Source organism: Schistocerca americana, chromosome 5 (assembly GCF_021461395.2).
Source record: "Schistocerca americana isolate TAMUIC-IGC-003095 chromosome 5, iqSchAmer2.1, whole genome shotgun sequence".
NCBI classification, from domain to species: Eukaryota; Metazoa; Arthropoda; class Insecta; order Orthoptera; family Acrididae; genus Schistocerca; species Schistocerca americana.
This window is the reverse complement of record NC_060123.1, coordinates 666568848-666857205: the sequence shown is the minus strand read 5'-3', so window position 1 is coordinate 666857205 and position 288358 is coordinate 666568848. Positions and strand designations below refer to the sequence as shown.

The following is a 288358-nucleotide window of genomic DNA, read 5'->3' as shown; positions in this document are numbered from 1 at the left end:
GCAGTACTGCTGTCTCCCTGATGACGTCAGGGGCGCGCTAGCCAATGGCAGCTCACCTGTTAAATTTCTACTTAACTACAACAGCAGCATCGGTAAGCTGTATCTGACAACAGCAGTTCCAAGAAACTCAGATGAGAATTCATCACCCAGTAATTTTTCTGCGTGCTAATCGTTGATCCCCAGAAACAGTGGTCCGTTCCCAGAAACAGTACTAAAGGAGTTTCAAGAACATCGAATGCATGTGCCTTTACCGGCTATTTTTCAACATGCCAGTCAGGTGTTCCCCGGAAATGACAAAGTTCGCACAACTGTCAGCGGACTCTTGCTGCAGTGAAAAGTCGTTTACACCATTCACAAGAAACTTCCCTCTGTTAACACACATACGTATACAAGGACGAAAAAAGAAAGTTGCGCTCTACGAGTATTTCCACACATTGATAGCAACATTTCACGTGCCACTCTAAGCGCATTAACAACTCTTTTTTACTGGCGGGAGATATGCTTAAACCTGTTATTAATTTCAGTATAAATGCAGTGCAACAAGAAAATGGAATCAGGAACATATGTGAGTATGTTGACACAGTATTGACAGGATTCTGACGTAAAATAATCGTTAAGATTAAACGATAGGAATAAAGTGATAGAAAGTGGCTCAGGTGTCAATGCTGTTGATCTGTTGTTGAGACACTGTACGCCAGTGATATCAGTTCGCTTTTAGTACATTATCCTGGAGTGAGTTAACGCGGAGAGCAGTTTCTTATCAGCTTATGAGTACTCTCTGTAGTATGTATTGTTGTACAGATTAGATAATGTAAAAGTACTACTAAAATTTTGTCAATGAAATTACTGCCCTGTAGTCCAAGTATTAGAAAGAGAAACCCCAGCTTTCGTTGCAATCATTTTGTGCAACCCACGTACTGGTTGACAGATTTTCTTAAGTTTGAAGTTACCTGGTTTAATCGTTATCATTAAAAAAATTTTAAATACTCACGGATTATGGCAACCAAAAACTTCCAGCAGAAAAGGCAACCCTTTCTGTGTGAGCAGAATGGATCACGTATGTTGAGTTGAGAAGAAGAAGAGAAATTTGTTAACATCGAGTATAGATTTAAGTGTCAGGAAGTCGTTTCTGAAAGTATTTGTATGGAGTGTAGCCATGTATGGAAGTGAAACATGGACGATAAATAGTTTGGACAAGAAGAGAATAGAAGCTTTCGAAATGTGGTGCTTCAGAAGAATGCTCAAGATTAGGTGGGGAGATCACATAACTAATGAGGAAGTATTGAATAGGATTGGGGAGAAGAGAAGTTTGTGGCACAACTTGACCAGAGGACGGGATCCGTTGGTAGGACATGTTCTGAGGCATCAAGGGATCACCAATTTAGTATTGGAGGGCAGCGTGAAGGGTAAAAATCGTAGAGGGAGACCAAGAGATGAATACACTAAGCAGATTCAGAAGGATGTAGGTTGCAGTAGGTACAGGGAGATGAAGAAGCTTGCACAGGATAGAGTAGCATGGAGAGCTGCATCAAACCAGTCTCAGGACTGAAGACCACAACAACAACAATAGACTGGTACGAACTGAGGAGCTAGTGCATTTTCGTAATATAGAAATAAATTGTAATAATTTGCATATATCAGTTTCTCCTCCTTCTTCTTCCTCTTCCTAGAACTGTCAGATATTCACAGGGTTCGTTTCGTGCATCAACAAATGCCACTTTTGTCCACGAAACGCGACTCTTCGACTTAGTTCTGCAATTCGCTTAGTGTCCGTGTAACCGTTTCTTTGGTCTTCGTCCATTCGCATGCAGCTGGCATACAGGCTGTTTATTTATTAGTTCTGTATTATAGCGAGTTGCTTTTTGTTCTTCAACAGATCCTATTTTCGTCTACAACGCAATTTCTACTGTCTTTAGGTTAAATAATAATGACACTAAAGTTCAAAATACACTACAATATTACGACTACTAACACCATTCTTGTTATCAGTCCTCTGACTGGTTTGGTGCGACCCGCCACGAATTACTCTCCTGTGCCAACCAGTAAATCTCAAGAGTACAACTTGTGTAAGTAGGCTGTTTAGGTTTTTATGTTGGTAACGCCATATAGATGGTTTATACAAGGGCGATGTACTTGAGCACAATATCATGGAAATGGAAGAGGATGTAGATGAAGACGAAATGGGAGATAAGATACTGCGTGAAGAGTTTGACAGAGCACTGAAAGACCTGAGTCGAAACAAGGCCCCGGGAGTAGACAACATTCCATTAGAACTACTGATGGCCTCGGGAGAGCCAGTCATGACAAAACTCTACCATCTGGTGAGTACGATGTATGAGACAGGCGAAATACCTTCAGACTTCAAGAAGAATATAATAATTCCAATCCCAAAGAAAGCAGGTGTTGACAGATGTGAAAATTACCGAACTATCAGTTTAATAAGTCACAGCTGCAAAATACTAACGCGAATTCTTTACAGACGAATGGAAAAACTGGTAGAAGCGGACCTCGGGGAAGATCAGTTTGGATTCCGTAGAAATGTTGTAACACGTGAGGCAATACTAACCTTACGACTTATCTTAGAAGAAAGATTAAGAAAAGGCAAACCTACGTTTCTAGCATTTGTAGATTTAGAGAAAGCTTTCGACAATGTTACCTGGAATACTCTCTTTCAAATTCTGAGGGTGGCAGGGGTAAAATACAGGGAGCGAAAGGCTATTTACAATTTGTACAGAAACCAGATGGCAGTTATAAGAGTCGAGGGGCATGAAAGGGAAGCAGTGGTTGGGAAAGGAGTGAGACAGGGTTGTAGCCTCTCCCCGATGTTATTCAATCTGTATATTGAGCAAGCAGTAAAGGAAACAAAGGAAAAATTCGGAGTAGGTATTAACATCCATGGAGAAGAAATAAAAACTTTGAGGTTCGCCGATGACATTGTAATTCTGTCAGAGACAGCAAAGGGCTTGGAAGAGCAGTTGAGCGGAATGGACAGTGTCTTGAAAGGAGGATATAAGATGAACATCAACAAAAACAAAACGAGAATAATGGAATGTAGTCAAATTAAATCGGGTGATGCTGAGGGGGTTAGATTAGGAAATGAGACACTTAAAGTAGTAAAGGAGTTTTGCTATTTAGGGAGTAAAATAACTGATGATGGTCGAAGTAGAGAGGATATAAAATGTAGACTGGCAATGGCAAGGAAAGCGTTTCTCAAGAAGAGAAATTTGTTAACATCGAGTATAGATTTAAGTGTCAGGAAGTCGTTTCTGAAAGTATTTGTATGGAGTGTAGCCATGTATGGAAGTGAAACATGGATGATAACTAGTTTGGACAAGAAGAGAATAGAAGCTTTCGAAATGTGGTGCTACAGAAGAATGCTGAAGATAAGGTGGGTAGATCACGTAACTAATGAGGAGGTATTGAATAGGATTGTGGAGAAGGGAAGTTTGTGGCACAACTTGTCTAGAAGAAGGGATCGGTTGGTAGGACATGTTTTGAGGCATCAAGGGATCACAAATTTAGCATTGGAGGGCACCGTGGAGGGTAAAAATCGTAGAGGGAGACCAAGTGATGAATACACTAAGCAGATTCAGAAGTATGAAGGATGTAGGTTGCAGTAGGTACTGGGAGATGAAGAAGCTTGCACAGGATAGAGTAGCATGGAGAGCTTCATCAAACCAGTCTCAGGACTGAAGACCACAACAACAAACGCCACGTAGCGCTCTGTATGAAAATCACTGACTGTACTGTGTGCAGTCTGTGTCTGATTTGCATTGTTGGAATGTTTGCTATTGTAGTGTTGGGCAGTTGCATGTGAACAGCGCGTAGCGTTGGGCAGTTGGAGGTGAGCCGCCAGCAGTGGCGGATGTGGGGGCAGAGATGGCGGGGTTTTGAGAGCGGATGATCTGGACGTGTGTCCGTCAGAAAAAGGAAATTTGTAAGACAGGATGTCATGAACTTATATATATATGTTCCCGGGTTTGATTCCCGGCGGGGTCAGGGATTTTTTCTGCCTCGTGATGGCTGGATGTTGTGTGCTGTCATTAGGTTAGTTAGGTTTAAGTAGTTCTAAGTTCTAGGGGACTGATGACCATAGATGTTAAGTCCCATAGTGCTCAGAGCCATTTGAAACCTAGCGTTACCGCTGGATATATTTCGCAAACCACATCAAATACTGACGAATCGATTCCACAGACCGAACGTGAGGAGAGGGGCTAGTGTAATTGGTTAATACAAACCATAAAAAAATGCACGGAAGTATGTTTTTTAACACAAACCTACGTTTTTTTAAATGGAACTCCGTTAGGTTTGTTAGCACATCTGAACATATAAACAAGTACGTAATCAGTGCCGTTTGTTGCATTGCAAAATGTTAATTACATCCGGAGTTATTGTAACCTAAAGTTGACGCTTGAGTACCACTCCTCCACTGTTCGAACGTGTGTATCGGAGAGCACCGAACTACGTAGGGATCCAAAGGGAACGGTGATGGACCTTAGGTACAGAAGAGACTGGAACGGCTCATTACGTCCACATGCTATCACCTTTTTATTGGTCTTTTTCACTGACGCACATGTACATTACCATGAGGGGTGAGGTACACGTACACACGTGGTTTCCGTTTTCAATTACGGAGTGGAATAGAGTGTTTCCCGACATGTCAGGCCAATAGATGTTCAATGTGGTGGCCATCATTTGCTGCACACAATTGCAATCTCTGGCGTAATGAATGTCGTACACGCCGCAGTACATCTGGTGTAATGTCGCCGCAGGCTGCCACAATACGTTGTTTCATATCCTCTGGAGTTGTAGGCACATCACGGTACACATTCTCCTTTAACGTACCGCACAGAAAGAAGTCCAGAGGTGTGAGATCAGGAGAACGGGCTGGCCAATTTATGCGTCCTCCACGTCCTATGGAACGCCCGTCCAACGTGCCAGTATTTTATGTGGTTTACGAAATATATCCAGCGGTAACGTTAGGTGACTCACCCTGTATATATATATATATATATGTCAGATTAGTGATGATCAGAATAAGTAAAGAGAGAGATGTCTGCACTTTCAATTTTGCTCAGCTGTTTGAAAAACAAATAACGTAAGAGGTTTACCAGCACAGTAATTCATAATTTTTCTAAGGGGATGTTTCACTTGCAACCAATGTCCTCAATTATTTGCTGGACGTACTCAACTCTGTTTTTCTCTACAGGTTCTACCCTCTACAGCTCCCTCGGTACCGTACTATGCCTTCTTGCTGCCAGTGTTTTCCACATATTCCTTTCCTCTCCGATTCTGTGGGGAACCTCCTCATTCCTTACCTTAACAGTCCACCTAATTTTCAACAATCTTCCGTAGCACCATTCATATCAACTGCTTCGATTATCTTCTGTTCTGGTTTTCCCGCAATCCATATTTCACTACTCCAAGCGCACATTCTCAGAAATTTCATCTTCATATTAAGGCTTACGTTTCATACTAGTAGATTTCTCTTGGCCAGGTATGCCATTTTCGCCAGTGCTAGTGTGTCGTTTATGTCCTCCTTGCTCCTTGCTCCGCCCGTCAAAAAAATGGTTCAAATGGCTCTGAGCACTATGGGACTTAACATCTGAGGTCATCAGTCCCCTAGAACTTAGAACTACTTAAACCTAACTAACCTAAGCACATCACATACACCCATGCCCGAGGCAGGATTCGAACCTGCGACCGTAGCAGTCACGCGGTTCCGGACTGATGCGCCCGTCAAAGGTTATCTTTCTGTCTACGCAACAGAATTCTTTAACTTCTTCTACTTCGTCATCACCAATCCTGATGTCAAGTTTCTTGCTCTTCTGATTTCTACTACTTCTCATTACTTTCGTCTTTCTTTGATTTTCTCTCAAACCATATTCGGCACTCATTACATTGTTCATTCCATTCAGCAGATCCTGTAATTCTTCTTCACTTTCACTGAGAATAGCAACGTCACTAGCGAATCTTATGATGATATCATTTCACCTTGAATTTTAATTCCGCTCTTGAAACTTTCTTTTATTTTCGTAATTGCTACTTCGATGTATCGATTGAACAACGATAGGAGCGAAAGACAACATCCAGTGACTGTTAGCAGAATATGGAATCGGTGTGCTGGATCCCAACGGCCTCGTATCACTAGCCGTCATGACAGGCATCTTATCCTCATGGCTGTAACGGATCGTGCAGCCAAGTCTCAATCCCTGATGTCAACAGATGGGGACGTTTGCAAGACAACAACCTTCTGCACGAACAGTTCGACGACGTTTGCAGCAGCATGGACTATCAGCTCGGAAACTATGACTGCGGTTACCCTTGACGCGGCATCATAGACAGGAGCGCCTACGATGGTGTACTCAACGACGAACCTGGGTGCACGAATGGCAAAACGTCATTTTTTCAGATGAATCCAGGTTCTGTTTACAGCATCGCGATGGTCGCATCCGTGTTTGGCGGTATCGCGCTGAACGCACATTAGAAGCGTGTATTCGTCATCGCCATACTGGCGTATCACCCGGCGTGATGGTATGGGGTGCCATTGGTTTCACGTCTCGGTAACCTCTGGTTCTCATTGACGGCACTTTGAACAGTGGACGTTACATTTCAGATGTGTTACGACCCGTGGCTCTACCCTTCATTCGATCCCTGCGAAAACCTCCATTTCAGCAGGATAATGCACGACCGCATCTTGCAGGTTCTGTACGAGGGTTTCTTGATACAGAAAATATTCGACTTCTGCCCTGGCCAGCACATTCTCCAGATCGCTCACCAATTGAAAACGTCTGGCCAATGGTGGCCTAGCAACTGGCTCGTCACAATACGCCACACACTACTCTTGAAGAACTGTGGTATCGTGTTGAAGCTGTATGGGCAGCCGTACCTGTACGCGCCATCCAAGCTCTGTTTGACTCAATGCCCAGGCGTATCAAGGCCGTTATTACGGCCAGAGGTGGTTGTTCTGGGTAGTGATTTCTCAGGATCTATGCACCCAAATTGCGTGAAAATGTAATCAGATGTCAGTTCTAGTATAATATATTTGTCCAATGAATCGTCGTTTGTCATCTGCATTTCTTCTTGGTGTAGCAGTTTTAATGCCGGTAGTGTACTACTAATACTAGCACTGCCACCAACGCTGTTTCTTCTATGAGCACTGACGCCTGAACATTAGATTACAATAGCAGTTATAATAGCGCTAGTCAGACAGTCGTTGTCTTTGAACGAGCAAATTATATAGCACCGGCTAGAGGAGGGGGATCGGATATCTTTACTCCCTTTCGGTGTGTGGCGCTCACTGTCTCTCGATTTAGAGCTTGGTAATGATAAATCACCTCCTATCAATACACAGATGTATTATTTCGTATTTGCACCAACTGGCTATTAAACTTGTGTTTCCAGGAAGGACAGTAAATAAAAAAGAACTGTTTATTGTTCGGTAACATGTGGTTAAGTTTGTAGAGAATTTCATTGTATACAAGATCCGATATTTAGTACACATATCTGCCACATCTGGCACTTACAACGGCTCTAATCAGGCTGGGCATGATATTGGACTGAGCTTCGATAACGCACAGTTACTTTATTACGTACTGTTTCATCTGTATTCCAGCAGTCATCAAACAACAGTGGCTGGCGAGTGCTGAAACCCACTACCAAATCCTTTTAATGGGCGAGATATACGCAGACGCTAGTCATGACACCAATCTAACGGGCTCTGTATCGAGGTAGGTTAATGAAGAACAAGTAGCTTGCGGTCTTGCGTTATCTTGTTGAAAAATATTGATATGGAGACCTCGAAAATACGGCGTAACCACCGCCCGTAAGGGGACCTGGACGTGAACGGGTTGTATTTTTATACTTAGCGCTCAGTGAACATTACTCGTGATCTACAATGCGGAGGAAGTTGTGGTTTTTTACCAACAATGAATGACATTAACTCAAGCTGTGAAAGGAAATTTATTGAAATGTCTGTTACAGTTTAAGAATTACAGTATTTTGCCCAATACATGTTTTTATAATACACGTTCCCATTCTGGTCCATCATCAGTGTAATAGCATTCAAACTGTGGCAGACTGCTGTCAACATTCATAGGAACACATTATGCCTCTCGTTTTGTAGTTCGCAGTATATCTGAGGAAATAGAAAAACCCTTATCATACCACATTACTATTTTGTCTAAAAAATACCGCTAAAATTATATACAGAATGACAAACATAGATCATTTCTGCGATGTAATAGGCATAATACAAAAATACTGTCCCATTCTTCACTTGAGAGAAATTTGGTGAACATGGATAAAACCATTGTGAAGTTTATATGTACCTAATGTTCTGAAAATATAGTTTCGAGAAAATGAGAAAAGAATGTTCACAGTGTTTTTGACTCACCGTATGCCTCTTTCAGAACATTCCAGCAGCGTAATCTTGCTGGCCATCTGCTTCTTTATCCTCTGTAGACTTCTTACTCTGGACTCTTTAGTGGCGGCTTCTACAGCCCTTTCAGCTTCAACTAATCGCTGACGATCTATGGCAGTCAGAGCATCTATCATATTATTTGCTGGCTGGATGCCTAATTTGTCTATTAGTTTTGTCCTGCTGATTACACCATCACTGAAACAGATGACAGCACCCATCACACCCATTTTGAGTACTGTCCATCCAACAAACACTGTTTTTGGTACTCGTTGCCACACGCAGCTGTTGAAACTCTCATTAGGGTTTTGTGTACGGCCACGTAGACATTTGCTAAGTAATTTTGTATCTGCAAGGTCCCTGTATATTTGGCTTTATTGTTTCCATGACTGTGGCAGGCAAGAAATGTTTATGGTGATATTCCTTGCCTGTCGCAGGAGCGTGGCTGTTTTGTTCAAAGAGTGTTTAAGACCAAATCAACAACTTAAAAGTGGTTAAAAATACATTTTATGAAACGGGATAAAATTGTCTTCCAGATGGCGACAAAAAAATGTTTTCGAGAAACGCCAGCTGGTGTGGCCGAGCGATTCTAGGCGCTTCAGTATGGAACCGCGCAACTGCTAAGGTCGCAGGTTCGAATCCTGCCTCGGGCATGGATGTGTGTGATGTCCTTAGGTTAGTTAGGTTTAAGTAGTTCTAAGTTCTAGGGGACTGATGACCTCAGATGTTAAGTACCATAGTGCTCAGAGCCATTTGAACCATTTTTGTTTTCGAAAATTTCAGTACTTTCATGTCCAGGTCCTCTTAACTTGTCAGAAAGGCAACGCCAGCTGTTCATATTACCGGTTATACGAAACTGAGGTGATCGTGTCCTGTATACATCGGCACCACATGATGCCACCACACCTTGTGCTAGACCTACATGACGATCACGAACGCAGTCTCGATCATCATGTGATCCACCGCTGACCCACGTTAATACTGTGAAGCGCGACAATAGTATTCATACACATTTATTATGTCAAGACCAGTTTCATTCATGTTCCAGAATGTGCCTTCAACGTGAAGTAAGACAATTAGACTTCTTCAGTTATGATATCCGCACAGTTTTTCTACATCCACATAGATAATGCGCAAACGATCCTTCGGTGCACTGCGGAGGATAACTCGTATCACTACTAGTGATTACCTTTCTTGTTCCACTCGCGACAAGAGGGAGGGAAAATGGCTGTCTGAAAGCTTCCATACGAGCCCTAAATCCTCGCATATGACATTACGCGAAATGTACATTGGCGTCCGCAGAATAGTTCTGCAGTCGACCTCAAATGCCGGTTCTCTAAATTTTCGAAGCGTCTTTCACGAAGCATCTCTGTCATACTTGTGTCCTGATCGAACCTACCGGTAACAAATTACTAGCGCGGCGCTGAATTGCTTCGACGTCTTCCTTTAATCTGACCAGGTGTGGATCCCAAGCACTACAACAGTACTCAGAATGGGTCGCACTAGTGATCCATCGTGTCCTTTATGGATGAGCTACACTTTCCAAAACTTCTCCACATAGAACGAAGTCGAGCATTCACCTTCCCTACTATCAAGCTGAAGTGCACATTCCATTTCATATCGCTTTGCAACGTTACGCCTAGATATTTAATCGACCTAGCTGTGTCAAACAGCACCTTACTAATGCCGTATTCGAATGTTTCAGAATTGTTTTTCCTACTCAACTGCATTAACTTATATTTTTCCACATTTAGAGCAGGCCGAAATTCATCACACCAACTAGAAATTCTGTTTGAGTCGTCTAGAACACTCCTTCAGTCACTCAACGACGACACCTTCCCGTTGAACACAACATCAGCAAACAGTCGTAAATGGCTGTCCGTTACATCATTTATGTATACAGAGAATAAATCGACCCTATCACACTACCCGGGGCACTTATGGTGACACCCTTATGTCTGATGTACTCTAGCTGTAGAGGTCAACGTACCATTACGTAAAAATTCTTCGAGCCATTCACATACGTGGGAACCTAAGGCGCATGCCCGGATCTTCGACAACAGTCTGAAGTGGGACACCGTGCCAAATGCTCCGGAAATCTAGGAATATGGAATCTGCCTTTCGTACTTTGTAGGATACCATGTGAAAAAAGGGCAAGCTGTGATTAATTTTGTTGCGAAGACTGCTGGCAGAATGTCACTTGACGAAACCGGTGGTGACGTAATAAATGTACATAAATACAGCTGTAGTGGCCCTTAGTAATATTAAAATGATATTTTCTAGTAACTAAATATGACGATAAACACCAAAAATATTTCTCGGGGACCTAACTTCAACAGTGTGAATATTCCTGTTCTAGGAGTAGCAGGAACAGGAGTAGTAGGAAGCTGTAATCGAAAATAGGAGGTTGCGTTGAGGCTACAAACAGATTCTTTCGGAAAAATAACACACTCACAGATTTACATGGTCAGCAAGGCTATGTAAAAATCAATGATAAATAAGGAGGAACAATAAGACATCAGTGTTTCCAGATACGACGTGGGATCAGGTCATTTAATAGTAATTCCTAAACACACGTGTTCACAAAATGGAAGACGATAAGCAAGTTGCACAAAGCACGAAGAAATGAAGACGTTTATAAAATAAGTTTGCGTAGCGAAGATAGTGTCAGGGACTTGCGTCAAAGATGACGAAACAGGTACCTTCAAAACGCAGAAGCAACAGTAGGTGTTGAGCAGAAATGTTAGTAAGGAGGGTAGTAACGAGAGCTGCGATGAAGCACTGGGTAAGAAGAAAAAGACATGGTAGGAAGGAGACCTCCAAATCAGAACATCAGACCTTCAAGCGATCTTAAAAATCAAGGAAAAAAGCTTATCTCCATTGCCTTAAGAACTTAAAAGAATAAAATCATCAGATTTACAAACAGAATAGGAACATTGCTAAAATAGAGGTAAAAAATACTTACCGAGAATCTTGGGAATGATTTGTAGGTAGAGTTGAATATGAAATCCACGAAAGACAAGCACTACTAAATAAGACAGTGAAACCTCTCAGCAAATCGCAGAAACAATACAGAGTAATAACACAGAACAACAGCATTGGCTCGAACACTACATATGCCTTTGGTCTGCAGAGGGACAGACAGAACATACGAATCAGCAAAGTGTAGACGATATATGTGTACAAGAGGTGACGGGGGCTATAATGGCCGTGAAAAACAGAAAAGCTACAGACACGGACAGCATCAACAATGAACGCTTAATATACAGTGGACTCTCCGACAACCTGACAAGTGAGACTGTTGAATCTATTCAGTATGTATTGAAAAAGGTCTCACAGCACGAACATTGCAAATAGGTGAAAGTTATACAGCTTTTTAGAAAAGAATATAGAATTAATTGCCAGAATTATAGAGGGATTAGCTTGCTGGACGCAATAAACAAGTATTACGCTAGGATCCTGAACAGAAGAGTAAAGATAATGTCAGAGTGTGTGTTAAGTGGGTAACAAATGGCATTACGCAAAGGAAGATCGACAACCCACACGGCATCTTTAATAAAATAGATCACCGAAAAAACATACAGAATTTAATCGAGGGAATCACTTAGCATTTGTTCTTCAGGAAGATGTACTTGATAAAGGTAACAGAGAAAAACTGTGGAGCTCAAAGAAGAAAACTATACACAAGTACAACAAACATATAGATGTAAAGGAGGGCTAGCAGCACCTTTCGTCACCATGGTGATGCTCTGACAAGGGTATAGCACTTCGTCCACAATTTTTGTATATAGACGAATTATCGCGCGTATGGAAAACAAACTTTCATGTTGGTATTACAATAGACAAAGAAATTAAACTGTCTTTTATATGCAGATGGTGTCACAGTTTTAGCAGAGAAAGAGAATTTAGTTTTTAAGTGAAATAGCAGATTACTACAATATATAACGAAGAAAACTGAACGAATGACCTTCACAATACGGGACGCCATAGAAACGAAAATATTGGTGGACAATAGAGTACTACTGCGTTGGTGGACAAGTTCGTACCGTTTTTGAAATACGTTTGATAAATACAACAGATGCACGTAACAGGGACTTCAGTCATCAATAATATATTCTCCTTCACTATTTAGAACCGTCTGACAACGTTGGGATAGCTTTGCGATTCTGCGACTGTAGGAGAAGAATTCATCGCGCATTGTTGGGAGCGCATTTTAATCCGGGAGGGAAGTTCCTGGACGGTTGTTTGAAAGAGAGCGGAAAAAGTGAAAATCTAGGGAGCAAGATCAGGCGAATAAGATGTGTGCGGAATGACTTCCCAAACCAGCTCCTGTGCAGTGCTTTTTATCGATCTAACAAAATGTGACGGGAGGGAGGGGGGGGGGTGTTATCTTGGAGTGGCATCACTTCATGCAGTCTTCATGATCGTTGTTCTTGGATTGCGTTTGCAAGACGTCTCAGTTGTTGACAACAATTGTCAGCAATGACGGTTACAATTCGGGCAAGCAGTTCGTAGTGCATCACACCATCGCTGTACTACTAGATGCATCACATTAGCTTTTGTGGATGCGAGCATATCTTTGTAAGGGGAGTTGCGCTTTGCTTGCGCTCAACCACTCCTTTCTTTTCCTTATGTTAGCATAAAGACACCATTTCTCGTCGCCAGTAGCGATGCATGACAGGAATAGTCGGAGTTGTTGACGAGTCAGTTGATGACGGACAAACAGAATCATACGTATGGCCACCAGCTGATTTCTGTGATCTCTGCTTAGAGCATCCGATAACGATACATCCGATTTTTGAACCTTCGTCTTTGCATGCAAATGTCGCACGATGATGAAATCACCACAGTTCATCACAGCTGCCATTTCTCGAGTACAATGACGTGTACCATTGCGTTTAAACGAACTTCATCAAACCCCGAAGGTCTTCCTGAATATCAAAATGATCCTCCTTAAAATGAGGAAACCATTTTGTTGCCATGCTTGTGGCTGCCTCCGCTGCTGTCACCCCTCTACTGAACTCAAAAAGAAGAATATGTTGCAAATGTTCCGAATTCTCGATTTGGCACTGCCTTTTCTAGCGTCCATAGCTCCACTCACTATCTCCTAAGGACAAAATTACGTTATGTAAACTCAAACAGCAACAGTGAGCTACATTTAAAAAAATGGCAATGAATAAATAAACCCATATAAACCGGCATACCACCATGCAAATCAAAAACGCTACGAACTTACGCACGAACCTTACAGAACAGGTAAGCCATTTTATCTACCTGGGAAGTGACAAAGATGCAAAGAAGAAAGTGGAAAATTTTGGGAACATATTTGGAGCAACAAACAACTATTGTAAAAGACAAGAAAATAACAGTAGTGAAGTTTTGTAAAGTCGTGGCCGTCCACACTTTACTCCACGTGAGTGAGTCGTCGGTCATATGCAAACGACAAGAAAGTAAGATCCAGGCAGTTGAAATGAAATTTCTGAGGGCTCTACTAGAATTACCTGATGAAAAATAGCGACATTAGAATTAGTTGAACATATTTAATGTGAGATACAAAACTGAAGAGTACAGAAGAAACTGGAGTGATCATCTCGACAGAATGAACATCTCGGAGCCTTCGCACACGGATGTGTCCATCATGACGTTGTACGAAGAAACAAGAATCGTCCGAAAACAAGACGTGGCACCACTCCTGTGGCGTAGCCTGCACCGCTGTTGTGCGCCTCTTTCTGCTGCTGCACCAAGGGAGCCCGCAACATTCGTCATACTTTTTCATTTTATCCGTATTTCGCAGCTTTAAACGTGGCTGTATTCCATACGATGGAAGTATGAATTAAATAGCGCTTCGGTCAGAGATTTTCGTTCTTTATTAAATGTTGTTGTTGTGGTCTTCAGTCCTGAGAGTGGTTTGATGCAACTCTCCATGCTGTGCAAGCCTCTTCATCTCCCAGTACCTACCGCAACCTACAACCTTCTGAATCTGCTTAATGTATTCATCTCTTGGTCTCCCTCTACGATTTTACCCTCCACGCTGCCCTCCAATACTAAATTGGTGATCCCTTGATGCCTCAGAACATGTCCTCTCAACCGATCCCTTCTTCTGGTCAAGTTGTGCCACAAACTTCTCTTCTCCCCAATCTTATTCAATACTTCCTCATTAGTTATGTCATCTAATCTTCAACATTCTTCTGAAGCACCACATTTCGAAAGCTTCTATTCTCTTGCTCTCCAAACTATTTATCGTCCATGTTTCACTTCCATACATGGCTACACTCCATACAAATACTTTCAGAAATGACTTCCTGACACTTAAATCTATACTCGATGTTAACAAATTTCTCTTCTTCAGAAACCATTTCCTTGCCATTCCCAGTCTACATTTTATATCCTCTCTACTCCGACCATCATCAGTTATTTTGCTCCCCAAAGAGCAAAACTCCTTTACTACTTTAAGTGTCTCATTTCCTAATCTAATTCCTCAGCATCACCCGACTTAATTCGACTACATTCCATTATCCTCGTTTTGCTTTTGTTGATGTTCATCTTATATCCTCCTTTCAAGTCACTATCCATTCCGTTCAACTGCTCTTCCAAGTCCTTTGCCGTCTCTGACAGAATTACAATGTCATCGGCGAACCTCAAAGTTTTTATTTCTTCTCCATGGATTTTAATACCTACTCCGAACTTTTCTTTTGTTTCCTGCACTGCCTGCTCAGTATGCAGATTGAATAACATGGGGGATAGGCTACAGCCCTGTCTCACTCCCTTCCCAACCACTGCTTCCCTTTCATGCCCCTCGATTCTTATAACTGCCATCTGGTTTCTGTACAAATTGTAAATAGTTTTTCGCTCCCTGTATTTTACCCCTACCACCTTCAGAATTTGAAAGAGAGTATTCCAGTCAACATTGTCAAAAGCTTTCTCTAAGTCTACAAATGCTAGAAACCCAGGTTTACCCTTCCTTAATCTAGCTTCTAAGATGAGTTGTAGGGTCAGTATTGCCTCACGTGTTCCAACATTTCTACGGAATCCAAACTGATCTTCCCCGAGGTCGGCTTCCACTAGTTTTTCCATTCTTCTGTAAAGAAATCGCGTTAGTATTTTGCAGCTGTGGCTTATTAAACTGATTGTTCGGTAATTTTCACATCTGTCAACATCTGCTTTCTTTGGGATTGGAATTGTTATATTCTTCTTGAAGTGTGAGGGTATTTCGCCTGTTTCATACATCTTGCTCACCAGATGGTAGAGTTTTGTCAGGACTGGCTCTCCCAAGTCAGTAGTTCTAATGGAATGTTGTCAACTCCGGGGGCCTTCTTTCGACTCAGGTCTTCCAGTGCTCTGTCAGACTCTTCACGCAGTATCGTATCTCCCATTTCACCTTCATCTACATTCTCTTCCACTTCCATAATATTGTCCTCAAGTACATTGCCCTTGTATAGACCTTCTATATACTCCTTCCACCTTTCTGCTTTCCCTTCTTTGCTTAGAACTGGGTTTCCATCTGAGCTCTTGATATTCATTCAAGTGGTTCTCTTTTCTCCAAAGGTCTCTTTAATTTTCCTGTAGGCAGTATCTATCTTACCCCTCGTGAGATAAGCCTCTACATCCTTACATTTGTCCTCTAGCCATCCCTGCTTAGCCATTTTGCACTTCCTGTCGATCTCATTTTTGAGACGTTTGTATTCCTTTTTGCCTGCTTCATTTACTGCATTTCTGTATTTTCTCCTTTCATCAATTAAATTCAATATATCTTCTGTTACCCAAGGATTTCTACTAGCCCTCGTCTTTTTACCTACTTGATCCTCTTCTGCCTTCACTACTTCATCCATCAAAGCTACCAATTCTTCTTCTACTCTATTTCTTTCCCTCATTCCTGTCAATTGTTCTCTTATGCTCTCCCTTAAACTCTGTACAACCTCTGGTTCTTTCACTTTATCCAGGTCTCATCTCCTTAAATTCCCACCTTTTTGCAGTTTCTTCAGTTTTAATCTACAGGTCATAACCAATAGATTGTGGTCAGAGTCCACATCTGCCCCTGGAAATGTCTCACAATTTAAAACCTGGTTCCTAAATCTCTGTCTTACCATTAGATAATCTATCTGAAACCTGTCAGTATCTCCAGGCTTCTTCCATGTATACAGCCTAACTTTTATGATTCTTGAACCAAGTGTTAGCTATGATTAAGTTGTGCTCTGTGCACTTCTACCAGGCGGCTCCCTCTTTCATTTCTTAGCCCCAATCCATATTCACCTACTACGTTTCCTTCTCTCCCTTTTCCTACTGACTAATTCCAGTCACCCATGACTATTAAATTTTCGTCACCCTTCACTATCTGAATAATTTCTTTTATTTAATCATACATTTCTTCAATTTCTTCATCAACTGTAGAGCTAGTTGGCATATAAATTTGTACTACTGTAGTAGGCATGGGCTTCGTATCTATCTTGGCCACAATAATGCGTTCACTATGCTGTTTGTAGTGGCTTACCCGCATTCCTATTTTCCTATTCATTATTAAAGCTCCTCCTGCATTACCCCTATTTGATTTTGTGTTTATAACCCTGTAGTCACCGGACCAGAAGTCTTGTTCCTCCTGCCAACGAACTTCACTAATTCCCACTATATCTAAATTTAACCGATCCATTTCCCTTTTTAAATTTTCTAACCTACCTGCCCGATTAAGGGATCTGACATTCCACGCTCCGATCCGTAGAACGCCAGTTTTCTTTCTCCTGATAACGACATCCTCTTGAGTAGTCCCCGCCAGGAGATCCGGAATGTTTTACCCAAGAGGACGCCACCATCATTTAACCATACAGTAAAGCTGCATGCCCCCGGGAAAAATTACGGCCGTAGTTTGCCCTTGCTTTCAGCCGTTCGCAGTACCAGCACAGCAAGGCCGTTTTGGTTAGTGTTACAAGGCCAGATCAGTCAATCATCCTGAATGTTGCCCTTGCAACTACTGAAAAGACTGCTGCCCCTCTTCAGGAACCACACGTTTGTCTGGCCTCTCAACAGATACCCCTCCGTTGTGGTTGCACCATCGATATGGCTATCTGTGTCGCTGAGGCACGCAAGCCTCCCCACCAACGGCATTACTTCTTACTGGCAAGGTCCATGGTTCATGGGGGTGTATTATTAAATACACTATGCATTTCTTGGATTATGTGGAACATGCATCTCACACCATTCAAGAGCGAAAATAAATCATGTAGTGAGGCAGCTAACACCTGATAATGGACGCACAGGGTTCGAAGTGCATCGTCTATTTAATAAGACACGAAAATTTGTGACTGAAGGCGTTTTTATTTCATACTTCCAGTGAATCATCGCACTGCTGATAGTCTATGGTTTCCTATACCCAGTCCATGTGGATTCTTGTCTGGCTGCAAACAAGCCCGATTCCTGAATCAAGGAACATGACGTGGCTATGTGGTCATGCACGCCTGAACCTAGTGATGTGATATTCGCATGAAAGTCGTGGGTTCCCGACCAACGCGAGCAGCAGGATCATAGAACAGTGGTTCCCAACCTTTCTTAGGCCCCTGAGTTCAAACAGACATTAGCTAGTACCCCTGTCCCCACCCTGCCATCCGTTGTGTGCCCCCTCCCCCATATTATCACCAACTTTAGCACCTAACTAAACTATAGAATGAAAGACTTTTCTTGGAACACTTTTATTTTTAAACATGAAAGATGAGGGATATTTAGTTTGTGTGTGAGCGCGTGCGTGAGTGTGTGCGTGTGTGTTTGTGTTTTAGTATGAATATTGAAGAAATTCGTAGTGCATCGCAAGTGCTATCCACAACTACTTCACAGATAAGAAAGTTAACAATGCACAGTGAGGGTGGACACTTGTTACAAAACATACTTTCCCTGCATTACTCCTCTCCATTGCGACACTTGCTTGACCTGCACACTGCAACCCCATTTAAAATCAAACAAGCTAAAGTGTGAGCACTATACTTACTGTTTGTAAATCACATGATTGCTGCTCTCCTTTCTTATAAACTGGCAGAAATTGGACGACTTCAGGCTGTTAATACTTTGTGTCTGACCACAGGTACTAATAATAACACGAGGTGCATTCAAGTTCTAAGGCCTCCGGTTTTTTTTCTCTGGACTGGAAAGAGATAGAAACATGTGCATTGTTTTAAAATGAGGCCGCGTTCATTGTCAATACGTCCCACAGATGGCAGCACCGTACGGCAGATGGAATTTTACCGCCAGCGGCGAGAATGAGAACTGTTTTAAATACTTCAAATGGCGACGTTTTCCTTACTTGAACAGCATGCAATCATTCGTTTTCTGAATTTGCGTGGTGTGAAACCAATTGAAATTCATCGACAGTTGAAGGAGACATGTGGTGATGGAGTTATGGATGTGTCGAAAGTGCGTTCATGGGTGCAACAGTTTAATGAAGGCAGAACATCGTGTGACAACAAACCAAAACAACCTTGGGCTCGCACAAGCTGGTCTGACGACATGATCGAGAAAGTGGAGAGAATTGTATTGGGGGATCGCCGAATGACTGTTGAACAGAGCCGGCCGAAGTGGCCGTGCGGTTAAAGGCGCTGCAGTCTGGAACCGCAAGACCGCTACGGTCGCAGGTTCGAATCCTGCCTCGGGCATGGATGTTTGTGATGTCCTTAGGTTAGTTAGGTTTAACTAGTTCTAAGTTCTAGGAGACTAATGACCTCAGCAGTTGAGTCCCATAGTGCTCAGAGCCATTTGAACCATTTTGTTGAACAGATCGCCTCCAGAGTTGGCATTTCTGTGGGTTCTGTGCACACAATCCTGCATGAGACCTGAAAATGCGAAAAGTGTCATCCAGGTGGGTGCCACGAATGCTGACGGACGACCACATGGCTGCCCGTGTGGCATGTTGCCAAGCAATGTTGATGCGCAATGACAGCATGAATGGGACTTTCTTTTCGTCGGTTGTGACAATGGATGAGACGTGGATGCCATTTTTCAATCCAGAAACAAAGCGCCAGTCAGCTCAATGGAAGCACACAGATTCACTGCCACCAAAAAAATTTCGGGTAACCGCCAGTGTTGAAAAAATGATGGTGTCCATGTTGTGGGACAGCGAGGGCGTAATCCTTACCCATTCCGTTCCAAAGGGCACTACGGTAACAGGTGCATCCTACGAAAATGTTTTGAAAAACAAATTCATTCCTGCACTGCAACAAAAACGTCCGGGAAGGGCTGCGCGTGTGCTGTTTCACCAAGACAACGCACCCGCACATCGAGCTAACGTTACGCAACAGTTTCTTCGTGATAACAACTTTGAAATGATTCCTCATGCTCCCTACTCACCTGACCTGGCTCCTAGTGACTTTTGGCTTTTTCCAACAATGAAAGACACTCTCCGTGGCCGCACATTCACCAGCCGTGCTGCTATTGCCTCAGCGGTTTTCCAGTGGTCAAAACAGACTCCTAAAGAAGCCTTCGCTGCTGCCATGGAATCATGGAGTCAGCGTTGTGAAAAATGTGTACGTCTGCAGGGCGATTACGTCGAGAATTAACACCAGTTTCATCGATTTCGGGTGAGTAGTTAATTAGAAAAAAAATCGGAGGCCTTAGAACTTGAATGCACCTCGTAATAATAATAGTACTGTGTACAGAACTATAATAGCTCTTACGTAGTTACAGCTGTGTCGTGCTGTCAATTAAGTCATTTATCTGTTTCGAGACGAATAATGTAGCAGTTTATGAACTATTGCGGGTACTACCTACAACTTGGGGAGATTTTCTTGAGTTATTTTGCATTTCTTACGTATATGTCTCACTTTTATCATGAGCGATGTACGGGACAAAGCACGACATATGTGTGTAGTGGGTGGACTATGTGAGGAACCTGTAACCTCCATCGCATTAATGCTACTAATTGAGGAAAGGCAATTATTAATAACTTATATAATCATAATCATCATTAGTAACTTATATAATCAGTATTAGAGTCTTACAAAATTATGATAACAGTAATGATCTTTTGAAAATAATTTAGTTTTGTGACTGAAACAAAACGGAATTGTTCAGTTTTTAACCCTCAAAAAATTTCATTTTACTCGTCAGGAGCCGGCCGTGGTGGCCGAGCGGTTCTAGGCGCTACAGTCTGGAACCGCGCGACCGCTACAGTCGCAGGTTCGAATCCTGCCTCGGGCATAGATGTGTGTGATGTTCTAAGGTTAGTTCGGTTGAAGTAGTTCTAAGTTCTAAGGGACTGATGACCTCAGAAGTTAAGTCCCACAGTGCTCAGAGCCATTTGCCAACTCCTCAGGAGATAAATATCCCCAGTTCGGGAATCACTGTCGTACAAAGATAAATCGAAGTCTCTATAGGCAGCGGTCCGACCGCTGTCGAACGCGGAAACATGCCAGTAGACGTCTGTACTTCTCACACGATGTCCTCTCAAGCAACAACATTCGAATGCTATTTCTTTCTTTATACGCTACCGACAAAAGAAAGTGAAGCGCCCAGACGGGGAAGACGTCTATGCGGTGTTAGTTTGGTGATTACAAGAACGAGCCACGTTTATAAATAACTTGGAACAATGAGCCTACTTACCAGAGTGACGTTCAATCCCATCTGCCCTGGATGCATGCACCAATTCTCTTGGGAAATGTGTCATCAGACCGTTGTATCCTCTTCTGAGGCAAGCTGGCCTACACCTGTTGTAACTGGTCCTGATAACCTGGACACTGGCAGTGTGACGGAGTTGTCAAGGCTGGTCCCACGCACATTCTATCTGGGGAAGATCTCAGGATACTGCTGGCCACGGTAGTGTCTCAACATTAAGCACACAGTTCATAGACGTTTGTGCCGTGTGTGTACGGGCATTGGCCTTTCAAGAAAATGGCATGAGAGGTAACACATGAGGAAGCAGAATGTGTGTGACGTACCACTGTACTGAGTTCCACCAATCACTGCCAGCCGCGATCTGATGTCATATCCAATGGCTCACATCACAGAGACACCACGAAGAACACCGCTGTGCTTCACCAAAATGTTGGAAGACCGGATCGCCACCGTACTCCCCGAGGATGGTCATCTGGCGTAGGGCACAACACGACTCATCGCTGAACACAGTGCGACGCCGTTCATGGGTAGTCCGTACTCTCTGGCCGCGGAACCTCTCGAAACGTAACTGTTTGTGCTGTGGTGTCAACGGCAGTCTACGCATGGTGACGTGATTCCCTAATTCGGCTACTGCTAGTCTGTGACAAATGATGTGAAATAAAACAAAATGTTTCAGGGAGTCCAATATACTCGTTCTCGGATGGCAGGCGTAGTTGTGAAGGTTTTTGTATGTCCATTCTTTCGATTTGAGATTTGTGCGACTTCCACTGCTCACTTACGTAATAAAATGAAACACCTACGAGTACGGAGGGGCATGTGTTGTGCACACTGCTCTTTTCAGTTTTAGAGGCGGGTGTCACTGCTTCTCTGCCACAGAGCTCCTCAGCTGACCTCACAAGGGCTGAGTGCACCCCGCTGCCAACATCAGAAATTGGTTCAAATGGCTCTAAGCACTATGGGACTTAACATCTGTGGTCATCAGTGCCCTAGACTTAGAACTATGTAAACCCAACTAACCTAAGGACATCACACACATCCATGCCCGAGGCAGGATTAGAAATCTGCGACCGTAGCAGCCGCGTGGTTCCGAACTGAAGCGCCTAGAAACGCTCGGTCACAGCGGCTGGCCACTCGGGAGACCCGGATGGTGATCCATCCAAGAGTTATTCAAGCCCGACAGCACTTAACTTCAGTGATGTGACCGGATCGGTGTTACCACTGCGGCAAGACCATTGGCGTTACTTATTACATGGATACCAGTTTTAGTGTTTCAGTGCACCATCTTCAGGCCTTAACTGACGCTGAAAAGGTTTTAGTTGGTGGTTTGAGACACAACAATGGTATTACAGGCAGTCTGCGAAAACGAGTTCATACACGTTGGCCACTGATGGGTCGTGTATATGATTGGAGTTAGCCTACTTAGCGTCAGTTAAGACCCGGAAATTGGAAATTTTTGGTAAGTCCTATGGGATCAAACTGCTGAGGTCATCGGTCCCTAAGCTTACACACTACTTAATCTAACTTAAACTAACTTACGATAAGGACAGCAGACACACTCATGCCCGAGGGAGGACTCGAACCTCCGACGGGAGGCGCCGAGCGAACCGTGACAAGGTCCCCCAAACCACGCGACTAACCCCCGCGGCGTTAATTCCTGAATATGGTGCACTGAAGAACCGAAACTGGTAGCCATATAATAAATATCATCATATGGACGGCTGTAATTGTTCCATTCAGGCACTATACACAGAATGTACGTATATGGCATTACCCATACCCACTTTGTGGAGCACCGAAATACTCCTCATTTCCGCATCCAAGCATTCATTGCACGCCGTTTTTTTGCCGGTGCGATTTTAATGGCCAGCAATGTATATTTCATGTTAGTGTCTCTGAACATATATTCATTCTTATGCCAAATCAGTGCAGTACTGCAAATACACGGCTTGGGAAAGATGTTCCTGAATTACGTGTAGTGCCTGAAACAGGTGATTTTCTTTTGTTGAGAAAATATTTCACGATCAGGTAAAAATTTTTCTTGTTATCTCTTCCTTACATCAGCAAAGTTTTCAACATCAGATAAGACTGAGCCAAGCGAATAAGCATTCGTCGATAAAAACTACGCGTTATTTTACTCCCAAAGTACACAATGCAGCGTCCACGTGCGCTACAGGCTGATAACAGTTTTCCTACACAGACCTTCATATACCGATGAACAAACTTTGTGATTAAGTCCAATGAGTAGTGCATATAACATAGAGACACGCCCAGTTCACGTTCACAGCATGCGTGAGAACACATAATCGCTTTAAGTTCCGTTGCAACTACGTGCACATTCTACATTATTATGCACGAAAGATGGTGGTACCACGATTTAAGACCACTTTGCTGGCACAGCAACATGAAACGAGATGCAGGGAAAGCTAGCTGAAGTGTTTCATTTGTTGGGAGTATTCCAAGAACGTGAGGAGCACCTGCAAAGGTAACCATGTACAAGACCTAATGCGACAGATTTCAGAGAACAGCTGCGCGTTTGGAGTCGTTATCGAGTACTAATGACGCTGACATCGAGTAAGATCATAGATAAGGTCTCTCTCTCTCTCAGACTTACATACACACACACACACACACACATACCTAGAAAACAATGTGATCTTGGCAGACCGAATTCGCACCCTATCCCACAACAAAAACGGACGAGTCAATTCAGTGTCGGTTTCAAGAAATCCTTGATATGGAATGAATATACTGAACGACAGAATACTCCCGACTAATATAAGCAGAAATGAACGCTGCCTTCAGAATCACTACAGGTGGAGGAATACCTTCGATAATTTGTATTAATTGATTGCTAAAAATTTTTTTTGTTATTTCGTATCTAGATTCCTTTTCCTTCCGCTCCTTTTTAACTTACAGTAAAGAGTCTCAGTGTACTTCTATTCTTATGTATTAATTCACGTATGTTAGGTAATTTTGCACTGTCTTTTAAAATATGTGAACAAGAACGAAAATTTACGATGTACAGTGTGCCGTCAGTATGCTCATAACATTTTTTTATCTCTTATTGTGTAACGAATCATTCATGCTGAAATGTACTACAGCAATGTGTCCTTCAGTCAGAATTTTTATTACTTTTTTATTTATTTATATGCGGAGAATTGGTTTAGATTGTTTAAGTGTACACATCTATGTCTTACCGATACGTCATGCGACTACATAAAACGTTTTTCCCACCACATCTTTGTTTTTTACGTTAGTCTTACAAAACTGTTGACAAACTGGACGTTGCAGCGCCAGCTTTGTGGGAGTCCTTAATGTTTTGTTGTTATTTCTAAAACACATGAGACAAATGTTTACAATAACGCACCTCTACAAAATCAGTACTGCTACTGCTTTTTTGTTCCAATCCACACGCGAAGATGATTGCAACGCAGATTGTAACAGGTGGTCGGTATATAAAAGGCTGTGAACCAGATGGTGTTTGTTTATTTGTTAGAAAGAGCAAGACTGGGTTTAATGTCCCGCTGACGACGTGGTCGTTAGACGTATAGCGCAAGCTCGGAATGCTGGAGGGTAGGGGAGGAAATCAGGAGGGTCCTTTTGAAAGAAGCCATCCTGGCACATGCGTCAAGGAATTTAGACTAGAGAATCCAAATGTTGTTGCCGGACAGAGATTCGAACAGCTGCCCTTCCGAATGCCAATTCAGTGGCTTAGCACGCGCCAACTGTCTCGGTCTTCGCTCGAAGAGGGTAAACAGCGCTATTAATAACCTCTGAGAGTGAAGACTCAGGTCTACTTTGCAAGTTCCCGTACGTAATTTATAATTAAGTGGATGATGATGCCAAAAGTTTCTGACCGTTCTAGGATCTTACTTCTTCCTTATAACCAGTGAGAATCAAAATCCCAACTATAAAACAGTTTCCAACATCTTAGATACGTTCAGTGGTATATATGGCTACTATTGGTAACATGTGTTGCGAATATAATTAGTATTAAAGAAGTTGTAAGGTGGCAGAATAAATGAAGACGCGAGTGGTACGGTCGCAGGTTCGAATCCTGCCTCGGGCATGGATGTGCGTGATGTCCCTAGGTTAGTTAGGTTTAAGTAGTTCTACGTTATAGGGGACTCATGACCGCATATGTTGAGTCCCATAGTGCTCAGAGCTACTCTGAATAAATGAAGGTCAATCCCACACCTTACATAAGAGTTTTATATTAGTACATTCTAACGGAAAGGTGAATATGACACCTATCTTACTTCAAGGGTAATGAGCATATTTGTTTCTACTGGAAAAATCAACAAAAGCTTAATTAGTTCTTATAGGAGTTTCAGAGGATGAGAGCAGCCATGCAAACAACAGCTCATCGCAGCTAAGGTAAATACCGCGAGCAGAGACGTAAACTTGTTGGTTCACCAGCTTGCGTCCACTGTAAACCCGAGCAACCTTGGGTAGTCTTTTGCCCAACTTGTCACAAAACTAACCATCCTCCGTAGACTTGATTGTCATCCTAAATAATACCGGACTTTGAACTGGAACCGGATGATTTATCATAGTACTGAGCAACGTCATGACGTAGTCATAAGAATAATCTTGTAAGGAAACTTCTAATTAAAATTTACTACTGTTGTGTTTAGGATTATTTCGCTTTCTGTGGATGAGATGCGTTTGTTTGACAACTGTCCTAACATTGTTACATTGTAAACTGTGTAAAAGCGTGTATTTCTGTGGTAAGATTGCAACATTAAACCAAGATATTTACAGCTTACACAGTTGTTGTTCTGTCCTCAAAACCTTACAAAGTATAAATTAGTGGTAAAAAAGTAATAGAGTTTCGCTGCACGAGCAGCGAAAGTGTAGTAAGGGACAAATTTTTCTTCCTTTAATTTTTTGTATGTGTGAGTGGGGGGGGGGGGGGGGGGAGGGGACGCGGTAGGCAGCAGGAGAAACTATCGAAAAGGCTTGAAATTATGTGTAAACATTCTCGGAAGTCGCGAAGTGCTCTCGTTGCCAAATACTGCATGACCATGCACTGAGGTGACAGAACTCATGGGATCTCTCTTAATATCGCGTTGGACCTCCTTTTGCCCGGCGTACTGCAGCATCTCGACTTGGACACAGTAAGTCGTTGGAAGTCCCCTGCAGGAATATTGAGCCATGCTAGCTCTGTAGTCGTCCACAATTGCGAATACCTTGCCGGTGCAGGAAGTTGTGCACGGACTGACCTCTCGATTGTGTCCCATAAATGTTGGATGGGATTCATGTTGAGCGATTTGGGTGGCGAGATCATTCACTCGAATGGTCCACAATGTTTTTCAAATAAGTCGCGACCACTTGTGGCCCTTTGGCATGGGTCACTGTCAGCCTTAGAAATTCCATCGTTGTTTGGGAACATGAAGTTCATCATTGGCTGAAAATGATCTCCAAGTAGCCGAAAATAACCATTTCCAGTCAACTATCGGTTCGGTTGGACCAGAAGACTCAGTCCATTCCACGTAAACGCAGCCCACGTCATTATGGAGCCACCACCAGTTTGCCCAGTGCCTTGTTGACAAATTGGGTCCATAGTTTTGTGAGGTCTGCGCGGTACTCGAACCTTACCATCAGCTATTACCAACTGAAATTGGGACTCATCGGATCAATCGTCTAGGGTCCGACCGATATGGCCACGAGTCCAGGAGAGGCGCTGCAGGCGATGCCGTGCTGTTAGCGAAGGCGTCGGTCGTCTACTGCCATAGCCGATTAACGCCAGCTTACGCCGCACCGTCCTCAGGGACAGGTTTATCGTACGTCCCACATAGATTCTTGCGGTTATTTCATGTAGAGCTGCTGCCTCACTAGCACTGACAACTCTACGCGAACACCGCTGCTCTCGGTCGTTAAGTGAAGGCTGTTGGCCATGTCATGGTCTGTGGTGAGAGGCAATACTTGAAATCTGGTATTCTCGGCTCTCTTAACGTTGCGGATCTCGAAATATTGAATTCCCTAACGATTTCCGAAGTGGAATGTCCCATGCGTCTAGCTCCAACTACCATTACGCGTTCAAAGTCTGTTAATTCTCGTCGTGCGGCCACAAGTACGACGGAAACCTTTCCACATGAATCAGCAGAGTACAAATGACTGCTCTGCTAATGCACTGCCCTTTTCTTCCCTGTGTAGGCGATACTGTCCCCCATTTTTATATACGCTTATTGCTATCCCACGACTTTTGTCACCTCAGTATATTCCAGATAATTCTCACGCTGTGAGTTACTCTGCCACTTATTGTATGGATGTATTTTAAACCTTTACTGTAAGATTGTACTTCTTTCTGGACATATTAAGGCAGCATTTTAAATTTTTGTATTTGATCAATCATTGTGTGAAATACTGAAAATCTAATAACTGTTGCATCTGGACGCCGTTAGACTGGCAACCAGCATGTAACGTCCCCACAGAAGATACCCTCTACCACGCACCAATTAATCATTGTCAATCAAACCATCCACATTCATTCACTTTGGAAGAGTATCTGATCTGATTTTCTCGTAACATATGCGGCGACAGCTCGACGACGCCAAAGTATTTTCTAGCGCGTTTATTCTTTGAAATAACAGAGATGCATATATGCATTCTCCATGGTTGTTAGAGAGCTAACTAGGACAGCTACTGGAGTATGGATTGAGGGATTGACGTGTTTCTGAGAGATACATATTCTGATTTTCTTCTCGCTAAATCGACCCACTTAACATTTGTGCCACTAGCGGTTTGTTTGAAGAGAGAGAGACTGTAAAAGAAAAATAATTAAGACGTCGAATCACCGGAGATGTGGACATGTAATGGAGATGGATTTAATACACAATTTCCTTCATAAATAAGGTTTGTGACTTTTTGATCCGGAGTGAATGAATGAATGAACGAGTTTTTTCTGAACCATTTGATGATCACGTTGGTCCTGTAATTAGTGGGGAAGTTTCAGCTGTGTCGAAGAGAGCCTGCAATCACTGAGTCTGTGTTAAATCGTCCAAAAAGGCTTCGTACACATCTGGAATTCGCAATCTTTCGTAAAAGGAACAAATTGTTCACACGATTGATTCTCCCGACTGAATACAGTGTTTAACAGTAATAATAAATGCAAAGATCTCTTACAGCAAGCCAGCCGCTGATTACCAAGACGAAGGACTCCACCAAAGATCCTATTTGGCTGATTTCACGTAATGAAATATTATATTAAAAACTGTACATAGATAAAGGAGAGAAAGAGAGAGAGTGAATGAAAATAGAGATAATACTAATAATCCTCCATTAGTCTAACTTTTCGCCTGTCTTATCACGGATCAGCCAAGACATGGGAGGCCCTTACATTACTGTATAGATTTATGTGTGAAGGTGAAAGGGTCTTAAAGGCAACAGATACACGTCTATACAGACCAGACATTACACAAAGTTAGCGGCTAGCTGCATTCATCATCTATTCGCAGAGGAAGAGACGACAACTTATTATTCTTGTTAAAAGCACCTGACCGTTTTATCCGTTTAGGAATGCGGATATTCATCAGCAGGCGGATCCCACTCCTATAACTATTTCGGCAAAACACAGCTACTGGAGAGTGCTACGTATCACAGGATGTTTGAATACACTAAATTAATTCAGGATCTCACAGAATTTCTAAACTAAGAAAAGTTTTTTCAAGCGTAAGACCTCAGACGATATTGTGCTATTGTCAGAATCGTTAGAAGAGGCGGTCAACCAAACCACGCAGCTACAGAGACAAACGGCTAAATCAGGCCTCCAAATCTTTATCGAGAAGACGCAGTATGTGAGAAACACCAAGGCAGTTCCTAGGTGGATGACAACAGAAGGAGAGAAATTCAGAAGATGGAGAGATTTAAATACATAGGGGAATTGACAGAAACTGAGCTGACAGAAAACGAAGTAGTGGGAGCACGAATAAACGAAATGAATTTAACATACAGACTAACTATCAACATCCACAATAAGAATATTTCGATCAATGCAAAATTAAGAAATTATCAGACCGTGACCCGTCCTGAAACCTTTACACAGTAGAAACTCTTAGCCTAGAAGAACAGGAGTTCTTAGAAAGGTTGTAAATGGTGAAACGAAAGATTCGCATGAGGTTATGGGGACCTCGAAGAACAGAAGTCGGCCAATTTAGAAGACGAGTGAACCAAGAACGTTATACGAAGATAGTGACAATCTCGGACATCATCAGCAAAAAAGGGAGCGTGTTCTTCGGACACATCCTTATAATAGACCAGAGGAAGTTAACAAAGCAAATAATAGTCTCTGGTGAACAAGGAAACCAAAGTACGCTGGATCCGACAGATACAAAGGTATCTGGAATAAATGGGAATACAGAAATCAGAAATATACAACGAAGTGATTTTCAAATAAAAAATTCAGGCTTTTACTGGTTTCTAGGTCATAACTAGACCCAGAACAAAATCTTCATGGACAGGAGAACGAAGAATATCGTAAAATATGAGAATGAAAGGAGAAAGACCAGAAGAAAAGAAGCTGACGCGAATTAATATGGTCCTCAGATGGCCAAAATGAAAAGAAGAAGAAGAAGAAGAAGAAGGGAAAGAAGAAGACGAAGTCATTAAACTCGTTTCTCTCACATCTGTGAGTTTCTAGCAAAATGAACTTTCCTTGCAGTTTACCCATTATCACAGACGCACCACAAATCGTGTAAAGAAGCATACGATCTTATCAAGTACTGTGAAGCACCCTAGTCGATTGCCTGCCGCCGCTCAGTTCCTTAACCCCCATGCCCGCCCTAGGCCATCTTCCTTTGACTCCTCCATCTTCATCTATAAACACTGGTGCCTGCATTTATCTGTACAGGAATATGAATTACTTGTGAAACAACAATGGCATCTGTAAAAGGCTTCTTGTCGTTAACTTCTTTCCAAAAAATTGTACTGAATTTGACTCGTTCCTTAATATTTCCTCAAGGCTGTTCTTATTTCTGTCTGATAAAAACTGGAAATAAATTTCATCGGGGGCGTCCTAAATCAGGCTACATTTTATTTTTTTTCATATATCAATTGTAATTTGTAAAAAATTTCGTAGTGATTACTCCAAGCGTATCAGCCATTACCTTCCTCCTACATTTTACCTCCCTTCCACTCCACCACCAGTCTTACAAGTGCTAAAGTTTATCGTCTCCGCTGTATGCTTGTTTTTTCTTCACGTAAAAATTCATGCGTTTATGAGGTATTATTGGTTTCACTATCATGCACCTAAACCCTTGATTCTGGCATTGTAACACGCACAGTTATACTGCTAGAAGATGCCATCGCCGTAGAGGACGATACCAAGCACGAAGACTTGTCCCCAGCAATGTTCATGCGGTACACAGCTGTCGTAGTGCCTTCGAGTACTACCACCATGGAAGGCCAGGTGAATGTGCCCCACAGTATAATGGAGCTTTCACCTGCCGGTGTCCTGGTAGGAGCCGTCCCCCTGGACGACCAACCAGTTGGTGTCACAAGAAACGTGTTTCTTTCGACCAGGCTGTTTATTTCCATTGATCCCCGGTCCAATCTTGCGCCCACTGCAGTCGTAATTGTCTATGTCGTTGAGTCAACGTGGGAACACGTAGGGGTCGTACGCTGAGGAGCTCATGTTCAAGAATGTGCGCCGAACAATGTCCCCCGAACAGTGGCACTTGCACCAACAATGGAGTCTACGGTCAGGTCTGCGACACACAGCCGCTTATTCTGATTTACAGAGCGGGCGAGTCTCCGACTTCCTTGTTCTGTGCCGCGCAGTCTTTAGCGTCTTTCCTCCCTCTGGCATGAGTGTGTGTGTCGTCCTTAGCGTAACTTAGTTTAATTTAAATAGTGCGTAAGCTTAGGGACCGATGACCACAGCAGTTTGGTTCCGTAAGATCTCACCACAAATTTCCAAATTTTCTTGTTCTGTGATGAGTCGTGAACGTCCAACGCCTTGTCGCCTACTAGCGTGGTTTCTTCTTTCTTTGACAACTTTTCATTGCCGCTCAAGACAATAGCTTCGCTTTTTCCGTGATGTTCGTTCCCGAGGCATAACAATCTGCCCTTTGTCAAAGTCAGTGAGTTGCCGCATTTTCGGCCCATAATAATTTCTCATTGGTCTTTTATATGATTACCTAACTGCGTTACGTCCCTCCAATGCCACCAGGAGGCATTCGACCTCCCTGTGGGAACGTGTTTTGGCTTATCAGTATGGATATACAATCTCATACAAAAAAAAAAAAAAAAAAAAAGACGTATCAGGAAGGAATTATTCAAATGGAACGGATATCGGTGGATGTGATGTTCATGTACAGACACACAAATGAGTACAATTTCAGAAAAATTGAATGATTTATACGAGAGAAAGAGCTTTACAAATTGAGCGCTGGTCCATGTGTGGCTCTTACTCAAACAGTTATTCGGCTTGGCACTGACTGAGGTGTTGGATGTCATACTGAGGGATATCGTGCCAAACTGTCCAATTGGCGCATTAGATCGTCAAAATCCCGAGTGTGATGGTGGGCTATGCTCATAATGCTCCAAACGTTGTCGATTGGGGGGAGATCCGGCGATCTTGCTGGCCAAGGTACGGTTTGCCAAGCAGGGAGACAAGTAGTAGAAGCTCTCGCCGTGTGGGGGTGGACATTATCCTGCTGGTATGTAAGCTTAGTATGGCTGAAGGCAACAAAACTAGGCGTAGAATACCATCGATGTAGCGCTGTGCTGTAAAGGCGCCTCCGATGACAACCAAAATGGTCCCGCTATGAAATGAAATGGCATCCGCAAGCATGACCCCTGGTTGTCGGGTCGTTTGCCGGCGACAGTCAGGTTCGTACCCCACCGCTCTCTGAGGCGTCTCCAAACACGTCTTCCGCCTGGAGTCTCGTTAATTCGAGTATAATTGTCTTCAGTGATGAATTCCGCTTCGAATTGAGCCCCGATGACTGGTATAAGCCGACCTCGGGGAAGATCAGTTTGGATTCCGTAGAAATATTGAAACACGTGAGGCAATACTAACCTTACGACTTATCTTAGAAGATAGATTAATAAAAGGCAAACCTACGTTTCTAGCATTTGTAGACTTAGAAAAAGCTTTTGGCAATGTTGACTGGAATACTCTCTTTCAAATTCTGAAGGTGGCAGGGGTAAAATACAGGGAGCGAAAGGCTATTTACAATTTGTATAGAAACCAGATGGCAGTTATAAGAGTAGAGGGACATGAAAGGCAAGCAGTGGTTGGGAAGGGAGTGAGACAGGGTTGTAGCCTCTCCCCGATGTCATTCAATCCGTATACTGAGCAAGCAATAAAGGAAACAAAAGAAAAATTCGGAGTAGGAATTAAAATCCATGGAGAAGAAATAAAAACTTTAAGGTTCGCCGATGACATTGTAATTCTGTCAGAGACAGCAAAGGACTTGGAAGAGCAGCTGAACGGAATGGACAGTGTCTTGAGAGGAGGATATAAGATGAACATCAACAAAAGCAAAACGAGAATAATCGAATGTAGTCGAGTTAACTCGGGTGATGTTGAGGGAATTAGATTAGGAAATGAGACACTTAAAGTAATAAAGGAGTTTTGCTATTTGGGGAGCAAAATAACTGATGATGGTCGAAGTGGAGAGGATATAAAATGTAGACTGGCAATGGGAAGGAAAGCGTTTCTGAAGAAGAGAAATTTGTTAACATCGAGTATAGATTTAAGTGTCAGGAAGTCGTTTCTGAAAGTATTTGTATGGAGTGTAGCCATGTATGGAAGTGAAACATGGACGATAATAATTCGGACAAGAGGAGAATAGAAGCTTTCGAAATGTGGTGCTACAGAAGAATGCTGAAGATTAGATGGGTAGACCACATAACTAATGAGGAGGTACTGAACACAACTGGGGAGAAGAGGAGTTTGTGGCACAACTTGACTAGAAGAAGGGATCGATTGGTAGGACATGTCCTGAGGCATCAAGGGATCACCAATTTAGTATTGGCTGGCAGCGTGGAGGTTAAGACCAAGATATGAATACACCAAGCAGATTCAGAAAGATGTAGGCTGCAGTAGGTACTGGAAGATGAAGCAGCTTGCACAGGATAGAGTAGCATGCAGAGCTGCATCAAACCAGTCTCAGGACTGAAGACCACAACAACAACAACGAGCAGCGAAGACGAGTCTGGAGACGCCTCGGACAGCTATGGGACAATAAGCTGAGTGCCACCCGCTATAAGAACCGACGACCAGCACTGATGGTCCGGGCAGCCATTTCCTTTCATAGCAGGACTCCTTTGGTTGTGTCCGCCTGCTTAGCTGGGCTGCCGGCACGGTAGCTCAGCGTGTTCGGTCAGAGGGTTTAGCTCCCCTCTGTAATAAAAAAAAAACTGAGCGAACGGATTAACGAACGACCTGAACAGTTGTCATCGGACATCCGCCACGAACAAATTCAACGAACAATACAGAACAAAATGTGATAAAGAAACAAAGGTGGTAACGTGCTCGCCTCCCATGCAAGTGGGCCCGGGTTCGATTCCCGGCGGGGTTGGAGACTTTCTCCGCTCGGGCACTGCGTGTTGAGTGACCTCATCATTATTTGATCTTCATCACGGACCCGCAAGTAGCGTCGAATGAATAAAGACTTGCAGTTGGCGCGGCCCAACTTCCCCGAATAGGGTCCACCCGGCCAACAATTCCATATTCCCATTTCCACTTTTTTCCTTTGGTTGTTATCCGTGGCACCATTACAGCACAGCGGTACATTGAAGATATTCTACGCCCTATTTTATTGCCCTTCATGGCAAGCCATCCTGGACTTACATTTCACCTAAAGAAGGCCTGTCGGCACACGGTGAGAGTTTCTACTGCTTGTTTTTCTGCTTGCCAAACACGGTCATCCAACCATTTTGGGATTTTGACGATGTAACGCTCCAGTTTGTCAGAATTTTTGCGCGATATCCCTCGGGAGAACATGCAACAACTACCAATCAATGTCAAGCTGAATAACTGCTTGCATAAGAACCAGAGATGGACCAACGCGTTATTGGCTTGCTCAATTTGTGAAGGTCTTCATCATGAATAAAGCGTCCAATTTTTCTGAAATTGTAATCATTCGTTTGTACATGTGTATCACGTCCATCAATTTCCGTTCCATTCGGATAATTCATTCGTGGTGCGTCGTTTTCTTTGTCTTCGAGTGTACTCTCGGAATTGTTCATAAAGAGTTCGTCGCTCCTGATCGGACTCTCAGTACAGTGTTTTTTCGCTATGCCCTAAGACAATGGAGGGAGGACACGAGGAGGAAAAGTCCACAGAGGTGGCGTTCGGAAGACTGGACACTCCGCTGTAACAATGCACGACCGCATTATTCATGATTTTTTTTTTTTTTGCTGAAAACAAGATTCCAGTTTTTATCCATCTGCCGTATTCACCAGACTTACAAGGGAAACCCTCCCAGGGAAACTTACAGAGTGAAAGAAAGGATAGAATAAAGGGACGTCTATTTTGGCTTAGGCGCCAACACTCAGCACTTTCCGAGAAAATAACGGTTACAATTTCTGCGCGAACTTCTTCAGTCTCTTTGCAAATGTTGGCTTTAAATGCGTCGGCTGCGTAGTGAAAAAGAGCATAGATTCGAGTTTTTGTGACCCGTGTTCAAATCCAATCTTATGTTGTTTCTTTTCCTTTATCTTTTGTTATTGTCGATGTATGCGAGACCAACATTTTTTGTGACATCGTGAAATACAATATATTTATTGTCAACAAAATGGCTCTGAGCACTATGAGACTCAACTTCTGAGGTCATCAGTCGCCTAGAACGTAGAACTACTTAAGCCTAACTAACCTAAGGGCATCACACACATCCATGCCCGAGGCAGGATTCGAACCTGCGACCGTAGTGGTGGCACGGTTCCAGACTGTAGCGTCTAGAACCACTCTGCCACTCCGGCCGGCTATTGTCAACAGAAATAAGTGTTATAAGCCTTATTAAGAAATAGATTATATCATCACAAATCTTATATAAAAGATGTACTACTTTGCTTCCCCCGTTTTTTTTTCAGAAATTTGAGGCTTTAATGAAACAAATTGGTTACGCATGTATCATTCAAAATATTTTCCATCGCTGGTCACTACTTTCTCCCATCTTTCGAGCACTGTACGAATCCCATGCCGAAAAAATTGTTCATCTTTTGAAACGATTCACGAATCGATTCACTTTGTGACTTCTTCATGAGATCGGAAGTGTTGGTCAGCCAGGCCATGCGCCATTGACGCAAACAGGTGATAGTCAGAGGGAGCAATGTCTGGAGAATACAGCGGCTGGGGCAGGACTTCCCATTTCAACGTTTCCAAGTACGTTTTGACCTCTTTTGCAACGTGGGGTCGAGCGTTGTCGTGCTGCAAAATCACTTCATCGTGCCTCTAGCTCTATTGCGGCCGTTTGTCTTTTAATGCTCTGCTCAAATGCATTGATTGCGTTCGATAAATGAGCGCCTGTGATTGTTTCACTTGGTTTTAATACCCCATAGTACACGATGCGGAGTTGATCCCACCAAATGCAGAGCATTATCTAGGAGCCGTGAATATTCGGTTTGGCCGTCGACGTGGAAGCATGGCCCGAATATCCCCATGATTTTTTGCATTTAGGGTTATCGTAATGAACCCATTTTTCGTCCCCGGTCACGATGCGATGCAGAAATCCCTTCCGTTTTTGCTTCTGAAGCAACTGTTCACAAACACACAAACGCCGTTCAAAGTCTCTTGGTTTCAGCTCACACGGGACCCAAGTTTCTTCTTTCTGAATCATGCCCATAACCTTGAGACTTTTTGAAATGGCTTTCTGTGTCACTCCCACTAATCGTGCCGATTCTTCTTGAGTTTGACGCGAGTCTTCACTCAACAATGTCTCCAGTTCTGAATCTTCGAAAACATTCTCTCTTGCACCACTATGCCGGTCTACGACGTTAAAATCACCGTTCTTGAAATGTTGAAACCACTCACGACACGTTATTTCACTAATAGCGTCCTTACCATATGTACCTGAGAGCATTCGATGAGACTCAGCCGCTGTTTTCTTCATATTGAAACAAAACAGTAACACCTCCCGAAAATGACGAGAATTAGTCTCGTAAACTGACATTTTCAATCAAGAACAACTTTATGATGTAGACACAAATCGACTAATGTTGGAATGACGTTATGTTGACCGAGGTCCAAGCTAACTGCCTGACATCTGCGATATGTTGAAAGGTGGCTACACTGAGCCACAGCGCCAGAGAGTTTTGTTTCGCCGCCTCCACTGGCAGTGATTATTGAGAAGTAGCGGAGGGCAGTGCTTGTTGAGAACTCGTAGTAGTGAGTGCTTGCTGAGATGTCGTAGTGAAGAGTGCTTGTCGAGATGTGGCAGTAGTCAGTTCTTGTTGAGATGTGGTAGTAGCGAGTCGGTGTGGAGATATTGTAATGATCAGAGTGCTTTTCGTCAATATATGAAGGTAAAAGGAAAAAAAATTTTTCCTTTTCTTTTTATTATCTCAATGTCTTAAATAATGCGTCATTACAGGTTCAGTCAACAAAGCATCTGGCTTGTGTTCTTGTATTAGAGTCTAATTCTGGTTTTCTTGCGCAATTACAGTATTTCTATTTTTTTTTTTTTTATTATTTCAGTATAAATGGTATTTAAAATTTCTTGTCTTGTTGAAGAAGAACCGTGCCAGATGTGTACGTTGAATCACACTCCCACACGCAGAACAATTACACTTGTGTTTTGGTTTCGTAGGTTTTATAGTTGCTGGGGACTTAATTAATTAATTGTATTAACGGAAATTTTCATTTCATTCTTTGTTGTTGATCATTACAATATCTCCACACCGACTCGCTAGTACCACATCTCAACAAGAACTGACTACTGCCACATCTCGACAAGCACTCTTCACTACGACATCTCAGCAAGCACTCACTACTACGAGTTCTCAACAAGCACTGCCCTCCGCTACTTCTCAATAATCACTGCCAGTGGAGGCGGCGAAACAAAACTCTCTGGCGCTGTGGCTCAGTGTAGCCACCTTTCAATGTTTCTTTCGATCGCTACTTACCGTTGTCGCCACCTATCGGCAAACGGCGGAAGCAAAGTTGTACACCTTGTAACTGTAGAGTATTAATAGTAGCTGATGATGAAAAACATGTCATTTCTAGTTTTTCAACTTCGTTACATAATGGGTTGTTTGTCGATGAAATCGGAATACTAATGTGTTCACTAAAAGCAATTCTGCTAAAGTGCACGCCTTTGTGTCAACGCTGCCTCCTACACTTTTGTCGACAGATGAAGAATAACATTCGCTGATAACCGAAGTACCCCATTCTCTTCGCACAGCAAAGGTAAATCACGAATAGAAGTGATGCAATTAAGATACACGCCTCGATCCATCATCAGCTGCAGGCTGCAGCTTTCGAGAAATTGCTTCGATATGCATGGTGATTTGCCACGAAATTATCGCCGGATCGCGAAGTATTTAGCAACGCTAACGATGTTGCTTTTCCTAATGATATTCATACTAAAAAATGTGATTGTGGAATGCAGTACGTGCCTCCGCACATTTCTTGTGGTGCTCCGAATTTTTATGGTTAAATGTTGTCGTGATGGATGTCATCAGGGGGAATACGCTGGTTCTCTTGAAACATGTTAGTCAAAATGTAAGCAAAAGTTGAAATATTAGGATTTATATTTTTCATTTTCAATTGATTCCTTATTTCTATATTTCCAGAAGGCTTTTGACACTGTATCACACAAGCAACTTGTAGTGAAATTGCGTGATTATAGAATATCGCGTCAGTATGTGATTGGATTTCCTGTCAGAGAGGTCACAGTTCGTAGTAATTGATGGAAATTCATCGAGTAAAACGGAAGTGATCTCTGGTGTTCCCCAAGCTAGTGTTGTAGGACCTGTGTTGTTTCTTATCTATATAAACGTTTTAGGAGACAATCTGAGCAGCCGTCTTAGGTTGTTTGCAGATGCTGTCGTTTATCCTCTAGTAAAGCCATCAGAAGATCAAAACAAACTGCAACACGATTTAGAAAAGATACCTCTATGGTGCGAAAATTGGCAATTGACCCTAAATAATGAAAAGTGTGAGGTCATCCACACACGTGCTAAAGCGAATCCGTTAAACTTTGATTGCACGATAAATCAATCAAATCTAAAGGCCGTAAATTCAACTAGATGCCTAGGAATTACAATTACGAACAACTTAAATTGGAAAGAACACACAGAAAATGTTCTCAGGGAGGCAAACCAAACACTGCGTTTTGTTGGCAGATCACTTAGAAAATGTAACAGGTCTACTACAGATACTGCCTACACTGCGCTTGTCCGACCTCTTTTAGAGTACTGCTGCGTGGTTTGGGATCCTTACCAGATAGGATTAACGGAGTACATCGAGAAAGTTCAGAGAAGGGCAGCACGTTTTGTACTATCGCGAAGTAGGGGAGAGAGTGTCACGGACATGATACAAGATTTGGGGAGGACATCATTAAAACAAAGGCTTTTCTCGTTGCAGCGGAATCTTCTCACTAAATTTCAGTCACCAGCTTTTTCCTCCGAATGCGAAAATATTCTGTTGATGCCGATTTACGTAGGGAGAAATGATCTCCATAATAAAATAAAGGAAATCAGAGCTTGGACCGAAAGATATAGGTTTTCTTTTATTCCGTGCGCTGTTCGAGATGAACCCCCTGCCAGGCACTTAAGTGTGAGTTGCAGAGTATTAATGTAGATGTATACGTAGACTGTGAATGATGTAAGTTTTATAATGATAAAACAGATTTTAATTAGATTTTAAAAAGTTAGCTCTCTTGTCAATAACTCCATCGTATTTCATGATATCACAAGGCACACTGATGGGAAATACACGATTTGATCAAAAGTACCAGGACACCTGGCTGAAAATGACTCACAAGTTCGTGTCTGGAATTCAATATAGTGACTTTCATGACAGCTTCCACTCTCGCAGGCATACGTTCAACTAAGTGCTGGTATGTTTCTTGGGGAAAGGCAGTCCATTCTTCACGGATTGCTGCACTGAAGAGAGGTATCGATGTCGGTCGGTGAGGCCTTGCACGAAGTCGGCGTTCCAAAACATCCCAAAGGTGTTCTACAAGATTCAGGTCAGAGCTCTGTGCAGGCCAGTCCATTACAGGGATGTTACTGTCGTATAACCACAACAGGCTGTGCATTACGGACAGGTGCTCGAACGTGTTGAAAGATGCAATCACCGCAACAGTGGGAAGCAAGAAGGTGCCTAAAATATCAATGTAGGCTTGTGCTGTGATAGTGCCACGCAAAACAACAAGGAGTGCAACCCATCTCCATGAAAATTACGACCACGTCATAATACCACCGCCTCCGAATTTTACTGTTGGCACTACACACGCTGGCAGATGACGTTCACCGGGCATTCGCCATACCCACACTCTGCCATCGGGTCGCCACATTGTGTACCGTGATTCGTCACTCCACACAACATTTTTCCACTGTTCAATCGTCCAATGTTTACGTTCCTTACACCAAGCGAGGCGTCGTTTGGCATTTGCGGGCGTGTCGTGTTGCTTATCAGCAGTTATCCAAGTTTTCTCACCTTCCGCCTAACTGTCATAGTACTAGCAGTGGATCCTGATGCAGTGTGGAACTCCTGTTTGATGGTCTGGATAGATGTCTTCATATTACACATTACGACCCTCTTCAACTCTCGGCGGTCTCTGTCAGTCAACAGACGAGGTCGCCCTGTAGGCTTTTGTGCTGTACGTGTCGCATCAGGCTTCCACTTCACTATCACATCGGAAACAGTGGACCTAGTGGTATTTAGGAGTGTGGAAATCTCGCGTTACAGTCTGGAACCGAGCAACCGCTACGTCCGCAGGTTCGAATCCTGCCTCGGGCATGGATGTGTGTGATGTCCTTAGGTTAGTTAGTTTTAAATAGCTCTAAGTTCTAGGGGACTGATGAGCTCAGAAGTTAAGTCCCATAGTGCTCAGAGCCATTTTGAAATCTCGCATAGAGACGTGTGACACATGTGACACCCAGTCACCTGACCACGTTCGAAGTCCGTGAGTCCCGCGGAGCGCCCCATTCTGCTCTCTCACGATGTCTAATGACTAGTGAGAGCGCTGATATGGAGCACCTGGGAGTGGGTGGCAGCACAATGCACGTAATATGAAAAACGTGTTTTTGGCGGTGTCCGCGTTCCTTTGGTCACACAGTGTACATCCGCAACAACAAAAGGTAAAGAATAAAAGCTGCATAAGATTCGAATCGTACACGGAGCTTAAAAATTTGAAACTGTGGCCTTAGCTACTATGCTACTGGCGCACGTCCTCTTGCATTACCTAACAGACTGACAAATTAGCGCTGAAACTTTAATCGTCGTTTTCTCGGAAACTATTGCGTGTTGGCAAGCAAGCTAAAACAGTTGTTCATTTATTTCTACCCTTCTTTCCCCGTATGAAGTTTGGTCTGCGTCAGAGATTGACCTTTGGAGGGTTACCCTTGTTAGCTGCGTGTAACTTCATTGTTCTTCCGCACGTTGAATATACTTGAGGAGATTCAAATGGAATCACAGAGAGCCCAAATTAAGAATGACTTCCACGATGCATTTCAAAAGTGGCAAAGATGTTGGAATCTGTGTATTGGTTCCAAAGGGGACTATTTTGAAGGTGATTTTGCAGAATAAGATTTACGTGAAACCTAGAGGAAAGGGGGGGAAATTTGGTGCACCTAAGGCATTTTGAGTAAAACGTTTATTCTATAACTGTTGGAGAACCATATTTCGTAGAGCACTAGCACAACGTGTTTACTGTAACATATCTTAAAACAGTAAATATACAGCTACATGTTTCTTAAGAAAGAACAGTAATTATGATGTCATTGCATTAAAATAAGGGAAACCAGAGCTCGCACGGAAAGACTGGGGTGTCCGTTTTTTCCGCGTGCTGTTCGAGACTGAAATAATAGAAACTTTTTGTGAATGAGGTTGGATGAACCGTCTGCCAGGCATTTAGGTGTGATTTTCAGAGTATCCATGTAGATTGTGATGATGATAAAATAAATTTTAATTAGATTTTAAAAAGTTACTTCTTTTGTCAGTAACTCCATCACATTTCACGATATCACAAGAAATTCTTATGTGACATACATCCGCAACAGCAAAAGATATTTACCCGACTTACTGGGTAAAAAGACGCAGTAAGTGGGCTACATTGGCGCAAGGAATGGTATAAGATATTCAGTTCTACACATCTTATAATATGACATAGATATCTCGAATATCATGTTTATTAAGCAAAAAGTTTTACAAAAAGAAGAAAATAGTGAAAATATCAGTTTAATTAACTATTGAAGTGATTCAAAACAATAATTTTTTTTTGTTCCTTTATTGATTTTAAATTCTCCCCGAAGGGGGCGGGCTGGCAGCAGCTTAGTACGCTGTTCTAGAGCCTACAGACGTTTTTAAAAACGGAAGAAGAAAAGAAACAAGAAAAACAGGCGATAAAACGGTGACGTCAAGTGTAAAATGGCGGAAAGATGCGGAAAGTTAAAACAGAAAGCAAAAGGGGTTGGCAACGTTAATAAAAGACACAGGAATCAGACAAGTAACATAGCACACACACAATTAAAAAACACGGCGACAGTCTGGTTTCTGTTCGCAAGAGATAAAAGGCACACTCAGCGACAGTATGATGGCCGTTCGCAGCACTTCCCAAAAAACAACACAGAACACCCACTGTAAAACACTCACTGTAGAACACTCAATGTAGAACACTGCACGAAAGTGGTGGCACAAAAATGACACTCCCGAGCCAAAGGCAGATGGGCGGGGGGTGACCTGGAGGAGGGGGAAGAACAAGGAGGGAGAAAGGAAAAAAACGAAAAAGGCGGGGGGAACCAAGGAGGGAGAGGACTAATAAAGGGGGAGAAGGGCAGACACGAGAGGGAATGAGAGGAGGCAGAGGAGGGAAATGTAAAAGGATTTGGGGGAGAGAAGGGGGCAAAGAGAGGGGAGGTGGGGAAGAAAGAGGATGGAAAGGGGGAGAGGGAGCTCGGGAAAAGGACAGAGGAAAGGAGGGGGAGTGAGGATCAGAGTTGATAGGAGGGATAAATGGAGGGAGAGAGGGCATCATCCGGGAGGGGTAGTTGATGGAAGCCACCTTGGGAAAGGAGATGTAGAGTGTAGAGATGGAGGGTAGGGGGGACACAACAGTGAAGACATGGCAGGGGGCAGGGACGGGAGAGGAGGGGAGCAAACAGGGGGTGAGGGGGTTCATGGCAGTGGGAAGTGTAGAGGATGCGGATATGTTCGAGGAATAGGAGCAGATGGGAGAAAGGAATGAGATCATAGAGGATCCACGTGGGGGATGGGAGGCATATACGGAAGGCGAGGCGGATAGCATGACGCTCAAGGATCTGGAGAATTTGGGGGAGGGGCAGATATCCAGGCAGGACTGGCATAACAGAGGATGGGACGGATTAAGGATTTGTAGGTGTGGAGGATGGTAGAGGGGTGCAACCCCCATGTCCGGCCAGAGAGGAGTTTGAGGAGTCGGAGGCAGTTGTGGGCATTGGATTGGATGGAGCAGAGATGAGGGATCCAGGTGAGGTGACGGTCAATGGTGAGGCCAAGGTAGGTGAGGGTGGGGGTGAGGCGGACAGGACAGGCACAGACAATAAGGGAGAAATCCAGGAGCCGGAAGGAGCGAGTGGTACGACCTACAATAATTGCCTGGGTCTTGGAAGGATTGATTTTCAGGAGCCACTGGTTACACCATGCAGCAAAAAGGTCAAGGTGATTCTGGAGAAGGTGTTGGGACCGTTGGAGGGTAGGAGCGAGGGCGAGGAATGCGGTGTCATCAGCATATTGCAAGAGGTGTACTGGAGGGGGGGAGGGTTGGGGCATATCTGCCGTGTACAGGAGGTAGAGGAGAGGGGAGGGGATAGAGCCGTGGGGCACACCTGCAGAGGGATAGAAAGTGTGGGAATTAACATTATGGATGGTAACATAGGAGGGGTGGTGGGAGAGGAAGGAGGTTATCAGACGGATGTAGTTGATAGGAAGGGCATAGGTTTGGAGTTTAAACAGGAGACCAGGATGCCAGACACGGTCAAGGGAGACAAAAATGGCGGAGCAACGGGAGTTAAGCTGGAGGGAGAGGAGATGAGTGAGGCGGAGGTCATCAGCAGAGAAGGAAGGTCGAAAGCCACATTGGGTGTTGGGGAGGAGGTGGTTTTGGCGAAGGTGGTGACGGATGCCCCGGGAAAGGATGAATTCCAAGAGCTTGCTGAACACCGATGTGAGACAGATAGGACGATAGGAAGAAGCATCAGATGGAGGCTTGTTGGGTTTGGAGAACATCAGGATATGGGAGGTTTTCCACAGGTCGGGATAGAAGCCAGTGGCAAGGATGACATTGTAGAGGGTGGCAAGGATTGAAAGGAAGGAGGGAGGGCAGTGTTTGAGGTGGCGGTAGGTAATGGAGTTGTGGCCAGGAGCAGTGTTGTGTTTAGTGCAGAGTGTGAGGCTGATGTCCTGTGTAGTGATGGGAGTGTTAAGTTCAGATGGTGGTGTGTGGCCGAAGTACTGGAAGCTAGGAACAAGGGGAGGAACAGAGGTATTCGTACGGTCCATGATGTCAGGGAAGAGGGAATAATCAAAGTGGGGATCATCTGGGATGGAAAAAACATTGGAGAGGTGAGAGGCAAAGTGGTTGGCCTTACTGAGGTTGTCAGGAAAGGGACGGTCATTAAGGAGGAGAGGGTACTGGGGGGTGGGGCGGTTCCCAGTAAGGTGGTGGAAAGCAGACCAATACTTGGAAGAGTTTATGGGGAGCGTGGCGTTGAGTTGTGTACATGTCTGGCGCCAGGCACGGCGTTTCTTTGCAGTAAGCAGGTTGCGGATGTGTCGTTGTAATTGCCGGTGGCAGGTAAGTGTATCCCGGTCACGAGTGCGGAGAAAAAAGCGGTAGAGGCGGCGGGACTCTCGCAGGAGAAGGACGGCCTGTGGAGGCAGGGCGGGGCAGTGAGGATGGATGGCTTTGGTGGGGATATGGGTGGCAACGGCGTCAGACAAGGTCTGGTGCAGGAAGGCAGCAGTGCGAGAGATGTCATCAGGAGATTGGAATGTAAGGTCGTGGCCGTCAACCTGGGTGTGAATGGAGTCCTGGTAGGCATCCCAGTTGGCATGGGAGTAATCATGGACAAGTTTAGCAGGGATGTCAGGGCGAGGAGCGTTGCGGGATGGCGACCATTAGAGATAGTGAGGAGAACAGGAACATGGTCACTGCCAATGAGGTCAAGGACATCTGCAGTGATGCGCCCAAGGAGGTTGGGAGAGGCAAGGACCACATCAGGAGTGGTGTTGGATCAGGTCAGGTGTGCTGAGGCAGGGGAACCAGGTCTCCCTGGAGGGTGGTGAGAAACTGATGCCACCGCTGGAGGTCAGCAGGATCACGGCTGTGGATATTGAGGTTGGCGGCAATCACGTAGGTGGAGAAGGTGTGGTCAATGTGGGCCAGGATATCGTACGGGATGGGGGTGCAAGGGCAGACATAAATGGTGGCACAGGTGATGGTAAGGATGGGGAAGAAGAGGTTGAGTGTGAGATGCTCGGCAGGATTGTTAAGGAGAGGTTGGGGCCAGACAGGGAGGTGCTTGAGTTGGCCTATAGCAACTCCGCCACATGCCAGAGGGTACGGGTTATCGGTGCGGTGAAGGGTGTAAGGAGCCGTGGAGATGTAGATATGGGGTTGAAGGAAGGTTTCATTTAGGACGAAGGCATCCACACGGTGCTGACGGAGGGTGTGGAGGAAGAGGAGTTTGTGGGTGGGCAGGGAGCAAATGTTGTGGTACAGGATAAAGTAGGGTTGTTGTACCATGGGAGGGGAGAGTTAGACGAGAGTGGTGAGGGGGGTGAAGGTGAAGTCGGCCTGGTTGTGGGAGTATGTGGCATAGGAGGTAAGATGGAAGACGGAACGGGCAGCGAGGGCGATTTGGGAAAGGACGTGGGAGTGCTGGAAGGGGTGGATGTTTTGGAGCACAATGGTGATGAAACAGATGATGTCCTTGGCAGTAGGTGGAGGGCGGAGTGAGTTGTTGGGGTGGATGGGGTCATCAACAGGACGGACAGGGATGGTGAGCTCAGGGGTGACTGGGGGAGGTTTTGCTTTACACTTTGAGGAGTAGGTAGGATGTGGTTCGTTGCAAGTGTTGCAAGAGGGGGGAGAGGTGAGGTTGGGGCAATTCTTGAGGTAGTGTGAAGCTTTGCAGTGGGGATAAATAGGGGGGTTCTTGCAGGCAGAGGTAACGTGGTCGTTGTATGTGAGACAGCGTTGGCAGCGGTAGGATTGGACTGGGGAACGGGAGGGGTCCACCTTATGACGGCGATTGTAGATGAGGGCTCCCTCGGTGAGGAGGCGGTCAATGGAGGAGGAGGATTCGGTGAATATCCACATGAGAAAAGTCGGCCCGGCATCATTGAAGATGTGACGGGCCGAGCGGATTTCAATGTCAGGCCAGGAGTTGAGTTCCGCCAACACCTCAGCCTCCGTGATCACGGGGCTAAGCTTTGTGATCACAGCGGTGAAAGTTGGTGGACGTCGGGGAGGTTGAGGCTGACGGGGAGAGGACGGGGTGTGGTAGGGGGTGAGGGTTGCACGTTGGCCAAATTGGATACGGGGGATGCGGGAGGGGAGATCGGTGTGGAAGGAAGCATTGGGGGATTTAATGAGGACCGAGTCCTTGCGAGGAATCAGAAGGGAGATGGGGGCATTAGGGTAGTATTTCCGGATGGCGAGGGTGAGGGAGTGGGCATCAAGGAATTGAGGGTCAGGATTGGAGAGGACAAAGGTGTGGGTGGCAGGCGTGGCGGGGGTGGGGGTGGGGGTCGTGTCCACGGGGGTGGGTGGGTCACGGGGATTGGGGGTTTTTTTGGAGGAAATTTCGGGGGAAGGGTCAACATTCGGGCGCTTTGAAGGTTTCGTGGTCACGACCGGGTGGAGAGGGGGCTGGGAGACGGGTTGCAGGGGGAGATGGCGGGGGGCAGGACCACCCTGCGCAGTGGATGACGCAGACGGAGGGGGCGTGGGTGTCACAGAGACTGTGGAACGTCGAGCCGAAATCTGTGCTGGCTTGGAGCCCATCGGAGGCGGTGCAGGGAGCGGCGTAAAGTCAGTAGCTGTCGATGGGGCGACAGTGATAGGGGAGGGGGAGTTGGGGGTGGTTACAGCCGATAGTGGCGCATGGGTGGGGTGGACAGGGAGAGAAGGAAGGACGGGAAGGGGGGCAGAGGATGAGCTCCATGTGTTGGTGGTTGGAGCAGCGGAGGGGGAGGTGAAAATGATAGAGGTGGTGGGTTGGGACATGGTGGCGGCGCGCGAGAAGGGCGGCGGCGGCAGCGGCGGCGGCGACCAGGCGGCGGCGGCGGCGGCGGCGGCGGCGGCAGCGGCGGCGGCGCGGCGACTAGGCGGCGGCAGCAGGCAGCGACCGAACGGCGGCGGCGGCGGCGGCGGCGAGGAGGAGGAGGACCAGACGGCGAGCAGACGGCACGGGAAGGAAACGGTGGGGCCCTTCTACGTCGAAGATACACCCTGAGAGTAGCCCAGGCAGTGCGAGTCCTCGATGAAGAAGTTACGGAATCCAACCCTCGAATCAAAACAATAATAGTAGTTTTCATATTAAATAGTGAGTAAAATGAAGAAGACGACTCGAGTATAAGCGTATTTAGTAATTGGACTCCTTAATATCTGTAAAAAAAACTAACGCCTCTTCCGACAGGAGTCAACGTTACAGTTTCTAGGACTGTAGTAACCACTGCATTCATATTGATACTAAAAAGCACAAGAAATACATTGGTGTCACTCCCAGCCATCTTTGCCGAATTCACCACACGCTGCGCACAGGTCTTCGACGCTTGTAGTTTGTGCTGGATGGCGCACTAATACAAGTCCCATTAGGAACAGCACTGTCGCCATTTCTTAACTCACCCGCCGTCCAAGAAACTCTTTCTGTGTTGCAGATATACGTCCTCGGCATCTGAACAGAGAAACCCATTCTTATAAAAATGATGCGTCGCTCGGAGTGGCCGCGCGGTTTGAGGTGTCATGTCACGGATTGCGCGGCCCCTCCCACCGGAGGACGACGGTTCAATCCCGCTTCCAGCCATCCTGATTTAGGTTGTCTGTGATTTCCCTAAATCGCTCCAGGCAAATGCCAGGATGGTTCCTTTGAAAAGGCACGGCCGAATTCCTTCCCCGTCCTTCCCTAATCCGATGAGACCGATGACCTCGCTGTCTGGTCTCCATCTCCGAACAACCCAACCCAACCCCAACCCCAACCCCCCTCCCACCGGAGGTTCGAGTCCTCCCTCAGGCATGGGTGTGTATGTTACTCTTAGCATAAGTTAGTTTAAGTAGTGTGTAAGTCTAGGGACCAAAGACCTTGGCAGTTTGGTCCCTTAGGATTTAACATACATATGAATATTTGAAAAATGATGCAATATTTTATTTTGACTTTCATTAAATATACATTAACGCGTCTCAGCTAGCTACCTACTTTCATTAGTGTGGCAGTGAAGTTGGGTGAAATGATGCTCTCGGCCTCTGTTTGTCAAATTACCCAAACAAGCGTGGCTTACACAAAACTATAGTTCAACACCCGTGCTTTGTTTAAGACAAATAAACTTATATAATTATTCAAATGGTTTAAATGGCTCTGAGCACTATGGGACGTAACATCTGAAGTCATCAGTCCCATAGAATTTAGAACTACTTAAACCTAACTAACCTAAGGACATCACACACATCCTTGCCCGAGGCAGGATTCGAACCTGCGGCCGTAGCAGTCGCGCGGCTCCGGACTGAAGTATACAGGGTGTTACAAAAAGGTACGGCCAAACTTTCAGGAAACATTCCTCACACACAAATAAAGAAAAGATGTTATGTGGACATGTGTCCAGAAACGCTTAATTTCCGTGTTAGAGCTCATGTTAGCTTCGTCAGTATGTACTGTACTTCCTCGATTCACCGCCAGTTGGCCCAATTGAAGGAAGGTAATGTTTACTTCGGTGCTTGTGTTGACATGCGACTCATTGCTCTACAGTACTAGCATCAAGCACATCAGTACGTAGCATCAACAAGTTAGTGTTCATCACGAACGTGGTTTTGCAGTCAGTGCTATGTTTACACATGCGTAGTTGGCAGATGCCCATTTGATGTATGGATTAGCACGGGGCAATAGCCGTGGCGCGGTACGTTTGTATCGAGACAGATTTCCAGAACGAAGGTATCCCGACAGGAAGACGTTCGAAGCAATTGATCGGCGTCTTAGGGAGCAGGGAGCATTCCAGCCTATGACTCGCGACTGGGTAAGACCTAGAACGACGAATACACCTGCAATGGACGAGGCAATTCTTCGTGCAGTTGACGATAACCCTAATGTCAGCGTCAGAGAAGTTGCTGCTGTAAAAGGTAACGTTGACCACGTCACTGTATGGAGAGTGCTACGGGAGAACCAGTTGTTTCCGTGCCATGTACAGCGTGTGCAGGCACTATCAGCAGCTGATTGGCCTCCACGGGTACACTTCTGCGAATGGTTCATCCAACAATGTGTCAATCCTCATTCCAGTGCAAATGTTCTCTTTACGGATGAGGCTTCATTCCAACGTGATCAAATTGTAAATTTTCACAATCAACACGTGTGGGCTGACGAGAATCCGCACGCAATTGTGCAATCACGTCATCAACACAGATTTTCTGTCAACGTTTGGGCAGGCATTGTTGGTGATGTCTTGATTGGGCCCCATGTTCTTCCACCTACGCTCAATGGAGCACGTTATCACGATTTCATACGGGATACTCTACCTGTGCTGCTAGAACATGTGCCTTTACAAGTACGACACTACATGTGGTTCGTGCACGATGGAGCTCCTGCATATTTCTGTCGAAGTGTTCGTACGCTTCTCAACAACAGATTCGGTGACCGATGGATTGGTAGAGGCGGACCAATTCCATGGCCTCCACGTTCTCCTGACCTCAACCCTCTTGACTTTCATTTATGGGGGCATTTGAAAGCCCTTGTCTACGCAACCCCGGTACCAAATGTAGAGACTCTTCGTGCTCGTATTGTGGACGGCTGTGATACAATACGCCGTTCTCCAGGACTGCATCAGCACATCAGGGATTCCATGCGACGGAGGGTGGATGCATGTATCCTTGCTAGCGGAGGACATTTTGAACATTTCCTGTAACAAAGTGTTTGAAGTCACGCTGGCATGTTCTGTTGCTGTGTGTTTCCATTCCATGATTAATGTGATTTGAAGAGAAATAATAAAATGAGCTCTAACATGGAAAGTAAGCGTTTCCGGACACATGTCCGCATAACATATTTTCTTTCTTTGTGTGTGAGGAATGTTTCCTGAAAGTTTGGCCGTACCTTTTTGTAACACCCTGTATAATTGTGAGTGTTGATGTGCAAAGATAGGCACTACAACAAAAACTTGTATTTTAACATAACAGGAAATGGCTTACCTCTTAGGAACTAGAGATCAGATATTAGAAGAAACAAAGATAAAATACACTCAAGCTTCTTGCGCCAACTGGCAAGTAACGGTTCACGGGCTCTGTATGCTTATTTGTATAACTAAGCACCAGATGGCAGCACCGATCGTATAAGACTAGCTCTCACAGTTAAAGACGTATAGATGTGCATCATTTTACCCACTGACCAAATTCCGCCACTCTTCCCTAATAATATTTCGGGAACTTTCGGATACCACCTCAAAGTGAAAGTGAAAGTGAACGAACTACTGTTACGCCACATCTCTCTCTCTCTCTCTCTCTCTCTCTCTCTCTCTCTCCAAAACTCGGAAGTATTCTCGTCACCAAATACTCCACTGCATCACTTAACAAACGCTCTTGGAAGAAGTTTTATATACGTTCACGTGTGACAATTTTCGCCTATGTAAGTGTCGAAGTGTCTGAACAAATTTTATCTTGGACTCTACGCCCGTGAACGGCTCCATGTATTATAAGAAATGTTTGTCTCCGTTTATATGTCCACCGTATTTATTTCTCTAATTGTCTTCATTTGTATCTTTTGTGTTTCTCTGAGGCCCAAGAGCGGCGTAGTATGCTGCTGCTGGCCTGCCTGTACACAGGTTTCAAAATAACAATAAAGAAAAAAAGTAAGTTTTATAAAGAAAAATAAAGAGTATACTCTGCTCAGTACTGCTCTCAAAAGCTTTACACCCGAATGTCACACATTTGGCTTGCCTTGTGCGTGAACAGCATCACGTTGTAGCAACCCGTGCTAATTTTCGCATGCAGATTAGAGCAGGATGGCCGGCCGGAGTAGCCGTGCGGTTCTAGGCGCTGCAGTCTGGAGCCGAGCGCCCGTACGGTCGCAGGTTCGAATCCTGCCTCGGACATGGATGTGTGTGATGTCCTTAGGTTAGTTACGTTTAATTAGTTCTAAGTTCTAGGCGACTGATGACCTCAGAAGTTAAGTCGCATAGTCCTGAGAGCCATTAGAGCAGGATGAATACTTTCTACACTGAAAGTGGAATTTCGATTCATGTTGCCCAAGGTGTGCTGAAAGGAGCGTGAATAGACTCCATGCTTCTGTATAAATTTTATTGTTTTCATCTTTTATCAGTAAAATAATGATAAGGGAGACTTGCAGTCCTGCACTGACATTAGAACATTTATAAAATGTGGCAGTAGCGCGCCAGAAGGAAAAACGAGTATTTTCGTGCAGGTCAAGCAAAACTGAGATAGCGAGAAAGGATGTCGAAACTCTCAAAAGCAATCTCACAGACTTTGTCAGTGATTGTTTATCTGTAACTCAGTAGACTTAACCCGTGGCGCAGTGGTTCCGAGTAACAGCAACTCTTTATACATTTTCCTCTGGTTACTACGGTGAAATACTGGCGGACCAGTTTGTACCGCTACAGGGAAGTGGCATTCGCGTGCCATTACTGTAATCCGGCGAGTGTACTATTCCGTGATTTTCTAAGACTGTCAGAACGATAACAGCGATTGAGATTAGATAGTGGTACAGAAACTTTTAACCGTCTCTGGTCTATGAAATCAAGACTGGCAGTCATATTTAACTATAGAGAATACAGGTAGATCGGAAAGCCATTTATATTCGTTTGAGGTCGAGTTGTTGCGCAATTATCACAAGACACAGTGGCTGAGGAACGTACAAGTTGACAAAGTGTAGCGAGTGTGCACTCTCCAGGACAGGCGGGTCTACAAGGTAAAGTCATTTCGCGCCCCACTCTCAACAACAGATAACCATCAGATAATTTACTGTGAACCAATATATCGCCTTATCTCTTTCCGCCGTCAAGCACACATCGAATGAAATGAAATGGACTGACACTTTCAAGATGTGATAAAGAACGCTATCTTGGGATTCTGTACTCGGGCGTATTCCCACAATTGACAGGTGAATCACGACAGATCGATTCTGATTGGGTTTGGCTTCTCAAACAATGGAAGGGATAAACTGGTTTCACATTCGTCTCCAATCTAAAACTGTGTCCCTTGACCAATATCATTGGCACTGATTGAATGGTAACTCGAACCTTCGTTCTACGATAATTTCTGGTGCTCATGACAACAAGCAGTCTTTCCTGCCATCCCGTAGAAGAACACACCATTCTAGGACATATTTTTGTTTTGAATTTACCGGTGGCTTGTATTATTTCTAATCGCTTCTCTATATAAATCTAACAGACACGCATTCGAATAAAATTACTCTGGGTATACTGTGAAAGGTCTCGTATCACATGACTTTACCAACTTTATCAAAACTAGACTTATCAGACGTGACTTATCCGGTCATGAGGTGATTCCTCTTTTCTGTAATATAAATACATCCATTTTTTTATCGGTGACTTTAAGTCCGTCCTGAATTCAAAGGACCAGACTCCCACGTCAGATTTCTTTGAAGAGGTTTCCAACCTCGCAGATAAATCTAGAACTAGTTGACAAACGCAACAAACTGCATCTGAGGCTTAGCAACTAGCAGCCTAGATAGGGTGTATGTTCGGATCAGCCACGTTCTCAAAGTGATAAACAGAAAAATTTGGCCACTACCTTTTCCTGAACGTGCAGCTTCCTGTTTGTTTCAACCATCATTCGCAGAAGGTCCGCAGAGGTACGGCCCACCGGAAATTAAAGAGAAGTTTTTAGAAATAGTATTTTATGCGATGTGGCTAAGCCTATAAAAGAATACATATAAATTTTAGAGTATCAGTGACTGGTAGACACGAATGGCCGAAACGAAACTCACACAACTTTTTAAAAAATGGCGTAAGGGGTGGTGTCATGTGAGAGAAGTACCAAACGATTCTACGTTCGAGTGCTAAACTTAAGGACGAAAGTAAATTACTCATGCTGTGTCACTGCCAGATAGGATAACTCGATGGAATGTGAACCACACATAGAAAGAACGCTACAATATAGTACAGAAAGTGCTATCAGTCATCCTGGGTGCTTTCCATTGGACTTTTTTGTACGCTCATCGTGACCGTTTTCCATCGCCTGACACCTATGTGGCATGTTCAGAATAAGCTTATGTAGACAACCCTGTGGTACCCGTTCCCATTCTTCAATTAGTTCTTCGAGAGTGTGTGATGCAACAGGACGACTATGAACACGTCTGTCATGCATGCACGACACATGCTATATGGAGTTTACTTCGGGATTCACCACTGGCCATTCCATTACTCTACTGTCCAGGGTTCGCAAGACATCCTTTGTGCCGTGTGCCACTATGGAACTTGGCATTATCGCACGTGAGGATGAATTCAGGCCACTACCGTCTTGAGCAGTCATCACATGGTCCAACAGGATCCGTTCGATGTACTGCTTGGCGGTAAGGCGACCATGGACGACGAACGACGACGAATGTATCTGTCAGGACAGTGTCGCGAGATTTGGCGTTAATGAGCCATGGCAGGCGTCTCCCGGGCTTGTGACCATATCGACTGCACTCTATGCGACTGTAAAACCGTGGTCTGGTCAGGTAAGTCCCGATTTCATTTGGTAAGGGCTGATGGTAGGGTTCATGGATGGCGCAGACCCCACGAAGACGTGGTCCCGATTCCTGGTCAGATAAGTCCCGATTTCATTTGGTAAGGGCTGATGGTAGGGTTCATGGATGGTGCAGACCCCACGAAGGCGTGGTCCCGATTTCTGGTCAGATAAGTCCCGATTTCATTTGGTAAGGGCTGATGGTAGGGTTCATGGATGGCGCAGACCCTACGAAGGCGTGGACCCGATTTCTGGTCAGATAAGTCCCGATTTCATTTGGTAAGGGCTGATGGTAGGGTTCATGGATGGCGCAGACCCCACGAAGGCGTGGTCCCGATTTCTGGTCAGATAAGTCCCGATTTCATTTGGTAAGGGCTGATGGTAGGGTTCATGGATGGTGCAGACCCCACGAAGGCGTGGTCCCGATTTCTGGTCAGATAAGTCCCGATTTCATTTGGTAAGGGCTGATGGTAGGGTACATGGATGGCGCAGACCCCACGAAGGCGTGGTCCCGATTTCTGCTCAGATAAGTCCCGATTTCATTTGGTAAGGGCTGATGGTAGGGTTCATGGATGGCGCAGACCCCACGAAGGCGTGGTCCCGATTTCTGGTCAGATAAGTCCCGATTTCATTTGGTAAGGGCTGATGGTAGGGTTCATGGATGGCGCAGACCCCACGAAGGCGTGGTCCCGATTCCTGGTCAGATAAGTCCCGATTTCATTTGGTAAGGGCTGATGGTAGGGTTCATGGATGGCGCAGACCCCACGAAGGCGTGGTCCCGATTTCTGGTCAGATAAGTCCCGATTTCATTTGGTAAGGGCTGATGGTAGGGTTCATGGATGGCGCAGACCCCACGAAGGCGTGGTCCCGATTTCTGGTCAGATAAGTCCCGATTTCATTTGGTAAGGGCTGATGGTAGGGTTCATGGATGGCGCAGACCCTACGAAGGCGTGGACCCGATTTCTGGTCAGATAAGTCCCGATTTCATTTGGTAAGGGCTGATGGTAGGGTTCATGGATGGCGCAGACCCCACGAAGGCGTGGTCCCGATTTCTGGTCAGATAAGTCCCGATTTCATTTGGTAAGGGCTGATGGTAGGGTTCATGGATGGCGCAGACCCCACGAAGGCGTGGTCCCGATTTCTGGTCAGATAAGTCCAGATTTCATTTGGTAAGGGCTGATGGTAGGGTTCATGGATGGCGCAGACCCCACGAAGGCGTGGTCCCGATTCCTGGTCAGATAAGTCCCGATTTCATTTGGTAAGGGCTGATGGTAGGGTACATGGATGGCGCAGACCCCACGAAGGCGTGGTCCCGATTTCTGGTCAGATAAGTCCCGATTTCATTTGGTAAGGGCTGATGGTAGGGTTCATGGATGGCGCAGACCCCACGAAGGCGTGGTCCCGATTTCTGGTCAGATAAGTCCCGATTTCATTTGGTAAGGGCTGATGGTAGGGTTCATGGATGGCGCAGACCCCACGAAGGCGTGGTCCCGATTTCTGGTCAGATAAGTCCCGATTTCATTTGGTAAAGGCTGATGGTAGGGTTCATGGATGGCGCAGACCCCACGAAGGCGTGGTCCCGATTTGTCAACAAGGCACTGTGCAAGCTGGTGGTGGCTACACGATGTTGCCGGCTATATTTACATGGAAGATCCAACTGAACTGATACTTGACTGGACATGGTTATGTCCGGCTGCTTGGAGACTATTTGCAGCCATTCATGGCCCAGTCACATGGCTCACTATAACCCATAAAAACTCTACGTTTTGGGAACGAAGTTTCATCTCACAAATACTACGTAAAAAGTTAACTTATATCCCAGATAATTACTTTAGTATCTCCACCAGCGGACATCGAGATGGGTGCAGATGTACTGGCGTCGCCATCGCAGAACGCTTTCACGGACGGCGCGCGCGGAGTGTTGCATGGGGCAACCGGTGTGGGCTGACAGCTCTTACGCTGATGTCAACATACTCGATCCCGGCTCTCGCTTCGCGCCGTGCTTTGGGCTCCACGTCAGAGCTGTTCAGTCGTTCGCCATAGTCGTGTTATTTTTTCTCTCCGTGCCCGTTTCTACGGTATTCGAACTTCCTGCTTCGCCATAGCAGTCGAGTCACCATCGTCATGTGCGGGTACATTAGTGCCGACAGTGGCTGTTTCGCGACGTTCTAACGACTGTGCATATGCAAAAACTGCAAAACTTCCTCTTGTACCTTTGTCCCGCATCGCGGCAGGGTCGGCCTAGTTATTAAGGGATATGGCATGGTTAATTTAAGGGTTGTCTGGATGCCCTTTCTGTCGTCACCACGCCGGCCGGACTGGTCGAGCGGTTCTAGGCGCTGCAGTCTGGAACCGCGCGACCGCTACGGTCGCAGGTTCGAATCCTTCCTCGGGCATGGATGTGTGTGATGTCCTTAGGTTCGTTAGATTTAAGTAGTTCTAAGTTCTAGGGGACTGATGACCTCAGAAGTTAAGTCCCACAGTGCTCAGAGCCATTTGAACCATTTTTTGTCGTCACCACGCTATCCCCAGTCCCTCCCCCAAGGCGGAGCGTGTGTACCGAACTGCCTGCGTGTAGTGTTAGTCATGTGAAAGTGAGCGAATCGCGTAGCTGAGTCGGGACTTGGGTACCAGCCCGGTATTCACCAACTGCGATGTGAAAAACTCCCTACAACCCCCATCCAGGCAGGGCGGCACACCGAACCTCGTCGTTAACCCTACCAGGTAGACGGGGTCGACACACCTCCCCGGTCCCTAAGCGGCGCTTTAACACGCACGACTATCCGGATGGTCTTCAGCAAAGAGGATTTATGATCTCAAAGAGCAACTATACTTCGCAATGTACTTATGTTGAGACAACAAAAAATGTATCTTTAGCCAAATAAGGCACCTTCATATCAATTTATACCACAAACCGTTATCTCACTGGACACTTGTCCGAGTTGTTCTTATGGTGCTCTGCTACCACCCACTTTCCGACGTTAACGTTGGAACTGCTCCGCTGTCTCGACGTCTTCAGCAGCGCCCAGCATTCCGTAGCTTCCTTATCTTTTCTGTTCTGCAATACATTATACTAGATATTGCTTGGTTGGAATAAAAGGAATTACAGATAGGCTGCCAGATCGTCTCGCCTTAATGGTGGAATGTAGGTTACAGTAAAAAAACAGCCCCGAGGTACTCTCAGAATTCCAGGAAATATATTCAGCCATTAACGACTCTCATCATGGATCTGCAAATCATCATTACCTAACGATGGTTTACAAGTTTGCCATTCTGTTTATATTACCTGATTTCGCCTCTCAAAAGCGTTAACAATGTTCCATACTGCTGTTCTACCTCATCTTTCTCAATCAGCTTCTTCTCTTCTGTGTACAAAAGGCGTTCGTCTATATAAAGTGATAGTCAACTTCATCAAGAGTACTGGTTACAATCTGTAGGTTTTAATGGTGTATATAAATTATAAATATGTTTTGCTGACGAAGATATTTCAGAATTGGTGTGAATTGTAAGCCAAGATACTTTTAATTATTTTCCAATTCAATTCAATTTTTAAAACATTATGTACAAAACTGTAACAGTTAAGCTTTTTATTCTTGTAAATATGCATTTCTGTATTTGTTTATTCAATTATGTGTACATTGTCACTATGTGTTGCCGATGGCTAAATTGAGTACACTCAAAGGCCAAATAAAAAAAAAAATAAATGAAAAAATAAAATAAAAAAATGATGAATACGTCACTACAGTCGTTGTTGCTTATCCTCCCACCGAGTTTTTGCATCCATAAGCCGCTTTCAACATCCGACAAGGTATTAGTGCGATAAATAGTACCTGCTACTTGAATTTCCGCAGCACGACCTCGTTACCGCATCGCCTGCCTAGTTATATGCGCCGTCATCCTCACCAAAACTGTTTCACTTGTCTTTCTATTGCGAAACGACTCGTTTTATTCTTACCAATGTAACACGAACAGAAGTAAATTTACCAGGTACAGGGTGTTTCAAAAATGACCGGTATATTTGAAACGGCAATAAAAACTAAACGAGCAGCGATAGAAATACACCGTTTGTTGCAATATGCTTGGGACAACACTACATTTTCAGGCGGACAAACTTTCGAAATTACAGTAGTTACAATTTTCAACAACAGATGGCGCTGCAAGTGATGTGAAAGATATAGAAGACAACGCAGTCTGTGGGTGCGCCATTCTGTACGTCGTCTTTCTGCTGTAAGCGTGTGCTGTTCACAACGTGCAAGTGTGCTGTAGACAACATGGTTTATTCCTTAGAACAGAGGATTTTTCTGGTGTTGGAATTCCACCGCCTAGAACACAGTGTTGTTGCAACAAGACGAAGTTTTCAACGGAGGTTTTATGTAACCAAAGGACCGAAAAGCGATACAATAAAGGATCTGTTTGAAAAATTTCAACGGACTGGGAACGTGACGGATGAACGTGCTGGAAAGGTAGGGCGACCGCGTACGGCAACCACAGAGGGCAACACGCAGCTAGTGCAGCAGGTGATCCAACAGCGGCCTCGGGTTTCCGTTCGCCGTGTTGCAGCTGCGGTCCAAATGACGCCAACGTCCACGTATCGTCTCATGCGCCAGAGTTTACACCTCCATCCATACAAAATTCAAACGCGGCAACCCCTCAGCGCCGCTACCATTGCTGCACGAGAGACATTCGCTAACGATATAGTGCACAGGATTGATGACGGCGATATGCATGTGGGCAGCATTTGGTTTACTGGCGAAGCTTATGTTTACCTGGACGGCTTCGTCAATAAACAGAACTGGCGCATATGGGGAACCGAAAAGCCCCATGTTGCAGTCCCATCGTCCCTGCATCCTCAAAAAGTACTGGTCTGGGCCGCCATTTCTTCCAAAGGAATCATTGGCCCATTTTTCAGATCCGAAACGATTGCTACATCACGCTACCTGGACATTCTTCGTGAATTTGTGGCGGTACAAACTGCCTTAGACGACACTGCGAACACCTCGTGGTTTATGCAAGATGGTGCCCGGCCACATCGCACGGCCGACGTCTTTAATTTCCTGAATGAATATTTCCATGATCGTGTGATTGCTTTGGGCTATCCGAAACATACAGGAGGCGGCGTGGATTGGCCTCCCTATTCGCCAGAGATGAACCCCTGTGACTTCTTTCTGTGGGGACACTTGAAAGACCAGGTGTACCGCCAGAATCCAGAAACAATTGAACAGCTGAAGCAGTACATCTCATCTGCATGTGAAGCCATTCCGCCAGACACGTTGTCAAAGGTTCCGGGTAATTTCATTCAGAGACTACGCCATATTATTGCTACGCATGGTGGATATGTGGAAAATATCGTACTATAGAGTTTCCCAGACCGCAGCGCCATCTGTTGTTGAAAATTGTAACTACTGTAATTTCGAAAGTTTGTCTGCCTGAAAATGTACTGTTGTCCCAAGCATATTGCAACAAACGGTGTATTTCTATCGCTGCTCGTTTAGTTTTTATTGCCGTTTCAAATATACCGGTCCTTTTTGAAACACCCTGTAGTTGAAGTGTCAGTAATATTTATTCGCCCAAGAAGCTGCGCTGACACACGCGCATTACGACTACAGGCCACAGACGATGCGTCTGCCACACACCACCGACCTCTGCTTTGTTGCCCCTCGCGCTCAGAACATCCTGTACGAAGCTTTTGCGCAGGAGCGCCCCTCTGCTTGGCCGCTCGAAGTAGCTGGTTGTGTCGCTTGCGCCTTAAACCGGTCCTGCGTCCTGTGAAGAAGAAGCAGGAACGGAGCTAGTGAGAGCAACGCTGTGCAAAGTGCATACACTGGTGGACATCTGCACGTATAGTATACTCTTTCTGAAACTCAGAAAAAAAGAAAATTTCGTAACGACATTTTGTTTAGTGGTGTAAAGGTTCCATTTCTGTTTTCATAATAATGATAGACTAGTTACAGCTCTTCCCCTAAAACAGTCTAAAATGTAATTTGACATTAGTGCAGGAAACTCTCACTTTCCATACAAAGTGTGTCCCGTGTCTGTCCAACATCAGTACCTATTCTCCAAAACAATGAGTACAACAGATGTTAACGTTAACTGAGATCCACTGCGGTTCAAGTCTTTGAAGAAAGTAAATCGCAAAATTGGGGTGTACGTGCTGCTATTTCTGTTAGTGACTGAGTACAGTTTACTCAAGAAGAGTAGTATTTAGAAGTAGCAAGTAGTACATTAGTATTTAAATTATTTGCAGACCAATGATTATAGCTATTACTACATCCGGCAAGAGGAAGCCAATTATGCTTATTTTCTCCTGGGCAAAAGCTCAGGTGCTAAGATGTCGATGTGTGGCCGCAGAATGGGTAGTCTACACTGACTGTGTTAGTCGTCGCTGTGACCACGGAGAAAATACCAGGTAATAAATTATGTGACTTGTTTGCAGGGAAGACTGTATGACGCAGAGAAAAAACAACCATCACACTGATATGCGTACATATTAAGGCACACACATATAAAAACATCTACACTTATAACCGTTACACCCTGTGTACATATTTGTCGACTCAGCAGGAGTACCAAGCGGCTTGATTCTATAGGACTCACTGCAGCCCCTTTTCCTTATATTTGGAAGAAGAAATACAGGCCTTGTCGCATATGCAGGTAAGTTCAGTAATTTGGATACAAGGTTTTGAAAGATTTAAGAAAATTGTACAAATAGCTGTTCTCATGGAAACTGTAGAGAACATATTCTCAAATAACTCTTCCTCAAGTTATTCGCATCAGTGTACTCTGTGGTTACTGAAAAATATGCCAGACTGAGCAACGTTCTGATATAACTCAAAGGAAGATATAGTGTCTTCTGTGTACTCCAAGGGCAACGGCCTTACCGCAGTGGATACACCAGTTTCCGGCAGTCGGCTTTCAGCCGTGTTACCGTGCGGACGGGCTCGGCGCGCCGGGCAGTGCTCCGCAGGTGTTGTTGTTTACCCGCTAGCGCGCGGTCGCGTCGTTGTCTTGCCGTATAGTACCTGTACCGACCCGACATGGCGTTCTCATATCGAAAAGCTACAATCAAACTAACGTTCAACGCATCGTACACGAGACCGAAGGCCCATGAAATTGAACGGTTTCTACGAGACATCATGCACATCGAACCACAAGAACTGATAGGAATTCATCTGTCTATTGTAACCAGCACAGTGTACCTCAAACTGATTGACGAAGCGGCCTGCGACAGATTACTCCAACGATCTGCAAACGGCTTTCGCTTCTGTCACGCAGACGGTAACGTGAGCGTGGTAGGAGTTGACCATGCTGGTCTGGGGGTGCGTACCGTGCGCATCTTTGAACTACCGTTCGAAGTCCCTGCCAACCTAGTCGTTGATGCGCTGCGGCCATACGGCACAGTTCTGAGCCACACAGAGGAGAAATGGAACACATTCGAAACGTACCCTGTCCTTAACGGGGTACGACAAGTGCGCATAGAACTTAAGAAGCACGCTCCATCGTATGTTTTCGTTGGTGGCTGCCGCGCAATTGTTATATATGATGGACAACCGAGGACATGCTCGGGCTGCGGCCAGGAGGGCCATGTTAGAACTGAGTGTCTGCAGCGCCGCCTCGTTCAGATGCCCCGCAATGAACTTCCCCAACGATCCACTATGACCGCTCTCCCGCTAACATATGTGGAGGCGGCACGACATGATGTGACGGATGATCAAAACCTGCTACCTCCTCAAGCCGCTGCCAGCTCCGTTGGAGAGTCAGCGCCGTCGACGACGCCGCAGCCCGACGGTGCAGAGGTTCCTACAGCCTCCGCCCACCGCAGCGTCGTGGGCACCCAGCCACCGTCACTGTCGGGATCAGACACAGGGGTTCCTAGCGACCGAGACTGTGTCGAGCCCCGCCCTCCAGTGGATGTCGAATCTCGGACCCGAAAGCAAAACTCACCCAAGCGACACAAGAAGAGGCGATTGTCAGCTGACGAACAGGACAGGAATGTGAAGCCGGCGGAAGACATCGACTTCGTTGACCCGCCCACAATTGCAACGGACTCCAGTGGCATCATTCACCAGAAGGTGCCTGAAGACAAGGAACACTCTCCTAAATCTGGTGGCCCAGAAAACGAGGCGCCCTGCGTCGACTCCCAAAATGTGGGCTCCTGTGAAAGCGTCCAGCCCCCAATGACATCACAATCGTCTCTTGGTGATTGGGCAGACGATATGGAGGCAGATGATGCACAGCAAACATCGATATCTCCACCAGAGCCCATGGCTGACAATGAGCCCGGAGGGCTCTGCCAGTCAGGGACTTCTACGGCACAGTAATGCACAGCATGCAGGTGGATGGCTGTGTGGTGTGTGGTGTGTGAACTCACTGTGGGATTGCACCGGCACACTGCCTCCGCCACTTGATATATCTCAGTCATACCGTGTGGGAACAGTCAACGTAAATGGTGTCCACTCCACTGTCAAGACCCGCATGTTACACGACATGATCAGAGCGGCAGACTTGGACGTTGCCCTTCTCCAGGAGGTCCGTCCCGAGCTGTGTTTAGACCTATATGGCTACACCACGTACAGCCTACCCGTAGGTGATGGCGCAGGAGGAACGGCCATCCTTCTCCGAGATGGCATAGACGCGACGGACGCGACGTACTTGCCGAACGGGCGAGGCATCGCACTCACACTTGGCGCAGTGCGCCTCATTAACGTCTACGCTCCCTCCGGTAATTCGCACCGCGGTGTCAGGCATGTCTTCTATTCGGAGGAGTTGGCCCCACTTTTGCAAGGAAATATGGACCATTACATAGTGGGCGGCGATTTTAACAGTGTTCTGCGGCCCGAGGACCAGATACCGCATTACGTCCCATGCCCCGCTCTACAAGCATTGATACGTGACCTCGCGCTCCACGACACATGGCTCTTGCATCATGGGACCCAGAGTGGATATACGCACTTTACCAGCCATTCTGCCAGTCGTCTGGACCGGATATACGTCTCGCGTGCCCTCCGCACAGCCACCCGTGATGCAGAACTATGGCCGACGGCCTTCACGGACCATCTCGCGTACATCTGCACTGTCACCTTGCCCCGACAACTCACAAGACGCAGCAGGGGCCCGTGGACGCTGAACGTCTCCCTCCTTCGCGAGGAAGCGTGTCGGCGAGCAGTCACTGACACGTGGCGTCGATGTATCAGGCGCCTGCCTATGAATGCTTCCACGTTGCTGTGGTGGCTGGGATGTGTCAAACCTGCCCTCCGAAAGACCTTGATGGCCTACGGGCGTGACAGATCGAACTGGCAAAGGGCGACATCGGAATTTTACTATACAGCGTTACGTGAGCTGGCGACGCAACCGCCGTCTCCCGAACGTCAGATGTCCGTACAACGCATCAAAGCTCGTCTACTTCGCATCAGGACAGAGCAGCTAGACGGTGTCCGCATCCGTGCGCGAGTGCAAGACTGTATCCCCAACGAAACAGCGTCAGTGTATCACATTGCGCGCGAAAGGCGCCACCGCAAACGTCAGCTCATTACGGCGGTAAACACGGAGGACGGCGGGCGCGCAGTGACACAAATGGACATCGCGCACACGTTCGCCAGACACTATGGGACCTTGTACATGGAAGATCCGCGAAATGTACGTGATTATGACGGGCTGTTGCGCGATTTTCCCGCCCCTCGGGACGTGGCACCCGATGATAGTCTGCTGTTGCCCATTACATCCGACGAGCTGACATCGGCCTTGGCACGCGGAGCACCGAACAAGTCGCCTGGACCGGACGGTTTACCCCTGGAATTCTACCGCACTTTTTACCACCTTATGGGTGACAAGTGGCTCCAAATGTTTCAAGACCTGATCCGCTCTGATTTCACTGTCCCCACAGAATTCACAGAAGGCATCTTGCTCCCAGTTCCGAAACCGAATGGTGGTTGTAGGTGGCAGGATTTTCGCCCACTCACACTCCTCAACAACGACTACAAGATCTTCGCCCTTATCCTCCGCGCGCGTCTCCACACCGCTATCGGGAAAGCCATCCACACCGATCAGACATGTTTAGGTGGTGTCAGCAACATTCATACGGCGTTAGGAGCATACCGCGACGTAATTGCTTTGACGGCGGCCTGCAAAATACGAGGCGCCCTTGTCGCCGTAGATTTTGACCACGCATTCGACCGCGTCGATCACGGCTTCTTACGCGCAGTTTTGCATCGCATGGGTCTCTCTCCGGAGTCTGCACAGGTGGTCCTTCGACTGGTCCACGGAGCGCGCTCCCGCATGATGGTCAACGGTTATCAGTCTGGTCACATTGTTGTTGGACGGTCAGTGCGACAAGGGTGCCCCCTGTCGGGCATATTATTTGCTGCAGCACTTGAACCAGCTTTACATGGTCTACGGCAGCGATTAACTGGTATCTCCTTGCGGGACGTGACCTTTTGTTGTGGTGCATTCGCCGATGACGTGGTGTTCCTGGCCAGATCAGAGGATGAAATGCATATGGCACTACAGTGGCTACGCCAGTACGGGGCGGTCGCTGGGAGCGTCATCAACGTGAAGAAGACAAAATACATGGATGTCGGAGGGGGGATTTCCCACACAACGGCGGTGCCCTTTGACAAGGTGCCCGTACTCAAGTGTTTAGGAGTGCAATTCTATAGCAATGTCCGCCGCACGGCGGCGGCTACGTACCGCCGGCTCCTACACCAGACACGTGCTCTGCTGCAGGACAACAAACTGCGTCGCTTGGATATGCTCCTCAGAACACGTTATGTCAACACCTATCTTGTCTCAAAACTGAACTATTTTGCGCATATCCTTCCCTTGACAGCTACGATGGCCGACAGATTTCAAGCAGCATATGGACATTTCGTAAGCACCGGTCTGGTTTTTAAAGTCCGATACGCCACCCTGACACTGCCGCAGCGGGCGGGCGGTATCGGTTTAATTCACGTATATAACCGTGCGCGATCGCTTTATCTCAACACTATGCGTCGCACGTGGACCTCTGCCCACGCCACTCTGACGGGCACCCTGATTGCGGAAGTGGCACCACACTCTCTGCATCCCCCGGTTTCTGTAGGACACATTTCACCGGCACTCACCCACATCAGAGACTTCTTTATTGACTTCAGCTACTTACGTTCAGACCTTCCGACGACACGGAAGCCCAGCACAAAAGACTATTATCGCCTCTATCAGCAGCGGCAACCTGTAAATACGGTCACCCACAGACACCCTGAAGTTGCCTGGAACACGGTGTGGCGAGCGGTACACACGCCTTTTCTACCTACGACGGTGCGTTCATTGTGGTACGTAGTTGTGAATGGGAAGTTCGCTACTCGTCAGAGGTTACATTCCATACATCTGACGGACGACCCCTTGTGTCCGACATGCTCAGTCGCTGACTCGGATGCACACCGTCTGACGTGTGCCGCGACCAGCGAGTGCTGGCTACTGACGCAGCGCATGCTGGCATTACTCTTGCGGCGATTGCCGGAGTCTATCTCCCCTGATGACGTATTGCGCCCCGACGTTGTATACTTTCCATCAACCAGAACGAACGCCGTTAACTGGCTAAAAGGCATGGCCGTTTACTACATATTTTGCGATGCTCCCAAAGGCACACTCGACTTTTGGTCCCTATTGATGACGACACATGCAGCTTTCAGCCGCCACCCGAAGTACAGAACTCGTTTCGCAAATTATTTAGGTTCATTATTTGCGGATCCTCCTGCTCACTGGGGCGTTCCAGGTATGAGACGCTGAAAATGAAGAAGAATCCTGGAGCATATTGATCCTCTACGGACGGAATAGGGGGGAACCCCTCCCAACAGACGAGAAGACGACTCGGACGCTCGGCTACGGCAGTTGTAGGATCTTTCTTTGTAATGAAACAAAAATAAATCTATAATACAAAAAAAAATGTTATAAAAATTAAAGAAATAAATAAATAAAACGAACAACATCGACAAACCCACTCCATCCTCTTCCTGATCCTTCGATCCTCGAACTCGAACACGTTGCTTGGGCGTGGCGGCGGGATGGCCAGGCTTCGGGTGTCGACCCCTGCCCTACCCGTCGTCCTGCTCCGGCAGCGGTTCATTACGGAAGAAAAAAAAAAGTTCCCGACAGATCGCCGAAGTTAAGCGCTGTCGGGCGTGGCCGGCACTTGGATGGGTGACCATCCAGGCCACCATGCGCTGTTGCCATTTTTCGGGGCGCACTGAGCCTCGTGATGCCAACTGAGGAGTTACTAGACAGAGTAATAGCGGCTCCGCTCAAAGAAAACCATCATAACGACCGGGAGTGCGGTGTGCTGACAACACGCCCCTCCTATCCGCATCCTCAGTGAGGATGACACGGCGGTCGGATGGTCCTGATGAACCACTTGTGGCCTGAAGACGGACTGCTTTGTGTACTCCAGAGGATGGTTCCTTAAGCTTTTGAGAACAACAAGACAACAGATGCAACAAGACGCACAACTATCTGCATTAGGTGCACTTCATTGGATGATTTTGTTTTGACAATCACGTAAACACTTGCAATGTGCGGCAAGACCTGACAGCTTCTCGTAGGTTTCTTAGAAAAGTTTTGGGCATATACCGTATATGCCAGCATATTAAACTGCGTGATCCACCTTCGTGTTCACCCCTGATGAATGAAACTAAAGTATTGTTGGACCCACACTCTTTGTTGTCTTTGTTCATACAGGACGACCGTCATCACGTGGGATCCAGATACAGTGTGTATGGATAAGACTGTTATAACCGCATTTTGCTCCCATTTGCGATGTAAGATACCAGTTTGCCATTCTGGAATTAAACCAGTCAAGCATCTATCGGCCGTGTTCAGCTTTAACAGCAGGAGAAGCTTGTACCAGTCTGCTGGATACCAAAGCACATGGAAATTAATAGAAATGAGCATGGCAACATTGCAGCTAAGGTGGTCTGCAGCGATGACAGTGTAAGACACTCTGTCATTTTCTTTCTGGACGTTATTTTGTTATTGAGTAACAATGCAGTTTAGCTTTGTCAGTTGCCAGTGGAGAGGGACAGTCAGCTGCAGCCGGTGAAGTCGACTGTTCAACAGCAGCATACCTCTTGCTAGTCACTCAGCGGGCGTCCCAAATAGCCACTGCCATTTACACATGACGTACGTGTCAGTGTATGCCTAATTTAATCCGAACGCATTTTAATGTTAATGAGGGGGCAGAAGGTAACTTAAGTGGGGATCTCTCTTCCAGCTTTGGGACGATTGCAAAATGAGTATGGTAAAACTTTTAAAATTTTGTGTATAGTCCAGACTTCAGCCTATGTTTTAAGGATGAGCGTGAGTTTAGGCTGAAAATTTTACTGTTTTGCAGAATGGCTGTTGCAGCCTTCGTTTGTTCTGTGACCACCCAGAAACGTAATTCTGTCTTCCGCGTGCTCTCTCATTTGTGTATGAGATCGTGGAAACTTTAATCTTTTTTAATGTTAACCACACTCTCTAGATACACCAGTGAGCGCCGTCGCCGTCGCCGCCGCCGTCGTCGTCGTCTTCGTCTTCGTCTTCGTCGTCATCCAAATTCATAGTTTTTTCTTCATCTGGAAGGCGTTGTATCTACCGTTAAAAACTTTATATGGAGAGTATTGTGACATCTTAAGACCGGCAGAGATTCAGTTCCAAGAGTACAGTGGATGAGCTGACGTGGGCCGTGGATGTCCTCTGCAATCCCTCACTGGAAATTAAACCCATGCTTCTCGGTAATGGCTGTTGTTGAGTAACCAAACCAACTCCCATTTTAAAGAGAATTTGAAAATCATCAAGTTTAAATATGAAGTCTTACACATGGCAACCGAGACAACCGTACCGAATGTCTATAAGTTTGGTTCTTCTCTGTGTCTGCCTCAGTAGAGCCGTTACACTATAGTGGGTGTTCTGAAACTTCTGGGTGAAAAAATCGGAAGAGGATCCAAAATTGAGTTTTTTGTAACGAGAAACTGTCGTCGGATAACATTATTTCAAGCGTTACGAACTCGGGAGTAAGCAATGTGAGTCAGATTTTTGTTTGTGAATTGACTGTGTTTGTGAGTCGTTTGTGATGTGTCGACGGTGGATTTATTTTCCTATGGGATCAGAAGTCGTTGGTGTTCGAAAGCACAACGTAAACCTGAAGTGCAACTGGTTTGCAGGGCCCTAGCGGCGGTGTCTAATTGTGCAACAGGCAACAGCGATATTTGATAGAAATCGTGGCAAAATTTTGTGTGTCTTTGTTATGCGTGCATAAAAGACTGACGCTTATGACTTCCACCATTTGTTACGAGCTTAACTTGTGACTACAGGGTATAAGTCGTTTATGTCAATAACGCCAATGAGGTTACTAAGAAAACGATAGATTCCCTGGCGAATTATTCTCCACTCGAACGATTTCCGGTCTCTCAAGCCATCGTAACCAACGAGACAAAGTCTGCCCTACTTTCCTTCCTTCCTTATGGACTACAACGTATGTTAGTTCATACAATACACTGTAATTATACCACTATTTGATAGTCGGGTGTACAGTAGTGGATGTATTCATTTGTGGACAGGGTGTCCCAAGAGGATCAATCAATATTGAGGGATATGTTGGGAACGAGCACTTGAAGTAGAAAATTTCAAAACGGACCTATGTCTTATTCCAAATTGTTTCCGAGACAGAATACATTTAATGTACATTGAAATTTATTTTCTATATTATTTAGTACATCGTCATTGTCTACAACATATCACAGTAGTGTAGAGGAAGTTCAGACCACAACACTTGCGGTCCGTAAAGTCAGGAAACTACCTCAAACCTGCCAACAAAAACTACCCAAGCTTCGTGCGAGGTTTTCGGCTGTCGCTTGGTCTCTCTGTATAAACTATTAATCCTAGAGAAAAAGTAAATAGAACTTTTTTGCAGGAAATGTAGTTTTCGTTAGAGGCCGCAGTTTTCGAGTTGTTCGAGAAAACGCACAAAAGTGATATTAAATGTGTTCTATCTCGAAAAACATTAGGAATAGGCCATATCTCCATATGAGATTATTTGCTTCACATGCGCGTTCCTGTCATATTACTGAATATTGATCATTCCTCCTGGGACACTGTATATTGTAGGTTCAAATGGCTCTGAGCACTATGGGACTTAACATCTGAGGTCATCAGTCTCCTAAAACTTAGACCTACTTAAACGTAACTAACCTAAGGACATCACACACATCCACGCCCGAGGCAGGATTCGAACCTGCGACCGTAGCGGTCGCGCGGTTCCAGACTGAAGCGCCTAGAACCGCTCGGCGACACCGGCCGGCGCCTTGGACCATTAAAGGCACCACAGGACTTACCGATTTCCACTGTCTATAATTTTACAAATAAAATCATAAAACTTTTTCAGCATGCTGAACGATTTAGGAATCATACTCATAGCAGTGGAAGTTTATAAACATAACAAAATAAATGTTTCTTTTACAAGTGACATTTCATAAGTTTTTCACTTACTATTGGCTGCATTCGTTGCTATAGGTACACTTTTCTCCCTAGGTAACAGAGATGCTTCGATGAATTTTGGACAGCATACAAACGGTACTTACAGGTGTATGAAACTCTAGAATTTTCCAAATCTATTGAAAACTGTGGTAAAGATTGAGATAATTAACTTTAAAATTGGAGTTTTTCCTAAACATGACGTTTAAAATGTAAGACCTCTTTCTTTTTTCATAAATTAAATAAATTCTAGAGTTTCATACACCTGTCATTCCTTACGACGGAGGGCAGAGGGATGCATTCTCACGACATGGACGCCACGTAGTACACCTTCTGTAGTGTTTATCGCATAAAGTATGCATTTTCGGGTCCATGTTTATTTTACTTATTTTTCTTGTTTCGATGAGTACTACCATCTCTCAAAGTAGTCTACACTTGTTTTTGAACACCCTGTATAACATTAAACGAGCATTTGTCTGGCACTGTGTCTGGCGTATAAGCTTAAATGCGAAGTTGCATGTGTATCAATGGTTCTGAGCCTCTTATACTCAGTTTGATGGTAAGCAGGAACTTCCGAGGCAACTTCAAGCTATGCAAGCAATTCTCTTGCGGATATCATTATATTTCGTTGTGCAGTTAAGGCCGTATACCAGTATCGGTAATGTTGAGGAGTGGTTACTCTTCTCCACTTTGTACTGCCCTACGACGAACATCTTCTGTATCTTGGAACAATCGCCAAAGCCTTACAAGGACTATTTATCGTACGTTCAGTGCTGCTGAAGATGCGGTCTGGATCTGGCCAGCTTCAAGGCGTTCGAGGAATCAACGAAGCTGGACAGTGCGCAAGTGTAATACGTGTCCAGCACGTTTCTAGTTTCATTAAGCTCACAGCAAAATAATAAACACGACTGCGCTTTTGGGCTCTGGTGTTCAATACTTTGGAGGTCAATAAAAACACAGTGGACATCATAAATGTTGCATATTGCCGAAACTCCAATACTGAACGTTGTGATCCTGAAATACGTTACGATACCAATACATTAATAGAGTTGTGATGTAACTGTAGCGGAAGTAGTTCATGTTTGTACTGTGAGGGGACAATAAGTGCTGTCTATAGCAACATTGCAGCACCTGTGCTGTGCGTCATTACGAGAATTGTGTTGCTTCAGAATGGTTCGGACAGCAATAACGTACGATCAGAAGCCCCGTGTAGTTACTCGAATGGAGCAGGGAATGAGACGGCTGGACGTTAATGTCGCTGCGAGTCAAAGTGATGTCTTTACAATCTGGAATATTTTTCTTGCAACAGCATCACTTGAAGATCACTTCATAGCTGTGGCCACAGAAGAAGAAGTACAGCTGTGCAGGAACGATATCTGCGTATAACAGCAAGCAGGAACCATCATCGCAATGCTACCCGTCTGCCACGCGAGTTCCAAACAGTTGCAGGGGTGCAAGTGTCAGCACAAAACGATATGAAATAGCCTGCATCAACAGGGATTACGTACCAGAAGACCTCTCAGGGCTCTTCCCCTAAATTGGGTTCGGAGAGACGCTCGTGCCACATGGGCACGAAACCATTTTGTGGGTTGGGCAGCAGTGGGACACAACGTCGATTTCTGATGAGGCTCCACCCTGACAGTACTGACATTCGCACGTGGAGGTAAGAGGACAACGATTACACTCGAACTGTACCGTAGACTTCCATCCTTATCAAAGCAGTTCAGTTGACTTTCTGGGTGGAATCTTTCAGAGTACCCATTGTGCCAACACATGGGACAATAACTAGTGAGAAGTCTTTGGACGACATCGTTGCACGCATGGTGGCTCCATTTGGTGAACATACTGGAGCGGGATTCACGCTGTGGACAACAATGCACGCTCCCCTTCGTCAGAATCTTGTAAACACGTTCCTAGTGGAGCATAGAATCAGTCGGATGGAACAGCCTCCAGATTCCCCAGATCTCAACTGCACTGATAACTCATGAGCCACGCTAAAGTGAGCGGTTTGCAATCATAACAATGTGTTACGCAAGACGACAGTGAGAAGAAACTGTAGCATTTGAAGTGGAATCTTTTGTAAGATTTGTTCCTATTTCTTTGTTTATGTTTATCAAGTGAAAACGTAATATTGTTTATTGTTGTTTTCATATGACTGTACCAGGCAGAAAAAGATGCCTTTTGTTTCCCTTATGTCTGGTATTGACAATAAAGCAATACGCAACATTTTTTCTGACGACTGTAGTTTGTTCGTTTCGCCTAATGTTGTTGTAGTCTTCATTCCGAAGTTTGATTTGACGCAGGTCTCCACGCCAGTCTGTCCTGTGCAACCATTTTCAACTCTGCATGATTGTTGCATCCTACATCTATTTCAACCTGCTTACTATATTCAGCCGGCCGGGGTGACCGAGCGGTTCTAGGCCCTTCAGTCTGAACCGCGCGACTGCTACGGTCGCAGGTTCGAATCCTGCCTCGGGCATGGATGTGTGTGACGCCCGTAGGTTAGTTAGGTTTAAGTAGTTCTAAGTTCTAGGGACTAATGACCTCAGCTGTTAAGTCCCATAGTGCTCAGATCCATTTGAACCATTTTTTTTTTACTACATTCATGATCTAGATCTCGTCTTACAATTTTTGTTCCAAACACTTCTATCTATTACAAAATTGACGATTCTTTCATATTTCTGGGTGTGTCCCATTAAGTAAACCTTTCTTTCAATCAAATTCCGTCATAAAGCTCTTTTTCCCTGATTCTGTTCAATACCTCTTTCATAATTATCCGATCTATTCATCTAGTCTTAACATTCTTTTGCAGCATCAGGTTTTAAAAGTTTATATTCCTTTCTTGGCAGTACTGCTCATCGATAAGTGTTTCACTTTGGTGCAAGAATACACATGGACAAATACATTGAAAAAGGTTTCCTAACATTTAAATTTATATTCAGCTTTAAGAGATTTTCTCGTTGTAGAAAAGTTTTCCTTGCTAGTGCCAGTCCGTATTTTATATCCTCTGTACTTCAGCCGTCGACAGTTACAGCCGCAAATCTCATCTACTTTTAGTGTTCCATTTCCTAATTTAATTCCCTCGACTTTGCCTGATTTAATACCACCCTTGTCTCACTTTCGCTGATTTTTATATTAAAGCCTACTTTCAAGACACTGTTCATTCAACTCAGCTGCTCATCCAAATCCTTCGCGCCTCTAGGAGAATTAGAACATCATCTACAAAGCTTAAAAATTTTATTTCTTTCCCCTGACCTTTAGTTCATTTTCCAGATACCTTATTTGTATTTTTTTTTTACTGCTTTCATTTTTAGATTCAATAACATGAGCTATAGACTGCAAACCTTTCTGAAGCTCTTCTCAAGTAATGCCTCCGTTTCAGGTCCGTCCCATATAACTACAGGCTGCTCTCTATTCAGATTGTAGATGGTCGTTTTCTTCCTTTATTTTGTCTCTGATAACATCGAATTTCAGAAAGAGTATTCGATTTGTCGTCAAAAACTTCTCCCTAAACACGAAAATACTAATAAACTAACGTGATTTTTAGGTCCTTATTATAGAAATAGGTACTTACAACTGTACGTTTTAATTTCAAAGCAGAATGGTGGTTGAGCACCGTGGCCTTATTTGAAGAAATACAGCAATCTGTCACTTATGGCTGGTTGTTGTATTCCCTCCAGTAATTAGAGGTGTCTGACCATGCGGCTGGGTTCGCTTCTAACGAATTTTCTCCAATGAAGAGACTGACAGGAAGCTTCACTGTGGTTCAGACTCCTGCCGGCCGGTGTGGCCGTGCGGTTCTAGGCGCTTCAGTCTGGAACCGCGTGACTGTTACGGTCGCAGGTTCGAATCCTGCCTTGGGCATGGATGTGTGAGATGTCCTTAGGTTAGTTAGGTTTAAGTAGTTCTGAGTTCTAGGGGACTGATGACCACAGATGTTAAGTCCCATAGTGCTCAGAGCCATTTGAACCATTTTTTGTGGTTCAGATTCCACAGCAAATGGAGTCTGCGTATCGCCTGCTAGTAGAGCGAATACACAGTTCGGATGGAAACAAAGCAAAACGAAGTCACTTCCAATGGAACAGGACCAAATAAAACACTGTAGTTTGCGAAATAAGATTTGGTGATTGCACTGCGTACCTCGTCGCTGTTATGGCCGTAATGTTAGTTATTTAAGAATCTCTTGGGTGAATTTGTGCAAACGACTGTTCGCTAAGTTCTGGCTTTCAACTCAGTGCTATTGCACTGAGCACCTGCTTCGATAAAAACAAAACAAAAAAATGAAATCAGTTAGATGTAGACGCGATTGGCGGATGTTGGTTAAGTAGTTCCAAGAAAAATTCTTTCCTCAAGCTCGTTCCTTCCTTGAAAGATAACACTCAAAGCTTTTTTGAAAATTTGCCATCCTGTAGCAGCTAGAAGCGGAAAATGCAATTCACTTACTGGAGACAGCTGATGAAACATAACGCTATCACAGATAAAGCGGACAAACATGATACTGTTACGGTAAGCGAACGTATTGCAACAATAAATTTTTCAGAACGACTGTAGCCATGTTATAACGACAAATTAGAGCTTTGTACTCGATTGGAGTACTTTTTCTGCCAAGTACTAAGGAAAAGAACGCGACCAGAGTTCGGTTTTTCTAAGTTTGTATATTTAGTCAATGCCCTCCAGCAGCACTTACAGTAATATTTTAATAGTTTTGAATGTAAAGTCTGCTATAAAAATAACATTATACGAGGGTAATCCCAAAAGTAAGGTATCATATATTTTTTTAATAAAGTACAGAACTCTTTTGGTGTGGCAGTTGGTCACACTGTTACGAAGAGTGCTTCAAGCGCTGTGTGTAAACATATGCACGCCGCGCTGAGGCTCTGTCTTGGCTTGACAGCTGTTGAGAATGGATGTTACCGCCAAGTGCGAACTGCGCGCAGTTATTGGGTTTTTGAACGCAAAAGGGCACTGCGCCGATTGAAATCCATCGCCAATTGACGGAATTGTATGGCGAGACGTGCATGGATGTCAAAAATGTTCGTAAGTTCAAATGGCTCTGAGCACTATGGGACTTAAAACCTGAGGTTATCAGTCCCCTAGAACTTAGAACTACTTATACCTAACTAACCTAAGGACATCAAACACATCCATGCCCGAGGCAGGATTCGAACCGGCGACCGTAGCAGTCGCGCGGTTCCTGACTAAAGCGCCTAGGACCGCTCGGCCACACCGGTCGGCTGTTCGTAAGTGGTGTAGAGAGTTTGCAGCTGGTCGGACCGAAATTCACGACGAACAAAGGAGCGGGAAACCGTCAACTTCTGAGGAGACAGTGTTGAAGGTTGAGCAAAGCATGCGTGAAGATCGGCGGATCAGCCTGGATGATCTCTGCACGTTGGTTCCTGAGGTTTCCCGGAGCACCGCTCACAGAATTTTAACGGAAACACTGAACTACCGGAAAGTGTGCGCAAGATGGGTGCCACGCCTCAGGTGTTAAGTCCCATAGTGCTCAGAGCCTGACTGAGGACCACATGGGGCAACGAGTTGATGCTTCCGCGCATTTCTTCACCGCCCTGCAGCCGAACAGGACAACTTTCTGGACTCAATTGTCACGGGTGACGAAACCTGAGCATACTACTTTACACCGGAGACCAAGCAACAATCACGCCAGTGGCGACATCCTTCGCCAAAGCCGCGGAAATTCAAACAAACACAGTCTGCCGGTAAAGTAATGACAACCGTTTCTTGGGATCGGAAAGGGGTATTGTTGGTCGACTTTATGCCCACTGCGACCACAATTAACGCTGACAGGTAGTGTGAGACTCTGAAATACTCAAACGGGCATTTCAGAACCGGAGAAGAGGAATGTCGAGCAAGGACGTACGCATTCTCCATGACAACGCTCGCCCACACATCGCTCGGCAAACCGTTGCTCCCTACAACAGTTTCAGTGGACATAATCACCCACCCACCCTATAGTCCTGATTTGACGCCCAATGAGTATCGCTTGTTCCCCAACTTAAAAGAACATTCGACCGGAAAGCGATTTAGCTCAGACGACGAGGTGAAAGAAGACGTTCATAACTTTATGAAAAGCATGGCGGCGAACTGGTATGACATGGGTATACAAAAACTGCCACAGCGTCTACAAAACTGCGTAGACAGGAATGGCGATTATGTCGAAAAAAAGCTAAATGTCCAAGCTGTAAACTGGTGTAAACCATTTTAGAAATAAACAGGTGTATGTACTTATAAAAAAAGTAGGAGACCTTACTTTTGGGATTGCCCTCGTATTACGATTTCCTAGGATGTTTTGAGATGGACATACTATCTGAATTTAAGTCGTCGTTCGGGGTGAGATTGTCAACGTAACAGCTATTTTTGGAGTGCCCGAAGAGAGAGTTATATGGCCAGTATTGTTCAAGATATGTATATAAACGATCTGGTGGACATCATCTCACGCTTCCTCAGGCCGTTGACCGGTGTACGTAGGAAGGCTAAAACGTCAGAAAACTGTAGGGAAACTCCGGAAGACCTGCAGAGGATCGACGTTTTGTGCAAAGACTAGCAGTTGCCCTGTAGGATTGAAGGTCCGGTCACACACGCCCGGGCCGTGTCAGGACCGAGCGTCGGAAAAGTACACCAGGGCTCTGGCCCGTTGCTCTGAAACGTAACCGACGCTCGTCCACATTTCTGTTGTTCCTTGTAGTGACTCGGCAGGTGGTAGTCTGTGCTTGTGTTTGTGAATGTTGAAAATATGTTAGCTAATGTTCGCGATGGTGTATTAGGACTTATAGCACTTGCTTTAGAGGAAGAAGAAAAACAAGAAAAGGGAGAAATAGTGGATCCATAGTGAATGGGAAACAAGACGAATACAGTGAGAGTTTCGAACATTAGTTCCTGATCTCATGGCTGATGAGACAAAGTTTTATGAATATTTTAAGGTGAGGCAGTACATCTTCTGTCAACTTTTAAACAAACTAGAACCAATACTGAGAAAAACGACATTTTCTGAAGACAATCAATTTCACTCGAAGAACGCCTGGTTCTTTTTTTAAGGTGGGTTCAAAAACGAATGAACTGACGGTAAACAAAAGATTCCGAAAGACCATCAGATCTTCGAAACCTACTTCGACTTTTTGGGAGATCAGCAGACGGTCCATTTGCTGTGCAAGACCAATGAGAAACGTCACCCTGGCGATATAGTGATGTCAAAAAGCAAAAACTTCTACCTATTTGCAAAATGAAAAGTAAATAAATGTCTTTCTGGTATTTAAATTTGCATAATTTCTGTCTTACCTCTGGTTTGCAAATCAGTAGTAGTCTTCATCCAGACTCTGTACTCGGCATTCCGGTATTTTTCATGAGTGTGGCAGAAAAGTACAGGAAACTTGCGAACTTCTTCTATTAGTCTCTCCACGTCCATTTTTTGGACACTAAACAGTCCTGCACAGTCGCACAGCCTACAAAACAATTCTACCGTCGCGACGTCCGTCCATCCGTCCTTAACGTCTGTCATGTGAAAAATTTTGCAGTGCAAATTCCAACCGACACGCTCTCGGCTCACTGACGTTCCTCGAGCAGGGATCGGTCATCATGTCTGGACCGCTACATTTATTTTAATGGTGTATTTCATCCTCCGGGTCCTAGCGAGATGGCGCAGTGGTTAGCACAATTGACTCGCATTCGGGTGGACGACTGTTCAAACACGCGTCCGGCCATCCATTTTTAGATTTCCCGTGATTTGAAATGGTTCAAATGGCTCTGAGCACTGAGAGACATAACATCTGACGTCATCAGTCCCCTAGAACTTAGAACTACTTAAACGTAACTAACCTAAGGACATCACACACATCCATGCCCGGGGCAGGATTCCAACCTGCGACCGCAGTGGTCGCGCGGTTCCAGAATGAAGCGCCTAGAACCGCTCGGCCACAAGGCCGGCTTTCCGTGACTTCCCTAAATGGCTTTAGACAAATGCCGGAATGGTTCCTTGGCAAGGGCACGGCCGATTTCCTTCCCCAACCTTGACACAAACCGAGCTTCTGCTCTGAGTCTATGACCTCGATGTCGACAGGACATTAAACCCAATCTTCCCTCCTTCCTTCCTTCCTTCCTTCCTTCCTTCCTTCCCTCTCCGGGTTACCGCTAATAGTCGGACGTGTCTCTGCACTGACACGACCCGTATATGTGTGACCGGACCCTGACAGAGAGGACAGGGGGTATCCAAAGAAGAGCGGCACATTTCGTCACAGGTTCGATTAGTAAGAGTGAGAGCGTTACGGAAATCGTCACCAAAAACTCCGTGACAGACACTCAGAGCAGTACTCAGAGTTGTAATTTTCACTACGAAAAGATAAAGTTACGTAATTAATTTGTTTGTTCCCTGGTACATGTTTCAGTTCTAGTACACATTGCAACCCCCGCGGCACAATTCCACAGTACGCCAATAAAGAAGCCAAAACAAGATAATTAAAATCACTGATAAACTGGAGATCGTTTGCATCATCTTGTTTTGGCTTCTCTATTTACGTACTGCGGAACTGTGCCGCGGGGGTTTCTGTTTCTACTAGGGCTGCAATATGTAAAAAAAAAAATAATAATAATAATAATTACGTAACTTTAGTTTTGCACGTAAAAATTAAAACTTTATAACTATAGTCGTACAAGAAAGGCGTCATCCATCACAGAGAAATTTACTATCAAAATTCTTAGAGCGCTCGTTCCGAGACTAGTTATGGAACATCTTGCTTCCTCTAACACACGCCTAGCCGACGGGAAATCAGAGAAATTAGATCTCATACGTCAACTTATCTACTGTTCTTCCCACGCACTATCCCCGAATATAAGAGGAAATGGTAGAACCACCCTCATCTTTCTGGGTGAGGAACCACGTGTAGATGTTGTGTGAGGAAGAAATTTGTAATTCTTCCAATTACAATTGCAAGCGTCTGAATTACCAAATGCAAGTCTTTGAATTAGAGCCCACTTCGTCGACTTGCGTGATCCTAACTTATTCCAGTGTAATGACATATTAACGTTATTCTATTATCCGGCAACAGAAAAATTATTTTTTTCCCTAAAAACAAATGTAATGAACTGATTCTGAATTGTGCCACTGGTGACGAGGAGAAGAGTCTTTAAGTCGCGTTTACGATATCTTTTTAAAGTAATCTCTATCTTTAGTCTGACAGTTTTGTTTTGTTACTTCTTTCGTTACCTTTTCCTCCTGCTGGCCTTGATCTGATAAGATATATGTATTGATATAGGTTCCTATACATCAGAACAATTGCTTATTTTCGTCCAAACATTGGCTCATGTTCTGTTATTTGAAACCACTAATCCCATTACTACGTGATGGACAGGTTTCCAACGGGAACTATGGGCGAGTCTTGTTGTATGAATGGAGATAAGCCGCTTGGGTAGTATCTGTTGAGCCGTCACTGAGGCCATATCATCGAGGTGACTATGAAATGCAGTGATTACTTAAAGCCTGCTTGTCATTAAATTCTCGAAGTCTGATTGCTCAGTGCGAATAAAGTAGTTGCACTTAAGGTCGCGAAAATACGAAGCCAAGCCGATACTTATTCCGAGAGAGCAATACTTTGTGATTTGTAAAATTTCAGTCCGTAGATTTTTCAGTTTAACTCACCCGCTGCAAGGAGGCAGAGTAAAACCAGCTATCCAACTGGGGAAAGGGGTCTTAACCGTTTAACGTGAAATCCGAATCACATGACCTGCCTGGCGACTTCACAAGTCGTTGAGGGGTGAAGGTTAAATTAAAAGGCAGGCTGAAAATTTCCGGAGTCCGACCTAAGTTCAATCGCAAGAGCTTCCTGTTTCCAGCCAGGCTCTTTACCACTGCACCACCTGGTCCGACATTCCAGACAGCTACGAAGTAGGATATTTGTGGTCAACGTCACTTAAATTATTATGATGCATCCTTTGCAAATATTTACATTCAGAGGTTAAACACAACGTGTAAAATATTTCAGTTAATTTAAATGAAATAGGCACTGCAAATCATGTACTATAAGAGCTATATAATCGAATAAACTTAATGTATGAAGGTTATTTCAGAAGTAAACCATAATAATACATGTATCTTCTCCCTGTTTTGTATTGACTGAGCTAAAACGTCTGGAAAGATTTAGTTGCAGCACTCCTAACAAGGAAAGTATTTGGGTTCGAACGAAAACATTTACACCACAATCGCGTGAGAGATCATTTAACGGTCCCTTATTGCACCGGTGATATTCGTTTATCTGGAAAACCTCTGCAATCGTCCATCAGAGGCCACTGGGTATGCCATGCGGAATTCGACCTTTGCCTGCCGCTATACCAGTCGAGAGCAGTAGAGACGGTGCAGAGTGATGTGAAGCTACATTTTGTGGAATTAATTGTGTAGTGAAGCGTCAGACGGCTCGGCGATTGTTAATCAACCCTGCTAATGTACTGCGATTGGTTCAGATTACCACAAGCAACACATTTGGCAGCGCTGTGACAGGAAATTCGAGTGGACATTGAGACAGGTAGCAGCGCATTAGGATGGGAATGTACGGTCGGACCGTGATGACTTCATAGCCAGCTTTAATCTTTCAGCCGGCCAAAGTGGCCGAGCGGTTCTAGGCGCTACAGTCTGGAACCGCGTGACTGCTACGCTCGCAGGTTCGAATTCTGCCTCGGGCTTGGATGTGTGTGATGTCCTTAGGTTAGTTAGGTTTAAGTAGTTCTAAGTTCTAGGGGCCTGATGACCTCAGAAGTTAAGTCCCATAGTGCTCAGAGCCATTTGAACCATTTATTAAATCTTTGATTCAGGCACTACTCTATCAAACGTGAGAGAGACAATGTGGGTAGGCACTAAGATTGGATCAACCTTTTCCATTTTCCGATGGACTGCAGTATTTCTCCCTCGGACGGACCATCGACCAGTCTAGTGTAAATAACACCACGCGAAGAATTCAGCGTTCGATGGGCCCCAACACGAACAGGATAGCCGTAAAGTAGCGACGCTGCAAGCACAATTCGCCTCCAAAAGCAAAGTGACTTTACATAAACGAGTACAGGATTTCACACAGCCGGCAACAGCATAAACATATTTCTGAATTATAAGCGGATTAACCGCAGCAAAGGACTGATCTTCTTAAGTAAATTATACCACGAGGAACCGCTGTGTTGCCGGCCGCGGTGGTCTCGCGGTTAAGGCGCTCAGTCCGGAACCGCGCGACTGCTACGGTCGCAGGTTCGAATCCTGCCTCGGGCATGGATGTGTGTGATGTGCTTAGGTTAGTTAGGTTTAAGTAGTTCTAACTTAAAGGGGACTGATTACCACAGATGTTAAGTCCCATAGTGCTCAGAGCCATTTGAATCATTTTTGAACCGCTATGTAGCTGGGAGAATCTTGGAATCTTTAGCCTCATTCCGTTTACGTTTAGTAGACGTAGACTGAGACGATGATTGGCTAATTTCGAAAAAATCCCCCATGACTGCCAGCGTCTCCGATGGCGCGCTCCTTCCAGCTGTGGCCCCTCTCAGAACGGGGCTCACACACCTTCCGTGGTTGTACACACAACTCCCGAACACCTGACAGAGGGACCAATTGGCTATTTGTGAAGATAACAGCTCAGGCAGTCACTCCTACCTGGGTCTGGCCTGTACCAGGGGGTACGTGTCGACTAGGAGTTGGGAATTACGCGTTTCCCAGTCACTTGTTACACGTCAGACGCGTGGGCCAGCCTTCAGGAGCGCACAGCGAAAGAGAAGAGACAAAGAGGTACCTTAACTCCGAAGCGGAGGAAGGGTAGGAGATGGAGAACGAAGAAAGAAGGAAAGAAAGAAAGAGAAAACAGTGGAGGGACTGTTCTGATGTCAGGCTACTGAAAATTCAGAATACATTCCCAAAAATATCCCAGACATCTTCCGCAAGGGAAGGGACAAAAATAGAAAGAGGACAGACAGGCAGCAAGGAAGATAAAAGGTACTGGAAAGGCTGGGACCCCGGGACATCCAAACACGAACCCGCCAAAGAGTGGCGAGCTCTCTGGGGGAACATGGTGTTCGGCACCGATATTGCAGAATGTGCAGTTACGACGTGTAATCAACTTGCTTTTCTCCACTGTCCGTTTTGTAGTCATTCGTACTGCTTTGAGAATTTTGTTGAAAATCCTCATTTGCATTGGCACTTAAGATATCTGCACTCTGGCTGGCTTCTACAAAGACATCTTCAGTGATATCTAGAGCACATTTGCAGATTAATGCAAAAAAAACGACATAACCAGTACATTTAGAGGTACGTAATGGTCCTGCAACCAAAATTTCGTACAGGTATTTTCATTATAAGACGCCATCTTAAAAAAAAAGTTATCTTCTGATGGACACCTGTGCGGAATGTAGATTGCATCAGGAAAACTTCCAGCGTGTATTCGTGCAACTTTTAGGCTGCGACATTTCTAATGTGTGGGCGGGGGTTGTCTTTGAAAACAAATGCTCCAGTCTGTAATAAATGATATCGAGCTTTGTGCGTTTTCATGCGTTACTTCTTCAAAAATCGCGACAATACATGTCTGTGTCGCTTATTCCACATGGAACTGTTACATGATCACTGATAAGTGAACACCATCAGTGTTTGATCTTAGACTGTGCACTTCAAGATCAATAGCATGTACTCAAATTAGATCTTTAGCATGTTGAGCTATCACATCACAGAAATGAAGATTTCATTAATTAAATCATTGGTGCTGAATGAAAAATACTTCGCCAAATCACAGAAGTCAAAACACTTAGTTACACGTGCACAATTCTCTCGCCCAGATCTGCATTTGTACGCTGTTGATACATACTGTACACTGTTGATATTAGTACAGTAAAAGAAAAGCTTTTAGAATCTCATGTTGCTGCAAGCTCTGCACCGCGCCTCACTTCTGGAGACAAGGGGCACACGTCATTATACGAGGCGTGTTTTTTAAGTAAGTACCGTTTTGAAATTTTAAAAAAAAAAGACATGCTAAGATATCTCCATAATTTTATTTTTACATGAAAGCCTGTACCTTAATCTGCTTTTCCACAGAATTTCCGTCAATATTGAGGCACTTCTCATAACGTTGTACCAGTTCTTGACTACCCTCCTCATAGAAGTCTGCCGCCTGACTTGTTAACCACTGAATCACCACTGTTTTGACTTCGTCATGAAGACGCTGACCGCCCAGGTGTTCCTTCGAGTACAGGAACATATGGTAGTCACTGGGCGCAAGATAGGGGCTGTATGGAGGATGATCTAAGTTTCCCATCGAAAAGATGTGATGAGATCTTTGGTCTGATTCGCCACATGCGGACGGGCATTGTCTTGCAGCAAAACGATGCCCTTGCTCAACTTGCCACGTCTTTTGTTCTGAACTGAACGGCGCAGATTGTGCAATGTCCTACAGTAAGCTGCTGCATTGATTGTCTCATCACGAGGCAGAAATTCCACAAGCAGTATTCCTTTTCTGTCCGAAAAAACTGTACACATGATTTTCCGGGCAGAAATTGTTTGCTTAAACTTCACTTTTCTGGGTGAATCTGAATGCCGCCATTCCATGGACTGTTGCTTTGATTCTGGTGTGACGTAGACCACCCATGCTTAATCTTGAAGAAACAGCTGGGCGGTCAGCGTCTTCAGGATGATGACGAAGTTAAAACAGTGGTATTGCAGTGGTTAACAAGTTAGGCGGGAGACTTCTATGAGGAGGCTATACAAAAACTGGTACAACGTTAAGACAAGTGCCTCAGTATTGACGGAAATTATGTAGAAAAGCAGATTAAGTACAGGCCGTCATGTAAAAATAAAATTATTGAGATATCTTAGCACATCTTTTTTAATTTCAAACCGGTACTTACTTAAAAAACCACGCCTCGTACAACGGTATATGTGCTGAAATTGTAGCAAATATATGTTGTAAGTAAAAAATAATATTTGAAATCTGTCAGAACTATTTTTCTCGGTTGACATTGATAATTATCTGAAACTCTGAGACGGTGCGCAGAATGTGTGTGTTTACAAGGAGACCTGGAAAAGTAAGTTACACATGTCGTCGTCTCATGCTAACAAGAAACCCCCTGAGTGCGAGGTCGCAAATGGCCAATGACGTTCACGGTTTTCAGCGCCCCACATATTGCTTACGATGCAACCACAATGTTCACAACGTTGGCCGCTAATGGCAACAGGGAACGGGGTTGGAGTTATCCAGTACTGAGCACAGTATGAGGCTACGGAGCGTAGTTGAACTGCATAGTCAACGAGTACCTCAACAGTGCTACAATGCTAGTGGTGCTGATAAAAAGCAGAGCAGTGGGAACGATAAACAAAGCAAACATTGAATTATGTCTAAAACGGCTGTTTTAGCTGACATTTCGTCAGTAAGAGACCCAAGGAATTTCGCAGAGTGAGTAGCAAGGAGTAGATGACGTATCAGCGTTACTGCACGTTTGGTCAGTGCAATGTGTGGTGTCGTATACAGTCGAGTGTGCTAAAAGTGTATTTGTACATGAGGAGTGCAATGTTGACGATACGTGTTTAACAAGTGAAAGTGGTATTGTCGAGCCATTTAGTTCATCATCTTTGTCATCTGTCGGACAGGGAGTCGCAAATCCCGTCCCCAGTGAAACGTAATAAAGGGAAATCGTTGTCCAAGGAGTGGGTACCAAACATTATTACGTACATGGAAGATCATCCGCAGTACAGTAAAAAAAATTTATTAACAGATTTCAAATAATTTCGCACCAATATGGCCTCGTAAAGCAGAAGAAAAACCACGGATATTCAAGGGAGGACAAGGCGCAGTTGTTACAAAAACTAGTGTTGTCGCGTTTCAAGGATGCTTCGTAGAATTTACAGAACATGCGTGATAGTGACCTACTAAGTTATGAACAGCAAACTATGCGCGACAGATTGCAGTGATTTCAAAGGAAGTAGTGTATGGTTGCAAATCTTCAAACAGTGCTACAAAACTGGAAGACGTAAGGCAACGAAATTTCAAACGAAGTTCCAACAGCAAACTGCGGAATCGGCCCTGAAAACTACAGATAAGATAAGCAAACTTATGCCATCCTTCAGTAAAGAATTTTTTTTCAACTCTGACCAAACAGGATTTGAAGTTGGAATGCGTACAAAAGGAATGCAGGAAATTAGAGGTACCAAGAGAGTTGTATCAAGATCAACTAACATCAATGCCTTAATACATTCGCATGCAATTATGCCGGCTGTTAATATGGGTGGTAGAGTGGCTGAAAAGATATTTATTGTGCTGCGAGAAGTTGGAGGTCCCCTGCCCCCTATGATTTTTTGTCGTGTGCGTGATCTTCCAAGAGCAGTGGGGAATATTTTCGTCACAGTAAAGTGCCAGGCACTTTATTGTGAATAGCAGAGTAATCACGTAGATGTAGATGTAGACGAGTGGGAAAATGGGCTTTTGGCCAATATCTTGTCAAAATAATTTACTTCTGCTTGATTCCTGGTCTGCGTATAAAAATCATTCTCCTTTAGAGCAAACTGCCCCTCCCGAAAACTGTGTGAAATTGTTAGTCATGCCACTTGGAACCTCTGGACAAATTCGGCCTCTGAATTTTTTTTCCGTGCCTATAAAACATATTATCGGAGTATATGCAGCTATGCCAGTTTCATGGTAAACTCAACGCCAGATTATTTCGCATTCCGTTGCATGCCATCACATTCAATCAGTTTTCATCACCCCGTTACACCACCCATGAGTCTGTAGGCATTCTTTAAGAGTGGATACCTAGCTGAACGTCATTCAGTGTTATAACTCCCAAGGAGTTCGCCTTCGATCTTGATGGTGCGAACCTTTGTCATCGCTGTGACGCACCATTTTCCTTTCGGTGTTCATAGTGCAAGTTAATTGTTTGTTTTGAACATTTCTTGACTGTGACGATGTCCGTTTTGTGAAGTGTAATACACATACGTTCCATAGAAGGTTGATCTCTACACCTGCGAGACATTCGTTTTCTGTCGCCCTCCTGATGCACATAGTGAGTCATTAGCAGTTAGCCGGCCGTTGGTGGCCGAGCGGTTCTGGCGCCACAGTCTGGAACCGCGCGACCGCTACGGTCGCAGGTTCGAATCCTGCCTCGGGCATGGATGTGTGTGTTGTCCTTAGGTTAGTTAGGTTTAAGTAGTTCTAAGTTCTAGGGGACTTATGACCTCAGCAGTTGAGTCCCATAGCGCTCAGAGCCATTTGAACCATTAGCAGTTAATTTTTCCTGTCATAATGGCTAATACAACACTTTCAAATGACTCTTAATAACGATTGAACTTACGACCTCACACTCAAGTGGTTCCTTGTATAATGACGATGATGATTTTAGGCGAGGAGGCGCTCAGTATCATAGTCATCACCTCCATGACGAAAAGTCGGCATGCCCGTCACATTTATCGGGACGATGGCTGTCCCAAAATGCGGAGTAGTCTACACTTGATTAAAGTCTGCCTTCATTACCCACCAGTTTAGGGAAGAGGCCTGACAGATCACAAAATTTCATCACTCTTGTAACACTGGAATCAGTGTCGACGAGGATGGGGGCAGATTCTCCATCGAGACTGAGGGCTGCTCTAACATCATTAGATAAGACACATGCTGCCAAAATATGCTGAACTGAAAGTAGCATACCACAAACCTAACAGAGTGGTTGGTCCTCCCGCCATAGGAGGAAGCCATCCGCTGCCTGGTAAGCAGAACGTTCTTCCAGCGGTGCGGCTGACATGAAGTCCGCCATGCCTGTGTTGTCGATTTGAGCGACCGCAGTTTGTTTTCTGTCACCTTCAACCATTCAGTCTCCCATTGACACATATTGTGTGTGTCAGAAAATGCGATGACCGTGCGCAACGGGATGGGACATTGACGGACAAAACCGCCCCAACGTCTTTCCTTGGTCGTTTTGTCAGCCATATTGTTTCTCTGTATTCCGATGTGGCCAGGTACTCAGCAAAAGGTCACCTCCTTAGCACAGTGTTGGAGCCGCTGTGGGGAGTAATGGATGAGCTGAATCAGCTGGTCCGCTAGATACATTTGGTGAAGTGCTTGCAGTGCACTAAACTAGTCCGAACAGACAAGGATCCTTGTACGGTGATGTCTGTGAATGCTCTCCAGTGCCACATAATACCGTACAACTCCGCATCATAATTTGTAAATTGTTCCGGAAGATGCACTTTGAAAATCCTTTCAGGAGAAACAGCATACAACTGAGGACATACTCTTGCTTTGTTTCATCTGTATAAACAACGATAAAACTGTGGTACGTACTTATAATGGAAGAAAACAAAGTCCTAAAAATATAATCTGGAGTACAAGTTTTCTTGTACCGCGTCAAGCTTAAAATCCGACGCGTTCCATCCTTGGCTGTTTATTCGAAGGTTTGATAAATACAGATCCTTGATACAGTCAGTAGCACATTCCAGAATAGCTTGGTCGCATGGGGGCGATTCTTAAACAGCCACTCAAAGTTAGGTTGGACCACTGCACTAAGGGCTTCTTGTAAGACCATCGCTTAACAACAGTGGCACATTGACAAAAGAGAGTATCTTTTTCTGGGTTTACTGGAGACACTTCTACTGCGGTACAGGCAACAGATGCATCGCAGCGAGGGAACGAAATGCGGCAGCAACTGGAACCGCACTCCAAAGTACGCAGGACTGTATGATGCTTGTGGACAAAAGTTCTAAATTCTGGCGGTATAGGGACCAATTGCAATGTAGCGACCAACCTTAGTGAAACGGTGTCAACAATTTGACCAAGACCGTGTAGACGTGACTGATGCTGATCGGGAAGGATAGCCATCGGCATCGATCACAGACGACACAGTGCCCAGGCAGTTTTATATTTTCCGACGATGAGTCCGTACAAGGCAGTTCTCGAATGACGTTCAGACTGTTTGTTGTTTATACAATGATTTGATGACTATGTTAAAATGGTGTCGTTTATCCGAGTCACTTTGAAGTGTTGTGCAGCATTCAGTAAAAGTTAGTTGGCATGCCATGATAATCTGTGACTTACCTTCGGAAGTCCCTTCGTACGCTTGCCTCATTTCGTATTTCTTTTTATTCCCTTGTGTCGCTGTAATGCGTTGTCGGGGAAAAAAATGATGACTCTTCTTATAGCTTCAGTTTCATAGTTCCCCTACGATAGTTTCAAAGTAGTCAAGAAAAATGTTCTTCTGTTTTGGTCTTGCACCAATGAAGTGTAACTCACCATATAATACATCATCAGGCACTGTAACCTTTTTTTTCTGAAAGTCAGTGGGAATGAAATCTGGAAACTTTACACGCAGTTAGAAGTTATGAGGTAGACTCTTAACACAATTAAAAAAGAAGCTTAAAGGTATATTGAAGAAATTCGTTTCGACAGCCCTTTCCTAGTTCCAGTATTTACCTGTATTCAAGTAATACATCGATTACATGTGATTTGTTTACAAACGGGCTTCGAATGTTAATGATCTACATTATACACATACTGAGAGCAACACGGAATAATTCGTACCTGCTGGGAAATTTACATTGTTGTTAGTACCTGAGTACCTGCGACGAGATAAAACTGTGCGCGACATCAAGAGTCGAGCCCGTATAAAGACAATGCGTTACGAACTGCCATGGCCGAGCACGTGTCACGAAGCGCATCAGAAGTTTAATTTGCCACAGTCCTCCTCCCCTCTCATGGCTCAGCATGGTGTCTTAGCAAAGGAGAGTAATTCCTTACCACTTAACAGTTCTAAGGCTGCGTAGACACCAACCATTATTCTCAGTTGTCCAGATGGTTGAAGGTTCTAGTGCCACAGCAGGGTGTCAGGGCGGCTTGTCACGACGTTTTAAACACATTCAGACTGTCTCAAACAAAAGAAAACACTTGCTTCAGCACTATAAATAACATACTGTACGTTATTCGACACACTTTCGTTCGTAGGCCCCACCATCACCCCCCACAGTTTTTTTTTTTTTTTTTTTTTTTTTTGCTCGATATCATGAACTAGTTGTCATGAACTAGTTTAAAAATTACAAAGCACTTTTATCTGACCCATCTAAAGCAAATACAGGTGAAGAAGAGGTTGCGTTCTGGAGGATTCATTAGTGTATCACGAAAAAGTCACCACATGGGAGGTTGAATGTGTAAAGATTATCTGCAAAAAGCAAGCACATGTGCGTCAAAGTGATGAAAAGCTTCCACTTCTTGTTGCTTAGTAATTGGCCATAAAAGAAAAAGAACACGGGTTAAGTACTCATATTTATTTTCACAATTATAAATAAGCATTTCATAAATCGCTACTCTACACATAAGTATTTTTTCCATACTTGCATTGTTCTAAGCTACAAATTATAGATTATTCATAACGTCTGCTGAGGTAACTATAAACAATAAAACTAACATTCGTATTACAATGGTTCCGCTTAGAAATGTCTGCTGCTACATAAGTAAAGACTTCTGTAAGTCAAATATTTACACTCTTGGTATATCTGTAGACATCACTATGGCTTGAAAATAGTGAGTCTCCAAGGAACTCGAGGTGGCACTCCTTACAAAGTGTAGTCATTTACCTTTTTTCAGGCTTATGCCTTTGTAAATGCATAAGTACGAAAAAACATCTTTGAATGATTCTATAGATTTACGTACTCCCATTACTCACAGTTTTCAGAAGGTGGACAGTAATTTTGAAATGAAATGTTGATTTACGTCAGCTGCAAATCGACAACGTTCAAAAATCATCAAAAATCAGAAGCTATCATTCCATCACCTCAAAAATTTTGCTTAGTGCGTGTGATGCGACAAACGACAGTACCTTAAAACTTATTCCTCTCCGTCACTTTTTTTATGTTCACACGACGCAGCAACTTTCTCACAGTTAAAAAATATCTAAAGCAATTACCGACAAATTAATGTCTATTTTTTTACGTATTCTGTCTTACTTCTAATATCATAAAACGACTGATGCGAGAAAGTTTCACTGCGTTCTAAGGGTCGGTTTTATGCGTTGTGTACGAACTGCCACTTCTTAATTCCTACCAAAATCTTGTCCATGCTTTTTGATATTTATGTATTTTAAATATGACACCATAAATTATATGCACGTAAGACTTCGTCACTCTCTGCAAATTTTTGCCAGATACGGATGTTTTAAAGCCATATAATTGTGTATCACTACTTAATTGTAAATGTATGTTTATTCTCGACATCGAACGTACTCCATACTGTCTCGAATTGCTTTGATGATGAAAGATGTAGTAATTTGTTGAATTCTCAATTATTAAAGAAGTTTTAGTTTCACTGTTCACAACTGCAACGGGAAGATTAACCCCGCCATCCTGTAGGATATCTTCCACAGGTACAATAAACAATGGTGTAGGGGGTTAGCGCCTATTATATTGTAAATTCGTACATTTTTAAAATTCTGTTAACATTTTGAGTTTTACATGTTCGTATTTAGCTTTTAGTTTCGTGCTTACGCTATTACTACCAGAAACTGTAGAACATTATGTGAAATTTGCACGATGTAGAAAGTCGTACATACTATTTCCAAGCTACAAGACTTACTTCATATGCAGTTACTGTCATGACTTATTTTTACTGTTGAATTCGTTTCAACAGGACACTTGTGTACATTTCTATCGCACCTTCTGCAGTTTTGTACCCAACTATGGATAATTCAAAACGTTGGACGAATGTAAATGTGCAGATAAAGTTTCGAATGAAACGTCCTGACGGATTAAAATTGTGTCCCGTACTGATTCTCGAATCTGGAACCGCTTACCGACTGAGCCATACAGGTACAACTTACAAGTTGCCCTCACAGCTTTAACTTCCATTCTCCCAATACCACGACGAAGCCGTGAGAACGAGTCGTAAGCCGTACCCGGATAGCTCAGTCGGTAACAGCAACGCCCGCAGTGTACAAGGTTCCTTGTTGGGTACTTGGTCCGGCACACAGTTTTAATAATCCATAATGTTTCTGAATACCGCACATTCTTCTGCAGAGTGAAATATTCATACTGGAAAGCACTGAATGTCTGAAAAAGCTCACTTGTTATTGAAATAAGTACATTAAAGAAGCATTTCCCAGTAGATAAAACAAGTAAATTTACAAGCAATACGCAGAGTTAAATAAAAGGATACCGACAAACTTTCAAAGGTTGTAGAAACTCTCTTTAGGACCAAAAGTGAGTTTCGGAAGAACAGACATCTTATTTGATCCAGTGGCCACACAATAGATTGCGCTAATGGTTTAACGACATTAGCCGCATTGAAATGAATCATTGATAATAGGTGAAGATTTGTTTCGGACCGGGACTCGGACCCGTACCTCCCGCTCAACGCGAGCGGGCGCCTCAACCGCATCGGCCATCCGATCACACTTCCCATCCAGCCCAAGTTCCAAGCCTGTTACACGCCTACCCAAGAACCCGTTACTCACAGTTCCAGATTCCCGTAAGAGATCGGGTGTCGACGACCAGTGATCCTGTCTTCGGTGCGAATGCACGCCATGCCCAAGCTCTTCCGCGACACAGGGACTGCGAGTAAGTGGTTCATGGGTATGCGACGCTAAGTCAACAGTTTATAACAGGCTGGGAATTTGGGTTGCATGAGGAACATGCTCAGATGGCGGTGGCGGGAGATCCAGAGTAGAGTGCCGGGCCGACACGAACTTTTAAGTGTTACCATTCACTCATTTCAATGCCCAAATGCGGATAAACTAATTAGAAATTTGGAAAAATGAGTTTAGGAAGGTATGTCCGGAAAAATCATCCAGTGATCTACAGAGCGTCGAAACTACAGGGGACAAACCCTGCCGATAGTCCCTTCGACGGCAAACATCTGAAAGCACTGAGGACCTTAGATGGCGCCGAAGGTGTCCACGCCTATCACAACTGTGCTTGGAATTTGGTACCGAAAAATCTCATCTCATTTGTCGGAGAGTTAATCTCTGCAGACGCTCTGTACCTCTGTTGGATGAGTTTTCCAGACTTGGCTTTCTCTGCTCAAGATGCCCCCTATGATCCCTCTAACTCAGTATCGCATTTTTATTACTAGTGTGTATTTAAGAAGAGATCGACACTCTTTTGGACAGACGAATTTCACACCTGGAAAATATGGCCGTGACAACTTCACAGATGGTAACAAGTCCCATGGGGGTGTTTTACATAGTGTGGGCAGAAGTGAAATGGCTTGGAAAATATTTGATGCCCCTTAAGATAGGCAACCCAGCTTACTCGATTAGTACCTGGAGCACATGATGGAGGTTGGGTTGCCTACCTTAAGGCGTACGAAATATTTTCTGGGGCAGTTCAATTCTGACACCTGAGTGTATGCTCGCAAATTATCAATGATTTTTCATGGAGTGCCAGACACTGAACCACCGAGCAGGTGTCTCGTTAAGCAGAAGAAGTGAAGCGGGTGAGTGAGGCTGTTAGGTCCTGCGGGTTCCCTGAGACAGACGCTGTGGAGTGGCTCCACGGCAGAGCACGGTGGAGAGCCTACTCGTCGTAGTCGTCGTAGTCGGGGTCCCGGCAGGCCGGGATGGGCGGGCAGTCGGCGGTGGCGCACTGCACCTGGTGCAGGTAGCACTCGCGGCCCGGCGGGCACTCGTGCACCGAGCACGCGTTCGCCGCCGGCGAGCACCGGTCCGCGTCTGCAACAACAACAAAACAACCACTGTACAGTCTCTCCTCCCTAAGCAGTACACAAATGTTCCACAGGAACTACCTGCCTTCCGCATGGAACACGCCTATCTCACCAGTGACTACTAGTGTTAGACACATACGGTTACTGTCAACAAGTATGGGCCTGAAGATGACGATGTAACAACATCGAAACTAGTTGCCAATAAAACCAACACCTTAATGCAGCTGGAGGAATTACGTCATTTTTTAACATATATTATACCAGCTGACGTCCCAAGTCGTCTGGTTTAATTATGGATATACGAAAATGAATTGAGCGTGTAATTCGTAACTATTAAGAGGTTTGCGTCAAGCAGACGTCTAAAATAAGATGACCATAGAAAATATTAGTTACCCTAAGCCATACCCAAGTTTGATAGGGTGACTATGATAAGTAGGAAGAGAATGATGTCAAACTTGAACATCACGTTTTGACACAGGGGAAAACGTCGTGGAAGAAAAAAAATTAACGAAAATTTGACAAATAGATGGCGCTGTAAGCGTCATAATACGCATGCCTACAGACTAATGGCACACTGCTGTTCCTCAGTTTGCTACCGAGACGCCTCACATAACTGTCTCCGAGAAGGATCGCGTGCTGCTGATACATCTCCTTTACAAGAACCGTGACTATGCCCCAGTATCCCTGCTGAAGTTCTGGATACTGAAGGGTACGAAAAAAGGCTTGAGCCCGTGACCGCTAAGACTCTGGAATAAGTGATTACAAAATACGAAAAGAGGTCCTGATGTACAGTATAAGAAAGGGAGGAAGCAGTTCTGGCGTTTGTAGAAGACGTGGCCACTCAACTGCAGGACATGTCGACCAGTAGCGTGCAAGCATGCAGTGCACAGGGAATTGCTCGGACATGCCTGCGAGCACAGTGCACAAAATCCTACAAAACATCCAAAATTGCTATTCATACAAAATCATCCATGTTCAGGAGTTGTTTCCTACTGACCTGCTGGAAAGACAAACTTTCGCTCGGGAAGTGGACAGTGAATGGCCATGGAACATTCTGTAGACAGACGAAGCCCATTTCCATCCCCAAAGACACGTCAAGAAGCAGAACTGCAGATTATGGGCAACAGAAAAACAGTACGCACATCAACCGGTATCACTTCATTCTGCAAAGAAGACTATCCGGCGTGGGTTGACGGCATCGTTTACCGTACGGACGTATTTTTTCGAGGAGAGGCGTTCTGCGGGTCCTGTTACATCTACCATCGTTGGTAAACGACATGAGAGTCTTCTGTGCACCAACACCTTTCTAAACCTTCAACAGCGTGGATGTGTGACTAGGATCATTTTTGTGCAAGATCACGGTCCTCCTCACATTGCACAGCCAGTGAAACGACTACTGCACGGGCATTTCAGAAATGCTAGACTTACCAGCCCCCAGCTGTCATTTCTCTGCAGTGTGACCGTCCGGATCGCTTGATCTTACTCTGTATGAGTTGTGACTGTGAGGTTATCTGAAAGATGTTATGTTCAGTGCTCAAATTATGAACGTAGCTGAATTGAAGGCACGCATTGTGCAACGCACTCTGAACGTGACCCCTGAAGCTACCTGATCTGTTGTGGAATATGTGGTGTCACCGCCAGACACCACACTTGCTAGGTGGTAGCCTTTAAATCGGCCGCGGTCCATTAGTATACGTCGGACCCGCGTGTCGCCACTGTCAGTGATTGCAGACCGAGCGCCGCCACACGGCAGGTCTAGAGAGACTTCTTAGCACTCGCCCCAGTTGTACAGCCGACTTAGCCAGAGATGGATCACTGACAACTACGCTCTCATTTGCCGAGACGATAGTTAGCATAGCCTTCAGCTACGTCATTTGCTACGACCTAGCAAGGCGCCATAGCATTTGATATTATTTTATATTGTGGTTATAACATGTACCGTCAAGAGAGATGTTCTACAATTACATCAACTACGTACTTTATTTGCTACTATTAATTCCTTTAACTGTTCCAGACCTCACGCCAATCTGCGTGAGCTTAACGCGTGCCTTTCGGCTTCCTCTCATTGTGCCTTGGCTGTCTTGCCAAGTCACAACACAATATGCTGTTTCTCGATTTCAACTTTTAGCCGAAAAAGGTGGACAGCTATCGAACGTGTCTTGCGCCAGTCTCACGACAATTAAAAGCCAGTGTAATTTTGCTTTTTATGCGGTTTTTGCCGCAGCACAACTAAAAACCGATTTTTCCCGTCCAATGTGGCACAACCCTGTCGCGGGATGGTTAACAGTGCCATAACTGTTCACTGCAGAATCTGTGCAGTCATGCACATTCTGCAGTACGGGTGGTGTAATGTGCAGCTCAGATCACAGCGGTCGGATTGCCATTCATCTGTCATTTGTAACCGACCCCATTTACGTTAAGACGATTACAGTGCCTCCTATTGGTAAAATATTCGTTAATTTGTTGTTTTGTTCCATGATGTTTCCCCCATGCTTCAATAATATGCTGTTGAAATTTGATGTCATTCTGAGCAGTGGTTCTGTTTCTACAGCGTTTTAATACTGGAACTTTAATTATGGACAGTCTGTATATCTAAATCATTTTCCTTCCCAGCAGTCTTGCTTCCACCCTTCCAGTCCGTCTTTCCTCGACGAAGAGAAACGCTGTCTGGTCAAAAGCACCCGAAACCCCTTCAGAAGACATTAATACGTTGTGTGTTCCCCATATGCCGTTATGAAAATTTGAGCTCTGCCGGAAACACTTTCAATGAGGTGTCTGAATTTCTGTGGAGGAATAGCAGTTCATTCTGCTTCAACAGCCGAAAACACAGAATGCAGTGATGTTAGATGCTGGCATCTGGTGCGAAGTCGACTCTCTGATTCTTGCCATCACCTTCGGGTTGGGACTCTGGGCAGACCAGTCCATTTCAAGAAAGTTGTTCTCCACAAACCACTGCCTCGCAGTGCTGCTTTATGACAGCGTGCATGCAAACAATCATCGTGGTCGCCGGCCGCGGTGGTCTCGCGGTTCTAGGCGCGCAGTCCGGAACCGTGCGACTGCTATGGTCGCAGGTTCGAATCCTGCCTCGGGCATGGATGTGTGTGATGTCCTTAGGTTAGTTAGGTGTAAGTAGTTCTAAGTTCTAGGGGACTGATGACCACAGCAGTTGAGTCCCATAGTGCTCAGAGCCAATCATCGTGGTCGTGGTGATTAGTGTTTAACGTCCCGTCGACAACGAGGTCATTAGAGACGGAGCGCAAGCTCGGGTTAGGGAAGGATTGGGAAGGAAATCGGCCGTGTCCTTTCAAAGGAACCATCCCGGCATTTGCCTGAAACGATTTAGGGAAATCACGGAAAACCTAAATCAGGATGGCTGGAGACTGGATTGAACCGTCGTCCTCCCGAATGCGAGTCCAGTGTGCTAACCACTGCGCCACCTCGCTCGGTCAAACAATCATCATCTCCGAATTGTTCCTCTGCTGTGCACAGTACATAATGCTGTAAATTAAAACTGTTGTCATATCCTTCCGCACTTAGCGATTTCTTAAGCGCAATAAGGGGACCACACCCTAACCACGGAAAACACCTCCATACCATAGCACCCCCCCCCCCCCCTGACCTTCAGTGTTGGCACTACACATGATGGCATGTAAAAGTTCTCCAGGCATTCGACAAGCCCAAACCCATCCATCGGATTGGCACAGAGTACAGATGATTCATCGCTCCAAATCACTCATTTCCAGTCATCCAGTATCCAGTGGTAGCGGTGTTTATACCACCCCAAATGAGGCTTAGCATTGACTTGGAAGTCTGTGGCGGATGGGGACCTTCTCGACCATTCTACCCCGTTATTTGTGACGTCCTAAGCACGTGCCGGTGGCACTTTGCTTCTCACGAGTGATTCCTTCCGCTGATTCCATGAGACTTTTTACAACCATCTTCCGCAATGCTCGCTCGACAGTGCCTGTCCATCAGTACTCGGAGTCTGCCTGGCCTTTGTTTATCTGTGCTTGTTTCTTCGCGTTTCCTCTTTACAGTCACATCACCAACAGCCGCGCGGGATTAGCCGAGCGATCTTGGGCGCTGCAGTCAGGGACTGTGCGGCTGGTCCCGGCGGAGGTTCGAGTCCTGCCTCGGGCATGGGTGTGTGTGTTTGTCCTTAGGATAATTTAGGTTAAGTAGTGTGCAAGCTTAGGGACTGATGACCTTAGCAGTTAAGTCCCATAAGATTTCACACACATTTGAACATCACCAACAGTCGACTTGAGCCGCTTTAGATGAGCTGAAATGTCTCTCATGCATTTGTTACTCAGTTCGTTCGAAATCACTGAGCTCTCCCGTCCGAACAGTTATGCTGTCACTGCTTGTCACTGTCAACACAATACTCCCGCCTCTCGTTAACATCTAGTCGTCGATTCCGCATTACATAGGCGTTCAAATGTGTGTGAAATCTTATGGGCACTGCTAAGGTCATCAGTCCCTAAGCTTACACACTACTTAACCTAAATTATCCTAAGGACAAACACACACACCCATGCCCGAGGGAGGACTCGAACCTCCGCGGGGACCAGCCGCACAGTCCATGACAGCAGCGCCTGAGTCCGCTAAATACAGTATGAAAGTATCGAAATCAAAGGAAGCATACAATGCGCACAAACATTTCAATGATAACCACGACTTTTACTCTTCAGAGTGTAACACGACATAAAAATAAATTACCTTAATTTCAGTGATAGCCTTGTACTTGTATTCAGATTCCTTCCCTTTGGCCAAGTTAGAATAGAGATCTCTTTGGACTTCTTAAAGGACACCCGGGAAGGAAAAAGCAGGAGACATCCTAACTAACGTGACTCCGCTTACCGTCCTTTCATTCTTTTTCATTCACTGTCGCTCGTTATGCTACATCAAACAAGAAAAGCCGGCCCCTGTGACCGAGCGGTTCTAGGCGCTTCAGTCCAGAACCATGCTGCTGCTACGGTCGCAGGTTCGAATCCTGCATCGGGTATGATGTGTGTGATGTCCTTAGGTTAGTTAGGTTGAAGTAGTTCTAAGTCTAGTGGACTGATGACCTCAGATGTTAAGTCCCATAGTGCTTAGAGCCATTTGAATCAATTGAAAAAAGAAATTATCCATTTGTAATTGCTTCAACGAAAAATGGCTGCTGCCAAGGGTGCCCACACAATTTTTTTTTTGGAGGGGGGGGGGGGGGGGGGGGGGAAGGCGGGAGTGGGGCTCTAGACCTGGAGGTCTGGTATATTTTCAATATTTTGAATGACGAATGGCGACTTGTAAATAGCCACAAAAAATTTTCAGAAAAACCTGTGTAATACTGATTTTTAAATCGTTTTCTTGAAAGAAAAACACCTTACTACATCATATTTTTCCTCTCCCAGAGAGCTGGGGGGAGGGGGATGTGGCCCTACCTTCTCCATAGCTACAGGTGCCCTTGGCTGCTGTTGATAATGGACTTCAAAAATGGTTCAAATAGCTCTGAGCACTATGGGACTTAACATCTGAGGTCATCAGTCCCGTAGAACTTAGAACTACTTAAACCTAATTAACCTAAGCACATCACACACGTCCATGCCCGAGGCAGGATTCGAACCTGCGACCTGCGGTCTCCTTTACAGATGGACCACATCTTCCCAAAATTCTACCAGTGAACCGAAGACGACTATCCGCCTTCCCCACAACTGCCATTACATGCTTGTCCCACTTCATATCGCTCTGCAATGTTACGCCCAAATATTTAATCGACGTGACTGTGTCAAGCGCTACACTACTAATGGAGTATTCAAACATTACGGGATTCTTTTTCCTATTCATCTGCATTAATTTACATTTTTCTGGACTGAAGCGCCTAGAACCGCTCGGCCACCGCGGTCGTCAATGGACATCAGCTAGCAGCTGATTCTCGAACAATGGGAACCATTAAATCTCAAATGAAATTGAAACTACTATACGCATCTAGCTACCCAAGGCGCTAGAATCTGTTGCTACCACGGTGTGTCGCAAATGCCTTTATTTAGCGTTTTCTTCGTTCAGGTAAGATCTAGGTTTCAATCCTCAAAATGCTACTGACAAGCATGCAGCTTCTACTGCAGTGGTGTAAATCTAATTTGAACGCAGCAGGCAAGGAAACTAGGTACTGGTACTAATGGCAGTTTTGGATCCAGAATGATAAGAGTCTCAGTTTCTGATGTGATGTACGCCGCGGCTCACGAGTTTACCTCCCGTTCTCAGATAAGCTGGAGTATCAAAGATATACAACGACTGTGTATCGCAGAGCAGGTACTTCAAGTTTCAAAACGCCTACTTTTCTTCTAAGCTCAGCCTCCTAGTTTAGGATATTTAGCGTTTTTAATGCCATCATCATCTTCTTCATCTAAAATGTTCATTAATTTCCCCTTCTCCGTTCTATGCAGACTTTTAATATTTGTTACTACATCAGCTGCGGTATGAGTATCTCCAGTTTCCCTTTACTGTCCTTTATGTATTACGAGGTGATGTGGACCACAACATCCTTGGTGTTTTCTAAGGGTTTTCACTGCGCACCATACGACAAAAAATTTTCAATCAATCCTTTCTATGACACATACTAATACATCTACATACATACCCCGCAATCCACCATACTGTGCGTGGCGGAGGGTACCTCGTACTACAACTAGCATCATCTCTCCCTGTTCCACTCCCAAACAGAACGGCCTATATGCCTCTGTACGAGCCCTAATCTCTCTTATCTTATCTTTGTGGTGTTTCCGCGAAATGTAAGTCGGCGGCAGTAAGATTGTACTGCAGTCAGCCTCAAATGCTGGTTCTCTAAATTTCCTCAGCAGCGATTCACGAAAAGAACACCTCCTTTCCTCCAGAGACTCCCACCCCAGTTCCTGAAGCATTTCCGTAACACTCGCGTGATGATCAAACCTACCAGTAACAAATATAGCAGCCCGCCTCTGAATTGCTTCTATGTCCTCCCTCAATCCGACCTGATAGGGGTCCCAAATGCTCGAGCAGTACTCGAGAATAGGTCGTATTAGTGTTTTATAAGCGGTCTCCTTTACAGATGAACCACATCTTCCCAAAATTCTACCAATGAACCGAAGACGACTATCAGCCCTCCCCACAACTGCCATTACATGCTTGTCCCACTTCATATCGCTCTGCAATGTTATGCCCAAATATTTAATCGACGTGACCGTGTCAAGCGCTACGCTACTAATGAAGTATTCAAACATTACGGGATTCTTTTTCCTATTCATCTGCATTAATTTACATTTATTTATATTTAGAGTTTGCTGCTATTCTGTACACCAATCACAAATCCTGTCCAAGTCACCTTGTATCCTCCTAGAGTCACTCAAAGACCACACCTTCCTGTACACCACAGCATCATCAGCATACAGCCGCACATTGCTCTCCACCCTATCCAAAGGATCATTTATGTAGATAGAAAACAGCAGCGGACCTACCACACTTCCCTGGGGCACTCCAGATGATACCCTCAACTCCGATGAACACTCACCATCGAGGACAAAGTACTGGGTTCTATTACTTAAGAAGTCTTCGAGCCACTCACATATTTGGGAACCAATCCCGTACGCGCGTACCTTAGTTAGGAGTCTGCAGTGGGGCACCGAGGCAAACGCTTTCCGGAAGTCAAGGAATATGGCATCCGTCTGATACCCTTCATCCATGGTTCGCAAGATATCATGTGAAAAAAAAGGCGATTTGAGTTTCGCAGGAGCGATGCTTTCTAAAGCCGTGCTGATGCATAGACAGCAACTTCTCTGTCTCAAGGAAATTCATTATATTCGAACTGAGAATATGTTCGAGAATCCTGCAACAAACCGATGTTAAGGATGTTGGTCTATAATTTTGAGGATCCGTCCTTCTACCCTTCTTATATACAGGCGTCACCTGCGCATTTTTCCAGTCGCTCGGGACTTTACGTTGGGCATGAGATTCGCGATAAATGCAAGCTAAGTAAGGAGCCAATGCAGTAGAGTCCCATCAGGACCTGGCGATTTATTTATTTTCCACCCATTCAGCTGCTTCACAACCCCAGCGATGTCTATCACTATGTCCTCCATACGGGAATCTGTACGAGACTCAAACGGCGGTATGTTCGTACGATCCTCCCGCGTGAAAGATTTCTCAAATGCTAAATTTAAAATTTCAGCTTTCGTTTTGTTGTCTTCCGTTGCCAGGCCATACTGATCAGTGAGTGACTGGATGGAAGCCTTCGACCCGCTTACCGATTTTACGTAAGACCAGAATTTCCTTGGGTTTTCAGCAATATGTTTTGCTAAGGTATGCGGTGGTAGTGGTTGTATGCTTCGCGCATCGCTCTTTTTACACCAGCACGAATCTCTACTAACTTTTGCCTATCCTCATTCTCCAGATCTTTCTTATATCGCGAGTGCAACTGTCTTTGTTTCCTGAGCATTCTCCGAATTGCGCTAATAAGCCACGGTGGATCTTTTCCGTCCGTAACCCACTTTTTCGGCACATACTTCTCCAATGCGTGATTTACAATGTGTTTAAAATTTACCCATAATTCTTCCACGTCCATCGTACCGGAAGTAAATGAAGTCGATTCATTAACTAAGTGGGATGCTAACAACTGCTTATCTGCTCTTTCTAGTAAGAATACTCTTCTAGCCTTCTTGACCGACTTTTTAACTTTCGTAACCATAGTCGTAATGACAACATCATGATCATTAATCCCTGTCTCAACACAGAAACCGTCGATGAGGTCTGGTCTGTTCGTGGCTACCAGATCTAAAATAATTCCATTACGCGTTGGCTGTCGATTTAGCTGCTCAAGACACTTTTCGGATAATGTGTTCAAAAGTAATTCAGACGACGGCTTGTCTGTACCACCTGTAATGAATCCATAGACATCCCAGTCAATAGTAGGTGGGTTGAAGTCGCCTCCGACTAATATAGCATGATCCGGGTACTTCTGCGATACAGAGTGTAGACTCCCTTTGAATGATTCTAGAACTGTTACGGTGGAACCTGGTGGCCGGTAATAACACCCAACAATTAACTTTATTTCTCCTAGCCCTGTTAAATGTGTCCAGATGACTTCACAATCACACTCTACTTCGACCTCAGTAGACACAATATTTTTGTCAACTGCGATGAAGACACCACCTCCTACGGTGTCCAATCTGTCTTTCCGATGCACGTTCCAACCCTCACTAAATATTTCAGAACTTCCTATCTCACGGTTCAGCCAGGTCTCAGTCGCGAGAATAACTTGCGCGCAACACGCTTCCTGGAGGGCAGTAAATTCAGGAACTTTATTCCGAATACTCTGAAAATTTACTGCTAATATCTTGATAGCTGAAGTGTCTTTACACTGAGCGCGTCCTGATTTCCCAGCCTGCATATCGACTGGTGAGTGTTCATCAGGACGCCTCGCACTACTGCCTAGCATAAAAAAAAACATGTGCACGCCACAAGTACATTGTTGTTTTACCTGTATAACAGTTGGTTAGCATAAACATCTAAGTTATGGACAACATTTTAAATTACTGGTTACAATACAGTCAAAAAGTTTAACAAAATACAACATAGCGCCGGCCGAAGTGGCCGTGCGGTTAAAGGCGCTGCAGTCTGGAACCGCAAGACCCCTACGGTCGCAGGTTCGAATCCTGCCTCGGGCATGGATGTTTGTGATGTCCTTAGGTTAGTTAGGTTTAACTAGTTCTAAGTTCTAGGGGACTAATGACCTCAGAAGTTGAGTCCCATAGTGCTCAGAGCCATTTGAACCATTTGAACAACATGGCGAAATATTTTTTCGTATAAAAGGAATTTCGTGTCAAACGGTGCATGCACAGGAAAAACTATACAGAGTGATTCAATTTACAACTTTGGAGTGATAAAGAAATTTGTTGAGATAACTTGCAGAATCGGTGGATGTGTCATTTCGTAGAAAACAACCTCCAGTTTGATTCCCGTAACGCTTCAGCACGCCATTCCGCCACCAGGAGCGCCAGAGTAGTCTACAGTTAAAATTGTTAATTTCACTGGTGCGGAGCGTGCTCGCTGTTGTGTTTTCGTTTCATGAAACGAACTCTGCAAAAATTGTTCGGCGTAAATTTTGCACCGCATACGCTAAAGAACTTCCAAGGACGCCTACAATTTACTCTTGGCACAAGAACTTTGTTGAGAATTATGTCGAACAGGTTCGGGAGAGATTTGCCTGTAGTCCACAAGATCAACGCGACGCGCGTCTCGCGAGACAGGCATTCCACAAAGGACTGTCTGGCGAGTACTGCATGGACGTTTACACTTGAAACCATGCAGATTCACAACGCTACATGACATTAGTGATGCAGATAAGACTGCTAGTGGGCAAGTCTGTGCGGAAATGTTGCTCGGATATAGGACGACGAGGCACAATAATATCCAGCGATGAGTCAACACTTACAAGGGGAGGCCGCCAATTGTGAAATTCAGATTCGATTCATACTGCGCATAATAAAAGCTCATGGCCATAGGTGTAATGTGGCAAAGCACCAAGATGCACTTCTCAGCCGTTGTCGAGAAAATCGACAGTTAAAAGAAACCGTTGCGGTGAAATACTCTCTACGATTTACAATTTCCTACAGCGTCGTGGCGCAGCGGTAGCTCGGGTTCGTAATCCGAAGGTCGCTGGATCGAATCTCGCGCCATCTAACCTTTTTTTTTTAGTATTTGTTTATATATATATATCGTTGGGTCTCTACTCTAATTCGAACGTTTGACTTACACTATACGTATTCGTTTCGGAATATCGTTTCTACGTCTTCTGTTAACTACACGTGTAAACATTACGAAGACAATTAATAACATTTGTGAAATACAACTTTGTTTGCGGAAAACATAATCATGTTCGAAGTCGCCAGTTTTTCCACGACAAATGACTTTCAACAACTTATTGTATGCATAATTGTTGCAACTGATTGCCGGGAATTTTATATTTTTTTATATATATATATATACATAACTTTTTTTAGTATTTGTACTAAAAAAAATGTTCCATGGTGCAAGATTCGATCCGGCGACCTTCTGGTTACGAACCCGAGCGCTTACCGCTGCGCCACGACGCTGTAGGAAATTGTAAATCGTAGAGAGTATTTCACCGCAACGGTTTCTTTTAACTGTCGATTTTCTCGACAACGGCTGAGAAGTGCATCTTGGTGCTTTGCCACATTACACCTCTGGCCATGAGCTTTTATTATGCGCAGTATGAATCGAATCTGAGTTTCACAATTGGCGGCCTCCCCTTGTTAATATCAGAAGCATGATGAACACCCACAACTGCAGAATACGGGGCAGCGAAAATCCACATGCAATCCTGGAACATATTCGCGACAGCTCCATAGTTAATGCGTTTTGTACCCTTAGCAAACAGTGTACGGCCTTTTGTTCTTCATGGAGAAAACTGTCACTGATATTATGTATCTGGATATGCCCGAAAACTTTTTAGTTCCACAGAGCGCTGAAGATTAGCGAGATGAAATGGCCGCGCGGAGTGGCTGCGCGGTTAGAGGCGCCATGTCACGGATTGCGCGGCCCTTCCCGCCGGAAGTTCGAGTCCTCCCTCGGGCATGTGTGTGTGTGTGTGTCTTTTGTTCTTAGCATAAGTTAAATATAGTTTAAGTACTGTGTAAGTCTAGGGACCGGTGTTCTCAGCAGTTTGGTCCCTTAGGAATTCACACACATTTGAACATTCAAGAGGAAATGGTTTACTGCCAGCAAAATGATGCATCACCTCATTTCCTCAAGGAAGTTCGAGATTTCCTCGATAATCGCTTCCCAGGTCATTGAGGGCTTACTAGACTTGATACCACTAGATTTCTTTCTCTGGGATTTTTTAAATACCGTTTGCGTATTCCTCCTCTGCCAAACAATTTAGCAGACCTGAAAAAAGTTACGCTCGATTTACAGCAACGAGTGTGGGAACAAATTCATTACCAGTGGGATGTTTGCCGCATCACAAATGGTAGTCACATCTAACCAAAATGACACTTGACGCTTTTTTGTGAAACTTAAGGTTGTTCGCTACAAAATGACACACTGCATATTCTGTATGTCATCTCAATAAATTTCAGTATCATTCCAAAATTGTGAAGTCCTTTTTGACTCAACCTGTCCCGTATGTTTAATTTCGTTTAATTTTATTACAATACAGTAACTCGATTTCACTCCAAAATTTACTCTTAAGCTCCAATATCTGTATACCACAGAGTATTGCTTTTTGGGGAATATCCTCTTTTTTTACAGTATTTTTTTCAGCTTCAAATTTTCGACAAATTGTTCGATATTGTACTTCGTTTTATTCATTTCACCATTCGAATGCTCATCTTCACATGCTGTTCACTAAGTTCTTCATTTCTGATGTAACAGAAAGGAACTGTGATGTAGATTTTATTTTCAAATTCTGTGTCTTTTACATCCATGCGATCTTTAGAGCCTTAAACTAGCTCCAAAATACCCTTTGTCATAGTCGGCTCTGTACACACACCGTCATCATGATCAGATGGTCAGCAACAAATTCGTCCAGTGATATTGTATGACTGTTTAATAATGTGGAAACTTTCCCAAACATTCCATCAGCTTAGTTTCAATACCCATTCATTCTTGAGGCACCAAACAATTTTGTAACATGGAGAATTTCTCATGGTGAAAAAAAATTTTCAGTCGACTTTGGAATCATCCAGTTCCACGCATAATTCACATGCAAGGATGCCGCACACAGGAACGATGTGTCACGTTAATCCGTCACCATGTGGCACCACCTGCCCGCACTCAGCACGTGTGTGGGCAAATCGCAGGTCGCTCGTAATCCCACGCAATCTGATGCAGCGCTTGCGACATGTGACAAAATAGCAGCCTGGCCGCCATTCGGTGTCTAGATACGAAGCGTGATTGTGTAATTTTGTTTCGTTTTGGTATGGCCACTTTGAGTAATAACTTCACATTGGAATTTACAGTTATTCAGGGGGCACAAACCACTCTGAAAAATTAGGTTGAAACCAGACTTGTGTCTTATATTAAAAAGGAATACAAAAATGAAAACGTTAACGCCCTCATATTTTTCAGTGATTTGCATTTTGAAGCTTGTGGTGTAGAAGCAGAAATTCATGGACAGCTCTTGGCTATACTCATTTTATACAGGGCTCCATCAGGTGATTCTGAGTTACCCATGAAACCGCAAGATGAATTTTACTTGGAAACAGGATGCGGTAATACCACGTGAATATTTTGATTTAAAACTTTGGATCATATCTACTCTACAGCTGTACTTAAGCCCGTTTTTGTTTCATATAATCTAACTCTGCTTCATACTTAATATTCTTCTCATAATGTGGGGCCACACACACATTTCTTTAATGTCAGTAGCGCCATAAGACTGTTTTTTATTTGCAGTGTTACATTTACGCTGCAAATAAAAAAGTCTAATGACGGTACTGACTTTAAAGTCTGCTTCATACTGTTTACAAGAGATACGTACAACAGCAGTGCTGCATTTGGTAACATTCCTACAGACACATCAAGATTTCAAAAGCAACGTACAAATACACTCCTGGAAATTGAAATAAGAACACCGTGAATTCATTGTCCCAGGAAGGGGAAACTTTATTGACACATTCCTGGGGTCAGATACATCACATGATCACACTGACAGAACCACAGGCACATAGACACAGGCAACAGAGCATGCACAATGTCGGCACTATTACACTGTATATCCACCTTTCGCAGCAATGCAGGCTGCTATTCTCCCATGGAGACGATCGTAGAGATGCTGGATGTAGTCCTGTGGAACGGCTTGCCATGCCATTTCCACCTGGCGCCTCAGTTGGACCAGCGTTCGTGCTGGACGTGCAGACCGCGTGAGACGACGCTTCATCCAGTCCCAAACATTCTCAATGGGGGACAGATCCGGAGATCTTGCTGGCCAGGGTAGTTGACTTACACCTTCTAGAGCACGTTGGGTGGCACGGGATACATGCGGACGTGCATTATCCTGTTGGAACAGCAAGTTCCCTTGCCGGTCTAGGAATGGTAGAACGATGGGTTCGATGACGGTTTGGATGTACCGTGCACTATTCAGTGTCCCCTCGACGATCACCAGTGGTGTACGGCCAGTGTAGGAGATCGCTCCCCACACCATGATGCCGGGTGTTGGCCCTGTGTGCCTCGGTCGTATGCAGTCCTGATTGTGGCGCTCACCTGCACGGCGCCAAACACGCATACGACCATCATTGGCACCAAGGCAGAAACGACTCTCATCGCTGAAGACGACACGTCTCCATTCGTCCCTCCATTCACGCCTGTCGCGACACCACTGGAGGCGGGCTGCACGATGTTTTTGGGGCGTGAGCGGAAGACGGCCTAGCGGTGTGCGGGACCGTAGCCCAGCTTCATGGAGACGGTTGCGAATGGTCCTCGCCGATACCCCAGGAGCAACAGTGTCCCTAATTTGCTGGGAAGTGGCGGTGCGGTCCCCTACGGCACTGCGTAGGATCCTACGGTCTTGGCGTGCATCCGTGCGTCGCTGCGGTCTGGTCCTAGGTCGACGGGCACGTGCACCTTCCGCCGACCACTGGCGACAACATCGATGTACTGTGGACACCTCACGCCCCACGTGTTGAGCAATTCGGCGGTACGTCCACCCAGCCTCCCGCATGCCCACTATACGCCCTCGCTCAAAGTCCGTCAACTGCACATACGGTTCACGTCCACGCTGTCGCGGCATGCTACCAGTGTTAAAGACTGCGATGGAGCTCCGTATGCCACGGCAAACTGGCTGACACTGACAGCGGCGCTGCACAAATGCTGCGCAGCTAGCGCCATTCGACGGCCAACACCGCGGTTCCTGGTGTGTCCGCTGTGCCGTGCGTGTGATCATTGCTTGTACAGCCCTCTCGCAGTGTCCGGAGCAAGTATGGTGGGTCTGACACACCGGTGTCAATGTGTTCTTTTTTCCATTTCCAGGAGTGTACTTACAGTTAAACTAAAAGACTGATAAATGAAGAAAGAATTTACTTAATTAAGCACTTCCGAAATACATACAAGAAAAATGTACCATTATACACGCCGTCAACGACAAGTTTATTAGATAACATCACCTACACATCCCAAGAAAAGCGTTTCAAAACAATATTAACAAATTAAGATTCCCATTTTCTTCTTATTCCCGTTTGGGCCTACGTAGGACCACAGGACTTGTTCTGACTTTTCACGGGTTTCCTAATCCTTCTTACACCAAAAAGCTTTCGTTTTTGGCTGTGAGTAAGCGTCCCCTCCTCAGCCCACTTTAGTCTTCTGGTTCCTGTGGTTTCGTGCTGGTAAGGGACACTGGGAATACCGCTTGTACAGTGATCTTCCAGAATCTGGACCGATTCTGTATGGTTTCTTCAGGAATTCCAGGTTGTTTTGAATCTGATTTCACTATGGCGATCCATTTGTTCTTGGAGACTTTCCCTCTACATGTTGTGGCGAAGATCCTGTTCCTAAGTCTGTAGGATTTCATGCGGATCACATGTCCACAGAAGGCTAATCGCCTTTTCCTCATACATGCTCTTATGTCTTGCACACTGAAGAGCCATAGAAACTGGTACACCTGCCTATATCGTGTAGGGCCCCCGTGAGCACGCAGAAGTGCCACAAGACAACGTAGCATGAACTCGACTAATGTCTGAAATAGAGCTCGAGGAAATTGACACCATGAATCCTACAAGACTGTCCATAAATCCATAAGAGTACGAGATGGTGGAACAGCACGTTGCAAGGCATCAGAGATATGCTCAATAATGTTCATGTTTGGGGATTTTGGGGCCAGCGGAAGTATTTAAACTCAAAAGAGTGTTCTTGAAGCCACTAACAATTCTGGACTTGTGTGGTGTCGCATTGTCCTGCTGGAATTGCCTAAGTACGTCGGAATGCACAATGGACATGAATGGGTGCAGGTGATCAGACAGTATGCTTACGTACGTGTCACCTGTCAGAGTCGTGTCTAAACGTATCAGGGGTCCCATATCACTCCAACTGTACACGCTCCACACCATTACAGAGCCCCCTCCAGCTTGAACAGTTCCTGTTGACATGCAGGGTCCATGGATTTTTGAGGTTGTCTCCATACGCGTACACGTCCGTCCACTCGATACAATTTGAAACGAGACTCGTGCGACCAGGCAACATGTTTCCAGTCATAAACAGTCCAATTTCAGTGTTCACAGGCCCATGCAAGACGTAAATCTTTGTATCGTGAAGTCATCAAGAGTACACGAATGGGCCTTCTGCTCCGAAAGAGTCAGATTATATGAAATGACAGGGAATTTTGAGTTCATCTGTGTAACAGATATGCTCTATACATTTAAATTAAAATGACCACTTAATATTACGGTACATCATTCCGTTTGGAAGCCAAAAACCTTAGTAATGCGTGTAGTAGTTTATAAATAACTCCATGTCATCATATGGAGCTAATCTGAACTGAGCTGTAGTTGATATGAATGCAGCTTGTCATTATACTAAATGCGCAACTGAAGTAAAGCAATTATCTGGCCGTAATCAAATTTTCCACTAATTTCGCGTCTTGAGAATATCGTTGCAGATTTCTCGAAAGCATAACATCAGACAGCAAGCAGGCAGTGGCTAAGCTAGATTTCTATTTGTAAATAAATTTTGCAACTGTTGCGTACCACATGTGGTAATGCGTAATGATTAACAGTGGTGTGGGGAAAGTAACTATTCCTATGAAATGATATTCCAAGACAACGATTTTAGAATGTAGTATATATTAAAATAGACAGAGTCAATCTTCGTGTGGTCTTCACACTTAACATAGGTCTGAAAAATAGTATGCTTAACAGAGTGAACAATGGTTTAAGGAGGGTACAAAATTAAGAGAGAGTTTCAATAGAAATCAGACAGCTTAATGAGTTAATGTGTTGACGCATGATACGGAAGTGGGGTGGTCTTTCTCTCAGCACTGAGAAAGTGAACCAAGTTCACTAGCTCCCAATAATCATTTTTACAAATTAGGTGCGCAGTGCTGCAGTCTTACATCAAACTTCTCTTCAAAAAATAATAACATTATTCAAAATTTATATTCCTTTCGTTTGCCAATATATGCATCTTATTAATCTCTGCTGTCCTTTACAATATTTTTCACCTAACAGATACAATCACAAGTCAACATAGCACCACAGAATACGTCTATCACCAACCACACTTAAAACTAAGAACGTGTCAGACTGCGCAGAGGCAAGGACTGTGCCACGACAAGACCAAAGATTGTTTAACAGTAACGTAACTTGTTCTCTCTCTCTCTCTCTCTCTCTCTCTCTCTCTCTCTCTCTCTTTCTTTCTCTCTCTCTCTCTGAGGTGCACATCGACAACATACAAACATCAAAAATGACATGCCCACCTTACAACTTCCTATCAAAATTCTACAGCACGATCTTCAAAATGTTAATTACTGCAAAATCTAAGGTTGTCAGTGTTATTCAAAAAATGGTTCAAATGGCTCTAAGCACTATGGGACTTAACATCTGAGGTCATCAGTCCCTTAGAACTATTTAAACCTAACTAATCTAAGGACATCACACACATCCATGCACGAGACAGGATTCGAACCTGCGACCGCAGCAGCATCATGGTTCCGGCCTTAAGTGCCTAGAACCACTCGGCCACAGCGGACGGCGTCGGTGTTATTAAATTTATATTAAGTCTTAATATAAATGGTAGTTCCGGCCTCAGCTTCACTTCTCAAAGTCGTTCGTGGCACTTGAATAATACACACATCAAAAAAAGTTATGCACACCCCTGTTCTCCTAAAGATAGACGTTGACTGTGGATATTATAGCAGACGCAGTCCCTTTGACTGTTCAGGGATGTCACTAAACCCGCTCAAAGATGTAAACAACCTTGAATGTAGACGGAGAGGACCCAACAGCCGATCAGTTCCTTACATTCCACCAGGAAGGAGGTAAACGGCTCCTGTTGTCTGTAGTTCAACCATGCCTAGACGGTCAATACCGCGGTTCGATCGCGTCCGCATTGTTACTTCTCAACAAGGGAAGTGTCCAGGCGTCTCGGAGTGAACCAAGCGATGTTGTTCGGACATGAAGGAGATAGACAGGAACTGTCGATGACATGCCTCGTTCAGGCTGCCCAAGGATTACTACTGCAATGGATGGCCGCTACCTACGGATTATGGCTCAGAGGAACCCTGACAGCAACGCCACCATGTTGAATAACGCTTTTCGTGCAACCCCAGGACGTCGTGTTACGATTCAAACTGTGCGCAATAGGCTGCATGATGCGCAACTTCACTCCCGAAGTCCATGGCGAGGTCCATCTTTGCAACCACGCCACCATGCAGCCCGGTACAACAACATGCCGAATGAACCGCTCAGGATTGGCATCACGTTCTCTTCACCGATGAGTGTCGCATATGCCTTTAATTCGACAATCGTCGGAGGCGTGTTTTTACGCAACCCGGTCAGGCTGAACGCATTAGACACACTGTCCAGCGAGTGCAGCAAGGTGGAGGTTTCCTGCTGTTTTGGAGAGGCATTATGTGGGGCCGAAGTACGCCGCTGGTGGTCATGGAAGGCGCCGTAACGGCTGTACGATACGTGAATGCCATCCTCCGACCGATAGTGCAACCATATCGGCAGCATATTGGCGAGGCTTTTGTCTTCATGGACGACAATTCGCGCCCCGATCGTGGACATCTTGTAAATGACTTCCTTCTGGATAACGACGTCGCTCGACTAGAGTGGCCAGCATGTTCTCCAGACATGAACCCTATCGAACAATGCCTGAGATAGACTGAAAACGGCTGTTTATGGACGACGTGAGCCACGAATCACTCTGAGGGATCTACGCCGAATCGCCGTTGAGGAGTGGGACAATATGGACCAACAGTGCCTTGATGAACGTGTGGATAGTATGCCATGGTGAATACAGGCATGCAGCAGTGGAAGAAGACGTGGTACTGGGTATCAGAAGCAGCGGTGTGTACAGCAACCTGGACCAGCACCTCTGAAGGTCTCGCTGTATAGTGGTACAACATGCAATTTGTTGTTTTCATGAGCAATAAAATGGGAGGAAATTATGTTTATGTTGATCTCTATTCCAATTTTCTGTACAGGTTCCGGAACTCTCGGAACCGGGGTGATGTAAAACTTTTTTTGATGTGTGTAACAAATTCTAATGCGAAGTTCTTACTCAACGTGGGCAACACGACACGAAGCAAACTCCAGGGCCACGCTTAATAAATAGAACAACGAACCGCGGCCATATTGCCAGAAATCACGCGCGATGCATCAGATTGCCTGTGATCTCCAAGCGATCATCGACCGATCGTTGCGATTCGCTCACACATGGGCCATCTACGAAGCTATCCCTTGTATCCCATGTCCATTCGGCGGTCCGCTGCGACTCGTCGCTCCCCTGTGGGATCCTTTTCTTAATAATAATACAATCAAATAAAACCTGCGAAACGATTTTGAAACAAAACACAGACTTAGATAACAACTCACCAAAACAAAAGATAACCCGTAACGTAACAGCAACAGCTAGCGTTCACTTTGTACGGTTTAATGAGAAAAAGAAATGCAAAAAAACATGGATGAGATCAGAATTACCGAAAGCAGTTTCTTCTGTCCGATAAGCGAAACAGGTATAACTCATGAAACTACATAATACTCCTATTTTGTCGGGAGCACAATATTATATTACGTTGAATGAATCTTCGTGTTAAGCGTTTACCTGTTAAACGTTTTTCACTGTTTATGATTTTGGGTACTATATGTTTTTTCCAGACAGTCTTATTTTGTAACATATACTGCCTGATGAAGAACTCCGTTCGGAACTAGTAGCGAGATGATGCACAAAACAACCAAAAATCGGCTCTGATACAATAGTGTATAATCGTTTCCGATGGGTTTAGCTCACCAATTCAAAAAAATAAACATTTGTATAACGACAAAATCGGCTGCTTACTAATTCGGGTGGGGGGGGGGGGGGGGCGAGGAGGGGGGTTCACAGCAGTGTCAATACATAGAGGAACATGCCCTTTTTCGGCTGCATCTTAAGTCCGTCGTGGCATACCATCGATGGGATCAAATTGCGCCGCTCTTCAAATGGTTCAAATGGCTCTGAGCACTATGGGACTCAACTGCTGAGGTCATGAGTCCCCTAGAACTTAGAACTAGTTAAACCTAACTAACCTAAGGACATCACAAACATCCATGCCCGAGGCAGGATTCGAACCTGCGACCGTAGCGGTCTAGCGGTTCCAGGCTGCAGCGCCTTTAACCGCACGGCCACTTCGGCCGGCTGCGCCGCTCTTCAATGACGATGCTGCGTAAGACGCGCAGAACACGTGATTGCTGTCGACGCCCAAAAACGGCCCTTTTCAATAGATCCCACACATGTTCTATTGGGTTCATGTCCGGAGAACAGAGAGCCACTCCATTCTGGTGATGCTAGTAATATGAAGGAAGGAACGTGTTCACGATAACAGCACATGACTACACGAAATATCATCCATCAAAATGAAACTGTCGCCAAAATGTTGGCGATATGGTCGCACTATTACTGGTTCTAAAACCTCGTCCTTATAATGTAGAGCAGTGAGACTGCTCTCGACAACCACGAGAACATCACTTCACCACCTCCTTGTCGCACATGGACGACACAGCGGTGGAGGCATTCGCTATTACCAGCCACTCTCCCAACATGTTTCCTGCGATTTGCAGGATACAAACAGATTCGAGTTTCGTCAGTAAACAACGCCCGGCGTCAATCTTGTGGCGCCCACTGTGCTTGAGCTCTTGCCCATCTGTAACGGATTCCATGCTGTTGTGGTGCTCGCCATCGTCGTCAAGAAAGGAGATTCGCATCGTGCAATCGTCTCCAAACCGTTTGATGCGATGCACGATGTCCTGTAGCGTCTTCGATCGCGGTCTGGAGCACTCAGCCCACGGTTCCTTTGATCGAAAGTGGCAGACGTTGATCATTCCACGCACCTCTAGAACGTGGACGATCTACGCGCTGTAAGTCCTCAACGCTACACATCAACTGGAACCGAACCAATGTCCGCACAACATCACTTTGACGCCGCTGCAACACGTTCGGCAACGTCCCTTGTCGACAAGCCTTCTGCGAGTAACGTGCGGACCTGATCTTCAGTCGCGAATCCTTCGTAGCATGGCGGATGGTCCTCTACTGTTCCACAGACGTCTCGAATACGTCCCCACTAATGCCTAATTTTCAACTGAAATGCTTTAGCCTACTGAAGTTCAGCGCTCTGCCGATGTACAGTGCTAATAGTAGTAGTGTGTATGTTTGCAAACAAGGTCAGGGGTGACCTTTCGATCGGTACAGGGACAGTCACAATAGTAATACACCTGCACGACATATTTGGGTGATGCAAAGCTTTTGTTGGTGTGTGTAGATAACATAAATCGCCCCTCTTGTGGAATAAAAGGACGTCATTCTTGAACTTCATAAACGTTCTGGAACCAATGGTACAGAAATTATTCATGTTGCTGCGGAATCATGGCACTTAAATGAACGGGATGGGCTCAGAGACAGTTTATGCACGTGGCGCTCGTAACACATTCTATGTGTTACGAACTATCAACGGAGCCGCAGACGCCCTGCCAAATTTTTCGGTGTCGAATCTCCCATTAACAGTTTTGAATCGAAAATTATAACACTGTCTACAATTATATGCGTACGACTATGCAGCAGTTTTATAGCAACGGGAGTAATAGACCATTGGCGTAAAACTATGTGCATTTTCAAACTTTGCAGGAAATTTTCGACGTAATCCTGTTTAATACACATGTTATGTATTTCAAGTAGACACAAGAGATTTACATGTTCTGTTCAGCTGCGATCTGCTGTTTGGTGATATGTGATTTTCCTACATTGTTGACAGTGATTATTTGTTGTACATTGTTAACAACACTCGCCTAAAAATGTTTGCTAATAAACACAATCGCCAAAGGACTTAACAATAGGTTGTTCAGCGAAACAGTAGGAAAATCAAAATATCAAAAAAGTCTGACTGCCAGCCTGTTGAACTAAGGTTAGTAATAATCCAACTCAATGTGTACTTTTCTGCGGTCTTGTTTTACGTTTTTTACTAATTTTTAGTTAAAGAACGATATGTCTGTCTACCATGATTCACCCTATGTCTGTGAAGTCTTCATGTGTGTTCTCGTGTACATCCCATTCAGGTACGCCTCATTCTCTGCCACACTCGCAGTACTAAATTTCCAGCTTCTGGGTTCTATGCGCAATGTGTGTCGAGACGTTTTACCGTGGGACATAGATCTGTGCAGATTGTCGCGAAATTTTCTTGTCTTTAGAGTTTTAAACTTCGTAAGTTCACAATTGTGAAGTGCTTTTTAAATTGAGCTGTAATAATTTACGAGGGAGTACCTAAAGAACCGCCTGTGTGTGCAGATGCTTTGTCGTGGTGGAAGAACCAGTCCCCTGTCTGTCACAAATATGGCCTTTTTTTCACAAAAACTGTTGAGCAATCTTCTTAAAATTTCCAAATAAAAGGATTGATTGATGGTCTTACCTGGGGGAGAAAAAACTCTAAATGAACTATGCCCTTGGCATCGAAAAAGCGAATCAGTACTGTTGTGATGTTTTGATTTACCTTAACTACATTTTTTAGGATGGAACGACGATGATGTCTAGCATTGGCTTGACTGCTGGTTTGTTTCTGGGTCGTAACCATAGCAACATGTCTCATCACCAGTAATGAACTCTGACAAAATATCTAGATCAGTTTCAAGCTGTTGTTTCAAAGCACGTGTTTCAACTCCACGCCCCTTTTGATTGTCAGTCGGAACCCGAGGAACAAACTTGGCAGCAACCCTTTTCATTCCCAAATCTTCCATTAAAATTCACTAAACCGAGCTCCAAGACAATCCACTAATCTCTGACAGTTAATCAGTTGTCTGTGGACAGTCTGTGAGCACAAGCTCTCGAATTTCGATTCGGGCAGTTGCTGGACGTCCAGAACGGGATTGTCATCGGTCGACATGTCGCCATTTTTAAATCGGGCAAACCAGTCGTACACTTGAGTTTCTCCCATAGCGTCATCTTGGTAAGCTGTTTTCAATATTAAGCAGTTTCAGCAGCATTTTTTCTAAGTAAAAAATAAAATTTCACAGCTGCACATTGTTCTCTTAAACTAGCCATAATAAAAAAAAGGAAACAAGTTCGGAACAGCGCTGTCAAAAACAATCACTGCAGATAAACAGAAGAAGACAGATTGACAACACAGGCGACAATGAGTTGCGCTATAATGCATAGGGGGCAGGAATGCGTACTACACAAGCTCCGCACACGGCAATGTTTTTTTGTTTTTTGTTTTTTTTGTTGCTTCCTCGTATTATTATTTTGAGGCACTATGCTGCAACGGCGTGTAGTAATCAGCAGATCTACTTGCTGGTAGTCGAGAATCTTGGTTAGCTTACTCCTCCTAATTAGTAAAAACGGTAGAACAGGGCGTATACGCTCCGGGACAGTCGGGAAATCCGCGAAAAACACCGGAATTTTTTCATCCGGGAGAAATTCGTGAAAATCCAGCAAATTTTTTGGAATTTCGTAAATTTTCCGTTACTTTAATTTTCAGTTAAATTTTTATAATTTTGGCAAGTAAAAACTGACACTCTAAGAATTTAACATCCACCCGCTATTGCAGAATAATACTGTAGCAATAAAAAATAAACGGGAGAATAACACCGAAATTGAACTTAAGTTGCAAAAATATGGCCATTTACAACAAAACACAGTGCACATACACGCGTCTGCCGGCAGCGTAACGACTCAAAAGACTATGCAGTACCTCGTAATAACAAATTGCTTTCGATGTGTCTTTCTCGTGGACCTTGTTTCGAGGAACGTGACGTCACAACTGTTCACATTTGTACTACATAGGTCGCCGGAAAATATTGCGAATGATGATTTCAGAAGCGTTGATTTCAAATTAAATTTCATTTTAGGCAAGATGATTTTTGTTACGTGAGAGAATGTGTGGCGAATTTCTTAAATTACAGAGCGTTAGACTCATTCAAAACTTAAACACCGACGACCAGCCACTTAGAATATGGTTCAAATGGTTCAAATGGCTCTGAGCACTATGGGACTCAACTGCTGGAGGTCATTAGTCCCCTAGAACTTAGAACTAGTTAAACCTAACTAACCTAAGGACATCATAAACATCCATGCCCGAGGCAGGATTCGAACCTGCGACCGTAGCGGTCTTGCGGTTCCAGACTGCAGCGCCTTTAACCGCACGGCCACTTCGGCCGGCCACTGGGAATAATTTCGGGCCCACAACACCAGAGATTTATATCATTATTTAAAATTTTGCTGAAACATATGTGTTTGATATATCTTAAAATGTTAACACACGCTAAGAAGACCAAGTTTCAAGGCTGGTTTCTCATATTTATTTCAGTTCTTTCATAGATTACAAATTATGCAAAACGCTGACAGAAAACATAAACCACAAAGTGAGTTCTTGAGCAATTCCTCACGTAATTGGCTTTATTATGGAGAAGTCGAAGCGCTCGACAGAAGATTTCATTCAAGTAATCCACAATCCACGAAATGTTCGGTGCACAGCACTGAAATCTACAATCGTGCTTGTCAGAAACATTCAGCCGCTGCAATTTAAGCTGGTGCTCTTAGGATCCTGCCCAATCACATTCTCGGATAAAAAAAAAAAAACGCAGAAAAAAGTTGACGACTAATATTACATCTGAAAGCTTAGCTTTTCCTGTGGTTACACTGTTCGTATATCAGTTTAAACCGTTAACTTTTTCTATTTGTGTGTCCGCGCTGATTAACAGTGATGTTGCTAAGGGCTGACCACATTACGTGTCCTATGCTCCAAATATCTGCTGTCATTGGCTGGCGACATCACGTGATAATGAGGTGCGATTGGCTGACGGAAAAGCACATCACAATTTCGATTTCAGTGCTTCAGAAGCTACCGTGCTGTAACTGGTGAAATTCGTGTTTATACTTTCGTAATACGCGCATCCAAGATCTTTCCAAAACGCATTGTTTTTTGCTGGGTTCCGTTGCCCAAAATTGCCGGGAAGTTCGATTCCGGTGTACAAATCCTTCACCGTCTAAAGGATTTGTTAAGTTTTACAACTCCACAGAAAGTATATAGTCACTTAAGAAGGAAATAAATGTACTTTCACCCGGAAGAACAGTGTATTTTCACCAGAGAATAAGTGTATTTTTATCCACGAAAAGTATGTTTCTTTTTTTTATTGTCCGCATATACGCACTGTAGAGACACTGATCACTTGATCAGTTTCAGTCAATATACTAAGTAGATAGACGTCTAAATAATTTGTTTCAATTTTTTTTGATGACACACTTATTATTTCCTTTCGATGTGTCTGAAGCTAGCAAAAGTAATAAACTATGATGTGCAGTTTTAGTATTTTGGGTAATGTTGATTATATTGTCAGGGCTAAGGCTCAAATAGGACCGCACCTACCATCTGTTCGCGCTTAAATTAGTGAAATAAAGTTTTATTTCAACGTTACTTTCACATATGATATGGAAGTAAAGTAATACATTTAAAGAACTGTTGAGTACATTTCGGTGAAGAGGGACCCCAAAGTTCATCAGTGCTATGAGCGACCTTAAACCGGGCATGGATGAGGATCATTTGCGGTTTGAATACTTGCTCACGTCAAAGCTGTTCTTTATTTTTTGAGAAAAAGGAGAGAGAGAGAGAGAGAGAGAGAGAGAGAGAGAAAAGAAAGCGAGAGAGAGGAAGACATGGTGGGTTCCACGAGCGTGCAAAGTGGCGTTTCTGTTTAGCGTACTGGCGAACGCTTACGCAACCCTTTCAGCTATCGGCAGTTCCACGAGATATGTCCGCTGTTATTCCCCCGCGACATCTGTTGTCACTCGCCTGTCTCGGTGCTTTCCCCTGCATAGCGTATTTCTCTGTGGCGACGGAACCATCAGCGCAACGGATCCGCCGCGCTTTGATAAGATTATTACGCACGTAGCTACATCGTGTCAACACCAGTGGGCCTGTCAACTACTTAAAAATAAACTGATGTAAACAGCTCTCCTTCGCGCCAATTTAGGTTCACAGCTTTTCTCATCCTTTCGCCACTACAGGACTTCACGTTCGCACAGGCGCCGCCTTTGGGCTGCTGACGGAACGTTTGCGGGAAGGGCCCAACTAACAACGTATGCAGCGACGCGACAAATCTGTAGGCTGCGCCTGTCGCTGTAATACTTGCTCCCGCCAACGAAATCCCATTTCGTGCTATACTCAGACTTAACAACCTGTTTTTCATAAGATTCGAAGCTAATTTGGATCGCTTGATTGATTGCTAAGTTGTTAGGTAGGACCAATACATTTAATTTCGGCTTCTGAGCTCTGCAATGTAATTTGCAACAACTTCATGGCAAGGTATCGGCTAATACACTACTGACCATTAAAATTGCTACATCTAGAAGTAATCCAGATGATAAACGGGTATTCATTGGACAAATATATTATACTAGAACTGACATGTAATTACATTTTCACGCAATTTGGGTGCATAGATCCTGAGAAATCAGTATCCAGAACAACCATCTCTAGCCGTAATAACGGCCTTGATACGCCTGAGCATTGAGTCAAACAGAGCTTGGATGGCGTGTACAGGTACAACTGCCCATGCAGCTTCAACAAGACACCACAGTTCATCAAGAGTAGTGACTGGCGTACTGTGACGAGCCAGTTGCTCGGCCACCATTGACCAGACGTTTTCAATTGGTGAGAGATCTGGAGAATCTGCTGGCCAGGGCAGCAGTCGAACATTTTCTGTATCCAGAAAGTCCCGTACAGGACCCGCAGCATGCGGTCGTGCATTATCCTGCTGAAATGTAGAATTTCGCAGGGATAGAATGAAGGGTAGAGCCACGGGTCGTAGCTCATCTGAAATGTAACGTGCACTGTTCAAAGTACCGTCAATGCGAACATGTAACCAATGGCACCGCATACCATCACGGCAGGTGATACGCCAGAATGGCGATGACGAATACACGCTTCCAATGTGCGTTCACCGCAATGTCGCCAAACACGGTTGCGACCATTATATTGCTGTAAACAGAACCTGGATTCACCCGAAAAAATGCCGTTTTGCCATTCGTGCACGCAGGTTCGTCGTTGAGTACACCATCGCAGGCGCTGCTGTCTGTGATGCAGCGTCAAGGGTAACCGCAGTCATGGTCTCCGAGCTGATAGTCCATGATGCTGCAAACGTCGTCTAACTGTTCGTGCAGATGGTTGATGTTTTGCAAACTCTCCATCTGTTGACTCAGGGATCGAGACGTGGCTGCACGATCCGTTACAGCCATGCGGATAAGATGCCTGTCATCTCGATTGCTAGTGATACGAGGCCGTTGGGATCCAGCCGATTCCATATTCTGCTAACAGTCATCGGATCTCGACCAACGCGAGCAGCAATGTCGCAATACGATAAACCGCAATCGCGATAGGCTACAATCCGACCTTTATCAAAGTCGGAAACGTGATGGTAGGCATTTCTCCTCCTTACACGAGGCATCACAACAACGTTTCAGCAGGCAACGCTGGTCAACGGCTGTTTGTGTATGACAAATCGGTTGGAAACTTTCCTCACGTTGCAGGTGTCGCCACCGGCGCCAACCTTGTGTGAATGCTCTGAAAAGCTGATCATTTGCATATGATAGCATCTTCTTCCTGTCGATTAAATTTCGTGTCTGTAGCACGTCATCTTCGTGGTGCAGCAACACACACTTTATGTAGACGTCACTACAGATATTAGGATTTAGGTTATGACGTGTTCGATATGCCTGCCATCATTGGCGATGATATGGTGCAGACGAACAGTGAAATACTGCATGACCTGCTGAAGTGTTGGAACATGGATGCTGTCGATGACCTCCTGAATGGCTGTTTCCAGATCATTATTGCTGCACACCTTGTCTTTAATACAGCCCCACAAAAAGGAGTCGCATGTATTCAGACCCGGAGAATATGGCGGTATCGAGGCGCATGCTTGTGACCTCTGGGTACCCCAGAGCCAGAACGCGGTCCCCAAAGTGTTCCTGCAGGACATAAAACACACTCTTGCTTCGATGGGGTCGAGCTCGGTCTTGCATGAACCAAAGCTTGCCGAAATCATGGCCACTTTTGATAATAGGGATGAAATTATCTTCCAAAACCTCCACGTACTGTTCGGTAGTCACCGTGCCATCAAGGAATATCGCACCGATTATTCCGTGACTGGACACTGCTCACCACGCAGTCACCATTTGAGGGTGAAGAGACTTCTCGGTCGCGAAATGCGGGTTCTCAGTTCCCCAAATGCGCCAATCTTGCTTATTGACCAACCTATCCAAATTAATATACTTATATGGATACAGTATCCATTCTTTCGGACTTGGTAAGAATGTCTTCCACGAGTAATGAGTGTGTTGGGGCGGGACACTACGAATGTAGTGTGTGGACATACAAGGTGAGAATGTGGGTCTCGCGGGAGGCGTGCGTGAGATAGTCCCTGCAGTCGCGCTATCCTTTGTGCCCTCGGTGGCTCAGAAGGATAGAGCGTCTGCCATGTAAGCAGGAGATCCTGGGTTCGAGTCCCGGTCGGGGCACACATTTTCACCTGTCCCCGTTGATATATATCAACGCCCGTTAGCAGCTGAAGGTATTAATATAATTCTAATTTATCCAAATTAAAGTGGGCTCCGTCGCTAAACCAAAGCATACAGCGCATGCTAATTCCCATCATTCCCCGCGGCCAACCGTGATGTTTGAACGTCCTAACGAAAAGTGTTCAGAAGTTATGACGATTTTATTTCATGAAGTTCAATAATTGTCACCCTGTATGTAAATTATGCAAGCGGCAGGGCAAAGCAATGCCTTCTCTGCGCGATAGCAATGGATGTACTATCGACGATAGTGCTGCCAAAGCAGAATTAGAGCTTTCCGAAATAGAATGCAAAGTAAATGTTTCAGAATTCGTATCAAGAACAGCTGCCAACATGAGAAACTTAGAAATAGATACCCTCGGATTAGTGAAGCAACTTAAATCACTCAATAAAAGCAACTCTTCCGGTCCCGACTGTGTACCAATTAGGTTCCTTTCAGAGTATGCTGATGCAATGGCTTCATACTTCGTCATATACAACCGCTCGCTCGACGAAAGATACGTACCCAACGACTGGAAAGTTGCACAGGTCACACCTATATTCAAGAAAGATAGTAGAAGTAATCCACTAAACTACAGGCCTATTTCTTCAACTTCGATATGCAGTAGGATTTTGGAACATATATTGTGTTAGAGCATTATGAATTACCTTGAAGAGAACGGTATATTGACACACAGTTAACACGGATTTAAAAACATCTTTCTTGTGAAACGTAACTAGCTCTTTACTCACATGAAGTGTTGAGTGCTACTGACAAGGGATTTCAAATTGACGATGTTTTTCTCGATTCCCAGAAGGGTTTGTACACTGTACAACACAGGCTGCTTGGAATGAAATTGCGTACTTGTGGAATATCGCTTCGATTATGTGACTAGGCTCGTGATTTCCTGTCAGAGGGGTCACAGTTTGTAGTAATTGCCGGAAAGTCATCGGGTAAAACAGAAGTGATTTTTGGCGTTCCCCACGATAGGCCCCAAGGTTATAGGCCCTATCCTCTACCTTATGTATATAAACGATGCAGGAGACAATCTGAGCAGCTGTCTTAGGTTGTTTGCAGATCCTGCTGTCGTTTATCGCCTAATAAACTCATCAGAAGATCAAAACAAATTGGAAAACGATTTAGAAAAAGACATCTGAATGGTGCGTAAATTGGCAATTGACGCTAAATAATGAAAAGTGTGAGGTCACCCACATAAGTTACACGACATGTAAGTCAAATCTAAAGGCCGTAAGGTCAACTAAATACCTAGGAATTACAATTACGAACAACTTAAATTGGTAAAAATTCGCAGAAAATGTTGTGGAGAAAGAAAACCAAGGACTGCGTTTCATTGGCAGAATATTTAGAAAATGTAACAGATCTACTAAATAGACTGCCTGCACAACGCCTGTCCGTCCTTTCGGAGTACTACCACGCTGTCTGGGATCCTTACCAGATAGGATTAAAGGAGTACTTTGAGAAAGTTCAAGGAAGGGCAGCACGGTTTGTATTGTCGTGAAATAGGGGAGAGAGTGCCACTGACACGATACAGAATTTGGGGTGGAAATCATTAAGACAAAGCCGTCTATCTTAGCGGTGGAATTTTCTCACGAAATTTCAGTCACCAATTTTCTCCTCAGAATGCGAAAATATTTTGTTGACTGCGGCCTACATGGGAGGAAACCATCATCAAAGCTCACGAAAAGAAATAGGTGTACGTTTTTTCCGCGGGCTGTCGGATATTGGAATAATCAAGAATTGTTGTGAAGGTGGTTAGATGAGTCACCTAAGTGTGATTTGCAGAGTATCCATGCCGACGCAGATGTTGTCGATTCGGTTGGCTGCAAATAGGACTTTTCATTTACAATCAATTGGATAACAAAAGAGGCACCAAATATACTGTATCTGATACTGTGAGGAACCTGTAACAACTCCCGTTGTCATGCTGTCATCTTGTTGTACAACTGTTTGACATAACACCACCTAATTACTTCGTAATTACTATAATTCACATACGAAACTAATTGACAATGTAAACAAGCTGTGTATTTAGGCTACTGGATTATATATCCAAATTCTGTCTACACCAAAAAATAATGTACTCATATTTGAAGCAGGAAATATGGTATGAATACATAGGATAATGTAGGTTCATTGCAATTAACAAAAATGTAATCAGCATTATTGAATCATTTCACTTACATTTCCTTGAAAATAATAATATGTATTTAACCTGTATCCTATGTCATATATTTCTACATCTACATCCATACTCCGCAAGCCACCTGACGGTGTGTCGCGGAGGGTACCCTGAGTACCTCTATCGGTTCTCCCTTCTATTCCAGTCTCGTATTGTTCGTGGAAAGAACGATTGTCGGTATGCTTCTGTGTGGGCTCTAATCTCTCTGATTTTATCCTCATGGTCTCTTCACGAGATATACGTAGGAGGGAGCAATACACTGCTTGACTCTTCGGTGAAGTTATGTTCTCGAAACTTTAACAAAAGCCCGTACCGAGCTACTGAGCGTCTCTCCTGCAGAGTCTTCCACTGGAGTTTGTCTGTCATCTCCGTAGCGCTCTCGCGATTACTAAATGATCCTGTAGCGAAGCGCGCTGCTCTCCGTTGGATCTTCTCTATCTCTTCTATCAACCCTATCTGGTACGGATCCCACACTGCTGAGCAGTATTCAAGCAGTGGGCGAACAAGCGTACTGTAACCAACTTCCTTTGTTTTCGGATTGCATTTCCTTAGGATTCTTCCAATGAACCTCAGTCTGGCATCTGCTTTACCGACGATCAACTTTATATGATCATTCCATTTTAAATCACTCCTAATGCGTACTCCCAGACAATTAATGGAATTAACTGCTTCCAGTTGTTGAACTGCTATATTGTAGCTAAATGATAAGGGATCTCTCTTTCTATGTATTCGCAGCACATTACACTTGTCTACATTGAGATTGAATTGCCATTCCCTGCACCATGCGTCAATTCGCTGCAGATCCTCCTGCATTTCAATACAATTTTCCATTGTTACAACCTCTCGATACACCACAGCATCATCTGCAAAAAGCCTCAGTGAACTTCCGATGTTATCCACAAGGTCATTTATGTATACTGCGAATAGCAACGGTCCTTTGACACTCCCCTGCGGCACACCTGAAATCACTCTTACTTTGGAAGACTTCTCTCCATTGAGAATGACATGCTGCGTTCTGTTATCTAGGAACTCTTCAATTCAATCACACAATTGGTCTAATAGTCCATATGCTCTTACTTTGTTCATTAAACGACTGTGGGGAACTGAATCGAACACCTTGCGGAAGTCAAGAAACACGGCGTCTACCTGTGAACCCGAGTCTATGGCCCTGTGAGTCTCGTGGACGAATAGCGCGAGCTGGGTTTCACACGACCGTCTTTTTCGAAACCAATGCTGATTCCTACAGAGTAGATTTCTAGTTTTCAGAAAAGTCATTATACTCGAACATAATACGTGTTCCAAAATTCTACAACTGATCGACGTTAGAGATATAGGTCTATAGTTCTGCACATCTGTTCGACGTCCCTTCTTGAAAACGGGGATGACCTGTGCCCTTTTCCAATCCTTTGGAACGCTAGGCTCTTCTAGAAATCTACGGTACACCGCTGCAAGAAGGGGGGCAAGTTCCTTCGCGTACTCTGTGTAAAATCGAACTGGTATCCCATCAGGTCCAGCGGCCTTTCCTCTTTTGAGTGATTTTAATTGTTTCTCTATCCATCTGTCGTCTATTTCGATATCTACCATTTTGTCATCTGTACGACAATCTAGAGAAGGAACTACAGTGCAGTCTTCCTCTGTGAAACAGCTTTGGAAAAAGACATTTAGTATTTCGGGCTTTAGTCTGTCATCCTCTGTTTCAGTACCATTTTGGTCACAGAGTGTCTGGACATTTTGTTTTCATCTACCTACCGCTTTGACATAAGACCAAAATTTCTTAGGATTTTCTGCCAAGTCAGTACATAGAACTTTACTTTCGAATTCATTGAACGCCTCTCGCATAGCCCTCCTCACACTACATTTCGCTTCGCGTAATTTTTGTTTGTCTGCAAGGCTTTGGCTATGTTTATGTTTGCTGTGAAGTTCCCTTTGCTTCCGCAGCAGTTTTCTAACTCGGTTGTTGTACCACGGTGGCTCTTTTCCATCTCTTACGATCTTGCTTGGCACATACTCATTTAACACATATTGTACGATGGTTTTGAACTTTGTCCACTGATCCTCAACACTATCTGTACTTGAGACAAAACTTTTGTGTTGAGCCGTCAGGTACTCTGTAATCTGCTTTTTGTCACTTTTGCTAAACAGAAAAATCTTCCTACCTTTTTTAATATTTCTATTTACGGCTGAAATCATCGAAGCAGTAACCGCTTTATGATCGCTGATTCCCTGTTCTGCATTAACTGTTTCAAATAATTCGGGTCTGTTTGTCACCAGAAGGTCTAATATGTTATCGCCACGAGTCGGTTCTCTGTTTAACTGCTCAAGGTAGTTTTCAGATAAAGCACTTAAAAAAATTTCATTGGATTCTTTGTCCCTGCCACCCGTTATGAACGTTTGAGTCTCCCAGTCTATATCCGGCAAATTAAAATCTCAGCCACAACAGCTGCTGAGCCAGGGAGACTATATAGACATCCAATTACCATGTCTGAGCCTGCTTTAACCGTGACCTTCGCCCAAATTATTTCACATTTCGGATCTCCGTCAATTTCCTTCGATACTATTGCACTTCTTATCGCTATAAACACGTCTCCCCCTTCACTGTCCAGCCTGTCTCTGAGGTATACATTCCAATCTGAGTTTAGGATTTCATTACTGTTTACGTCTGGTTTCAGCCAAATTTCTGTCAGTACTATATGGGCGTTGTGACCGTTTATTAATGAGAGCAGTTCTGGGACCTTTCTATAGACGCTCCAGCAGTTTACTATTAGCACATTAATACTCTTATTCCCTGTTGCATTTTGCCTGCTCCTACCTTGCCGCGTCTCAGGAGGCGTCTTGTCGGGCCTAGGGAGGGAATTCTCTAACCTAAAAAACCCCTATGTGCACTCCACACGTACTCCGCTACCCTCGTAGCCGCTTCCGGCGTGTAGTGCACGCCTGACCTATTCAGGGGGACCCTACATTTCTTCACCCGATAGCGGAGGTCGAGAAATTTGCACCCCAGATCTCCGCAGAATCGTCTGAGCCTCTGGTTTAAGCCTTCCACTCGGCTCCAAACCAGAGGACCGCGATCGGTTCTGGGAACGATACTACAAATAGTTAGCTCTGATTCCACCCCGCGAGCGAGGCTTTCCGCCTTCACCAATTCCGCCAACCGCCTGTACTAACTGAGGATGACCTCTGAACCCAGACGGCAGGAGTCATTGGTGCCGACATGAGCAACAATTTGCAGTCGGGTGCACCCAGTGCTCTCTATCGCCGCCGGCAGGGCCTCCTTCACATCTCGGATGAGACCCCCCGGCAAGCAGACAGAGTGAACACTGGCCTTCTTCCCTGACCTTTCCGCTATTTCCCTAAGGGGCTCCATCACTCGCCTAACGTTGGAGCTCCCAATCACTAATAAACCCCTCTCCCCGTGTGCCTGCTCGGACCTTGCTGAAGGAGCGGCCACATGTCCACTCACAGGCAGAGCGGGCGATGCCACACGGCCACCCTCCACATTTACCCTCCGCCTCGTGCGCTGCGAACGCCGCTGAACCCGCCACTCCCGTTGGGGAGAGGGTGGCCCAACCGCGCCCGTTACCCGCGAAGATGTCGCGGCAGCAGGGACAGTGGGTGAAGCATGTAACACCTGGGGTGTACCATGCGACGCACCAGACTCCCCACTGCCGCTACACTCCGAGGCAGCAGCGTGAAGACGGCTGACCGCGGCCATCAACACACTCAGCTGTTCGCGAACAGTGGCCAGCTCCTCCTGCGTCCGTACACAGCAGTCACGCATCCTATCCATCCTAAGAAATCAATTTACTGCAGAGAGTTAGTCAACTTTTAACTAGACTGCTAATTCACTAAAGGCGACTGATTGTTGACTAAACTGTGACTGCTAGCCACTTCTTGTAGGAAACAATGAAAAAAGCACTGCCTCTCTCTGGACTGTATTGAAAACAAACACTAGCACTACTGGCACTATGGTTGACTAAAGGGACGCTCTCTGACTGTATTCAAAACAAACACGAAATCTATGGAACACTATTACTAGCACTCGACAATTAAAGCTTCCTAAAAGCAAAAACACACGGAAGAAGAACTTGTAATCTCCGAACGATAACATTATCTGTAATTTTGAACAATTTCTGTGATTGTAATGAACGAAATTACTACAAGCAACAACGTTCGAATTATTTACGAGAGTATATACACTGATCAGCCAGAACATTATGCCCAGCGACCTACTATCGGTATAAACCCGTCCAGGCGATAGTGGCGTCACCTGGGGAGGAATGACTGCCGGTCGGACACACGCACGGCGCATGTAGTATCAGTGAGCGTGCTGTCTGTGTGTAGAATGGGGAAGGCGCGTGACCTATCCGAGTTTGACCGAGGGCAAATTGTGATGGCCCAGAGGCCTGAGATGAGCATTTGGGAAACTACACAACTTGTCGGATGTTCGAGGAGTGCTGTGGCGAGTGTCTTCAACACGTGGCAAAACCAAGGTGGAACCACGTCCAGACGTCGTGGTGTTGGGAGGCCCTCTCATTACAGATGTCAGTTGTCACAGACTGAGCAGACTGGTAAAACAGAACAGACTGCAAACTGTGGCGGAACAAACATCAGACTTTATTGCTGGGCAGAGTACAAGTATGTCTGAACACACAGTGCACCTAACACTCTAAACGATGGGCCTCCACAGCCGACGATCCACGCGTGAGTAGCAGGGCTAAGTGGGTGTCGGGGCGTTTTGTTTGTGCAGGCTGCATACATTCAGCGAAAACTTGATTGATTTATGACCCCCTACCCCTCCCCCTAACCTATTGTTCTGTTAAGTGGTTTATGACCTCTTGGGGATAATCTGTCCTCCACCTCCACCTCGCCAATACAAGCACACCTTTGATATCAAATTGACTAATTGATTAAATCGATGAATTACTTAACCTATCCCCCTCCACTAAGCTCCAAAGCCCCACTTCCCATCCCCCAACAGAAAATTGGCAGGTCTGTGCTGGAGAGGAAGGAACTGGCAACACAAAATTCAATTACATAGCGAAAGATATACTGTTTTCTCATAAAATTTAATTCGCGGGGGCTGGATTTCACTTGCTCATCATTCTTTGCTGTATTAGAAGATGAAGCCCTTATGAAATACATCATGAATAAGTAATTAAATAGATCGATTTTTTTCCAGTCATGCAAGAAATACTGTCACGAAATAGACGTCAACATAACTCACCGCATGTAATTACACTGTTAAAAAAATTTCGCAGAAACCGCAGGGCACTGCGTGCCCGTATCTTAACCACTTCGCCATGCTGCACCATGAGCCAGTGTCCAAGAGAGTGCACTACGTCTGCTCGTGCCCCACGACCGCTGTCGAATACTGCACTGCCAGCCATCTCGTGTTGTGCACAGTCCGGAGGTCATGCTGATTACTGAACAAAGTGTTAGGTGGCGGCAACCCTTTGATGTTGATACCCCCCCCTCTCAAGTGCTCACTTCCTGTTGCATGCCACTGCTTGGGATAATTCCGATAAACTTGTCTAAACCAGGAGACTGTAGTCTCTCAGAATACTGTGCTCATATTTTTGTGACTGCCCAGCAGCCAGGTCACCACCACAACTGCCCAATGTTCGTGGTGGTTTACTTTGCCACCTCACTTCTGGCTGCAGCATCTGCATAATCTGCTCCCGGCAGAGGACACTGAGAGAAGCAACCACCCTACCGCACCTCCCTCCAAATTCCTCCTCTTGTCCCCCTCTCCCATCCGGTTACCTAGTAGGGCTAAGGGGGTTGAATACACAAGCCATTCTGTAGTTATATATTGTAGCCTCCAACCTGGTACTGTCATGCTGCTTACCCAAGGAAGACCTAAAAGTTTCTGTAATTGCATGTCTGGAACTTTATAAAATCTATAACGTGGTTACCAATATCTTCGTTCACTCCTGCAATTGTGAACTGACATACAAACTTTTTACATACGAGGGTTGGAACTACTAAAGTTCCAACCCTCATATATCTTTATTCTACTGTTGGAGCTTAACCACGTTAGACAGTCTATTCCACTATCACATTGCAGTTTTCCTGGTGATCTTCTTCCATGCTACTGGCGTTGGCAACATAAATTACAACGAAGCTAGTATACTACTCAGCAAGAAGAATGTGAAAGTGTTAACACCTATTACAGAACGTTTTGCGATAACGTTATGGTGGTTAAAATCTGTGATCAAGTTGACTGTCAAGAACAATAAGAAAAATGGCGGTCTGTAACATTAAAGAAGGAGTTTGTGGTTCAGTTAACTATTATGTACGTAGTAAATTCTCCAATTTCGTCACTGCGAGACAATGCGTCAAGGCGAAGCTGCGTGCACGGGAATGACAGTATGACAGCAAGACGTATATGGGAAAAAATCGACAAGCAAGCGCTGGAAACTATTTCGAGGAAATATAAAAATCCTGTGGTTATACCATATAAAGTGGAATTAGCTGATGTTAAAATGGATGTTCTAATGGAAGAGCTGCCTGACATATTGCAACACCTGCATGTAGACGACTATTACCTTTTGGATTTGGACATAACGCAAGACTTTGCCGGAAACTGTAATGAAATGGAGTGTGAGACTACTTATATCAACCCACGACTTCTGCATGGGAGACGAAAGCCAGGAAAACTGCAATGAGATAGTGGATAACGATAAGATAGTTGGAATAGACTGTCTAACGCGGTTAAGCTCCAACAGTAAAGATACATAAAACAAATCAAATTTATACGTCAAACACAAGTCCGGGAGTGAACAAAGATATTAGTAAACACATTACAGATTTTATAAAGTTTCAGGCATGTGACTGCAGTAACTTTTAGGACTTCCTTGGCTAAGCAGCATTACCAGGCTGGAGGCTACAATATACAACTACGTAATGAATCGTGCATTCGACCTTGGCCACCAGTGTTTACGTGTATTAGACACAAAAAAAAGTATTTACAATGTGCCCCACTTTACTCTGTGACACTTACTTACATGTGGCGTCAATTACCAGAATACGTACAGAAAAACTATTGTGTTGTGTTGTGTTTAGTAACGTTCTGCAGTTTGTGTACGGGGCTACTAAGAATAAGCCGGCCGAAGTGGCCGAGCGGTTAAAGGCGCTACAGTCTGGAACCGCACGACCGCGACGGTCGCAGGTTCGAATCCTGCCTCGGGCATGGATGTGTGTGATGTCCTTAGGTTAGTTAGGTTTAAGTAGTTCTAAGTTCTAGGGGACTTATGACCACAGCAGTTGAGTCCCATAGTGCTCAGAGCCATTTGAACCATTTGAACTGCTAAGAATACCCGAAAATTGAAAGGCGTGCAAGTAAGTTTTTCAGGTGTTCAAGACCGAGAAAAGCTTATCAGCTATGTCCTATCAGCATACGGCTTTAATTATCTACCCATAAACTACGTGGAGAGTCTTACCTCTGACTACAATAAAGCCGATATAAGTATCTCACAGAAGTGTTATGTTAAAGCAGGAGAAACTTGTTTTTCTAAGTGTAGAATACTGTTCTTCACAATACTGTCCGATATAAATATTGCAGAACTGGGATTGGTTGACACGAACTACGTTGTTCCGCAAGTCCTAAGAGAAAGAGTAAATGTAGCACACAGACTTAAATCATCCCCTATCAACACCTTTAAGCACAGTTAATGTGTTGTGCGCGCAGAAAATGAAACTGGAAATTGAGGACATCCAATTAAAGAAACAAAAGGAGGAGTATATGGAGGAAAAACACTGCCATAGAGGAAGAATATAAGCTGCGAATGAGCAAATGAGAAACGAAGAGGCTATTGCGGATGTGCAGGCAAGGTTTACATATGGCTTTAAACACAGTGACTGGAGAAATCTGACTACTACTGATGAATACAAGATATTAGCATTTACTGTAAACAGCAGAGGTAAGTGGCCATATGTTGAAGCCTTAGATGAAAATGGCAGATTGGAGCAAGTTTACAACGTTAAAGGACAGACGAAAAATGTGTTTATCAAAGTCAGTTCCTGTAATAGTTCCCCTTCCTGTAATGTACTAAGCACTTCACTTGCTCCCTTTGCTTCTGGTACTATGCAGTGATTTTTTTCAGTTTGTGTCATTAAACCTGGATCGTATCTTTGTCCGGTGTTTATATTCCTCTCACTATTGTCACACTGATATTTAAGATGGACAGTTTTACTTACATCTTTTTCCATGTTCTCTTTCTGCTTACTCGGTACCATAAAAAACCTCACTTAGTGTAGCAGGTCTCCTAGTTCTCAGGCATCTGTCTTGATTGGAAGCTGCTTCTGCTGTTGATCTCCCAGGCCTCAGGGAGATCAACAGCAGAAGCAGCTTCCAATCAAGACAGATGCCTGAGAACTAGGAGACCTGCTACACTAAGTGAGGATTTTTTATGGTACCGAGTAAGCAGAAAGAGAACATGGAAAAAGATGTAAGTAAAACTGTCCATCTTAAATACCAGTGTGACAATAGTGAGAGGAATATAAACACCGGACAAAGATACGATCCAGGTTTAATGACACAAACTGAAAAAAATCACTGCATAGTACCAGAAGCAAAGGGAGCAAGCGAAGTGCTTAGTATATTACAGGAAGGGGAACTATTACATTTAAAGCCAACTGTTAGAATACTTCACCAAAATGTTCAATACATAAACAATAAAACAGAGGAACTAGAGGTAATATTACAGGAGTATAGGCCAAACATTCTAGTAGTTACAGAACATGGGCTAAAAGAAAATCACATAGGAATTTACAACTTGAAGAATTATGTGAAAGTAGCCAGTTTTTGCAGAACTTCCTGTAAAGGTGGTGGGGTTGCCATTTTTTCTAACTATAAATCAACTAAAGCCATAAATATAACAAAATATGCTATAGAATTGAGCTTTGAAGCTACAGCACTGGAAACTAAAATTGCTGGGAATTTATGTTGTGTATTAGGTTTGTATCGATCACCAAATGGTATAATTAAAACCTTCTTTGAACAGCTGGAAGATATAATCCAACACCTCTCAAAAACATATGCTTATTTGATCATTATAGGAGATCTGAACATAGACACGAGTAAAAATACAGACAATACTAAGACCCTACTGGACTTATTGTGCATATACAATCTAAAAATAAAAATAGATTAACCAACCAGAGTAACAAAGCATAGTGAAACTATTATTGATCATGTAATAACAAATATTCCTACATGCTATTGTAACACACAGGTAATAAACTCCACATTAGCAGATCATTTTGCAATCATGATAGACATAAATATAAAGACTAGTGATTCAGTGCAGAAGATATGGGAGATGAGAAGACAGAACTACCCACATAACATAAATCTGCTAAAAAAGATGTTAGAGGCAGGAAACTGGGAAACAATATATGCAGCTAAAGATGCAAACACCAAATGGAACCAGTTTTATTCTTTATTCAATTATTATTATGATGTTACATGTCCTGTTAGTAAAAGGCTTGTCAAACAGCAACAAAAAAAGAAAAGCTGGGTGACTGGAGAAGTAATCCATGCCAGAAATAATCTGAGAGTGTATTATGACCTCTCCAAACAAAAAAATAATGAGGCCTACAACACACTGTATAAAATAAAAAAGAAAGAGTACTGTAGTTTTATCAGAGAAACTAAAGCATCATTCATCAGGATGTCTGTAGATAAGGGAAAGGACTACTCAAAAGGTTTATTGTCATTCATTAATGGAGAGAGAGGAAAAGTAACAAATCGGGCAGAGGACATCTGCCCACTGATGAGTGGGAAAAGCAACGCAAACCCTCTAGAAGTAGCCAATACTTTTAACAGATATTATATTACTGTAGCAGACGAATTAATAAGTCAAAATAAAACAAATGCAGTAAGTAAATTGTTAAACCCCCCACATACAAATCATACTATGGTTTTCATACCTACAACAGATGCAGAAGTGTCAAACCTAATAAAACAACTTAAAATTAAACACTCTTCTGGCTTGGATGGTGTTACATCACATCTCATAAAGGAATGCAGAGAATGTATATTAAAACCATTGACACACATGCTGAATGCTGCGATAGAAGAAGGTATATTTCCAGATTCACTGAAAGTAAGTAAAGTGAAGCCAATATTTAAGAAAGAGAACAGGGATGAATTAGGAAATTACAGGCCAATATCATTGATCTCAACATTTGCTAAAATCTATAAAATGATAATAAAGAATAGAATTGTAAGTTTTATAACAAAGTACAGTATACTGCATTCATCACAACATGGTTTCAGAGAAGGGAAGTCAACAAAAACAGCATCATCAGATATAATTGAGCACATTCTTAATTTACTTGACAGGCAGCAAAAGACTTGTGGGATTTTTATGGACCTATCTAAGGCATTTGATTGTGTGAACCACTCAAAATTAATGATGAAATTATATCAGTATGGAATTAGAGGAAAATGCTATGACATACTTAAATCATACATTACAAATAGGAAACAATGCACAGAAATCAGACATACTAGTGGGGGAAATATAACAAACTACATATCAGAATTACAAACAGTTAAACACGGTGTGCCGCAAGGATCTGTGCTTGGGCCAATACTATTTATACTCTACGTAAATGACTTCCCTAGCTATATAAATCAGAAACTTATAATGTATGCTGATGACACAACAATCATCTGCACAGCTGACACAAAGGAGGAGCTTGAGAAGGAAGCACTCCTGACTATTGAAAATGCAAATAAATATTTAACACAAAACAACCTGTTTATGAATCAGTCTAAAACAATGAATGTAGTATTTCACACCAAGCATAGTGAAAATTATAATATAAATGTTAATATAAATGGAAAGACTATTAAAGAAGTAACCAGCACAAATTTTCTAGGAACTATAATAGACAAACATTTGGCATGGGGGGAGCACATAGATGCACTGTGTAAAAAGATAAACAAACAGATCTTCATCATGCATAAAACAGCTAAGACTGTGGATGATAAAGTCCTCAGATCAATGTATTATGGACTTGTCTTCCCACATTTGTCTTATTCAGTTCATATATGGGGAAATGCACAAGCTGGCTACCTAAAAAGAATATTCACAATTCAGAAAAGGGCAGTGAGATGCATTGCAAAAATACCACCAAGACAGACCTGTAGGCAAGCTTTTGTACACTATAATATTATGACAGTATATTCATTGTATATATACCAAAGCATAATGGTGGTAAGGTCAAGTGATAAACACCTCCTAAATAAAGATGTACACAAACACGGTACAAGAGGAAATGAAAATTACTACATGATAAACAGAAATCTAAAACTATCTATGACTGCCCCAGAAGAAGCAGGCAAAAGGTTTTTTAATAAACTCCCCAAAATCATTAAAAAAGAAACAGATCTAAAATGTTTTAAAAATCATTTGAAACTATATCTCACAGAGAAATGTATATACAGCTTGAGTGAATGCTAAGATGGTGTTTAAATATATCATTACTGAAATGTACCTGTAAAAATTATCATTTCTGTATGTTTTTTTTTATTTGTGTGTACGTATAATGTGAAACATGTAAAACCTTTGTATGATTATGGACTATTTCTGTTTAATCATTTGTTTCATTTATATATGTAATGAAATCAAGTTTGATGTTAATAGGCTATTGTATGACACACACAATACTCTCAGCTGGATTTTCAGCTGGAGTCCATGGGCAAAGAATAAATAAATAAATAAACGTATACACCTACATCTGCATCTAAATAGATACTGTGCACGTAAGGTGCGTGGCGGAGGGTACCCTGTACCACTACTTGTCATTTCCCCCTGTTCCACTCACAAATAGTGCGAGGGAAAAACGACTGTCTGTAAGCCTCTGTATGAGCCCTAATTTCTCGTATCTTATCCCCGTGGTCCTCACGCGCGATGTATGTTGGCGGCAGTAGAATCGTTCGGCAGTCAGCTTCATATGCGGGTAGGCCTACTCTCTAAATTTTCTCATTAGTGTTTCTCGAAAAGAACGTCGCTTTCACTAAAAGGATTCCCATTTGAGCTCCCGAACGATCTCCGTAATACTTGTGTTGTTCGAACATATTGGTAATAAATCTAGCAGCCTGGCTCTGAATTGATTCGATTTCTTCCTTTAGACCTGGTACGGATCCCAAACACTCGCATCAGCGTCCTATATGCGGTCTCCTTTAAGGCGAACCACTTTTTCCTAAAGTTTTTCCAATAAACCGAAGTGGACCATTCGCCTTCCCTGCTACAGTTTTCACGCGCTTGTTCCATCTCATATCGCTTTGCAATATTACGCCCAGATATTTAAACGACTTGACTGTGTAAAGCAGCACACTAGTAATACTGTATCCGAACATTACAGGCTTGTCCATCCTACTCTACCGCATTAACTTACATTTTTCCACATTTAGGGCTACCTGCCATTCATCACACCAACTACAAATATTGTCTGAGTCGTCCTGTATCTTCCTACAGTCACTCAGCTGCGACGCCTTACCGTACACCACGGCATCATCAGCAAATAACCACAGACTGCTGCCCACCCTGTCCACCAAATCATTTACGTATATAAAGAACAACAGCAGTGTTATCACACTTCCTGGGGCACTCCTGCCGTTACCCTTGTCTCTGATGAACACTCGTGGTCGAGGACAACAAACTGGGTTCTATTATTTAAGAAGTCTTCGAGCCACTCACAATTCTGTGAACTTATTCCATATGCTCATACCTTCGTTAACAGCCTGCAATGGGGCACTGTGCCAAATGCTTTCCGGAAATCTAGAAGTATGGGATCTGCGTGTTGCCCTTCATCCATGGTTTGCAGCATATCATGTGAGAAAAACGCAAGCTGAGTTTTCCACGATCGATGCTTTCTAAATCCATGCCGATTCTTGGACATAAGCTATTTAGTCTCAAGAAAGTTTATTAAATTCGATTTGAGAATATGTTCAAGGATTCTGCAGCAAACAGAAGATTTGTTTGTTTTCAAACTTTCAGTTACTTCTCCACGCAAGGTATGCTTATTTCTATGTCCTCCATATAGGAGTCAGTCTGATGGTCAAATGACAGTATGTTTGTACAGTTCTCCTGTGTGAACGATTTCTTGAACGTGAAATTTAAAACTTCGGCTATCGTTTTGCTATCTTCAACTGTCACACCAGACTGGTCAACAAGGTACTGAATGGAAGTCTTAGACCAGCTTAGCTATTTTACATACGACCAGAATTTTCTCAGGTTCTCTGCCAAATCTTTTGCTAAGGTGTGATGATGGTAATTGTTGTATGGTTCGTGCATAGATCTTTTCACAGACGTACGAATCTCTACTAACCTTCGATTGTCTACTAACTGTTCATAACCTGTATGTGCTGAAGATAATCATTATAGCAGTAAATAGTAACAAAACACTTAATAAAGAAATACACGATCACAACTCTAAAGGCAGAGTGAGACCCCACATCATCTCTCATACAACAACACTTTATGAGAAAAGTCCTCACTATGCAGGCATAAAACTACTGAATTGCTTCCATCCTAATATCTCCAAATTGCCCATTACAAAACTAAAAATGAAATTAAAATTATGGCTCCTAAACAATCCTGTATATTCAATAGATGAGTTTCTAGATTTAGTACACTCGTATGATGGAAGACCATCTGTATAAAAATATATGTAATCTCAGATCTTAGACTGTGTCACAAACTGTAAATATTTGAATGTCAGATATGAATACTGTGTTACAAACTGTAGATTCCTTAATCTAAGTATGGCAATAACAATTTTGTTTATGTATAGTCCATATATGTAACTCTGTTCTCTCAACTAAATTTAGAAAAAGTTGTGTAGATAAAAGTGCCAGACAATAATATGTAACCCTAGTAAGTAAGGCTCTGACTTATCCAGAAGACTGGAACAAAAAAAAAAACCTTTTTTTTGTAATCAGTTGATGTTGGATCAAAATAAATAAATAAATAAATAGTCATTTTTGTGTCCCCTTTTGAACCTAGAGTGCAACAGTCTCTGCTTCCTCAGCATCTGTCGAATTCCATTATTAAACCATCGCGGGTCTTTTCCATCTTTTATCCTCTTACTAAGCATATAACTCTCCAGACCATGATTTACAACCTGCTTAAACTTTTCTCACAATTCCTCTACATCCATCTCACTGGAACAAAGTGATGCCAATTCACTGTCTAAGTGATGTTATCAACTGCTTATCTGCTCTATCTAGCAGAAACATTCTCCAAGCTTTCTTGACTGACTTATTAACGTTCGTAATCATAGTTGCCATAATGACATCACGATTGCTAATCCCCGTTTCTATACTGACATTGTCCATAAAGTCCGGCCTATTTGTAGCTACAATGTCTAAGGTATTTCAATTGCATGTGGGCTACCTAGCTAGCTGCTCAAGACAATTTTTAGAAAACGTTTTCAAAAGTATTTAGCATGACTGTGTCTGTCTGAACCCCCGAAATGAATCCACAGACATCCCAATCTATAGCCGGCAGGTTAAAGTCGCCTCCAACTAGTACTGCATGATCCTGTGTATTTACACGCTATTGACCGTAGACTTTCTTTGAATGACTTTGTAACGGTCACAGCGGAGTCGAGTGGGCAATCTAGTAATTAATTTAGTTTCACCTACACCTGTTATACGCGACAAGATGACTTCACTACCACACTCAACTTTGACCTCACTAGAGAGAATGTTTTTGTCTACTGAGATTCCTCCTTGGATCTGCTTAAAAAGGATGGTTACATTATATTGAAATGTGGTGGGCTTGATGTCATACACCTAACAACAGGGCAACCGTGGAATAATAACCTTTAATGGCAATTCATTTGCAAAAGCTGTAAACTTAAAGTTCTGTAGCGAAATTCCACAAGAATGTGCAGCAGAACAACTGGCACCCTAGACCCAGGAAGATGTGGAGTGTTGTTACAGCAGTGTTATGCAGGAAATAAGAGGAAAAGTTAAAATTCCCGAATGCTCTCATCTAGAAGAACTGCCAGAAGGAATAGAACTAATTGTTAAAGCCATAAATGAGGTAGTTTACAGGAAAAAAATTGATTTATACTGGAATTCGAGAAAATATCTTCTTTGCACCTGTCAAGTTACTGGCTGGAGGATGAAATAGCCGATTCAGATGTGGATTTAAATAATAAGATAAAAATTAAGCTGGATGAAATTAAAACTGCACCAAACAAACACAAGGAAAGAGTTGTTTTCTGTGAGTAAATGTGATTGCGAAAGTTAAGAAAGATTCTTACTACAGCATTTGGTTATCTTATTGGCATACCTATCAAAAATCTTACGCCATTTTCTATTTATAATGACCCATGTGCATGTATTTTGGATGGGGAACTTGGGTAGTCAGGTAATCTTGAAAAGTAGTCTAAAATAGGTAGCTGAAAGTATAGTGACCCCCTTTCATACCTATATGAGAAATTTGAGGTGTATGGTCAACAACATGTCTGTCTCAGATTGGTTAAAGCGAATTTTTTTTTAAACTGACGGTGAGGTGGGGGGGGGGGGGGGGGGGGTGGAATTGGTTAGAACTACTGTACACGTATACATGTATACATCCAAGCTGCAGCTGTTTGTCTCGCAGTGTACTGCACACCAGCTTTAGGGACCAGAAGTTGCGGATTAGCTGGTACTTTTATGTCCAGTTAGGTTCAAAGAATGCCCAACATGTCTGCTCTTGCTCGCAGCAGTGGGGGCTGGCAAAACGACCCATGTTCTGGGTGAGCAGCGACAGAAGCAGATGCATGTGTTGCGTGAGAAGATTCAATATGATGGGTGTTTGTGCTGGATGATTATTCACCCACCCCCTTCTTTCCCACATAAATTGAAGACGTGAGCTCTATCCAGGTGGGGGAGCCATGTCTCCCACAAACTGATTAAATAAATAACATGCATCACTATATTATTAACACTGATTTGAATTTTGTGTCATGAGATCCTACCCTCAAAGGAGGGGGAGAAGGGGGAGGGGAGGTTTCTCAGAAGTCCGGATTATCCCCAGAAATTCATAAAACAACCCTCAGGGGTCATAACCGTAGGTTACGGTCATGAATCAATCAAGTTTGCACATGTATGCAACACACACTAACAGAAAGCCCTGATACCTGCTTTGCCCTACTAGTGGAGGTAAGGGTGAAAATGAAGCATAGCTCACAATGCACAAAGAGCCAGACTATATTTATCCAGTATTTGAGAATGAGAACACATAATGACTTTCAACCAACCTTACACAGGGTTTCAAGCCTTTAGGAGACATTTTCTTGCTGATATCCCCCACAAAATGATGAAGGGAAAAATGTGAATCGCTTACTGCGTTTTCGCTGATCATGCAGTAAAACTTCCACATGTGGCATGACCTTTTAATTTATTACTTCTTCGCTACTAGCTCTGGATGTGCCTGAAAAATTATATTGTTGTACAACATGTCGTTCAAGAGGTATGATGCAACAGACATTGATCTGTGTGAAAACTAAACTGTAGAGTGAAATCCTCAAGCCATACATGTGAGACATGTGTGAAATATCTTAAATATATGTGAAATATATCTGACATGTGCATGTGTGCACATCCAAAGCCACAGGTAAAAAGCCCCTCTTAAACCTCCTGATAGATTTCCACCTAACTTGGTACTCATATTACTTTTTATCTGGAAAGAAATAATGTGAGGTGAGAACTAGTAACCTTCTATTGGGATGGGAGTGATAATGAGGAGGGAGAAGGGGGGGAGATGGACAGAGAAAGAAAAGAGAAGGAGATGGGCAAACTGCAGGGAGAGCTGGAGGCAGAGATGGTCAGAAGGCGAGAAGAGCAGACGATCGGAGAGAAGAGGGAAAAAGACATGCACAGAGAGGGAAGAGGAGGAGATAGACAGTGAGAGGGAGGAGGAGATGGAAAAGAGAGAGTAGGGAAGAGAAGATGGACTAACAGAAGAATGGAATAAATTCATATCTCTGCAATGCCAAGGCTCAACTTGTTAATCAATACAAGTTATCAGAGCTGCGAATACTCCATGTCATGAGTAGGTAAGGACCCACATCCCACCCTATATCCTAACTAAAATAATGTGTATAGAGATGAAATATCTGTGTGAAAACCTGAACATTGTACTAACTTCAAAGGACCACCAAACACGATTAACTATAATTTAAAAATAATTAATGCTACATAAAAACTAATACCACCACTGCAGGCAGTAGCAAAGGCACTATAAACTGACATGTCAGACCTATAAATATATAATTTAAAACCCTTAAGTATAATTCATGTTTTAAAGATACGTGCCTGATAGCACCTTTTTACATTTTTCCACCAAGTGGCTTACAAATTATCCCTCAAGTGATAAGGTATTTTCTCTTTAGTCATTTGAGGTGGTCATGAGCTATTCATGTCATCATAGTTCAAGAAGCATTTAGGGCAGCAGAAAGGGTACAGAACAGTAATATGATGGCCATGGGATTGACTCCCTACACAGAAACTTTATTTTCAGTTTTTATACTACTAACACTACTACTACTACTACTACTACTACTACTATCACTACTGCTGCAAATGAACCAAAATCCACAGTGTCAAGAGAGCATGACATTTTCCTTAATATCTCTTCCTGGGAATTTATTTACAGTCCCAAATTTTCCTTTGCACATCTTTTCCATGTATTTTATGAAAAAAATTAATAAATAAACTGCATTTCATGTTATTTCAGTTTATTTGCAGTGGGAGTAATGTAAACATTGAAAATAAAGAAGTTACCACATAGGGACTTGATCCCACTGCCTCAGATTACCGTTCTGTACTCTTGCTGCTGCACCAAATGCTGCCTGGTAACTATGCCAACATAAACAGCTCATGCCTCGCCTGAACCACATGAAAAAGGTAATTTTTTTTTGTGAACACTTGACCACCTGGAGCTCCCCTTGTTAATCTCCTGGCATCTGCCAGCCCCATGCCTTCAATACTTTTAACATTATGTGGGTAGTGGGTGACAGAATCTGGAGCCACGAGATTTTCACACTGCCTACAAGTATTAGAAGTATCTGTGGCAGACCAACAGTAATCTTGTGCAAGTGTTATTTCATTCTGATACACTCTGAGGAACTTAAACTAGTAGAAAGCTGGAAATTTAAAGTTGTTCTGTTTTAAGGGTATTTACTTATCTGGGATACTGCCAAAACTTTTTCACTGTAAACGCACTCTGACGTCTACTATACTATACCATACGGTGATTTCATTTATTAATTCTGCTATGAAAAACCATTCACTCTTCAATTTTTCTGTGAAGTCACCATAAGACTTATATTTTTCATTGAACAATACATTGAATTTTAAATTGCAAGCCTTCACTGTGTTGCCCACAGTTGTTTCATCATTTCCACTGATTTTCCTATCCTAATAAGTCCTTCTCATTAAAAAGCTGGTGCCATTAAAGGGCAGAAGTACAGCAGTGTTTCAGCCATTCCTACAACTTTGGAGCCATACGTGTCAGCAGTGTCACTCACTAGCTCAAACCTCAGGTACTTAAGGAGGAGTGAGCTCACAGTACTAATATTCAGATCATGGTGAAAGAGGTACTGCGGAGGTTAAAACAACATTCAGTGTGCAAAGTGTGTAAAGTTTGACCTCAGATACAAACAGACTGACAAGAAAAGTGAGGCACCAAGAGGGAGGGAGGAGGAATTGAACTGAAAATTCTGGGGTTGAGAGGGTACGTGGCACTATTTCAGTGATTACAGTATCAACTCTAATTTACAAGAACTTCGCATTATGAGCCCTCTTAACAGTGTGACTTTGCAACCCCTCTGGCCTGGATCCATATACTCATTCTGTTAAGAAGAATGTCTGAAAACTGAGGCAAACTGTCCCACAACTATTTTAATTGGTCCTTGATACTCCAGGTACTGGCAGTGGAATTTGTCAGCTGAGCTGGTCCCAGACATGTTCTACCTGGAATAGATCCAGGTATCTTTGTGGCCATGAGAGTACCTCTGCATCTCAGATACTTCACAGAGACATGTGCCATGTGTGGATGAGCATTGTCCTGTTGAAAAATGTTACTATCATACTGTCACATGAAAGGCAACACATGAGGACCCAGGATTTCTGTGATGTAGCGCTGATATATCTGAATGTCCCACAAATATGGATCTTGTGTGATACGACCGGCCAGTCAAATAAACCCCCACACCGAGGCTCCTTTCAAGCTCAGTAAGGTACTGACAATGTTGCCTCACACAAGTACGTAGCATCTCCATGTTCTTCACATTGTCTGATCAAAGTGTTACACTTGTCACCCCCGTATATACCTTACTAGGTTAGTACCAAAAATGAATGTGAACAACACTAGTCCACTCTAGTGGCCATTCCACCTGTCACAGAAAACAAACTGTAATCATTTACATACCCGTTGGTGGTGTGTACACATACAAAGTTACATTGACATCTGACTATGCCTTCTGGGTACTCCACTTTTTGCCGGGCAGTAGGTGTATTTTCAATGCAGAGGGAGCAGCAATTTTATAAGATCATCAAATGTATCTAAATCACTTAAAACAATTTTGAGGCACTGGCTTGGCTGAATGAGACATCTATAATTTATTTAATAAGTACTGAATAATACTATTTTTGGCAATTTAGTCAGAAACTGACTGATACAAAATACTTAGAGCAATGACAGCTGTAGTAACTGTGACCAGGACGGTCGCGGGGTAGCAATGACGGAAAGTGCGGCAGGACCTGCAGAGAGGCCCGTGAACAACAACACAGCGGAAGAGGATGGACACGACCAATCAATGACAGTACGAACACAACAAGACCGAACAACAGAGTCACAAGGAAACAAACACATCCATTCGTACATGAACCAGGAAGTAAGCAGTCTAGCGCAAAGCGAGGTGTAAACCGATGTAAGTGAGATTAGACTGACTGGCTGAGTGAGAGGCGGGCACTTAAGTACGCTATCGGGGGAGCCACTATTGGCCGCAGGGACCACATGTTCAACTGTGGCGCCCTCACACTAAAAGTGTGCCAGGAGGTGCAGAGACCTCTATGGGTCTTTGACGTCCATGATGTCTGGCGCGGATTCAAATTCCGCGGCGCGCGGTACCAGAACAGCAGAGAGAACTGAAGTCTGTACTACAATTTTCTTGGTCAGAAATCATCATCTATGTAGAATGTTGCACATCTGACTGGAAACAAAGAAGTCCATTTTTTCAAACCTTGATCTCACATCTCCATGTAAGACACTATGAGACTTTGCCTGGAGAAGCTCTAATAATGTTACTATGACTGATTATATTTCTGCCTCGGAAAAGTCTTTCGAACTTTATTCCAGTGGTAATCAGATCAGTTCTGAAAGTGTTCCTGTTTCAAGTGGAGCAGGTGTCAGTTATTTTCATTGTTTGCAAATAGCTACTGGAACATCTCAGTGCATGAGCACAGCTTTTAAGTTGATGATTTACAGCAAGATTCCAACTTCTTTCTTTTACATTTTCACAAAGAAATAAATACTTTTTTTAATCAGTCTGCCAATTCTGTTACATTCAGTGCTTTTGGTTAAATCCATTAAGACTTTGATATGCACCACCAGTAGCCATACTTTGTGGAGTGAAACCTTCACTTAAAATGACATCATCAGCTGCAGTGAATCTGAAAATTTTGTTGAACTGTACCATTAATGTGATTTTTTTTTTGTTAGTCTATAGACAGCTTTCAAATGGCAAAAGACATCATCTAATGTTACTTGGATATACTGTACCTACTTCAACACAATTTCTATTGGTCAATACATAATTACTAACAACATGCTGTTACAGAGAAAGACACTTTTCAACTGAACTAATTATACATAAGCCAAATTTAGTTGTAATATTCACATCATTACACACATAGTGTTAAGAATAATAAGGCCAGAAGCTATATGTTTACAGCTATCTTAAAAGGTCACTTTCATTATTATGTACAAATTCATCAACAATGTGGACAGCATTTTCTTTCAGTAAAGATTATATTTTGTTTCTGAGCTTATTAATTTATAACTGCTTGCCTTGGTAATTTACAAATAAAATATTTTCCTAGAAGCAGAGTGTTTTCTGTCTTTAGTTTTGCCCAGAGCATATTTAAATACTGGACATGTGATCTTGTTTTACTCTCTTCCAGACTGATCATAGTGTGCACAATAGTATGAAACATGTATAGACTCTTCACAGGTCAATGTTTTGCTTTCAATGAAATACATTTTGTGGGAAGTGGTGACACTCAGACCACAAATGCTTTCTTATGGCAAATGAAAACACTCTTGGCTCCAGCCGAGTTACCCCACATCATTAAAACATAGTTTGAATGTATACAGAAGGAAGAAAAGTATACAAGGAGTATGTTTTTCCACTAAAGCAGGTTTTTAATTTTCTGCAGAGACACAATGCAAGTGATAATTTGTTGCATTGCTGTTATCATGCTTTGTCCTACAAAAACAACATTCAGTTGGTCCTAAACTGCAGTAAAAGCAGCTGGTGATTTCATTGACTTGGGACTTTAGTATAGCTTCATCAAGTTGAAATTATTGTGCCTCCAGCCCCCATAAAGTTACTTGCACCTTCAGTTCTCAGATTTATTAAATGAAGAACATACAAGTGATTCAGCTACCCTTGCCTAGAGGTTTTATGCAATCTGCAATGCCTTCAAAAACTATGCACCAGATTTTCATAGTCTCTCATTCGATACACATAAACGATTAATGCTATAGTAAAAATAAACAGAACCTTTTTGCAGGAAATTTAATATAGTTAAACTTTGTACTGGGGCATGTTTTTGCTAGAGGCTGTAGTTTTCAAATCATTCAAGAAAAACACATGAAAATAATCTCCAAACATGTGTTTCTTAAATAACTCATAAGCTGTGGCCTCTGGTGAAAAATTATCCCAGTACAAAATTTAACTACATTAAATTTCCTACAAAAGGTCCTGTTCATTTGTTCTTTACGACTAATAGTTCACATGTAGCGAGCATGAGAATATGAAAATCTTGTGCATGGTTTTTAAGGTGTTGTATGTTGCATAAAATCCATAGGTAGGGGCAGATGAATCAACTTGATATGCTGTCAACACCAAAATCAGAATATACCGTCAGTACTGTAAGGCACATACCAGTGAACGCCAGGCTATTAATTTTCATGATTTACAAAATGAAGTGCTACTGAGTAACAACAAATAAGTCATAATGTAATCAGTAAACTTGGAAGTGAAATGGCAGTTCCTGTAGCCTATCTATCTGAAAACAATATCAAAGTGAAAAATAAGAAAGGAAGATTCAGATTTAATGTCAGGATGGGGAAATAAATCAGACAAAGAATCAATATTGGCATTCACATTGATCACTTTAGGGAAAACATCCATCCATCCATTTCAGTACCCTATAACTGGCCTATGTTGGATTGGGACTGTCATGGCATTTCTCCAACTTTGTAGAGAATCAGCTATACCTGTCCATAATTATTACAGTGGGATCACCACTCACAAGGGCATTTTAAAGTTGCTGCCAGCTTTCCAATCTGTGTGCCTCTTTTGTCTGTGTCTAAGTGTACATGGTCAAACATGACATTGTTTTTCAAAGTGTGTGCACATTGTGTAACTGAGATGACTTGGAAACCAGTTTGTATTTGCCTAAGTGGATGTAGAAAACCACCTAAAAACTGCACCAGCCTCCATCATTAATCTGTGATATCGATTCGAGATGGGGCTGGTGTGACTACTCATGCCTTGATAGTGGCCATTTTATCATGCTTGGCTATATGGAGAGAGTATAAGGAAGCCATGGGAAACATAAATTCAGATGCTGAGATGAGCATTTACGAATCTATTCGGCAAGTAAGTTAGGGCAGATTTGCCAGTTTCAAATGTAAATTAATGGCTTACGTTTTTGAATAACAGATGCTCTATCTTTACGTTTCACTGAGTCTCTGCTCATCATTATCAATACTGCTAATATTATCACCAATAACATGGGACATTAAACTCTAAATCTTCCTTCCTTCCTTCATTTTGACTACATAGATTCCTTTATTTTATTTTTTCTTTCCTTTACATTGCATTCATTTTATTTTTCTTTGAGTTTTCCTTCTCTGCCCAAGTGGAAATGTGATTATTTGCAACCTAGTCACTGCAAACTGGAAGAGGTGCAAAGGAGTTCCCCAATTCAGAACAGCATTTCCAATTCCAGGATATGAAAGATAAAACTAGAAAACTCCACAATAAACTTTTTCTGGTCTGCGATTCCTGATTAATAGTGTTCCACATGAAAATATGTAAAGCTGATTAATACTGTTCCACATGAAAATATGTAAACCTGATTTACATACGTCTTATTGCATGTAGAAGAGCTGAGTTGATTACTTGTTACCATCTACAGTAGCACATTTGTTTCTTCTGATAAGTTTTGATTTTGTGTTAGACTTATTAGCACATGAATTTAACACATGAATTTATTAGGTATTCTTATTCTTTGATACATAAAAGTAGGTTCACTTACATCACTTAAATGTAAGATGTCTGCCACAATTTAAGTGTCTTGAAGGCTGTAATCTGTGCACAGTAAAAAACCCAGTAAAGGAACAGTTCATCAACAAGGAGTCAACTTCTGACTTTCATTCTTAATACTGAAACACTGTTTTTTTCCCCTAATTGTTGTCTTTCACCATTGCTGCTCTTTTCAGAACAGTTAACCATTCCTTCATAGTTATCATATGTTTCATTACCATTTTCCTCCTTGTAAGGATCTTCTACAGTCTTTAATTCTTACCTGGTTTTTTCTAGAATCCCTCCATTTAATATGTTTCCTATTTTACTGCCAAGGTAGCAGAATTCCTTAACTTCATCCGTTTCATGACCATCAGTCCTGATGTTAAGTTTCTCACTGTTCTCATTTCTGCTACTTCCCATTACCTTCATATTTCTCTGACTTACTCTCAATCCATACCGTGTACTCATTAGACTGTTCATTCCATTCAACAGATCATGTAGTTCTTCTTCACTTTCACTCAGAATAGCAACGTCACCAACAAATTGTATCATTGATATCCTTTCACCTTGAAATTTAATTCCACTCCTTAACCTTTCTTTTATTTCCATCATTACTTCCTCAATGTACAGATTGAACAGTAGGAGTGAAAGACTACAACCCTGTCTTGCACCCTTTTCTAATACAAGCACTTTGTTCTTGGTCATCCACTCTTATTATTCCCTCTTGGTTGTTGTACATATTGTATATGACCCGTCTCTCTCTGTAGCTTACCCCTACTTTTTTCGGAATTTCAAACATCTTGCACTCATTTTACAATGTCAAACACTTTTTACACGTCAACAAATCCTATAAATGTGTCTTTATTTTTCTTTAGCCTTGCTTCCATTATTTGCCGCAACGTCATAATTGCCTCTCTCATGACTTTACTTTTCCTAAAGCCAAATTGATAGTCATCTAGTGCATCCTCAATTTTCTTTTCCATTCTTCTGTATATTATTCTTGTAAGTAACTTTTATGTATGAGCTGTTAAGCTGATTGTGTGATATTTCTCGCACTTGTCAGCTCTTGCTGTCTTCGGAATTGTGTGGATGATGCTTTTCCGAAAGTCAGATGGTATATCGCCAGACTCATATATTCTACACACCAACGTGAATAGTCGTTTTGTTGCCACTTCCCCCAATGATTTTAGAAATTTTGATGGAATGTTATCTATCCCTTCTGCCTTATTTGACCGTAAGTCCTCCAAAGCTCTTTTAAATTCTGATTCTAATACTGGATCCCCTATCTCTTCTAAGTTGATTCCTGTTTCTTCTTCTATCACATCAAATCTTCCCCTGATAGAGGCTTCACTCTCTCCTCTGCACTTAACAGTGGAATTCCCACTGCAGTCTTAATGTTACCACCCTTGCTTTTAATGTCACGGAAGATTTTTTTGACTTTCCTACAATCATTTCTTTTTTGATGTCTTCACATTTTTCCTGCAGCCATTTCATCTTAGCTTCAACTGAAGTATTTCTTCTGTTACCCATGGTTTCTTCACAGTTATCTTCTTTGTACCTATGTTTTCCTTCCCAACTCCTGTGATGGCCCTTTTCAGAGATGTCCATTCCTCTTCAACTGTACTGCCTACTGAGCTATTCCTTATTGCTCTATCTACAGCCTTAGAGAACTTCAACCGTATCTCGTCATTCCTTAGTACTTCCGTATCCCACTTCTTTGTGCATTGATTCTTCCTGACTAATGTAATAAACTTCAGCCTACTATTCAAACTACTGTATAGTGATCTGAGTCTATATCTGCTCCTGGGTATGCCTTACAATCATATATCTGATTTCAGAATCTCTGTCTGACCATGATGTAATCTAACTGAAATCTTCCCATATCACCCTTTCTTTTCCAAGTATACCTCCTCCTCTTGTGATTCTTGAACAGGGTATTTGCTGTTACTAGCTGAAACACGTTACAAAACTCAATTAGTCTTTCTCCTCTCTCATACCTTGTGCCAAGCCCATATTCTCCTGTAACCTTTTCTTCTACTCCTTCCCCTACAACTGCATTCCAGTCCCCAATGACAATTAGTTTCTCATCCCCCTTTACATACTGTATTACCCTTTCAATATCCTCATACACTTACTGTATCTCTTCATCTTCAGCTTGCGACATCAGCATGTATACCTGAACTATCGTTGCCGGTGTTGGTTTGCTGTCGATTTTGATATGAATGACCCTGTCACTGAACTGTTCACAGAAGCACACTCTCTGCCCTACCTTCCTATTCATAATTAATCCTACTCCTGTTATACCATTTTCTGCTGCTGTTGATATTACCCTACACTCAGTTGGCCATAAATTCTTGTCTTCTTTCCACATCACTTCACTGACCCCTACTATATTTAGATTGAGCCTTTGCATTTCCCTTTTCAGATTTTCTAGTTTCCCTACCATGTTCAAGTTTCTGACATTCCATGCCTTGACTTGTTGAACATTATCCTTCCTTTTCTTCATGGTAACCTCCCCCCTGGCAGTCCCCTCCCGGAGATCCGAATGGGAGACTATTCTGGATTATGTACAAACAGCAAAATATTTTGTAATAGCCATAACACCATAGGAATTTTTAGGCTACTAAAGAGGCATCTAGTCAAAAATTACACAAATGGTAAACTATTAGACATCATCAAGATAGTCAGAACTTCAAGTCTAACAAAAGTGTATGTATCATACAGGAAGATCAGTCTGATTATATGTGGATAAAATGTAAGTTTAGACATAAAAAAATACTTATTACAGCTAAGAAGGCCTTATTCTTATGCAACTAATCATGAGACGGGGATGTTAAAGCCAGTACAGAACTGTTACTTTTTTGGTCTCTCTCATTTTCTTGCTGTGATTGGCTAAGGGTGTATTTTCAGATGTTCGGATGAGTTGCTTCCACTTTATAAATAAACTGAAAACAACAATTAGGCTGAACACCTACAAGTATACCATTAAACTATATTTTTTATTTATGTAAATACATAAAACTGTAACCAGTCTCTTTTTTGAAACAGCCATTTATCCATTAACTGGCTGATCTTCATATAGTGCACAGGAAGTTACATAGCTAATTCAAAGCATAATGCTTGATGCTGCCTCTATGGCAAGAAGATGGAATATGCTTTAATGTTCTTGTCACAGAGCCAGCACCTAGCATTACGCTTTGAAATGCCTGTGTAACTTCCTGTACCATCTGAAGACGAGCCTGAAAAGATTCAAAAATCAGTTCATGAAATAAATAACTATTCCAAAGAAGTGACTGATTTCATTTTATGTATTTACATAAACATTCATATGTTCTGAAACAGTCATAGTGGATAAGTTTGATCATTTTTCTTTATATTTTGGTGACAATGTGCTGAAGGAATGTCATGAAGTCAAAGACATATTTCCAGTTGTCCAGAAAGGCTGATTATTCTAATGTTCTGCAAAATATCCTAATGGCTTGTCTAGTCATATTTCTTCTGTGCTTTGAGTGATGGTATCAGAGATTCTGAATGGAACACATTTGGCTGTTAAGAGAGTAATGCGAGAAGCCTTCAGTGACTACAGTTGCACAATATTGTCAAATGATCTTTCACAAAACCCAAAGAAATTCTGGTCATATGTAAAGGCTGCCAGTAGCACAAAAGTTAGTGCCCAGTCCCTAGTCAATGAGACAAACTGAAATTGATGGTGGCAGCAAAGGTAGGAAAGCAAAAGCTGAAATGCTTAACTCCATTTACAAATGTTCCTCTACAAAGGAAAATACGGGACAATTCCCACAGTTTAATCCTTGTACCACCGAAAAGAGGGTTGAAATCAGTATTTCTGTCAGTGGCATTGAGAAACAGGTGAAATAATTAAAACTGAACAAAGCTCCTGGTCCCAATGAAAGCAATAAAAGCCCTTATCAGATTCTATATTGAATTTCCAACTTAGACCCTTTCTAACTGTAATCCACTGTAGATCCCTCAAACAAAATACCATGACCAGTAGTTGGAAGAAAACACAGGGCACACCCATCAATAAGAAGGGTAGTAGAAGTGATCCACAAAACTACCATCCAGTATCTTTGAATTTTGTTTGTTGTACAATGTTAGAACATATTCTAAGCTCAAACATAATGAGGTATCTTGAACAGAATAACCTCCTCCATGCCAACCAGCATGGTACCGAAAACATTGATCATGTGAAGCCCAACTCGCACTTTTCTCACATGACATACTGAAAGTTTTAGATCAAAGCAGTCAGGTAGATGCAGCAATTCTTGATTTCTAAAAAACATTTTACTCAGTACCATACATATTTTTATTGTCAAAAGTTTGATCATATTAGATATCAAGTGAAATTTGCAACTGGATTGAGGAGTTTTTGGTCAGGAGGACACAGCATGTTATCTTGGATGGAGAGTCATCATCAGGTGTAGAAGTGACTTCCAGTGTGCCCCAAGGAAGTGTGTTGGAACCCAAACCCTTCCTGTTCATGTTGTATATTTATGAACTTGTTGACAATATTAGTAGGTTTTTTTTGTGGAGATGATACATTTATCTATAATGAAGTACTATCTGAAAGAAGCTGCATAAATATTCAGTTAGATCTTGATAACATTCAGAAGTGGTTCAGATAGTGGCAACTTCCATTAAATGTTCAGAAATGTAAAATTGTTCACTTCACAAAAGGAAAAAACTTAGTACTCTGTGACTGTGATATCTGGACTCAAGCAAGTGGAAGACCTCATTTTATTGGCAGAATACTGTGGAAGTGCAACCAGTCAACAAAGGAGACTGCTTACAAGTCACTTGTGCCACCCATTCTAGGATATTGCTAAAGTGTGTGGGACCCATACCAAATGGCACTGACAAGCGATAATGAACATACGAGTATATAGAGAGAAGAACAGCACAAATGGTCACAGGTTTGTTTGGCCCATGTGAGAGCTTTACAGTGATGCTGAAGAAACTGAACTGGCAGACTCTTGAACATAAATGCAAACTATCCCAAGAAAGTTTTCTAACAAAGTTTAAGGAAACACCTTTAAATGTTGACACTCAGGAATATGCTGAAAACCCCCATGTATCGCTCACGTAGGGATTGCCAGGACAAAATCAGAATAATTACAGCTTGTGCAGAGATATTCAAACAATTGTTCTTCCTATGCTTCATATACAAATGGAACAGGAAGAAACCTTCATAACTGGTAAAATGGGACATACCCTCTGCCATACACTTTGTGGTGAATTTGCAGGGTATAGATATAATAGGTACATAGATGTGCTCACTGCCTGGACTGTAGTGAAACTGATGGAATGTGTTGTGAAAATCAGCTAATGCCTTTTTTTAAGCACATAGTAGAGCTGATGGACATCAATTGCAGCTTAGGCTCTTTCAGGAAAGGTCTTGGTATAAAGATCATGTTGTCATAGTTGAGAATTCAGAATTAATCTCAGTTAGACCATAGAAGATGACAGGCATGTCCATGGGAAAGTATTTTATGCTAATGTCTAGTTCTCGGCACACTTTGATGAGTGTAACAAGACCTGGATGAGGCTCTTAATGTGGCTTTAGCAATATTATTCAGAAGACAAGAACACTCACACATATTTGATTGATGGATCTCTCCTTATTCATTCACATCATAGGTACAGCACAGTCTGCATATGAATTTTCTGATGAGACCCTAGTTCTGCAGAGAATCGCCAGGAGCATCCACAATAAACAAATCAGAATCTATCAATTCCAGCAATTTCCAGTTTTTATATTAGGCATAAATTATTGTCCTTCACTGATAAGATACAGCAGTAACTCGGTGCTCATTCTGATGTGCTTTTAAATAGTAGTATATACCATTCTAAAAGCATTTTCATAAATACAATTACATTAACATTGTAACTGTGACTGACTCGAGGACTGAGTGAAATAAATAAAGGATAAACCCATACTTCAACATATTTTCAGTGGCTGTGTAGGGATATTTTCTGAATATTTCGGTATAAGATGTCTGTGTCTTCTGACAGAGCAGCCTAACTGCAATAAGTCTGATTTCTTACTTGCATTTATCTTTGTATCTGTAACACACTGAAAGGCACAAATAGTGGAGCTATGGGCAGTGTTTCTTGTCTGGAAATGAATTAGTTCTATTCACTCACAGTACTTGCTGTAATGTCCACTTTACTCTTTGCCCTCAAGTTTGCATTCATCACTACTCAGTTCTAACTCAAGTTTGTCTTTCTGGCTCTGTTAGTTGTACACAAACAGTGATACACAGCTGTATGAATAGGTTTACTGATGAAGAATTGGCCAATTCTATGTGACTCATGTATTGGTAACTGAATGCAATGACAGGGCAAAATGACAACATTACATTAGCTGTTCCCACAGTGATGCCAATCACTCATAGTACTTGTGTTGTATGTTTTGATTGTTGTTTATTACATACTTTTTCACTGTTGTGAAGATGTTTTCACAGGAAAAAAAGGTAATTGAATAGCAAACTGAATACATCCATATTACATTATTACTCTGCAAAGAGCCACAGAAGATATCTGTGAGTAACCTCCAAACTTTTGTCACTAGAGTTTGGGTTCACCTTGTATATTAAATTGTCTTACCCACCCAGTACTTCAAGAATAATCTGTCAAACTCTCCAACTGTCTCTGCATGGTACCCGTAGCTGCTGTACAAACAGTTCATTAATAATTATATTAATGAATGTATCTCTTGTCATTAATTCACATTTTGTTTATTCAATCAAAACTTCACCAATGTTAGGTTTTTCTCACTGTATCTTGGTTACGGTGGGGATGTGACATCTCCATAAACATTTCATGAGAATTTTCCTCTTGGACATTGCTGCCGTTCATAAAAATAGAAAAAAGTCAGAGACCATAAACAGGAAACAATAAAACACAACAAGGCTTACAGTGAAGTCTACTGGCAAGGCAATATTTTTCAGATGACCAATAACACAGACCATGGACAGTCAAAAGGCAGAAGGGATGGGGGAAAGACTGTTTCTCCACTCTCAGCCTCATTGTTCACTGGCAGTCCTGTCAGATGCCTATTGTACTTAACTCATGAAAAATTTAGTGTAACATGTTAAAAGGCCTAAAAACAACAAAATAAGTGTTCTGCAAAACCAATGTCTGTATACCTGTTCAAACAACATTTTTGCTGTCTCTCTCTTTTCCTAGATGAAGCAACTTTCATTCTGTAAAGCTTTTGTATACATTTGACGCACTGCTGTCTAATGGTACATACTATTTCTTTGTCTCAAGTACTGTGGTTTTATTTTTGTACATAATGTAGTGGTCTCCACTTCACCTGTTCATTATGAACTAATAAAAAGTAACTCTCTTGATTAGCACAAAAGTCTTTATTCATATTTTGTCCTAGGAGAATCCAAAGACTAATTAATTAATTACTTAATTACTACATCAGGAAACTCTTTAAGTTAATAAAAGGTTTCATTCAGCTACTGTTTTTATTTACTACTTAGTATGAAATAGTAGGTCTGTTGATTTCAGAGGACACTATGAACAGTTTATATACTGCAGGACTTAAAAATCTCTGTGATACTGACATTCCCTGAATTCATATTAGTCTGATAAATCATATATGTAGCAGCTAATAGAAACACTTTTATTTTGTTTTTTTAGTGTCGAGAGATTTTCAATTAAGAACTTCTGCACACATAGTCTACATGGAAATTATTTTTACGTCTAATAATGTGGCTGTAAAATTTGTAGTTCATCCTCTCTTATTACTCACTACAGGGAGTAAATGTATTGGCACAGAAATGAAAGAATCCCCAAGTTCCTGAAGAGGTCTGTGCAAGACTTTTGGTTATCAACCTCACATAATATTCTCACTGCACCCTTCTCTAGAATAAATTCCATATGCAGGTCAACACAATGAGAGAGATTCTCAAGTGCAGAAAGAACGGGGCTTTTTATCTAACTCTCGTAACAACGTTGTTCATGCCAGTCAGCACAAATTAAAAAAAAAATTGAATGAGTTATACCTCTATCTTCTTCCACATGAAATGATAAAAATCATTCATATGAGTAACCAAGTCTTTATGGTGTCATTGACTTCCAAGTAATTTTGTATTCAATATTGCATTTAGGTTTGTTGAAGAAATACATTTACACTATGTTATTTTATCCATGGTGGATGCTTTTAATGCTGCTGCCATTAATCATAGTTGATGAATGATGCAGTCAGCCACAAAATTTGGCTCATTGTGTCATCCACCAACTACATTTACACTATCTGATCAAAAGTGTTTGGATATCCCTACATAATGTGAAATAGACCAGTAGGTGTCCTGATAGGTGGACCTACCAGTATAAAAGGAGGTAATGGTGTAGCAAGTAGAGAAGTAGTAATAGCAGAATGGGTAAGTCAGGACAGGTCAGTGACTTCAAATGTGGGCAAATCATTGGACATCACCTCATTAACAAATCCCTCAAGGACATTCCAACCATTCTAATGCTGCCAAGCAGACTGTTGGTGATGTGACTGTGAAGTGGAAACACAAAGGAACAACCACAGCTACATCAAGACCAGGCAGACTTCATACACTAACAGACTTGAACCACTGAGCATTGAAGAGGGTGGTTGCCAGAAATCCCATGAAATCAGCAGAAGGATTCGCTCATGAGTTACAAAGTGCTATACCAGTAATCACCTATCACAATGACTGTGAGCAGGGAATTACAAGAAATGGGGTACAATGATCAAGCAGTTTCTCATAAGCCACACATTTCTGTAATCAAGAGGTGGTGTGAAGCACAACACCACTGGACAGTAGATGGATGGAAATGCACAATTTGAAGTGATGAATCATGCTACACCCCACTGAAACTTTTATGGAAGAGTATGGATTGGGCAAATGCCTCATGAAATTTCACAACAGCACATCCCAACAAATGTGGAAATGTTTCATAAAATCTAATGTTAGCTTAATTTTCAACTTAACAACAATTTAAAACAGCAACTGAAACATGAACTGAAAAATGCATATGAGAAATTTGATGGCTCTGGGGTATACAGGATTGATTTTAATAACTGTGATAAATGTTGTATCAGCCAAATTGGCTGCACTTTTAACACAAGGTTCAGGGAGCATTCACAACTGCATAACAAAATTTCTTTGGGATTGCATTTATCAGAAATCGGTCATACTATAGGGGACACTGAGAATAGTATGCAGATTCTCCACAGGGCACAAAAAGGCTGTGTTCTCATATCATTAGAAGAGCTTGAAATTTGCAAAGTGAAAAAACAGGAGTCAGCTAAAGTGTTCAATGGGCAGAGCAATTTTGTACCAAATGCCTACATTGCTTTGTTTCACAATATTCTACTTTAACCACTGAACACCTCTCTCATATATATCTCCCTTTGGTTTTTACCAAGTATACAGTGCATTATACATTTGCTATATTTTTTGACATTGAGTTGTTTATTACTCTCATGCTTACTTGTCCCTTCTCTGTTTATATGATCTAATTCATTAACTAGATCAATTGACTGGTAGTCTTTTATCATTCTTTTCTTGTAAGATCTGTTGTAGTGTACAAGAGGCGGTTAAGTTCCTCTGATCATGCCTCGCCTACTCGACATTCTGGTGGCCACACCAACTGATTGCTTACTACAGCCTGTTGTTTCATCCATTTGGATTCTTTCCATATTTATTTTATCATTTTATATTATTCTATCAGCTCCATAAGCTTGTTCTTATGTATGTAATAACATTTTTATTTAAAATCGCCACAACAGCATATCAAAATTATTATCACTTAATCACTTCCTTTTTAACAATCTAAATTTAACTTCAGTCATATTTTTATTTATTATAGTTCATTACTGTAGTAACATATATACATGGGAAGCCCACAATAGACTTTACCTATTGTATTATTCTTTTTATTCAATATTGTACAGTTATATAACTGACAAATATGTGTTGGCCTACAGTAGTGACATCTAATGAACTTCCAGTACAAACATTTGTGGCTACTGTACAACAGTTTGTCAGGAACAGTACAGTAGCACTGTTAAGAAGATGACACTGCCAACACTGTGGCCTACTATATAACATATTAAGATACGTGCAGTGATGCTAAGCTGATTTTGTTTTTATCCGTTGATGATGCCACAATGGCTTCATTATATTAGGACATATTTTAAAGAGGTATACCTCATCATAAAAACTGCATGTTTTATCACATGTATGTCAGTAATACTTTTAATTATGGCCTATTTTATTGTTTTAAGATGTAGACAATCTGATAGTTATATTTGTATCTCTTTCTATGCGTGCTGCAGATTTGAAGACAATCACTGCTGAGTGAAACCAGTAGTCTAGGGACCTTAAAACTTCGTGATCATAGACAGAAATTAAAAAAAAAAATTGAAAAAACTATAATCTGAACCATTGTTCCATTAATGACCATGTTGCAATTTGTGATACATATTATGCAGTTTCAAACAAATAAAACAGATCCTACAGTGCAAGTTTCCACAACCAGTTTCTGCATCCTTAGCGACTTGTTTCATGGGCATTGTGCCAAAGTCCAAGGCGCATTTCTATGTGTATTATTTTGTTTCCCTGAGCTGGAGATATCATAAGAGGCTACAAAGGCTCATATAGTAGTTTCGAACTTAAACAAGCTCAGCAAGCTGAACTGTCGGTATCCACCCATGCAAAAGTCAGGTCACAGTGTCATCAGATTATTTCCTAGGTTTGCAGATTCATGCTGATGCATGTTATGGAGCTTATATTGGAGAAATGAGATTTATGTGCCTTAGTACTAAATAAAGCAAACAGCACCAATTCTTCCTCACTATAAGCTCAATAACAAACATCCGCCAGACTCTGCAAACTTAGGTAGTGGTCTGATGACATCACAACCTGACTGATGTGTGGACCATGGCCTAATGCCCATAAAACAAAAATCACCAATGAATCGAATAAAACACACATTCTTTTACCAAAAGTTGTCATTAATGGTTATACTAAATGAAACTCTATGTGCAAAATTCCTCTTAGTCAAGTCAAGCCAATTTCCAGTTACATAGATTACACAAATAAATAAACTGACAAAGCAGCTCAGTTCACCAGTTCTTCACTTAGAATTATCTCCCACTGTGCTAAATGTCAAGAACAGGATGTGAGTTTATTCTGAATATCTACTTACCCTTTACTCTTTAGAAATATCTCCTGCGGAGCATCATCTAAATTAAATAATGATGGAAGCAGTGAGAATACTGAGTAAAACAGGCATCGTAACTAAAAATTCAGCAGAAGCACTTACAAAGTTCGTAAAATTCTTACATTCATTTGTAGTGCACATTGAGGTGATGTGAAATGAAATATGATCATATGGTATTGTTGGCCGGGAGGTTCCAGTCATGTTCGGCTGCCAAGTGCAAGTCTTATTTCGGGTCGGTGCCACATTGGGCGACTTGCAGCCAATGATAAGGATGAAATGACAATGAGGACAATCCAGAGTGGAGAAAATCTCCAACCCGGCAGGGAATCAAAGCCGGGCCCAGTGCATGGGAGGCAAGCACGTTACCACCCAGCTAAGCAGGCATTGAAGTGACAAAAGACATGGGATACCTCCTAATATCATATTACACCTCCTTTTGTCCAATGTAGGTAGCAACGCAATGTAGCGTGGACTCAACAAGTTGTTGGAAGCCTCTGGAGAAATACTTAGCCATGCTGCTCTATAACCATCAATAATTGTGAAAGTGTTGCAGGTGCAGGAGGTTTTTGCACAATCTGTCCTCTCGATTATGTCCCATCAATCTTCGATGGAATTCATGTCGGGCAATCTTGATAGCCAAATCATTCACTCAAATTGCCCAGAATGTTTTTCAAACCAATTGTGAATGACTGTGGTCTGGTAAAAAGGCATGTCGTCATAAAAATGCCATTGTTGTTTGGAAACAAGTAGCCAAATGTAACCATTTCCGGTCAATGGTCAGTTCAGTTGGACCAGAAAGTCCAGTCCATTCCACGGAAACATAGTCCACAACATTATGGAGCTGCCGCCACCAGCTTGCACAGTGCCTTGTTGACAACTTGGGTCCGTAGCTTTGCAGATTCCATGCAACACTTGAACCCTACCATCACCACTTATCAACTGAAATCAGAATTTATCTGATGAGGTCATAGTTTCCCAGTCATCTAGGGCCCAACTGATAATGGTTGTGACCCCACGAGGGGTACTGCAGGCAATTCTGTGCTGTTAGCAAAGGCACTCGCATTGGTCATCTACCGCCATAGTCAATTAATAGAACATTTTTGCCACACTGTCCTAATGTACGTGTTCATCAAACAACCCACATTTATTTCTGAGGTTATCCCCCACAGCGTTGCTTATCTGTTAGCACTGACAACTCTATGCAAAAGCCACTGCTCTCAGTCATTAAGTGGAGGCCGTCAGCCACTGCACTGTCAGTAGTAAGTACTCTAAATTTGGTATTCTTGACATACACAAAACAATATAGATCTTGAAATAATGAAATCCCTAACAATTTCTGAACTGGAATGTTCCATGCATCTAGCTCCAATTACCATTTCTGTACCTTTGTGTACACAATACTACTGCCATCTGTATGTGTGCATATCGGTATCTCATGACTTTGTCACTTCAATGTATTTACCAATTTGCTTCATTTCACATACCTGAACACTCTTCTGCATGGGGTTTGTGAAACACAATATGTGAATTCATTAATTTTATTTGTTGCTAATTATAAAAATAATCAAAATAAAAAATAATTTCCATGTAGATTTTGCGTCCTTTTCTAGGACTCCTAGTGGGTTTTTGTATTTTGGTATTAAGATCTACCACAAGTTCCCACTTAGTGTTGACTAAGAAACAAACACTCACTATAAGTTCAAAAGAAAATTAAAAACATACTACATGGCTACACCTTCCACAACTTATCTGATCATCTAAGATTCAAGGATTGAAGATGCTCATTAGACACAGAGGTATACCCAACAAGGGGCAGGGAGGAAGGCAGCTGTACTGTGCCACATACGAATAAAACAGTCTACAGTTTTGTGAATTTAACTCATACCCTACTTCACCAAACAGATGCATCATTTCACTGTCACTTTCTACAAAGTCAGAACATGTAATAGATAGTAACAAGCACTCCCCCTGAGCCATTTGTTGTGAAGTGAAATATTTTGCTGTTCACCACCATTCACCTTGCACTGAAAATGCCAGAAAGCTCCAGGTTCTAAAACCTTCCAGCAGCAGCATTGCACCCTCGATACGATACTTTTCTTTTCTCTCTCTTTTTTCTTTTTTTTTTTTTTTTTTTTGGCATGTTGAGATAAAAGAAATTATCCACATAGTCAAGGGAGATTGAAATTTGATTGTGATGGGAGGAGGGCAGAATTTAACAATATTGAGAAAAAAAAGGGAAGAATATATATGAGAACATTGACTGGGGGAAAGGAATGAAAGGGAAGTCACCTGGTAAAATTTTACACAGAGCACAATTTAATCATAGCTAACGTATTATTCGAGAAGACACTTGAAGGTTTCAGACCAAATATATGATAGTAAGAGAGAGATTTCAAAACCACACTTTAAACTGCAAAACATTTCTGGAGGCAATCCATACACATACAATAGAAGGAAGAGCAGGATGAAGCAACAAAACAAGAAACAGGCTAAAAGGACACTAGCAATCTGACATGGACATAATTCTACTTAATTAAAAAAATAAATAAATAAATTGAAACTGCTGTTGTACCAGAACATATAGCAGCATCACAAGAAAAAGACAAAGAGATGAAGAAGATACACCATAAAATGTGTAAGTTCATGAAACAGGTTGAATGTGAGGAGAAGCTCATTATTGTATGAAGGATTTGTAATACTAACAAGGAGGAATTGGAAAATGAAGGGATAATTTAATCACTTTATTTCTAGACTAAAAATAAAAGGTTGAGCTTTGTTGAAAGAGCCGGCAATAGTAACACTGCTCAGACATTTGGCACAGTAACAGCAGTTAATGCAAGCCTGAGTAAGTTTTCAGGCCTGTAGTTTTATATCCACAAAAACACAATCTTCTCGTATATGCATACACAACATCTCTGGTTAATATAAATGAATAACCCATCATCTATATAATAAGGTTCTGAACTATAATACAGCTGTTCTGTCCAATTGTTTCATTCTGTTTCAGGAACCCAGAATACTGGGATGTGGTGATAGCAGGTGCCTAATCACACTGTTCACCTGAATATAAGAGCCATACACACACACACACACACACACACACACACACACACAGCTCTCTGAGACTTCAGACGTGTGTGCAAGTTGCGCTTGTGTGTGTGTGTGTGTGTGTGTGTGTGTGTGTGTGTGTGTGCGTGTGTGTGTGTATTTTGTTGGGACAAAGGTGTTAAGAAAACTCGTTAATGTATCTATTTTTGTGAAGGGAGTTTAAAATATTTTAACAGAAGAAACAAGTGGAAAAGTGGGGGAGCTTCTAAAGCAATAAAACCAAAAGATAAGATGCACTTTGGGAGAAATTGATAAGTTTTTTGACAATCCTTATTGACTGAAAAAGTGGGGTAACATGGAAAATTACAGATGATAAAAGAAACTAACAAGTAGATTATTTATTAATGAAACAAAGAGTCAGGAACAAAGTGTATTATAGGAGGAGCTACTTCGAACCTGACAATGACAGTGTCCTCGGCTTTGTTCTCAGAACCAAAAGTAAGAGAATTTTAAAATACACTGCGGACTTAAATTTATCCTACAAAATATTTGGAATGAAGGTAAGTGGTATTATCTTTACGTGAAAGGAAAACATGCCAAAAGAAATAATGCCTAATAATGACTGTGTAGTACGAAGTGACTGATACAGTAATGAAGTACCATAGAGCATACGAATTAGTTCTCACAGGCAAGCAGTACATAGCATGCAGCAGATGATGTGACAAAGAAAGGCCATTCTTAATTCCTCCATGTTCAAAGAGAGTGTTGATTCTGCAACTGTTTGTTTAATTAATGGAAACTGCTGCAATCGCTATTGAGAACTTTACTCAGTCCACTACCAGTTTCAGTATTTTCATGAACGTGTTTTTAAAATCTTTCTGAGGAACTTTGCTGTAGGAAAGGCACATCATTTGATCAAACAGATGTCCAATGATGTTGCTTCTTGACTGTACAGTTTCTCAGAACCACTTATAAAGAGCCTAATGTAAAACAAGGTGGTAGAGGATTCAGTAAAGTTCTCAACAGCAACTGGAGTAGTTTCCATTACTTAAATAAAGAGATTAAGCAATTACAAAATTTATGAAAAGATATGATGACAAAATCAGGCAAGCATCTAAGTAAGAACATGAACAGAAAATCAACAATTCTGAAGAGAATTACTGCGTATGGCTAATGAAAAGACAATAGATACAGCACAGAAGAATGATAAAAGGAAACACTTTAGAAGCTGCTCCAGAACTTTATTAGAAAGCAAAGGTTTACGTATAATGAAGTAAAATATGAGGGTGAAATAATAATATAAGAACACAAAAGGATGTCAAACATTTGAAAACAATATCTTGATAGGATTGGGGATGATATAATGCTTTTGAAAGCAGTAGGCAAAAATGAACCCAATGACTTGTATAAATGTTAAATTTATGGATTTGTTAAATTACCAAAGTACTTTAAGATATTATTATGGTATAGTGCAAACAACAAAGAAACAATTTATCAATGAATGAAAGCTGTACTGCATACTACTTTAGCATCTCGTGCATCTAAAGAATTGATAAAAAGGACATTAGTATAAACAATAGCCTATAAAGTGGAAGCCCAACTCTGAAGTGAGTTCAGAAGAGGCAGAAGAACGTGGGTAATAGTGCTTATAGGACAGTATCGCAGACAGACTGACCAATGAATATTCTAACAAATAAGAATATATCTTGAGGGACCATAAGAAGGAGTCAAAGAGAATCTATGGGGTGTTAATGAGGTTAAAAAATACCAGTCTCACTATGGGTTAGCCTAAAGGCAATAAGTAAGAATAAAAAATATATATGTACAATCTTTCATTTCAAAAGGTTAAATTCTCATTAAACTATCTATTTATTAACATAAAATTCATTAATAAACTTGTTATTCAAAATATTTCTTTGATACTGACTTTATCATATGCTACAGAAAGAACATAATCATGAGAGATATACAGATGTTAGCTGGCTCCAAGTTACGCAATAAAAGGAAAGAAAAAAAAAATCCTAGCCTAAACAAAATGACGCAATAGAATCATTGTTTGTGAACAATGGTAGAATGCGTACATTCTGAAGTAAAAGTTACACATATCTGGGAAAGAGGAAAAATGAAAGACAAAAGTGAAGAGCCACTGAAAATGACGAAAGTTCCCTTGCTAAACTAGTATCGTATTATCTGTATGGGAAATTAGTACTTCCAGTGCTCCCAGTTGGTGCACATTTTGAGGATAACAAATGTAGTGCATCAGGCCCATAAAGAATGCCCTTTCATTATTAGCAGTTTATAATCTCTTAGTGCAGTTTACAATGTAGTGCCTAGGGATTTCATTTCAATCCTGCTTTGCAGGGTAGAATGTCCGATACAGACCACAATCTCAGCAGTGTTGAATGTTTCACTGTCATTTCAAGGCTACACTGATGTCCTGAAAAACAGGCTACATTTGTTATTGGCAAGTACAAGGTCAAACAAGATTACCAATCATGTAACTGAAGCAATATATGTCATTAATTGCACAAAGAAATCCAGCAAAGTCAGCAAGCAATTGTGCGCAGGAAGTACAGCTGCCTTAAAAACTGTAGTTTTAGGTTCTAGTGCCCCACTTTTGCCTGTGCTGGATGGGCTCTTTTATTATGGAAGCAGCAATATTGAGATTGGTCATTGATATAAATAAACTACAGTTACCATTGTCAAGAGGCTGAGTTCAGCATGTTTTGCATCCCCCATAGTATTGACCTAAAAATGTTTGCGCATTTTCATTGCTTGTCATCTTACAGAATTATCTTATGGGGTAGTGCACGTACAGTAATTAAAGTCAGCAGAAGCAAGCAGTAAAAAGTAGATAAACATACTTCTTCCATATTCCTTTTTTAAGGATCTAGGAATTTTTACACTCACTTATGAATACATTTATGCCTTAATTTTTTTCTGACAATGAAAATTAGTTTCAACTTAACTGTGGTCTATATAATCACAATACAAGACTCTCTATCTAGGGTTCTGAGTGGAGTTACATACTCTGGTGCGTAGGTGTTCAGCAAATTCCCATCTACTATGAATCAAGAAATGGAGTATATCAACTGGTTCAAAAGAAGATTAAAAACATATCTCACTAGTCATACTTTTTAGAAATTATTTAACTACCTAGCTTCAGTGATTGAAAAGTTCTGTAAGCTACATGGCAATCAGAGCTGTTCATTTTAAAGCAGAAAAATTGGTAATGTACTGTCAACAGGACCCAGTTTTACAATTGTAGGTAACTATTTTCTTTAAAAAATATATATGTATTCAAGTAAATATTAATTATCAATAGATAAACATCTCCCATTTGGTTTAAGTGACAAGCAGTAGCTCGTTTCAGAGTAGCTGCTTGAAACGTAATAGCCCATTAGGACCCACTCAAAATGAATATTTTCCAGTCTAATTCAGGATCGCACACGTAAACAAAATAAACTCGTCTAGAAAAAATTATAACTGAGAAAATAACTGTTTAATCTCTTTCACTTCAAAGTGTAGAAGCTCTGTAAATGAAGGGAACAATTCCCATGAAGAGAGCCTCTAGTAATTAATAAAAAATGTATATGTATTATTGTTATTTCTTATTTGAGAACTTATTCTCGAATAAAATAAGACATGTACTAATATCGTAATGTACTAGCTGTTCTGGAGTAAATATACAATCAGGTATGTATTTTCAATTTTTTGTATCAATTTTAATTGTTAGTTAATCAAATATTCATTATAAACAATGCCGAGGATTGTTCAGGATTGTTAAGAAAGTATAAATAGTTACAGTCATGTTGGCAGTGTGGGTCAGTACTTTGAGTGTATTTAGACAGAAAGCATGTAGCTTGTTGACCTTGACTTATTTCATTATTGTAAGTATGTTATAACTTATTTCAGATTTGTCAAGATGCTTTTAATGAATTTGAGATTATAATAAATGTTCAGTGGAAACAAAAAACAGGATTAATTATTTAAAAAAATAACTTTATAGTTTTTTTTTTTTTTTTTTTTTGTTTTTTTTTTTTTTTTTTTACAGTAACTGTCTCAAAGACTTATGCTGCGACAGATTGCCAGATACAACGAGTGAAACAACCCCTAAGAATGTTATATGCTTTCCTTGTAATTTACTTCCTTAAGTTTACCTGGCACAAGCATGAATAGCATTAATCATTATAGTGATAGTTTATTGTTCGTACAGTATACAGATTACGCTTCTATGATTTCCATTGAATCTTGTTAATGTGTACCTTAACTCCTCCCACAAACCTGAAGGCTTTCCTTCACAAAGGACAAGATGAATGAATAAAAAAAATTTTGAGGGACATTCAATAAGCAGTGCAACACACATTTTTTCTGAAAGCATGTTGCTTTTATTCAGGATTCTAATACATCATATCATTCCCCACCCTTTTGGCTGAAAAACCTTATTTTTCAACATAATATCCATTCAATGCAACAACCTTACACCACCTTACTGAGAGGGCCTGTATACCCGCACGGTACCACTCCACTGGTCAATATCGGAGAAAACATCTTGTTGCATCAACAACCAATGTTCGACAAAAAAACTGTCATGATCAGCCTCATAATGTCCAAGGATATCCAAACAGATGGTCCTTCATTGTTCTTTATGATCTTCTGTTAGGTAGTGAGGGACCCAAAAGGCAAACACCTTTGAGTACTCCAACTGCTGGACATGTGTGTCAGCACTACCAGCAGAGATACCTACTTGGGCAGCAAGGTGTTTGACGGTGATACATCAATCACATCGAATAACAGTCTCTACCCATTCCAACATTGTAGCAGTCACCACTGTGTGCAGCCAAGCAGCATGTGGGAGATTGGACAGGTTTGAATTATCTTACTACGATGATGACAGACTTCACTCAGTGACTCATCATGCATCATGCATTTGTAGACATTCTGTGAGCACCTATGAATATCTATGATGATGTGGTTTTCTGCCAAAAGAAACTCAATGACAGCTTGCTGCCTGGAATGCACCACTATTAGACACAATTTTGAAGGCTATGTATAGTGCTGCCCACATATAGGGACTTCAAAAAACTATAGAAACTGAAGGGGGAGTGTGGTGTCACCGCCAGACACCACACTTGCTAGGTGGTAGCCTTTAAATCGGCCGCGGTCCATTAGTATACGTCGGACCCGCGTGTCGCCACTGTCAGGATTGCAGACCGAGCGCCACCACACAGCAGGTGTAGAGAGACGTCCTGGCACTCGCCCCAGTTGTACAGCCGACTTTGCTAGCGACGCTACACTGACCGATACGCTCTCATTTGCCGAGACGATAGTTAGCATAGCCTTCAGCTACATTTGCTACGACCTAGCAAGGCGCCGTATTCAATTGATAATTAATATTATGAAGCATGTACCGTAACGAGAGATGTTCTACAATTGTGGATTAAAGTTAAGTATTACATTATCTACGCACTTTATTTGCAATTCTCAAGATATTGTCCTGTTCCAGACCTCACGCCAGTCAGCGTGTAATTAAACGCGTGCATTTCGGCCTCCTCTAGAAACACTTCAGGGAGTATTCTACTATGACGCATGACAAATTCCATGGTTTTTCAGCTGAAAATGGCTGAGAAAAAAACATGTTGCTTTACTTATTGAACACAACTTGTAATTAATTAATTAAAAAATATAAGGCTCCCAATAAATGATAACACAATGTACGTGTTACAGTTTGCAGATGACCAAATGGTTTATCTGAACACTGTGGTGTTACAAAGTATATGACCAGACAACTGATACAAGAATATAAACAGGGGCATTGTCGAGTGCATAAACATTAATAAAATAAAATACACAGTAACTGGTAGCATAAATGAAGCTTTAGAATTGGAAAGAAAGATATAAACAATAGCATCTATTAGTAAATATAAACATATAGGAAAGGAAATTATGAATGACAGGAAACAAGATAACAAGACAATCATGTTTATTGAATTTATTTTTGATCTAATTTCTGTATTTCTTTGTTTTTGCAGTTGTGTTCTTCAGTCCAAAAGTTAATTTGATGCAACTCTCCACACTGATCTACCCTGTGCAAGCCTCTTCATCTCCGAATAACTGCTGCAACCTATACCCTTTTGAACCTGCTTATTATATTCAAGCCTTGGTCTCTCTTTGCAGTTTTGACACCCCACACTTCCCTGCAGTGCCAAATCAACAATTCCTTGATGCCTCAGAAAGTGTCCTGTTAACAAATCTCTTCTTTTAGGTAAGTTGTGCTATAAATCTCTCTTTGGCTCAGTTCAGTCCAGTACTCCTCATTAGTTTAGTGATCTACCCACCAAATCTTCAGCATTCTCCTATAACACCACATTTAAAAAGCTTCTGTTCTCTTTTGTTTATAAATGCTGAACATTATATGGGTAAACCGAGCGAGGTGGCGCAGTGGTTAGACACTGAACTCGCATTCGGGAGGACGACGGTTCAATCCCACATCCGGCCATCCTGATTTAGATTTTCCATGATTTCCCTAAACTGCTCCAGGCAAATGCCGGGATGGTTACATTCAAGGGGCACGGCCGAATTCCTTTCCCGTCCTTCCCTAATCTGATGAGACTGATGACCTCACTGTCTGGTCTCCTTCCCCTAACAACCCAACCCATTATATGGGTAGATCAGGTAGATCACTTACCTAATGAGGACATACTGAACTTGAAGAACTGCTTATCTTTCACATTTCACTTCTGTACAAGGCTGCACCAAGGCGAATATCTTCAGAAAGTTCTTCCTAACACTTATTTAGTTTGGATGGTAACAAAGTCTGCTTTTTTAGAAATGTTTTCTGTGCTGCAGGCAGTCTACATTTGAAATCCTCTCTACTTCAGCCATCAGTTATTTTGCCCCCCCCCCCCCCCCCCCCATATAACAAAATTCACCTACTATTCATCTTCCACTTTCAGTGTCTCATTTCCTGATCTAACTCTTTCACTATCACCTGATTTAATTTGACTACATTCCATTACCCTAGTTTTAACTTTGTTGATATTCGTCTTATAATCCCTTTAAAAGACAATATCCATTCCAGTCAACTGCTCTTCCAACTCCTTTGCACTCTCTGATGGAACTACAACACCATCAGCAAACTTCAAAGTTTTCCTTTCTTTCTTCCTGAACTTTATTAAATGGAATTCTTCAATACAAACACCTAAGAAATAACACCAAAACAAGAATATGTTAAACAATAAATAGGAGCATCATTAGACTATTTCAGAAATATGGGCAACATTTGAAGTTACTAACTGCAGAGGTAGCTTTCTGAAGAAGTTCAGCAAGAGGAAGAGCAATGGCTTTTTTTTCCAAAGTAGCTACTTTCCACATATCAGCAAGGTACTCTTAAAATATTTACCATAATTACCAATGAAAGGAGATTAAGCACTATCCATATTCATTATTAGTATGCTTTACAGAAGCAACAAAAACAATCAGTCCAGATCACAAATGCTGTTTATTTTTATGGTAACTTTTTAGAATATTTGAATTCAAGGATGTAAATTAGTATATAAATACCTGATAGCATTCTGTGTAAAGCTATATAAACACTTGCTACATGGTATTACATCAAAACAATGACTAACTGATTTCAGTCATACAGAGACCATTTTTCAGACTGGTAATGACTCCACTGGTGATGTATGGAGTCAATGTGCAGACCCGCTGTAAGTGCAATAAGTACTGCATTGACAATGGGTGCTTCTTGCATTTATAATAGCTCTGCACCTTGACTCCACACATCACCATTGGACCATTGGAGACATTACCGGTCAGAAGATGGTCTTTCTATGTTTGAAACTGGTTACCACACCCTAAACACAAACAGATTTGCTACCTGATTGTTTTTATTAGATTATGATACAAGTTCTTTGATGTTCCAATTATGAGTTCAAAAATTGACAGAAGTAGTTTGCAGTGGCTGTTTCTGCCATTGAAAGTATAGTGATGTCACTTATTACATGTCCATAAGGACTAATTCATTATAGGATTTATGAAACATGATGTGTGAATTAATGAACTTTTGTTCATGAAATATGCTCACATTTGTTGATTGTGCTCAGTTTTCTCATGTAGTATACATCTAATGACCTTTTTTGAGTTTTCTATTATCTGCAAGTAACAGCACATTAAAAAGTTGCTGACTCAGTTTCAGTAACAGCCATGTTTCCGTCTACACATGATTACTGGACTTCTACAAAATTTACATGTAACATTGCAATTTAGGAGAGTCTGGGATTAATAAATCAGACCATATCACCCTTTTTATCTGACAAATGTATGCACATTCTTATGGTAGTGGAAGGTATTGGTGGGTATAAAAATTGTAACAGAGCTGACAACTATATGAGAAGCAGTCTCATTGCTTAGGTATTAGAACTCTTGACTTTGAATTTTTTTAATATTAGCAAATTTAGGCATATTGATGAACATATATTTTTTCATTTCTGGCATGATCATATAAATGTAAAATATTAGAAAAAATCATAAGAAATCAAATTGCAAAATTAGCACATTATGTGCCTCTTACCCTACAAAACTTTGACTGGAACTTACTTCCACATATCAGTTTAAATAACCATTACTTAATATGTCAGTAAATCTTATTTTTAGTTTATTTGATTCTCTTGAGAGTTTCAAGTACACACAGAACCTGACCATAGACAGTTTTCCACCAGATAGTTTCGCTGTCTTATCTTTCATCTAATAATTACAAAAGTAAATCAACATCAAACCTACAATAAACAACTACAATCAGTCAATAGCAAAATTTAAATGAGATAACTGTGGTACACATAGTACAGGCCTTTCATTGGTTCCAGATCTGGCTTATAGTCACCAAGAAAAAAGAAGATAGGGTGTATACACTTTGAGATTGTAACTGAAAAAGTGAACTGTGAGGTCCACTGTTGACTACATATGTTAGATGAAATCAATTATATCACGAAGAGAAAGGATTAGAAGAAATGGTACTGGAATCAAGAGTAAAATGGCATTATGAGAAGGAATATTTAGAATAAGAAGGGGTGGTGGGGGGGGGGGGGGGGGGGAGGGGGGGAGGGGGGGAGAGAGAGAGAGAGAGAAGAGAGAGAGAGAGAGAGAGAGAGAGAGAGTTGAAATTATAATTCTACCTTTTGTATGTGTACTCTATTACCAGTTATAATTCTTCCAGTTATGTGAAATGACCAAGGTAAGATACAATCTGTGTAAATCTTTCACAATATAATTTTCTCTCTCACATGTTAACTAACTGTTTTACATTCACCGTAATATTTTTGACATATTCACATATGCCATATACCATATGCTGTCTCCTGACTTGGAAAAAAGATCAGAATAAATCAAGCTGACCTCAATGAACATGACCCTCAGGTAGCCAAAACAAACAGTGTAACACTAGCTGTGTCCTATTTTCACCTAATGTACCACCCTGTATATACATACGTCATTCAGAATTCCCTAACTATTCTGTGAATGTGTTGTTGATCAAACTAATAATTAAGTATTTCTTCTCTACCTTCCAACTTTCCTTTCTCTTCTACCAAATTAATTAACTGTATTTCTAAAAACTACTACTCATACCATTTTTTCTTCCAATACATTAATTTGTAATTGTTGGTAAAGAGAAGTTCTTTCATTATCAAAGTTCCAGTTTCTTTCTGAAATTACTATTATTATTATTATTATTATTATTATTATTTGTTTTCCAAGTTCAAAGTAACCAGGACAGACAAAGAATGCTATGTGCATAAATAACTACAACAGTTTCATCCAGTCATTTATTTTATCTATTTTTCAGAGTTTCTTTAAACTATATTTTTCCTTCTTGTTAGATGTGTTCTACAATCTGAATTTGTTATTGCAACAGTTAAGTGAACACAATTTTCAAGACATAGGAAATATTTATTCAAGATATTTATTTCCAGTAAGATTCTTTGGCATGATTATACAGTAGATGTTACTAGCAACAGGAGTAATTCTTCTTCCAACTGCCAACCTCAGTAGTTTTCAGTTTATTGGATAAGTGGTTTCAAACACCTGTAAGTAGTATCTGTGTTGTTGAGCAAACAATAAGTAAGAAAGACTGCGAGAAAAATTTCTAGTTCTTTCAAAGAAACCAATGAGCACAGAAGGTGTCATAACAACATGGAGAAGGTAAGTAACATGATTTTGAAAAGAAATATTGCCTTTTTTGGCCATGTGGAACAAATGAGACCAGAAAGATTATCTAAAAGGATATTAATGTACTTTCTGGATAAGAAAATGAAAGAAGCGTTGTTCACAGAAGTTGGGAGAGATGAATACAAACTATAAGTTTCTCCTACAGATATCCAGGAGCATGATCTGCTTAACCCTCGCATTACCAAGTGGGGTATTCTCACTACCCCAGGTTGATTTTTTCCCTATAATAATGTTATCTGAAGGGCTACATGCCAGTGGTTTCATGACTTTGTACTAAAATGATTGACGTTGAATTCACACTCAAAACTGTCTAATTGTTTTGGCTTTATCATTGTTATTCAAGTCATTTATTGGTGGAATTGAGAGACTACTCTGCTTGGTATGAAATGTCTTATTTGTAGAAAAAGAAGATTTTGGGAAATATATCCGTCATTCATCTTCTTTGTTGAGTTTTGCCATAGAACCAATGTTTGTTACTGTTGCTGGTTATTACTGTTGAGTTGAATTTGACGTTCACTGTTGAGCTAACATTACATGAGTCAGTATTTCATCTGTAAGTAAGGATGTCCAAAGGACTTTCTAGTGAAGAGATCATGGAAATTCTATACAATTCTGATGTCAGTGATGATGAAAATGAATGGGACATTGACAATGAACTGAATGAATATATGGAACCTCTTGACAAAGACCACATCATAGCATCAGATGAAGCTGATGATGAAACATCAGAAGACACTACACATTCACGTGAACAAGAAGAAGAAGAAGAAGAAGAAGAAGATAATGATGATGAAGAAGAAGAAGACGAAGACACTGGAGATTTGTGTGTTTCTAGAAGTGGGCTACAATTTTCTAGTGAACCACCAAAAGGTGGGCAGCGTCGACGTCTCATCATTTTGAATGTAATGCCTGGCCCAGTGAATGATGGAAAAACAATCAATAACAGAGTCATTTTTATTATTTATCTCACCAGAAATCGTGAGCATCATTGTAGAAGAAATGAACAGGGAAGCCAAACGATTAATTTCTTTGTGGAATGCAGCTCAGTCTTCGAACAAAATGACATGGAGAGATATAAATGCAACTGAAGTGCACGCTGTATTAGCAATTCTAATAGGAGGTGGTTGAACTCATGGACATCGCACAAGTGCTTCCGATCTGTGAGGAGGTAATGTTGCCTTTCGGCAACCATTCTTTTCTGCTGCCATGTAAGGAAACTGATTTTTGTCTGTACTGAAATTCTTGCGATTTGACAACAGAGACATGAGAGCACAGAGAATTGAAGAAACCAAGGACAGGCTACAAGCCATCAAGGTAGTGTTCGACAAATTTGAATCTAACTTCTGCAAGACCTTCTATCCTTATGAATACGTGACTATTGATGAACAATTAGCAACATACCGAGGAAACTGCCCTTTTAGGGTTTATATGAAGAGCAAGCCCGGCAAGTATGGCATTAAAATTTGGGTTTGTGCTGATGTGAAGGCATCTTACTTATTACAGATCCAAATTTACACAGGAATAGTGGACAATACTCTGGAAGTGAATCAAGGACAGAGAGTTGTTTTGGAGCTGATGGAACCATTTCTGAATAACAGTCATGGTGTAACAACTGATAATTTTTTCACCAGTTTTCCATTGGCTGCTGAACTACTAAAATTACACACAACATTGGTTGGTACCTTGTGTTCCAATAAGAAAGAGATCCCCAAGGAATTCTTGCCAAACAGAAAGAGAGAAGTTCACTCTTCAATGTTTGGTTTCACAAATGACTTGACCCTAGCTTCCTATGTTCCAAAGAAGGGAAAGGCAGTAATACTACTCTCTACTCAGCATAATGAGAGACAAGTGAGTGGTGAAGAAAGTCAACACAAACCCAAAATCGTACTGCACTACAACAAAACCAAAGGTGCTGTAGATAATGGGGACAAAATGACAAGAGAATACAGTTGTGTTAGAGGAACAAGGTGGTGGCCACTAAGAATCTTCATGTAAATGATAGATATTGCAGCACTAAATGCATATATTCTGTACACTCAAAGATTTCCTGAATGACAGAAGAATAACTGAAGCTGACGTAAACTCTTCACAACTGAACTGGCATTTGGACTCAGCAAAGGCAACATGGAAGAAAGAGCCAAAAATATCAACACACTTCATAAAGAAGTACAAGATGCACTGAAAGCTTGTGGTATTGCAATTCCTACATCAGTGATCCAGACCCATTGTTCCAAGTTACCAACGCCACAAAGATGTCAAGATTGCAAGAGAAACGAAGATTGGAAAACAAGATTCTGTTTTATAACATGCAAGAAACCTTTTTGTAATATACACAGAGAAGAAAGTGTTACTGTGAAGTGCATGCAGTGCAAAAATGTACTTGACTGAAAAGTTGAAAAAAGTCTTGTGTCATTTTACTGCAGTGACTGTTGAGGTACATAGATTATTAATTTTCTGTTCGTTGAGTACTGAATTTAGTCAAAGATATTTTTGTACTTTGTATCTGTGATTTGATTAAATACTTCTAATAACCTGAAAAGCTGTTTCTCAATACTAAATAAACCCATTCAATGGAAATAATGATATCTGAGAACAAATATTACAATAAAACACAAAACTCTTTTGGGGTAGTCCAAATACCCCGCTTGGTAAAATAGAGGTGTGAAAAAGCTTGGTAACGGGAGGGTTAAGCAGAAATTACGAACACACAAAAGTTTTCACAGCCAATGAATCATCCTGTCCTCACAAAGCACATTATGTATTCTGTGTGTTGTATACTTTAAGCTACTGATTTGCAATGCGTTACTAAGACTATTTCAATATCATTGTGAGATGATCCTTGGATGAATAATGATAGATAAATAGGAAAAGTCAAAGCTGAAGACACTAAAGGGAGGGATCTGAGAGAGAAAAGGATGACACCAGAAATGAATGCGAGAGCATTGTACAACAGTTGAAGCTCAGAAAAAGAGACAGCAGAATTAACACGGTTTCTGGTTGACCAAAACAAAGAAAGAAGATGATGAAGAAGAAGAAATAAAACCATTTCGGCTGTATGCTTACAAAATTATACACTTTCATGCGATCAGCATTTTCTGTAACTAAAGATACTCTTATGTGTCAACTTTGGAAAATGCTAATTACAGATCTGATTGCATATTTTTCTAATCATATGTTTATGATGCTGTTATACATTGTATATCGGACAACACTTTCGTTATTTATGTGTATTTGAAAATAAAATATAAAATTCTAAAACTGGTAAGGGAATCAAGTGAAAACAGTTGGAAAAGGATTTACTCCAATTCCTAATTCTGTTAGTTGTTGGTCAATGCCGATCCACAAATGTGGAAAATGTTCTAGAAATCTGTGTTGTTATTCACACTTTGCATATCTGCTCTATAAATCTGTTATTATTGACACTCTGCATACCTAATTCAAAACCAATAGCCCAATGAGGAATTACTCACATTTGACACATTTTCCTTCCAGGCAGCAACCATTGCAGCATTCAGCATCTCTGACACACTGCAAAGACAGACAATCTCAATTAAAACATAATCTCGTGTAGTGGTTCATATTGCTAATACATTATTAGAAGAAGAACATACATAAAACAAAACAACTTACCATATATCGTTAAAAATATTTAAGTCACTTCGGCTGCTGAAACTGAATTATGATTTAGTACATAGACAATCAGATAAATAAAAAGGTAGTAAGCCTAGTAATTCCAGTCAGATATATCTTCATCTAGGTATAAACCAAATACCAGTATGTTGGAGAGAATGGAAATTTTAAACACGGGGACGGAAAGTCATAACATCACACATCAATGAAGACAAAGCAGATCTAGGTAACTGAGAAATCAGCGAGAAATGACTGATGTAATTTGATGTGGAGCTTTCAGAACTGATTTCATCTCTGATAACACTGATTTAGAGCAGTTACAGTTACTGATGTCCAGTTTTGGTATAACACCCTAGTTGACCTCCCAGTGAGAATATAAAACAGTGATGGATAACTTAGTTCTGAAACAGACTATCATTCTTGAGAAAAATACATGTCCCACAATTGACGACTTATCTGAGCAAGATGGCCAAATAACAAAGTAAAGTATCCCTATAATCAGATTTAATGAAGAATTGAAATATAGAACTGCATAGAATCACAAACGCTGACTCAATCACACTATTAAGAGAGATTACCATATGAATAATGCAAAAAAGTATACAAATGGCACACATTTAAATGAGAAATTCAATTCTTTCCTACAAGAATTCTTACAACACATGTGGTTACAGATATTGTCATTTTTTTTAGTATCGATATCTGTACCTTATGCACAGTGGCCCAGTGCAACACCACTGCTGCCAGGGGAAACCCAGTCTTTGAGAAGCTCAGTTTGGGTCCAACCATTATTGATGGTGTGGAAGGCAATGAGTAGTGGGAAGTCACAGCTATGTGTGCCATGAGAAGTTTGATAATCTGTTAAATGCTGCAGTGTTTATGGATTGAGAACTATTGGTAATGAATCAGTAGCAAAGATCTCTAAAAGCAATGGTTACCTCAGAAAAGTAATAAGAAGCTGAAATAAGAGTGAACGTCAATATGTGTGCGTAGAGATGTTAGGACCCTGTACCGTGCCTTGTACTACAGGCAATAAACCTTTCAGTTCTATGAAGTCAGTGTCTCCTTTTGACTCCTTTTAATATCTATTAGAACTAACTGAGTATGAAGATTATGAATGGCAAGTGTAATGATTTTGATGGGGCGTGTACCTGTGGGCAGATGGTCCAGTTTTTAGTCTACAGGTGCATGTTCCTTGAGAGTATGAAGCCCATTCTAAGCTGTGCGACAAAACCATTGGTATAATTGCCATGGTTATACTAACACAGCTGGTTTTAGAGAGAAACTTTTCCATGACAGATACAAAAAGAAGGTTGGTTGGTTTTGGGGTTTGATGGGGGCTAAACATCGAGGTCATCAGCCCCTGTACCAGACAGACAGAATTGTAAAAGGCCTATACAGTAAAAGCATAACTTCTGCACCCAGAGGGAGGGAACACCAAGGGGTACAGAGCTAAAATAAACATCGCAGTAACACAAAATAGAGGACAATTAAAAGGAGCAGAGCAAATAGTTGACTAGAGTAAAACAGACTACAATAGGTGATGGATCAGGTAAAAGATCAACTACTCAACTACAAATGAAGAACCTCCAGCTGGAAAGCATTGAAGAGGTACCAACACAACTTGTTACCATAAAGGACACTATTTTGGTATCCATGTCACAATTAAAAGTCGCTGGAGTGGGTGTAGCCTGAGAAATCATGCAGGAGCACCCACACTAGAGCGAGTGATAAAACCCAGCTGCATGGATAAAACGTAAAACTGAGTCAGCTACAGAGGCATCGTCACCTAGAATTAAAGGAAGTGCAGCTGGTAAATTATAGGACTGCCGCAAGGGGGCTAAAAGGGGGCAGTCCATCAGAAGATGGACCACCGTCAGCCCTGCATCCAGCGACACTTGGGCGGGTTATCACGACGAAGGAGATAGCTGTGGGTCAACCGCATATGTCCAATTCGGAAATGACAGAGAACAACTGAGTCCGTACGCGTGCCCATCAAGGATGAGTTCCACGACTTGACCATGCGGAGCTTATTTGGTGTGTTCAAGACAGACCATTCGGAGCTCCAGACATCATGGACCTTGCAATGTAGGGCTGACTGGAGGTCTCTTTCCACTAGACCAAGCTCCAGAGGTGGCAAAGTGGTTGCCTGCTTGGCCAACCGATTGACACGTTCGTTTCCTGGAATGCCGATGTGGCCCAGGATCCACCAAGACAAAAACAGCATCTTGAATACCATGCACCAAAGGGTCCCGAGAAAAACAATGGTTGAGTGCTTGCAATCCACTCAGGGAGTTACTGCATATTACAAATGACTCCCCAGGTCAGGAGGAAAGGTGAGCGAGTGCACGATAAAGAGCAACCTGCTCTGCAATGAAAACACTGCTCCCACAAGGCAGGGAATGCTGCTCAACGTAGTTGCTGTGGATGAAAGCAAACCCAGTGCGACCATTGACCACAGAACCATCGGTGTAGACTACATCTGCATCGCAAAATGAGGCAAGAAGAGCCAGGAATTGTTGACGAAGACTGACAGGTGGAACGGAGGACTTGGAGTTACAGGACAAATCCAAGCAAAGCCACAAGCGAGGGAGGGACCAAGAAGGGGTAGAAGAAGAGTGCCGGAAGGATGGAGGAAGGGGTAAGGACTCGAGTGACGAGAGAAGGAAACAAACGCGGACCGCGATCGGGAGACCCAACCTAGGCCGCCGCAAAAAGAAGGAGTAGGCATCTTACAGTTGGTGGCATGCATGAAAGATCTTTTTGAATCCATCGTTATCTTCTGAGGAAAGAATGCTTAAAAAAAGAAAAGCAGCAGCACAGCAAGCAGCATTCAATGGCCAGAGAATAAACAGTAATCATCACAAATGCCTAGGCCACTAACAGTTTTTCAAAGGAAAGGAAAGGAACTAACCACAATTCAATGTACTTGGAAATAGGGCTAAAATAGGAAGGTTGTGAAGAAAAGTGTGTGTGATAAATGTAGTACATACTTTCAGTATTATCAGAAAGTGTGTCTTTTGTTGTTTAATGTTTTTGAAACAGAACTGTGCATTCCAGCATGACAATTTACAGGTTGAAGGAAGGCAACAACAAACCATCTCTACTAAGTTCTTCACTAGAATATTGGTGCAAAATTTCTGCATCTGCTGCCCAATACTCATTCCTCAAGTATGGGACTGCTTTTGAGGAATATAGAGGCTGATCATTACCACATTTTAACACAAGATCACTTGTGATACATTTCTTAATTTACAACTTTCTGTCATTATTACGGAAACTGATTTTCTTAAAATTTCTGTAGAGTATTTACTTAGTATTTGGAAGTCAAATAAAGTCAAGTTACAGTTGCTAACATGCTTGGATATTGCTAAACATTAATGATTTAGTTCATTTATCAAAAGTTCATTAATTGGTCACAATATTAAATTACTTCTCAATGCCAAAAGTGTTGCATTGTGAACTTTTAAATACATTTAAGAGAAACATTAAATTATTCACTGATTTTTTACTGAAACTCAGTTATGTTGAATGATATATGAAGACTCAGTTGTAAGCTACATTAAGGAACAGTTGATAAGAAACTGAGTTATTGTATGTAAAATAGAGAAGGTGATGTACCTTATTCATATTAGTTGACAGTTCTGTGATAAACAGAGAAATGTCAGCTGTACCTCTAATTTCAGATACTCACTAATGGGTACTTTGTCAGAACATGTGTGTTGTTCACTTTCTAATGCACATACACTCTACAAATCACTACATACATACATGATGGTACTTCCCATTTTACCAAGTCTTGTGGCATCTTTCAGTACTCACATAACTGACATACGAATACAAATTAAACAGGTATGACTCAGACTACAGGTGCAGGATATGCTTGTAACTGTGCAGATATTGAGGAAGAGTGCCATGTCACCATCTTTAGCACTTGCAAATGTTAACAATGCACCTAGTGTCTCCAGGAGACTGCACATTCAAATCTATATAGCGCAATTATATGGAGATGTTACAAGCTTTCAGGGTTGATGGAGAATGGTAAATGTATCAATTTGAGGTAAGGGACCCTGGTCAGGAAACAACCGAGTCGAAAGTTGTAACAAAAATCATTCTGATATCTCTTCCACCAGAATACTTGTACTGGTATGGTTGTTCCTAAGATTGTTAGGTAGTTGGCAGTATGAACCAAAACAAGGAGGTCATTAGAGATGGAGCACAAGCTCAGATTAGGGAGGAGTGGAACAGGAAAGCAGCAGTGCCCTTTTGAAGCACCAAAACAAGAAAAAAAATGTCCAATAATCCTCGGGCCCTAAAGTGTATACCTTAACAGCTATGAGCAACTGTTTATCTACACTACTGTGAAACAAATCTCTTCTACTGCACGAGTGCCCATATTTATTGAACATTTTTTTCTTGTTTTGGTCCATACCACATAATCCAGAAATATGGAAATCAGAGAGCTTGTAGTAGAACTGATGTGTTTTACAGTAATTAAGATGAACAAATGTCCATATCTCTTAAGGTATGCATGTTAGAGCTAATGTGTACTAGACATATTATTTATTTATTTATTTATTTATTTTGATCCACACTAACACCTCTGAAAGTTGTCGACAGTCAGCAAGAAAAGTACTGGTACAGGTATTCCACTGTCAGAGGTATCACAAAGATTTTTGCTTATAACAATCATTTTTGGACTAAGGCCCCTTATCTCAAATTGATGCAATTACCCTTCTCCACCATCGCTGAAAACTTGTAACACACAGAATCACCCTGTGTAATGGTACCCTGTCCCAAAGGGGTAATAATAATGCTTCAAACAACAACAACAACAACAATAATAATTGTTAGTACTGATTGCTTGTATTTCAAAAATAAAGAGAAAATCATCATTAATTTAAGTCCTAGTGGACATAGCTCAGATGAGATCTGAATAAGTCTACAAGCTGTTCACAGCTTAATCTCATGAAGATTCGTATAATGCAATTTCACAATGACAATACTGACCTCCTACCACCAGACACCCATGAATGGTCACACACTGAATGAAGCAGAGTGTGCAAAATTCCTTCAGGTGCAGCTGGACAGTAAGTTAAAATTGACTCAAAATATGGATAAACTAATCAGGAAGTTAAGTTCAGCATGTTAGACCCTTAGCAGCATTTCTCATTTTGTTAACTTAAAGGCAAGAGTAATGGCTTATTTTGCATATTCTCACTCCCTCTTAACTTGTGGAATCAACTTCCAGGATAGTGTACCTAAAGACCAAACGTCTTTGTTCAGCCAAAGGCCATAGTAAGAATATTGTGTAAAGTAGATAACTGAATATATCACAGAAGCCCATTTTAAGGACCATAAAATTCTTAGAATTCTTACACTCACTCTCAGATACATATACAACTTAATGGTTTTTCCTGCTAATAATAAAAAAACAGTTTCAGTTGAACTGTAATACATACTGTTACAATGCAAGGCTCAAAAATAATTTTCGTGTCGACTTTGGCTCCTTGTCTAGCGTTCAGACTGGAATTATGTATTCTAGTGGAAGATATTCAACAAACTCCTGTCTGACATAAAGCAAGAAATTCAAAATCCCTACCAATTCAAAATAAAATTAAAAACATACCATATTAGCCACTCTTTCTGCAAATTATTTGAGTGTCTATTTACAGGGATTGAAAAGGTCTGTTAGCTACGTGCCAGGTATTGATGTTTGTTATAAAGCTGTATGACAAGAAATAAAATACTGAGAACAGTATTTATAGATGTAAAAAATTATTTGAGAAATACCATTGTAGTAAGTAAATATGTAAATTACTGATTGATAAACAGCTTTATTCAAAGTAGCAGCTTTTTTACTAGTTTACTCACTTAACATTTGATGCAAAAGTATGACCATCATTAAGCAGTACAGTGATACTTTACAGTTAATATAGTATAAAGATTAAGTTTCTATGATGTCTCTGTCTCATGTTAATGTATATCTTGCCCTGTTCCATATTCCTGAAGTTTCTCCTTTTTGATAGGATAGATGAAACATGATGTCTGAATGAATGAATTAATTAATTAGTTAATTTGGATATCTGTTTCCACTAAGGTTTCCATGTTCAAAGTGAATATTATTGTGGATATCCATGGATATCTGTGCCTGCACAGACCTCTAGCTAAAGCTATACACTGTACAGAGTGAACTCAAATTTTAAGCACAAAGAAAAGCAAGTTTCAACATTATCAGGAATGAAACAAATGAACTTGGTAAGGCACATCATATTCAACTGTCTGAAAGCACACATACAAAAAATGGACCACTGGATGTAGATGCTATATGTCAGACTTATTTAAGGTGCATTTACACCTGTGTGCCTTGTAACTAGTTGCTGTGCGACTGTGCTTCCCCCACATGCAAGTAGAGGCATACATGTAGGTTGCACGTCTCTTCCTTAACATGTGCATGTGGAGTGATTCCAATCACAACTGTGCCTCTACTGCCATGTGAGACAAGCTACAGCTGCACAGTGACTAGCTGCAAGGCGCACAGGTGTAAAAGTACCTTTAGACAGTCTTTCCACTGCCAGACATTACTGTCACCAAAGAGATTACAAAATTCATGAACTTGCTGAAAATTAATTACTTTTCTGATTATGGCGTCACTTTAACCCAGTGCTAAAATATTGTGCCGACTAGGTAGTCCACTTTATAAAAGTGGAGATAACCAACTGAACTCTAGTTACAGGTTCATGTTGTTCCTTTTCATGGTCTCTAAAAAGTTTTTAGAAGGCTGCTTGCAACAGAATATTTGATCACCATTCTGAGAATAACATTTTCACAACAACAAAGTTTGGCTTTCATGAAGGCTTCCTCTAGCAATCATTGTGTTTGTAAGCTTTCCTGTCACACTAATTTTGTGCAAGGGTCAGAAATTAGTTTCAGACAACTTCGGCAGGGCAGCCTTCCCACTTTTTTTAATCAGAATATTTTCTATGACCAGCAATGTATTGTGTTGTACTCTAGCATTTTCCTTTCTTTTTGTGTCATTCAATTAATATAAAATGGACTGCATAAGTTATGTCCGCGTATAATAACTTTTCAGAAAGTTCGGTTGCATTGACTTTACCTACTTTATTAATACTGAGATTAATTAATTAATGTGTGTGCACACAACATTTTTATGTAGTTCTACTACATAAGTATTAAATAAAACTGTAATTTAGGTCATTGAGACTCATGAGAGCGCACAAACAAAGGCTTGTGGTTGCAATGAAGATTTATTGGCAAACATTATTCAATCTAATATTCTCAATAAATAGGCGGTATGAGCAACGAAAGCATGTGGCTTATATCAGGAGAGTCTGACTGTGATATTAATGTTATATTAACACCAAGGCTGTATACAGGGAGAATGAATAGTTGCAAAATGATGGAAAGATGTAAGATGATCTTCTGATGATAAAAACTTGGTAAAAAAACTGTCAGTTGATTGTCACCATAAGAAAATGTCATGCAAAGTGCGTAAAAATACAAAATGGCCCAATACAATTTGATCATCTCATCACTGAGAAGTTATTGGGATCATTCAAACCCATCAAATATCTATGGATACCCATCCAGAATGATTTAAGGTAGAATCACAACAGAAATATACCAGGTGGTTATGATTAAACTTTCCCTATTTAACACATTATAACATGGAAACTAATTACTGAATGATTTACCAAACTTGGTAGCATTAATGCCAAGGACATGGGGAAGAAAAATAATGGAGAATCAATTCAACTGAAACACTTTTAATGTGTTGCTATGGTACATCATACCATTACATACCAGTACCATTACTACTATGAAAGGGGCCCAATATGGCACCCATCAGTGTCTAGAAGAGTCTGAAAGTGTGGGATTGCATTCTGTACAACAGAACAAAGCATTTCCATTGGTATGCTGGCTACCTCTCTTGATATGCTGCATTTCGGATTAGCGTGTGAGTGAATGTTTCCCTGGTAAACCCTGTCCTCCAGGTAGCCCCACAACCAGAAATCACAGGGAGTGAGAGCAGGTGATCACGCCAGCCAAGCAGTTTCAAATGATCGGCTGATAACTTGATCATTTTCAAATGTGTTTCAGAGAACGGGGTCAATGTCACAAGCAATGTGTGGTGGGGACCCATCTTGCATGAAAACTGTTGAGTTCAATGCGCCTTTCTCCTGCAGAGTGGGTATGACATGCTGGAGAAGCATATCACAAAATCGTTGGTGAGTCACACTACACATCTGTAGTCCTTGAGTGCCAACCTGTTCAAAAAGAATGGGCCAATGATGAACATATCCATGAAGCCACACTATATGGTGACACGTTCAACATACAGAGGAACGTCATGCACAGTGACTGGAGGTGAACATCCCCATACTTGCCAATTCTGTGTGTTCACCTCACCAGTCAGGGGAAAATGAGCCTTGTCTGTCCATAGGATGGTCCACACAGTCAGACCTCATCAACTACAATCTTTGCAATAAAGTGGAGAGTGAAGTCAACACTTCCTTGTGCATCCTGAGGTGCAAGCTGCTATATGATTTGGATCTTGTATGGATACCATTTGAGAATGGTTAGAAGCACCTTCTGTACAGTGGACCATGGGATGTTCAACTGCCTTGACACAGCACATGCACTGCCTGATGATGGGGAATTGCATGCAGTACTGTCTGCCATAGCAACAGTAATCTCATCAACCACATGTGGTGCAACTGGTCATCACCCTCTTCCCGGAGTGATGCTCAGTTCTCCAATTGATTCAAACTACTTCATCATGCTCCGCACAGTAGGTGGAGAAAGAAGACCCTTCTGTAATCCTTTCAGCCAGTGATATTCTTGAAGTGCAGCTGCATCATTACTGTTGTTTTGATAGTAGAGCTTCACCAATAATGTCCTGCTGATTTTGTCCAAGCTCATGTTGACACATCAACAAGTGAGATGCGACTCGTCAGGTGTGTGAAACTATGAATCATGATGACTGATCATGGCACCTGGCCATAGTTGGAACTGGACAGTGGCAATGTGATGCATGGAAATCATGCACATCAGTGCTACCAAGTTTGGTACTCGTACAATAATTAATTCTGTGTTACAATGTGTTAAACAGGGAAAGTTTAATTATAACCACCCGGTAGTTTTGGAAAAAGCCAAACAAATTCAGTGGAAGAATTTTAATTATAATTACCTAATTTACTCACAATTATGGCCATTTACATAACATACACTGTTCCTTGACTACTGTTCATTAGTATTGAACTCTTATTAATGGAAGGGAAGAGATTACTTGGAATGGTCTAGCTGGAAGTGCTAAGGCCCTTGTCTTCCTCAAGCCTGTAAACAAAATCATCCTATAAGTTATGGAGGAGTGAAGGGGAGTCTGGGGTGTCTGAACAATTTAAAATTGATTCCAAACCATAGTATAAATGGCATTTTGTTAGCTACTCCAAATGGACATGTGTTTGTTGTAATCCACATTGCATGTTAGTTTTGTGAGATATATTGATATTGCAATGTTCATCTTTGGCAGACTAGTGTAAAAGGGGACACAAAATTAGCCGAGTGCAAAATCTACGCGTTTTGTACATTATTTACTTATCTTCATGTATACAAGCTGAGTCAACTTTCAATATTCCTCGTGCCTCCAATTAAAGTCACATGGGTCAAATAAAATCATTTTGAAAAGTTAGATCCAAAAATGTAACATAAATTTTAAGTGTGCTCATTTTATCAAACCTAATGTAGATGATCGCATGGATACTGTATCACCAATTTGTAGGCATAACCTGTGTTTTTCAGAAATGTGATACATTCAACTGTATAATGTCATCATTGTAAGCTTGTTTCATGAGTGTTTTGCATAACCTATTTCATAGTAAATCAGCATCTGTAATTTGCAGTTACTGCAAGTAAGTAATGTATATTGTCACATTATTTTTCTGTTGTAATTTGAGTGTGTATTCCCTGCATTTAATGTTACTGCAATTAATGTTACTGTCAAATTTGTTGCTGACAATAACCTGCAAAACATTTCAGAGAAACATTTACACTTGTTCCAAGTTTTTCTTCTCTCAATATATATCTCATTTTGGTTGTTAATCACTTTAGCTCTAAAAGGCTACTGGTAATACTTGTAGCATATCAGAATCATAAATTAGAAAAGAATCAGCAAGCTTAGTTTATAGCTGTCTGTTACTGTTGTGTAAAATATTGCATCAGACACAATACAGCCCCATTGTGTTTGCTGTTGTTAAGCAGCTAAAATCTTCCTGACTACTGTAAAGCGATCAAGAAGTGCTGCAAATGGATGTCTTGGGAGTGCTACCAAGAGTCATGTACCAGAGATATCAAAGGTACCTCAATTACTGAAGGATACTGTCTCTTCTGTGGGACATACAGGGTCCATCACTACTCTCATTCATTTCATTTCACTTTAAGTGACATGCCAATGGCAGAGCTAGGCACCCTGTATAGGTCAGACAAGGACTAGGGAGAACTTAAGATGTCACGTGTGTACACCTAACCAACAAGTCTGACTTGCTGTCTTTCACTAAAACCAAAACTGAGCCAGTGAGACTTTTGGGAAACCTGCTCCATCCTAAAGGAGTGCATAGTTTCATGGTGATATGTACTAATAAAGGCTTCTCGGGCTTCCAGCCATGTCACGTGGTTTAAAAATCGATGAGCTTTTGGCCGAGTACTCCTCAGCCATTGTCAAGTGGTGACTTGGATTTTAAACCATTTGGATTTTAAACCACTTGATGCGGCTGGAAGCCCAAGAAACCTTTATTACTGCTCTGTCCTGTGTCAAGAGGATGCAAACATTAATGGGTCTGTTAATTGTTGGGAGTTCAAATGTATGGTGTATAACGGTATCTGTTAGGGAAATGGCATCAAGGGATGGGATGGAGCACCAAGTGTACTGTGCGTATGCCTGGAGACCTCATTCAGCATGCTGAAGAGGCTATTATGACAGCCACTGATGGAACAATGTGCAACCATTAGCAGATTGTGGCACACTTTGGAACAAATGATGCCTGTAATCTGGGCTCCAAGATCATAACTGGACGACTCTAGTACCTTGTAGAGGAGATTGATAATGGCAGCCTGGTTCACGGAGTTTCAACGAAGCTCACGATCTGCAGCATTGTTCCCTAGTTCTGAGTCAGTGGAAGGCTTGGTCCAGGGACTGTAAAAGTTCTGTAATAAGCTACGCTGTGGTTTCCTAGACTTATGCTATATGTTGAGAACTGCAGGCTTCCACTAAATGTATTAAGTGTCCACTACATATGAAAGGCAGCTACCCAGATAGCTAATTTTTTGTGTGGGGCACACAAGTTTTTTTTAAGGTTAGGTGACTCTCCATCCAGTAGATAAAGAAACTTTGAAGTATAAGTGTAAGATCCAAAGAAACACCCCCCATAGGTGAGATGATCAAAATCCTAGTGGATAACTTTCAAAGAATTCACAACAAAGTGCCAGAGTTCAAAGCATTCCTAAAAATCAGTGAAACTCACATAATACTAGGTACAGAAATGTGGTTAAAACCTAAAGTGGACAGCAGTGAGATTTTTGGTGGAAATTTAAGTGTATACTGAAAAGATAGGGTAATAGGAAATGGAGGCAGTGTATTTGTTGCAGTAGACATCAAATCCACTGAGACAGAAATTGGAGCTGCATGTGAGATCCCTTGGGCAAGTCACAGTATCAAAGACAGGCATAAAATTACAATTGGCTCCTTCTATCAATGTCCAGACTCACCTCTCGATGTAACTGAAATCTTTAGACAAAACCTCAGCCTGCTTGTAAGTGCCCAGCTCCAACTGCAATTATTAGATGGGACTTTAATCATCCAACAATCAATTGGGATAATTATAGCTATGTTAGTGGTTAGCATGAAATGGTTGGTATGAAACATTACTAAATACCTTCTCTGAAAACTACCAACAGCAGACAGTTCAGAACACCAGCAGTGATGAAAGGGTATTAGATCTAATGTAAACAGATAGGCAAGGCATCTTTGAGGATGTCCATATCAAAACATAACTATGACCATGAGGTAGTTATAGCAAAGTTTAAAGTGCAACTGAAACAAATAGAAAGCTTTGGATGAGAAACACTGAACTTTTAGCTCAGAACAGGAGCATGTAGAGAAACTATGGCTCAAGTTGAAAAGAATAGCTTATCACACACAGGGTAGAAACATACTCAGTACAATTGTATATTGTAAGAGGTGCCCCCATGGTACACAGCTGCTATAAAGAAACTTCTAAAATAACAAACTATTGCATAACAAGTATAAAACAAAGCTATAGATAGAAAGATACTGAGTTAAACATGTTTGGTTCTCAAGAGTGCAATATGTAAATTCTTCAGTGACTACGATAGCAGAATATTGTTGAAATATCTTCCACAAAACCCAAAGAAGTTCCGATCATATGTAAAGGCTGCTAGTGGCACCAAAGTTTAGTGTCCAGTAACTCACAGATGGGACAGGAATTGAAATTAAGAGTAGGAACACAAAAACAGAAATGGTTAATAAATTTTTCAAATGTCCCTTTAAAAAAATTCAGTAATGTTGCCCCAAAATAATTCCCATAATACGGAGAAGGTAATTGAAACAGATACGTAGGTGACATTGAGAAGCAGCTGAAATCATTGAAACAGAACAAACAACAGGGCCTGATCGAATCACTAGCAGGTCCTATACCAAAATTGTGGCAGAGTTAGCCCCTCTGTTAGCCATAATCTATCACACACCCCATGAACAAAACATGGTGCCGAGTGATTGGAAGAAAGTATGGGCCTCTTCTGTCTATAAGATGAATAGAAGAAGTGATCCACAATTCTATCATCCTATATCTGTGACAGACATTTGTTGTAGAATCTTAGAACATATTCTGAGCCCAAATACAGTGAGGTGTCTAGAATAGAATGACCTCCTCCTTGCCACCTACCACAGATTTCAAAAACACTAATCATGTGAAACCCATCTCTCACATTTCTCACATGACGTACTGAAAGCCAAAGATCAAGACAGGCAGGCAGATGCAGTATTTCTCAATTTCTGAAAAGATTTGACTCTACCACACCTATAATTATTATGAAAAGTACAGTTATACAGGGTATCATTTGAAATTTGTGACTGGTTTGAGGGTATTTTGGTAGAGAAGATGCAGAAAATTATCTTGGATAGAGACCCACTGATTGATGAAGTAACTTCAGGTGTGCCCGGGGGAGGTGTGCTGAGTCCCTTGCTGTTCATGTCTTATTAATGACATTGCAGACAATATTAATTGTAATCTCAGACTTTTTGCAGGTGGTGCACATATCTACACTACTGGCCATTAAAATTGCTACATCACGAAGATGTGTGCTACAGACAGGAAATTTAACCGACAGGAAGAAGATGCTGTGATATGCAAATGATTAGCTTTTCAGAGCATTCACACAAGGTTGGTGACAGTGGCGACACCTACAACATGCTGACATGAGGAAAGTTTCCATCCGATTTCTCATACACAAACAGCAGTTCACCGGCGTTGCCTGGTGAAACGTTGTTGTGATGCCACATGTAAGGAGGAGAAATGCGTACCATCACGTTTCTGACTTTGATAAAGGTCGGACTGTAGCCTATCGCGATTGCAGTTTATCGTATTGTGACATTGCTGCTCTCATTGGTTGAGATCCAATGACTGTTAGCAGAATATGGAATTGGTGGGTTCAGGAGGGTAATACGGAATGCCATGTTGGATCCCAATGGCCTCGTATCACTAGCAGTTGAGATGACAGGCATCTTATCCGCGTGGCTGTAATGGATCGTTCAGCCACGTCTCGATCCCTGAGTCAACAGATGGGGACATTTGCAAGACAACAACCATCTGCACGAACAGTTCGACGACGTTTGCAGCAGCATGGACTATCAGCTCAGAGACCATGGTTGTGGTTACCCTTGAAGCTGCATCGCAGACAGGGGCGCCTGCGATGGTGTACTCAATGATGAACCTGGGTGCACAAATGGCAAAACGTCAGTTTTTTGGATGAATCCAGGTTCTGTTTACAGCATCATGATGGTCGCATCCGTGTTTGGTGAAATCGCGATGAATGCACATTGGAAGCGTGTATTCGTCATCGCCATACTGGCGTATCACCCGGCTTGATGGTATAGGGTACCATTGGTTACACGTCTCTGTAACTTCTTGTTCACATTGATCATTGATGGCACTTTGAACAGTGGATGTTACATTCCAGATGTGTTACAACCCGTGGCTCTACCTTTCATTCGATCCTTGTGAAACCCAACATTTCAGCAGGATAATGCACAACCTCATGTTGCAGGTCCTGTACAGGCCTTTCTGGATACAGAAAATGTTTGACTGGTGCCCTGGCCAGCACATTCTCCAGATCTCTCACCAATTTAAAACGTCTGGTCAATGGTGGCCGAGTAACTCACTCATCAAAATACACCAGTCACTACTCTTGAACTGTGGTATTGTGTTGAAGCTGCATGGGCAGCTGTACCTGTACACGCTATCCAAGCTCTGTTTGACTCAATGCCCAGGCGTATCAAGGCCGTTATTACAGCCAGAGGTGGTTGTTCTGGGTACTGATTTCTCAGTATCTATGCACCCAAATTGCATGAAAATGTAATCACATATCTCTTCTAGTATAATATATTTGTCCAATGGATACCCATTTATCATCTGCATTTCTTCTTGGTGTAGCAATTTTAATGGCCAGTAGTGTATAATGAGGTACAGTCTGAAAGAAGCTGCACAAATATTCAGTCAAATCTTGATAAGATACCAAAGTGGTGCAAAGACTGCCACCTTGCTTTAAAGGTTTCAAAATTTAAGAAACTTCACTTCATAAAATGTTTATGTGTATAATGTAAGTGACCCACAACTGGAATTGATCAAATCGTACAAATACCTGAGTGTAACACTTCGCAGGGACATGAAATGGAACAACCACACAGGCTCAGTTGTGGGTATAACAAGTAGTAGAATTCAGTTTGTTGGCAGAATACTAGGGAAATGGAATCACTCTACAAAGGAGATTGCTTACAAATCACTGAAGCAACCCATTCCAGAATATTGATCTTGTGTGTGGGACCACATATTCAGAGAAGGACAGCATAAATGGCCACAGGGTTAATTTGAACCACGGGAGAGTGTCACAGAGATTTTGAAAGAATTGAAATGGCAGACTTTCTAACAGATGGAAACTATCCTGAGAAAGTTTGGTTACAAGATTTCAAGAACCGGCTTTAGGTGGTGACTAAGAATCTGATACAAACCCCTAACTATCAGTCCTGACTGTGGGAAAAAGATTAGTTTAATTACAGCATGCACAGAGGAATTCTTCGCACACTCCATACATGAATGGGACATACCATCTTGTTTGCAGAGTATGGATGTAGATGTAGACAAAAGATACGGTTACATTAACAGCCAGAATAATATACAAAGATCAGCTGGCAGAAAACATACACCAAGCCACATTACATAATAATATACTATATTTATGTACATGCAAACAATTAAGTTATGTATTATGTGATGTTTAGTGCACCACTACTATCTAATTGTACTCTTTACAAATATAGAGGTAAAATAATAGTTTTACACTTGTCCAAATATTTCATCAGCAAAAGGTATTGTTCTTTATGTTTACCAATATCAGATCCTTGCCATCCTCTCTCAAAAACGCTAATGCTTATCTATAGTCTAAATACAAAGATCTATTTACAGTACACATATATTATAAAATATCATTTAGACACATTGGAGACTAGACTGCATTGGCAATGCATAACATGTATGACTCACCATATGGTCATCCTTGATGCATGGCCCTGGAACAGGATCTGCTACAGCATGCTGGACATCACAGATCAGCACAGCAATCAACACCACAGCCACAAGCAAATAGTATGGCAGAAAAACAGCTTTCCTTCTAGCAGTGGTCATTTTGTATTCTGAAACAAGATGCAATTTTAAATGACACACACATTTGTGGTTATGCAGAAACATAAAGGGCATCAAATTCTTTTCTTGTAACCTTCCAGTGCTATTAATGCACACCTGATTGTCTGTAAGTCACAATATAAATGAAAATTTTCAGGAACATGAAGTAGGTTAATGGAATATATTAGTATAGACATAATTTGAAACTCCCTGACAGATTGGAAGTGTGTTCAAGTCTTGAACTCAAAAACTGACCATTAATTTCCATAGACAATGCTCATAGCAACTCTCCTACAAGGGCACAACTCAAAACATTGCTCAGAGCTTCTGTTTACCAGTTGTAGGACTTTTCTAGGGCAGATTATTTGAAATGGCTTAGCTGCAGGGTAATAATAGCTATAGTTGTGAGTCAAAGGTAATGTAGATCTGAAAACACCCATGTCTTATCTTCCTTAGATATAAAACAAACAAACATGTAATACTGATAAAAAATTAAAAGGTGCATGGAATATCAGTAGATGTGGTATGCTTATGATCACTACTGGAATATGCACACGCTAGTAGTACTGTTAGACCATTTACAGACAAGCATTTAGAATGTTGGTAAGGTTATGCAGACTTAACAGTGTTGACTTCAATAATTTTGTGCTTTTGGTACTGACTGAGAACACTTAAACAGCTGTTGACATTCTGTTTTGAATAGCTTCACACAGCAAAATTCCAAATTATGGTTGAAGGTCACAGTACATCAGTACTGATGATTTGATCCTAGATGAAATATCTCTCAATTTTGAACATGGCCGATAATGTAGCAACCGTGCACCTGTGCAACCGAAGAGCTGTATTTTCAAGTAATATTATGAAATATCTTTTGTAATTTGGATGTAAATGTGACAGTAAATGATTTAGTGTATGAAAATGTAAGAATGGAAGAAATATCAATAGTCATGGGGTTAAAGAAAACCAAGATGATCTGTCTGTTGGCAAAATAAAATGATCATATGGCTTTATTAGCTGGCAGATTCCTGTCTGGACCAGGTGCAAGTCCTTTTATTAGCTGCTGCTTTGGTGTGTTGGGCGGGATCCAATGAAGATGAGATGAGATGGAGAGAGAGCGAGAGGGGGAGAGAGAGAGAGAGAGAGAGAGAGAGAGAGAGAGAGAGAGAGAGACCAGCTGCTGATGGGAAATCAATGTCTGAGCTAGTACAGAGCTCCCTTAGAAAATACCTGGTAAATAGTATCCTTTGAACCAAGTGGACTCAGTGATGCCATCTGTGATTTAGGCTTTCCAGAAAATGGTCATATGGTCATGGTAAAGATGATAATGTAGTAGTTCTTGGCTGCAGCTAACCTCAACTATGCAACTGAGTATGATATCAGGCATAACACTGGGAATGCTTGTTACACTAATGTGAAGACTGCTTCACTATTTGAGCGATATAAAAAGCCTTGGATGGAGAAATGTGTCAAATGTGTAAATGCAGAACTCCAAAAGTGTGCCAGGAGTTGTGGAGTGACCACATGGATGTGACAGTTCATTTTCCCTCACATGGTATGGTATGTATACATCTTAATGATTCCAGTAAGGGGTCATATGGTCATGGTAAAATTCTAGAAACATTCCAGTAAGGGGTCATATGGTCATGGTAAAATTACATGGCTAATTTCTAGAAACATTCAGTGTAACCAGAGCACTTTCTGTCAAATCTCCATGATTTCCAACATTTTCACTGGGACTTTTTAGGTTAAATGTTTCAGAAAGACAGGGCTATTGCTGTATAACTTATAACAAATAGAAATAAAAAGAAAATGACAACGTGAACTGTGCAAACAGTGACAATCAAACTGCATTCAGACTTCTCTGCGAAAACATAAGAAGCCTATTAAATAAGAAGAATAAGATCTCTTGTCACTAAATATGATTGAAAATTCAAATATATTTCTTCAGATGTGCTGTGCATAACAGAACGTCCTTTGGTAGTCACAGAAATCTAGCAGATGCACTTCGATGCAACTTGTTACCACATCATTGTATACACAATACAAGGGAAGAGAGAGTAGCTATATCTATAAAAGTGGAATAAATCCCCATGCTACAGACCAAATGAGTTCTGCATTTAAGTGTCATATGTCAGGAATAGACTTGGAACCACACAGGACAGTGTACAGGCACCATTATGAGAACTTTTTTTTGGTGGCAACCAATGCATCAAACAACAGCAATTGAAAAATGTTCCCATTTGACATCTGATACTTTGATGTTTTAAAGGTAATGCAGAATAAACCTCTAGATTTTGTTGAAAGTATTGAGGAAACACCTATGGAAATCAGTGATATGGTACAGAAAGGCTTAGAAAAAACACAATTTGGTTGTGAATTGCGTGTCTTCTTACTCTGCAGACAACACCAATGTGAACTTTGGAGAAACATAATTCTTATATCAGTTGCTGAGAAATAAAAACCCTAACTTGCTAAAAGTTAATTGTTCTAATCATGTCATACATAACAAAATTAGGTTTGCAACTTACAGATTAGATACTGATCTTGTAAATGTAGTGTTGAAGATATATAATCATTTCTCAGTCTCAGTCAAAGGAAGAGAAGAATCAAAATAAATTTCTGAATTTGTGAATTATGAGAGGACTGATATTTCGAGGAATTTTCCAACTAGGTCGGCTCTCATTAACACCAGCCATTTCTAGACTGCTTCAGAACTGTAAACAATCAAACGTTACAAGGGTGTGCTGACAAGTAATGCCCCCAGATTTTTCATTCTGTTCTCAATACTGGTTTCAGTATAATGTGTTATTGATATTACTCAATTTTCCCATTTTGCTGATACAAATTGCAGCCCTCAGCTTCTCAAGGGTTCAAGTTGCAGATTGTAGCATGCAATAAGGCAGTGTATAATATAAAAATGTTGGTGCATGCAAAACAGTGTTGTAATCAAGTTTCTAATGACAGAAAACCTGCTTCAATTGAAACCCACAGAAGAATGGAAGCTGCATACAGTGACAATGGCAGAACACACAGAAGCACTGCAACATCTGCACCAATCCAGTGCCTTTGGTTCATTGTCATCTATCATCTATCATCTATCATCATCATCATCATCATCATCATCATCATCATCCATACAGATCTGATTTTCATCTGTTTCAAAAACTTAAAGAACAGCTTTGAGGACTTCACTTTGACAATGCTGAAGTGGTAAAAGCAGAGGTGAGGTTGTGGCTTTGTCAACAAAATCAAACATTCTACAGTGACAGTATCAACGAACTGGTCTCTCATTGGGAGATGTGTTCATTGCCAGGGTGACTAAGTTGAGAAATAAATAATAAACATGAATAATAAAAATTTAGAGTGTTAGTAATGTTTGGTTTATTTAAAAAGCTGTAAGGGTTACTTCATAAAGTTCAGAGGCATTACCTTTCAACATGCCTTCATACTTCATTAGCATTCCTTACTGTCAGCCAATTACTAATATTTTCGAGAAAGATGACTCACAGGTGGTTTGTTATCTGAAATCTACTTTAATTTCTTAAGTAACATTGGGAGTCAGCTGGAAATAGTGGCTAAAACACTGGAAAGGTCCGACCTAAGTGTACTAGAGATGTACAAACAAATGATACTTCTTATTTTTAAAATCCAGAAGAGAAGAAAAGACAACAGAACACTTCCAAAATGTACCATCTATGAATTTGTAGAAAAAAGGTAACTCAAGACTTTAGCAGCTTTTATATAAATATGTTTCAGTATCTACAACAAAAGGTATGAAATGACAGATGACAGTCCCTATGCATCCCTTGCAGCTTTCTCTCTACAGGAAAGGACTGAGTTCAAAAATTCTGGAAAGGCTGTACAACTGTTTCACCTAACAAAGTATCTGCATAGATGACCTATACGAGGCGTTCAGTGGTCATTGAGATTATCTTAGCAACAGTGTGAACAAAGATAGTGACAACATTGCAGACTGGCTTAAATTCTTTTCTTCACTATCTGTACTAGAAGGTGTATCAAATATTTCCAAGGTGTTAGGGTTTTTGTTCAAAATCCCTGGCCCAGTGGCTTTATGGAGTGAATCTTTTCTTTCATGGAGAGTAAGTGGTGTGAGACAAGAAATAGATGTTCAACAGATTTAATGAAGGCAGAATTCCAGGAACACATGAACTATGAAGACATGCTCTGTTCAGAAATTTTTAAATTTGCGATGCACGATATTCAATTACTAAAAGGTGCCCAAAGTTTACAGAAATACAACTGATATATGAGCTCCTTGCCAGGCTTTGTAGGTCCAAGGGATGTCTACCAGCTGCCATGTCATCCTCTACCTTACAGCATGATATGGATGTGGTATGGACGGGGATACTGCCAGTGCACCGCTCTCCAAGCCATTTTACAGACTTTCCAGACTTTGGAGTCACTACTAGTTGGCAAGCTGGCATAACAAGACTGAGTGCACTCTGTTATAGTCCTCCCACTAAGGAAAAATCTGGAAGTCAAATCCAGGTCCCCTGCATGGCAGCTGTCTACACTGACCACTTTCCTGGAAAGATGGACATTTGACTGAGTAGTGCTGGAAAATAATCAGTAGGTACTTTTTGTGTTCTTTAAATGTGTACTTCTACATTATTAATATATTGTGGACTCTTGTTAAATATATGGAAGGGCTATGTAATTTTTTGTGTGGTACAACACATTTGTGTATTTTTGTTTAACATTGTTATAAACTAATTACAAATCATCACTCCCTTTTTTATTTTATGGAATATGGCAACCCTAACCGTGAGTGATCACTCCACAACAGACCTGCTGCCTAGCCTGAACACATGAGGGAATAAAAAGCATTAATATTATTGCCAGCAGAGCTTACAGCTTTCTTGATAGTTGCAGTACTCCAATAAGCCATGTATCTGAGGCTGAGAGAAAGGTGTCTGGCAGTGTAGAACCAAATCATAGCAGTGCAAAGATGTTCCATTTCCTGTAACGACAGCAGCATTGAAATTCAATTATCAACAAATGGTCAAGGTGCACTACACGTAAATACTCTGCTCCTGGTTGGAAAATGATTTTCCTCACACATTTTACTGGAGGGGAACTGATAGCCAGTATAGTCACATGGAAGTGATAAGAATGTTCTAAATGTAACATAGCACATGTAATAAAATACCAAAAAGTAGTGTCATATGACTACAATATGAATGATTAGATTAGATGTACTTTTTGTTCCAATGAACCCATCATGAGGAGATACTCCTGGATGTAGAACACGTCAGAAAAACAAGTAGCCCTAGACACTATAAACATTTATGAAGAAAAATAAATATGCTTATATTAATATGCTAATGGTCCTCATGGATGTGGAATATTTCAAAAAAATCTTTAACATACCGTATATTCATAGTGTTGTAGATTTAGAGAAAGGTTGTGATAATGTTGACTGGAATACACTGCCTGAAATCCAGAAAGTAGCAGGGGTAAAATACTAAGAGCAAAATGTTATCTACAACTTACCAGATATCAAACTGCAGTTATAAGAGTCGAAGAACGTGGAAGGAAAACAATAGAGAAGTGAGTGAGACAAGATTGTATCCTTTTATCCATGTTATTCAATCTGCACATTGAGAAGCAGTAAAGGAAATCAAACTGATATTTGGGAAGGAAATTAATGTTCAGAGAGAAGAATAAAGCTATGAGGTTGGCTGATGATACTGAAATTCTGTTGGAGGCCACAAATGGGTTTGAAGACTAGTTAAATGGAGCAGTTAGTGTTTTGACATGAGACTATAAGATAAATATCAACAAAAGTGCAACCAGGGTGATAATGTTCTGTCAAACGACATTATATGATACTGAGGGAATTAGATGAATAAATATGCACTAAAAATAATTGATGGTGTTTGCTATTTGACAACTGTCAGTGGCCTAAGTGGAGAGGATACAAAATGTAGACTAGCAATATCAAGAAGAGTATTCTGTAAAAAGAAGTCTATTTTAACAATTAATGCACCTTTAAATGATAGGATACCTCTGAGAAAATATTTTTGTAGATTGTAGCCATGTATGTAAGTGAAACATGGATGATAAGCAGTACTCACAAGAAGAGAATAGAAGCAGTTTACACGTGGTGACATAGCATAAAGCTGAAGACTAGACATATAGATGAGATAACTAATGAAGAATTACTGAACTGAACTGGGGAAAAAACGGCAATTCCTGATCGAAGCAATAATTCAGTTGATAGGGCATATCCTGCGATGTCTAGGAATAAGAGGTTCATCCATACATGAAACGGCTATTCACACCTGCACCAGTGCACACTACTGAAAGTACATTTTACATAAGCACAACACCAAACAGCTTCTTAAAGTAATATTTATTTAACTAATTAGACAAACTTCTTACAATGTCTCAAAAAGTGAAATAATATCTAATACTGTACTACAAGGCAAAATAAGAATGAATCGATAATTTCGAAGAAGTACCTGCACAAGTTTATGTATTCATAAGAACATGTAAGCTACTAATGAAAGATATTTGCTTAGTCATCTACATCCTTATCTTTCCTGAATGAGTTATTTTTTCGTTCTCGTTTGTGCAAAATGATCCATTACTTAAAATAAATCAATATTTTATGCTCTTTTATTTTCTACATAACTTATACATCTACATCCACACACACATATACTGTGCGAGTTATTAAAGCCTGTTCCTCTTGCTTCCATTCGCGGCTGGAGCGTGTGAATGATTGCTTCTGTGCCTTTGTGCATACGGCGTATTGTTTCGGGTTCCGTCTATGACCATTCGTGCATTATTTCGCCATTCCTGAAGCCTCGTAAAATGCCAGTACTTTAAAAAAATTAGTTTGGAAGAAGAAAGCTCAACTTCTGGAGCAGCCTTGTGTTCTGCTCCGTACATCAGCAATTTTTAAAATAAATTTCAAATCAGCATTGGCTGCACTGGAAACAGAACGGAAATGTGATGAGGAGATGCGGAAATAAGGTTATAATGGTACGTATACGCCAAAATGTGCTTACTCCCTTAGAACTAGGTGTTTAGTTGCGAATAATAATTGTCAGTCATTAGAAAGGAAGATGTTACATTAGGTCCAGTTACGGACTCTGTCAACCCATCGCCTTCACCAAAGCTAGTGGAAGTGCTTCTGTATTGTTTTAATTCTTTTGTCAGACGATTTACACTCAATATCTCTTCTTTCACAGATGTTGGAAGCTTAACGTAGTTTGTCGCGTGGTCCTTCGATGCTAGCTACTTCAATCAGTAACCGAGACATACGACGCATTGGTAAGATGATTGACCCGAATTCGGAGAGACTGCGATTCGAAGCCTCCGTTCGCCCATCGGGGTTTTCTATTATTTCCCTCCAAACTGCTTAAGGCAAACGCCGGGACAGTTCCTTTCAAAAGGATGCGGCCGATTTCTTTACCCATCTCTCCCTACCCAAGTTTGCGCTCTGTCTATAATGACCTCCTAGTGGACAAGAAGTTAAATACTAATCTTCAATCTTTTGTTTCACACGGTGCGGTTCCTACTAAGCTGCATTGTGTATATATTCAGACTGCAAAATATTAGGTGGTGTTAATTCTTTCTAGTGGTTTATATTGAATATGAAAAGGTTAAGATATCTTTGAAATAATCATGGAACAAGTTTTTAAATCCCGTTACCGTATCATACTCTGACCAAAAAATTTGTAGAGCTTCTCACCCGTTCCGAAATAAAGAATGTTCCTTGATTAGCTTCTATAGCACCTCTAAGGGCTACGTTTAAATTTTTAAGCTCTTTTGTTCACCATTGTATACGGCATTCATGACGGATGCTCCGTCGTAGCCTTACTGAAACATTTGCTCACATCTAGCACACTTACGTTCCACATATTCAATTAATTGATGGTCGTATTCTAATGCAGACGAATGTTTGACTTGCGAAAAGGAATAAACGATCCTCATATCCTTAGGACTCAATGATTTCCGGAACAATCTGTCATTATTTTAATTGACACACCGATAAGCTTCTCTTGACTGATACTAATTTTTCCAATTTTCTTTCGCAGTTTGTTTTTTCCTCAGTATTCCCCCACCCCCCCCCCCACCCCCCCACCCCTCTCTCTCCCTCTCACTCTCTCTCTCTTTTTTAATTTCAGAGGCACCGTATCTTCTGCGTCATTCCCCGCTGTTCCTAGCCTGTTTACATCAGTCTATTACCACTCGATGGTTTCATTAAGTGTGCGGTTACTATTTTCCGCATATCTTCTTATGTTAGAGGATACACACAACATATCGCTACGTTACGCACTTCCCAACAATACAAGGGCTCCCCGCGGCCCACGCCGTTGCGTAGCACCAGTTTCAGATGTGACGACTGACGAGCAACATGAATGTATCTTTCTACGGTCAGTAATATTGTAAGAATATCGTGAAATGCAGTAAATGAAAGTCTGGAGCAACGATAGGTGTCAAAAGGTAAGGCACCAACAAACATTTCGAATTCGTGGCACCCCGCCCCAGGCATCAATACGACTGCATTTTTCTGCGGACGCATAACTAATTCTCACAGGCAAGTGTATTTAATGAACTGCAGTTATATACAGAGTAATTTAATTCACCATGACTGTTTATGAAGGTTTGTCTATGGCAGTTTGTGCTACGAAGTATGAATTCTATAAATCGCGTAATTACACGAAAATCGGGATGCCGCAAATTAGACTTGCTCCTACGAAATTGTAAGTGATCTATGTGTCCACTCGTACAGGTTTGTTCGACAAGTCGAAAGCACCACTGTGATGTACTGAAGGGTATACTTGCCATGCACGTATCATAAGAAATAATACATTTTATAAGAATGTGTGATTATTGAAGATGAACTAGCGGACAAACAGGGCATTTCCCGGATATTCGTTCTGCCAGTTTTCTATTAAGAACGAGAACAAAAAAAAAAAAAAAAAAAAAAAATGAACTGTGTTTGTAGTGTAATGCACAGTTTCTGTACCCTGAGCGCAGCTGCTTCGCGAATCTACAACACGATTTTGTAAACGTCTCTATGACAACGCATCTTCGTAGTTTATATCGTCTCCTCCCACAGCTGTTTGCGCTTTGCAGTTGAAAGCTGTCAAAAGCGATGCCATGTGTCAGGTATTTCCTTAAGTTGACTCAACTGTGGGAGTGTAAAGAATAAATGTATTAAAATTTCATGCATGATGCGGGATTGTTTCACGCATCTCAATGTTTATGAAGTCAAATCTCTTGAACTATGTTTGAGCTGTGTGTTTTACAATGATTTATTTGTGTAGGAACATTCAGCGGCATATGTGAATACCATCTGCAAAATGTTGCTAGTAGAGTTAGTAGCAAAGAAGCACTAAATTTAACGACATCCACGTTGCGGCAATTTTACACGTGTCTCATTATTTATGACGTAATGTCGCCTTAACTATGATAGGCAGATGGTTTTTACCGCGACAGCGATTATTGGCTAACAGGAAGGGATATATATACCGAGTTTGGTTGAAATCTATTCAGTGATTTAGCAGGAGACGTGGAAACACACACACACACACACACACACACACACACATTAATAAACGTATTGATTTCGCATATTAAACTGCATTTCTGTCAGAAAATCTAATTTCCCTTTTAACTCATAGTCATCTTTTGAACGGAATGACACGCAATTTGAAACTGTTGTCTCAGTTTATGTGTAATTAGTTCATTTTTGTACCACTGCAGTTCGTATACTCAGTCCCATTACTGTGCGACCATGTTTTCTTGGCTTCTCATCTCCCTGGTACTGAATCGGTAGACGTCGCTGGAATTCATGTGCTAGTATGTTCATCCTTTTTGCCAACATTGCCGATCGAACGTTACCTGCGCAACGTGCAAGACACTTTAGTAGTCATTGTTTAATTCTGTTTCGTTTCAGTGATATGTAATTTGTAGCAGTATCGTTTGTACATGACCTCTTACGATGTTGTCTATCCTATGAGCAGACAAGTATTGATTGTACAGTCTAAGAAGATTCTCGGAGCGGTGGCTAACGGAAATACTTGTAACAAGAAAAGTCGAAACAGTATACATCATTTCGGACGGATATTCCTTTGTTTCTGGTCGCTACCAATTAGCTTCCAATATTGTGTGCGAAGAATATCTTGACTGAATGTATCAACAAACTAAAGCCATTTCAAATTCGGTTACATGCTGGGTGCTCGGAAATTCCCGTTACAAACTGCTAGGACTTGTAGAGCGGAATGAGTACATAATATTTTGATTAGGAAACGTCATCCAACGACGCTACAGAGCGTCAGAGTTATAGGGGCCAGCACCCGTAAATATACAGGGTGTTACAAAAAGGTACGACCAAACTTTCAGGAAACATTCCTCACACACAAATAAAGAAAAGATGTTACGTGGACATGTGTCCGGAAACGCTTAATTTCCATGTTAGGGCTCATTTTAGTTTCGTCAGTATGTACTGTACTTCCTCGATTCACCGCCAGTTGGCCCAATTGAAGGAAGATAATTTTGACTTCGGTGCTTGTGTTGACATGCGACTCATTGCTCTACAGTACTAGCATAAAGTACATCAGTACGTAGCATCAACAGGTTAGTGTTCATCACGAACGTGGTTTTGCCGTCAGTGCAATGTTTACAAATGCGGATTTGGCAGATGCCCATTTGATGTACGGGGCAATAGCCGTGGCGCGGTACGTTTGTATCGAGACAGATTTCCAGAACGAAGGTGTCCCGACAGGAAGACGTTCGAAGCAATTGATCGGCGTCTTAGGGAGCACGGAACATTCCAGCCTGTGACTCGCGACTGGGGAAGACCTAGGTCCTAGAACGACGAGGACACCTGCAATGGACGAGGCAATTCTTCGTGAAGTTGACGATAACCCTAATGTCAGCGTCAGAGAAGTTGCTGCTGTACAAGATAACGTTGACCACGTCACTGTATGTTACACTTCTGCGAATGGTTCATCCAACAATGTGTCAATCCTAATTTCAGTGCAAATGTTCTCTTTACGGATGAGGCTTTATTCCAACGTGATGAAATTGTAAATTTTCACAATCAACATGTGTAGGCTGACGAGAATCCGCACGCAATTGTGCAAACACGTCATCAACATAGATTTTCTGTGAACGTTTGGGCAGGCATTGTTGGTGATGTCTTGATTGGGCCACATGTTCTTCCACCTACGCTCAGTGGAGGACGTTATCATGATTTCATACGGGATACTCTACCTGTGCTGCTAGAACATGTGCCTTTACAAGTACGACACAACATGTGGTTCATGCACGATGGAGCTCCTGCACATTTCAGTCGAAGTGTTCGTACGCTTCTCAACAGCAGATTCAGTGACCGATGGATTAGTAGAGGCGGACCAATTCCATGGCCTCCACGCTCTCCTGACCTCAACCCTCTTGACTTTCATTCATGGGGGCATTTGAAAGCTCTTGTCTACGCAACCCCGGTACCAAATGTAGAGACTCTTCGTGCTCGGCCGGCCGGAGTGGCCGAGCGGTTCTAGGCGCTACAGTCTGGAACAGCGCGACCGCTTCGGTTGCAGGTTCGAATCCTGCCTCGGGCATGGATGTGTGTGATGTCCTTAGGTTAGTTAGGTTTAAGTAGTTCTAAGTTCTAGGGGACTAATGACCTCAGAAGTTAAGTCCCATAGTGCTCAGAGGCATTTGAACCATCTTCGTGCTCGTATCGTGGACGGCTGTGATACAATACGCCATTCTCCAGGGCTGCATCAGCGCAACAGGGATTCCATGCGACGGAGGGTGGATGCATGTACCCTCGCTAACGGAGGACATTTTGAACATTTCCTGTAACAAAGTGTTTGAAGTCACGCTGGTACATTCTGTTGCTGTGTGTTTCCATTCCATGATCAATGTGATTTGAAGAGAAGTAATAAAATGAGCTCTAACATGGAAAGTAAGCGTTTCCGGACACATGTCCACATAACATATTTTCTTTCTTTGTGTGTGAGGAATGTTTCCTGGAAGTTTGGCCGTACCTTTTTGTAACACCCTGTATGTAAATACAGAGTGATCCCATAATGTTGTTACAAACTTCTCAAGGATGACGGAGCAGGGCAAATAGATCAGTTTCACGGTAGGGTACCTGTACCGGGAACGAATGAGTCGAAAATTATAAGCGAAAACCATTCTGATGCCTCTCTCTTTGGAATACATTTACTGGCACTGTTGTTGCTAATATTGCAAGGTAGGCGACTTTCAGAGTCGATAGTATGAACCCAAAACAAGAAAAAATTGTCTAGCAGACATGGGCTCTAAAATGAATGCCTTAAGAGCTATGAGCAGTTATTCAATAGAAAAGATGTGTTCCACAGTAGCGAAGAAGAACAAATCTTCATAGCTCATCAGGTACGCATTTTAGCCCATGTTTACTGGACCTTTTTTTCCTCTTTTTGGTCCACAATAATACGCTGAAAGCTGGTTACTCTACAGTCTTCGCAACAACAGTACTGATACATGTACTCCATTGTCAGAGGTATCAGAAGGATTTGTCGCTTGACCTTTCGACTCGTTCGTTTCAGAACCAGGGACCCTCAGCTCAAATTGATACATTTATCTTTCTCCATCATCCTTGCAAGTTTGCAACATCATCAAGGAATTACCCTTTTTATATATACAGTGTTATTACAAATGATTGAAGCGCTGAAAGCTGGTTACTCTACAGTCTTCGCAACAACAGTACTGATACATGTACTCCATTGTCAGAGGTATCAGAAGGATTTTGACGCTTGACCTTTCGACTCGTTCGTTTCAGAACCAGGGACCCTCAGCTCAAATTGATACATTTATCATTCTCCATCATCCTTGGAAGTTTGTAACATCATCAAGGAATTACCCTTTTTATATATACAGTGTTATTACAAATGATTGAAGCGATTTCACAGCTCTACAATAACTTTATTATTTGAGATATTTTCACAATGCTTTGCACACACATACAAAAACTCAAAAAGTTTTTTTAGGCATTCACAAATGTTCGATATGTGCCCCTTTAGTGATTCGGCAGACATCAAGCCGATAATCAAGTTCCTCCCACACTCGGCGCAGCATGTCCCCATCAATGTGTTGGAAAGCATCGTTGATGCGAGCTCGCAGTTCTGGCACGTTTCTTGGTAGAGGAGGTTTAAACACAATCTTTCACATAACCCCACAGAAAGAAATCGCATGGGGTTAAGTCTGGAGAGCGTGGAGGCCATGACATGAATTGCTGATCATGATCTCCACCACGACCGATCCATCGGTTTTCCAATCTCCTGTTTAAGAAATGCCAAACATCATGATGGAAGTGCGGTGGAGCACCATCCTGTTGAAAGATGAAGTCGGCACTGTCGGTCTCCAGTTGTGGCATGAGCCAATTTTCCAGCATGTCCAGATACACGTGTCCTGTAACGTTTTTTTCGCAGAAGAAAAAGGGGCCGTAAACTTTAAACCGTGAGATTGCACAAAACACGTTAACTTTTGGTGAATTGCGAATTTGCTGCACGAATGCTTGAGGATTCTCTACCGCCCAGATTCGCACATTGTGTCTGTTCATTTCACCATTAAGAAAAAATGTTGCTTCATCACTGAAAACAAATTTCGCACTGAACGCATCCTCTTCCATGAGCTGTTGCAACCGCGCCGAAAATTCAAAGCGTTTGACTTTGTCATCGGGTGTCAGGGCTTGTAGCAATTGTAAACGGTTAGACTTCTGCTTTAGCCTTTTCCGTAAGATTTTCCAAACCGTCGGCTGTGGTACGTTTAGCTCCCTGCTTGCTTTATTCGTCGACTTCCGCGGGCTACGCGTGAAACTTGCCCGCACGCGTTCAACCGTTTCTTCCCTCACTGCAGGCCGACCCGTTGATTTCCCCTTACAGAGGCATCCAGAAGCTTTAAACTGCGCATACCATCGCCGAATGGAGTTAGCAGTTGGTGGATCTTTGTTGAACTTCGTCCTGAAGTGTCGTTGCACTGTTATGACTGACTGATGTGAGTGCATTTCAAGCACGACATACGCTTTCTCGGCTCCTGTCGCCATTTTGTCTCACTGCGCTCTCGAGCGCTCTGGCGGCAGAAACCTGAAGTGTGGCTTCAGCGGAACTAAACTTTATGAGTTTTTCTACGTATCTGTAGTGTGTCGTGACCATATGTCAATGAATGGAGCTACAGTGAATTTATGAAATCGCTTCAATCATTTGTAATAGCCCTGTATATATATATATATATATATATATATATATATATATATATATATATATATATATATAAAATCACTTGCAGGCACCGGTGCCGTGCCTATAGCTTTGAAGCTCTGTAGTGTAGTTCGATGGCATTCCCGGACTTGGGTTCCTATACAAAATGTTATGTAATCACTCCCCGCTACAAGCCCAAGGAGTTTGTAAAGGGGATTTCAGCATACCCTGTACAGCACTACTGTGATTTTAGCTCCGCACGTTGAGTCTGGCTAAGTTTTCGAGCACATACGCACACGGAGCGCAGACTCGTCTGCTAGCTGAAGCTCACTAGATAATTTGCATTAGGGAAAGAGTTCGACTTTTCTAATCAGTTTTACTATTTCTTTCATTTTTTGTTTCCATTTTAATTTTCGACACTTTTTTCATGTTTACTTCTTTCAACTGCGAGGACTTGACGACTGTGGTGTTTTTCTGACTCTCTTGTAGTGGCCGTACGTACCACTGGACTTACTACCTCGCAGTTTTTCACCGTGTGTTTTTAGTAATTACACCAACGAATGGGACGCTATGTCTTCTCAAGGATGGGCATTGTTACTGGGTGCACAGAAAATGTTACGGGTGTACGAAGAGTTTGTGCGTAAATTCTGAACGGAGAAAAATTTGCAAATGACAGAATTAGGAATGAACAGCAACATTCTTGCCCATCTGACAATTCAGACGTGCAGATTAAGAAATTAATGCATAACTGCAGTAAAAAAGTCCACGAATAAAAGGCAGTGCATGTTTTCCAGATCTGTAAAGAGAAATTTCAACATCTGAAATATACAGGTTCAGCAAATATGCTAAATTATGACAACTGCAAGACTACATTGTGTAAAGCAAGAAGGGAAGGTATTGGGACGACCCAGAACTCCGGCACTAGTTCCGAGATTCAGCTGAGGGAAGATGTTTTGAAATTAACAGAAATGAATAGTCTTTCGGAAACTGATGATGCCTCTGTTCCTGGCGAAAGCATCTTGACGTTCGGTTTTGAAGAAGCGGAGAAAATGCTGTGTGAAAATGGAAACGTTCTTGTGGGTGTGACATTTGATAGTTGTTCAAAACAATTAAAAAAACTGTATACCGTACATGCTGACTTTGAAAGCACAAAGGTATTTTCTGTTTTATTTGCTTTGCTCCCAGACAAAAGTCAAAATACACATGACAGACTTTTTTTCTGGACGAAATATTAGATGCTAGGTAGTCACCGAAAATTGCAGTGCTAGACTTTGAAATGGCTCCAATTAAAGCTATGAAAACTGTGTTCTCCGAAACATTCCTTTACGGTTGCTGTTTCACTTGAAACACTATGTGTGGAAGAAAATACAAGAACTGGGATTATCAGAGGATCACAGAATAGAAGATAATATCGATCGTTTCGCTACATACACGCTACAGTGCCACACCTTCCACCAAACAGCGTTGAAGAAGCGTGCATGGTAATACTGGGGGAAATGACAAGCGGTGAAAGGACCGTGAAATTCGCAGGCTATAGGGACAATCAATGGATGGATGGAAAATCCTTGTATGCCAATTACAATGGGGCATGTTAACCAGCGGGTCGGGACCACGAATGCTGTCGAAGGTTGGCAAAGGAAACTAAACTCCTCAATAATAATCAAAAACATCCGAATGTACACTTTCAGATAAATAAGCTAAAGAGGCAAGCGGTAAATGCTACATTTGAAATTAAAAAGGATTCCATTGGCGCGCCCTTTCAAACATACAAGAAAACGATACGTAGACGTTGACAAAAGGTTAAAAACACTTTATAAGAATAAATCAGAATGAAAAATGCTCATGTCGTTGCACAAAAAAAGTGAATATATCCTGTACAGAGTTGGGATGTAAAAGAAGGGAACTAGCTTTTCGAATTATCTCGCAGCTTCAAAGATTAAATCAAAACATCTTGACATATTCGCGTTTTCTTACTTGTTAGTATTTGTACCCATATTATGTAATGTAATGTAATACATTGTATCAAGTAGAATAACATGGTACCTGATGTCATCCCCCCAGGAACAAATCCACCCCCAAAATTTTATCCTCCCAGAAAAATTCTGTTTAGTTATTACATATATGCTCCTCAGCCACATGATGATACAATTTATTATGGCGGCGAATCTTCTGCATTTTGGGTACAGGATCTAGCCCATAAATTTCAAGATGCAGGTGTGGCAACACCTTGCAACTAAGAGGGCTCACTGCGCTGGGGAAGTACGGTTAACTCGTAAAAAAGCGCCAATATGTCAAGATAAAATTTTGATGTAAATGTGTTTTAAGCTGCCACATAATTGGAAAAGCTAATAGCCTTCCATTACATCCCTAACTCTGCCCAGGAATATTCACCTTTTTTGTGCTATGATGGAGCATTTTTCATTCTGGTTTGCAACTTTTACTCTACAATATTGTTGACGTTAGACCGCCATAGCTTGGCAACCGATTTTTGTTGACCCGGGCGCAGACTGATCGGTATAGTATTTCTTCATTCTCTTTCGAACCATGTTACCTGTATCGTGCCAACGGATTAAGCTTTCGCAAAAAAACCAAAAACAAAAAAACATTACTTACTTTTAGTCGTCTATCATTTTATAAAATTTGAAGTGCTACCCATAAGTTTGAAACATAAGAACTGTGCGTAAAAAACCTCACAAAAAATGTATAATCCGAATGAAGCTAGATTTCTGAAACCAAGTTTTTCATTTTATTATAGGAATGCATTTTTTATTTGTCTGAATCACCTTAAACCTCTCCGCGCATTCAGTTCACGTAAGAATGACTTTTACGTGCTACATTTACCTCGGCTTTAAACCATCGTACCCCGGCAACGGATAAAGATTATTCGATGAAAAAAAATCTTTTTGACTATCTTTTTGTCTCCGTTAGTGCAAAGTTTGAATCGATTCGTACAAATTAATTCGTACAAATTAAAAATATGGAAGCGGCGCGCTTCAAAAACTTCCTAGAAAGAAAGTGTTTTTTGCACGTTAAATCCGCAAGGTGCACAGAGATTAACTGAACATTAATTTCAGTCCAGTTAACATCTTTTGCAAAAGAAATTAATCGATTCGCACAATTTGGCTGGGCTCCAATTCCGATTCGTCGTCCAAGCGTTGCTTAACATACTGTAACTTAGCTACTGCAAGATGGATGGACGTTCGAGTGGCTATATAAATGGCCGCTGGCCCAGGCTACATCAAAAATTCTTTACCCCATGTTCCTTGCTCAAATAGGAACCGAGCACCAAGCCGCCGCCGCCCCCCCCCCCCTCCCCAAAAAAAAACTGCGATTCTGCGTACGGCCTTCTCAGACCTAATGACTCGGGGGTTTTAAGAATGTTTAAATTGTCCGGATTTATTACACAAAATTGTGTGAGAAAATAAATTCATAAATTAGTACAAGAATATAAACGTAAGCTTCCTCTGCCATTGTCACAGTCAATAAAATGTTTCTGGGTTTGTGACTGTATTGTCATTAAGTAAAGCTACCGACGTTTCAGTCACTGTTGCAAGTGACTTTTCAGGGTATTTTGTTCACTGTAAACAAAACAACCTGGAGAAGGTCACTTGCAACAGTAGCCGAAACGTCGGCAGTTTTACTTACTGACAATGCGGTCACAGACCCAGAAAAACTTTATTGACTAACACAAGAAATTTAACTTATCTGCTACAGTAACTTTGTAGAGGCAAGAGAAGGTAAAAAATGTTGTTGTTGTGGTCTTCAGTCCAGAGACTGGTTTGATGCAGCTCTCCATGCAACTCTATCCTGTGCAAGCTTCTTCATCTCCCAGTACCTACTGCAACCTACATCCTTCTGAATCTGTTTAGTGTATTCATCTCTTGGTCTCCCTCTACGATTTTTACCCTCCACGCTGCCCTCCAATACTAAACTGGTGATTCCTTGATGCCTCAGAACATGTCCCACCAACCGATCCCTTCTTCTGGTCAAGTTGTGCCACAAACTCCTCTTCTCCCCAATTCTATTCAGTACTTCCTCATTGGTTATGTGATCTACCCATCTAATCTTCAGCATTCTTCTGTAGCACCACATTTCTAAAGCTTTTATTCTCTTCTTGTCCAAACTATTTATCATCCATGTTTCACTTCCATACATGGCTACACTCCATACAAATACTTTCAGAAACGACTTCCTGACACTTAAATTTGTACTCGATGTTAACAAATTTCTCTTCTTCAAAAACGCTTCCCTTGCCATTGCCAGTCTACATTTTATATCCTCTCTACTTCGAGCATCATCAGTTACTTTGCTCCCCAAACAGCAATACTCATTTACTACTTTAAGCGCCTCATTTCCTAATCTAATTCCCGCAGCATCATCCGATTTAATTCGACTACATTCCATTATCCTCGTTTTACTTTTGTTGATGTTCATCTTATATCCTCCTTTCAAGACACTGTCCATTTTGTTCAACTGATCTTCCAGGTCTTTCGCTGCCTCTGACAGAATTACAATGTCATCGGCGAAACTCAAAGTTTTTATTTCTGGTAAAAAAAAGTAATTTAACATGCACGTGGACTATCTGCACATCCAGTCCTAAGCCTAGATAAAATGTGAAGGGATGTTCTTATTACAAAACAGTGGGCACAGCGTTCCCAAGTGTTGCGGCTTCCTTTGACGCTCGGGGACCCACGTAGACGTCACGGATCGCAAAGCCGAAGGTCGGAGAGCTGACGACACCGTTCTTTCGGGCAACCGCGTGACCTCAGGGCAATGCCCCTGCCGCTGCTGCCCGGTTCCGCCCTTGGGTTTGCCGCGTCGCTTCTTAAGGCCGGTTCCCACTAGAGCGCGGCAGCGCGTCGTGCGGCAGCGGCAGCGGCAAGCGTTTTCCGCTTTGACGCGGCGGCTCGCGGAATTGGCGTTCCCATCTGGAAGCGGCAGACGCTAGCGGTAGCCAATGACGGACAGCCACTGAGGTACGGGGCAGGACCCACTGAAACGCGCGGTGCGTTTGATTAGCTATATCTTACACCTACATGAAGGAAAGACGAAGTTGGGTGAAGACATACCAATTTTTCATTTTCTGTACAATGTACTCTTTCACATATTTCATTATTCATGTTTTCTCATTTCACCATAAACAGATTTCATGACTACCGTTCACGATTGTTCACTATCTCCTAACACATTGAAACAATGTACGACAAAAGAGATTATTCAGATAGTTAAGCGAGACAAAAATTTAAAATGTGATACGGTAGCAGGTACACGAAAACAGTAAGAACACAAAGGCTAGGTGGAAGGGATGAAAGTGGAAGCCACCTGATAGAATTTCCCACAGAGCATAATGTAATCATCGCCAGCACCTTGCTTAAGAATCACGAAAGAATAATATATATTTGGAACAGTTTTCGAAACCAGATTTTAAATTGTAAGGCATTTCCTGGTGCAGACGCAAACCTGACTGAAGACTCAATAGCAAGAAAAGCGTTCTGAAAAAGAAAATTTGTTCACACCGAATATAAATGCTAATGGTTGGATACTATTTTACAAAGGTATTTGTGTAAAGTGCAGCCTCGTATGTAAGTGAAACGTGGACGATGAACACTTCTGTCAAGAAGACAATGGACGCTTTCAAAACGTGGTGATTCATAAGAATGCTGAACTTTAGATACGAGGATCGTGTGACTAAAGAAGAGGTACGGAATTAAATAGAGGAGGAAGAGGAAATTACGGTACAACTTTGACGACAATAGGGGTTAGTTGACAGGGCGTATTGTGGGGCGTCAAAGAGTGAGGACAAAGGGGTTGGGTGATAGTATTCTGATAATAATCATCTGTTGAAATACTATTCTACTATTTTATCTATTAATGTAAGCAGTGAATTTACTCTTCCATGCACTCCTTAAAACATTTAAACCAAAACTGAAATCATCTGAACACCAAATCTTTCAACCACTGTCTGACAACTACTGGATTCACTTTCAACTTTCTATAACTATCACTGGCTAGCCACACACACATACAGATATAAGGAGAACAAAAATAAACTAACATTAGTTTTCAGCATATAATTCTGCAGGTTGGCAACATGTACATAAACAAACCAGACAGGAAGGGACATGAGGTGAACACACTGTAGTTACGACTTTAAATCAGAGTTTTCGGTAAAACGTCTACTGCTAGTGACAGAAGAAAAAAGAGCGAACATGAAAATGTGCTTATGTTCCATAATCTAAGTTTTAGTTCAACCTCCAGCATGTGAGCAGGTGAGGGGAAACGTATATGTCCGCCAAAAACTCAATTCACTGTAAGTAATCAGTCATTCACGTAAACAAAGATGTGAACTGTTTTATAATCTCCAAGTATCACAGATCAAATCAAAACTGAGTCATTCTAGATTCCACCGAAGATGCCTTAAAGTAAAAGGCGAAACGCGTCTTGAATCAGTAAAGTACACTGGATAAAGAAAAAAGAAAGGAAATAATCAATAGCTCTACATATTTAGTAAATTACATCTTATGACATACCAGCAAAATAGTTTCGGTTTAACTTCTCATTCGACATGCTATTAATGCCATTTAAAAAAATTCATCCATCCCTTCTGAAAAACTGTAGTTACTTTCATATCTTGGTAGATAAACAGATTTAGGATATTTATCATGCGACGAAATACATGACTTTTCACAAGTTATCGTTTGCAAAAAAAAAAAAAAACAAAAAAAAAATTCGATTTCTTGAACCGTTTACGAAATTTGCGGTTGATACAACCACATGGTTTACGACGAGCAGGACGAAGTACCGGTCGCGTCGCCGAGCAACCGGCGCGCGGTCACGGCATAGCCCGTCCGCCGACATATCAGACAATATCTCGAGAACGGTGATAGCTATCGATCTGCTCTCAGCTTTAAAAACAATTTCGATATGTTGACTAAATTTCATACGCAATAATGTATTACCTAAAATGAACTGTACGCAAAGTCCACGCAATGCGTTTTTACCTCTGCACACTCATTAAAATTTCGTGTAAAGGTTTACGTAAATGCGATACAGCAAGTAACCACGACGAATAACGAAAAGAAATTTGGTCCTTTATCGAGAGAAGATATCAGGCTGTAACATGCCCAAGAATCAAATTTTTCTACCGAATAGTTTCCTTGGAATCGGATGATAAGTATTTCATAGCTGCCGCCGCGTCCGCGCCAGCGGTTCGGCGAAAGTTCGTGTGGCCCGGGAGTCCGTACCTGACGTCACGCTCAGCGCGTTCTGTGATTGGCGGCGCGCACCTGGAGCGCGGCACGCGGCAGCGGAAGCGGTTCGACATGGTCAAACCGCGACGCAGAGCCCGCCGCGCCTTGCCGCTGACGCCATTTCCATGGCAACCACGCCGCTGACGCGCCGTTTTGACGCGCGGCAGCCCTAGTGGGAACCGGCCTTTAAGAAGTAACAGTTCGGCTCTCCCCGCTAGTGTTCAGCCTGCAGTCCCAGAACGGCATCCGACGCTAACGCCAAACCAAGATTCCTGCCTCGTGGCGTAAACTGCTCGAGCCGTCCGAGAGATGCTCAGCCATCACTGCGAAGAACAGTGTGAGGACAACGACGGGAGGTGTAGCTTGCGTGACTAGGAGCGGTTACGCAACTGTTAACGCGAGTTTCACAAACGGCCGCGCTGCACCGGCAACGAGGTCGCTTCCTGTCCGTTGTGTTGTCTGCTTCCTCCTCCTCACGCCCCTACCTCGTGCCCTAAAGAGAGGATTGTAACATCGCAGCCGGTAAACCGGTTAGGCTCCGCCTCCGTGATCACCTCCCAGGGACGTCGAGTTTGTAAACAAAGCAGAAGGTTGACGCTTCTCCCAACACATACATTACTTTCAGACAGCTGTGCATGTAACTGACTGCAACGCCGTTTATGTGAATCATAAACTAATGTACTAAAGAAATTACTTCAAAATAGTTGCAACTTTCACACGTGCCGCATCGGCGGCTAGCTCAGTCTAAGGCAAACAGAATATTTATTTAGCTTGAGTACGACTTGCCATAGAGAATCAGGAGTGCTCACAGGTATAAAAGGAGAAGCAGCAAAAGGTATCCTTTAATCGCTAGCTGAATTATTTTCAATACTCCCCTGCTTTGAGTGATATTCCCGTGTATTTTGTAAGCTGATAGATGTCACCGATAACTTGATGTCGCGGACTTCAGTGTTTTTAACATCCAAACCCCCTCTCTATTTTGAAAGCGCAATTTTATCCAGTACTGATCAGCCGCATCTTACTTACACAAGAGCCCCTTCGGACATCATTTTTCAGGGTTCCTGCAGTACCTTCAAGCTACGTTGTGAGCCCGGAAGGACACACAGTCGTCACCGAACTTTCCTCCTTAACCCTAGATTACAAAATGGTTCAAATGGCTCTGAGCACTATGCGACTTAACTTCTGAGGTAATCAGTCGCCTAGAACTTAGAACTAATTAAACCTAACTAACCTAAGGACATCACATACATACATCCCGAGGCAGGATTCGAACCTGCGACCGTAGCGGTCGCTCGGTTCCAGACTGTAGCGCCTAGAACCGCTCGGCCACTCTGGCCGGCCCTAGATTACTAAACCCAAGTGTAATTTACGATCTCAAAGTGTATAAAACATAATATTTTAGTACTTAATTTGATATGTAACATACTATTGGAGACCTAAAAACTGTATTCAGCTAATGCATAACCTATGAAAATGACTTAATTTGATAAAAATGTGGAGTACTGAACTTTACGATGGTTTAGTGGCAATGGAACATTTGCCCACCTTCAGTGTTCTAGGTTAAGGCAATCCCCCAGCCTCATCTTAAATGGCAGTTGTCCACGTTTCAAAATTTTGTCGATACTTTTACAGCCTTAATGGACAATAGCGTTTTCCAGACAACTAACTATCTGAGCTGCAACAGTGTCCTCCCGATAAAGTAACAAATTTTTCTCATTTGTCGAAATAAGATCATGTAATACCTTAAGCTGCTGTTTATTTTTTATTGTGCGGTCGATTTTGGTCAGACACAATTATCAAGCACAGACTTTTGTTAACAGGAGGAGTTACATGTATTCATAAAAAGGCAGTGTCAAAAATATAATATGTATAAATACTATATATATAATATTTACAAATATTTTTGACAGTGTTTTTATGATGTGTGTGTCTGTAACTTTTCATGTTAACAAAAATCTTTGACTATAACCGGTAGTACAATAAAAAAGTAAACTGAGGCTTAATTCTGTAGTGCATCAAAGCTGTGTCAGACAGCCAACAAAAATTATTTTTCAATTTTTTGTGATGAACAGCACAGACGAATACTCAGTAACGTCTACATTGTGTAGCATACTGCAAACTGGTTTGCTTCATTAAATAAAAAATTTAAAAAAAAAACAATCGCAACATGAAATATAGGCGTAACTATGTCAAAACGCTGTATTCTGAAAAAAAAAAGGTTTCCTTTATTTTGATAACAACTTATTATTGGGCCTATGATTGTTGTATCCCTCTTAGGGGCTCCAGTAAAACTGGAAAATAAGCTAATGAAACAGAACGCAATTGAACACCTTGCAAGTGCAAAGCTCAGCTCTGATACTTAACAATGTCCACTGCTGCAACAGTCGGTTGCACTGTTAAAGTGAAAATGTCTTCAACACAAAGGTTAATTGGAATACCACGGTGCATTACTACACTGGCGCGATCTTATTGGAGATGGTATGCCGTTGCCTTCTTCTGATCTGTGAAAGTGATTACTCAGTCAGTTGTATCGAGACCTACAGTTTGACGATCCAGTGTGCAACTCTATATTTTTCATATTAACAGTCACTGACAAGAGATGAAAGAAATTATTAGCGACAAAAAATCTGTTGGACTGACCAGGGATCGAACTCAAGACCTTTGGATATGTAGTCTGGCACTTACCCACTTTTCCGAGTAAGATTTTTTAAATAAAATATCAAATACCCATCGAACCAGATACGTATCAGAATATCAGAGAAGCTACTTCGTACGATCGTATCCAGGTTAGAAGTCGACGGTGTGAAAATATTATCAAACGCTTTCGGGATATCTACGACGACAAACTCTACCTCTTCATCTGCTTCTAGTATCTGCGAGGTGTCGAGTATGAATGAAACTGTGTTTCACACTAGTGGTTTCTTGTGAGCCCGTGCTGCCTGTTTGAGAGAAAGTTGCTTTCCTCCATACATATCTTACTGTTTGAGCTCAGTATATGCTTTAGTATCTTCAATTAGTTTTTGGCCGCAGAGTCAAACTGTAACACCAGAGAGGTGTCTTACGCCCGCGCCAGCGAAGATCAATGGCCTGAAACTGGTCCACTAAGAGGAGAAAGTGCGAGGCTGAGGGACGTCTGCGAGTTGCCGCTCGTGCTCTGCGTATTACCTGTTGTCAAAAACACAACTTCGTCGATGAAGGGTACTTTTCCTAACATTTTCAAAGAAAAGTATCATAGAAAACCATTCTGACGAGATCTGATCTTTTTACTTTTCGTTCAAATTAAACCTCAATCCGTTGGGAAAAAAAAAAGTTATTTAGGCTGAAGAAGCATCTATAAAGAGAGTAATCATGGTGAGGTGTGAAATAAAATTACTTACTTTTTTAGTAAAAATGTGATGGGAGTAATTCAGTTCCGTTCACCAGATTCTAGATCATTCCCTCCTCCAAAAACAGTGAGCGGATCGTTGTGAACTTGTGTTCTTTCGAGCAAAGTCTAGTGAGCACTGAGGAGTTCGGACGTTGCCGTTTCGGATCAGAGTGCACCGTGTGCTTCAGTCCCTCGGTGTGGAGTCTGTACAACCCCAAATCCTGGGTTTTAACCGCCTGCCACCCTGGTTACTGAAGAGGCCACGTGTGATTTTAGATTTATTGCAGTACAAGAGAGATTGCACTCCCGCCTCCGTTTTTAATGCAGCATTTTCTGCTATTTTATCTGAGCACCACGACTATGTAGCTGTTTTTACGGATGGGTCGAAACAAGGGGATTCCGTTGGTTGCTCAGTTGTTTTTCCGGATCGTGTCCTCAAGGTCCGCCTGCCTCAGACTTTTACTGTCTTTGATGCAGAATTGTCTGCGATCTTGCGGGCACTGGAGCCGATGAGACTTTCTTCCTCTCTTAAATTTCTTGTCTGTTCCGATTCACTCAGTGCCCTTCAATCCTTGCACCGTTTGTATCCGGCGGATAAAGTAGTCCAGACCATCCAGGATGCCCTCCTCCGACTACAGCGACTGGGGAAGGTTGTAGCTTTCTGCTGGGTTCCGGGGCATGTCGGCATTGCTGGGAATGAACGGGCAGATCTCGCAGCCAAGGAGGCGTGTCTTGATCCACACGTATCTCAGCGTGCTATCCCGTTGCATGCACTCACCTCGCTGTTGAGCTCCAGAGTCATGTGTCGGTGGGAGGATGAGTGGCTGGAAGTGACTGACAATAAGCTCCGTCTAGTCAAGCCCACAACGCGTGTGTGGTGTACTTCCTTTCAGCCCCATCGTCGACGGGATGAGGTTCTCCTCACTCGGCTTCGGATAGGCCACAGCCCTATGACGCACGGCTTCCTGCTCCGGCGAGAAGACCCTCCATTGTGTGGTGCTTGCGGCGTCCAGGTCACTGTGAGCCACATTTTACTGGATTGTGTTTTATTTTCTGACCAGCGGGCCTCGGCTGATTTGCCAGCGGACCTGCCAACTCTTTTAGGCAACACTCGGACGAATGTGGTTAAAGTTTTAAAGTTCTGTGCCTTGTCAAATGTTTTTACAAAGATTTTAGGGAGCGGATTTTAATTTGCTCACTGTGTGACAAGCTCGCCCAGCTTTTCTGTAAGTGGCCAGCCAATGACACATTCCTGTGTCATTCTTGTTGCTATGTTTTCCCTTCCCTTCGGTTATACTTTCTTATGTAGTAATTTCCCTCTTTTCCTGTTTTCTTTGAATGTGTTTTTCAGTTTTATTAGGTCTCTCCACATTCGTTCCTTTTAATGTGTGTCAGGGCGCTGATGACCTCGATGTTGAGCGCCCATAAACCCCAACACACACACACAAACACTGAGGAGTTCGGAACAACTTGTCTGCGGGCGCGCTATTTTTGAAGTTGCGGCCCTTACGTAGTCACAGCTACGGTTTTGCGGCCCTATCAAGTCTGTACACACCTGTTCCACATCATAGCTTTTGAGGTATTTCGAGCAAAAGTCACCAGCTATGCTAGCAAACATCGTCATACGACACCCAACTCAGGCTTTCCTCACATAATATTCTTGTAAGTCGTGGACCAAGGCGATCTGATGGATGCAATATTTCTTAACTTTGGAAAAGAATTTGAATCAGTACCACACCTATGCTTATTATCTAGTGAATGGTCGGATGAGGTATCAAGTTAAATTTATGCCTGGATTTTGAATTTCAATGTAGCGAGGTCGCAGTATGTTATCTTGGATGGAAAATCATCGATAGTTGTTGAAGTAAATTCAGATGTATCCCTTCCCATTCACGTTGTATATTTATCACCATGCAGACAGTATTGACAGGAGCCTCTGACTTCTCGCAGATTAAGTAGTTATCTATAGTAAAGTACAGTCTGGGGAAAAAAAGTACAAATACCCGATCAGATAGTGGTGAGATTTCAAAGTGATGCAGCGGCTGCAGTTTGCTTTAAGTGTACAAAATTCTAAGACTATGCGTTTCATAAAACGAAAACACATAGTACCCCATGACTACATTATCAATGAGTCATGGTTGGGGTCGGTGAATGGATACAAATATCTGGGTGTAACACAGTACAGGGGTATGAGAAGAACCACCGCATAGTCTCAGTCGTAAATAAAGCAGGTAACAGATTTCAGTTCATTGTTACGATACTACGAAAATGCAGACTATACAGGACAATGCTTACAAAACACTCGTATAGAACCCATCCTAGAATATTACTCAGTTCTATGGGTACCGTACCAAACAGCACTAGTAGGGGTTTTATAATTTGTTTTAGTTACTTATGAATTCAGTTTTCAGATGAATATCGCTTTCTGTCTTTAGTTTACAAACGATGAAGTGGGTCAAGGCAAGCATTAAATCAACCAAAGCGGCAACATGGCCAATAGTGAAACAATATAATTTGCATCAGATTAAAATTTAGTGTTGCGACTTACGCTTCATGGCGAATACGGAAATGTGTAAATCGAGCTCACGTTAACACGTGTCTTCAGTAGACAGTGGTCAGTTACGAGAAAATTGTTCTATCAAAGGTTTTATTGCATACATAATGCAATTTAATCTTTGGCAGGATAAACAAGCGAAGTTTCCAACTACAGGCGACCACACGTGTAACTGGAAGATTCACACTCATGATCAAGCGATTTGTTCAAGCATGCACATATCTCCTTAGCCTTCACACATTTCAAGGATGCTTTTACAAGAAACAGTTTGTGCTGCGACTACGTGGCGATCAAGAGAAGAGTATTTACTGTTTTTGGCCGACTTTGCCCTAGTGACGAAAAAATTAAAACGAAAGGGGAAGCGTGATATATTGGGTAAAAACTGGCTAATGAAACAAAAAAGGAATTCTAATAATGAGTTAGTCCAAATGTTTGGCGTAATTATTTCTGGATAAATAGAAAAACAAATTTAAATCTCCCGTTGCCAGTTGCAACATCTTCGTTCGAAAACCGGGATACAATCATGAAATAAGGTGAGACATCACAGCAGTATAGTGGGTTCTCCTGTCCTGAAGGGACAGTGAAATATTCAAACACGCATCTATATACACCTGTTATGCCCGCATCTCGTGGTCGTGCGGTAGCGTTCTCGCTTCCCACGCCCGGGTTCCCGGGTTCGATTCCCGGCGGGGTCAGGGATTTTCTCTGCCTCGTGATGGCTGGGTGTTGTGTGCTGTCCTTAGGTTAGTTAGGTTTAAGTAGTTCTAAGTTCTAGGGGACTGATGACCATAGACGTTAAGTCCCATAGTGCTCAGAGCCATTTGAACACCTGTTAAACGCGAATGTTGACTTTTGTAGTTAATCTCTTCTTGCTCCACGTTAAAAAATATCTTCTATTTTGTTTCATGTTGTATTTCGTTCGGGGAGAACTTATCTTTTTAAGTCTAGTCGCCTACCGAGCACCTCCCCAGATAGCGGATAGGAGGATGCTCACCAGACATGGTGGGTACTGCGGAAATAAAATATCTGGAGTGGACCAAAAATACTACCAAGGGCACGACGCTTCCATATGTCAGTGGGGATACCCCAACACCGTCTAGTTCACACGTTATTGGCGGCTGATTAATATCCTCTCTGCCTAACAACCAAACAAAAAATACAATTATTGAGGGAAAAAGTCCAGAATATTAGTCTTAAAATATCTTCTGAAAAAAAAGGTAATGCTGGCGGAACCGCCACTGGCAAACAAAATTAGAATTGAAGAACACGAAATAAAAATTGTTGAAAAGTTTAAATACTTGGGAGAAATAAAAAACATAACCTGTATGAGAAACCATCATGGCAGAGTAGAATAAACAAATTGATTAAAACATATCATGTTACCAAGACACATATCACAAAAAACGCCTCTCAATAGCCACAAAACTGAAACACTACAAAACAGTTCCATAACTTGCAAAGAACATATGCTAGCGCAGTTATATTTAAAACAGCCAATAAGCGTATAACAATAAACAGATTACTTAAAATAGAAAGAAGGATAGTCATAACATGTATAAATAAAAAATTCCAAAAAGATGGAGTTTGGAGAATAGCGTGAAATGAAACTGTTTATGAAGAAATATGACCAGTGAAAGTACAATGAAAAAGAAACGGATCTCTTTCCTAAGGTGTTTAATGAGTAAAACAGAATTAGTAGGAGAATAATTGAGAAATTATGGAACAATAAGAGCGCCATTAGATGGATCGCAAAGATCAAGGACAACATTATGAAATTACAGATCACGACGGAGGATTTGAAAGGCAAGACAGACGCGCTCAGGATACTCGAGGACAATCATATCATACTACCAATAAAAATTCACAAACAGAGAATGGGAAGCGTGATATTGGATGAGAAGAGAAGGGCGCAATCTGAAAGAATGAAAAAGTATTGAGCCAACAGAAAACAGGAGAATAATATTGACTAAAGTGGTCTAATGTATACCATAAAATAAAAAGAAATGTTTCCCTCTACATGGGTGAAATGACTGAATTTTATCAAAAAGTATAATAAAGCCAGATTCCTCTTTGTCTTAGTGTAACATGCTTTCGATTTAGTACTGTTGAAGCAAGGCTGACTTTCGTATACTAGATTTTACTTATTTTGTTGGAAGATAAATAACGCTGAAAGATATCAGAAGTTCGCGTCATCTTTGTTATCTGAAGCCTTATGACAGAATTATGAACGGTGTTCCATCAAGCAGTTAAGGTATTTGTTGGCGAATTCACAGTGCTATTATGGTCTAGGACGGGGGTCGCCAAACTGCGGCTTGCCGACGGCTCTTGAATATGCCTGATAAAACGTATGAAAGACGGCACTTTGTGATATAATGTAATATTAAATTTTATTTTTAGACTATCAGGCGATCTTAACACGTGTGAATTTACTATGGTCGATTTTAAATTATTGTGTCTAAATAGTGTGCAGAATGACGATGCCGTCCGCGTTCGTCATTTTGTAAATTATCCAGTCGGCTGTTTAAAAAATTTGGTGACCTCTGGTCTGTAACTCAGATATACTATCTGAATCGATTGTGAAACACGAGACTTGTGTGATCAGACAAGCTGAGAAAGTGTGATGGAGCAAGTTTGGTAGAAGTTAATGTCTCGATTATCTGGGCGTCGAGATTAAGGACGGTGCTCTACCACAACAAAAAATGTTAGAAGGTGAAAATAGTCTTATTTGTTTCCCACGAATTATCGTCTTTATTCACGCGAATTGCGAAAAGTTAAAATCTGATAGGTCGGACTTACATTTTAAGTTTTCCCATCTGTTATACTTGCGCATAGAAACTGCCACCCAAGGTCGTCACATAGACCGACAAAGTGTAAGCGTATAACTTCTTGGATTCAAACTTCATGTCCTATTAATCCTGCGAACTAAAATAGTGCCTGTAGGAGAAAAGTGCAGCGAAGGGAGAAAATCGAGCCTCCCGCTTGTAACTGAAATGAAAATGGTTTACGGCAGAAAGTCTGAGTCTGTCGTTATGTTTACATGGGCCAAAAAATTCAGTTTTCCTTGAACTGATTCCCCAGTACCGCTTATAGTTGTTCGCGCCACCGCCCCCCCCCCCCCACCCCCCGCACGACCCACCCTCAAACATCGAGTCTGGAAACGCGGTTCTCCGTGCCCGATTTCAGATTTCACAACCGATTTTTGATTCACATGAACGTTCTACCGCGTTTGAGTTGTGGTTAGTTGGCAGACTGCTGCTTCCTTTTTAAAATTTTGGATAATGCGTACTAAGTGATGGAAAGAACAGTTGGACCGACGGGAAACTGATTCATTTAATTAATTTAACTGACGAGAAACATTTTACAGTAATTAATTGGAAACAGAATACAAATACTGTTCTATTTAATGAACTAGCTCATTCTGAGTACTTGTCAGCAACCCCGTGTCCTGTGTAACTGTCTAGCTTGTAATTCGCTATACCGACTATCATTTTTAGCAGCAAAGGCTCTCGTACAAAGTTTATGACTGGTGACCAAATATTCATTACTTTTGTGCACAGGATTAAGAATATGTTTTTACTCATTAGGAAATTATCCAGCTATTCCAAGTTTGCAAAATGTTGGAGTGCAACTGTCCCACAAGTGGTCACTTTGCACGTATGCAATGCATCATCTAATTAGGCGTAATAAAATAGCTTTGCACTAATTAATTGACGTGGATCAAATTCTTAAACATTTTTAACACTGTTTGAAGAACTAAATATTTAGCATTAATTGTATATTGAGGTAGTATCTGTTCCCGAAAGAACAGATACCATTGATGACCGTGTAACTTCTCTAGAATGAAATAATTAAATCGACACACTAGCTGCAAACAGGCGTTGAACATACATCATTGGGGACATGTTTAAAATGTGTGCCCCGCCCGGGACTCGAACCCGGGATCTCCTGCTTACATGGCAGACGCTTTCATACACAAGACGCTTTCATACAGAAGGCCCTTTAGATTCCGCTACGGGAAAAAAAATGTATTGGAGACAAATCAGGTCATCATGATGGCGACGCGACTGCCCCACAACCACTAATCCAGCGCCCGGGAAAGTTTGTCTGCAAATGTGCCCTCACTGTGTTGAAATACGCGGAGGCTCCGTCGTGCTGAAACCGAATGCGGCGAGGAAGAGGCATGGGAAAATTATTCATGCATGCCCGGCAAGAACCTCTCGCAGGAATACTAGATACGTGTGACTATCCAGACGGTGCGGAAGAATGTACGGCCCAATTAAGCAATCTCCGACGACGGCAGACCCCATGTTAAGGGTAAATTTGTGTTGTGAGGCATGCGTACGTATAGCAAGTCGGTCCACATCCGCCCACGTATGCAGGTTGTGAACGTTCATCACACCGTCGAGTAAGAACGCAGCCTCATCGCTGAAGAGGACACTCGCTGTGAAACTTCGGTCCGCAGCGGATTCCTGCAGAAACGACCGCGCAAATCCCGTGCACTTGTTGTAGTCGCCCGGTTGCAATAGCTGGACGCGCTGGAAATGAAACGGTTGCCGTTCTTCGTCGCGTACAATGCGCCAGACGGAGGGTGGGGGGACATCAGTGGCGCGAGATACACCCCGTGTACTTATTGTCGGCGTACGCTAGACCTTTCCGAAAACGCTTTCATCCGCCACAACTGTCCTCGTTGTTCGTTGGCGACCAGCATCTGGCTTGTGCACATGGAACGAGCCGGATTCGCACAATCGGCGACGCAGGGTGGCGAATAATGTGTGGCGCGGCACCTTTCTGTCGGGATATTTCGCAAGGTACAATTGGACGGCTTTTCGTCCATTGCAGTCGGCCGCGCAGTAAACCAAACGCATCTCAGCCATTTCGCGGTACGTGTAGCTTGCCATGGCGTCATTGGCGACGGTCTCCGTGCTCTCCACTCGTGTTTTCTCATGACTGAGCACCCTCTCGTGATGTTTGCGACCCCCGGTTCCTAGGTGACAACTGATCAATCTGTAAACGTTTTTTTGAATCACCCTGTATATCTGCATTCCTCAAAGTCCAAATGGATAAACTCAAGCAACTGAAGAATTATTATGAGATGAAGTTATTAATTTTTGTTTACAATTTAATCATGCCAATCACGTTGAAGAACAGCGAATCTCCTGCAAATGTACTTAATTCAAAAGTGTCAACTTAAAAAAAAAAAAAAGGCTCTGAGCATTATGGGACTTAACTTCTGAGGTCATCAGTCCCCTAGACTTAGAACTACTTAAACCTCCTAACTATACTAAGGACATCACACACATCCATGCCCGAGGGAAGATTCGAACCTGCGACCGCAGCAGCAGCGCGGTTCCCGACTGAACCGCTAGGCCACAGTGGCCGGTTGCTCTGTCAATAGTTGTTTGCAGTAGGGGCGGAGGAAGTGACAAACGATGCGCGTGAAAGTTGTAAAGCTGTACTTTCAGAAGGTGACGGCTGCGTACTGTCAGGATTATGGCCCTAATTATCGCGCGGGGTCCATTGCCCTGGATAATATCTTGTTGTGTACATTTTTCTCCTTAAAATATGAGGTCAGGTTTCTGGTGTTTCCTTGTGAGACACTTCGCACGAAAGCTGTGATGGTTCATTTAAGAACGCCACGGAGGCGTTTTCTACTTTCACGTTTGTCCAGTTTCAGGCAGAACTCTGTCACTATATCGCCGATGTCGACGCGGTTTAAAACTCCTTCGTCCTTTTCGATTCATTTATATACACTATGTGATCAAAAGTATCCGGACACCTGGCTGAAAATAACTTAAAAGTCCGTGGCGCCCTCCATCGGTAATACTGGAATTCAGTATGGCGATGGCCCACCCTTAGGCGTGATGACAGCTTCCACTCTCGCAGGTATTCTTTCAGTCAGGTTCTGGAAAGTTTCTTCGGGAATGGCAGCCCATTCTTCACGAAGTGCTGCACGGAGGAGAGGTATCGATGTCTGTCGGTGAGGCCTGCCACGAAGTCGGCGTTCCAAAACATCCCAAAGGTGTCCGATAGGGTTCAGGTCAGCGCTTTCTGCAGGCCAGTCCATCACAGGGATGTTATTGTCGTGTAACCACTCCGCCACAGGCCGTGCATTATGAACAGGTGCTCGATCGTGTTGAAAGATGCAATCGCCATTCCCGAATTGCTGTTCAATAGTGGGAAACAAGAAGGTGCTTAAAACATCAATGTAGGCCTGTGCTGTGATAGTGCCACGCAAAATAACAAGGGGTGCAAGTCCCCTCCATGAAATACACGACCACACCATAACACCACCGCCTCCGAATTTTATTGTTGACACTACACACGCTGGCAGATGACGTTCACCGGGCATTCGCCATACCCACACCCTGCCATAGGATCGCCACGTGGTGTGCCGTGATTCGTCACTCCACACAACGTTTTCCCACTGTTCAATCGTCCAATGTTTACGCTCCTTACACCAAGCGAGGCGTCGTTTGGCATTTACCTGCGTGATGTGTGGCTTATGAGCAGACGTTCGACCATGAAATCCAAGTTTCCTCACCTCCCATCCAACTGTCACAGCAGTTGCAGTGAATCCTGATGCAGTTCGGAATTCCTGCGTAATGGTCTGGATACATGTCTGCCTATTACACATTACGACCCTCTTCAACTGAAGGGCGATCTCTGTCAGCCAACAGACGAGGTCGGCCTGTACACTTTTGTGCTGTACGTGTCCCTTCACGCTTCCACTCCACTATCACATCGGAAACAGTGGACCTAGGAATGTTTAGGAGTGTGTAAATCTCGCGTACAGACGTATGACACAAGTGACACCCAATCACCTGACCACGTTCAAAGTCCGTGAGTTCCGCTGAGAGCCCCATTCTGCTCTCTCACGATGCCTAATGACTACTGAGGTGGCTGATCTGGAGTACCTGGCAGTAGGTGGCAGCACAATGCACCTAATATGAAAAACGTATGTTTTTGGGGGTGTCAGGATACTTTTGGCCCCATAGTGTATCTTTTAGAGCAGTGACTCAGATTATTAACGAAACGTTTGTCTCTGGGGCCCCGCCGCTATTGTTAGCAAACAGCGCACCGAAGGCCGCGTGATGTCAGCCAGGAAGGACAGAACGTCTTTGTGCTGTCGCGTCCGCCGGCTACGTGCGAGTGAGTGAGTCAGAGGCCGTGCGACCGCAGGACGAACGAGCAAAACCCGGTGTGTGGCTGCCTTCAGCGCTCCGCCCTCTGATGTCGTAAAAATTTTAATGGTGCGGCGTGAAACCATTCCAATAAAACGTCGTTACTGCTGAACCATGAAATCAACAACGGCAGTCTTAAAATCCCAACTTGCGGCTGTTAAAGCACCACTTCCGTTACATAAACAGAGACGATCCAAAGTCAGCTTACTAGATTATGCATCCAAACTGCTAAGAAGAATAATATTCTGAGAAAAGTAGGGGCAAGATATACTGTAAGGCGGGTAATATAGGCTATCTACTACAGTCAAAAAGGACCACTAAGAGTGAAACATCAAGAACGAATTGCTCGGATTAATAAGGCGTAGGAAAGGGATACAGCATTTCGCCCCTACTGTTCAATCTACACATCGAAGAAGCAGTGACGGAAATAAAAGAAAGTTTCCAAGGAGGGATTAAAATTCAGGGTGAAAGGAGATCAAATGGTTCAAATGGCTCTGAGCACTATGCGACTTAACTTCTGAGGTCATCAGTCCCCTAGGACTTAGAACTAGTTAAACTTAACTAACCAAAGGACATCACACACATCCATGCCCGAGGCAGGATTCGAACCTGCGACCGTAGCAGTCGCGCGGTTCCAGCCTGTAGCGCCTAGAACCGGACGGCCACTCCGGAGATCAATGATAAGATTCGCAGATGAGTGAAAGTGAAGAAGATTTACAGTATCTGTTGAGTGGAATGAACAGCATAATGAGTACAGAGTATGGATTGAGCGTAAACCGCAAAAAGAGTAATGCGAAGTGGCAGAAATGAGGAAATCAAGAAACATAACATCAACATTGGTGGTCACGGAGTAGCGAAATGAAGGAATTCTCATACCTTGGAAGGAAAATAACCCATGGCAGACGAAGGAAGGAGGATATAAAAAGCAGACTAGTACAGGCAAAGAGGGTATTGCTGGCCACAAGAAGTTTACTGGTATCATACATAGGACGAAATTTCTGAGAAGGTACGTTTGGAGCACAGCATTGTATGATAGTGAACTGTACAGTGGGAAAACCGGAAGGGAGGAGAGTCGAAGAATTTGAGATGTGGTACTACAGACGAATGTTGTAAATCAGGTGGAGTAATAAGGTAAGGAATGAGAAGGTCCTCCTCAGAAACAGTGAGAAAAGGAACATATGGAAAACACTGAGAAGAAGAAGGTTGGGTCAAAAGGCTCTGAGCACTATGGGCTCAACTTCTGAGGTCATTAGTCCCCTAGGACTTAGAACTAGTTAAACTTAACTAACCAAAGGACATCACACACATCCATGCCCGAGGCAGGATTCGAACCTGCGACTGTAAGGGCCTCGCGGTTCCAGACTGCAGCGCCTAGAACCGCTCGGCCACTTCGGCCGGCCCAAGGAGAAGGGCCAGGACGACTGGACATGTGCTAAGATATCAGACAACAGCTTCCATGGTACCACAGTGAACTGTAGAGGGTGAAAACTGTACGGGAAGTAAGACACTTGAATAAATCCAGCAAATAATTGACGAAGTATGGTGCAAGTGCCACTCTGAGATGAATAGGTTCGTACAGGAGAGGTATTCATGACGGGCCGTATGAAACCAGCCAGAAGACTGATGACTCAAAAGAAAAAAAGAACGAGAAGTTATGGCCCTTGAATAGAAATACCCAGTATGGTCGGGAAGTGAGAAAACTGTGTACTTACCAAGTTCGGATCGCTTTTGCGACTGGAGTCCGGATCACCTTGCAGGTAGAACTCACACGCCGCTCTTAAATCGGCAATAGCTCGACAGATGTAAAGACAATTTCAGGAGTACTCCAAGGCAGAGTGTGAGGACTGTTGCTGTGGGAACGTAGGAAGCTCCAAGAGGCTGTTCACAGACGATGCAGCTGTCTATAAGGAGGTACCAACGACAGGCGACTGTGGAGAATTGCAGGACGATCTACAGATGATCGGTAATTGGTGCAGGGCTTCGCAGTTGACCCTGTACGTATACAGATGTATCGTTATACATTAAAAAAAATTGTAACTAGGCGCACGAAAGAAATTTTATTTTTTGATCAGTTTCAGGTACCTAGTGCCCTTCCTCAGAAGACTAGAGTTATATCATTGTCAGCGAGCGTCAAAAATAAACAGGTGAATGCAGCATATTACTGTAGTAGCAGCCGTGGTTGTCATAAAAGAAATATGGTATAAGGAAACCAAACAACAAGTTCACATAATGAGATTTTCACTCTGCTGCGGAGTGTGCGCTGATATGAAACTTCCTGGCAGATTAAAACTGTGTGCCGGACCGATACTCGAACTTAGACCTTTTGCCTTTCGCGGGCAAGTGCTCTACCAACTGAGCTACCCAAGAAAGACTCACGCCCCGTCTTCACAGCTATACTTCCGCCAGTACCTCGTCTCCTACTTTCCAAACTTCACACAAACTCTCCTGCGCAGGAGAGCTTTGCGAAGTTTGTTAGGTAGGAGACGAGGTACTGGCGGAAGTATAGCTGTGAAGACGAGTCCTGAGACGTGCTTGGTAGAGCACTTGCCCGCGAAAGGCAAAGGTCCCGAGTTCGAGTCTCGGTCTGGAACACAGTTTTAATCTGCCAGGAAGTTTTACAAGTGCACACATCATTCAGGGGATGCTGATGGATGACGCACTCGTTTGGTTTCCTTAATACAATATTTTGCTTTATGACAGCCACAGCTGCGACTACAGTAATATGCTCCATACACCCGTTTATTTTTCACGCTCGCTAATAATGCGATAATTCTAATCTTCTGAAGGGCACAAGGTGCCTGTATCGGTCAAGAAATAATGAACTCTAAGAAGAAAACCAAGACGAACCAACGCAAATGGTACGGAAATCGGTAGATGGGATGTACATTTACAGACAAATGTATGACTACAATTTCAGAAAAAAACGATGATTTATTTATGAGAAAGAGCTTCACAAATTGAGCAAGCCAGTAACACGTTGGTCCACCTTTGGCCCTTACGCAAGTAGTTATTCGGCTTCGCATTGGTTGATTGGATGTCTTCCTGAGGGATATCGTGCCAAATTCTGTCAGACTGGGACGTTAGTTCGTCAAAATCTCGAGATGTTTGGAGAGCTCTGACGATAATGCTCCAGATGTTCTCAATTGGGGAGAGGGCCGGCGACCTCGTTTGGCAAGGTGTGACTTGGCAAGCACTAAGACAAACAGTAAAAATTCCCACCGTACGCGGGCGGGCGTTTTCTTACTGAAATGTAGGCCCAGGGTGATTTCCACGAAGAGCAACAAAACGGGGCGTAGGATATCGTCGACGTACCGATGTGATGTGAGTGTAACGCAGATGACAATCAAAGGGGTCCTCCCATGAAATGTCACCCCAGACCGTCAATTCTGGTTGTTGGGCCGTATGACAGGCGACAAAAGGTTGGTAGGTACCAACCCTACCACTGTCTGGGGCGTCTAAAGACACGTGTCCGCTGGCCATCGGGAATCAGTTGGAGGGGGGACTCATTACTGAAGACAGCTCTACTCCAGTCGATGAGATTCCAGGCCGAAAACGTGTCTGGAGACGCCCCGGACAGCGGACTGCGGGGCCGTTCCATTTCATAGCAGGACGTCTCGGTTGTCCATCCGTGGCACCCTTACAGCGCAGCGGTACGTCGACGATATTCTACGCCTCGTTTTGTAGCCCTTCACGGAAGCCATGCTTGGGCGTACATTTCAGCAAAATGATGCCCGCCCCCAACCAGCGAGAGTTTCTACAGCTTGACTTCGTGCTTGCCAGACCCTGCCTTGGCCAACAAGGTCGCCGGCTCTTTGAACCACTTGTGAACATTAGGAGCATTATGAGCAGGGCCCTCCACCAATCTCGGGATTTTGACGATCTAATGCGCCAAATGTACATAATTTGGCACAATATCCCTCAGGAAGACATCCAACAACTCTATCAATCAATTCCAAGCTGAATAATGCTTACATAAGGGTCAGAGGCGGACCAACGCGTTGCTGACTCGCTCAATTTGAGAAGCGCTTTCTCCTGAATAAACCATCCAATTTTTCTGAGATCGTGATCATTTGTATGTCTGTGCATGCACATTACATCTACCGATATCCGTCCCATTCGGATAATTCCTTCGTGATACGTCATTTTTTTTTTTTTGTTCAAGTAGGTGCTGATTTTTTTCAACAGCTACTTTACAGTTACTGAGGATAAACAAAGAGTACTAAATAAATACATGTATCACATTGTGTACAAACAGGCGATGAAAGATGCTCAGCCAAACTCCCGACATGACGAGAGGCGTTCTGCATCACAGAGAGGTTTACTATTGAAATTACAAGAGTATGTTCCGTTAAGAGTCCGACAACATTATCTCCCACATACATCTTGCAGAATGATCACAACAAGAGAATCAGAGAAACTGGAGCAAATACAGAAGTTTATTCACAATCATTCTACTCTCATGCCATTTGCAAACGGAACAGGGAAGCTAGGAAAAAGATAGATGTAACACACAGCCCTGCGTCAAGCACTTTAATGTTTCCTGCGAAGCGTGTGTGTAGACGTAGAAAGTAATTAACAACGTAATAATTGTAAAGTTGTCTTTGTAAATATCTAGGCTCCGAGACAAATTATGATTACGGGAAAGGTGAAAAGCTGTACAAATTTCAAGTCTTATGGAGAGGAAATGAAGACAACACTTAACAATAAACGAGTGAGTGTGAGTATGGTGAATTTCACATCAGCACCTTCTGAATTGCATGTTAGTGCATATGCCCAGAGGGTGCACACAGGGCGACCTGTGAAACAGAATGAGACAGCATCAGTATACCGGTACACTTACCTGAGTTCTGTATGACCGAAATATGACACGCTTAAAGAGTACGTACGTATCTTATATATTTTAAATTCGATGATTTTCCCTACTCGACAGGTATGCTCTACATACGAGCATAAACACTTTTTGTTTAATATGTGTATTATATTAGGTTTCCCAACATGACATGTACGTAATAGATAATACACAAAAGTACACTTTTTATAGTGTGTGTCTATTTGGTGCTTTGCTATGTTTCAAGATGTAGTTAGTATACGTACATATGCGAGGGTGTCCTGAAGAGTAATCCCACCGAATGTTTTATTCTGTTCTCAATATCGGTTGAGGTATTACATGTCACATATATCACTCTGTCGACTTTCCCACTTCGCTGACGCAACTTGCAGTAGTGTGCCGCAAGAGGTCTCCGAATTGTAGCGTGTAACATGGCGATGTTTAACGTAACTACACTGAGGGGCCAAAGAGACTGGTAGACCTGCCTAATATCGTGTGGGGCCCCCGCAAGCACGCGGAAATGCCGCAACACGACGTGGCATGGACTCGACTAATGTCTGAAGTAGTACTGGAGGGAACTGACACCATGAATCCTGAAGGGCTGTCCATAAATCCCTAAGAGTACGAGTGTGTGAAGATCTCTTCTGAACAGCACGTTGCATAGATATGCTAAATAATGTTCATGTCTGGGGAGTTTGGTGGCCAGCAGAAGTGTTTAAACTCAGAAGAGTGCTGCTGGAGCCACTGTGCAACAATTCTGGACGTGTGGGATGTCGCACTGTCCTGCTGGAATTGCCCAAGTCCGTCGGAATGCACAATGGACATGAATGGATGCAGATGACCAGAGAGGATGCTTACGTACGTGTCACCTGTCAGCGTCGTATCTAGACGTATCAGGGGTCCCATATCACTCCAGCTGCTCACGTCCCACACCATTACTGAGCCTCCACCAGCTGACATTCAGGGTCCATGGGTTCATGAGGTCTGCATACCTGTACCCGTCCATCCGCTCGATACAATTTGAAACGAGACTCGTCCGACCAGACAACATGTTTCCAGTCATCAACAATCCAATGTCTGTGTTGACGGGCCCAGGCGACGCGTAAAGCTCTGTGTCGTGCAATCATCAAAGGACGCGAGTGGGTTCTCGGCTCCGAAAGCCCGTATCGACGATGTTTCGTTTGCATGGTTCACACTCCGAGACTTGTTGATGATGGCCCAGCATCGGAATCTGCAGCAGTTCGCGGAAGGGTTGCACGTCTGTCACATTGAAAGATTCCCTTCAGTCGTCGTTCTTCCCGTTGTTTCAGAAGCTTTTTCCGGCCGCAGCGATGTCGGAGATTTGATTTTTTAATGGATTACTGATATTCACGGTACGCTCGTGGAATGGTCTTACGGGAAAATCCCCACTTCATCGCTACCTCGGAGATGCTGTGTCCCATCGGTCGTGCGCCGACTGTAACACCACGTTCAAACTCGCTTAAATCTTGATAACCTGCCATTGTGGCAGCAGTCACCCATGTAATAGCTGCGTGAGACACGTGTTGTCTTATATAGGCGTTCCGACCGCAGCGCCGTATTCTGCCTGTTTACATACATCTAATCTCTGTATTTGAATACACTTGCCTATACCAGTTTCTTTGGCGCTTCAGTGTTAAGTCGGTATGTGAGAGAAAGCGTGCTGTAACAGGGTTTCTAACCGCAGAAGCGTTTATGCACAAACAGAGCACTCTCTCTTCCACCATGAGAATGCCAGACCACGCACGAGCAGGGCGACATCTGAAACAATACGACGCCTTCGGTTCACTGTCGTCGATCATCTTCCACATAGTTCCGACTTGGACTCATCCGAGTCTCATCTGTTTCCATAACTTAAAGAACTCCTTCGAGGACCTCGTTTTGATAATGGTGAAGCGGTGCAAGCAGATGTGACGCTGTGGCCACCTTGAACAAAGCCAAACATTCTACATTGACGGTATGAACGAATTGGTCTTTCGTTGGGAGATACGTGTTCGTCAGCCCGGTGACTATGTTGAGAAATAAATATGTAGACATGAATAAAGATGTACAATGTTAACAAGATGTTTTATTCAAAAGCTTAAGGAGGTTCACATAAAAAATTCGAAAGTGCAACTTTTCAGTACTATCACTTCTCGAAAGTATTAAAAAAAATGAATTTTTCAAAACTATGGCGACCGTTAATACATTTAGTGTTGGATGAAAGCGAGAGTCGGATAAACAAAAACAAAGATGACAACGAAGTACAAGCAGCAGATGTGAAATACAGGAGGAAAGTGACGCGTTGTACGAGACGATAGTTAATAAAGAAAGCAGATGTAGGAAGCGTGATAAGTGTACTTGCTATTAATGAGGGAACAATCAAATACAGAGAGAGGTGGAAACAATATAACAATAGAGTGGCAAATGAAAGACTATGCACGAAAATACCGAACTACATCCAGAAGATAGGAGAAAAACAGAAAGACCGAGAAAAAAATGAACAGAAACTGTGTACAGAGGTTGGGTTGGGTTGTTTGAGGGAGGAGACCAAACAGCGAGGTCATCGGTCTCATCGGATTAGGGAAGGACGGGGAAGGAAGTCGGCCATGCCCTTTAAAGGGAACCATCCCGGCATTTGTCTCAAGCGATTTAAGGAAATCACGGAAAACATAAATCAGGGTGGCCGGACGCGGGATTGAACCGTCGTCCTCCCGAATCCGAGTCCAGCGTGCTAGCCACTGCGCCACCTCGCTCGGTGTGTACAGACGGGACAGGAATGTACCTAATCACTGTATGTAAGACGACGGCGCAAAAATGTTATAATATAGAAAACAAATCATATGTGATGAAAGATATGAGGCCCATATTACAGGTTTTTCCAGGAAGAATGACAGAAGAAAATTTTTCACAAAAAGCTTTATTGTTACTCAAAATATTCATCTTTAAAATTTATACTCTCCGACAACATTGGAATCAATTTTGGAAACATTTTCTTTCCATTCTGACGTTGACACCTCAAAAATTCGATTTTGGAAGGATTCACATATAAAACGTAAAACTAAATTAGCCGGTGAGGCGTTGTCAGCTAAAATTAATGGCAATGAGTCCAATATCTGAAGAGTCCGTCGCAGGGCAGCTAAAAGACAGCTCACCAAGCAGGGCGCCGCACCGACACTGAGGTGGGTCATCACGAACAAGGAGTTAGCCGTGTGTCACCCAAGCATGGCCAATGCAAAGCCGGCAGAGAACCAAAGAGTCCCTGCTAGAGGCCCACATGGAGGACTGCCACACATTCGTAGTCTCCTTAATGGCACCGAGCGAGGTGGCGCAGTGGTTACACACTGGACTCGCATTCGGAAGGACGACGGTTCAATCCCGCGTCCGGCCATCCTGATTTAGGTTTTCCGTGATTTCCCTAAATCACTCCAGGCAAATGCCGGGATGGTTCCTCTGAAAGGGCACGGCCGACTTCCTTCCCCATCCTTCCCTAATCCGATGAGACCGATGACCACTCTGTCTGGTCTCCTTCCCCAAACCAACCAACCAACCAATCCTTAATGGCACGCAGTTTGTTGTGCGTGCTGAGGTTATGCCATTTCGTCTCCCCAAGCCGCAAAACCTTGAGGTGTAGTACTGAACGCAGGTCAGGTGCAGAGAAGCCGATCTCCATAAGCGGTTTCCACGTAGACTATTTGGTCAGCCTGTCGGTGAGTTCATTGCCTGGGATTCCGACGTGACCTGGGTTTCAGACAAATACCACTGAACGACTGGACCGTTCCAGGACACAGATGGACTCCTGGATGATCGATACCAAAGGATGACGAGGGTAGCACTGGATGATAGCTTGTAGGCTGCACAAGGAGTCAGTACACAGAAGAAACGACTGACCAGGGCATAAACTGATTTGCTCAAGAGGACGAGATATAGCCTCCAGCTCTGCAGTGAAAACACTGCAGCAATCAGGCAAGGAATGCTGTTCAATATGTCCTCCATGGACATACGCGAAGCAAACGTGAGCATCAGCCATCGAGTCATCTTGTGGCCTCGGTACTTAAGAATCGAGAGGAAGTGGCAGCAGAGAGCCGCAAGATTAACTCAGTCCTTAGGGCCATGTGAAAGGTCCAGGTGAAGCCGCAGCCTAGGCATACACCATGGAGGTGTACGTGAATGGACCTCAAGTATAGGTGGTAAAGGCAAGGATTCCAGTTCGAAAAGAAGGAATCGGACAAGCACTGCAATTGGAAACCCTGACCTGGGCCGCCGATGTGGGAGATGAACCGCCGCGGGTGGGAAAAGGAGATGGTGATTCGGATGCACAGGAGAACTACGAACGTGAGCAACGTAACTGGCCAGCAGTTGTGCACGCCTAACCTGCAATGGAGGGACTCAAGCCTCCACAAGGACGCTGGCATCAGCATAGAGCGATCTGCACCCCAGTTGGTGTTGCTCAGGCTGCGGAGGGCATTGAGGTGCTGCCAGCACTTCCGCTTAAGCTGGCTGACGAAGGTGAGGAAGCCAAGTCAATCAGGCGTCGATAACCAGTCCTAAGAATCGATATGTCTCCACTACAGTGAGTGAATCGTCATTAAGGTAAAGTTCTCGTTCTGGATGAACGGTATGACGCCGACAGACGTGCACAACAAACGACTTTGCGGCCGAAAACTGGAAACCGTGGGCTAGAGCCCATGACTGCGCCTTGTGGATGGCTTCCTGCAGGCGCCGCTCAGCAACACCAGTACTGGTGGAGCAGTACGAAATGCAGAATTCGTCTGCATACATAGAAGGTGGGAGGGATGGCTCTACAGCTGCTGCTAGACGATTAATGGCCACTAAATATAGTGATACACTCAATACAGAGCCCTGCAGGACCTCATTCTCCTGGATATGGAGGAAATTATAGTAGGCACCAACTTGGACACGGAAAGTACGAAGTGAAAGGAACTTTTGGATAAAAATCGGGCGTGGGCCTTAGTATAATGGTATAATCATATAATGTGGCAAGGATATGATGTCGCCAGGTGGTGTCATACGCTTTTCTTAGATCGAGAAAGACGGTACCCTGGAAAAGGCTGTTCGGATGGCAGACTCGAGGGACACAAGAGTATCAGCGGTAGAGTGACCCTGGTGGAAGCCGCCCTGACATGAAACCAGTAGGCCATGCCATGTGACTCCAGGACCCAAGACGACCGCCGACACACCATACATTCTGGCGGCTTACAAAGAATGTTGGTGAGGCTGATGGGCCAATAGCTATACACACCAAGCGGGTTTTTTTACCGGGTCTGAGCACCAGAATGATGGTGCTCTCCCACCGTTGCAATGGAAAGACGCTATCGCAGCATATCCGGTTGAGATGACGAGGAGATGTCGCTTGTAGTCAGATGAGAGATGTTTAATCAATGACTGTGGATCCGATCTGGCTCAGGAGCAGTGTCGGGGTAATGTGCAAGGGCACTGAGGAGCTCCCACTCTGTAAATGGGGCGTTATAGGATTCTCTGTGGCGTGTAGTGAATGAGAGGACCTTCCCTTTCAGCCACTATTTGAGAGTGCGAAAGGTTGGGGAGACAATTCTCTGAGGCAGGGGCTCGAGTGTAGTGCTCAGCAAAGTGATCCGCAATCGCGTTTGCGTCGGTAGATAACACACCATTTATGTTAACGCTGGGGACACCTGTTGGGGTCTGGTACCCGAAAACACGTTTGATCCTTGCCCAGACTTGGGAAGGTGATGTATGGCACCCAATGGTCGAGACATATCCCTCTCACCACTCCTGCTTCTGTCGTTTGATAAGTTGGCGAAAGCGAGCACAGAGCCATTTAAAGCATATGAGGTGCTCCAGGGAAGGGTGCCGCTTATGCAGCTGTAGAGGTCGCCGACGCTCCTTAATTACTTCAGCGACTTCCGGCGATCACCACGGGAGTGCCTTTCGCTGGGGGCACCCTAAAGAGCGAGTGATCGCGTTTACTGCTGCAGAAACGAATGTGGTAGTCACCTGCTCAACCACCACACTGATGTTACCGTGTGGGGGGGATTCAACGGTAACAGCAGAGGTGAAAGTTTCCCAGTTCACCTTGTTTAAAGCCCATCTGGGCAGGCGTCTATGGGCCTGACACCAGAGCAGTGACAGGAAGATGGGGAAGTGGTCACTACCACCCATGTTGTCATGTGATCTCCAGTGGATAGATGGGCTACAAATTGATAAATCAATTTCCGAGTAACTACCTCGAGCCACACTGAAATGTGTGGCGGCCCCAGAATTTAAGAGGCAGAGGGCGAACTGAGACAGTAAAGTTTCGACATCTCTGCCTCGGCCAGTAAGCTCGGTGCCACCTCACAAGGGGTTATGGGCGTTAAAATCTGCCAGAAGTAGGAAGGGTTTAGGGAGTTGATCAATCAGTGCAACTAATACACTGAGGAATACTGCACCATCGAGAGGGAGATATACATTGCAGACAGTTATTTCCTGCGTCATCCTTATTCTGACAGCCACAGCTTCAAGAGGGGTTTGAAGGAGCGCAGGTTCACCACAGACTGAGTTTAGGACATAAACGCAAACTCCACCTGACACTCGATTATAGTCACTACGGTTCCTGTAATGTCCCTTATAGTCACAGAGGGCAGTGGTCCACATTGCCAGTAATTAGGTTTTCTGGAGGGCAATGCAGAAAGCAGGTGTAAAGCTTAACAGTTGCCATAGCTCAGCCAGACGGTGGCGGTCCAATTACACTGGAGGATGACGTCATCGTGAGACTGGGAAGGCGTGGAGCATTCAATGAGGCAGTTTACGCCTCAGGGTCACCTGCTGCCACCGGCTTACTGCCTGAGCAGTCTATATCCATTGTGTCTGAGGGTCCAGCGTGATCTAGGTCCTCACCGGACGCCTGAATCACCACCTTATCCACAGACCAGAGCCTGTAAGTAGGGGTGGTGTGGGTGCCACCGCAAGTCCCTAGGCCTTTGGGATCTTCTTTTTGGATTTCTCTGGCCGTTCCTTGGGTTTCCCTCGCTAGGAGGACTTCACTGATTCAGTCTCTGGGACTGAGGATGAGTTTGAAGCCCTATGACCAGCTGCTTTTGGGCTCTTCAGCCACTCGTGGTTGTCATCTTTCCCATTAGTAGAAACCTGGGCAGAAAGGAGGCTAGGGAAAGGAGCCAAAGAAGTTGTACACTTTCCTGCCTTAGAAGTGGGGATGGATGTCCCCGATGGTTGGGGGGTGGGGTGTTTCTCCCGAAATAAGTGGTGCAGGAGCAACAGTGAGGGAAGTGCCCCCCACCATCAATGGTGAAGGTGTAGACTTCTGGCTCTGGGGGCTGATTGGGGTTGGCAGAGCTGATGGGCTAGAACTACTGTAGTGGCAGCATAAGACGATGTCATGCATACAGTATGTAGTAGCTTGTCACAAGTGAGTAACGCTCGTGACTGGGCAGAGGATGCTGTTTTGATCATGACTGACCCAGATCTCATTTTGGACAATCCCTCCAACTCCTCAATCTTGCCCTCTAAATGCAAAACAATTAATTGAGGCTTCATCTTCATGAAAGATTCGCCATCAGCTCTCAGACATACAAGGTACCAGGGCGAATAAGAGCCCCTGCCATCCTTAGCCTGATGTTACCCCCATGGTGGGGCCAATGAGGGGAATGATTTGGGGTCGCACTTCCGTGCGTTGAATTGAGCCTGTGGATGCTTAGAGACTGCTGGTGTTTCACCACCAGTAAGAGATGATGTGCTATACTTCATTACATGTCATCCTCCCTGATGCCACCCACTCCTACCAGGGGGCCTCCCCATGGGCGCCACCCAGCCACAGCAAAGGCCACCTGGCAGGATGGCCATTGCCAGGAGTCCTGATGCCCCAGGGGGATGGACGTCTACCTCTTGGCATACGTGGGGAGTTAACGGCACGAGCATCAGCAGAGCAATCCCTGTGTGGTCAGGGGTCTACAACCAACAGGGTACATGGCAGCCCCGCCACAACAGACTGGCTACCGTGGTGGGTATCAGGTGCAAACAAGTCCATTACCATCGTCAGCGCAAAAAACTATACTGCACAGTGGATGGAGGGTGACCTTGCCCAACAGCTGGAAAATGAGCAGAAGTGCAGAACCACGTCGACATAGGATGCGAAACGTCTCAGAGCACAATGGACTCGATGCACCATGTAAGGCGTCCTTCCACAATAGGCTCGCTCTCCGGGAAAATTTTGAAATATAGAGGTCAAACCTCACAGGGGACCATCACATAAAGGCCAAAACGTGTGTGACCCGTTTTAGTTGCCTCTCATAACAGGCAGGAATACCTCGGGCCTATCGTAACCACCAGACTCGAGGGGGGAGGGGGGGATGGTTATGTTCGGCTTCTTGGAAACGATTTGCTGCCATTTATTGACTTGATCTTCCCAAATAACGATGGAATTTTTAAGGTTGATAGTGCGCCATGTCATCGCGTCACAATTGTTCGTGATCGGTTTGTAGAACTTTCTGGACAGTTAGAGAGAATGATTTGGGCAGCCAGATCGCTCAACACGATTCTCATCTAACATTTATGGGACAAGATCGAGAGGTCAGTTCGTGTGCAAAATCCTGCACCGGCAACACTTTCGCAATTACGGACGGCTATAGGGGCAGCATGGGTCAGTATTCTTGCAAGGGACTTCCCGCGACTGGTGTCCACATCACGTCGAGAGCTGCTGCACTACACCGGGCAAAAGGATATTAGACCTGACATTATGAGGTATCCCACGGCTTTTGTCATCTCGATACATATTACATCATTAGAACTATTTTAACGTTACATTTAATGCGAGAACTCATCTTTCAAAAATAAGAACTGTCTCGTTATTATTTTTTGCTTAGCGGTGTGTTGTAAATCGAGAGAGATGCAAGCCGAAATTCTCATATAGAAAATTACCAAGACCGAAACAAGTGAGGTATGATGGAAACAACTGTATATGCTAAGTGGAGCGAAGTTGTTACTTTTTAGTAATTTAAGCTATGCTACATTGACACTATGCAAACAGATAAAGAAAATGTAACGGTTAATGTTCGTTGATCGGCACGTTTGCTACACCCGGAGGACTTTCACTGTTTCGCCAAATACTGCCGACTGCTGCTGATCGTTAAGACAAAGTGAAGAAACAACGATCCTTCTTGCGTTAAGTAGTACCTTTATTTCTCCTTCTATCAAAGGACGCAAACATTTCTGCATCGTTACCGCACGGGTGTTCTGCCGTTCGACAATCACTTAACAGTTTCTTGTCTGGGGCAATCTGTTGCGACGTTATTCGCGTAACAATTCCAAACTTTGTGGCATGACAAGTAACTTAACGATAGCAATTCCTGTTATCAGACGCCGTATTTAGAGAGTTGAAAGGAGGTTACTTGCTGTTTCGCGACGCATTAAAACTGAGTATCCTTGCAAAGAATCTGGAGTTACCACAGAAGCAGTCCTTATGTGAGCTCACCTTAAGATTCCTTCACATAAAAAACGGCGCACTTAATGCTCAATGCAGTGACTCTACAGTGATTTCGACACATTAACTAGTCTTTCTCATTCGACATTCATCAGCGTTTGAAAGACGGTAATTACATACAACAATAGCGTAAAATTTATGAGTAGCACCTACAGTTAAAGCGAAATCTCTTTTGAGAAACAAAGTAACAAAGGATTTCAGTGTGTGTTTCTGAGCCGATATGAACAGGCCAGAGACTATGCTACCCTATCTAAGGTGAGAAATGTGTTCTTGAGGTGGTATTCTCGAAACAATAATTTCTTGTTATCCTATGCTAAATATCAATTATACCAGATACCGGCGGTTATAAGTAAAGAGCAGCTAGTCACAGAGGTCCAGCGTTGGCTTTAATTATCATATGGCAGTGAAACTTGGTATATGCTCCGATGCGTTAATGTGGAAAGGATTTAGACTGGAAAAAAATTAGTTCCAATTTTGGCCACTGGTTACACATCTGGCGTTCGCAGACGTATCCAATGCTCATACTGAACAAATTGTTTAAGCGCGAGTTAATAACAACATGAACATTATGCCTTTCTTGCTTGGTTGACCTTTTCTCCCCACATCCATTCCTAATCCATTACACATGGAAACACTTTCTTGCATTCAAAGCGCCAGATTTGCACCAAGTGACGAAAATTGGAACTAATATTTTTCCAGCGGAAATGAGTTTCGCATTAACGCATTAGAATATCTACCACGTTTCGCTGCCATACAATAATTACATCTCGCAGTGGACCACTGAATAGCCGCACTTCAATTGTAACTGCCTCCTATCAATTTTTGCCAGAACGGCGCATAAAATCTTAGTAACCGCTAGGAGGCACCCCTGGCGCACCGCCGCTCTGTCCTAGATAACGCCCTCAAATCGGTGAGGAAAAGAATCCACAAATTTCTTCAGATATGGTATACCGTGTCCATCTGCTTCATGATTTCATTCTGTGGAGCTACCAAACTGCAAGAATTCTAACTGCTACGTCCCACCTGCAGTTCCAAATAGTCCCAGACATTTCTACAAGGTTAAGATTGGGTGGTTTAGCGGGTCAGTAGAGGCACACTACGGTGCTTGAGTGAGTGTGCATCAAACCAGGAAGGTACATGTGCAGCCTGGTGAATAGGGCTGTGGTGATCTTGAAAGATCTATAGTACGCTCATCATGAAGATGCAGAAAAAAGGAAAACACTTTAGTCACAAAGCATGCTGGTGTACATAACTAATGGACGAAAGTAACTTTCGCATGATGTGTTGGTGCCAAGTAACACAGCTCCATGAGACTTTGACTTTACGTAAGGAACTGCTACAGTCTACTACAAGAGGGAATTGAAAGAAATAAAGAAATACCCCATGAGACGAACAGAAATGACATTTATTCAGTGAAAATAACTACAATGAAGTCACAGCGATTTATGGTGGTCCACTGGACATTACAAAATGCAGGACATGGTTCTTCACAGGGTGTGAGATCATAGGCGATAGCAATGCATGCTCTGCATTTTCTCCCATTATGGCCGCCATGTTGTTAAGGAGTTCTTGTGGTGTGGCGTTCTGTTTCTCCACCAGAGCGGATGAAAGCTGCTGAATGGTCATTGGTGCATATGGACGTGCTGTTATATGTCTCCCTGACGCTTTTCACACGTGCTTCATCGGATTTCAGTCGGCATACTGGCGGGTCAGTCCAGTCGTTATATATCCTCTTGTTTCTTGAGCCCCTCCATCTACACTTTCGATGCAGCCGCAGAATGTTATCCATAAAAGTGAAATCAGGGCCGAATGTACCACTGAAAAGACGCACATGGAGAACGAATACAGCGGGCATGGATGTGTGTGATGTCCTTAGGTTAGTTAGGTTTAAGTAGTTCTAAGTTCTTGGGGACTGCTGACCACAGCAGTTAAGTCCCATAGTGCTCAGAGCCATTTGAACCATTTGAACGAATACAGCGTTGTAACATCGTGGTCTTGCGGTAGCGTTCTCGCTTCCCGCGCACGGGGGCCGGGGTTCGATTTCCGGCGAGGTCAGGGATTTTACCTGCCTCGAGATGACTGGATGTTGTGTGGTCATCATCATCATTCATCCCCATTATGGTCGGAGGAAAACAATGGCAAACCACCACCACTAGGACCTTTCCTCGTAGGGTGGTGCGGGTCTCCCGCGTCGTCCCCTACGCTCCTTGGAGTATGGGACCCCATCATCATCACCATCATCGTTTGACCAGAAAGAGTAACTTGTTCAAAGATTTGGAGGTCAGTACGCCCATGAAACATCGTACTTCGCACACACAACACCTGGGTCACCGAAACGATCATGTTCGAAAATGTTCCTGGGTGCATTACCTGTTCCCATCGCTAGTCACGTGAAGGAAAGTCCAGAATCACTACTCAGACATAACTTGCTCTCTTATGACAAGAGCGCGTGACCCCACTCCTCATTGGTCTGGTCCCTGTGCTCTTGGCACCACTGTAGGGTTGCCATATCTAGCTGGGACCTCGTCGGGACACTGAGATGGGGGTGTAGAAATGAAGTAAAACATTTATTTAATATAATTACTTTTTATTTAGAACACAATTACATGGGACTTGTTGCGGCACAAGTAGTTGGTACACCATATTTTTCGAAAGATTTCACCTTTTTCAACAAGTGTGTTTTCTCTTTTACATGTTTATAAAACTCCATGTTATTAAATCTGTATATTGAGCTAGCAGTAAAGGAAACGAAAGAAAAATTCGGAGTAGGAATTAAAATCCATGGAGAAGAAATGAAAACTTTGAGGTTCGCCGACGACATTGTAATTCTGTGAGAGACCGCAAAGGACCTGGATGAGCAGCTGAACGAAATGGACAGTGTCTTCAAAGGAGGATATAAGATGAACATCAACAAAAGCAAAATGAGGATAATGGAATGTAGTCGAACTAAATAGGGTGATGCTGACGGGATTGGATTAGGAAATGAGACACTTGAAGCAGTAAAGGAGTTTTGCTATTTGGGGAGCAAAATAACTGATGATGGTCGAAGTAGAGACGATACAAAATGTCGACTGGCAAAGGCAAGGAAAGCGTTTCTGAAGAAGAGAAATTTGTTAACATCGAGTATACATTTACGTGTCAGGAAGTCGTTTCGGAAAGTATTGGTATGGAATGTAGCCTTGTATGGAAGTGAAACATGGACGATAAATAGTTTGGACACGAAGAGAATAGAAGCTATCGAAATGTGGTGCTACAGAAGAATGCTGAAGATTAGATGGGTAAATCACATAACTAATGAGGAGGTATTGAATAGAATTTGGGAGGTGTTTGTGACACAACTTTGCGAGAAGAAGGGATCGATTGGTAGGGCATATTCTGAGGCATCAAGGGATCACCAGTTTAGTATTGGAGGGCAGAGCGGAGGGTAAAAACCGTAGAGGGTGACCAAGAGATGAATACACTAAACAGATTCAGAAGGATGTAGGTTGCAGTAGGTACTGGGAGATGAAGAAGCTTACACAGGACAGAGTAGCATGGAGAGCTACATCAAACCAGTCTCAGAACTGAAGACCACACCAACCCAAAACTCCGTGCAAGTCAACTTTTAGTTAAACTGGCGTTGTAAGATTGATTCCATAGTCCCTGGCAGCAGTCTATTTCTTTCATCAGTTCAACGCAAATACTCTTTCTACAGTGGCGTTGTGTGCAGGGATGGAAAACAAATACTAGCACAGTTTTAGCAGTTGGCATTTCCGTTTAGGATTTTCGGTTTCTTTAAGAAAGTAACTCCACCTTTCTTCCATTTAGTGTTTAGACTTCCATTCGTCCGACTCACGCTTGGTTTCTGAAAATCTCTTCGGACATATATTTCTGAAAACAATTATCCCTGAAATCTTCAGACCATTTTAGTCAGGATATATGAGTGTTTTCAATAATCACCCAAGGTGGGTTTTCAGATAGCGTCGTCCATTCAGATACTTTATGTTTATCAAAAGAAACAGTTCATTGCTCTAAGTAATCAAATACTATGGTATAGAAAGCCATTGTCTCTTCCTCAAATATCGAAATCAAATTAATGATTTCTTGGTTAGAGTTCTCATTCTTTAAGCTGTCCAAAATCATCTTCGTTTGCATGCCAATGAAATTGGCTCTCTTCCCTTCATTCAGGCATCTTTGAGTGTCGACTTATATATGTCTTATTTCAATTATCGAGACTTTATTCTTCTTCAGGTGGTTTATAAACAGAGCCATACTCGAAGTAAATTTCACTGATCGGGCTACTGAAAAAAAAAAAAATGAATTTATTTTAGATGGCCTGTCTTTGGCGTCGAAAAAATTGTTTTAATTGAATCCAAAGCTTCTGAATTCTCGTCAACTGTGGTCATTAACGACAGACATCTTGTTTTTGAATGAAATAGAAGAGTATGGCGATTGACATCAACATGTGAGCAGAATGCTTTCAGCTCGTATCTCATTACTGTGTATATCGAAAACGAAATATTTTCATGGCGAGTATTTCAATGTGGACAGTTGAGACTCCAGCAGCGCCTGACATAGTATTATGGAGAATATGGACAGGGTATCCAATTCCTTCTACTTTTTTCCTAGTTGTTCTTTAATTTGGTGAAACACATTTCGCTACCCACGCCAATGAAGCCCTCCGACGTCGGTATTGGTATTGTCTCCACAAAAAGCTATTGATTTATCTAATGTAATTTGCCGTTGTCTCAAACTGTTTAGGCAAAACTTTGCAATTGTCTCCCATGTTTCGTTTTTCATCGAATCAAACTTCAACAGCCTCTGTTGGATTCAGTCAGTTTCATTAAAATATTGAACGACTGAAGGAAACATCTTTTCGGCCTTGTGGTTCGACGCGTCGTTGTTTTATGCATTAGGACACGGAGTGAGGTCCGCGAATATTTTTAACAATCGCTGTAGTTTTGGCCGTGGCCCGTAGACTGGTTTGCGGCGACTTTGGAGTCAGGATACACTGCGGCATCAGTTTTACGGTACAGTCAAGATAATTGAAGGATTGATAATGCTCGACATCTTGTTAGTTCTGCAGCAGCAACTAGCAATTCTTCCTGGGTATCTTCTATAGTCATGAATGTAGAAATGGGCTTTGATCTCGATTCTACCGCAAATCTGTTTGTATGATTCTTCGTAGAAATGTGATGCCTCACATCTGTCTTACCTCCGTGAGTTACTGAGATGAAACAGCTACAAATCTCACACAACGTTTCCGAATCTGTACGTCCTTTGTTGACAAAACACCACTCTTTTCTGTAATCATCCGAAAAGTGACACTTTCTCTTTCCATCCTTAGGCATTTTCGTAAGCTATGAACGATAAACAGTCGACAATAACACTTTAGTCATCGAAGTACACGTCACTGTATGCGTCAATTCCTATATACCTACAGTAAATACTTCAAACATTACTAATTTGCACTTGGCCGTATTACGTTTAGAAAAAAAATCGTCTTTTCAGATCACTATTCGAATGGGGACTGCCCGATTCTTCGTCGTGGGGCTGCTTAAATAGCTCCAGCCCCGTACTACTTGAGAAGTCTGGTATTTTCTCAAATGATTGCGCTTGGTCTAGAAGATGCTTGCATCGTCGATACACGATACGCAACATGCAACGCCGCCTGTGAAACGACATTGTCAACAAAAACTTGTTGACGTAGATAAGAGTAACTGAGGCTGCATTTACATGTTGCGCTAACAGATGGCGTTACTTCAGTACTCGGGCCAAGCTTGTAACAGTATTTTGAAAAAACTGTACAAGCTTGGGGCTTGTAGGGACGTGGAGACAAGATGGTCCCGATATATTGTGACGGATGGTAGCCCCACGTCGTAAGCGATGCCTCCGGTGTGCGGGTGTCAGCGGAAGACAACGTACTGGTCGTCGGGTAAACTGTGCATTGTGTGACAGCTCGCCTTGCAGTCCTGTTACATGTAGTTGCAATTGGACCCGCTATTTGATGTGCTTCCGTTATTACCTGTTGCACAACATAGCCGTCATCTGCTGTTATAGTTGACATCGGACAGCAGTGCTTGTGGTTTGTAACTCACCATGCATGTGAAACAACACTGCGAGCAGTACCAAACTTACGGCTTACACTCGTTGCATTTTGTCCATGGCGCAGTCTCCCGATGGTTCTTCCCTGTGTCAAATCATCCCTCTGGGCCATGTTGTAATGAAAAACACCAGCACAGAGCTTCGTATGTGCTCACAAATTGACACAGTGTCTTTTTTCGTTCCTTCAGCTGCCTCGTTTTGGGGGTGGGGGGTGGGTGGGGGGTGGGTGGGGGGTGGGGGGGGGGGCCAAGCCTCCTTTGGCGCTACAGTCACGCTGACCTCACGCCATGTGACGTCGATCTCTTTGTGCCAGGTAGCAGGTAGGAGACCTCTGGCAATGTGCTCCAGGACTTTCGCCCATTTCTACCGAGTTGCTAATATGTTATACCTTGTACTTCAATTTTGCGGAGTATTATGTTCAAATGAACATCCTGGTTCATGTTCACGGTAACTTGAATGAGTGGATCGTCCGCCCCTGGTAGCTGAGTGGTCAGCGCGACGGAATGTCATACCTCATGGCCCTAGTTCGATTCCCGGCTGGGTCGGAGATTTTCTCCGATCAGGGACTGGGTGTTGTGTTGTCCTTATCATCATCATTTCATCCCCATCGATACGTAAGTCGCCGGAGTGGCGTCAACTCGAAAGACCTGCACCAGGCGAACGGTCTACCCGACGGGAGGCCCTAACCACACGGCATTTCCATTTTTCAATGAGTGGATCCAAGTCATGGTACGGAAAACACCTCAAGTACATCACATAACCATCTCCAGTTTGAACTACACCCTCCACATACTTCGGATTACACTCTTCATTGGGCTGTAGGTGCACTCTACACATTTCATCATTTGAAAAAAAGGAGAGAAAACAGCGATTCATCGGACCACACTACCCACTTCCAGTCATCTACTGTCCAGTTTCTGAGTTGGTTGCTCCGTTGAAGGCACGCACTGTTCTGTGCTGGTGTGGGTGTTGGCCTTTTGCGAGGTAACTGATTTCAAGTGACCACTGCTGTTAACTGTCCTTGCGATGTTCGCTCGGAGAATGGTTCAGACCACACTGCATTCACTGACAGCAGCGCTTCTGATCGGCTTCCAAACCATTTGTCATTGACAAGACGTGACTATCGTCTTCGGCCCCAACTGGTCAGAATCTTTTTCCGATCATTGCTTTTTACTCCGTGTTAGATGCCAGTGAGTAGTACAAAATTCCTGATAAACTCGTTTGGCAGCCCGCGCTGTTAAACCAATAATAGTTTTGTCATGGACCCGTCCAAATATATTTCAGTTTTTTTCATTTTGTCACGTCTCCACATCGATCCATCTTCTTGTGCCGATTACATACAGCAAACTGACTCACATACGCGCGAATTCACTGCATTTGCTTAAGTCAGGGGTGGAGGGTCAAATGACATCAGCATCTACAGATCTCCAAAGAGACTAGTGTGTCGAGGGAGTGAGTAATGCTTTCTCATGTGATCCCATAAGATGCTGTATGCATCGTTCCGCTCATCAACTCGTACTGGCAATAGTGTGCATTTTTTTTTTTTTTTTTTTTTTTTTTCGAGGACGCGTCCTTCCGTCTTTCATTGTGCCCGTGGTGGTCCAGGAAATGCCTCGTCAGCTAATTTGGCATCAATTAATACGGAATGTGTCCACTGTTCGCCTTCATGACAGCTCGGACTCTGCTGGGGACACATTCAATGAGACGTTTAAATGTCTGTTGAGGTATAGTAGCCCATTCTTCCTCAAGAGCCAAAACTAGAGAACGCAGGGATGTCGGACGCTGGAGTCTCGAGTGAAGTCGAGGTTCTAACTTATCCCAGAGATGTTCCGTTGGGATTCAAGTCGGAACTGTGAGTAGGCCAGTCAATTTCAAGAATCTTATTCTCCACATTTCATTGATTCGCAGATGTTATTATGTAACAGAGTGCATTGTTATGCTGATCATGCTGATATTACCATCATCCCCGAACTCTTCCTCTACTGAGCGCAGTAAAAGCGAGTGTGTGTGCGAGTGTGTGTGTGTGTGTGTGTGTGTGTGTGTGTGTGTGTGTGTGTGTGTGTGTGTGTTTCGAGTTTCGAGCTCACGGATGATCAGCGCCGACGATGCCGTAAATGTGTTCATACCCTACGCCTTTACCGTGTTCGTAGTCGCAATAAGGAGACCACTTGATCCACGAAAAACACTCCCATACCATAACAACACCTCTTTCGTACTTCACTGTTAGCACTATAGATGATGGTATGGCACTGTGACAGATTTCAAGACGTCTGTACTTATACTATCAAATGGTTCAGCGCATCTTCGTGAAGTATCACGATAAAACCTCGCGGTAAGCCGACGAAAACGTCATCATTCCCAGATGCAATAACATTGTGGTCGACTAATACGCGGGACTGGTTTAAGGCACAAGCGACCCAAGTCGCCGCTTGGGGGTGCCGAGCTGAGAGGACATCCAGAGGCGCCACAATTTTAAGTTTTCTGTACTGGACGTGCCGCAATTAGAAGCGTTCACTTGGGCGTCTAGTTGACAGGGGATCCAGGGTCAGCTAAGTATTAGATTTGTATCCAGTACGTCTCATACTGACACGGCTGAAAGTGTACGAGGGACAAGTATGGGCGGAAGGGGGGAGGGGGGGGGGGGCGCCAAATGATTAGCTGCTTGTGTGAGAAATGTTCTCGAACCGGCGCAGAGCGTACGCGCCTAGACGAATCAACCAAAATATTTCTTCCTCCTAAGTATGTCTCGAGAAAAGTCCATGAATGTATATAATTAGTGAGTCTTACCAAGAATCGTTCTTCCTGTGAACCATCAGCGACTGGCACAGGAAGCGGCAGAAGTGTCACCGGTACACAAAGTACCCTCCGCCGCGCACCCCAAGGTTGATTGCAGATGACAGACGTAGATACTTTTCTTAATGAGCGCGTTGTCATGTACTGTCAAATAATTTCGAAAGATAACTATGGTCCAGTGGCTGTGATCTGTGTTGTGTAAATTTAGTATGCGATTAAAAGTGTCAGCGTATATTTGGCTTCATGCAGCAATTTTGAAAGAATCGATGAGAATGAAATACACTAAGACAAAAATGTACATCTACATTTACACTCCGCAACGCACCGTATTGTGTGTAGCAGAGGGTTTCCTGAACCACTACTAATCATTTCCCTTCCTGTTCCACTCACAAACAGAGCGAGGGAAAAACCACTATCTACATACGTCCGTACGAGCCCTAATCTCTCAAATCTTATCACGTGGTCTTTACGCGAAATGTACACTGGCAACGGTAGACTCGTTCAGTAGTCAGTTTCAAATGCTGGTCCTCGAAATTTTCTCAACAGTGTTTCTCGAAAAGAACATCGCCTTCCCTCCAGGGATTCCCGTTTGTGTTCTCGAAACATCTCTATAATACTTGCGTGTTGTTCGGACCTATCGGTAAACAATCTAGCAGTCCGAATTGCTTCGGCGTCTTCCTTCACTCCGGCCTGGTGGGGATCCCAAACATCCCAGCAGTACTCGAGAATGGGTCGCACCAGTACTCAATATGCGGTCTCCTTTACAAATGAACCACATTTTCCTAAAATTCTCCCAATACACCGAAGGCGACTATTCGCCTGCTCGTTCCATTTCATATCGCTTTGCAGAGTTACGCCTAGATATTTAATAGACGTGACTGTGTCAAGCAGCACACTGCTAGTCTTGTATTCGAACATTGTGGGATTGTTTTTCCTACTCATCTGCATTAACTCACATTTTTCTACGTTTGGAACTGGCTGCCATTCATCATACCTGGCTGCCATTCATCATACCAACTAGGAATTTGATAATACAATATTGCAGAAGCAGAAGAAAGGGGAAAAAATGGATCTGTTAGGTGATCAGTTTGGCTTTTGAAAAGGTAAGAGCACCAGAGAGGCAATTCTGATGTTGCGATTGAAAATGGAAGGAAGAATTAAGAGAAATTAGACACGTTCATAGGATTTTTAGGCCTGTAAAAAGCATTTGACAGCCTGAAATGTTGCAAGAGGTTGAAATTCTGAGAAAAATAGGAGTAAGCTGTAGGGAAAGACTGATAACACTAGTCAACAGCCATTTTGCATCTGGGATGTGATACATCAACTAATGTGTATTTTAGTGTGTAGAATCCGAATATACCTTTCAAAATATTCTAGCACGTTTGAATTTTGAAGTTTTTTATTTTTCATATTCAGTATTTCGCTTTCTGTTTTGATGTTTAATTGCTTGTTTTTTGATTTGATCGTCAGTAAATGGTTGGTGTGGTAATCTAGTGGTGTGAAAGAGATCCTCAGTGAGTGTTTCCTGTGAAAGATAGTGCAAATTTTTTGTGTTTAAAACTTACACTAAGAAAAATGGCAACTAGTAAATCTCGTTGCTGCCTAAACCTCCCGACAACTTTTGCTATGCGTGTGGGAAATTCTCTCCAAAAGCCCAAGGAAAACCAGTCTCTGATTTGGTCAAGAAGGCATATAAATTATATTTTGATTGTCCTGTTGGTGATCAAAATAAAAGTTTTGCACCTCATATTGCCTGCATAACTTTTACTACAACCTTAACCCAGTGGTTGAAAGGAAAGCGCCGAACCATGCCATTCGCTGTTCTGATGGTGTGGTGTGAGCCTAAAGACCATTATTCAAACTATTACTACTGTCTTACAAATATTTCGGGACATTAAAGTAAAACTAGACATAAAATAAAGTATCCAAATGTATCTTCAGTTCATCTGCCTGTGCCCCATGATGAGGGGTTGCCTGTTCCTGTCTTTAACTTGAAAGCCACGGAACCAGATACCATGTCAAGTGAATCAGAAAGTATTGAACATGTAGAAGAGCACTGCCCTCAATATCATGTCACTTCGCCTCTGTAATCAAAAGGAATTGACGATTCCGTTCGCGATCTAAATCTTTCAAAACAGCAAGCTGAACTCTTGGGGTCGAGACTGCAGCAACGGAACCTTCTATGTCCAGGGACAAAAATTTCCTGTTGCAGCTCAAGAGGTGCTTCCTTCGCTCAGTATTTCGATATGCAGAATTAAATGTGTGTATGTAGATATGTCAATGGTGTGATGATGCAGCTAGGTGTACAACATAATCCACAGTAATGGCGACTATTTATTGACTCCAGTAAAACCAGCTTGGAAGCAGTACTATTGTATAAATGCAATGCATTGCCTTTGGTACCTTTGGCTTACGCAGTAGACATGAAAGAAACATATGAAACGATGGCTTTACTGCTAGAGCTAATCAAATATAAGTATTATGAATGGGAGCTTTGCTGTGATTTAAAAGTTGTTGCACTCCTTACAAGTTTACTGGCTGCATTCACGAAATACCGCTGCCTTCTGTGCCTTTGGGACAGCCGTGACACCAAGAACCACTATACAATCAAGGAATGGCCTACAAGGAAGTATATGTTCCTGGAAACGTAAATGTGAACAATAACCCACTGATTGAGACCGATAACATCATTTTACCTCGCCTTCATATCAAGTTGGGCCTTATCAAGAACTTTGTAAATGCCCTGGATAAAGAAGGTGAGGGCTTCAATCACTTAAAAGAAAAGTTTCCCAAATTAATTGAGGCGAAGCTGAGAGAGGGTACATTTGTTGGACCACAAATAAGAAAATTGCTGAAATGTCGAACCTTTGATACCAAACTCACAGATATCCAATTAGCTGCTTGGTCTTCTTTTAAGGCAATTGTGAAGGTCTTTTTGGGTAACAGAAAAGACCGAAACTATGTTACCAATGTGAATGATCTGTTGGACACCTATAAGAACATGTGGTGTAGAATGTCGTTTAAACTTCACTTTTTACATTCACTACCCCTGAGTACAATCAGATATGAGCTAGTACCTCTATCCCTCCCCCACCGTCAACAACATTTGCGCCTAACTAAACTTTAGAATGAAAAAGAATATTCTTTGAACATTTTTATTTTCAAAATTACGAAAGATAAATAACATTTAGTTCTTGCAGGTGTATTATTAAACCACGAACAAATGTGTCAAAGTGACAATTGGTACTGTTCTTTGCTAACAATCTTTTTTAACAGAATGATGGAGCGACTCTCAGTGCATAGCGAATGCTACTTGCAAATACTTCTCGGGAAAGAAAGCCAGCTTTCCACTTTGAGAGTAGGCACTTGTTATGACACGTGTTTCCCCTGCACCACTCTCCTTCATAGCGGAACTTGCTTTCCCCACACCCTCCTGCCCGATTTCACCTCAACCAAATTTAAATTTGTAGTATACTCAGGCCTTGTCTGTAAAGCACTTGACTGCTGGACTGGCAGGAACTGAAATACTCCAAGCTGCCAGTCTTTTGTGGCCGACTACACCTACTAATAACAACGGTGTGTAGGCCCTACAGCAGTTTAGTATCCAGAACACAGTTTGTTATGTTGTGCTGTCATTTATCTACGTGAATAATGAAGCAATTTCTGGACCATAGCGGGAACAGCCTGCAACTCTGAGACGGCATTTTTCATCACACACACACACACACACACACACACACACACACAATATATATATATATATATATATATATTGTGTGTGTGACGACAATGCCTTCTCGGAGTGGTCGGCAGTTCCCACAAAGTGTGTATGAACTTTACTCTCTTACGTGCATGGTACAAAGTAAGAACTATGTATCTAGTGAATGGATGGATTTGGGGAAGATGATGTTCATCCAGTTGTTTCAAAAGCGTAGCCACCACATTGTGTCACACGTCAATGCAAGTATTTGAGGAAAATGGCTCTGAGCACTATGGGGCTTAACATCTGAGGTCATCAGTCCCTATTTGAGGAAAAAATGTCATTGATATCCTATGTAATCAGTATCACAGTTTTGCGAGAACATTTTTAAAATAATTTAATTTCGTGAGTGAAATGCTATCGAACCCTTTTCTTTTTGCCCCTCAGAAAATTCCATTTCAGCGCTCGGACGGTGATTACTCAAAGGTTGGGAACCATTGGTGTAGAAGGGTGTTGAAAATTATGTGGGGTGATAAGAAATTAGGAGGTTGTCTGCTGCAAATATTGGCAAGCAGAGGGGATGTGATGATTGGACATGTGTTAAGACATAAGGGAATAACGTTCATGGTACTAGAGGGAGATTCAGAGGGTAAAAACTGCGGAGGAAGACAAGGAGTTGTACATATACAAGAAATAATTGAGGTCATAGGTTGCAAGTGCTTGTCCGAGATGAAGAGTTTGGCGCAGGAGAGGAATTCGTGGCGTGCCACTTCAAACCAGTTAAGAGACTGATAACTTAAAAACCTGATGACTTTTGTATTTACATAAGTCTAAGATAATGGGTACGCGGACAAGGAATGAAATAAACAGTAAAGCAAAGCTGGCCTGAAGTGCTTTTGGTAAACTATGCAATAGTTGAGGTTTGCATTTAGGTCAGCTTAAAATAACGTCTGTATGGACAGCTAAACAGAAGAGTAAAATTGTTCTGAAGAGCTTTTGATAATGTAAATAGAGTTTCTTAAACTAAGTTAGCGATCTGTGTGAAAAGTGAACCTTACAATCAATGTGTACTGCCAGTTTTCGCTAGTGGCAATGAACTGTGGATTTGTATTGTGAAAACAATTCAAAACACTTAGAATTGTACAGCGAACAATAGAGATACGTAACAGGAACTACCAGTAGAGACATATGAACAAAAAATATTAATCGGAGGGCAGATGAGAGTGGAAGTCATAATCAATAGGTCGTTATTTGCATGTTCTGTTTATCAAAATTGTGGCTCGCGATATTATGTGGAACGAGTCAGCTTTAAATTATAGTACACTTTTTCAGTAAAAGATATGCCGACATGCTGACAATTTACACGATTTTCTTTAGCTAAAGAGAACTATCAAAACTGTATATAAAGTATGTTGCTATTCAGTGATCTCAGTACATTCTGTAGTTTCCTCTACGTTAAGTGTTTCGTAACTCCACCACTTTGATATCTTCAGGCTGATGCTTTTGGTAATGCTCTACTCACATGCAGCAAAATCATTTCCTGCCAGGTGTCTTCATTTCTCTTCCTCAAACTCCTTCCTCCTACCGTAACAAGTATCTCAGCCGCATTCTTATCTCGACTGAACATCGCGTCGCATCTGTAAGCCGTTTGTGTACCAAGTTAACACAGCGTATGCTTCCTTAAGTTTTGACGGTTAATTCTACTACCTGGGCGTGGTCGTGTGTTGCAACGCGTTCTGATGACGAGTTAACATCTTAAAATGACACCCAAAACAGAAAATCCACTGGATTTTGTGCAGCTGGAAAACGTACAGTGAATTGTTATTAAATTATAACGCTTTTGTCACTGACTTAGCGAGTAAGTCCTCGATTTAATTCTGTATACACTTCTATCATGCTGGACTTTTGGGCTTAGTTCTCGTGCTTGCAGAAAATAATAAAAGACTTAGGGCTACGTCCGCTTGCAAGTAAACAATTATTATTTTGATTTGATACCCAAACATGTTTCACTACAACTGTGGAATTCTGAAATGGCTTTTTTCTTTGATTTTCTGAAATACGTACATACAGATCATATTTAGGTTAGGTTATAAATATAATCTTTATGCATGTATCCCAGAAAAATAATGGAAAAACGCCCACTGAAGATGCCACAACTGTGGTGAAACGTGTTTGGGTCTTGAAGCAAAATAATAATTGTGTACTTGCAAAACGGCGGACTCATCCCTAACTCATTATTCTACAAACACACTTACACATCCATAACGCTTTCATTTGTTTAACTATGGCATGTTTTCCGATCCACAATGCTTTCATTTTTTAACTGTGACATGTTTTCCGAGGATTAAATTCAAAATAATTACCATCCCCCTTTTCTAATCAAGGTTTTTGTGAGGTTTCTGTTAATTTTAAGGCACCTGTAGGAACTGGCAATCTCGTCTACAATATTCCCAGCAGGAAATCTCTCTGCTCCAAGTATAAAGCCCTCCTGGTATATGGTTGGAAAGTTCACGATTCCACAATGGGACGTTACTCGCACAGCCTGGTCAACCTAGACAAATGATAGTCAATCTGGTTCCTACTGCCCATTTGTGGACGTTCCGGCTTTTCATGGTGGGCTATAGGCGGTAAGGGTTTTAAAACATTTCAGTTAGGTTTCCATAAAAATTTGACATGAAGTACTTGCTAAGTAATTGTTAATATATGCTTTAACTTGTTTTAACTCTGTTTTGTATATTTTATAAAGTGAAGCTACTTCACTTCTTTATAGATTACCACTATTGTGGAACCAGTGGATGCTTGGAAAATATTACTTCTAACAGAGATGCAAGAGTGGGTTGTAGGTAAAAAGAAGGTTGACTACCTCTGATCTACTCGATGAAACGTATATAAAGAAACCATACTTCCTTTAGAACGATAAGTTGTCTTATTTGTCCTTGTGGACGTAACACCGTCAGTTCTGGCAGTAACGTGTCTTTCATGCATGCGTTGAGGTAACTTGGTATGGGATCATTTAAGTTACGCCCTACTGTGACCGCAGTGAATCTCTCTCTCTCTCTCTCTCTCTCTCTCTCTCTCTCTCTCACACACACACACACACACACACACACAAACACACACACAACTCGTAAACTGACATGTTCAGTTTACCATTCTACAATGCGTTTCGTGAGTACGTTACTTGTGTCATCATGCAAATGCAGAGTGCGACGTGTAGACAACATAGAGATGGTGTTCACTGGTCAACGTACTGCTAAGGCCAGGACGGCGAAAAGTCTACACCATCGGCAGCTATACTAGATCAAAAATTTCTCATGGTTGTTGAAGACAACAGCACAAGAAACCGAACTGCTACAAACGCTCTTCTCAGAACGAAACAAGGCTGACGAAGAATTTTGCACCTAGTATCTATATTTTACAGATAAATGTAGAAGGATTTTCAAAAGACAGATGTGAGTACCTGAGCAAACTGGCCATTGATCATAGCACGGATATCATAGATCTCTAAGAATCTCATCTAAATAAAAATAATATAACAAAGGGTAAGGTTGCAGAATACGAAGCGATAGGATACTTGGCATCACCAGTAGAGAGCTCTATCATATACCTAAGTAATAGCGTCCCTGATATTAAGGGAGTAAGTTGCCAAGCTATCAGTCGCATCGAAGTAACCACTCTGCAACTGAGTTGTTTAACTGTTGTTTCAGTCTATAAACCACCGAATATGCAGTGGCCCACTTGAGTCTTACCCTCTGCGCCTCAGCCGTGATTTCAAGAGCCACCACACAACCTGGGGTTATAAAAACAGTGATGATAATGGACAAACCTTTCGCTGTGTTAGATGGAACACCGGTGCCTATTCTGACCTGTGCTTTCTCTCCACTGTTCAAAACACACTTCCTTTGAGTCATACTAGAAAAGTCCTAAGAAGCTTCCCAAGATGCCAGGGCCACCCACAATAATCAACACAGGGTTCGATATACCTATCATAAACTCTACCACCAACCCAAGATGGAATTTCAGGAGAGCTAACTGGGATCGGTATACTTAGGAGGTTGACAGCAACTTACGTTGGCTAGCCCCAAAAGCAGAAAACTACAATGTATGTACTAGCAGTTCTCAAGTCTGGAAAGCCAGTAGCCGACCCCTCAAGTTACCGCCCAACTGTGCTGATGAGCGTGTGCTTCAAATATCTAGAATGACTTAGCCTTCACAGAATTCAATGAATAATAAATAGTATAACTCCAACATATCAGGCTGGGTCCAGAAGCCAGCGCAGCTGCTGTGAACAGGTTCTAGCCCCTGACATCCTACACTGAGGCTGGAGAAACTAAAGACATCAGTGGCCTTTGTTGATCTGTCAGCAGCATATGATACGGTGTGGCTAGATGGAATACTTCGGAAGCTAAGAAAGCATGTTCCGAGTAAGAAACGACGACACTTGTGGGAAATATTCTACCCAACCGTTACTTTAAGGTTAGCGTTGGACAGAAACAGAGTAAGCTACTTATCATAAAAAAATGGGCTCCTCAAGGATCCTCATTAGCACCCTTGCTCTTCAGCCTGTATACCAGTGATACGCCAAACACTGTTAGGAAAAAGTTTTGCTACGCCGACGAACTTTTCATAGCCATTCAAACCAGCACACTCGGGGAAGGAGAAAATATATTGTCTACAGGCTTAGACAGTATACACACATATTACAAAGCATAGAGACTCAACCAAATGCAGCCTAACAGAAGTCTGCGCGTTCCGCGTAAACAGAATCGCAAACCAACAGCGCAACGTGAACTTCTGTCAACAGAGGATCAGACACAATTTCCAGCCTAAATACCTAGATGTCACACTCGATCGGTCTTTAATGTAGAAAAGGCACCTGGAAAACACTAGCCAAAAGCTAAAGAAACAAAATAACATCACGAAGAAACTGGCTGCTGCAACCTGGGTTGCTGAAGAATCCATTCTGCTGCAGCTCTGACGTTAGTATACCTAATACATAAATCCTGTGCCCCAATATGGTAACACAGTGCTCGTAAAAGGAAAATAGACATCCATTTGAATGAATCAAGGAGAATTATTAAGGGCTACACATCATCAGTACCATTCCGCTACCTGAACTTCGACGCCACGAAGCAACCGATCGAGAATGGAGGAAGCTGCATCGCCCTGACCGTCCCCCAAGATCTTCCAATTCATACAGTCTTAAATGACCCTCCTCCAGACCGCTTGAACACGCACTCCACTGTGGCATAATGGAAGAAAGAACAAAAAGTTTGACCTCAAAGAAGGGTGGTGCAAGAGATAGAATGCTGCAACAATAAAACATCATGATGTTCAAGCTCCATATGTCAGTCTACCAGGATATGGTCTGAAGAGAAGTGAGAGGACACACCTGAAGATGGTAAAAACTGGGCACGCCAGCTGCGAAGCTATGATGCGCAAATGGGGACTCCAAGACTCTCCAGCCTGCAATTGTGGGGCCGTTCAGCATATTGTCAGAGACTGCCCTATGAGAAAGTGCGCAGGACCATTCAGTGATTTTTATTGATACTGCTACCTCTGCTATCAACTAGCTTCATTCAGTAGACGTTGAACTATGATTAAATGTATTTTGTAATTGACAGGCCTAATTTTATAGTTTAAATTTCCTCCATTTAGTAGTACTGAATTATTTACTTTAAGAATTTGAACATACTAGCTTTGTGCCTAAATCGTTAAAGGTGTAATTGTAAACCGTATGTATTTCTTAATATTTACTACTGTCGCCACACGAGAAATAAAAATAAAAAATTGGTAGTATGCGATTTTTTTTACGCCGTGTTATGAGTGGCTTGTAGCATTTAAGTGGTCACAGATGCTGCGTTTGAAAATCATTAAATACGAACTTCACTTAGTTTAAATGAATTAAACAAGATAAATCACATGTTTACTTCAGCGTTTGTAAAAGCAGTGCGATACAGACGGCGGTCCCTGGCACGAAAGAAACAGGAATAGGATATAGTACTGAACAGATCTGTTGGTAAAACACGCCCTAAGGCACCAAGGAATCGTCAGTTTGTTGGTCGAAGCACTTGTGGGGGGCAAAAATTGAAAAGGATGACAGAGGCTATAGCAGGGTCAAATGGATCTAAGCTACAGTCATTATGCAGGGATGAAGACGCTTGCACAGGACGGACTAGGGTGGAGAGCTGATAAGACCAGTGTTCTGACCGAAGACGACGACGACGTCGACAAAAACCAAAAATAACAGCCAACAACAACGACGACGACGACGACAACAACAACAACAGCCAACAACAACGACGACGACGACAACAACAACAACAACAACAACAAAAGCCAACAAGGACGACGACGACGACAACAACAAACAAAAACAACTACTACTATTACTATTACTACTACTACTACTATTACAACTACAATAATTAAATCATGTTGAAATACAAAAGGCTCTTGACGTACAGTCAAACCCGTCACTCGGCTACTGTAATAGGCGTTTCCTTCAGCTGGAGAAGTGGAACTCACCAGATGATGTTGGCGTCAACTTAGAACTGGATCCTGGTCAGCTGTTTGCAAGCGAGGTACCGAAAGACGCAGCACTTTCTCTCCTCGCCGGGCGCTCGCTACCGTCTGGGCACCACAGTGGCCGCTTCTGCAGATCTGCGCCGCCCGCACTGTTGGCACACAAACCGCCGCGCGCGAACTGGGCGAGGCGTGCCTGTGACGTCATCACGCGGCCACCTGCCGGCGGCGACGCGAACGCGCTCCAGCGTTCCAGCCGGCCTGCTGCGGGCGGCCCACGCTGCGTGACCTCCAGCGCTGACGCCACTGCTTGACATTACTTGTCCCCACGTACGCCGCCATATGACTCACCACAGACAACACGCTAAAAAAAGAAAGAAAAGCACGGTGTCCCTAGTTTCACCTCTCGACATTGAGCATTTAAATAATCTTCCGTGACGAATAGAACCGTAAGACCTGCGCTAGTTGCCATCGTAGGGGCAAATCTAGTTGTTTGTTTTCTCAGAGTTGTCAAACAAGCACATGGACGAAGAAACCATGTTTGTCAAACTTAACCTCAGTTTGGTGGCAGCTCTCGCCATTTACCACTGCGTGAAGTATTTTGAGACAAGTGAGAATGGCTACCAGCACAGGCAAGGTTGTTCTTGCATTGACTTAAGCACTGGATCGAGAGAATGGTTGAAACTGACATAAACATACGCGTGAAAATCTCCTAAATGAATAATTACGCACAGAAGTTGATGTATACGTCAACTCTCTCTGAATCCGTAATCTGTAAAAAACATGTCAGAATTATTTCGCCCTCGTATTGAAAAAGAAAACAAAGTTAAGCGATAATCCATTTCAGTGCTTAACCATTACCTGTAGCTACCTGATTTTAGATTTACTAATTCCGCCTCTCTCTTCTGCACTATGTGGTCAAAAGTATCCGGACACCTGGCTGAAAATGACTTACAAGTTCGTGGCGCCCTCCATTGGTAATGCTGCAATTCAATATGTTGTTGGCCGACACTTAGCCTTGATGACAGCTCCCACTCCCGTAGGGATACGCTCAATCACGTACTGGAAGGTTTCTTGCACTGAGGAGAGGTATCGATGCCGGTCGGTGACGCCTGGCACGAAGTCGACGTTCCAAGACATCCCAAAGGTGTTCTGTAGGATTCATCTCAGAACTCTATGCAGGCCAGTCCATTACAGGGATGTCATTGTCGTGTAACAACTACGCCACAGGCCGTGCATTATGAACAGGTGCTCGATCGTGTTGAAAGATGCAATCGCCATCCCCGAATTAATTATCAACAGTGTGAAGCAAGAAGATGTTTAGAACATCATTGTAGGCCTGTGCTGTGATAGTGCCACACAAAACAACAAGGGGTGCAAGCCCCCTCCATGGAAAATACGACCACACCACAACACCAGCGCCTCCGAATTTTACTGTTGGCACTAAACACGCTGGCAGATGACGTTCACAGGGCAGTCGCCATACCCACAACCTACCAGCGGATCGCCACATTGTGTACCGTGATTCATCACTCCACACAACGTTTTTCCACTATTCAATCGTCCAGTGTTTACGCTTCTTACACCAAGCGAGGCATCGTTTGGCATTTACCGGCGTGATGTGTGGCTTATGAGCAGCCACTGGACCATGTGATCCAAGTTTTCTTACCTCCCACCTAACTGTCATAGTACTTGCAGTGGATCATGATGCAGTTTGGAATTCCTATGCGATGGTCTGGATACATGTCTGCCTATTACACATTACGACCCTCTGTCAGTCAACAGACGAGGTCGGCCTGTACGCTTTTGTGCTGTAGGTGTCCCTTCATGTTTCCACTTCGCCATCACATCGGAAACAGTGGTGCTAGGGATGTTAAGGAGTGTGGAAATCTCGCGTACAGACCTATGACACAAGTGACACCTAATGACCTGACCACGTTCGAAGTCAGTGAGTTCCGCGGAGCGCCCCATTCTGCTCTCTCACAATGTCTAATGACTACTGTAGTCGCTGATATGGATTACCTACCAGTAGGTGGCAGCACAATGCACCTAATATGAAAAACGTTGGTTTTTGGGGGTGTCCGGATACTTTTGATGACATAGTGTACTTGGTGTTCTAAAAATGTCATTTCCTTATAATATCACAGTGACAGAACATACGCATCGTCTGTGGAAGACATTTTGTTTCACTCCCGCTTATACATACTGTTCAGAAATTTCCGTTACAAACTTCTAGGAGTGAGTATATAATATTTTGAATAGGAACCCATTCCGGAAACGTACCGTTTCCGTTCTACTACGGTTTCAATACAAATGTTTAACTCATGCTTTTCTGCTTGAGGAATTGCATTAGGCGTGACGCAGCACCATTATTAGATAACAATTCGGAAGGAAACATCCATTTATCACTTAAGCCATTTGCTTGTATTAACACTTAAACATTACGTGTTTACATAATTGTAAAACAAAAAAAGAACCCAGCATACAATACGTACAGAACAATACTGATGCCGCGCGGAGTAGCCGCTCGGTCTCGGGCGCCTTGCCACGGTTCGCGCGGCTCCCCCCCCTCGGAGGTCCGAGTTCTCCCTCGGGCATGTGTGTGTGTGCTGTCCTTTGCGTAAGTTAGTTGAAGTTAGATTAAGTAGTGTGTAAGGCTGGGGACCGATGACCTCAGCAGTTTGGTTACATAGGAACTTACTACCACCACCACAGTACTGATGCATTACAGCGGCTTGATGTGGCGATCACCAACTGTACCTGCGAAGCATATCCTGGTACAGACTCTCCATCTCGCCTGCTGTCTCTTCATTCAATTTCTAGCGCAGCGGCCATAACTCGTGCCAGCGGATATTCCTGTGTCTCTACAGCAGTGTCGTAAATTAAACTTCGCTTACGACCCCACAGGAATTAGTTCGTAGGCGTTAAATCCGGCGATTGCGACGGCCACGCGATTGGACCGCCTCGGCCTATTCGTCTTCCATCGTATCGTCTGTTGAGACGCTCCCGAAGCGCACGTGAGAAGTGAGATGGCGCACCATCATCCTTAAACCAAATTTCCTGACACACATTCAGTGGCAAGGCTTCCAAGGACGGGTCCTATGCGTTCTGTAGAGAGATGAAGTATGCAGGACCAGTTACACTACTGCCCATTAAAATTGCTGCACCACGAAGATGACGTGCTACAGACGCGAAATTTAACCAACAGGAAGAAGATGCTGTGATATGCAAGTGATTAGCTTTCCAGAGCATTCACACAAGGTGGGCGCCGGTGGCGACACCTACAACGTGCTGACATGAGGAAAGTTTCCAACCGATTTCTCATACACAAACAGCAGTTGACCGGCGTTGCTTGGTCAAACGTTGTTGTGATGCCTTGTGTAAGGAGGAGAAATGCGTACCATCACGTTTCCGACTTTGATAAAGGTCGGGTTGTAGCCTATCACGATTGCGGTTTATCGTACAGCGACATTGCTGCTCGCGTTGGTCGAGATCCAATGACTGTTAGCAGAATATGGAATCGGTGCGTTCAGGAGGGTAATACGGAACGCCGTGCTGGATCCCAACGGCCTCGTATCACAAGCAGTCGAGATGACAGGCATCTTATCCGCATGGCTGTAACGGATCGTGCAGCCACGTCTCGATCCCTGAGTCAACAGATGGGGACGTTTGCAAGACAACAACAATCTGCACGAACAGTTCGACGACGTTTGTAGCAGCATGGACTATCAGCTCGGGGACCAAGGCTGCGGTTACCCTTGACGCTGCATCACAGACAGGAGCGCCTGTGATGGTGTACTCAACGACGAACCTGGGTGCACGAATGGCAAAACGTCATTTTTTCGGATGAATCCAGGTTCTGTTTACAGCATCATGATGGTCACATCCGTGTTTGGAGACATCGCGGTGAACGCACATTGGAAGCGTGTATTCGTCATCGCCATACTGGCGTCGTGATGGTATGGGGTGCCATTGGTTACACGTCTCTGTCACCTCTTGTTCGCACTGACGACACTTTGAACAGTGGACGTTACATTTCAGATGTGTTACGACCCGTGGCTCTACCCTTCATTCGATCTCTGCGAAACCCTACATTTCAGCAGGATAATGCACGACCGCATGTTGTAGGTCCTGTATGGGCCTTTCTGGATACAGAAAATGTTCGACTGCTGCCCTGGCCAGCACATTCTCCAGATCTGTCACCAATTGAAAACGTCTGGTCAATGGTGGCCGTGCAACTGGCTCGTCACAATACGCCAGTCACTACTCTTGATGAACTATGGTATCGTGTTGAAGCCGCATGGGTGGCTGTACCTGTACACGCCATCCAAGCTCTGTTTGACTCAATGCCCAGGCGTATCAATGCCATTATTACGGCCAGAGGTGGTTGTTCGGGGTACTGATTCCTTAGGATCTATGCACCCAAATTGCGTGAAAATGTAATCACATGTCAGGTCTAGTATAATATATTTGTCCAATGAAATAAAAAAAAACTTATCATCTGCAATTCTTCTTGATGTAGCAGCTTGAATGGCCAGTAGTGTAGTTTGACTTTATGGAGGTATAGCCCGATCACATATCCGTCCATAATACCTGCCCACACGTTAATACCAAACAGGTGTTGAAATCCCTGAACACAGGTGGCACGAGAGTTTTCGTCTGCCCAGACATAGTGTTTCGCGAATTCAGAACACAGTCCCTAGAGTACTTACATTCATTCGTGAACAGAACTCGACACGGAAACAGGTGTGTGTCGATTCAGCGGTGTAGGAACCACGTGCAGTAGGCAACGCGTTGTCGAAAATCGGCTGGTTCCATAGCGTGTATCCTTTGCAGAAGGTACGGATGCAATCGTTCGCCCTGAACATCCCAGACGATATTATGACTAACATCGATTGCACGCGCACTTGTTCGAGTACTCGTTGGTAGGTTCTCTTCATTGCGAGTCTGTACATCTTCTCCAAATTCGGGCTTGCGGCGTTGCCGTGGATCAGCACAATCCTGGCTCCTCACGGTGAAGGTACTGATTGTCGGGGCCGTTGCGTAACTTGGGCAAAAGGTTTCTACGACGGTGTGCTACGTTGCGGAAAACGTTCGTGATACAGCCGACTAGAAGCTTTTCCGTTACCTCGATCTTCCCGCCATACACAAGGGGCATGTGTCTGTATTCCGAAAATGTGTATCTAACCATGTTAACTGTATCGGATACGCACAGGCACTGAATGGGTCTCGCATCAAGGCAGTCGTTAAGTGACATCAGGTGACCGTATGACGTAGTACACGTCATTATGTCTACCCTACTACATGCCAGGGAAAGTAACTCTGAAACTTTTTCCTTTTCCCTGATGTGGACGCGTGACACATCCGAACTGAAACCGTCGTAGAACGGAAACGGTACGTTTCTGGACAGAGGTTCTCATTCAAAATATTTTGACTTGTAAATAATAGATTTCAGCTATCAGTCGTCCTTTGGAATTTTTATTGGCAGATCTAGATTTCAGCTAGAAACTAGACATTCTCAATGCACTATCATGTTTGCTCAATGCCTGTAAAGCCTGTTGGTCGGTCTTCATCCACAGTTCATTCAATGAACTGTGGATAAAGCCCGACCAACAGGCATTACATGCATTGAGCAAAAATGATAGTTCATTGGGAATGGCTAGTTTCTAGCTGAAATCTAGATCTGCCAATAAAAATGCCAAAGGACGACTGATAGCTGAAATGGCTCTGAGCACTATGGGACTCAACATCTTAGGTCATAAGTCCCCTAGAACTTAGAACTACTTAAACCTAACTAACCTAAGGACAGCACACACACCATACCCGAGGCAGGATTCGAACCTGCGACCGTAGCAGTCCTGCGGTTCCGGACTGCAGCGCCAGATCCACTAGACCACCGCGGCCGGCACGGATAGCTGAAATCTATTATTTACAAGTCATTATAACAGTCGCTGCGTGCATCAGCCTCTGAATGGAGGATAACCTGATCAAAATATTTTGTACACCATCCCCTCTACAAGTGCTAAAGAAATTTCCAAACACCCTGTATATGCATCGTCTGTGGAGAACCGGAAAGGTTTGATTTCCGTGTTTTGGTGCACTCCGATCTATATGTCGTTCCTGGAACGTTAATTTTTTGTCTTTTCGTCTTCTTCTGTTATACTGAGGTGGGAAAATAGCTACATCTCTACCACTTACGTAATTATTCTTGTCCATATATTCCATTGAACTTTGTTTTCACAGTTGTGGGAACCAGAGCCCTGCAGGCTCACGGCCTATTCACGTGGCCCGCACGCGGCTGCGGTATGCCAGAGAGGGGCTGAATACGCTTCGCGAACGTTGGCGGAGGTTGCCGAAGATGACCGATGCTATCTGGCCTGATAACGCAGGCGCGTGAGCGCTTCTTGACAGCCACGCGTAAAGGGGCCCTCACACGTTCAATAATATTTTCAGACCTTCAATATATTGGTCGTCTGAGGGCGTGTATTGAGGTATTGTCGATACTAGAATTACTGACAAGCAGTATTGATGACACACAAAATATTCTTAATTTGTCAAGACTTGGAAGAAAGTCTAGATGATGTGTGAGGTCAAGTATTGATGCTCCGACAGTATTCTCCATTCAGATGTTGACATAGCTTCAGTGACCAACCACACAGTGTTAGTGTGTGTTGTTTACGTTTTGAATTCTCCTTTGTGCATATCATACCACAGACCCAGTTTTCCAGGTAGGCTTTTAACATAAAACAATTTTAATAGCCCTGTGCCAGGTAATCATTGTATATTCTACGTTAGAATAGTCAACTGAGGATTCTCCATGAAACAGCTTACGATATCACAGCATAAGTTGGCGAAGTACATAGCAGCTTGGAAAAACGCTTCCACTTCGCAAAATAGTCATATTCTTCAATGACTAGTAAAAGATCTGCGAATGCATATCACTTTCAGCAATTCATCATAAAATTTTTACGTTAATTGTCTGGACATATCCTTGCCACGCACATATATTTCTTCACGGGTTTCAATACAGTTTTACTAATTGTGTGTGCTGATATTACAGAACCGAACTTCAAGCATCGAATGAGATGCCTGTCACCAAAAATATTGAAGTAGCTCCCAATCTCTCGTCGAAAGGTACTGATCCCTTATAAGGCCCTTTCTTCTCTATTTTATTATGTATCGACATTAATAATTTGTCATACGATACAAGACTGACCCGAAAGTTGTTTACGAAATCTTTCGGGAACGTGATTCCGATTTCAGTCAGTCAAGCTGATTAGTCGCTCCTCTTTTTCAGCCATTTTCTAACGACATTTTTTCTTTTTCGTTGTTTTCTGCTGTTGCAGCTAGTATAACTGCGGCACACGCTTTATTTAGAATGTTCTGCGCCTTAACCTTGTAAAATCGCGTTGCAAACTGAAAATATTGCCACTGATAATGATGGTGTGTGGGTTGCTTCTGTATACTGAACGTTTGACGAACTAGTATTGTCAACCAATACTGAAGGTTTGCAGCCCCTTCAAGTCACGTGCTTATCTACAAGCACGCGGATGCCACGCGCTTGCACTCGCTTACATATTGTCTGCCAATCTGCAGAGTACGCACGCGCGATGCGCTACACTTACCATCTCAGATCACGTTTATGCTGCAGCCTGGCTGCTCGCACCTAGCACATCGTGTCTCGCGGCTCGCCGGGTGCCATGTTACATTTACGCTGCACGCTCGCTGCACTGCAGACCACGATGGCGAAAAGGGGGAAATCCTCCGATTTTCACGTTGTTCAAACTCTTGGCGGTATATAGACTATGCCGCGTCGTATTATGACCGTATTTTCCCCTGAAAACATCTACATCTACATTTATACTCCGCAAGCCACCCAACGGTGTGTGGCGGAGGGCACTTTACGTGCCACTGTCATTACCTCCCTTTCCTGTTCCAGTCGCGTATGGTTCGCGGGAAGAACCACTGCCGGAAAGCCTCCGTGCGCGCTCGAATCTCTCTAATTTTATATTCGTGATCACCTCGGAAGGTATAAGTAGGGGGAAGCAATATCCAGAAACGCACGAAACCTGGACAAGAAGCTAACCGCGATGCAGAGCGCCTCTCTTGCAGAGTCTGCCACTTGAGTTTTGATAAACATCTCCGTAATGCTATCACGCTTACCAAATAACCCTGTGAAGAAACGCGCCGCTCTTCTTTGGATCTTCCCTATCTCCTCCGTCAACCCGATCTGGTACGGATCCCACACTGATGAGCAATACTCAAGTATAGGTCGAACGAGTGTTTTGTAAGCCACTTCCTTTGTTGATGGACTACATTTTCTAAGGACTCTCCCAATGAATCTCAACCTGGCACACGCCTTACCAACAATTATTTTTATATGATCATTCCACTTCAAATCGTTTCGTACGCATACTCCCAGATATTTTACAGAAGTAACTGCTACCAGTGTTTGATCCGCTATCATATAATCATACAATAAAGGGTCCTTCTTTCTATGTATTCGCAATACCTTACATTTGTCTATGTTAAGGGTCAGTTGCCACTGCCTGCACCAAGTGGCTATCCGCTGCAGATATTCCTGCATTTCGCTACAATTTTCTAATGCTGCAACTTCTCTGTACACTACAGCATCATCCGCGAGAAGCCGCATGGAACTTCCGACACTATCTACTAGGTCATTTATATATATTGTGAAAAGCAATGGTCCCATAACACTCCCCTGTGGCACGCCAGAGGTTACTTTAACGTCTGTAGACGTCTCTCCATTGGTAACAACATGCTGTGTTCTGTTTGCTAAAAACTCTTCAATCCAGCCACACAGCTGGTCTGATATTCTGTAGGCTCTTACTTTGTTTATCAGGCGACAGTGCGGAACTGTATCGAACGCCTTCCGGAAGTCATGAAAAATAGCATCTACCTGGGAGCCTGTATCTAATATTTTCTGGGTCTCATGAACAAATAAAGCGAGTTGGGTCTCACACGATCGCTGTTTCCGGAATCCATGTTGATTCCTACATAGTAGATTCTGGGTTTCCAAAAACGACATGATACTCGAGCAAAAAACATGTTCTAAAATTCTACAACAGATCGACGTCAGAGATATAGGTCTATAGTTTTGCGCATCTGCTCGACGACCCTTCTTGAAGACTGGGACTACCTGTGCTCTTTTCCAATTATTTGGAACCTTCCGTTCGTCCAGAGACTTGCGGTACACGGCTGTTAGAAGAGGGGCAAGTACTGTCCCATAATGTTTCCATGTGGAGTTTGAAAAAAAGTATACATTTGAAATATTTGATTTTTGTACACATGGTACGTGGCATCTAAACTTCGTAAAAACATGGTAACAGTCATTATGCAATGGGATTATTTGCCAACCATGTGCATTCGATTTATAAATTTTCCAGTGGGAAAGTTTGTTAGCTGGTAGTTTATTGTTATATTCCTTTTAGACCATACTTTATTGCGAATGAAATATAGGTAAAAGCACAAAATGTTTTTGAAATGGTAGTGACACTGATATCTGTTTTCGTTCACAAGTAAATGAGAGTAATTGACAAGTGAAACTCCCGATTGCACACCCCTCAGATTTAGTGGTAAAATGGTCCTATGGACGTCCGTCAAAAACTGAACTCAGAGCAAGCATGAAAACAAGAAGGTGTAGTGAACTGTGAAAAAAGAAACAGTGAACGGTCCAGCTCAAGATATGCAACATCGAGCGAATTCGAAGAGCCACAGTGTCATTGTTATGTGGTCACGGTGTTCGACTGCAATTCTCCTTCATGTTGCTTTTTTTCACAAAATTATGACTTGTTCGTCCAGTCATTGACGTATTTGTTCTCTTTCTGTAGTCTTGGCAACTGTGATGATACAGATTGGCTATAGAATACGAGTCGCGTGGGATGAGTAATGTGATGAATAGTGAGAGTAGGAGAGATGGCGCATAGAATTTGGATTTTGGTTATGACATGAACGATATGCCTGCCATCATTGGCGTTGATTTGACGCAGACGAATAGCGAAATTCTGCATGACCCTCTGAAGTGTTGGAATATCGATGCTGTCGTTGATGTCCTGAATGGCTGTTTCCAGCTTAGCAGTGGTTTTGGGGTTAATGGTTCAAATGGCTCTGAGCACTATGGGACTTAACATCTATGGTCATCAGTCCCCTAGAACTTAGAACTACTTAAACCTAATTAACCTAAGGACAGCACACAACATCCAGCCATCACGAGGCAGAGAAAATCCCTGACCCCGCCGGGAATCGAACCCGGGAACCCGGGCGTGGGAAGCGAGAACGCTACCGCACGACCACGAGATGCGGGCAATTGGGGTTAATGCTGTACACCTTGTCTTTAATATAGCCGCACAGAAAGGAGTCGCATGTGTTCAGATCCAGAGAATATGGCGGCCAATCGAGGCCAATGCCAGTTGCCTCTGGGTACCCCAGAGCCAAAATGCGGTCCCCAAAGTGCTCCTCCAGGACATCAAATACTCTCTTGCTTCGATGGGATTGAGCTCCGCCTTGCATGAACCACATGAAATCAGGGTCATTCTGGATAATGGGGATGAAATCATCTTCCAAAACCTTCACGTACCGCTCGGTAGCCACCGTGCCATCAAGGAATATCACACCGATTATTCCGTGACTGGACACTGCAGACCACACTGTCACCCGTTGAGGGTGAAGAGACTTTTCGATCACGAAATGCGGATTCTCAGCCCACAAATGCCCCAATTTTGCTTATTGACGAACCCATCCAATAGAAAGTGGGCTTCGCCACTAAAGCAAACGATGCTCATCCGCATACTAATTTCCATCATGCCCCGCGGCCTACCATGCAGTTTGAACGTCCTAACGCAAACCGTTCAGAAGCTATGATGACTTTATTTCATATAGTTTAACAATTATCATCGTATACCTCCTCCCCCTAGCTAATCTATAGTTAAATATGTACCCTTCATCAGCTTCATCAGTTAACTGTCAATCAGTCTCTGCCCACATTATGCGTATTGTGAGAGGAAGAGGTCTTTACGCAGCAAAGTAACAAGGAAATTTGCAACCTTCTTTCGGCAAAGGCGTAGGATCCGGAAGCGGGTTCTCGCCTCATACTTTATCAACAGAACTTCATCAGTACTTAGAAAATGACAAACCAGTTTTCCTGATGTTTCGGAAAGACATGATTCTGTTACGATTATAGCAAGCCATAATACAGGGTTATTACAAATGATTGAAGCGATTTCACAGCTCTACAATAACTTTATTACTTGAGATATTTTCACAATGCTTTGCACACACATACAAAAACTCAAAAAGTTTTTTTAGGCATTCACAAATGTTCGATATGTGCCCCTTTAGTGGTTCGGCAGACATCAAGCTGATAATAAAGTTCCTCCCACTCTCGGCGCAGCATGTCCCCATCAATGATTCGAAAGCATCGTTGATGCGAGCTCGCAGTTCTGGCACGTTTCTTGGTAGAGGAGGTTTAAACACTGAATCTTCCACATAACCCCACAGAAGGAAATCGCATGGGATTAAGTCGGGAGAGCGTGGAGGCCATGACATGAATTGCTGATCATGATCTCCACCACGTCCGATCCATCAGTTTTCCAATCTCCTGTTTAAGAAATGCCGAACATCATGATGCAAGTGCGGTGGAGCACCATCCTGTTGAAAGATGAAGTCGGCGCTGTCGGTCTCCAGTTGTGGCACGAGCCAATTTTCCAGCATGTCCAGATACATGTGTCCTGTAACGTTTTTTTCGCAGAAGAAAAAGGGGCCGTAAACTTTAAACTGTGAGGGTGCACAAAACACGTTAACTTTTGGTGAATTGCGAATTTGCTGCACGAATGCTTGAGGATTCTCTACCGCCCAGATTCGCACATTGTGTCTGTTCATTTCACCATTATGAAAAAATGTTGCTTCATCACTGAAAACAAGTTTCGCACTGAACGCATCCTCTTCCATGAGCTGTTGCAACCGCGCCGAAAATTCAAAGCGTTTGACTTTGTCATCGGGTGTCAGGGCTTGTAGCAATTGTAAACGGTAAGGCTTCTGCTTTAGCCTTTTCCGTAAGATTTTCCAAACCGTCGGCTGTGGTACGTTTAGCTCCCTGCTTGCTTTATTCGTCGACTTCCGCGGGCTACGCGTGAAACTTGCCCGCACGCGTTCAACCGTTTCTTCCCTCACTGCAGGCCGACCCGTTGATTTCCCCTTACAGAGGCATCCAGAAGCTTTAAACTGCGCATACCATCGCCGAATGGAGTTAGCAGTTGGTGGATCTTTGTTGAACTTCGTCCTGAAGTGTCGTTGCACTGTTATGACTGACTGATGTGAGTGCATTTCAAGCACGACATATGCTTTCTCGGCTCCTGTCGCCATTTTGTCTCACTGCGCTCTCGAGCGCTCTGGCGGCAGAAACCTGAAGTGTGGCTTCAGCCGAACAAAACTTTATGAGTTTTTCTACGTATCTATAGTGTGTCGTGACCATATGTCAATGAATGGAGCTACAGTGAATTTATACAATCGCTTCAGTCATTTGTAATAGCCCTGAATTTTTTAGAATGACAAACCAGTTTTCCTCATGTTTCGGAAAGACGTGATTCCGTTACGATTATAGCAAGCCATAATATTTTTTAGAACTAGGTAATGGGATCATATCTTTTCAAAACATGAAGTTTTTTTAAATTAAGTAAAGCACACACAGGAACGTCATATTTTCGGAACCGAGGCCGTAACAACAGGTTTCTTTTAATACTCTCCACCACTGGTGCAGCCACACTCACCAACAATAACAACATGATGTACCTAGCAATGCGCCGGCCGGAGTGGCCGAGCGGTTCTAGGCGCTACAGTCATGAACCGCGCGACCGCTACGGTCGCAGGTTCGAATCCTGCCTCGGGCATGGATGTGTGTGATGTCCTTAGGTTAGTTAGGTTTAAGTAGTTCTAAGTTCTAGGGGACTGATGACCTTAGAAGTTAAGTCCCATAGTGCTCAGAGACATTTTTGAACCTAGCAATGCATTTTAGACATCTGTTGAGTAATGTTAATTAAACTGGCTAAAGCCAGGAACGCTTCATCATACTAAGAAGATGTCATGCCATATTAGTTATTCTCACTTGTATCAGCGTCGAGTCACACGCGTGACGCGCCGCTGCTACGTGACGCACCATGAGTCACATCGTCTGCTTGTCACCACGGGGGTAAAATCTGTATGGGAGAAGAGGCAACAAGCCATGCAGTTCCTTCCAGACCACTAGAGGCGCTAGTGACCAAACGAAGTTGGTATTTACCAGTTAGAGCTGTCCAATGGCGGTTGTTGGTATTCTATAGTCTTGCTCTGTACTGAAGTATACAGTTACAGTCGTCGTCTTCGTATTTGTTTCATATTTACATAATACTGATCTTTTTTTACTTTAAATTTCATAAAGTTCACCGCATAATTAAAGAAATCTCCTGCTGAAAAAATTTCCGCAGCTAATTCTAAGGTAAGACATTTAATTTTCAGTAAATAATCTCGAAAGCCTGTAAATGAAATGTATTCTCTTCTGTCATGAATTAAGCTATGTGGTTTCCATTTGTTTATTTAAATAACATTGATATGTCAGTAGCAGTTTCATTTAATGAAGAATTTTATGTTTTTTCAGAATATTAAACACAACAAATTGACGTTGAAATACTCCTGTAAATTCCCGTGCTGTACATCTGGATATTACATGGGTTCAATGGAGGAAGTTACCAACAAGCATTTCTACAGGTTTCCAGCCAAAATAATGACATAGTACGCCAGAAAATGGAGATAAAAGGAACATAGAACGTTCAGAAGCTAGGAGGGTCCTCCCCGAGAGCTGAGTGGTTTAGCCAGCACCGTAGCTCAGCGTGTTCGGTCAGAGGGCTGCATGCTCTCTGTAATAAAAAAACTGAGTCAAGAAATCGATGATCAACTTGAACGGATGTCTTTGTGACGTCCGCCCAGACCAAACGCAACGAACTACGAGGCCTGTTCAGAAAGTAAGCTCCGATTGATTGCCACATTGAAACCACAGTGAACATCAGAAATGTTTTACTTGTAACAATTAGCTACACCTTTCAGCTACTTCTCTACGTAGTCGCCGTTCTGACTTAGACTTTTGTCATAGCGTTGTACCAACTTTTCAATAGCTTCATCATAGAAGGCAGCCGCCAGTGCTTTCCGCCAATTCTCCACGCTGGCCTACACCTCGTTGTCTGTGTCAAAATGTTGTCTTCAAAGACAGCGGTTCATGTGACCAGAGATGAAACTCAGGGGGAGACAATTGCGGACTGTATTGTGGGTAATCTAACATTTCCATTTGAAAACGATGCAGGAGCATCTTCATTGCCCCTGCAGAATGCGGATGAGAATTGTCGTGAAAACGAAACAGCACGACAGTTATGTAATGTTAGCTGCATAGCTTCAGGCGAAATTTCTCACCAGGCCCTCGTACTTGGCGGCAGACACTATTTTCTAGACATCTTTACGCACTCACTGCGAGCTCAGAAATGAGAAGAGCGACGTGATGCTAACTGGGGTTATACTAGAGACACTACCCAACACATCTGTGCAAAGCTTTATCGGATTTTCATAGTCGTTTCCATTTCGCGACCGATCGGAGCTTACTTTCTGAACGCCCCTCGTATATCGAACAAAAAAATAAAAGCGTGTTTGGTCAGAGAGCTGGTTGGCCTCTGTAATAAAAAAAAATGAGTGAAAGGATCAACAACGAACTTGAATGGATGTCAAGTGACGTCCGCAACGACCAAACACAACGTTCAACAACGAACAAAATGCTAAAATTTTTTTTAAAAAGACGTGGTCAGCGTGACGGATTGCCGGGCCCGGGTTCGATTCCCGGCTGGGTAGGGGATTTTCTGGGCTTAGGGACTGGGTGTTGTGCTGCCTTCATCATCATTTCATCCCCATCCGGCGCGCAGGTGGCCCTATGTGGCGTCGAATGTAATAAGACCTGCACCAAGGCGGCCGGACCTGCCCCGCAAGGGGCCTCCCAGGCAATGACGCCAAACGCTCATTTCGTTTCCATAAGCTTGGAGGGATGCTACCCACAATGTTTATCCATTTTACTTCATCTCTATACCACTAGAGGCACTGCTATCGGTCTGTGTTTCCCTCTTTTAACACGGGAGTTGCGCTGCTCTTTTCTTCTTGTCCTGTGCTTGTCACTTCACGTGTGTTAGCTGCATGCCAAGAGTACGCACCGCTTGCCCCGCAACAGAAATTCTTTCTTGCTCAAAACACGCGGCGAAGCATCAACTTACGTACGGTCCACCGCCTCGGAAGCTTGGCAAGCAATCGTAAACCGTCAAACTTGTTTGTCATATTGGCTGTTAATCGAGATTTACCTGAAACACGTCAAACACAGTCTCTGATTGACAAATACGTCAAATCCAGCTGCATAATGCCGAAAAATTTCACAAACACGCTGAAGTTGGCAAGCATTTTCATCGTCTACAGGCGCCTTAATTACCGCAGTGTGTATTGGCAGTGTTTCTCGTGTCCATATTAAAGGCAAGACCGCACTAAGCGAAACTACGTTGCAGCAGTGCAGCGCCGCACGATGCGACCAAATATAGTTTACACGAAATCGTACGAGACAGATCACACGACGCAGCAGCAGAACTACACGGCATGACACTGCGAGGCAAAGTTGACCAGCTGTCCAACTATGACGCACCGCGCAGAGTCGCGTAGTTCCGTTGCAGCTAGCGCGGTGCAGCAAGAGTCGCGACACTTCACGTCATTAAAATGGTAGCTCTTTTGATGTGCGAAACGAAAACCTGTTTACCAGACTGGGATTAGTTCAGATTCAAGTGGGTCTGAGCACTATGGGACTTAACATCTGAGGTCAGCCGGCCGGAGTGGCCGTGAGGTTCTAGGCGCTACAGTCTGGAACCGAGCGCTTCTACGGTCACGGGTTCGAATCCTGCCTCGGGCATGGATGTGTGTGGTGTCCTTAGGTTAGTTAGGTTTAATTAGTTCTAAGTTCTAGGCGACTGATGACCTCAGAAGTTAAGTCGCATAGTGCTCAGAGCCATTTGAACCATCTGAGGTCATCAGTCCCCTAGAACTTAGAACTACTTAAACCTAACTAACCTAAGGACATCACACACATCCATGCCCGAGGCAGGATTCGAGTCTGCGACCGTAGCGGTCCAGACTGATTCGCCACTCCGGCCGGTCTGGGATTAGTCAAGGAAAAGTTAATTACATGTCTAAGTGGATATGCAGAGCTATATGACCTTCAAAATGAACATTATTTGAGTAGTACTAGAAAAAGCTGTATCTGGAAAGAAATTGCCAAGGAAATGGTGGTAAACATAACGTATGAACACGTACAAATTAGATTTTTTTTTTATTTTCTAATTTTTCAATTTGAACCTCTTCATTTCATCGATTCATAAACGATTTGTGATCGAGAATACACTCTCTATAGTAACATTAGTGGCGTTAGTGCAAGGCAGAGCTAGCACAAACGCAGTAATGAGCTGCAAATTTTTGCAACAGTTATCTTGAGATGTAAGGAAGTTGAAAATGATATTCGATTCCCGGCGGGGTCAGCGATTTTCTCTGCCTCGTGATGACTGGGTGTTGTGTGATGTCCTTAGGTTAGTTAGGTTTAAGTAGTTCTAAGTTCTAGGGGACTGATGACCATAGATGTTAAGTCCCATAGTGCTCAGAGCCATTTGAACCATTTGAAAATGATAGATCTCGTTCAGTTTATTTTAATAACAGAGTGTATGACCACATTTGTTCTCCATTTGTTTATACAACATTACTTAAAAGCAAATAATCTCAAAAAATAATGGACAGTTAATGAAAAATGGGACAATGTATGTCCCGTACAAATTTTATAGGGACAACAGGACACTTAAGACACTTAAGCTACATAACAACGGGACACTTAAGCTAAATAAAGGATGATCCCGTAGAATATGGGACGTCTGTCACCCTTCTGTTGACCTATATACGCGTTACAGTCTTCAGCTATATTCATTTATGTTGTTCCTACGAGAGATAGCCATGAAGCTTTAATTATCACATCGAAAAAATAAAGTTATGTTATTAGTATAGCAAGTACATGTGTGCATTCTCGCTAAACAATGAAATCCCCGTGCCACAGTTCTTTAGCACATCACTAAGTGGCATATCATGTTGTGTTTCCTTCTCTGCATGTCAAGGGGAGCAATGCTGAAAGGATACATGTTGCGATGGTGGAAGTGTAGGCCATCTGTGCACCGTCATACGGCGCAGTGGTTAGGCAGCACAGAGGCTACAGATGTGGGCAGCCAGTCTCACGAGGAGAACTAGGTGTAAGTAGGCTGTTTATGTTTTCTTTATGTAAGTAGGCTGTTTAGCTTTTTTATTGGTAACGCCACCTCTGTATGAAAATCACTGGCTGTGCTGTGTGCAGTCTGTGGCTAGTTTGCATTGTTGTCTGCCATAGTAGTGTTGGGCAGCGGCAGCTGGATGTTAACAGCGCGTAGCGTTACGCAGTTGGAGGTGAGCCGCCAGCAGTGGTGGATGTGGGGAGAGAGATGGCTGAGATTTGTAAATTGTCATGAACTGCTATATTTATATATGATGATATCAAGGTAAATACATTGTTTGTTCTCTACTAATATCTTTCATTTGCTAACTATCCCTATCAGTAGTTAGTGCCTTCCATAGTTTGAATCTTTTATTTAGCTGGCAGTAGTGGCGCTCGCTGTATTGCAGTAGCTTGAGCAGCGAAGATTTTTGTGAGGTAAGTGATTTGTGAAAGGTATAGTTTAATGTTAGTCAGGGCCATTCTTTTGTAGGGAATTTTGAAAGTCAGATTGCGTTGCGCTAACAAAATATTGTGTGTCAGGTTAAGCACAGTCTCGTGTAGAATTGTTCAAAGGGGACGTTTCATATGTCGACCCTTAGCCGAGGATACCTCACTGGAATCTTCTGATTTTTCTTGTAGTTTGTGTAATTAGTGTAGATTTTGTTTATTGCTAGCGCGTAATTATAGAGAGAATTTCCTTTGTAGTTGCAGTCTTTCATTGTTGTATAGTAAAACAGTTGTGGCATGCATGTAGATTTGCACTAAGTATTTCGCAGCTGCGCTTGCAATTAACTAGATATTATTTTCAGTGCTATGTTAATGTGTTCTCTTATTTTTGATCTTCAAATTGCGTTTTTCTGTGTTGTCGTGTGAAATACTGTGACAATAATGGCGTGTGAAAAACGTAACACTAGGCTCCAAAGTAAACTGAGAAATGACAGTGAAAATGAAAACAGTGTGTCAGCGCCACCGAGTAATGAATTAACTGATGTTCAAAGTAGTAATTTGGTAATCGTGCATAGGGAAATGGAGCGGGCGGCAAACAATGGCACGGACAGTGAAACAATTAGTGAAGAGGGAAGGATTATCGATCGATCGGTCGGCAACAGCTCGCCTCAGGAATCCGAAATGACCGGACACAATTTTGCAAATACTGTAGATTCAGGTTTTGCGTCCTCACCGTTTTCTCAAATGAGTCAAGACACATTTTCCGCTTGTAAAAATGTGAATGTTGCCGGTGCAAATTCACTGCCGAAAAGCACTGAGGAACATGTTTCAGACACCAGTGCATTGTTATTACAGTTAATGCAACAAATGGGACAAAAGCTTGAAAAGTTAGACACAATGGAACAAAATCTTCAAAAGTTAGACACAATGGAACAACACCAGAGACAAACACAGCAACAGTTAGACGCAATGGGACAAAATCTTCAAAAGTTAGACACTACACTTGAACAAACACGTGAAGATTTAACCACTGAGTTACATAACATCGAATCGAAATGTCAAAAGGTCTGTAATGACGTAAAAACTCAAATTTGTGAGCATTTTCAACCTATTTTTTCGCGGCATGAAAATGCATTACGGAATCACGAAGCAGCCATAAAAGAACTGCAAACTATTGTTCATGAAAATCATGAGACCTTGCAAGCTAAATTTGACTCAGTTGCATCTACCGATTCGGTTACGCAACTTGCAAAAACTCAGGAAAACTTAAAGGACACAGTAGATACTCTGAAACTTGGTTCAGAAAAACACACTGAGGAAATAAGTACACTATCGGATAAAGTAGCCGAACTTTCAGATCAGTTCACTAACTTATCTACAAAGGTAGATGATGATCTGAATGACACAACACCTGTAGCCTTCACTGACACAGAAGAGTATGAACAAATTAGGAAATTCAAACAAAATCAGAATCAAACTAATACGCAACACCAAAGAGAAATCCGGGAAGTACAAGATCAGCTGACACAGGTAATACAAGAATTACGTATTTCAGAGGACACTCGCGCCCCAACACGGGAAGAGGGACTTAGAAATACGGAAAAGACGCAAAATAATAACACAGGGCATTTCGGAAGTTATGAAAGAAACTGGCAATGTGCACCGAATTTCGAGATGGAACGGCCGGCGCGACCTAACAATGATCGATATGCGACTCGCCGACATGATGATTTTGACTATAAGCTGTTCATTACTACACGTAAATTCAAAACATTTAAGAATTCAGGCAACGACATTCATCCACAAGCATGGCTCCATCAATTCTCTCATTGTTTTCCTCCCAACTGGTCGTTAGAACACAGATTAGAATTTATGTGTGGCTACTTAGAGAATGAACCAGCTGTAAGAATGCGATCGGTCATTCACGATTGTCACAGTGAAGGAGAATTTTATCATGCCTTCCTCTCAGCATATTGGTCTCAAGCCACACAAGACCGCGTAAAACATGGCATCATAATGATGAAACATTTCGAACAATCTGAATTCTCCAGTCTTGTGAAATATTTTGAAGACATGTTGCACAAGAATCAATATCTTTCAAACCCATACAGCCCCTCAGAACTCATCCGCATTTGCTTACTCAAATTGCCTGAACATTTACGACATATTATTTTAGCAGGACGTTGCAAAGATGACATTGAAGCATTTCAGGGTCTGTTACAAGAATTGGAAATTGACACTGACAATCGGGGAACGCGGAAACAGGAGCACAACAATTACAGGTCACATCTGTCACAATTCCACGATGAAAGAAGTAATAACTGGACACGACAAGGCTATTCTCACAACACATATCGTGACCAAAACAGACACCACCCGTATGACAACCGTTGGCAGAGTAGTAATAACTACAGGGAAAGATCACCTCTCCGTGGTAATGACTATCACAGAGACAATCAGAGAAACAGACAATATGGGAACCAAAACAATCATTATCAAGGGAGACAGAATAACTTTAGACGCAACGGTCCAGCGCGCAGTTACGATTCAGGGAGAAATTCTCCACCACTTAACCGACAAGAAAGAAACTACAGGAACTATCGACATGACGACAGACGATGTGATCGTAACGACAGACCTGAATTGCATCAGAACTGGCGGGATTTAAACAGGGCAGGGCCCTCTCGTCACGGTGAATTTGTAGAAGTTAGGTCTCCAAATCCCAATAACGACGCTCGCCAACAAAGAGACAATAGGCAATGACTCACACCGCTGGGAGCCACAAAACGTTCTTATGACACTAACGACGCAGCTGCCGTAGCTAGTAATTACGTAAAAATGGAAGACATTAGGGACATCTTACTCCAGGAACACGACGTAAAACATAACAACATTGCATATCCTGTGATACACATTACAGTAAATGACGTAAAATTTACGGCAGTACTTGACTCTGGCAGTCCCATTTCAGTAATCAGTGAAACAGCCTTTAGCAAATGCAACAAATCGAACGATTGCCCCACACTTCCGTTACGTAAGATTAAATTGCAAGGTGCAATCTTTGGAAAAAGTGTAGATGTACGCCAACAAACCAACCTAGAATTCTTTTGTCAAAGCCACAGCTTCTCTATGAGCTTTCTCATTGTTCCATTATTGTCGACGGAAATTATATTGGGAGTAGACTTTTTAAATGAATACAAAGCAATCTTAAGCTTTCACGATGCTGAAATAAGCTTAGAAAAAGAAGGTAAGTCAGTAGCTTTGAAATTTGAAGATTGGCTTTCAAACCATGACGAGGAAATTAATCGGCTTTACCTTCTGTTAGACAACAGTTCGGAATTTTCGACGGAACTTGACACTAACAATCACTCTGCAAGTACTGACAGGGATGACATCGACGGCATATTTGAAATTAATGAGTTAATTCAGGATAAAATTCAAGCAATTGAGAATTGTAATGACACTGATAGGCAGGACCTTTTTGAAATTTTACAAGCACATTCCACAGTTTTTACTCACAAAACAGGAACAATCAAGGGATTTCAATACCAATTTCGTGTTCGTGAGCATACTAAGTTTTGTGTTAGACCATACGTAATTCCGGCGCATTATAGGGACCGTGTTAGAACAGAAATACAATCTATGCTTGACGAGGGCATTATTGAGCCTGCAGTAAGCTCATACAACAATCCGTTACATGTTGTTGAGAAGAAAAATGGATCGATCAGGCTTGTCTTAGATTCGAGACAAATCAATACGATCATTATTCCTGAAACAGACAGGCCGCAAACGTTGGAAGAACTTCTTCAAAATTTTAATGGTGTAAAAGTGTTGTCTTCCATTGATCTCAGATCCAGCTTTTATCAGATCGAACTTCATCCAGAATGTAGAAAATACACAGCTTTCCTTTGTTTCGGCGTTTGTTATCAGTTTCGGAAACTTCCCTTTGGTTTGAACATTTCTTCGGCAGCATTCATTCGTGGGTTAAATTCCATATTACCTGAGTTCTTAAAACGTCACATCACCTTATATGTGGACGATATTCTGATAGCAGAAGCTTCATGGGAACAACATAATCGCATTCGCAACAGTTTGTTACATATTTTTGCAGAATCTGGAATTACAGTTAACTTGGAAAAGTCTGAATTCGGTAGGTCAAAGGTGAGGTTTTTGGGACATATTATTTCTTCTGAAGGCATTCAGCCGGATCCTGAAAAGTTAGAAGCAATCAGAGCCATTCCAGTTCCATCCACAAAAAGACAAGTTCGCAGTTTTCTAGGTCTCGTAAATTTTTACCGTCGTTTTCTGAATATGCAAATTCTTGTTACACCAAAACTTTGTTCTCTCACTGGAAAAAACACTATTTGGAACTGGGACGAACAAGCACAGATGGAATTCAATTCTTTGAAAGAATCGCTACTTAACGCACCAATACTAGCTCATCCAGATCTGTCACAAGATTTCTGCCTTAGCACGGATTCTTCTAAAGTCGGACTTGGTGCCCATTTATTTCAAGAAGCCACAGAAAATGACACTACTGTTCAGAAAACCATTGCTTTTGCTAGCCGAGTGCTAACCAAATCTGAAAAAAATTATTCCGTTACTGAATTAGAAGCTTTAGCTATCGTTTGGGCATTTAACAAATTCCGTTTCTTTCTTTCTGGTAAGCACGTAAAAGTATACAGTGATCATCGTGCATTACAATTTCTTATGTCCTCAAAATTAAATCATGACAGGTTAAAACGTTGGGCATTGTTTCTGCAAGAATTCCGCTTCACAATAGTCTACATTCCCGGCAAGGAGAACATTGTTGCGGACGCACTGTCACGCGCACCGGCTGGGCTTGAGAAAAGTACCACAGAAGGCAACCTCGAGAAAAATTTCAGTATTCTTTACATTCAGAAAGTCGCCTTTGAAAACTTCATCACCACATCCTTAAAGGACATTGCTCATGAACAAGATAAAGATCCGATTTGGAAAGACATCAAGAGCAAATGGCATGAAAAGACACACACACAGATTCGGCATTATTACCTGGTTAGAAACAACATACTCTTCAAACGCTGCACTGTTGATGACAAGCTGTGGGTACTTTGCATTCCTGACGATTTTGTTAATAAGCTCATTTGGTACATTCATTTCAGCTATGCACATTTTGGCCCAAGAAAATGTTATCATATTCTTCGAACGACTTGTTATTTTAACAATATGGAAAAGAGAATTCGAAGAGTCTTGTCTATTTGTAAACTTTGTCAAAAGGCGAAACCATCTACTATCTCCCATAGTGCTCCGCTGTTTCCTATCATTCCTTCTAAATTAAAAGAATTTGCTGCTGTTGATCTCTTGGGACCACTTGTCAGAACATCTAATGGATTTTCGTACGTTCTAGTCGCTGTTGAACTTACTTCAAAATTTGTTTCTTTCACACCGTTACGTAAAGCCACTGGACGGTCTGTATCCAACGCCTTTGATAAAAATTTCTTACGTGAAGTTGGACACGTTAGTAAAGTCATTTCAGATAACGGACCGCAATTCAGATCTGCTGTTTGGTCACGCATGCTTCGCAACCATAAAATCAAACCTGTTTTTATTTCATTGTACTCACCACATTGTAACCCGTCTGAACGGATTATGAAAGAAATCAATAAGCTTTGCAGACTTTATTGTCACAGAAAGCATCAGCATTGGGACAGATATTTACACTTATTTCAAAACGTGCTGAATGAAATGCCTCATGATTCCACTGCTTTACCACCTACTCTTGTACTGAAGAATGAAGAACCACCGAACAGAATCAGAGAGCTTGTACCTTTCCCGAATACACGTAAACTTCGACACAAAGACATAATTGATTTGGCTCTTAAAAATATAAAATCTGCAGCAGACAAAAGGAGAAAACTACACGGTAAAGCAAATGCAAAGAAGTTGTATATTGGTCAGAAAGTTCTCATTAAAGCTCATTCATTGTCACATAAGAAGAAACACTTGAGTCACAAATTCTTTCTAGTTTACAATGGACCTTACAGAATCCGACGTATACCACATGATAATTGCGTTGAAGTTGAAACTCTGCGTACTAGGAAGAGTAAAGGTTTACACCACATTTCACATGTAAAACCGTTTATTGAAAGATAATCTGCTTTTTAACTTAGTCTTTGTCATAAAATTTTTCGCTTCACATTACTAATATGCTTTGTCAGATTTAGAATCTGTTAACATGTAACAATGTTTGAAGTGAAATATCCAACAAGAACCAAGAGAACTTATTTAAACAGAAATGACGAATGCATTGTTATAGTGAACAGACGTCACAGTGTTACTGTGTGTGTACATTCTTGCTTGTTTGTTGCACGATTACGTAACGACTATAAGGCTCACATACTTAGAACATTTACCAGTACTGCTAATGAGATTTTAATGCAACATTTTGGTTTATTTGAAAATACATTCTGAATTTAAAGTGCTTTCTGAGAGATACCAGATGACACAGAGGTTAGTTTATGTGACAGCTACACGATTTTTATCACGACGCTACTAATGAGTGACAATTTACAATGTTGCTTTTGCGGTGTATCTGTTTTATATCTGCACAGTTTTCTGAATTCTTCTGGAAAGAAAAACATGTTTTAGTAGTAACTTTTGTGGTATAGCAACAATGAGACAGCCTTTTTCGTGGCACAACATTACGTTACAGTACAGTACTTTCTTCATCACGGCAATAAGCGTAATAACTAAGACATTTATACGCAAAGCATTTCACTTTTGTGTATTATGAGGTAAGTACATTGACTTCTGCAGAACTTAGCTTTCGGAGGACGATAACTACGACACTTCCACAGAGATTATGTTGCAACGAGACGCACATTTAGGGCTACAGGACACGCATTTGAGTGATTAATTTTGTACTTTAAAAATTTATTTTTTAAGATATTTGAAGTACAATGATACGAATTTTTTCCATGATACATTTCATTCCATTGCTGTAATCTGTAACACCTGAGGGTACAATTACATTAATCCTCAGGGGGGTTCACGCTTGCTTTGTGTACCATGTGTTTGGCAAGCACAAGGAGCCCTAGCTAATATGGTATTTGCTTATACAACTTTACACATCGGTACCATATTTCTCTAACACACAATTACACAGCTATCTGATTATTTGACAGAGAAACAAACATTCTTTTTACTATGTCAGTGACACATGTTTACGCAATTACACAGTTGGATAACTTCACACTAATGAAATTGTATTTTGTCTGTACTTTGTGAAATGCTCATATTTTTTTGGAACCATTGTGATTCTATGAGAGCTTTGAATGATGTATTTGGTATGGATTCATGATTTTTAAAGTACGTTTGAGGCAGATGACACTTTTGACATGAGCAGAGAATTTTTTAATTCTTGGAGGAAGCTACGACGATTTTGAGATTTGACTGAGGTGTTATGATGTTATTTTTTTACGACGACGATGTGTATTATGCTGCTGAGGTATGTTTATGATTACTAAGCTGGTGCTATATAAGGAATTTGGTTATGCTATGTATTTATTATGATGAAATATTGAAGTGTCGTCGCAAGGTTGACGTGTCGACGAATATAAATATGTGTAATAAGGTAAGGAGTAATGAATAGTGATTAGGGACTCTGACTTATGGAAAAGGATGTTGGAAACCAAGAATCGTACTTTAGAATTATGAAATGTGTGTACATGTGTGAATCATGTGTGAATGTATCACAATGCCACTGAAAATTTTTTTGGACACTGTTATATTCATAGGATTTTGTTTCTACACATTTGCAAAGTAAATTCTCGACCTGTGAAATTTTGTATATATGACTGTTACTGTAGCGGAAACTGCTGTCGTAAATATTTCCGTACGAAAGTTAAGTGACCACCTGCACATAATGCGTCGTGGGCACCCAGGTGTGTCAGACGCCTGGAGAACAAGCCATTAGTGTGAGTGCCTCGTCAGAAGCACAGGTAGAAAAAAAAAAGAAAGGGAAGGCCATTGTCCGCGCTACTGACATCTCCTTGTTGAAAGCATACTGTGGAGCTCGTAATTTATGATATTTACTGAAATGCCTAATGAAACGATGAGAAACATTTCACAGCTATTGCCTTGCTAGTTAAGAAAAATGCCATATGGCTTGCTTTATGTATTTATTTACACATTTTGTTTAATATCAAGTTTCTAGCTGCACTGCAGCATTGGTTAAAATAAAATTTTATAGATGTACTAATATAAATATTTTCTGTCTACAGATCGAGTATATAATAATTTTTTTCAAAAAAATGAGGGAGCACAAAGCGACATTTACCTTCACAGGAACTGCATTCATAATTTTCTTTTCAAGTACTTGGTAATTTCTTTTGTAGAATAAATTGTGATGCATCACTCTAATGTTAAGATGTGGCATAGGTATTAGACATGGCCATTTTAGTGTAATATTTTTTCTGCTTGCGCTATGTCATGTTTAGGTATAAGTTGCTGCTGTTTGCCAGGCATAGTGTTATTGAATTTGACTTTTGCTAATTTATACTGTAGCTTGCTTTGCAATTTTCCATTTTTTTCATTGCTGTTTATAATAATTGTTTTACGTGCTGCTGCATTGCCTCGTCCCTTAGTTTAGCATCTGAGCTCAGTAGATTTAAGTTAGCTTAAGAGGGGGTAGACTATATGAGAAACTGACTAAGGAGAATAGGTAAAGAATGCATTGCGAAGTTATATAAAACGGATTTGGGCCCAAATGAGTATTGTACAATCAGAAATAATTATTTTGAAAGAAATATGAACAAAATACAGAAAGCATGCTTGGATAGAATTTTTTCGGTGGAAACAAATATTGAAATAAGAGGAAAGATATATGGAATGAAGTTCTGGGTTGGACTGCAGTACCAAATGTTACACTGAAAACAAACCCTGTCCTTTCCTTTTGTGGTATTCTGGTATGTGTTTGTGCACTCTTGTGTATTTGTGTTTTTCCTGTCTTTATGTGTTTATCTGATAAGAGATATGTTGTAGAATTTTTCAAATACTATGTTATTTTCTTTGTAAAGATGTTTAGACATTATTCATTCTGTTTAAGTGCTCATGTATAAAGTTGATGTTCCAACAGTTATTCTGATATTTTATGTATCTACTTATGTCATAATTCCTGTAACACAGATGTATATGTCTATTTCTATTCTTTTGTAAAGCCTGTTTTGCTACAAATGTTATCTGTATTGTTATGTTCTTTAATGATGTATTTTGTACCTTTGTTATTGTATTCTTATGTTATAAATTTGTAATTGACACCATTTTATCAAATTAAGTAACTTGTAAGTTACATTTCACTGCACACATTTCCGTTGGTCATAGTATATGGACAATATGTGAGAAGTAGGGACTGTTAGTGTTTGCACGTGTGTTAATAACTCAGCAAGGGACTGGATAACAGCATTGCTGGTTCTAAGGACAATTTCAAAAACTTTGTGAGTGCACAAGTGGTGGTTATGGACTTGCTACATTATCCGCAAGACTCTTCAATGGTGATTGTGCACCTGCACAGTCACAACAGATGGCTGCTGACCATCTCTACAAGAACTGCAGTGGGTCTGCATCTTTGATGACCCACCAGTACCATTATCTCTACAAGGACTACAGTGGGTCTACATCTTTGATGATCCATCAATACCATTATTTCTACAAGGACTGCAGTGGGTCTGCACCTCTGGTGGCCCACCAATATCGTAATCTCTACCAGGACTACGGTGGGTCTGCTCTGTGATGACCTACCTACCAATATTCATCAAAACTTCGACTGACTCTGCAGTGGGTTTGCTCTGTTGTGACCCAATACTTGTCTGCATGTCGAGAGTCAGCACTGTCTTTCCGTTGGAAGGACAACACTACTTCTTCAAGACTGCATGGAAATCCATTACTTCCGTGTGCATTTTCTTCTACTGCTCAGACTTTGAGAAAAACACTACTATTTTACCGTAATGAGTGATCAGGACTGTCTTTATGGACTGTGAGAAAATTTGAACTTTTGACCAACATTGTATCAATAAGTGTGTGCATTCTGTGAGAAAATTTGAACTTTTGACCAACATTGTATCAATAAGTGTGTGCATTTGATATCTTTGTTATTGTAATTATGAAAAATTTTTTCAAATCATTATTGGCCACTGCCCAAAAATATTTTGTAAAATTTTTTGTGGGGAGCATGGGGGCTATGTAAGTAGGCTGTTTATGTTTTCTTTATGTAAGTAGGCTGTTTAGCTTTTTTATTGGTAACGCCACCTCTGTATGAAAATCACTGGCTGTGCTGTGTGCAGTCTGTGGCTAGTTTGCATTGTTGTCTGCCATAGTAGTGTTGGGCAGCGGCAGCTGGATGTTAACAGCGCGTAGCGTTACGCAGTTGGAGGTGAGCCGCCAGCAGTGGTGGATGTGGGGAGAGAGATGGCTGAGATTTGTAAATTGTCATGAACTGCTATATTTATATATGATGATATCAAGGTAAATACATTGTTTGTTCTCTACTAATATCTTTCATTTGCTAACTATCCCTATCAGTAGTTAGTGCCTTCCATAGTTTGAATCTTTTATTTAGCTGGCAGTAGTGGCGCTCGCTGTATTGCAGTAGCTTGAGCAGCGAAGATTTTTGTGAGGTAAGTGATTTGTGAAAGGTATAGTTTAATGTTAGTCAGGGCCATTCTTTTGTAGGGAATTTTGAAAGTCAGATTGCGTTGCGCTAACAAAATATTGTGTGTCAGGTTAAGCACAGTCTCGTGTAGAATTGTTCAAAGGGGACGTTTCATAGGTATTAGCTGTTGTCACGAACAGCGACAAATTCTTTTACACTACAGCAGATTTTGAAACGGCTAACTTTATACGAGGTGCATTCAAGTTCTAAGGCCTCCGGTTTTTTTTCTAATTAACTACTCACCCGAAATCGATGAAACTGGCGTTACTTCTCGACGTAATCGCCCTGCAGACGAGCACATTTTTCACAACGCTGACGCCATGATTCCATGGCAGCGGCGAAGGCTTCTTTAGGAGTCTGTTTTGACCACTGTAAAATTGCTGAGGCAATAGCAGCACGGCTGGTGAATGTGCGGCCATGGAGAGTGTCTTTCATTATTCGAAAAAGCCAAAAGTCACTAGGAGCCAGGTCAGGTGAGTGGGGAGCATGAGGAATCACTTGAAAGTTGTTATCACGAAGAAACTGTTGCGTAACGTTATCTCGATGTGCGGGAGCGTTGTCTCGGTGAAACAGCATACGCGCAGCCCTTCCCGGACGTTTTTGTTGCAGTGCAGGAAGGAATTTGTTCTTCAAAACATTTTCGTAGGATGCACCTGTTACCGTAGTGCCCTTTGGAACGCAATGGGTAAGGATTACGGCCTCGCTGTCCCAGAACATGGACACCATCATTTTTTCAGCACTGGCGGTTACCCGAAATTTTTTTGGTGGCAGTGAATCTGTGTGCTTCCATTGAGCTGACTGGCGCTTTGTTTCTGGATTGAAAAATGGCATCCACGCCTCATCCATTGTCACAACCGATGAAAAGAAAGTCCCATTCATGCTGTCGTTGCGCGTCAATATTGCTTGGCAACATGCCACACGGGCAGCCATGTGGTCGTCCGTCAACATTCGTGGGACCCACCTGGATGACACTTTTCGCATTTTCAGGTCGTCATGCAGGACTGTGTGCACAGAACCCACAGAAATGCCAACTCTGGAGGTGATCTGTTCAACAGTCATTCGGCGATCCCCCAAAACAATTCTCTCCACTTTCTCGATCATGTCGTCAGACTGGCTTGTGCGAGCCCGAGGTTGTTTCGGTTTGTTGTCACACGATGTTCTGCCTTCATTAAACTGTCGCACCCACGAACACACTTTCGACACATCCATAACTCCATCACCACATGTCTCCTTCAACTGTCGATGAATTTCAATTGGTTTCACACCACGCACATTCAGAAAACGAATGATTGCACGCTGTTCATGTAAGGAAAACGCCGCCATTTTAAGTATTTAAAACAGTTCTCATTCTCGCTGCTGGCGGTAAAATTCCATCTGCAGTACAGTACTGCCATCTCTGGGACGTATTGACAACGAAAGCGGCCTCATTTTAAAACAATGCGCATGTTTCTATCTCTTTCCAGTCCGGTGTAAAAAGAACGGAGGCCTTAGAACTTGAATGCACCTCGTAACACCCATGTTTTCATTCTGACTAACCCGACCGTATCAGTCTCGTATTTGTAACTGGACAATTAATTCACACTACTGTTATAACAAACAAGTCTCAAGTCTTACACAGTCTCTTAGCATAGCGTCTTCATTTTCCCTTTTGCAGACTTGTACACCTGAAGACTCATTATAATTCACCCAAACACATTGTCATTTTGAACGTATCTTATTTAGACTGAAGTGTTAGTTTTTCTCCACGCATAAACCTTTTCCTGTGGTAGGTAGCATCGCAACAATAGGCTTGTTTGGCGATATTGCATGTGCACATAGGTTGGAGTCCTGGCGGCAAATACACATTGTGGTGTCACCGCCAGACACCACATTTGCTAGGTGGTAGCCTTTAAATCGGCCGCAGTCCGTTAGTATACGTCGGACCCGCGTGTCGCCACTATCAGTGATTGCAGACCGAGCGCCGCCACACGGCAGGTCTAGAGAGACTTCCTAGCACTCGCCCAGTTGTACAACCGACTTTGCTAGCGATGGTTCACTGACAAAATGCGCTCTCATTTGCCG

The 288358-nt window shown here is 42.6% G+C and overlaps 1 protein-coding gene and 1 non-coding gene across 2 annotated transcripts; one reads left to right on the top strand and one right to left on the bottom strand.

The window, feature by feature from the left end:
* Window positions 1–87790: 87790 nt before the first annotated feature.
* Window positions 87791–257995, bottom strand: LOC124615328 (dickkopf-related protein 3-like). The gene is made up of 4 exons (XM_047143127.1): window positions 257817–257995; window positions 189694–189842; window positions 173680–173737; window positions 87791–91200 (listed from the first exon to the last, which is right to left on the bottom strand). Exons 2-4 carry the CDS (start codon window positions 189832–189834, stop codon window positions 91046–91048), a joined length of 354 nt encoding a protein of 117 aa, XP_046999083.1. The 5' UTR covers window positions 189835–189842; window positions 257817–257995; the 3' UTR covers window positions 87791–91045.
* Window positions 119838–119912, top strand: Trnat-ugu. The gene has a single exon. It is a non-coding gene; the product is annotated as a tRNA-Thr (tRNA).
* Window positions 257996–288358: the final 30363 nt, after the last annotated feature.

Coding starts and splice junctions, on each gene's coding strand:
- LOC124615328 (XM_047143127.1), bottom strand. CDS start 189,834: ATGACCACTGCTAGAAGGAAAGCTGTTTTTCTGCCATACTATTTGCTT. Junction 173,738..189,693: donor GCATCAAGGATGACCATATG/GTGAGTCATACA, acceptor CTGTCTTTGCAG/TGTGTCAGAGATGCTGAATG. Junction 91,201..173,679: donor GGAAGGAAAATGTGTCAAAT/GTGAGTAATTCC, acceptor TTGTTGTTGCAG/ACGCGGACCGGTGCTCGCCG.